The 288,358-nt window shown below is 51.3% G+C and overlaps 1 protein-coding gene across 2 annotated transcripts; it reads left to right on the forward strand.

The window, feature by feature from the left end:
• Window positions 1-11,181: 11,181 nt before the first annotated feature.
• CASP2 (caspase 2) lies at window positions 11,182-193,488 on the forward strand. Of its 2 annotated transcripts, none has more exons than XM_078655848.1 (11): window positions 11,182-11,287; window positions 36,051-36,195; window positions 36,282-36,449; window positions 55,164-55,239; window positions 70,385-70,482; window positions 108,386-108,562; window positions 119,784-119,912; window positions 127,901-127,991; window positions 151,894-152,043; window positions 155,578-155,687; window positions 192,684-193,488. In XM_078655848.1, exons 2-11 carry the CDS (start codon window positions 36,052-36,054, stop codon window positions 192,825-192,827), a joined length of 1,287 nt encoding a protein of 428 aa, XP_078511974.1. In that variant the 5' UTR covers window positions 11,182-11,287; window position 36,051; the 3' UTR covers window positions 192,828-193,488. The 2 variants fall into 2 exon arrangements, with proteins under 2 accessions (XP_078511974.1, XP_078511975.1); XM_078655849.1 differs by having other exon boundaries at window positions 192,702-193,488.
• The last annotated feature ends 94,870 nt before the right edge of the window (window positions 193,489-288,358 follow it).

Here is a 288,358-nt window from a genome sequence, read left to right on the forward strand (position 1 = left end):
CAGAGAACTGTCCAACCCGACATGCGCACTAAACTTCAGCTGACATCCATGAAGATTGGTTCCAGCAGAAGTACTAGATTTTGACATGTTGTAGAGCAGCGCGGCTGCTGTGCAGCACTGCTGAAAATATTAAAAACAAAAAACAATGAAGTGACATGGCCAATGCTGGCTGCATCATGGCATTTTCTTTTTTAATTGCTGGCAGAAGGGAGGGCAGGGTAGGGCGGGGCAGTACTCAAGACAGGGATGGAAGGCGTGTGGGGGGCAACAAAGACGATGAGGGTGTGGGGAAAAAATGCTTTGAACCAGCCAGCGCTGGCCATGTCACAGGGCTTTTTTTTTGTTATTGTGCGGGGTACACGTACATTGGAAAAAAGAAAGACGCTTGGGAGGGACGACATGGAAAACGGAGAGCAGGTGCGAGGGACAATGCAGACAATAATCCAATACCGACAGAGGCACAGGTGGGAAGGGCAATGCGGACAACGGAGGAAGGGGGCAGGGGCAACATGAACAGAGGGGACGGTGGATGGAGGTAAACATTAGAAACAGCCAAGGCTCTGCATGCGAGAGCAAGAGTGGGCAGAATTACTCAAGGAAGACGCTCTCTAGTACATTGCTTAAACAAACAAGTAGTGCCTAGAAGAACAAGCCTTGGAAAAGCAATAGGTCTCGCGTTTGCTTATGTTTGAGCTATTGGCGTTGTAAATGACAATGCCTTGCATAAGTACAGTTTGTGAAACAAATATGTCATTGCCACAGTAAATGTATGCCCATCGGAGGCCGGAAATGTATAATTGGTGAAGGTTGCTTCTGTGCACTATACCTGCGACTTTCCACCCACCAGACCACCTCTCCAACGAAAGCGATTTTTCAAAACAAAGGAAAAGATTTTATTTACATCGAGTCAAACATTCACGCTTGCGATCGGATGGCCAAGCAGACTCTCTGTTTATGAAGCAGTTTTCCTAAGCTGTGTAACAGGTCGGTTTGTGTTAAAACTTAAAAATTATGTTTTCAATACACATTTCTCAACCCTTCCCCCCAACCCGCTCCTAGCTAAAGCTCGGATCACATCACTTTCCCCCTCCCCCAAGTAGTCCGAAACGAAGCAGCCAAACTTAGTTTGTGTTGTGATCCAAAGTAACATTTGGGATAATGGCACTTTCTTCGGACCCCCTCCCAGTTAGTTGCCGCAGAAAGGCCCGTTTAAGACTTCCGTTTAGGAAATGTAGGCGACACCAGCCTGCACTCGAAATACTGACTTGGCGTTAGCTTTAAGAAGATACTGATAAGACCAACAGATGTTCAGATTTCTTGGAGGCAGGATGTAGATTTCACAAGAAACACTGATCATGGGCCCTCCGTCCCACCCACTCAAAATCCCAAAGATCTCCTGGGAAACATACATAATTCACATGTTAAACCCAAACCTTTGTACATGAACGGATGAAATACATCACCAGGTAGAGAGAAACGCAATTTTAAAGAACGCTGTTAAACAAGCACTGATTTATCTGCAGAAACGTTTGGAAGGGAAGCAATAAGGCGGAAAGAATAAGGGGCATATTATCAAGAACGGCGTTAAAAGTATCGCTTCCTTAGCGGCAGGAAACTGCTGCTAAAGCGGCGATAATGGGCTTTATAATATGCCCTTGTGAATTCCCATAGAAGCCTTGTGAATTCCCATAGAAGCCCAGGTTCTGTGAACCTGGGCTTCTTTGGGAATTCACAAGGGCATAGTATCAGGGCCATTATTGCGTCTATAGCTGCAGTTTCCTGCCGCTAAAGTGGTGATAATTTTAACGCCGTTCCTGATAGTATGCCCCTGTGAGAAGTTGGCCTGATAGGTGATGTTTCCAATTCTGGAACCACCTATTATCAGACCAAACAATCCCTTATGGTGTCAGGTTGTAAGTCAACCTTGTTAGACAAGCTATCCTAGGGGTAGCATGGACTAAGCAGCCTAAAGGCTTAACTTAAGAGGTCGTGTTAAGCGAGCTGTTTTACCACATACAATCCTGTAATATCAAATGAAAGGACACCACACAAGTATATATTATAAAAATATATGTATTTATTACTAAAAACAATCCCCAGTATTCTTTATGAATAAAGGGGCACAAGTGTTAAATCAAAAGCACAGTTTAAACATACAAAGTTGCACAATTATGGATGAGGGCGGGTGGCCACTCAAACCATATACTAAACAAGTGGTATAAGAGATACCAATCGAACAGTGGTTAGGCCTAGGGCCTAGGGAATCGCTGGGAGCAGTCGGGACAAGCAATGCTGAAGTCGGGAGAGGCCCACGGGATTCGGGAGCAGTGCGGAAAGCGCACGCATGCACCAATGTTAACCAATGGTGCGTAAAAGTTGCAAAGTTAAAGTTTAAGGACACTTCCGCTGAACCTAGAGGAACAAAACTTAAGACACAGACCCTAGAGATGTGTACCAGTGTGGGAACACCGGCGGAGCAAAGTTACCTCACCCACAGGAAGCGGGTGCACAGGGTCGAAGTTGAGTCGGGTTTTGTCACGCAGGCTCTTGGTGCTTGAAGCTGAAAGGGCTGCAGGCGGGGTGAAAGAGAAGTGTCCGGTGGAGTCCAAGGGTGGACTCGAGTCGAAAAGTACCTGAAAGCAGAGGGGACAGAGTCTGGGTCACTCAGCAGTGACCAGGGTGGAACCAGGACGGAACCAGGCAATGTCGGGCGCAATCAGGTGGTCGTCGAGGAGCTTCTCTCCGCTGTCACGTGGGCTCTGGGGCATCTGCGACGTCCAGGAGCGGGTCACGATCTGTCCCACGAGGGCTCTCACCGTTGGCGCAGTCGGCTTCAAGTTTGGAGCAAACAACACTTGGCAAGAGCAATCCACGCGAAACCGGGAGATTGCTTCTCACTCGAACCAGGAGGGTCAGAGTGGGGGCTCCTTTTCAGGGGAGCTGGTGTAGATCTGGAGCAACCAGATTCACAGGTCGAATGTCAAAGTTCGTCGGTACAGGGGCCACTAGCCGGCTGGCAAGTGACCGGGCCAACGCGTTGAGCCAAATGGAGCAGAAGGGCCCCACGCAGCACTCGTCGAGTGTGGAGGGCTGAACTTCGGTGCAAGAGTGGCTCAGGGTTGGGGCTTCTCAAACCCCGGTGTACAGCTTCGAGGGTCACTCGTGGGCTGCACAGTCAGCGGCTCGTGGTCAATTCAAGATGGCGTGCCCCACGCTTCCGGTCGCCTCCACGGGTCTCAGCTCTGCAGGGACTGTGGATCGGGCTGTTGGAAGGCAGGCAAGCTTGATCTCGTCGATCTCTGTCGCTCGAGTTCCGGCGGGAACTGCGACAAAGCAGACGTCGATGGCTGGATGGTGCCTGTTTGCACAGGGTGGTCACTCCTTGACCACAAGGGAGATTCTTCGGGCTTCTACGTCGAGTAGGATGTCGAAGGGTCCAGAATTTCGTTTCTTATGTTTCTTCAGGATAATCTGAAGTGCATTGGCACTGCTCCCAGTCTTATACTAATTTTGGGGGCTGGATTACCTGCTAGGTCCCCTCCTATGGGTGGGACCCAGGAAGTGGGTGGATACACCCCCTTCCTTTGATCCAGGCCGCCCTGGCACGAGGGCTGGAGTGCCCCAGAACCGGTTTGGCCGGATTATGCAAGGGGCAGCCTTGTGCGCCCCAGGCAGTGTCTGGTTTCTTTCAAACCTCCCTGCTACAATCCACTATCTCCTGTCTGGAGGGTGGTAACACCCCCCTGCGACAGGAAACCCTTTGTCCAGGCCCCATTTGGCTGAGTTTCGGTCAGCTTCAGGGGGTCAGACTCTTGTCTGTGGCAGAGGCATCCATTTTGTGGATCTAAGGTCCTTTTAGAAATTAACCGCATTTAAGCAAAGTAACATGTCTTACCCCTCTAGAGGGGTGGAATGCTATCCCCGTCGCCAGAACTGGCGAGGGGATAGTATTCCAAATCGTATGACACCTTACACGACATGTTTTGATAAAGCCAAACCAAAGTTGCTATATAACCGCGAGGATTATAAGGCACTTAAGAGTATATGGTATGGCATTATCCTGAAACAGCTTAGGGAGTTGTTCCCGACAGCTGCAGACAGGCTCAGCTCATGCTAGAGCTCCATCTCACATTAAACCACGCACTCTGCCTCCAGGATTGATGAGGCCTTCCATAGGAGTGGCTCACAGGTTTATATGTGTCCAGATATAGGTTTAGATATAGGTATACTATACCTAAGTAAGGGGTGATTACACCACCTTACCCCAGCTGAGTGATCAGCCAGTTGTGTCAATTTAAGAACCAGCCAGGGGTGGCAAAAGATATGCTGCAGCCCCTGGTGGGCCTTGGTGGCCCCTATGCCCTGGGCACCTATAGTGCATTATACAGGGGCTGACAAGGAGTCCATTTCCAATTGTGGTATGTACCTAGGGTACATGGAATCCATTTTACAGAGAGAGCAGATGGCCTGGGGCCCTGATTAGCAGGGAACCAGGTCAACTAAGTCAAAAAACCAGCTAAACACAGGCAAAAAATCTGGGGTAACCATAGTCAGGTAGCCACCTTCCTACAGCCCCTAAGTGTTTCTACCACGCCCACTGTCCCGCACCGAGTTAAGGGAAGGATACGATAAGCAGACATGGAAACGCACACCCTTTTAACTGTTCCAACACGTTGAGCTGCATGGTTATACAGACACAAGCCCAATTTCTTGACCAAAATTTTTGGTAAAAAACGGACGAGACAGATCAGATAAATAACTTGATATTTAAAATAAATAAAACAAGCAAATGGACAATTCTAGTGCGGGGTGGGTGTGAAAATCCACGGAGTGCGAAAATTCAAGGACAAGGGATTGCGGGTGCAAAAATCCATTGACAACTGAGTGCCGGCGAGGGATGGGGGTGCGAAAATGCAAGAACAGAGTGCGATCGCATTTGCAGCCGGAAAGATAAAAAAAAATGTGATAACCCAGTAATTAAAGGAGAAAGTATCAGGGTGCAAGTAAAGGATCCCGTCCGGGTGGGGCGGGCCAAAAGTGGACAGGGCGGTGTAATGTCGTGACCAGTGATGACACAGTCACGTCGCGGTGTGCGGGTCATGTGACCCTGAAGTAATAAAAGTATGGGGCATGCTCACATCGGCTAGTTGGCGACGGAGACGACACCCGATAGTTGACCACGATATCTGCCTCCTGTGGTTATTGAGTAATAGGCCCCCAGCCCCTCCAAACTTACTTGTGCCCCACAAGTGTCGGCGCTGCCTACTGCGCCCGACATAACATTTGGCGACGAGGGTGGGCGTGCCCTCATGTCCTGGTGAGGCGGCCACAAGGGTATCCTGGTGCTAGCGGCGCTCGTGCCCCGTCAGCTGGCGCTGTCTTGGCCTGGCGCCTGTCGCTCCTGCCCCGTGTGGAGATCGTCATCGCCCCAGCAGAGGCCCGGCGTGGCCGCGAGGTGAGGCTGCCGCCCACGGGGTCCCGAAGTGCTGCTGGACGCCAGCGCGGTCCCTGCGGCTGTGCGCGGCGTGGTTACCGTGCCCCGTGTGGTGCGTAGACGGCAGGCGCGGCCCCACCAGACGCGCGGCTCGCTCTGCGAGGCCGGAGAACGCCCCGAGAGGCGGCCTGCTGCGTGAGGGGGTAACGTGGTCTCGTGAAGGAGACCGGAAGACGGCCGTGACTCTGGCACTGCCCCAACAGGCCCCAAGACAGTGAGGAGGAGCGCTGCGAGAGGCAGCAACCAGCTATACTCAAGGCCCCATAGTGATAAGCCTGGGCAAGTGCCTAAGGAGCCACCAGTCAGGTGGAGTTTCCCTGCACCAAATAGAACACCCAACAAGGGGAATACCACTGAGGTCACACTACAGGCCCTTGCAATATTGGCACACAGGACCAGAAGTACTTCAGCTGACTTGTGAACCTGCCCTCACGCCTCAGATGGCGTCAAAAAGCCGCAAAGAAGGTAGAAACCCGTCCCAGCCAGAAGCTCAGGGCTGGAAGACCCCACATAGCGGTAGCGCTTAAGAAGGACATAGTTGCCCGTGCGTGACTCAATACCATGTCCAATAAAGCCCTTCATAGTTGAAGGATCGCCATCCTCCCTTGCGCCCAAATGGAAAGACTGGGTGGACCGCTTACAGATTTTCTTTGAAGCCACCAAGGTGCACAAAGATCAAAAGAGAGCAATGCTGCTCCATCTCGGAGGGAAGGACATACACAATATTGCCAAAACAATCGTGGAAGCAACGCCGAAGAACCACCATCCCCTAATAAACGCACTCAATGGTCACCCTTGAGACAGGACTATGAGAGATTCATATTTTGACAGGCGCGACAACTTCCGGAGGAATCCTTGGACACGTACCACGCACCGCTAAAAAATCTGGCCTCAAAGTGCGGGTTCCAGGACGAGACGGAAGAGATAAGGGGCCAGGTGATACAAGGGTGTGCTTCCGCCAAACTTCGGGAACGGATCCTCAAGGAATCTGGCAAACCCCTCGCCGAAATCTTGACTCTAGGGCGCACCAAGGAGCTGTCCAAAGCTCGGGCAGCCCACATGGAGGCGGCCCTCCAAGACCCTGTAAAGACGGAGCCGGTTAACGCCGTCACCACCAAACCCGCGACGAAATGGAACAAGAAAGGACCCCGCAATGCTCCGGCGGCAACGGCCACAACGTGTGGATACTGTGGTGGACCGCCACACCAGCCAGTGGACTGTCCTGCAAAAGGAAAAAGGTGCTCGGGATGTGGACCATTTAACCAAAGAGAAAGTGTGCAAGGCCAAGAAATACCGCAAGCCACGACAGAGGGTCAAAGCGGTGCCTGAGGGTGACAAATCACCAAGTGCTATGGATGATGAGGAGGAGGAAGAGCGGGTGGTACACAAGGTGCACATGATTGGCACTGCCACCCGCAAAGCGCGACGTCTGCCCCAATGCAACATCCAGGTGGGGGACCAAGAAGTCATGGCGGTGGTAGACACCGGGGCCACCATCAACATCAAGGCTGCTGCCCTCCACCGTACTTTGCGACCTGCACCCCCGCTGCAGCCATCAGCAATCATAGTGTTTGCGTATGGTCAGGACACCCCTCTGAAGATTCTGGGGCGCTTCAAAACGCCAGTAACTCATGGAGAACGGATCGTCCATACCAACATATATGTCACCGAAGATGGCCAAGGCATGCTCCTGGGGTGTCGGACTGCCGAAAACCTGGGGGTCGTAACATTTGCCTTTAGCGTGCATCAGGAGTCTATACAACATTAACTGGAAGAATTCTCTGAAGTATTTGAGGGCATTGGAAGGTTCAAGGGAAAGGAAGTCCATCTACATGTAGACCCCACGGTCCAACCCGTCACCTTGCGGCATCGAAGAATCGCCTTCCACTTGAGACCACAGGTCGAGCAGGAACTGAAGAAACTGGAGGCTGCTGGGATCATTAAACAGGTCACCTGTCCCACGCCGTGGGTATCCCCCGTTATAGTCACTCGGAAGCCAAACCAGCCTGACGCAGTACGCATCTGTGTTGACATGCGCCTTCCCAATGACACAATAAAACGCGAGCGCCACATTACCCCAACTATTGACGACCTCATCGAAGAGATGGCAGAGCCTGCTGGTTCTCCAAACTCAACTTACGATCTGGATACCATCAACTGGTCCTTGATGAGGCGTCACGAAATATAACCACATTTTCAACCCATGTGGGGCTACGACGTTACACTCGGCGGAGCTTCGGTGTATCCAGCGCTGCGGAGGTGTTTCAAAATGTCATACAAGAGCTAATTCCGGACATTCTAGGGGTCATCAATGACATCATGGTCCACGCCAAGTCGTTGCCTGAACACAACGCCCGTTTCATGCAAGTACTGCGAAGGCTACGAGATGCTGGTCTTACGTTGCATAGAGAGAAATGCGAATTCTTAAAGACAAAGCTCCAGTTTATCGGCTACACCTTTTCCACGGAGGGAGTTAACCCGGATCCCGAAAAGGTGCAGGATATCAAGAATGCTGTCGCCCCTGCCAGTGTGACGGATGTTTGTAGCTTTCTAGGTATGGTCAACTACTGCGGTAGATTCATCAAAGACCTTACCACCCTCACACTGCGGTTGCGAGAGCTGACCAAGGACTCTGTCCCGTGGAAGTGGGGTCCAACTCAAGAGAAGGCATTCAAGGACATTAAAAACGCCCTCTCGGAAGCCACTACACTGGCTTTCTTCGATCCAGAGAAAATGACCCAAATTGCCGTCCATGCAGGCCCATTGGGCCTAGGAGCTGTACTTTTACAGAAACAACGTCGGCAGGAAGACTGGGCCCCTGTGGCGTTCACAAGCAGATCCCTCACAGCAACTGAACAGCGATATTCCCAAATAGAGAAGGAGGCCATTGCTATCCATTTGGGGTGCCGCCACTTCCACTTATATGTTTATGGGAAACCGTTCGTTGTCACGACAGATCACAAGCTTCTAGTGGCCTTATTTGCAGGAACATCCACGAAGCCTCCGCCAAGAATTGAGAAGTGGATGCTACAACTTCAAGATTACAATTGTCGTGTGGAGTATCAACCCGGATCCCGCAACCCTGCGGATTATCTATCACGACATCCTCGAGCAGCCACTGACAAGGAGATGGAGGATGCTGCTGACACCGAAGAATACGTCAAATATATCACTGCCCGGACTTGTCCAATTCCCCTGTCCATGCAGGATCTATCCGAGGCCACTGCCAGAGATGAGTGCCTCCAAAGGGCCAAGCGAATTCTGCAACATGGCAACTGGCACAAGGCCAAAGAAGAATGAAAGATTCTGACAATTCCTGCTCAAAGGATTATGGAAAGTTTACACCATGTGAAGGACGAACTCACTGAAGACGCTACTGGTTGTCTGTTAAGAGGGCATCATCTGGTCATCCCTACGCCGCTAACAGATCGATGTGTGCAACTTTCCCATGTGGGGCATCAGGGCATGGTAAAGACAAAATCACGACTTCGCACCAAGGTGTGGTTTCCCATCATGGACGAATTGGTGGAGAGTGCGGTTCCGTCGTGTCCGGCATGTCAAGTCACTGGAGATTTGCCTCACCCTGCCCCTGTTATAACAGAGCCTAGACCGCAGTCACCCTGGTCTTGTGTAAGCATGGATTTTGGCAGCCTACCTGAGAGCCGACACACACTGGTAGCAATTGATGACTATTCCAAATATCCAGAGGTGGAAATTGTAACGTCTCCCAACGCTGCTGAGATAATACCTAAAATAGAGAAAGTCATGGCCACCCATGGCTTGATACAGGAGTTACGCATGGACAATGGGCCCCCTTTTCAAGGACAAGAATTAGCTGCCTACCTCACAGCCCTGGGTATACGGCACCGTCAAATCACGCCCCGTTGTCCTCATGCTAATGGTGAGGCAGAACGATTTATGAGGAACCTCAAGAAGGTCATTGGAATTGCCCATGACAAGAGCCAATCCATCGAGCTGGCCATCTTCACGTTCCTTCGCAGTTACCGGCAGACACCTCATACCACCATTGGGGTGGCCCCTGCTTACTTGCTGATGGGTCGGGTAGTCACCGATTCCATACCCCATCATCCCCAATGGCAGCCGGAAGACCCTAATGACACTCGGATTGATGCTCGACGGAAAAAGGCTCACGCACAAGTAAGCCACCGACAGAGTGCACAGGAGAGCCGGATTAAGGAAGGGGACTTAGTCTTGGTGAGAAATCGCTGCCATGCCGGCAAACTCCAGCTCCCCTATGAGAAATCGCCCTGGACAGTAGTGAATATTAAAGGGACCAGAATCATTGCTACTAGAGGACGGGAGACCGTGATCCGCAACGTGTCTCACTTCAAAAAGTTTCATCCGGAACTGATGACATCCTTTGCTGCCCCTTCAGGAACGGAGGATGGTGTCCGTGAGTCCATGGAGCCTGCTCCTGTGGAAGATGCCTCTGGGAATGGTGACCTGGAGGACTCCTGGGTCGGTGGCACTGAGGGTGCGGACAGTGCTGGCTCTTCAGATCTCCTGGATGATCGCCAGTGCGAGGTAGTTCCGGAATCTGCAGTTCCTCCCTCTTCTGGTCGAGGTCTGTCCCAATATCACCTGCGGAGAAATCCTGAACCGTCGTCCAGATTGCGGGACTATATCACGTAAGACTGTTCTATGTATATTGCAGTGTCTGCTGAGTACCCGTGCTTTGGGGGGTGGAGGGTTTCAGTTGGACTATGACAGTTTTATTAGTTGACAATGAAGTTTTGTTTGTTATATTGTTTTGAACATTGTTAGGGAGGAATGTAATGTCGTGACCAGTGACCCTAAAGTAATGAAAGTATGGGGCGTGCTCACGTCGGCTAGTTGGCGACGGAGACAACACCCGATGGTTGACCACGATATCTGCCTCCTGTGGTTATTGAGTAATAGGTCCCCCAGCCTCTCCAAGCTTACTTGTGCCCCACAAGTGTGGGTGCTGCCCACTGCGCCCGACATAACAGGCGGTACCAAGGCGGGACTAAGGAGCCTCCTTTACAATAGCAAGCCTGGGTTTAGCCTGAAGTATGAGGCAGCCAATGGGACGAAGGGGCGGGGCTTCAAGGCCCCTGCGACAGCGTATGATGTCAAAGAGCCCTGGCAGAGCGGGCCGCGCATGCGCGCTGCAGGGCGGGTCTGCCAGACCCAACAATGGACGCCAGTGAAGCAGAGTTTGAAGTACAAAGAAGATGAAGAGTGACACTTGTGAAAGAGAGTGACTCTCAAACGGACCCGAGGCCTGCTTTGTACACGTTACATGTAAACGATGCTCACTCTTCTGAGGCGGCTCCGGGCTCAACCACCAGACACCGACACGAGCCCGGCGGAGTCACTTCCGGGGCGGCTGAGCGCGGCGGCAGGCTCTCTGCGGCTGCAGCGGCTTCTTCCGGGTCACTGAGGGCGGAGCGTTCAGGAAGTTGATTTGTTTCCACCAATCAGAGGCCGTAGGCGGCGCGGCCTGCCTCTTGTCTGGCTCCGCCTCCTGTCACTCACGGAGGGCGGTGTTTTCCGGGTAATTGATTCGTTTTAACCAATCATATGCTGTGGGGCGGTGTCGCCTGCCCCTTCGCCTGTCCGTCAACGCTCTCCACGCATGCCATTGGTTCTGTCCCTCGCTGCGGGGGATGTTTCCTCTATAGTTGATTTGTTTGAACCAATCAGAGGCTGCGGGCTGCGCGGCCTCCTATTGGCTCTGCCGCCTGTCACTCACTGCTGGCGGTTAGAGTGGAAGCCGCGGGTCCTGAGCGCCCGTGTCGGGGGCGGGAGGTAAGGGCAGACCCCCCCCATCCCTGTGCCCCCCCCTCCATCCCCGGGGGTCTCAAGCCAGACCCCCCTGTCCTCCTCAGACCCGGGGAGGGGGGCTCTGAAGCCAGCCCCCCTCCTTCAGACCCCCCCTCCATACCCGGGGCTCTGAAGCCAGCCCCCCCCCTGCTGAGCCTGGTCTGGACTGCGGGGGAGGGGCAATTGTGGACCCCCCCCATGTAACCAGAGCAGAGGACTACCCCTGAGAGACCCCCCCACGCCCCCCTCAGCTGCTGCTTCCCTCTGTGCCCCCCTCCCTGCAGCCTCAAGCGCGGGGGGGTGAGGGGGGCAAGTCTTGCAGACCCCCCACCACCTCATGTAACCAGAGCCCCCCCGCCCTCTCCTTGCACCTGAGATCCCCCCCCACCACCCTATGCTGCTGCTTCCCTCTGTGTCCCCCCTGCAGCCTCAAGCCCTGGGGGGGGGGGGCATGTCTTGCAGACCCCCCATGTAACCAGAGCCCCCCCCCGCCCTCTCCTTGCACCTGAGACCCCCCCCACCACCCTATGCTGCTGCTTCCCTCTGTGTCCCCCCTGCAGCCTCAAGCCCTGGGGGGGGGCATGTCTTGCAGACCCCCCATGTAACCAGAGCCCCCCCCGCCCTCTCCTTGCACCTGAGACCCCCCCCACCACCCTATGCTGCTGCTTCCCTCTGTGTCCCCCCTGCAGCCTCAAGCCCTGGGGGGGGGGGCATGTCTTGCAGACCCCCCCATGTAACCAGAGCCCCCCTTCCTATGCTTATAGAGCTGAGGGTTACACCTGCATAGACCCCCCTCAGCCCCCCCTGCAGCTTCAGGAGTCTGTTTATTGGATTAACTTCTCTGCTGAGAACAACACATTTCATACAAAGCACTTGTTCTAACAATACACAGAAAACAATCAATACAGATTAAAAAAAGTTTTTAATAATTTAAACAAGTTGTGACATACAAATGTTACCACTTTCTCACCTCACCTACCCCCACTTCCTTTGTCTCTCTTTTCTCTCCTCTCCTAATGTATTGCTGATTGTTTGATGTAATGTGTAATTGTTGATCTTTTTCTGTTTTACTGTTAAACCACATTGTTGCACTTCCTTTCGTCTCTCCTGTCCTCTCCTCCGCATCCTCCCTCTTTTTACGTCTCTCCTACTCCCCTCTCTCAATGTATTGAGACTGAACTTTTTTGTCTGATGCCTGATGGAGCTTCCTGGTTTAGCTATAGGTGCGATGGGACGTGGATTCCCTCCTTGGTCTTCACATACTCTGACGGTCCTTAGATAGACTTCTTTTCGTCTCTCCGTATTGTCTCTCCCCCTATCCTCCCTTTCTCACCTCCCCTGACCCCTCCACTACTTTTCTCTCTCCTTTCTCCCTTCTCCTAATTGTATTGCCTATTCTTTTTTTGGGATTTATTGTGTGATTGTTGAACTTTTTCTGTTACATTGTTGATTCTCATGTAAAGCGCTCTGATACCTCCAGGTCTAGCCAGCGCTACATAAAACTCTTTAAATAAACAAATAAAATAAATAGTTAAAAAGCGTCATCAGACTCTGCACAGATGCGCTGTTCTATCTAAATGGTATTGATTTTAAATAGCGCCTTCTAGCCTCAACCAGTATCGGGTTTTAGCATACCGACAATACGTGCACACCACCGTTCAGGGCTCGACAAATCTAAAAAATCTTACTTGACCTGCAGGTCGAGTGAGTAGCCTTTTCTACTCGACCTAACAGCAATTCACTCGACCCACAAACTGATCGCATATGCATTTTCCTGGGTCTTCAACCATATCCCTGTCATATGGGGGCGTAAGGCGTGCTTTCAATACTGCAAAAGTTGAGCTTTTCCTTCCGGATCGCAACAGAGGGGTAACCAGGCCTTTAAGTGGGCCGGGTCCTGCCAGTGCTCAAACCCGCAATTTTAAAAAGCCGGTGCTGAGACTGTTCCCTATCATGATAGGATCTCCGTTTGTGCCCTCACCCGCCAGGGGGAAAAACAGATTTGAATTCAGCAGCATTATCACATTTCATTGCATTTGAGGTAACTTCAAAGAAACGCATTATATATAGTACTTTCACAGTCTCATCATGTCGGAACGGAAGTATTTTCAATATTATATATAGTTATGCCAAAGGTGTTGCTTATTTATCTTATGCAAATAACGATTGACAAAGCCAATAATCCTATATTGTTGTGGGTGTAATGTTACATGTTGTATTATATGTCAGGATGCAATGACAGAAGCAGCAAAATACCAGTGCTCAGCACAGATCTTTAGCTTAGGTGTTTTAAGCCATGACAATAATGATATCGACCATGCCCCTTTGAGAGATCCCCCCAGTTTATTCATCCAACTTAAAACTCTGGCCGTAACACACTAGGCTATAGTACTTTGCATCGCCGCAACAGGTGGTCCCTGATTTAAACTAAAGCCTTTGAATACTGTGACACATGACTCTGGCCTGGGACCTGCATTACATTCTGCAGGGACCCCATACTTTTGTGTTATACCACTAATAGGTTCCCTGGTTTTGTTTAGTCACGTTGGTGACTGTAAGGGGACCACCCAGTAACTTGAAAAAAAACGTTATTGTTCGATTAATTAAAATCATTACAATATGCTAACATTCTAAAAATTATCTAAAAACCAAATAGGTTAAGACACCTGATTATTGCCACAGTCTAATTTGACCTAAAACATTCGTTACAGTGTCATGTTCTAGTAATACTGTTTTAGTGCAAAGAGCGTTTATTTATAAGACAGAGGTTTGTCCATCTCTCCCCTGTTTCCAGACCTGTAGATTTATTTCTGCGGCTCAGCATTTGCGGTTAGTCCTGCACGGATTAGGTCTGTAAATTTCCCCAGCCGTGCTGCTATTTGACTTTCTGTGGAGGAAAAGCACAAGTCCGAGATTTCGCTGCATCGCTTGAGGCCCTGAGCTCTGCAGATTGGGATGACCAAGCGATGCCTCTCACTGGCTAGCTTTGGGCAGCAACACAGCAAATGATACCAGGATTCCTGATGGTAGTCACAAAGTCTGCATGCTATTAATTTGTCCGCACGGGCCCAGCTTTGATTGAACTCCACAATGGGTAATGCCAAGAGCCTCATATAAGTGATCTTTTTTCGAACTTGATTTGATAGTGCTTGCTCAAAATAAGGCTGTGCTTTTCCCACTTTGTAAGAGGCGTCCAGTGTGGAAAGATTTGGATGGTGATGCAGACTTTCCATATCTCTTGTGAATGATATGTGCTTCACCTGTCTGTTCACTGCTTTTTTCCATGCAGCAATTGAAATATTAATATTGACCAGGTTTTGCTCCTCTATTTCTAGTGATTGAATAGCTCCTGTCAATTGTGCTTGCCATGGTGAACCCTTTTCTTCAAAGATTGATTTAATTTGAGCTTTCAAGGCTGATGCTGGAGCTCTCAAATTGCTGATGTAGTATTTTATTGTATCCCCCTGGCAAGAGATGTCTGGGCGAGAAAGTCCCAGCTCCAGCCTTACTCTGGCTCTCCTGGCCTGTCGTGGGATTGCCAGCACTTTCTTGTATATGGAAGATTGAAAGCTCATGTAGAAATTCTCAATGCGCCGGGAAAGGTTAGGTGGCCGTAATTAATTGAGGGCACTGTTTTTGCTTTTAGAACTTTCAGAATGGGTTCCGTGAGTGGGCTATGTAATTTTCGATTGAGATTTCTCAAGCTGCAAATAATCCCAGCACCTTTAATTCTTAGATATTTCAGATGAGCAGTTGATTTTGCCCCTTCCGTGAGCCTGAGACCCAAGTAGTTGTAATTTTTGCAAGATCTAATTTGCAGATCCCCTAGGCGCCATTGAGCTGTCTGTTTTCGATGGTACTTTCCAAAGATGAGGATTTTGGTCTTGTCCTGGTTTACCAGTAGGTTGTTCTTTTGATTGAAGCTGTATAGCGCATCTAAGGCTTTTTGCAAGCCAATCCTGGTATGATCCAAAATTACAAGATCGTCGGCATATTGAAGAATTTGCAGCCAGTATCTTTCTCACCTTAGTGCCAACACTTATCAAGTGCCTTCACTTATCAAGTGCCTTCATCCAGAATTCACTTTTAAGATTTCTCCATCAGCATTTTAAATGAAGTCTGGGACTAGTGCTGCTTGTCTCATGCAGGGCCATAATGCAGGACTCTGCACCCTCTGTAGCACACGGGCACCCCACCCTTTAGAGTTCCAAGGCCCCATTCACTCTAAAATCTACTTATATGAGTAAGATATGGAAGGATATGGTGCTCTCATCACATTTTGCAGTGGCATTCCCTCATTTGCGTTACACCACCAGTCTAGTGGTTTCTGTGTGTGATGGCAGGACTCTTCCACCCTGCTTATTCAACTGTACACGTAAAAGCCCTGGTGAGGTGCGCCACATATGTTTGTGTTGCTTCAACATTTATTTTTCACTCCGACTCAGATCAATCGAGGTATGCCTTCAAAGTCCACTTCATACCCCCACACGTAGCAGATAGAAGTTACTACCCCATAACAGGTAAAAGGGAGCATGACTATCACAACGAGATATTATAGTAAGTATCACGTCTTTTTACCTGTTTATAATATTAATAATGTTTACTGCCCACTGAAATATGCGACAATTAACTACTCTCTTCATATATGCGCATATATCCTAACACAATAAGGAGACTGAAAGATCTTATGCAGGCCTTACAAACACAAACAAAAATAAAACAAATAAATGCTCAAACAATCACTTTTATGCCGTTTTTAAAACAAATGTGTGATAAACTTTGCAGGATTTCCACTACAGGAGACATTAGAATATATTTATCTAGTATGTAATCCACAAATTGGATGTTTTTGTGCCAAAAGTTAGTAACGCTCGGTCAAGACTTAAACAGAACCTAAAGTTTTTCTAGGAAACGTTTAAGATCAGTGTTGTTTAGTAGGCCGACAGTCTGTAGCTTTGCAGAAAACCAACAATTAACCTTTTCCATGCTAATGACAAGGTGAACTCGTCATGAGGCACACTGGAGCTGTGCTCATGACAAGGTCAACTCGTCATGTATAATGGGAAACATAAATCTCCAGCACAGGAGGGGAAAAGCCTTAGCAGCCAAGGTGTTAAATACCATTCTTTTAATTAATAACTTTTTGGCACGAGCTTCAACTGTGCAACAAAGTCTTCCTCCCTTACTGGGGTTAACCCAGGGAGGGTTACACACCAACACTGCAACCATTCTTTGCTAACCAGTTCAGCTGAAATCCAGGGCTGATTGTATCAACACCCTCAGAGGCTAGTTGGGAATGGTGTGATTGTGTGGCAACCACCATGGGGGACTAGGTCTTCTCTGGCGATTAGTAAGGCGGTTACAGGCAAACACATGTCATAAACAACGCCGGTCTTCACCGAGTGAGCCATTTCTCTGCAGATGTGTAGAATATTGGTGACAACTGTTTCCAGGCCATGCCTAATGCAGTGTAGCCACAAATGCAGATTTCAGGATAGTGAGCATTAGGATGTTCAAAACCCAAAATACACAATGGACTCGCCTCCAAATCGCCCTGCACTCCGTCCCGACTCCACCGAAGAGAGAGAGAGAGCGCGCGCGTGGTGGCGTGCTGCGTCACTGCTGCACTTAAGGCAGCACAGCACGCGGGGGCTGGCCAGGGCCGTCATTGGTAGCGCTTTCGCGCGCTACAAGATTGACGGCCCTGGAACCCACAGAAACAATAGGCAGCGCACCACACCACCACCACTAAGTTAGGTGGTGCGTGCATGCTGCCCCCTAGAGCCTTCACCGCGTGCACTTAATACTTGAATGCCGTCGTTGCAGCCATTGTAGTGCTGCCCCCTAGAGCCTTCACCTGCTACTGCATTGCCAGATAAGCACTCGCCAGGCCGGTCAAGTAGGCCTTGAAACTGACTCGCCCTGAAGGAAATTCACTCACATTTGCGAGCGGGCGAGTACATTTTTCAACCCCTGCGTTGCAAAGATCACAATTACTGGTGGCGTTTTCTTTCCTTCCATTTAAAAGTCAGTGAACTAAACGGGAGTACCCAAGCCGCAATAAAATTATAAACTGTCGAATTCCACACCTTAAGGAACAAGCATTTGCAATGCAATAGGTCTCGCATTTATTCGAGTTTAAGCTATTGCCATTGTAAATGACAATGTCTTTTATTTATGTTTTAAAAACTGATGCCAAAATAAAAGGCATAGCAGCGGCGGGAAGCGGGGGGGTGCACGGAGGGCAGTGGCGCGAAGGAGCACCTAGAGCAGGCAATGGATTAGGATGAGTAAAAAAGAAAAGAAAGAAAAAAGACAGGACTACAGGATGGGGCGGACACCAGGGGCTGCAAGCCCTCGGTCACCGTCAGCAGGCAGCAGCGGGGAGACACTGGTACTCGGGAGGGGCGAGCCCTCGGTCAGCATCAGCGGCAGTAGCGGGGAGGCACTGGCACCCAGGAGGAACCGTGGGGAGTGACCCGAGGACAGGCTCCGCTCAAAAGTATCTACTGCAGCACATGAACCTCTGACCAGAGTATCTGCTGCAGCACATGAACCTCTGACCAGAGTATCTGCTGCAGCACATGAGATTCCGCTCAAAAGTATCTGTGGCAGCACGTGAGACTCCGCTCAAAGGTATCTAATGCACCACATGGACCTCCGCCCGAAGGTACCTGCGGCAGCGCGCCAGACTCAGCCCGAAGGTACCTGCGGCAGTACATGGGCCTCTGACCAGAGTATCTGCAGCATCAAGTGATACTCTGCCTAAAAGTGTCTTAATTCAGAACCCCACCATCCAAGAACCTAAAGAATCCTCCTGGTTTAGCTTCCACCAAGATAATTTAGAGCCCCAAAATGAATGAGTCCTCCTAAATAGGTAGAATGCTACAGAAGCCTTTGTTTGTCTTTGATAAAGTGGGTAGAGGCGTCTTACGCCATTGCGGTTTTTGGACATTATGGTTTGAACGTATAGCCCCACTCTGTTGCCTTGCTCCTTCCAGGCCTGTTTAGTCAGTGATAAATTCAAATCCTCCCCCTCATCACAGCCCTTCACCTCGTTCACACAGTAAAAAAGTTTTCTTGGTTACCAGGTCTGCAAACCCCTACTTTAAACACCACAGACCCCTATGATTCTATGTAGGTATCTGTATTTTTCTGGGCTCCCGTGGGTCCATCTTTCTCCCCCTCTTATCTCCTTCTCTCCCTTTCCCTCTGTCTGTTCAATTTCTCTCCATTATATCCCTTTATTCTCTTCCTTTCTTTCCCTCCTCTCTCTGTACCATGTTTCTATCACTTCATTTACTCCCTTTGTCCTACTCCACTTCCTTTCTCTCCTTACTGTTTCTTTTCCTCCTGCAGCTCTCTCCCTCTTCCGTCCCCTTCTTCCCTTCTCTCCATCCTCTCTCTCTCCTTTCCTACTCCCCTCTCACCCTCTTAGTCTCTCCGCTCCCTTTATCTTCTCTCATTCGTCTGTACTCTTTTGTCCTCGTTTTGCCTCACCCTCAAAAATATCTATCTGTGTTTCCTGTCCACCCTTCCTTCCTCCACCCCCACAATTTCTACTGTTTAGCTGGTTGGAAACGTTGAATCTGCTGAAAATGATATCCATGCTGAAGTTCCTTTCATGTGCTGTGCACTTTGTAAAGCCTTTAATCTGTAGGTGAAGCATTCACTCTGAATATCCTCCAATAAGGCTTGGGATGTTGTGAGGGCTTGAATCTGCGGGAGACTGGATCCATGCTAGAGGTCCTCCAACTGTCTGGGGATTTTTAAAACACTTGAATCTCCAAGCAATGGAATCCTTGCTGAAGATGCCCTCCTGGACTTGAGATGCTGTAAGCACTTTAATCTCTGGAGATGGGATCCATTCTGAACATCCTCCTCTGAGGCTTGGGATGTTTTAAATGCTTCAACCTATAGGAGACCAGATGAGATCCATGCTGATGATCCTCCCGTGAGCCAGAGTTGGTGTAAGCTCTTAAATCTCTAGGAGACTGGATAGGATCCATACTGACGATCCTCCCGTGAGCCAGAGTTGGAGTTAGCTCTTAAATCTCTAGGAGACGGGATGGGATCCATGCTGACGATCCTCCCGTGAGCCAGAGTTGGTGTTGGCTCTTTAATCTCTAGGAGACGGGATGGGATCCATGCAGACGATCCTCCCTTGAGCTAGGGTTGGTGTAAGCTTTCAAATCTGTAGGACATAAGATCCCTGCTGACGATCCTCCCCTGAGCCAGAGTTGGTGTAAGCTCTTAAATCTCTAGGAGACGGGATGGGATCCATGCTGACGATCCTTCCGTGAGCCAGAGTTGGTGTTAGCTCTTTAATCTCTAGGAGACGGGATGGGATCCATGCAGACGATCCTCCCTTGAGCTAGGGTTGGTGTAAGCTTTCAAATCTGTAGGACAGAAGATCCATGCTGACGATCCTCCCCTGTGCCAGAGTTGATGTATGTTCTTGAATCTGTAAGGGATGGAATCCATGCTGCAGATCCTCCCAGAGGTCAGGGTTGGTGTTAGCTCTTGAATCTCTAGGACACGGGATGGATCCATGCAGGCGATCCTCTCCTGAGCAAGAGTCGGTGTAAGTTCTTGAATGTCTTGGGGATGGGATCCACGCTGAAGGTCTTCCCGTGAGCCAGACTTGATGTAAGTTCTTAAATCTCTAAACTATGGAATCATTGCTGAAGGTCCTCCTAGAGGCCGGGGTTGATATAACCTCTTGAAGCACTAGGAAACAGGGTAGGATCCATGCTGACGATCCTCCCCTGAGCCAGAGTTGGTGTTAGCTCTTAAATCCTTAGGAAACGGGACAGGATCCATGTTGACGATCCTTCTCGGAGCTAGAGTTGGTGTACGCTCTTTAATCTCTCGGAGACGGGAATTGATCCATGCTGATGATCCTCCCATGAGCCAGAGTTTGTGTTAGCTCTTGAAACTCCAGGAGACGGGATGGGATCCATGCTAATGATCCTCTCCTGAGCCAGAGTTTGTGTACGCTCTTTAATCTCTAGGAGACGGGTTGGGATCCATGCTGACGATCCTCCTCTGAGCTAGAGTTGGTGTACGCTCTTAAATCCATAGGAGACGGTATGGGATCCATGCTGACGATCCTCCTTGGAGCTAGAGTTGGTGTTAGCTCTTGAATCTGTAGGAGACGGGATGGGATCCATGCAGACGATCCTCCCCTGCGCCAGAGTTGGTGTGGGCTCTTGAATCTGTAGGAGACGGGATGGGATCCATGCAGACGATCCTCCCTTGAGCTAGAGTACGCTCGTTAATCTCTCTGAGACCAGATGGAATCCATGCTGACGATCCTACTCGGAGCTAGAGTACGCTCTTTAATCTCTCAGAGACGGGATGGGATCCTATCTGATGATCCTCCTCTGAGCTAGAGTTGGTGTACGCTCTTAAATCCATAGGAGACGGTATGGGATCCATGCTGACGATCCTCCTTGGAGCTAGAGTTGGTGTTAGCTCTTGAATCTGTAGGAGACGGGATGGGATCCATGCAGACGATCCTCCCCTGAGCCAGAGTTGGTGTGAGCTCTTGAATCTGTAGGAGACGGGATGGGATCCATGCAGACGATCCTCCCTTGAGCTAGAGTACGCTCGTTAATCTCTCTGAGACCAGATGGAATCCATGCTGACGATCCTCCTCGGAGCTAGAGTACGCTCTTTAATCTCTCAGAGACGGGATGTGATCCATGCTGACGATCCTCCTGTGAGCCAGAGTTGGTGTTACCTCTTAAATCCCTAAGAGACGGGATGGGATCCTATCTGATGATCCTCCTGTGAGCTAGAGTTGGTGTACTCTCTTTAATCTCTCGGAGACGGGATGGGATCCATGTTGACGATCCTCCTCGGAGCTAGAGTGATGTATGCTCTTTAATCTCTCAGAGACTGGATGGGATCCTATCTGATGATCCTCCTGTGAGCTAGAGTTGGTGTTAGCTCTTAAATCCCTAGGAGATGGGATGGGATCCATGCTGATGATCCTCCTCTGAGCCTGAGTTGGTGTTAGCTCTTGAATCTCCAGGAGACGGGATGTGATCCATGCTGACGATCCTCCCGTGAGCCAGAGTTGGTGTTACCTCTTAAATCCCTAAGAGACGGGATGGGATCCTATCTGATGATCCTCCTGTGAGCTAGAGTTGGTGTTAGCTCTTAAATCCCTAGGAGATGGGATGGGATCTGTAGGAAGGGGGAGTCTCTGGTTGGCGCAGTGCAGCACTGGCGACAAGCAGGGCCTCTCTCTTCCCCGTCAGGGCTGAGGGTTACCTTCAAGACAACCTCTGCTTACCCTCTAGGTAGTGTGGCTTAAGCAGTCTTAGGCTAATCTCTGGGGCATATAGGGTTAAACATTTGCAACATTACACCATCACCACCAACCCACCACACAATGACACCAAACTGTATTTGTAAAAATATATATCTTTTATATAAGTTTCAAGCAGGCTTGTAAATACAGTCTTGGTTACTTTCTTGTAGGCAGGTTCCAGTTATCTTTATCAGCAGTCACAGTTCTTAGATAAAAGCACTCTTTTGGGCCTTTTGCCCAGCTTTATGAAGGTTCAAGTGTCTTAGAGCGCTTCAAGGCGCTTTCCGCTGTCTCAGCTCCAGAAATGAGTCACCCTGCGGGGCTCGACACGGGGAGAGGGGGCCGCGGGCCTCAGAGAGCGTCAGGCGGGTCCTCGGGGGCCAAGAGCAGAGCGAGCCTCTGATTCAAGGGCGGCTCGCGCTGCCAGCAGACAGCCGCTGCGAGGCTCCCGGGGTGCCGGAGATCAGTCAGCGCGGTGCGAGCTCGGGTTGCAGGACGCTCGCACCGTGGAGGGCAAAAGACAGTACCTTGAACTTCTTGTGGTGATCTTCGAAGAGGACGGCTGCAGGGGGAAGCTGTCCCACGTCGCTTTGCTTCCTTGACGGGCGAGGCGAGCTGCGGCTCGAGGCAGCAGGTCACGGGTCACCCGGGGGCGGCGGTGCTCGATGGGGTCTCAGGTCCTTCACTCAGTCTTCTCTTCAGTCCTGACGGCGGCGGCTGGGTGTGGCGCAGTGGCAGTACGGTCCCCAAGTGCGGGACGTACCCAGCCAAAGTGCCGGTCGCGGTGATGCCCTTTCAGCGGGGCAGTCGGACAGGACGCTGATAGCGGGGGAGGACAGAAGGGCGGCAGTCCGTCTTTGCGGGGGAGTCTACGGCGCTTGCCCAGTAGACCTCGATGCTTGGACCGGACGGGTCCTCCGTTACTTTGTTCTCGTGGGGCGAAAGGCAGACGCCGTCGCGGTGCTCGGGCCAGCGGCGGCTGGGCCTCACGGTGCTAGGGCGGCTGGCTGATCCCACGGTCACGGTGTGCAGGGGGGTGGATGCCCTCGTCCTCCTCAATCAGCGCTGCAGCGATAAGCAGCACACACAGCAGATGCCTTGGTCAGGGGTTAGCGCTCACTGTTCCTGGAGCGCTGGTCAGGGGGCAAGTTCAACAGCAAGCCCTTGGAGATCTTTCAGCAGAGTTTGGCACAAAGTTCAAAATAAAAGCAAAAGTCTCTTGTAGTCTTTTCTCTTCCTCTCCTTTGGCAGCAAGGCACCAGACACAGGCCAGAGTCAGCACTCCTCCTTGTAGTCCTTCCAGGTCCTTCTCTTCGGGCAGAGTTTCTCTTGTAGCACAAACAGGATCTAATTTACAAGGAGCAGGGCTCCTTCTTTTATACCCAGTTTCTTTTGTTCTAGCAGGCCAGGGGGGCCTCTGCATAACTGCTCCAGTCTCTGAGCACTTGTTGTGGGTACTTCTGGCTTCTGCATTCAGTGTGAGGGCAGGCACATCAGCCGCTCCCCAGGGGGGCGGAGCCGGCATTGTGAAGGCAGGGGCAGCTTGAGCACCTTGTTGACAGGCTTCGGTCCTTCCTGGGCCAGGTGCAGGCTGAGTCATCAGTCGCTCCCCAGGAGGGCGGAGCCAGCATTGTGGAGGCAGGGGCACAGCCTGATGCATCATTCAGGGGAAACTCCCACCACCCACTAAGGGGTCATCCTGCTAATCACTACCTGTCAACTCCCAGCCCTGTCACTCACACACACCAGACAGTCAGGTCCACATCCAAGCAGAGGCGGGCTGAAATGGTTAGGCCAGCAAATGCTAACTTTCTAAAAGTAGCATTTGCAAACACAGGATATTAAAATAAACTTTACTAAAAGAAGTATTTTATTATTCTGAGTTCAGGCATACTAAACATTAATTTCTACCATGTTCCCTGAGCCTGCTGGGATTATAGAGTGTAATAATTCCAGCAGCCCAACTGGCCTAGAAGGGAACTGGTAGCCTTACAATAGTGAAAAACGAATTTGGCAGTAATTCACTATTAGAACATGCCACACACATCAGGGCATGTTCTACCTTATACTTACAATGCACCCTGCCCTCAGGCCTACCATAGGGGTGACTAATATGAAGTTAAGGGAAGGTTTTAGGGGCTGGCAAGTGTGTGCACTTGCCCAGCCAGTGTGACAGTACCAGACTGCACGTAGGTTCTGCAATGGCAGACCCTGGACACATTTTAAGGCTGCTTCTGTGGGTGGCGCAACCAGCGCTGCAGGCCCACTAGCAGTGTTGGCATTCACAAGCCCTGGCACTCCTGGTGCACTTTACTAGGGACTAACAGTAAATCCAATGAACCAATCATGGACATCAATCACAGGTACACTTTACAGTAGGGAGCACTTGCACTGCGGCACGGGTTGGCCGTGGCGCAGTGCCCTGAGTAGCAGACACCAGCAAAACATTTGAGGCACAACAGCAAAAAGTGGAAGGGAAACTCACGCCAAGGTGCCAGGTCTAACACGTGTCCCCTCCAGCTGAAATGTGGGGGGAACTACCCTTCCCCAGGGAGTTCCTCATCACTAAGGCGGAAAAATCTGGACAGACCATCAGCGTTGGCGTGATCTGTGCCAGGGCGGTGTTCCACCGTGAAGTCCATACCCTGTAGGGAGATGGACCATCTCAACAGTTTTGGGTTCTGACCCCTCATTTGCATCAACCATCTGAGGGGCCTGTGGTCCGTCTGAACCCGGAAGTGAGACCCAAACAAGTAGGGTCTTAGCTTCTTCAGCGCCCAGACCACAGCAAATGCTTCTCGCTCTATTGCACTCCACCTACTTTCCCGTGGAAGTAACCTCCTACTGATGAAGGCTACGGGTTGGTCCCAGCCCTCCTCAGTCATCTGTGAGAGAACAGCCCCTACACCATGCTCTGAAGCGTCTGTTTGCACTATGAATTCCTTGGAGAAATCAGGAGCCAGGAGCACGGGCGCCGTGCACATGGCAGTCTTCAGGGTGTCAAAAGCCTTCTGACAGGTGTCAGTCCAAATCACATTCCTGGGCTGCTTCTTAGAAGTCAGCTCTGTCAAGGGGGTCACAATAGTGCCATAGCCCTTGACAAACCTCCTGTAATACCCAGTGAGCCCCAGGAAGGCTCTCACTGCAGTCTGGATCTTGGGGGGTTCCCAAGCCAGGATGGTTTCAATTTTGGGTTGCAAGGGTGCCACCTTGCCACTCCCCACTTGGTGTCCCAAGTACACCACTGAACCCTGCCCAATCTGGCACTTGCTTGCCTTGATTGTGAGGCCTGCCTTGCGCAGCGCCATCAACACTTCCCAGAGGTGCCGCAGGTGTTCTGGCCAGGTGCCACTGAACACTGCGATGTCATCCAGGTAGGCGGCACTGAACTCATCCAGCCCGACCAACACCTGGTTGACCAACCTCTGAAAGGTGGCAGGGGCATTCTTCATCCCAAATGGCATAACCCGGAACTGGAAATGCCCATCTGGTGTGGAGAATGCGGACCTCTCCTTTGCCCCATCGGTCAAGGCGATCTGCCAGTACCCAGACGTTAAATCAAACGTGCTGAGGAACCGAGCAGCCCCTAGCCGATCAATGAGCTCATCAGCTCTGGGGATAGGGTGCGCGTCAGTCTTGGTGACTGAATTGAGTCCTCTGTAGTCCACACAGAACCGGAGTTCAGGTGTGGCTCCCGGCGCAGCAGCCTTTGGGACCAAGACCACGGGGCTGGACCAAGGACTGCTGGAAGACTCAACCACCCTAAGAGCAAGCATCTTGGAGACCTCCTCCTTGATGCAGGCCCTGACCCTGTCAGTCACTCTGTAAGCCTTATGCTTCACAGGTAAGCTGTCTCCTGTGTCCACATCATGGACGCACCAATCTGTGACACTAGGAACCAGGGAGAACAGATCTGGAAACTGCCCCAGCAATTGGCGGCAGTCTTCCTGTTGCTCAGGGGTCAGGGTGGGTGAGAGGTTAACTCCATCCACTGACCCATCTTTCTCACAGGCCACTAAGAGGTCAGGAAGAGGCTCAGACTCCTCTTCCATTCCATCATCAGTGGCCAACAGCATGCCCACTTCGGACCTTTTCAAGTGGGGCTTGAGGCGGTTGACATGTAAGACCCTTAAAGGATTCCTGGGCGTCTTCATGTCCACCAAGTATGTCACTGAGCTCTTGCGCTCCACAACCTCAAATGGGCCTGTCCACTTATCCTGAAGTGCACAGGGTTCCACTGGGGCCAAGACATACACCTCCTGTCCAGGCTGAAGCTCTACCAGAGTGGCATTCTGGTCGTACCACCGCTTCATCTCCTCCTGGCTAGCTTCCAGATTTGCCTCGGCAAGTTGTCTGAAGCGCCTGGTTTGGTTTCTGAAGGCCAGCATGTAGCTATATACATTCTGGGGAGGTTTCCTGGGAGATTGCTCCCAGCCTTCCTTTACCAAACTCAGTGGTCCTCTCACGGGGTGACCATACAGCAGCTCAAAGGGGCTGAACCCTAGAGACTTCTGTGGCACCTCGCGGTATGCAAAGAGCAGGCATGGCAAGAGGACGTCCCACTTACGCCTCATTGGACCTTCCAGGCCCATGATCATGCCCTTCAGGGTTCGGTTAAATCTTTCAACCAACCCATTTCCTTGGGGATGGTAAGGTGTGGTGAACTTGTAGGTTACACCACACTCTTGCCAAAGGGACTTCATATACTTGGATATGAAGTTGGTCCCCCTGTCGCTCACCACCTCTAGAGGGAATCCCACTCTGGAGAAAATTCCCATCAGTGCACGCCCCACCACGGGGGCCGTCACTGTCCTCAGAGGGATGGCTTCAGGGTACCGGGTGGCATGATCCACCAAGACCAGGATGAACCTGTTGCCCATGGCTGTCTTGGGGTCCAGAGGCCCAACAATGTCAATACCCACTCGTTGGAATGGAGTACTGACCACAGGGAAGGGTTGGAGGGGAGCCTTGATCTTCCCTCCGCTCTTCCCACTTGCCTGGCAAGTTGGACAGGTCCTACAATGAGCATCTGAGCTCTTGTGCATTTGGGGCCAGTAGAAGTGGGTGACAAGCCTGTCATAGGTCTTGTCCATCCCCAAATGTCCTGCTAAAGGCACATCATGAGCCAGTCCCAGTAGGAAGGCTCTGAACTTCTGGGGTACCACCAGCACACGGGCTGACCCAGGTTCAGCAGCCTTAGGCTCTGAATACAGGAGGTCATTCTCCCAGTACACATAATGTGTTTTGGCCTGAACACCATTGGCCTGGTCTGCAGCCTGCTGCCGCATACCCACGAGAGAAGGGCATTCTTTCTGCTCCCTGCAGAATTCCTCCCTGGAGGGGCCTCCTTCTTGCTGCCAATGGGTCAGCTCAGGCAGGTCCCCCAGTTCGGCAATCTGTTCCCCAGTAGGCTCCAGGGCATCCCCCTCAAGGTCTGCTTCCTCCTGGACCGTGGGAACTTCAGGGGCCGGTTTCCCGCGCACCCTGCGCCTTCTCCCTAAGGCCGGTTCCTGGGCCTCTCCCTCAGGCCCCAGGACCTCTTGATCACCCCTACTGGCTGCCATTGACCGGGTGGTCACGCACGCCCAGTCAGGTAGACCCACCATCTTCAGGTGAGTCGTTTTCTCCACCTTTTCCCAAGGGGAGTCCTCCAAGTCATTCCCTAGCAAACAGTCAACAGGCATGGCTTTCCTCACACAGACCTGCAGAGTACCAGAGACCCCCCCCCACTCGAAGGGAACTTGAGCCATCGGACACTGACTCTCTGAATTGTCAGCGTTGACAACCCTACAGTAGGCATGGGGTACAACCTGCTCTTGAGACACCAGGTGATGCCTCACTGCAGTCACACTGGCTCCTGTGTCTCTAAGAGCCTCAGCTTTCTTACCATTGATGGTAACCACCTGCCCATATTTTTTAGTGTTAGAGGGCAGGTAGTTTGTAGGGACCATCTCACTGTCTCCTAGTGAGACTAGGGTCATCTGAACAGGATCTCCACCCCCCGGGACCATCACTTCTTCTCCTAAGTGAACACTGGTCACTTGTCGGGGCGGAGCACCAGTGGGTGCTGGTTTTCCAAACAGGCGACACTTGGGGTCACTGGCTATGTGCCCCGGGTCACCACATTTGTAACAATTGAAGGGCCCCTTTGGAACAGGTCTACCTGTCGGGGCCCCATTCTGCTTTGGGGGTGGGGGAGGCTGAGAACCTTTCTGCTGGTCCCCTTGGGGATTACTTTGGGGGCCTTTTTGGAACCCTTTCTGTTTTCCCTTGTCCCCCCCACTCTTCTGCTGGGGACCCTGCCCACCCTTGGCGGAGTCTCCCACTGGACCCTTGTGGACCCTGGTGCTGAGCCAGCGGTCCGCCTCCTCAGCAAGCTTCCTCGGGTTGGACAACTTGCTATCAATCAGGTGCTGGCGTAACTCAGGAAAACATTGATCAGACAAGTGCTCCCATGCAATTAAATCAAAGAGACCTTGAAAATCATTCACTTTGTTACCCTTCACCCAACCATCCAGTGCTCTGCAAAAAAAAGTCACAAACTCCACATACGTACTCCCAGGCCGCTTATTACACCCCCTAAACTTCTGCCTATACATTTCAGGGGTAAGCCCATACCTGGTCATTAAAGCTTCTTTCATATGGGGATAGGACCTCTGGTCTTCAGTGGGCAAATCTAGCAGGGTGTCCCGCCCTTCGCTAAGGAACCTTCCCCATAACCCCGCTCCCCAATCCTTCTCAGGGACCCGGTGGGAAAACATGGCTACCTCATATGCCCTAAACCACTGTCCTATGTCATCCCCCTTAAAGAACTCTTTAACTACATCTTTGGGGATGTGCACTCTTGACTCTACCTGCACCGGCATTGCGCTGCCACCAGAGGGAGGATGATCCAAGGTTTTCTCTTTTAGACTCATCTCCCTCATCTTCACATCATACTCCAATTGGAGTTTTCGCTCTTCCAGAGCCATCCTTTTGCTTTCAAGCTCCATTTGGCCCTTTAAATTCAATTCTGCCAGCTTTATCTAATGATCCCTGGTTGCCTGTCTGTCTGCCAGCTCCTCTGGCGACAGGCCTCTGCCAAAGCTAATGACGCTGTCTGGTTTTTCCAGACCCACAGGATCCACAGGTGCACCCTGATCCTCAGGTGCCTTCCTAGATTCCATCCAGGCCTTCAGGGCTTTGTAGAACTCAGGTTTGTTTTTGCACCCTGCGTGTGGAACTTTGAGTTTCCTGCAAAAAAAACTCAGTTGCTTCTTTGTGTAGTCATCCAGCTTTGATGCATCCCATTCTAGCTCCTGTGCACCAGAGGCTATGGACTCTCCTCCATCAATGCTGTTTGTGCCAGGCATGCTTGCAACACTTAGGGATCTTCTTCTTTAGCAAACTTAAGAATCAAAAAGTCTGTGGCTAAGATACTGGACTGTAATCACTATGCAATGGTCAGTAGCTAAGGTAAAACACTGCAAATGTAAATTCGCGAATCCTCACCGCTGCGTCCAATGTAGGAAGGGGGAGTCTCTGGTTGGCGCAGTGCAGCACTGGCGACAAGCAGGGCCTCTCTCTTCCCCGTCAGGGCTGAGGGTTACCTTCAAGACAACCTCTGCTTACCCTCTAGGTAGTGTGGCTTAAGCAGTCTTAGGCTAATCTCTGGGGCATATAGGGTTAAACATTTGCAACATTACACCATCACCACCAACCCACCACACAATGACACCAAACTGTATTTGTAAAAATATATATCTTTTATATAAGTTTCAAGCAGGCTTGTAAATACAGTCTTGGTTACTTTCTTGTAGGCAGGTTCCAGTTATCTTTATCAGCAGTCACAGTTCTTAGATAAAAGCACTCTTTTGGGCCTTTTGCCCAGCTTTATGAAGGTTCAAGTGTCTTAGAGCGCTTCAAGGCGCTTTCCGCTGTCTCAGCTCCAGAAATGAGTCACCCTGCGGGGCTCGACTCGGGGAGAGGGGGCCGCGGGCCTCAGAGAGCGTCAGGCGGGGCCTCGGGGGCCAAGAGCAGAGCGAGCCTCTGATTCAAGGGCGGCTCGCGCTGCCAGCAGACAGCCGCTGCGAGGCTCCCGGGGTGCCGGAGATCAGTCAGCGCGGTGCGAGCTCGGGTTGCAGGACGCTCGCACCGTGGAGGGCAAAAGACAGTACCTTGAACTTCTTGTGGTGATCTTCGAAGAGGACGGCTGCAGGGGGAAGCTGTCCCACGTCGCGTTGCTTCCTTGACGGGCGAGGCGAGCTGCGGCTCGAGGCAGCAGGTCACGGGTCACCCGGGGGCGGCGGTGCTCGATGGGGTCTCAGGTCCTTCACTCAGTCTTCTCTTCAGTCCTGACGGCGGCGGCTGGGTGTGGCGCAGTGGCAGTACGGTCCCCAAGTGCGGGACGTACCCAGCCAAAGTGCCGGTCGCGGTGATGCCCTTTCAGCGGGGCAGTCGGACAGGACGCTGATAGCGGGGGAGGACAGAAGGGCGGCAGTCCGTCTTTGCGGGGGAGTCTACGGCGCTTGCCCAGTAGACCTCGATGCTTGGACCGGACGGGTCCTCCGTTACTTTGTTCTCGTGGGGCGAAAGGCAGACGCCGTCGCGGTGCTCGGGCCAGCGGCGGCTGGGCCTCACGGTGCTAGGGCGGCTGGCTGATCCCACGGTTACGGTGTGCAGGGGGGTGGATGCCCTCGTCCTCCTCAATCAGCGCTGCAGCGATAAGCAGCACACACAGCAGATGCCTTGGTCAGGGGTTAGCGCTCACTGTTCCTGGAGCGCTGGTCAGGGGGCAAGTTCAACAGCAAGCCCTTGGAGATCTTTCAGCAGAGTTTGGCACAAAGTTCAAAATAAAAGCAAAAGTCTCTTGTAGTCTTTTCTCTTCCTCTCCTTTGGCAGCAAGGCACCAGACACAGGCCAGAGTCAGCACTCCTCCTTGTAGTCCTTCCAGGTCCTTCTCTTCGGGCAGAGTTTCTCTTGTAGCACAAACAGGATCTAATTTACAAGGAGCAGGGCTCCTTCTTTTATACCCAGTTTCTTTTGTTCTAGCAAGCCAGGGGGGCCTCTGCATAACTGCTCCAGTCTCTGAGCACTTGTTGTGGGTACTTCTGGCTTCTGCATTCAGTGTGAGGGCAGGCACATCAGCCGCTCCCCAGGGGGGCGGAGCCGGCATTGTGAAGGCAGGGGCAGCTTGAGCACCTTGTTGACAGGCTTCGGTCCTTCCTGGGCCAGGTGCAGGCTGAGTCATCAGTCGCTCCCCAGGAGGGCGGAGCCAGCATTGTGGAGGCAGGGGCACAGCCTGATGCATCATTCAGGGGAAACTCCCACCACCCACTAAGGGGTCATCCTGCTAATCACTACCTGTCAACTCCCAGCCCTGTCACTCACACACACCAGACAGTCAGGTCCACATCCAAGCAGAGGCGGGCTGAAATGGTTAGGCCAGCAAATGCTAACTTTCTAAAAGTAGCATTTGCAAACACAGGATATTAAAATAAACTTTACTAAAAGAAGTATTTTATTATTCTGAGTTCAGGCATACTAAACATTAATTTCTACCATGTTCCCTGAGCCTGCTGGGATTATAGAGTGTAATAATTCCAGCAGCCCAACTGGCCTAGAAGGGAACTGGTAGCCTTACAATAGTGAAAAACGAATTTGGCAGTAATTCACTATTAGAACATGCCACACACATCAGGGCATGTTCTACCTTATACTTACAATGCACCCTGCCCTCAGGCCTACCATAGGGGTGACAAATATGAAGTTAAGGGAAGGTTTTAGGGGCTGGCAAGTGTGTGCACTTGCCCAGCCAGTGTGACAGTACCAGACTGCACGTAGGTTCTGCAATGGCAGACCCTGGACACATTTTAAGGCTGCTTCTGTGGGTGGCGCAACCAGCGCTGCAGGCCCACTAGCAGTGTTGGCATTCACAAGCCCTGGCACTCCTGGTGCACTTTACTAGGGACTAACAGTAAATCCAATGAACCAATCATGGACATCAATCACAGGTACACTTTACAGTAGGGAGCACTTGCACTGCGGCACGGGTTGGCCGTGGCGCAGTGCCCTGAGTAGCAGACACCAGCAAAACATTTGAGGCACAACAGCAAAAAGTGGAAGGGAAACTCACGCCAAGGTGCCAGGTCTAACAGGATCCATGCTGACGATCCTCCCGTGAGCCAGAGTTGGTGTGAGCTCTTGAATCTGTAGTAGACAGGATGGGATCCATGCTGACGATCCTCCCGTGTTCCAGAGTTGGTGTTAGCTCTTAAATCCCTAGGAGACGGGATGGGATCCATGCTGACGATCCTCCTCGGAGCTAGAGTACGCTCGTTAATCTCTCGGAGACCAGGTGGAATCCATGTTGACGATCCTCCTCTGAGCTAGAGTTGGTGTACGCTCTTAAATCCATAGGAGACGGTATGGGATCCATGCTGACGATCCTCCTTGGAGCTAGAGTTGGTGTTAGCTCTTGAATCTGTAGGAGACGGGATGGGATCCATGCAGACGATCCTCCCCTGAGCCAGAGTTGGTGTGAGCTCTTGAATCTGTAGGAGACGGGATGGGATCCATGCAGACGATCCTCCCTTGAGCTAGAGTACGCTCGTTAATCTCTCGGAGACCAGATGGGATCCATGCAGACGATCCTCCTCGGAGCTAGAGTACGCTCGTTAATCTCTCGGAGACCAGATGGAATCCATGCTGACGATCCTACTCGGAGCTAGAGTACGCTCTTTAATCTCTCAGAGACGGGATGGGATCCTATCTGATGATCCTCCTCTGAGCTAGAGTTGGTGTACGCTCTTAAATCCATAGGAGACGGTATGGGATCCATGCTGACGATCCTCCTTGGAGCTAGAGTTGGTGTGAGCTCTTGAATCTGTAGGAGACGGGATGGGATCCATGCAGACGATCCTCCCTTGAGCTAGAGTACGCTCGTTAATCTCTCTGAGACCAGATGGAATCCATGCTGACGATCCTCCTCGGAGCTAGAGTACGCTCTTTAATCTCTCAGAGACGGGATGTGATCCATGCTGACGATCCTCCTGTGAGCCAGAGTTGGTGTTACCTCTTAAATCCCTAAGAGACGGGATGGGATCCTATCTGATGATCCTCCTGTGAGCTAGAGTTGGTGTACTCTCTTTAATCTCTCGGAGACGGGATGGGATCCATGTTGACGATCCTCCTCGGAGCTAGAGTGATGTATGCTCTTTAATCTCTCAGAGACTGGATGGGATCCTATCTGATGATCCTCCTGTGAGCTAGAGTTGGTGTTAGCTCTTAAATCCCTAGGAGATGGGATGGGATCCATGCTGATGATCCTCCTCTGAGCCTGAGTTGGTGTTAGCTCTTGAATCTCCAGGAGACGGGATGTGATCCATGCTGACGATCCTCCCGTGAGCCAGAGTTGGTGTTACCTCTTAAATCCCTAAGAGACGGGATGGGATCCTATCTGATGATCCTCCTGTGAGCTAGAGTTGGTGTTGGCTCTTAAATCCCTAGGAGATGGGATGGGATCCATGCTGACGATCCTCCCGTGAGCCAGAGTTGGTGTGAGCTCTCGAATCTGTAGTAGACAGGATGGGATCCATGCTGACGATCCTCCCGTGTTCCAGAGTTGGTGTTAGCTCTTAAATCCCTAGGAGACGGGATGGGATCCATGCTGACGATCCTCCTCGGAGCTAGAGTACGCTCGTTAATCTCTCGGAGACCAGGTGGAATCCATGTTGACGATCCTCCTCTGAGCTAGAGTTGGTGTACGCTCTTAAATCCATAGGAGACGGTATGGGATCCATGCTGACGATCCTCCTTGGAGCTAGAGTTGGTGTTAGCTCTTGAATCTGTAGGAGACGGGATGGGATCCATGCAGACGATTCTCCCCTGAGCCAGAGTTGGTGTGAGCTCTTGAATCTGTAGGAGACGGGATGGGATCCATGCAGACGATCCTCCCTTGAGCTAGAGTACGCTCGTTATTCTCTCTGAGACCAGATGGAATCCATGCTGACGATCCTCCTCGGAGCTAGAGTACGCTCTTTAATCTCTCAGAGACGGGATGGGATCCTATCTGATGATCCTCCTCTGAGCTAGAGTTGGTGTACGCTCTTAAATCCATAGGAGACGGTATGGGATCCATGCTGACGATCCTCCTTGGAGCTAGAGTTGGTGTTAGCTCTTGAATCTGTAGGAGACGGGATGGGATCCATGCAGACGATCCTCCCCTGAGCCAGAGTTGGTGTGAGCTCTTGAATCTGTAGGAGACGGGATGGGATCCATGCAGACGATCCTCCCTTGAGCTAGAGTACGCTCGTTAATCTCTCTGAGACCAGATGGAATCCATGCTGACGATCCTCCCCTGAGCCAGAGTTGGTGTGAGCTCTTGAATCTGTAGGAGACGGGATGGGATCCATGCAGACGATCCTCCCTTGAGCTAGAGTACGCTCGTTAATCTCTCTGAGACCAGATGGAATCCATGCTGACGATCCTCCTCGGAGCTAGAGTACGCTCTTTAATCTCTCAGAGACGGGATGGGATCCTATCTGATGATCCTCCTCTGAGCTAGAGTTGGTGTACGCTCTTAAATCCATAGGAGACGGTATGGGATCCATGCTGACGATCCTCCTTGGAGCTAGAGTTGGTGTTAGCTCTTGAATCTGTAGGAGACGGGATGGGATCCATGCAGACGATCCTCCCCTGAGCCAGAGTTGGTGTGAGCTCTTGAATCTGTAGGAGACGGGATGGGATCCATGCAGACGATCCTCCCTTGAGCTAGAGTACGCTCGTTAATCTCTCTGAGACCAGATGGAATCCATGCTGACGATCCTACTCGGAGCTAGAGTACGCTCTTTAATCTCTCAGAGACGGGATGGGATCCTATCTGATGATCCTCCTCTGAGCTAGAGTTGGTGTACGCTCTTAAATCCATAGGAGACGGTATGGAGCTAGAGTTGGTGTGAGCTCTTGAATCTGTAGGAGACGGGATGGGATCCATGCAGACGATCCTCCCTTGAGCTAGAGTACGCTCGTTAATCTCTCTGAGACCAGATGGAATCCATGCTGACGATCCTCCTCGGAGCTAGAGTACGCTCTTTAATCTCTCAGAGACGGGATGTGATCCATGCTGACGATCCTCCTGTGAGCCAGAGTTGGTGTTACCTCTTAAATCCCTAAGAGACGGGATGGGATCCTATCTGATGATTCTCCTGTGAGCTAGAGTTGGTGTACTCTCTTTAATCTCTCGGAGACGGGATGGGATCCATGTTGACGATCCTCCTCGGAGCTAGAGTGATGTATGCTCTTTAATCTCTCAGAGACTGGATGGGATCCTATCTGATGATCCTCCTGTGAGCTAGAGTTGGTGTTAGCTCTTAAATCCCTAGGAGATGGGATGGGATCCATGCTGACGATCCTCCTCTGAGCCTGAGTTGGTGTTAGCTCTTGAATCTCCAGGAGACGGGATGTGATCCATGCTGACGATCCTCCCGTGAGCCAGAGTTGGTGTTACCTTATAAATCCCTAAGAGACGGGATGGGATCCTATCTGATGATCCTCCTGTGAGCTAGAGTTGGTGTTAGCTCTTAAATCCCTAGGAGATGGGATGGGATCCATGCTGACGATCCTCCCGTGAGCCAGAGTTGGTGTGAGCTCTTGAATCTGTAGTAGACGGGATGGGATCCATGCTGACGATCCTCCTGTGTTCCAGAGTTGGTGTTAGCTCTTAAATCCCTAGGAGACGGGATGGGATCCATGCTGACGATCCTCCTCGGAGCTAGAGTACGCTCGTTAATCTCTCGGAGACCAGGTGGAATCCATGTTGACGATCCTCCCGTGAGCCAGAGTTAATGTCTGCTCCTAAATCCCTAGGAGACGGGATGGGAGCCATGTTGACGATCCTCCTTGGAGCTAGATTTGGTGTTAGCTCTTGAATCTCCAGGAGACGGGATGGGATCCATGCTGACGATCCTCCTCTGAGCCTGAGTTGGTGTTAGCTCTTGAATCTCCAGGAGTCGGGATGTGATCCATGTTGAAGATCCTCCTTTGAGACGGGTTTGTCTAAGCACTTGAATTATATGGGATCGATGCTGACTATCCTCCCATAGGCACGTTGAAAGCACTTGAATCTCTCAGAGATGGGATAGGATTCATGCTAAAGAACCTATTCTCAGCTGTGGATGCTATAAGCAGTTGAATGTGAGCAGAAACATAGCGAAGGTCCTCCTTCGGGCTGGGGCTGGTGTAAGCACTTGAATCTGTTGGGGATGGGACAGGGTCTCTGCTGGGAATCCTCCTCTGAGACTGAGGGAGGTGATATCCATGCTGAAGACTCCCCTGTGCAGCTTGGGACTCTGTGAATCTGTAAGAGCCTCCTCTGGTGCTGGGCAGCTCGTGAGCATTTACCGCTATTTGATCTGGTACCCATGCTGACATCCGGTGTCTTTCCCGCAGGATGCTGGGGGGCATGCAGGACGCCCACCAGCAGGCCTTGAAGAAGAACCGAGTGTCCCTGGCCAAGCAGCTGGAACTGGATGAACTCCTGGAGCTCCTGGTGGAAGAAGACGTCATCACCATGGTCATGAGGGAAGCCATTGAGGTACGCGAGCTGTGGAGTGCACCCCATAGTCATCCCGCAGTAAGATGTGGATGTTTATTACAAATGCCTCTTTTCTCATGCTCCAGGCCAAGAGTGGGAGTTTTAAGCAGAACATTGAGCTTCTGAACCTCCTGCCGAAGCGCGGGCCCCGGGCCTTTGAAGTCTTCTGTGAAGCTCTACACGAGACCAAGCAGGGGCACCTGAAGCAGCTCCTGCAGAATGCCACCTGCAACCAAGAAGAGCACAGCATGAGGGTGAGGAGCCGGGCACCGAGAAAGGCTCTGAGGGACCAGATCAGGAAGGGTGCAGCGTGGAGCAGCGCAGGATCTATAGGAGTGCAGCATGGAGCAGCACAGGATCAGGAAGGGTGCAGCGTGGAGCAGCGCAGGATCTATAGGGGTGCAGCGTGGAGCAGCGCAGGATCTATAGGGGTGCAGCGTGGAGCAGCGCAGGATCTATAGGAGTGCAGCATGGAGCAGCACAGGATCAGGAAGGGTGCAGCGTGGAGCAGCGCAGGATCTATAGGGGTGCAGCATGGAGCAGCGCAGGATCTATAGGAGTGCAGCATGGAGCAGCACAGGATCTATAGGGGTGCAGCGTGGAGCAGCGCAGGATCTATAGGGGTGCAGCATGGAGCAGCACAGGATCAGGAAGGGTGCAGCGTGGAGCAGCGCAGGATCTATAGGGGTGCAGCATGGAGCAGCACAGGATCAGGAAGGGTGCAGCGTGGAGCAGCGCAGGATCTATAGGGGTGCAGCATGGAGCAGCACAGGATCAGGAAGGGTGCAGCGTGGAGCAGCACAGGATCTATAGGGGTGCAGCATGGAGCAGCGCAGGATCTATAGGGGTGAAGCGTGGAGCAGCGCAAGATCAGGAAGGGTGCAGCATGGAGCAGCGCAGGATCTATAGGGGTGCAGCATGGAGCAGCGCAGGATCTATAGGGGTGCAGCATGGAGCAGCACAGGATCAGGAAGGGTGCAGCGTGGAGCAGCACAGGATCAGGAAGGGTGCAGCGTGGAGCAGCGCAGGATCTATAGGGGTGCAGCGTGGAGCAGCGCAGGATCTATAGGGGTGCAGCATGGAGCAGCACAGGATCAGGAAGGGTGCAGCGTGGAGCAGCACAGGATCTATAGGGGTGCAGCATGGAGCAGCGCAGGATCTATAGGGGTGAAGCGTGGAGCAGCGCAAGATCAGGAAGGGTGCAGCATGGAGCAGCGCAGGATCTATAGGGGTGCAGCATGGAGCAGCGCAGGATCTATAGGGGTGCAGCATGGAGCAGCACAGGATCAGGAAGGGTGCAGCGTGGAGCAGCACAGGATCAGGAAGGGTGCAGCGTGGAGCAGCGCAGGATCTATAGGGGTGCAGCGTGGAGCAGCGCAGGATCTATAGGGGTGCAGCATGGAGCAGCACAGGATCAGGAAGGGTGCAGTGTGGAGCAGCACAGGATCTATAGGGGTGCAGCATGGAGCAGCGCAGGATCTATAGGGGTGAAGCGTGGAGCAGCGCAAGATCAGGAAGGGTGCAGCATGGAGCAGCGCAGGATCTATAGGGGTGCAGCATGGAGCAGCGCAGGATCTATAGGGGTGCAGCATGGAGCATCACAGGATCAGGAAGGGTGCAGCGTGGAGCAGCACAGGATCAGGAAGGGTGCAGCGTGGAGCAGCGCAGGATCTATAGGGGTGCAGCGTGGAGCAGCGCAGGATCTATAGGGGTGCAGCATGGAGCAGCACAGGATCAGGAAGGGTGCAGCGTGGAGCAGCGCAGGATCTATAGGGGTGCAGCATGGAGCAGCGCAGGATCTATAGGGGTGCAGCATGGAGCAGCACAGGATCAGGAAGGGTGCAGCGTGGAGCAGCACAGGATCAGGAAGGGTGCAGCGTGGAGCAGCGCAGGATCTATAGGGGTGCAGCGTGGAGCAGCGCAGGATCTATAGGGGTGCAGCATGGAGCAGCACAGGATCAGGAAGGGTGCAGCGTGGAGCAGCACAGGATCTGGAAGGGTGCAGCGTGGAGCAGCGCAGGCTCTATAGGGGTGCAGCGTGGAGCAGCGCAGGCTCTATAGGGGTGCAGCATGGAGCAGCACAGGATCTTCACGGGTGCAGTGTCGGGTCTCAGTATGGGCTGGGAGGGATGGGAGGAGGTTTTCAGAAGGGAGATTGTGTGATCTGGATAACAGTGACCCTCGCATGGTAAAGTGGAGTCCAGGATGGCTCAGAAGGTAAACTGTTCTGTGATGATCAGTAAAGGGTTGGCGGTGAGGGAAGAAAGCTCTTGGAAGGGGGCTGTGACGATTTGGGGGTGGCAGAGGCTTGGGCGCTGAAATGGCTTTCAAGCTCAAAGGAGGTAAAGCCGGCGCCCAAGGAGGGACGTTTGCGATGGGAGTGGGAGCCTCTAGTATAAGTGGTGGGGAAGTTTTCGGGTAGTAAGGGAAGGACACTGCGAAGGGGTGCTGTGGAGATGGGAGTGGAAACCCCATGATGGCAGTGGTGTGGGGATTGTGGGACAGGAAGTGAAGGCCTCTGCGAAAGGAAGCTGTGAAGAAGGGAGTGGAAACCCTTAGTGGCAGTAGTGAGAGAATCGTTGGACAGAAAGTGAAGGCTTCTGGGTGCAGGACTGTGTTTTTTTTAAATGAGACAGTTCTAAATGATGCTCAGAGAATTGTATGATTGTATTGTAATGCATTTATATAGCGCGTACCACCCCTGACGAGGCATCAGTGTGCTTTTTTGGTGAGTGGCACGCTATTCTGGACCCAAAAAAAAGATTAGTGGTGAATTAGTGTAGTGAAATATGAAAGTAATTTGAGTGGTGGATAGGTTAGTCAGGGATTTGTATTCAGAAGGATAGCGGAGGGATAGAAGATGGAAAAAGGTTTGCATTTATATAGCGCTTCTTACCGCTGATGGGTGTTGAAGTGCTTTTTTGGTGAATAGCATACTACTCCGAAACCACAAAGGATTAGTGGTGAATTAGTATGGTAAAATATGAAAGTAACTTGAGTGCTGGATGATATGTTAGTGATGTTAAGCTGTGGGTTGCTCTGAGGGTGTGCTACGCATTGAAAGGGGGGTTCTGGCTGTGCACGACATTCAGTGCAGGAGTTGTGAAATAAATTACTTGATTGCCTTTTTAGTACTGTATAAATATTTTACATATTGCCTCAAAGTTAACGCTGTCTTCTATGTGCCATCACATCCAGGGGGTTGAGCTCAGATTAATTTAGTGACTTTGAGGATCTACTGTGACAAGAAACGTGATTATCATTTGTGGTGGGTGCCTACACCCCTCAACTAATGCCTCAATTTTTACACACATGCATGCAATCAGAAATTTGGTAATCACGTATTAGGAAATATGTGCTAACACCTTTCACTGTCGCTATTTTTTGTATCTCATCGTAGTGGGTTTGTAATTGGAGTTACCATGACCTAAAAAAGGCAGCGATCCCCGCTTCACTGAATGGGCGGCCAGGTGGAGAGGTGTATTTTATTTAGTATCCATACATTTCCCAGTGTCACATGTAAATAATATTATTAATATAAACAATAATTTTTGTGGTGCACAGAGAGAGACAAATACTGGAGTTGATTTATTAAAACACTGAGGCTGTTGAACTTGTACGACAGAAACTGTGTTGTAATCTCTACTCTTTGATGCTGCTTACCTCGATGGCACGTGTCGAGGCAGGTAGATGGGGAAGTTATAGCCTGTGGCTAGTAGCAGCGGAGAGAGGTGGTTGAGGCCTGCTGTTAGTTTATTTGAGTCTGTTTGCAGCACATGACAATACAAATACAACTAAAACTAACAAACATGTACAATAAACAAAGATACCTAAAATAAGCGCAAACAGCCCATTAGATCCACCACAGGCAAAAGTGTAAACGGAATGTAAATATACACGACAGCAACCAGAACGGCTACTTAGAGAACAAGAAAAACATCAAGGTGCAATGGATGAATGAATGAAAGGGATTTATAAAGCTCTGTGAACCCGAAGGAATCAAAGTGCAATGAATGAATGAATGAAAATGGATTTATAAAGCTCTGTGAACCCGAAGGAATCAAAGTGCAATGAATGAATGAATGAAAATGGATTTATAAAGCTCTGTGAACCCGCAGGAATCAAGGCACTATAGTTGCAAGGCAAAAGCAACAATAACCACTCAGCCGGTGTATCGCAAAGCGCAAAATAGATTGAACTGTGGATAATGCAGGGATGATAAGAAAAATCGGTTTAAACCTAACACAATTTAAAAGGAAAAACTTAAACCGATCAGGTTTTAACTGTAATTTGAAAACAGTCTATCAGATTGGTAGAAATTATGAAACTAGTTACTTAACAACATTAGATCTGACGAGGAAGAGTCCTTTTTTACTCTGCCCCTCTAACGTCGGTCATGGTACATCAGTCAACTAAAACTTGTTGGTAGGCTGATTTTCTGAGTGGATAGCGGGCTGTTTTCTCCTTTGTTCGCTTGGGGTTTGTCTCTTGAAAATATTGAACAATAAGACTCAGAATTGTATTCTCTTGTGCTATTCAACAGGTCACAGCCTCCATGTTGGGGTGTGACTGGATACCCTTGGGGGGAGTTGTGCCGCCTTCTCCTAGCAAAGCTGTTAGTTGTCACAGCTCTGCAGGGTAATGATCTGAGGGATGATGATCTGAGGGGTAATGGAGACCAGAACAGCCCTTAGGTGCATAGGGATTGACAAGGAAAAAAACCTTCCTTTCTGTAGTGAGTGAACTTAAAAAAGTACAAAGTGCCCAGTGCAATGTTCACCTCCTCTCGGCTCTTGTCAGGAGACAAGAGCTCTGGATTCTTTGACCGGTTGTGGTTTAAAAAGCTTTGATAAGATGGAATAGATTCCTTCAAGTATGATAGCTGTGCTTGCAAGTAGAGGGGTATTGATGGATATGATTTACAGGCGGGGAAGTAACCAGTGGAGCTAGGAGATGCCCAGGACGATATAGGATGATAACTCAAGGCATGATCAATCATACAGAACAATCATTGACCATCGAAGGGCTGCGACTGATCTATCCGCATCAAAGCTCCAGGCAGCATTGTGAGTGGTGAAGGACACATACCACTCTGTGAGCACATGAGGCTACAGGCCAACACCTGAGCATGGAAATAAACTGACAGGTCTCTGAACATTGAATGATGCAGACAGATCTATGCTTGTCGAAGGCTCCAGACCTATCTATGAACATTGAAGCACACTGACCAATCTATGAGCATCAGAGGCTACATGCCAACCCCTTAGCACCGAAAAATAAAGACAGAACTCTGAACATTGACCAATCCGTGAGCATTGACGGATGAGCATCAATGGCTTCAGGCTGATTGATGAGCACTGACGGATGAGCATCAAAGACTCCAGGCTGATCTATGTCCATCGAAGGATGCTGAGTGATGAGCACTGAATGATGAGCATCAAAGACTCCAGGCTGATCTATGTCCATCGAAGGATGCTTAGTGATGAGCACTGAATGATGAGCATCAAAGGCTCCAGGCTGATCTATGTTCATCGAAAGGATGCTGATCGATGAGCACTGGCGGATGAGCATCAATGGCTCCAGGCTGATCTATGTCCATCGAAGGATGCTGAGTGATGAGCACTGAATGATGAGCATCAAAGGCTTCAGGCTGATCTATGTCCATCGAAGGATGCTGAGTGATGAGCACTGGCGGATGAGCATCAATGGCTCCAGGCTGATCTATGTCCATCGAAGGATGCTGAGTGATGAGCACTGGCGGATGAGCATCAATGGCTCCAGGCTGATCTATGTCCATCGAAGGATGCTGAGTGATGAGCACTGGCGGATGAGCATCAATGGCTCCAGGCTGATCTATGTCCATCGAAGGATGCTGAGTGATGAGCACTGGCGGATGAGCATCAATGGCTCCAGGCTGATCTATGTCCATCGAAGGATGCTGAGTGATGAGCACTGAATGATGAGCATCAATGGCTTCAGGCTGATCTATGTCCATCGAAGGATGCTGAGTGATGAGCACTGAATGATGAGCATCAAAGACTCCAGGCTGATCTATGTCCATCGAAGGATGCTTAGTGATGAGCACTGAATGATGAGCATCAAAGGCTCCAGGCTGATCTATGTTCATCGAAAGGATGCTGATCGATGAGCACTGGCGGATGAGCATCAAAGACTCCAGGCTGATCTATGTCCATCGAAGGATGCTGAGTGATGAGCACTGAATGATGAGCATCAAAGGCTTCAGGCTGATCTATGTCCATCGAAGGATGCTGAGTGATGAGCACTGAATGATGAGCATCAAAGGCTTCAGGCTGATCTATGTCCATCGAAGGATGCTTAGTGATGAGCACTGACTGAAGAGCATCAATGGCCCCAGGCTGATCTATGTCCATCGAAGGATGCTGAGTGATGAGCACTGACTGAAGAGCATCAATGGCTCCAGGCTGATCTATGTCCATCGAAGGATGCTTAGTGATGAGCACTGACTGAAGAGCATCAATGGCTTCAGGCTGATCTATGTCCATCGAAGGATGCTGAGTGATGAGCACTGACTGAAGAGCATCAATGGCCCCAGGCTGATCTATGTCCATCGAAGGATGCTGAGTGATGAGCACTGACTGAAGAGCATCAATGGCCCCAGGCTGATCTATGTCCATCGAAGGATGCTGAGTGATGAGCACTGAATGATGAGCATCAAAGGCCCCAGGCTGATCTATGTTCATCAAAGGATGCTGATCGATGGGCATTGACGGATGAGCATCAATGGCTCCAGGCTGATCTATGTCCATCGAAGAATGCTTAGTGATGAGCACTGACGGATGAGCATCAATGGCTTCAGGCTGATCGATGAGCACTGACGGATGAGCATCAATGGCTTCAGGCTGATCGATGAGCACTGACGGATGAGCATCAATGGCTCCAGGCTGATCTATGTCCATCGAAGAATGCTTAGTGATGAGCACTGACGGATGAGCATCAATGGCTTCAGGCTGATCGATGAGCACTGACGGATGAGCATCAATGGCTTCAGGCTGATCGATGAGCACTGACGGATGAGCATCAATGGCTTCAGGCTGATCGATGAGCACTGACGGATGAGCATCAATGGCTTCAGGCTGATCGATGAGCACTAACGGATGAGCATCAATGGCTCCAGGTTAATCTATGCCCATCGAAGGATGCTGATCGATGGGCATTGACGGATGAGCATCAATGGCTCCAGGCTGATCTATGTCCATCGAAGAATGCTTAGTGATGAGCACTGAATGATGAGCATCAAAGGCTCCAGGCTGATCTATGTTCATCGAAAGGATGCTGATCGATGAGCACTGGCGGATGAGCATCAATGGCTCCAGGCTGATCTATGTCCATCGAAGGATGCTTAGTGATGAGCACTGACGGATGAGCATCAATGGCTTCAGGCTGATCGATGAGCACTGACGGATGAGCATCAATGGCTTCAGGCTGATCGATAGGCACTGACGGATGAGCATCAATGGCTTCAGGCTGATCGATGAGCACCGACTGAGCATCAACTGCTACAGGCTGATCTATGTTCTTTGAAGGATGCTGAGTGATGAGTGCTGACTGATGAGCATGGAGCATGGCCTTTGCATGGAGAGATGTTAGAGTGCTCTGGAGACATAGGGGGCTGTAGCATGGAGAGATGTTAGAGCGCTCATGAGTCATAGGGGCTGTGGGATGGAGAGATGTTGGAGCGCTCTGGAGACATAGGGGGCTGTGGGATGGAGAAATGTTAGAGCGCTCTGAAGACATAGGGGCCTGTGGCATGGAGAGATGTTAGAGCGCTCTGGAGACATAGGGGTCTGGCATGGAGAGATGTTAGAGCGCTCTGGAGACATAGGGGGCTGTAGCATGGGGAGATGTTAGAGCGCTCTGGAGACATAGGTGGCTGTGGCATGGTGAGATGTTGGAGCGCTCTAGAGACATAGGGGGCTGTGGGATGGAGAGATGTTAGAGCTCTGGAGACATAGGTGGCTGTGGCATGGAGAGATGTTAGAGCGCTCTGGAGACATAGGTGGCTGTGGCATGGAGAGATATTAGAGCACTCTGGAGACATAGAGGCCTGTGGGATGGAGAGATGTTAGAGCGCTCTGGAGACATAGGGGCCTGTGGGATGGAGAGATGTTAGAGCGCTCTGGAGACATGGGTGGCTGTGGCATGGAGAGATGTTGGAGCGCTCTGGAGACATAGGGGGTTGTGGGATGGAGAGATGTTGGTGCGCTCTGGAGACATAGGGGGCTGTGGGATGGAGAGATGTTAGAGCGCTCTGGAGACATAGGTGGCTGTGGCATGGAGAGATATTAGAGCGCTCTGGAGACATAGGGGGCTGTGGGATGGAGAGATGTTAGAGCGCTCTGGAGACATAGGTGGCTGTGGCATGGAGAGATGTTAGAGCACTCTGGAGACATAAAGGGCTCTGGGACGGAGAGATGTTAGAGCACTCTGGAGACATAGGGGGCTCTGGGACGGAGAGATGTTAGAGCACTCTGGAGACATAGGGGGCTCTGGGACGGAGAGATGTTAGAGCACTCTGGAGACATAGGGGGCTGTCTCTTGGAGAGATGTTAGAGCACTCTGGAGACAGGGGGCTGTCTCATGGAGAGATGTTAGAGCACTCTGGTGACATAGGGGGCTGTGGGATGGATAGATGTTAGAGCGCTCTGGAGACATAGGGGGCTGTGGGATGGAGAGATGTTAGAGCGCTCTGGAGACATTGGTGGCTGTGGTATGGAGAGGTGTTAGAGCGCTCTGGAGACATAGGGGGCTGTCTCATGGAGCGATGTTAGAGCTCTCTGGAGACATAGGGGACTGTGGCATGGAGAGATGTTAGAGCGCTCTGGAGACATAGGGGTCTGGCATGGAGAGATGTTAGAGCGCTCTGGAGACATAGGGGGCTGTAGCATGGGGAGATGTTAGAGCGCTCTGGAGACATAGGGGGCTGTGGCCTGGAGAGATGTTAGAGCGCTCTGGAGACATAGGGGGCTGTGGCCTGGAGAGATGTTAGAGCGCTCTGGAGACATAGGGGGCTCTGGGACGGAGAGATGTTAGAGCACTCTGGTGACATAGGGGGCTGTCTCATAGAGAGATGTTAGAGCGCTCTGGAGACATAGGGGTCTGGCATGGAGAGATGTTAGAGCGCTCTGGAGACATAGGGGGCTGTAGCATGGGGAGATGTTAGAGCGCTCTGGAGACATAGGGGGCTGTGGCCTGGAGAGATGTTAGAGCGCTCTAGATACATAGGTGGCTGTCTCATGGAGAGATGCTAGAGCACTCTGGTGACATAGGGGACTGTGGCATGGAGAGATGTTAGAGCGCTCTGGAGACATAGGGGTCTGGCATGGAGAGATGTTAGAGCGCTCTAGAGACATAGGTGGCTGTCTCATGGAGAGATGTTAGAGCACTCTGGTGACATAGGGGGCTGTCTCATGGAGAGATGTTAGAGCACTCTGGTGACATAGGGGGCTGTGGCATGGAGAGATGTTAGAGCGCTCTAGAGACATAGGTGGCTGTGGCATGGAGAGATGTTAGAGCTCTCTGGAGACATAGGGGGCTGTGGGATGGAGAGATGTTGGAGCGCTCTGGAGACATAGGGGGCTGTGGGATGGAGAGATGTTAGAGCGCTCTGGAGACATAGGGGGCTGTGGGATGGAGAGATGTTGGAGCGCTCTGGAGACATTGGTGGCTGTGGTATGGGGAGATGTTAGAGCTCTCTGGAGACATAGGGGGCTGTGGGATGGAGAGATGTTGGAGCGCTCTGGAGACAGGGGGCTGTGGGATGGAGAGATGTTAGAGCGCTCTGGAGACATAGGGGGCTGTGGGATGGAGAGATGTTGGAGCGCTCTGGAGACATTGGTGGCTGTGGTATGGAGAGATGTTAGAGCGCTCTGGAGACATAGGGGGCTGTCTCATGGAGAGATGTTAGAGCGCTCTGGAGACATAGGAGGCTGTCTCATGGAGAGATGTTAGAGCGCTCTGGAGACATAGGTGGCTGTGGCATGGAGAGATATTAGAGCTCTCTGGAGACATAGGGGGCTGTGGGATGGAGAGATGTTAGAGCGCTCTGGAGACATAGGTGGCTGTGGCATGGAGAGATATTAGAGCACTCTGGAGACATAGGGGCCTGTGGGATGGAGAGATGTTAGAGCGCTCTGTAGACATAGGGGGCTGTCTCATGGAGAGATGTTAGAGCACTCTGGTGACATAGGGGGCTGTGGCATGGAGAGATGTTAGAGCGCTCTGGAGACATAGGGGGCTGTCTCATGGAGAGATGTTAGAGCGCTCTAGAGACATAGGTGGCTGTCTCATGGAGAGATGTTAGAGCACTCTGGTGACAGGGGGCTGTGGGATGGAGAGATGTTAGAGCACTCTGGTGACATAGGGGGCTGTGGCATGGAGAGATGTTAGAGCGCTCTGGAGACATAGGGGGCTGTCTCATGGAGAGATGTTAGAGCACTCTGGTGACATAGGGGGCTGTGGCATGGAGAGATGTTAGAGCACTCTAGAGACATAGGTGGCTGTGGCATGGAGAGATGTTAGAGAACTCTGGTGACATAGGGGGCTGTGGCATGGGGAGATGTTAGAGCTCTCTGGAGACATAGGGGGCTGTGGGATGGAGAGATGTTGGAGCGCTCTGGAGACATAGGGGGCTGTGGGATGGAGAGATGTTAGAGCGCTCTGGAGACATAGGGGGCTGTGGAATGGAGAGATGTTGGAGCGCTCTGGAGACATTGGTGGCTGTGGTATGGGGAGATGTTAGAGCTCTCTGGAGACATAGGGGGCTGTGGGATGGAGAGATGTTGGAGCGCTCTGGAGACAGGGGGCTGTGGGATGGAGAGATGTTAGAGCGCTCTGGAGACATAGGGGGCTGTGGGATGGAGAGATGTTGGAGCGCTCTGGAGACATTGGTGGCTGTGGTATGGAGAGATGTTAGAGCGCTCTGGAGACATAGGGGGCTGTCTCATGGAGAGATGTTAGAGCGCTCTGGAGACATAGGAGGCTGTCTCATGGAGAGATGTTAGAGCGCTCTGGAGACATAGGTGGCTGTGGCATGGAGAGATATTAGAGCTCTCTGTAGACATAGGGGGCTGTGGGATGGAGAGATGTTAGAGCGCTCTGGAGACATAGGTGGCTGTGGCATGGAGAGATGTTAGAGCGCTCTGGAGACATAGGTGGCTGTGGCATGGAGAGATATTAGAGCACTCTGGAGACATAGGGGCCTGTGGGATGGAGAGATGTTAGAGCGCTCTGTAGACATAGGGGGCTGTCTCATGGAGAGATGTTAGAGCGCTCTGGAGACATAGGGGGCTGTGGGATGGAGAGATGTTGGAGCGCTCTGGAGACAGGGGGCTGTGGCATTTGAGATGTTAGAGCGCTCTGGAGACGGGGCTGCGGCATGGAGAGATGTTAGAGCTCTCTGGAGACATAGGGGCCTGTGGCATGGAGAGATGTTGGAGCGCTCTAGAGCCATAGGGGGCTGTAGGAGGGAGAGATGTTAGAGCGCTCTGGAGACATTGGGGGCTGTGGGATGGAGAGATGTTAGAGCGCTCTGGAGACATAGGTGGCTGTGGCATGGAGAGATGTTAGAGCGCTCTGGAGACATAGGTGGCTGTGGCATGGAGAGATATTAGAGCGCTCTGGAGACATAGGGGGCTGTTGGATGGAGAGATGTTAGAGCGCTCTGGAGACATAGGTGGCTGTGGCATGGAGAGATGTTAGAGCACTCTGGAGACATAAAGGGCTCTGGGACGGAGAGATGTTAGAGCACTCTGGAGACATAGGGGGCTGTCTCATGGAGAGATGTTAGAGCACTCTGGAGACATATGGGGCTCTGGGACGGAGAGATGTTAGAGCACTCTGGAGACATAGGGGGCTCTGGGACGGAGAGATGTTAGAGCACTCTGGAGACATAGGGGGCTGCCTCTTGGAGAGATGTTAGAGCACTCTGGAGACATAGGGGGCTGTCTCGTGGAGAGATGTTAGAGCGCTCTAGAGACATAGGGGGCTGTGGGTTGGAGAGATGTTGGAGCGCTCTGGAGACATAGGGGGCTGTGGGATGGATAGATGTTAGAGCGCTCTAGAGACATAGGGGGCTGTGGGATGGAGAGATGTTAGAGCGCTCTGGAGACATTGGTGGCTGTGGGATGGAGAGATGTTAGAGCGCTCTGGAGACATAGGGGGCTGTCTCATGGAGAGAGGTTAGAGCGCTCTGGAGACATAGGGGGCTGTCTCATGGAGAGATGTTAGAGCTCTCTGGAGACATGGGTGGCTGTGGCATGGAGAGATGTTGGTACGCTCTGGAGACATAGGGGCTGTGGGATGGAGAGATGTTAGAGCGCTCTGGAGACATAGGTGGCTGTCTCATGGAGAGATGTTAGAGCGCTCTGGAGACATAGGTGGCTGTGGCATGGAGAGATATTAGAGCGCTCTGGAGACATAGGGGGCTGTGGGATGGAGAGATGTTAGAGCGCTCTGGAGACATAGGTGGCTGTGGCATGGAGAGATGTTAGAGCACTCTGGAGACATAAAGGGCTCTGGGACGGAGAGATGTTAGAGCACTCTGGAGACATAGGGGGCTGTCTCATGGAGAGATGTTAGAGCACTCTGGAGACATATGGGGCTCTGGGACGGAGAGATGTTAGAGCACTCTGGAGACATAGGGGGCTCTGGGACGGAGAGATGTTAGAGCACTCTGGAGACATAGGGGGCTGTGGGATGGAGAGATGTTAGAGCGCTCTGGAGACATAGGGGGCTGTAGCATGGGGAGATGTTAGAGCGCTCTGGAGACATAGGGGGCTGTGGCCTGGAGAGATGTTAGAGCGCTCTAGATACATAGGTGGCTGTCTCATGGAGAGATGCTAGAGCACTCTGGTGACATAGGGGACTGTGGCATGGAGAGATGTTAGAGCGCTCTGGAGACATAGGGGTCTGGCATGGAGAGATGTTAGAGCGCTCTAGAGACATAGGTGGCTGTCTCATGGAGAGATGTTAGAGCACTCTGGTGACATAGGGGGCTGTCTCATGGAGAGATGTTAGAGCACTCTGGTGACATAGGGGGCTGTGGCATGGAGAGATGTTAGAGTGCTCTAGAGACATAGGTGGCTGTGGCATGGAGAGATGTTAGAGCTCTCTGGAGACATAGGGGGCTGTGGGATGGAGAGATGTTGGAGCGCTCTGGAGACATAGGGGGCTGTGGGATGGAGAGATGTTAGAGCGCTCTGGAGACATAGGGTGCTGTGGGATGGAGAGATGTTGGAGCGCTCTGGAGACATTGGTGGCTGTGGTATGGGGAGATGTTAGAGCTCTCTGGAGACATAGGGGGCTGTGGGATGGAGAGATGTTGGAGCGCTCTGGAGACAGGGGGCTGTGGGATGGAGAGATGTTAGAGCGCTCTGGAGACATAGGGGGCTGTGGGATGGAGAGATGTTGGAGCGCTCTGGAGACATTGGTGGCTGTGGTATGGAGAGATGTTAGAGCGCTCTGGAGACATAGGGGGCTGTCTCATGGAGAGATGTTAGAGCGCTCTGGAGACATAGGAGGCTGTCTCATGGAGAGATGTTAGAGCGCTCTGGAGACATAGGTGGCTGTGGCATGGAGAGATATTAGAGCTCTCTGGAGACATAGGGGGCTGTGGGATGGAGAGATGTTAGAGCGCTCTGGAGACATAGGTGGCTGTGGCATGGAGAGATATTAGAGCACTCTGGAGACATAGGGGCCTGTGGGATGGAGAGATGTTAGAGCGCTCTGTAGACATAGGGGGCTGTCTCATGGAGAGATGTTAGAGCACTCTGGTGACATAGGGGGCTGTGGCATGGAGAGATGTTAGAGCGCTCTGGAGACATAGGGGGCTGTCTCATGGAGAGATGTTAGAGCGCTCTAGAGACATAGGTGGCTGTCTCATGGAGAGATGTTAGAGCACTCTGGTGACATAGGGGGCTGTGGGATGGAGAGATGTTAGAGCACTCTGGTGACATAGGGGGCTGTGGCATGGAGAGATGTTAGAGCGCTCTGGAGACATAGGGGGCTGTCTCATGGAGAGATGTTAGAGCACTCTGGTGACATAGGGGGCTGTGGCATGGAGAGATGTTAGAGCACTCTAGAGACATAGGTGGCTGTGGCATGGAGAGATGTTAGAGAACTCTGGTGACATAGGGGGCTGTGGCATGGGGAGATGTTAGAGCTCTCTGGAGACATAGGGGGCTGTGGGATGGAGAGATGTTGGAGCGCTCTGGAGACATAGGGGGCTGTGGGATGGAGAGATGTTAGAGCGCTCTGGAGACATAGGGGGCTGTGGAATGGAGAGATGTTGGAGCGCTCTGGAGACATTGGTGGCTGTGGTATGGGGAGATGTTAGAGCTCTCTGGAGACATAGGGGGCTGTGGGATGGAGAGATGTTGGAGCGCTCTGGAGACAGGGGGCTGTGGGATGGAGAGATGTTAGAGCGCTCTGGAGACATAGGGGGCTGTGGGATGGAGAGATGTTGGAGCGCTCTGGAGACATTGGTGGCTGTGGTATGGAGAGATGTTAGAGCGCTCTGGAGACATAGGGGGCTGTCTCATGGAGAGATGTTAGAGCGCTCTGGAGACATAGGAGGCTGTCTCATGGAGAGATGTTAGAGCGCTCTGGAGACATAGGTGGCTGTGGCATGGAGAGATATTAGAGCTCTCTGGAGACATAGGGGGCTGTGGGATGGAGAGATGTTAGAGCGCTCTGGAGACATAGGTGGCTGTGGCATGGAGAGATGTTAGAGCGCTCTGGAGACATAGGTGGCTGTGGCATGGAGAGATATTAGAGCACTCTGGAGACATAGGGGCCTGTGGGATGGAGAGATGTTAGAGCGCTCTGTAGACATAGGGGGCTGTCTCATGGAGAGATGTTAGAGCGCTCTGGAGACATAGGGGGCTGTGGGATGGAGAGATGTTGGAGCGCTCTGGAGACAGGGGGCTGTGGCATTTGAGATGTTAGAGCGCTCTGGAGACGGGGCTGCGGCATGGAGAGATGTTAGAGCTCTCTGGAGACATAGGGGCCTGTGGCATGGAGAGATGTTGGAGCGCTCTAGAGACATAGGGGGCTGTAGGAGGGAGAGATGTTAGAGCGCTCTGGAGACATAGGGGGCTGTGGGATGGAGAGATGTTAGAGCGCTCTGGAGACATAGGTGGCTGTGGCATGGAGAGATGTTAGAGCGCTCTGGAGACATAGGTGGCTGTGGCATGGAGAGATATTAGAGCGCTCTGGAGACATAGGGGGCTGTGGGATGGAGAGATGTTAGAGCGCTCTGGAGACATAGGTGGCTGTGGCATGGAGAGATGTTAGAGCACTCTGGAGACATAAAGGGCTCTGGGACGGAGAGATGTTAGAGCACTCTGGAGACATAGGGGGCTGTCTCATGGAGAGATGTTAGAGCACTCTGGAGACATATGGGGCTCTGGGACGGAGAGATGTTAGAGCACTCTGGAGAAATAGGGGGCTCTGGGACGGAGAGATGTTAGAGCACTCTGGAGACATAGGGGGCTGCCTCTTGGAGAGATGTTAGAGCACTCTGGAGACATAGGGGGCTGTCTCGTGGAGAGATGTTAGAGCGCTCTAGAGACATAGGGGGCTGTGGGTTGGAGAGATGTTGGAGCGCTCTGGAGACATAGGGGGCTCTGGGATGGATAGATGTTAGAGCGCTCTAGAGACATAGGGGGCTGTGGGCTGGAGAGATGTTAGAGCGCTCTGGAGACATTGGTGGCTGTGGTATGGAGAGATGTTAGAGCGCTCTGGAGACATAGGGGGCTGTCTCATGGAGAGAGGTTAGAGCGCTCTGGAGACATAGGGGGCTGTCTCATGGAGAGATGTTAGAGCTCTCTGGAGACATGGGTGGCTGTGGCATGGAGAGATGTTGGTACGCTCTGGAGACATAGGGGCTGTGGGATGGAGAGATGTTAGAGCGCTCTGGAGACATAGGTGGCTGTCTCATGGAGAGATGTTAGAGCGCTCTGGAGACATAGGTGGCTGTGGCATGGAGAGATATTAGAGCGCTCTGGAGACATAGGGGGCTGTGGGATGGAGAGATGTTAGAGCGCTCTGGAGACATAGGTGGCTGTGGCATGGAGAGATGTTAGAGCACTCTGGAGACATAAAGGGCTCTGGGACGGAGAGATGTTAGAGCACTCTGGAGACATAGGGGGCTGTCTCATGGAGAGAGGTTAGAGCACTCTGGAGACATATGGGGCTCTGGGACGGAGAGATGTTAGAGCACTCTGGAGACATAGGGGGCTCTGGGACGGAGAGATATTAGAGCACTCTGGAGACATAGGGGGCTGTGGGATGGAGAGATGTTAGAGCGCTCTGGAGACATAGGGGGCTGTGGGATGGAGAGATGTTGGAGCGCTCTAGAGACATAGGGGGCTGTCTCGTGGAGAGATGTTAGAGCACTCTGGTGACATAGGGAGCTGTGGCATGGAGAGATGTTAGAGCGCTCTAGAGACATAGGTGGCTGTGGCATGGAGAGATGTTAGAGCACTCTGATGACATAGGGGTCTGTGGCATGGGGAGATGTTAGAGCTCTCTGGAGACATAGGGGGCTGTGGAATGGAGAGATGTTGGAGCGCTCTGGAGACAGGGGGCTGTGGGATGGAGAGATGTTAGAGCGCTCTGGAGACATAGGGGTCTGGCATGGAGAGATGTTAGAGCGCTCTGGAGACACGGGGCTGTGGCCTGGAGAGATGTTAGAGCGCTCTGGAGACATATGGGGCTCTGGGACGGAGAGATGTTAGAGCACTCTGGAGACATAGGGGGCTCTGGGACGGAGAGATGTTAGAGCACTCTGGAGACATGGGGGCTGTGGCATGGGGAGATGTTGGAGCGCTCTGGAGACATTGGTGGCTGTGGGATGGAGAGATGTTAGAGCGCTCTGGAGACATAGGGGGCTGTGGCATGGGGAGATGTTGGAGCTCTCTGGAGACATAGGGGGCTGTGGGATGGAGAGATGTTAGAGCGCTCTGGTGACATAGGGGGCTGTAGCATGGGGAGATGTTAGAGCGCTCTGGAGACATAGGGGGCTGTCTCATGAAGAGATGTTAGAGCGCTCTGGAGACATAGGTGGCTGTCTCATGGAGAGATGTTAGAGCTCTCTGGAGACATAGGGGCTGTGGCATGGAGAGATGTTAGAGCGGTCTGGAGACAGGGGGCTGTGGCATGGAGAGATGTTAGTGCGCTCTGGAGACGGGGCTGTGGCATGGAGAGATGTTAGAGCGCTCTGGAGACATAAAGGGCTCTGGGACGGAGAGATGTTAGAGCGCTCTGGAGAGGTAGGGGCTGTGGTACTGGTTCCTCTGGAGATGATGGGGCTGTGGTACGGGGTCTCGGGGGTCCATCTTTGTTAACGGGATTTTGAGGGGCTGTGGGGCTCTGAGGGGCTGTGGGGCTCTGAGGGGCTGTGGGGCTCCGTGAGGGGCTGTGGGGCTGTGGGACTCTGAGGGGCTGTAGGACTCTGAGGGGCTGTGGGACTCTGAGGGGATGTGGGACACTGAGGGGCTGTAGGACACTGTGGGGCTGTGGGGCTCTGAGGGGGTTTGGAGTTCTGAGGGGCTGTGGGGCTCCGTGAGGGGCTATGGGGCTCCGTGAGGGGCTGTGGGGCTCCGTGAGGGGCTGTGGGGCTCCGTGAGGGGCTATGGGGCTCCGTGAGGGGCTGTGGGGCTCCGTGAGGGGCTGTGGGGCTCCGTGAGGGGCTGTGGGGCTCCGTGAGGGGCTGTGGGGCTCCGTGAGGGGCTATGGGGCTCCGTGAGGGGCTGTGGGGCTCCGTGAGGGGCTGTGGGGCTCCGTGAGGGGCTGTGGGGCTCTGAGGGGCTGTGGGGCGTCTGAGGGGCTGTGGGGCTCCGTGAGGGGCTATGAGCTCCGTGAGGGGCTGTGGGGCTCCGTGAGGGGCTGTGGGGCTCCGTGAGGGGCTGTGGGGCTCTGAGGGGCTGTGGGGCTCTGAGGGGCTGTGGGGCGTCTGAGGGGCTGTGGGGCTCTGAGGGGCTGTGGGGCTCTGAGGGGCTGTGGGGCGTCTGAGGGGCTGTGGGGCTCCGTGAGGGGCTGTGGGGCTCTGAGGGGCTGTGGGTCTCCGTGAGGGGCTATGGGTCTCCGTGAGGGGCTGTGGGGCTCCGTGAGGGGCTATGGGGCTCCGTGAGGGGCTGTGGGGCTCCGTGAGGGGCTGTGGGGCTCCGTGAGGGGCTATGGGGCTCCGTGAGGGGCTGTGGGGCTCCGTGAGGGGCTGTGGGGCTCCGTGTGGGGCTCTGAGGGGCTGTGGGGCTCTGAGGGGCTGTGGGGCTCCGTGAGGGGCTGTGGGGCTCCGTGAGGGGCTGTGGGGCTCTGAGGGGCTGTGGGGCTCTGAGTGGCTGTGGGGCTCCGTGAGTGGCTGTGGGGCTCCATGAGGGGCTGTGGGGCTCTGAGGGGCTGTGGGGCTCTGAGGGGCTGTGGGACTCTGAGGGGCTGTGGGACTCTGAGGGGCTGTGGGACTCTGAGGGGGTGTGGGGCTCCGTGAGGGGCTGTGGGGCTCCGTGAGGGGCTGTGGGGCTCCGTGAGGGGCTGTGAGGGGCTGTGGGGCTCCGTGAGGGGCTGTGGGGCTCTGAGGGGCTGTGGGGCTCCGTGAGGGGCTGTGGGGCTCCGTGAGGGGCTGTGGGGCTCTGAGGGGCTGTGGGACTCTGAGGGGCTGTGGGGCTCTGAGGGGCTGTGGGGCTCCGTGAGGGGCTGTGGGGCTCCGTGAGGGGCTGTGGGGCTCCGTGAGGGGCTGTGGGGCGTCTGAGGGGCTGTGGGGCTCTGAGGGGCTGTGGGGCTCCGTGAGGGGCTGTGGGGCTCCGTGAGGGGATGTGGGGCTCTGAGGGGCTGTGGGGCTCTGAGGGGCTGTGGGGCTCTGAGGGGCTGTGGGGCTCCGTGAGGGGCTGTGGGGCTCCGTGATTTTTTTTATTCTCCTTTTGTTTCTGCAGCGGAGCAATGACGAGAGCTGCCCCCGTCTCTCCATCCAAGAGACCTACCCATCCGTCAAGAAGATGCGTTGGAGAGGTGAGTGAGACCCTGCGGCGGGGTGAGTGAGACCCTGGGGTGGGGTGAGTGAGACCCTGGGGTCGGGTGAGTGAGAGGCGCAGAGAGGGCTCCTAGTGAGCAGGACCCGTGTGCGTGAGAGGTGCAGAGAGGGCTCCTAGTGAGCAGGACCCGTGTGCGTGAGAGGTGCAGAGAGGGCTCCTAGTGAGCAGGACCCGTGTGCGTGAGAGGCGCAGAACAGAGAGGGCTCCTAGTGAGCAGGAACTGTGCGTGAGAGGCACAGAGAGGGCTCCTAGTGAGCAGAACCCGTGTGCGTGAGAGGCGCAGAGCAGAGAGGGCTTCTAGTGAGCCGGACCCGTGTGCCTGAGAGGCGCAGAGCAGAGAGGGCTCCTAGTGAGCAGGAACCGTGTGCGTGAGAGGTGCAGAGAGGGCTCCTAGTGAGCAGGATCCGTGTGCGTGAGAGGCGCAGAGAGGGCTTCTAGTGAGCAGGAACCGTGTGCGTGAGAGGTGCAGAGAGGGCTCCTAGTGAGCAGGAACCGTGTGCGTGAGAGGCTCAGAGCAGAGAGGGCTCCTAGTGAGCAGGACCCGTGTGCGTGAGAGGCGCAGAGAGGGCTCCTAGTGAGCAGGACCCGTGTGCGTGAGAGGCGCAGAGCAGAGAGGGCTCCTAGTGAGCAGAAGCGTGTGCGTGAGAGGCGCAGAGAGGGCTCCTAGTGAGCAGGAACCGTGTGCGTGAGAGGCACAGAGCAGAGAGGGCTCCTAGTGAGCAGGAACCGTGTGCGTGAGAGGCGCAGAGAGGGCTCCTAGTGAGCAGGATCCGTGTGCGTGAGAGGCGCAGAGAGGGCTCCTAGTGAGCAGGAACCGTGTGCGTGAGAGGCTCAGAGCAGAGAGGGCTCCTAGTGAGCAGAAGCGTGTGCGTAAGAGGCGCAGAGAGGGCTCCTAGTGAGCAGAAGCGTGTGCGTAAGAGGCGCAGAGAGGGCTCCTAGTGAGCAGGAACCGTGTGCGTGAGAGGCACAGAGAGGGCTCCTAGTGAGCAGGACCCGTGTGCGTGAGAGGCACAGAGCAGAGAGGGCTCATAGTGAGCAGGAACCGTGTGCATGAGTCACAGAGAGGGCTCCTAGTGAGCAGGACCCGTGTGCGTGAGAGGCGCAGAGAGGGCTTCTAGTGAGCAGGAACCTCGTGCGTGAGAGGCACAGAGAGGGCTTCTAGTGAGCAGGACCCGTGTGCCTGAGAGGCGCAGAGCAGAGAGGGCTCCTAGTGAGCAAGAACCGTGTGCGTGAGAGGCACAGAGAGGGCTCCTAGTGAGCAGGACCCGTGTGCGTGAGAGGCGCAGAGAGGGCTTCTAGTGAGCAGGAACCTCGTGCGTGAGAGGCACAGAGAGGGCTTCTAGTGAGCAGGACCCGTGTGCCTGAGAGGCGCAGAGCAGAGAGGGCTCCTAGTGAGCAAGAACCGTGTGCGTGAGAGGCACAGAGAGGGCTCCTAGTGAGCAGGACCCGTGTGCGTGAGAGGCGCAGAGAGGGCTCCTAGTGAGCAGGAACCGTGTGCATGAGTCACAGAGAGGGCTCCTAGTGAGCAGGACCCGTGTGCGTGAGAGGCGCAGAGAGGGCTCCTAGTGAGCAGGAACCGTGTGCATGAGGCGCAGAGAGGGCTCCTAGTGAGCAGGAACCGTGTGCGTGAGAGGCACAGAGAGGGCTCCTAGTGAGCAGGACCCGTGTGTGTGAGAGGCGCAGAGAGGGCTCCTAGTGAGCAGGAACTGTGTGCATGAGTCACAGAGAGGGCTCCTAGTGAGCAGGAACCGTGTGCGTGAGAGGCGCAGAGCAGAGAGGGCTCCTAGTGAGCAGGAACCGTGTGCGTGAGAGGCGCAGAGAGGGCTCCTAGTGAGCAGGAACCGTGAGAGGCGCAGAGAGGGCTCCTAGTGAGCAGGACCCGTGTGCGTGAGAGGCGCAGAGCAGAGAGGGCTCCTAGTGAGCAGGAACCATGTGCGTGAGCGGCTCAGAGCAGAGAGGGCTTCTAGTGAGCAGGAACCGTGTGCGTGAGAGGCGCAGAGCAGAGAGGGCTCCTAGTGAGCAGAAGCGTGTGCGTGAGAGGCACAGAGAGGGCTCCTAGTGAGCAGGAACCGTGTGCGTGAGAGGCTCAGAGCAGAGAGGGCTCCTAGTGAGCAGGAACCGTGTGCGTGAGAGGCGCAGAGAGGGCTCCTAGTGAGCAGGATCCGTGTGCGTGAGAGGCGCAGAGAGGGCTCCTAGTGAGCAGGAACCGTGTGCGTGAGAGGCTCAGAGCGGAGAGGGCTCCTAGTGAGCAGGAACCGTGTGCGTGAGAGGCTCAGAGCAGAGAGGGCTCCTAGTGAGCAGAAGCGTGTGCGTAAGAGGCGCAGAGAGGGCTCCTAGTGAGCAGAAGCGTGTGCGTAAGAGGCGCAGAGAGGACTCCTAGTGAGCAGGAACCGTGTGCGTGAGAGGCGCAGAGAGGGCTCCTAGTGAGCAGGAACCTCGTGCGTGAGAGGCACAGAGAGGGCTCCTAGTGAGCAGGAACCGTGTGCGTGAGAGGCTCAGAGCAGAGAGGGCTCCTAGTGAGCAGAAGCGTGTGCGTAAGAGGCGCAGAGAGGGCTCCTAGTGAGCAGAAGCGTGTGCGTAAGAGGCGCAGAGAGGGCTCCTAGTGAGCAGGAACCGTGTGCGTGAGAGGCACAGAGAGGGCTCCTAGTGAGCAGGACCCGTGTGCGTGAGAGGCACAGAGCAGAGAGGGCTCATAGTGAGCAGGAACCGTGTGCATGAGTCACAGAGAGGGCTCCTAGTGAGCAGGACCCGTGTGCGTGAGAGGCGCAGAGAGGGCTTCTAGTGAGCAGGAACCTCGTGCGTGAGAGGCACAGAGAGGGCTTCTAGTGAGCAGGACCCGTGTGCCTGAGAGGCGCAGAGCAGAGAGGGCTCCTAGTGAGCAAGAACCGTGTGCGTGAGAGGCACAGAGAGGGCTCCTAGTGAGCAGGACCCGTGTGCGTGAGAGGCGCAGAGAGGGCTTCTAGTGAGCAGGAACCTCGTGCGTGAGAGGCACAGAGAGGGCTTCTAGTGAGCAGGACCCGTGTGCCTGAGAGGCGCAGAGCAGAGAGGGCTCCTAGTGAGCAAGAACCGTGTGCGTGAGAGGCACAGAGAGGGCTCCTAGTGAGCAGGACCCGTGTGCGTGAGAGGCGCAGAGAGGGCTCCTAGTGAGCAGGAACCGTGTGCATGAGTCACAGAGAGGGCTCCTAGTGAGCAGGACCCGTGTGCGTGAGAGGCGCAGAGAGGGCTCCTAGTGAGCAGGAACCGTGTGCATGAGGCGCAGAGAGGGCTCCTAGTGAGCAGGAACCGTGTGCGTGAGAGGCACAGAGAGGGCTCCTAGTGAGCAGGACCCGTGTGTGTGAGAGGCGCAGAGAGGGCTCCTAGTGAGCAGGAACTGTGTGCATGAGTCACAGAGAGGGCTCCTAGTGAGCAGGAACCGTGTGCGTGAGAGGCGCAGAGCAGAGAGGGCTCCTAGTGAGCAGGAACCGTGTGCGTGAGAGGCGCAGAGAGGGCTCCTAGTGAGCAGGAACCGTGAGAGGCGCAGAGAGGGCTCCTAGTGAGCAGGACCCGTGTGCGTGAGAGGCGCAGAGCAGAGAGGGCTCCTAGTGAGCAGGAACCATGTGCGTGAGCGGCTCAGAGCAGAGAGGGCTTCTAGTGAGCAGGAACCGTGTGCGTGAGAGGCGCAGAGCAGAGAGGGCTCCTAGTGAGCAGAAGCGTGTGCGTGAGAGGCACAGAGAGGGCTCCTAGTGAGCAGGAACCGTGTGCGTGAGAGGCTCAGAGCAGAGAGGGCTCCTAGTGAGCAGGAACCGTGTGCGTGAGAGGCGCAGAGAGGGCTCCTAGTGAGCAGGATCCGTGTGCGTGAGAGGCGCAGAGAGGGCTCCTAGTGAGCAGGAACCGTGTGCGTGAGAGGCTCAGAGCAGAGAGGGCTCCTAGTGAGCAGGAACCGTGTGCGTGAGAGGCTCAGAGCAGAGAGGGCTCCTAGTGAGCAGAAGCGTGTGCGTAAGAGGCGCAGAGAGGGCTCCTAGTGAGCAGAAGCGTGTGCGTAAGAGGCGCAGAGAGGACTCCTAGTGAGCAGGAACCGTGTGCGTGAGAGGCGCAGAGAGGGCTCCTAGTGAGCAGGAACCTCGTGCGTGAGAGGCACAGAGAGGGCTCCTAGTGAGCAGGAACCGTGTGCGTGAGAGGAGCAGAGAGGGCTTCTAGTGAGCAGGAACCGTGTGCATGAGAGGCACAGAGAGGGCTCCTAGTGAGCAGGACCCGTGTGCGTGAGAGGCGCAGAGAGGGCTCCTAGTGAGCAGGAACCGTGTGCATGAGTCAGAGAGGGCTCCTAGTGAGCAGGACCCGTGTGCGTGAGAGGCGCAGAGAGGGCTTCTAGTGAGCAGGAACCTCGTGCGTGAGAGGCACAGAGAGGGCTTCTAGTGAGCAGGACCCGTGTGCCTGAGAGGAGCAGAGAGGGCTCCTAGTGAGCAAGAACTGTGTGCGTGAGAGGCACAGAGAGGGCTCCTAGTGAGCAGGACCCGTGTGCGTGAGAGGCGCAGAGAGGGCTCCTAGTGAGCAGGAACCGTGTGCATGAGTCACAGAGAGGGCTCCTAGTGAGCAGGACCCGTGTGCGTGAGAGGCGCAGAGAGGGCTCCTAGTGAGCAGGAACCGTGTGCGTGAGAGGCACAGAGAGGGCTCCTAGTGAGCAGGAGCCGTGTGCGTGAGAGGCGCAGAGAGGGCTCCTAGTGAGCAGGACCCGTGTGCGTGAGAGGCACAGAGAGGGCTCCTAGTGAGCAGGAACCGTGTGCGTGAGAGGCACAGAGAGGGCTCCTAGTGAGCAGGACCCGTGTGCGTGAGAGGCGCAGAGAGGGCTCCTAGTGAGCAGGAACCGTGTGCATGAGGCGCAGAGAGGGCTCCTAGTGAGCAGGAACCGTGTGCGTGAGAGGCACAGAGAGGGCTCCTAGTGAGCAGGACCCGTGTGCGTGAGAGGCGCAGAGAGGGCTCCTAGTGAGCAGGAACCGTGTGCATGAGTCACAGAGAGGGCTCCTAGTGAGCAGGAACCGTGTGCGTGAGAGGCGCAGAGAGGGCTCCTAGTGAGCAGGAACTGTGTGCGTGAGAGGCACAGAGAGGGCTCCTAGTGAGCAGGACCCGTGTGCGTGAGAGGCACAGAGAGCGCTCCTCGTGAGCAGGAACCATGTGCGTGAGAGGCGCAGAGCAGAGAGGGCTCCTAGTGAGCAGGAAACGTGTGCGTGAGAGGCGCAGAGAGGGCTCTTAGTGAGCAGCAACAGTGTGCGTGAGATGCACAGAGCAGAGAGGGCTCCTAGTGAGCAGGAACTGTGTGCGTGAGAGGCACAGAGAGGGCTCCTAGTGAGCAGGACCCGTGTGCATCAGAGGCGCAGAGAGGGCTCCTAGTGAGCAGGAACCTCGTGCGTAGGAACCTCGTGCGTGAGAGGCACAGAGAGGGCTCCTAGTGAGCAGGAACCGTGTGCGTGAGAGGCGCAGAGAGGGCTCCTAGTGAGCAGGAAGCGTGTGCGTGAGAGGCGCAGAGCAGAGAGGGCTCCTAGTGAGCAGGAACCGTGTGCGTGAGCTGCTCAGAGCAGAGAGGGCTTCTAGTGAGCAGGAACCGTGTGCGTGAGAGGCGCAGAGCAGAGAGGGCTCCTAGTGAGCAGGAACTGTGTGCGTGAGAGGCGCAGAGAGGGCTCCTAGTGAGCAGGAACCGTGTGCGTGAGAGGCGCAGAGAGGGCTCCTAGTGAGCAGGACCCGTGTGCGTGAGAGGCACAGAGAGGGCTCCTAGTGAGCAGGAACCGTGTGCGTGAGAGGCACAGAGAGGGCTCCTAGTGAGCAGGACCCGTGTGCGTGAGAGGCGCTGAGAGGGCTCCTAGTGAGCAGGAACCGTGTGCATGAGGCGCAGAGAGGGCTCCTAGTGAGCAGGAACCGTGTGCGTGAGAGGCACAGAGAGGGCTCCTAGTGAGCAGGACCCGTGTGCGTGAGCGGCGCAGAGAGGGCTCCTAGTGAGCAGGAACCGTGTGCATGAGTCACAGAGAGGGCTCCTAGTGAGCAGGAACCGTGTGCGTGAGAGGCGCAGAGAGGGCTCCTAGTGAGCAGGAACTGTGTGCGTGAGAGGCACAGAGAGGGCTCCTAGTGAGCAGGACCCGTGTGCGTGAGAGGCACAGAGAGCGCTCCTCGTGAGCAGGAACCATGTGCGTGAGAGGCGCAGAGCAGAGAGGGCTCCTAGTGAGCAGGAACCGTGTGCGTGAGAGGCGCAGAGAGGGCTCCTAGTGAGCAGGAACTGTGTGCGTGAGAGGCACAGAGAGGGCTCCTAGTGAGCAGGACCCGTGTGCGTGAGAGGCGCAGAGAGGGCTCCTAGTGAGCAGGAACCGTGTGCATGAGTCACAGAGAGGGCTCCTAGTGAGCAGGAACCGTGTGCGTGAGCGGCGCAGAGAGGGCTCCTAGTGAGCAGGAACTGTGTGCGTGAGAGGCACAGAGAGGGCTCCTAGTGAGCAGGACCCGTGTGCGTGAGAGGCACAGAGAGCGCTCCTCGTGAGCAGGAACCATGTGCGTGAGAGGTGCAGAGCAGAGAGGGCTCCTAGTGAGCAGGAACCGTGTGCGTGAGAGGCGCAGAGAGGGCTCCTAGTGAGCAGGAACTGTGCGTGAGAGGCACAGAGAGGGCTCCTAGTGAGCAGGACCCGTGTGCGTGAGAGGCACAGAGAGCGCTCCTCGTGAGCAGGAACGGTGTGCGTGAGAGGCGCAGAGAGGGCTATTAGTGAGCAGCAACAGTGTGCGTGAGATGCACAGAGCAGAGAGGGCTCCTAGTGAGCAGAAGCGTGTGCGTCAGGCACAGAGAGGGCTCCTAGTGAGCAGGAACCTCGTGCGTGAGAGGCACAGAAAGGGCTCCCAGTGAGCAGGAACCTTGTTCGTGAGAGGCACAGAGAGGGCTCCTAGTGAGCAGGAAGCGTGTGCGTGAGAGTCGCAGAGCAGAGAGGGCTCCTAGTGAGCAGGAATCGTGTGCGTGAGAGGCGCAGAGCAGTGAGGGCTCCTAGTGAGCAGGAATCGTGTGCGTGAGAGGCGCAGAGAGGGCTCCTAGTGAGCAGGAACCGTGTGCGTGAGAGGTGCAGAGCAGAGGGCTCCTAGTGAGCAGGACCCGTGTGCCTGAGAGGCACAGAGAGGGCTCCTAGTGAGCAGGACCTGTGTGCGTGAGCGGCTCAGAGCAGAGAGGGCTCCTAGTGAGCAGGAACCGTGTGCGTGAGAGGCGCAGAGAGGGCTTCTAGTGAGCAGGAACGGTGTGCGTGAGAGGCAAAGAGATGCTCCTAGTGAGCAGGAACCTCGTGCGTAGGAACCTCGTGCGTGAGAGGCACAGAGAGGGCTCCTAGTGAGCAGGAACCGTGTGCGTGAGAGGCGCAGAGAGGGCTCCTAGTGAGCAGGAAGCGTGTGCGTGAGAGGCGCAGAGCAGAGAGGGCTCCTAGTGAGCAGGAACCGTGTCCGTGAGCGGCTCAGAGCAGAGAGGGCTTCTAGTGAGCAGGAACCATGTGCGTGAGAGGCGCAGAGCAGAGAGGGCTCCTAGTGAGCAGGAACTGTGTGTGAGAGGCGCAGAGATGGCTCCTAGTGAGCAGGAACCGTGTGCGTGAGAGGCGCAGAGAGGGCTCCTAGTGAGCAGGAACCGTGTGCGTGAGAGGCGCAGAGAGGGCTTCTAGTGAGCAGGACCCGTGTGCGTGAGAGGCGCAGAGAGGGCTCCTAGTGAGCAGGAACCGTGTGCATGAGGCGCAGAGAGGGCTCCTAGTGAGCAGGATCCGTGTGCGTGAGAGGCGCAGAGAGGGCTCCTAGTGAGCAGGAACCGTGTGCATGAGTCACAGAGAGGGCTCATAGTGAGCAGGAACCGTGTGCGTGAGAGGCGCAGAGAGGGCTCCTAGTGAGCAGGAACTGTGTGCGTGAGACGCACAGAGAGGGCTCCTAGTGAGCAGGACCCGTGTGCGTGAGAGGCACAGAGAGCGCTCCTCGTGAGCAGGAACCATGTGCGTGAGAGGCGCAGAGCAGAGAGGGCTCCTAGTGAGCAGGAACCGTGTGCGTGAGAGGCGCAGAGAGGGCTCCTAGTGAGCAGGAACTGTGTGCGTGAGAGGCACAGAGAGGGCTCCTAGTGAGCAGGACCCGTGTGCGTGAGAGGCGCGGAGAGGGCTCCTAGTGAGCAGGAACCGTGTGCATGAGTCACAGAGAGGGCTCCTAGTGTGCAGGAACCGTGTGCGTGAGAGGCGCAGAGAGGGCTCCTAGTGAGCAGGAACTGTGTGCGTGAGAGGCACAGAGAGGGCTCCTAGTGAGCAGGACCCGTGTGCGTGAGAGGCACAGAGAGCGCTCCTCGTGAGCAGGAACCATGTGCGTGAGAGGTGCAGAGCAGAGAGGGCTCCTAGTGAGCAGGAACCGTGTGCGTGAGAGGCGCAGAGAGGGCTCCTAGTGAGCAGGAACTGTGCGTGAGAGGCACAGAGAGGGCTCCTAGTGAGCAGGACCCGTGTGCGTGAGAGGCACAGAGAGCGCTCCTCGTGAGCAGGAACGGTGTGCGTGAGAGGCGCAGAGAGGGCTCTTAGTGAGCAGCAACAGTGTGCGTGAGATGCACAGAGCAGAGAGGGCTCCTAGTGAGCAGAAGCGTGTGCGTCAGGCACAGAGAGGGCTCCTAGTGAGCAGGAACCTCGTGCGTAAGAGGCACAGAAAGGGCTCCCAGTGAGCAGGAACCTTGTGCGTGAGAGGCACAGAGAGGGCTCCTAGTGAGCAGGAAGCGTGTGCGTGAGAGGCGCAGAGCAGAGAGGGCTCCTAGTGAGCAGGAATCGTGTGCGTGAGAGGCGCAGAGCAGTGAGGGCTCCTAGTGAGCAGGAATCGTGTGCGTGAGAGGCGCAGAGAGGGCTCCTAGTGAGCAGGAACCGTGTGCGTGAGAGGTGCAGAGCAGAGGGCTCCTAGTGAGCAGGACCCGTGTGCCTGAGAGGCACAGAGAGGGCTCCTAGTGAGCAGGACCTGTGTGCGTGAGCGGCTCAGAGCAGAGAGGGCTCCTAGTGAGCAGGAACCGTGTGCGTGAGAGGCGCAGAGAGGGCTTCTAGTGAGCAGGAACGTTGTGCGTGAGAGGCAAAGAGATGCTCATAGTGAGCAGGAACCGTGTGCGTGAGCGGCACAGAGCAGAGAGGGCTCCTAGTGAGCAGGAACCGTGTGCGTGAGATGCGCAGAGAGGGCTCCTATTGAGCAGGAACTGTGTGCGTGAGAGGCGCAGAGACGGCTCCTAGTGAGCAGGAACCATGTGCATGAGTCACAGAGAGGGCTCCTAGTGAGCAAGAACCGTGTGCGTGAGAGGCTCAGAGCAGAGGGCTGCTAGTGAGCAGGAACCATGTGCGTGAGAGGCGCAGAGCAGAGGGCTCCCAGTGAGCAGGAACGGTGTGCGTGAGAGGCGCAGAGAGGGCTCCTAGTGAGGAGGAACGGTGTGCGTGAGAGGCTCAGAGCAGAGAGGGCTCCTAGTGAGACGGACCCGTGTGCATGAGAGGCGTAGAGTAGAGAGGGTGTCTAGTGAGCAGGAACGGTGTGCGTGAGAGGCACAGAGAGGGCTCCTAGTGAGCAGGATCCGTGTGCGTGAGAGGCACAGAGCAGAGAGGGATCCTAGTGAGCAGGAACCGTGTGCGTGAGAGGCTCAGAGCAGAGAGGGATCCTAGTGATCAGGAACCGTGTGCGTGAGAGGCTCAGAGCAGAGAGGGCTCCTAGTGAGCAGGACCTGTGAGCGTGAGAGGCTCAGAGCAGAGAGGGCTCCTAGTGAGCAGGAACCGTGTGCGTGAGCGGCACAGAGAGGGCTCCTAGTGAGCAGGACCCGTGTGCGTGAGAGGCACAGAGCAGAGAGGGTTTTTAGTGAGCATGAACCGTGGGTGTGAGAGGCGCAGAGCAGAGAGGGCACCTAGTGAGCCGGAACCGTGTGCCTGAGAGGCGCAGATCAGAGGGCTCCTAGTGAGCAGGAACCGTGTGCGTGAGAGGCGCAGAGCAGAGAGGGCACCTAGTGAGCCGGAACCGTGTGCCTGAGAGGCGCAGATCAGAGGGCTCCTAGTGAGCAGGAACCGTGTGCGTGAGAGGCGCAGAGAGGGCTCCTAGTGAGCAAGAACCGTGTGCGTGAGAGGCGCAGAGAGGGCTCCTAGTGAGCAGGACCCGTGTGCGTGAGAGGCACAGAGCAGAGAGGGCTCCTAGTTAGCAGGACCCGTGTGCGAGAGAGGCACAGAGCAGAGAGGGCTCCTAGTGAGCAGGACCCGTGTGCGTGAGAGGTGCAGAGAGGGCTCCTAGTGAGCAGGAACCGAGTGCGTGAGAGGCGCAGTGAGGGCTCCTAGTGAGCAGGACCCGTGTGCGTGAGAGGCACAGAGCAGAGCGGGCTCCTAGTGAGCAGGACCCGTGTGCGTGAGAGGTGCAAAGAGGGCACCTAGTGAGCAGGAACCATGTGCGTGAGAGGCAGAGAGGGCTTCTAGTGAGCAGGAACCATGTGCGTGAGAGGCTCAGAGCAGAGAGGGCTCCTAGTGAGCAGGAACCGTGTGCGTGAGCGGCACAGAGAGGGCTCCTAGTGAGCAGGACCCGTGTGCGTGAGAGGCACAGAGCAGAGAGGGTTTCTAGTGAGCATGAACCGTGGGTGTGAGAGGTGCAGAGAGGGCTCCTAGTGAGCAGGAACAGTGTGCGTGAGAGGCGCAGAGAGGGCTCCTAGTGAGCAGGAACCGTGTGCGTGAGAGGCACAGAGAGGGCTCATAGTGAGCAGGACCGTGTGTGTGAGAGGCGCAGAGCAGAGGGCTCCTAGTGAGCAGGAACCGTGTGCGTGAGAGGCACAGAGAGGGCTCCTAGTGAGCAGGAACCGTGTGTGTGAGAGGCGCAGAGAGGGCTCCTAGTGAGCGGGAACCGTGTGCGTGAGAGGCGCAGAGAGGGCTCCTAGTGAGCCGGAACCATGTGCGTGAGAGGCGCAGAGCAGAGGGCTCCTAGTGAGCAGGACCCGTGTGCGTGAGAGGCTCAGAGCAGAGAGGGCTCCTAGTGAGCAGGACCCGTGTGCGTGAGAGGCGCAGAGAGGGCTCCCAGTGAGCAGGACCCGTGTGCGTGAGAGGCACAGAGCAGAGAGGGATCCTAGTGAGCAGGAACCGTGTGCGTGAGAGGCTCAGAGCAGAGAGGGCTCCTAGTGAGCAGGACCTGTGTGCGTGAGAGGTTCAGAGCAGAGAGGGCTCCTAGTGAGCAGGACCCGTGTGCGTGAGAGGCTCAGAGCAGAGAGGGATCCTAGTGAGCAGGAACCGTGTGCGTGAGAGGCACAGAGAGGGCTCCTAGTGAGCAGGACCCGTGTGCGTGAGAGGCGCAGAGCAGAGAGGGCACCTAGTGAGCCGGAACCGTGTGCCTGAGAGGCGCAGATCAGAGGGCTCCTAGTGAGCAGGAACCGTGTGCGTGAGAGGCACAGAGAGGGCTCCTAGTGAGCAGGAACCGTGTGCGTGAGAGGCGCAGAGAGGGCTCCTAGTGAGCAGGAACCGTGTGCGTGAGAGGCGCAGAGAGGGCTCCTAGTGAGCAGGAACCATGTGCGTGAGAGGCGCAGAGCAGAGGGCTCCTAGTGAGCAGGACCCGTGTGCGTGAGAGGCTCAGAGCAGAGAGGGCTCCTAGTGAGCAGGACCCGTGTGCGTGAGAGGCGCAGAGAGGGCTCCCAGTGAGCAGGAACGGTGTGCGTGAGAGGCGCAGAGCAGAGAGGGCTCCTAGTGAGCAGGAACCGTGTGCGTGAGGGGCGCAGAGAGGGCTCCTAGTGAGCAGGAACCGTGTGCGTGAGAGGCGCAGAGAGGGCTCCTATTGAGCAGGAACCGTGTGCGTGAGAGGCTCAGAGCAGAGAGGGCTCCTAGTGAGCAGGACCCGTGTGCGTGAGAGGCTCAGAGCAGAGAGGGCTCCTAGTGAGCCGGACCCGTGTGCCTGAGAGGCGCAGAGCAGAGAGGGATCCTAGTGAGCAGGAACCGTGTGCGTAAGAGGCTCAGAGCAGAGAGGGCTCCTAGTGAGCAGGACCCGTGTGCGTAAGGCTCAGAGCAGAGAGGGCTCCTAGTGAGCAGGACCCGTGTGCGTGAGAGGCTCAGAGCAGAGAGGGATCCTAGTGAGCAGGACCCGTGTGCGTGAGAGGCGCAGAGCAGAGAGGGCTCCCAGTGAGCAGGACCCGTGTGCGTGAGAGGCGCAAAGAGGGTTCCTAGTGAGCAGGACCCGTGTGCGTGAGAGGCGCAGAGAGGGCTCCTAGTGAGCAGGAACCGTGTGCGTGAGAGGCACAGAGCAGAGAGGTCTCCTTTTGAGCAGGACCCGTGTGCGTGAGAGGTGCAGAGAGGGCTCCTAGTGAGCAGGAACCGTGTGCGTGAGAGGCTCAGAGCAGAGAGGGCTCCTAGTGAGCAGGACCCGTGTGCGTGAGAGGCACAGAGCAGAGAGGGCTCCTAGTGAGCAGGAACTGTGAGAGGCGCAGAGCAGAGAGGGCTTCTAGTGAGCAGGAACCGTGTGCGTGAGAGGCGCAGAGAGGGCTCCTAGTGAGCAGGAACCGTGTGCGTGAGAGGCACAGAGAGGGCTCCTAGTGAGCAGGAACCGTGTGCGTGAGAGGCGCAGAGAGGGCTCCTAGTGAGCAGGAACCATGTGCGTGAGAGGCGCAGAGCAGAGAGGGCTCCTAGTGAGCAGGACCCGTGTGCGTGAGAGGCGCAGAGAGGGCTCCCAGTGAGCATTAACGGTGTGCGTGAGAGGCGCAGAGCAGGGAGCGCTCCTAGTGAGCAGGAACCGTGTGCGTGAGAGGCGCAGAGAGGGCTCCTATTGAGCAGGAACCGTGTGCGCGAGAGGCTCAGAGCAGAGAGGGCTCCTAGTGAGCAGGACCCGTGTGCGTGAGAGGCTCAGAGCAGAAAGGGCTCCTATTGAGCAGGACCCGTGTGCGTGAGAGGCGCAGAACAGAGAGGGATCCTAGTGAACAGGAACCGTGTGCGTGAGAGGCTCAGAGCAGAGAGGGCTCCTAGTGAGCAGGACCCGTGTGCGTGAGGCTCAGAGCAGAGAGGGCTCCTAGTGAGCAGGACCCGTGTGCCTGAGAGGCTCAGAGCAGAGAGGGATCCTAGTGAGCAGGACCCGTGTGCGTGAGAGGCGCGGAGAGGGCTCCTAGTGAGCAGGAACCATGTGCGTGAGAGGCGCAGAGAGGGCTCCTAGTGAGCAAGAACCGTGTGCGTGAGAGGCGCAGAGAGGGCTCCTAGTGAGCAGGACCCGTGTGCGTGAGAGGCGCAGAGAGGGCTCCTAGTGAGCAGGACCCGTGTGCGTGAGAGGCGCAAAGAGGGATCCTAGTGAGCAGGACCCGTCTGCGTGAGAGGCGCAGAGAGGGCTCCTAGTGAGCAGGAACCGTGTGCATGAGAGGCACAGAGCAGAGAGGGCTCCTTTTGAGCAGGACCCGTGTGCGTGAGAGGTGCAGAGAGGGCTCCTAGTGAGCAGGAACCGTGTGTGTGAGAGGCTCAGAGCAGAGAGGGCTCCTAGTGCGCAGGACCCGTGTGCGTGAGAAGCACAGAGCAGAGAGGGCTCCTAGTGAGCAGGAACCGTGGGAGGCGCAGAGCAGAGAGGGCTTCTAGTGAGCAGGAACCGTGTGCGTGAGAGGCGCAGAGAGGGCTCCTAGTGAGCAGGAACCGTGTGCGTGAGAGGCGCAGAGAGCGCTCCTCGTAAGCAGGAACGGTGTGCGTGAGAGGCGCAGAGAGGGCTCTTAGTGAGCAGGAACCGTGTGCGTGAGAGGCACAGAGCAGAGAGGGCTCCTAGTGAGCAGGACCCGTGTGCGTGAGAGGTGCAGAGAGGGCTCCTAGTGAGCAGGACCCGTGTGCGTGAGAGGTGCAGAGAGGGCTCCTAGTGAGCAGGACACGTGTGCGTGAGAGGCTCAGAGCAGAGAGGGCTCCTAGTGAGCAGGAACCGTGTGCGTGAGAGGTGCAGAGAGGGCTCCTAGTGAGCAGGAACCGTGTGCGTGAGAGGCACAGAGAGGGCTCCTAGTGAGCAGGAACCGTGTGCGTGAGAGGTGCAGAGAGGGCTCCTAGTGAGCAGGACCCGTGTGCGTGAGAGGTGCAGAGAGGGCTCCTAGTGAGCAGGACCCGTGTGCGTGAGAGGCTCAGAGCAGAGAGGGCTCCTAGTGAGCAGGACCGGTGTGCGTGAGAGGCAGAGAGCAGAGAGGGCTTCTAGTGAGCAGGAACCGTGTGCGTGAGAGGCGCAGAGCAGAGAGGGCTCCTAGTGAGCAGGAACCGTGTGCGTGAGAGGCACAGAGCAGAGAGGGCTTCTAGTGAGCAGGAACCGTGGGCGTGAGAGGCACAGAGCAGAGAGGGCTTCTAGTGGGCAGGACCCGTGTGCGTGAGAGGCGCAGAGAGGGCTTCTAGTGAGCAGGAACCGTGTGCGTGAGAGGCGCAGAGCAGAGAGAGCGCAGTGGCGGGCCCTTCTCCGCTAAGACACGTGGAGTAGGGGTTTAAGGTTTGTTTGAGAAGAGTCTGCCTTTTCTCATGCTCTCACCCTCCTGTTCTCAGTGGCGGGCCCTTCTCCCTAAGACAGGTGTAGGGGGTTTAAGGTTTGTCGTGAGATTTGCTTCATAAAAGCAGCACTGATCATGGGTCAAGGCAGAGAATCATTTCTCCCCAGTGAATGGTGGCCTCGTAGCAGCTTTTATGTATGGAAGGAAGAAGGTAAAGGGCGCTTTAAGTTCATATTCACACAAATAGTTCAGGGTGGGTGAGGCACCCCACAGGCATCGGGATGTGAGCTTCAGGGAAGCAGCGGTCTGCTGGTCCCCGGCCCTGAGCTCTGGAGCCTGCCTGTGCTGCTTCAGGTGCCCTGCCTGTGCTGCTTCAGGTGCCCTGCCTGTGCTGCAGCAGGTGCTCTTGTTTATCCATCTGGTGTCCCACGTAGCAGGTCTCCTATCTTCCAGAAGATGTAGTGTCCAGAGGTGCAATTCTGGCTGCAACTGAACAAGTAGTGTCTGAGACGGTGGTGATTCCTTGAACACGGAGAGAGTAGAGGTGCATACTAGTAGACGCAGGAGGCCACGCCAGGCTGCTACCTCCAGTGATGCTTTGTGTCTTCATGTATGTGTCCACCCGGACTGCTGAGTGCCAAGAGTCCCTCCATCTTTGGATGCAGAAGTGATGTTTTGTTCTGTTCTTTGTTTAACAGAAGCCCTCTCTCCCTTTCTCTAGCACCCCCCTTAGAGACCTCCCTGGATGATGGTGATGGTCCCCCAACTGCCTTCTTGAAGCCCTGCTCCCCCGACTTCTACCGGATACACCGTTACTCTGTGAGTACCTGAACGCGAGTGCCTCAGGGCCGCACCTCATAGGAGCAGGCTGCAGCCAGTCAGCCAGGCATGGGTGACCTGAAGCCCAGTGTGAGTTGAGAAGGATGGGTTCTGAGGTTTGCATGAGATTCATTTTCACGCCCCTAGCCTGTGAGCCATGCTCTAGGTTGGCAGGGTATGCCCAGACGTGGGTCCTGTGCTCACTTTGCCACTGGATTCAAAATAGCCTGTGTTCGAATTGGGGGTCTCTGGTTGGCACAGGTATGCACTTGTGACAAGCAGGGACCCTCTCCTCTAGTCAGGGCAAGGGAACTACCCCTTCAGAATAACCCCTGCTCACCCTCTAGGTTGCGTGGCGCGAGCAGTCAAGGCTAATCCTCAGGGCGCATTAGTTAAGCATTTATAATCACACACAATAAATAACACTGATCCCCCCACAAATGGATACCAGGCTGTATTTATATAAAAATACGTAGACTTTATGTAAAATATAGTATTTTTGTAGACTTATCACAAGACCTTAAATAACATTAAATTAGGATGCACACAATACTTTTCACCAACTTGGAATGGATACTTTCTGGGCTGTTCAATTCTTCAGTTCAGGTGTTTCTTAAGGTCCAGTTCTCTCAGCAAAGCGTCTTTAAATCAGTAAAGAAAACAATGCCCACAATACTTTCTTTACTTGGAATGTTCTTGTAAATAGCGCTTTCTTGGGGGTCAGGTTTGCGCAGGTTTTAAACACGGGGGTGACCCTCTGCTGGGGAAGAGTTTCAGAAAATTCGGGATCAACAATGGGGACCCTCGGGTCCACGGCGGGCACCCGTCGGTGCAATGCGCAGAAACAGTAGCTGGCTTCCTCAAGAAGAGATGCGAGGAAAAAGAAGACGTTCCTCGGCGGGCTGCTTGTGGAGATCCGGATGTAGAGAGGCGCCGCGGTGCAGGGCGTCTAGGCGGGACCTCGAGGGGGCGCAGCGGAGGGTCCGTTCACAGGCGATCCTTTGTGGTGTCAGGGACCCCCGAGGCGGCAGTGCGGCACCGAGCGGCCTGTACGCTTCAAGGGTACAGGGCGGCTCTGTAGTGCGACGTGGCCTCAAGGGGAAACAATGCCAGGTCACAAGGGCGGCGTACGGGCCGTATCTTCCAGGCTCTCAGGGACAGGGCGCCGGCGTACGCTTCAGGCGTACGTTCGCGGCGTACCGGGGCACAGTGCAATTCCTCACGCTTCTAGCGTATGCAGCGTACGTGGCGTACCTCGACACAGTGCAATTCCTCACGCTTCTAGCATATGCGGTGTAAGTGGCGTACCTTCAGTGTTTGGGCAGGGACTCGAGGCGTACTGGGGCAGTACGCGATGCCGGTCGAGTCGCACCAGTAGAGCGGGTGCTTCGGGGGAGAGGTGCGGTGCAGGGCGGCTGGTACGCTCCAAGGGTACGAGTCGCACTTGGTCCTGCGAGGCAGCAGATCTCCGGTGGCGGCTAGGACACAGCAGCTCTGGGCGGCAGAAGGGACTTCGCTGTGCAGTGCGGTCTGACTTTGGGGCAGTGCGTACCTAGGCTCGAGGATTGAGCGGAGACGCGAGTTAGGGTCTCAGGACGGCCCCAGAAGTGCGGGTCCAGCGGCGAGTCAGCGAAGCAGGCTCTGTGGGTTCAGTGAAGGCAGCAGGAGAGCCCAATGGTCCTGGGGCTCAGGTCAGGGGGCCAGCTCACTTCCTGGCCCTTGGAGATCAGCTAGGGAAGCAAAAGTTTGCACAAGTTTTTACAAGTTTTTCTGTAGCAAGTAAGGATAAAAAGCAAAGTCTTTTTAGTAGAGTTGTTTCCTCTCCTTTGGCAGCAAGGTTCCCACTGTTGGTCAGTCCCCCAGGACAGGGACAGTCTTCCTCTTTCAGCTTCCTCAGCTTCCTTGGGTCCTTCTCCTCAGGCAGTGGGGCGTCTTGGTTCACAAGCAGGATCTAGTTTCTTGGGATCAGGGCTCCTATACTTATACTCAGTTTCTTTTGTCTTGGCAGGCCAGGGGGGGCCTCTACATAACTTCTTTCAGTCCTTGAGCACTGTGTTTGGTAAACTTGGTTCTCTCTTTTCAGGGAGCAGGGGTGGCACATCAGACGCTCCACAGGAGGTGAAGCCAGCATTGTGTGGACAGGGGCAGCCAGGAGTACTTTGTTGACAGGCTTCCCCCTTCCGCAGCCAGGTGTCGGGCTGAGTCATCAGTCGCTCCCCAGGAGGTGGAGTCCGCATTGTGGTGGCAGAGCACAGCACTATTCAGAGTACAGGGGCACTCCTACCTCCCACTAAGGTGTAATCCTGGCATTCACCACCTGTCATCCCCCAGCCCTGTCACTCACATATCCCAGACAGTCAGATACACATACTAGCAGAGGCGGGCTGAAATGGTTAGACAAGCAAATGCTAACTTTCTAAAAGTAGCATTTGTAAACACAGGATGTTAAAATACACTTTACTAAAAGAAGTAGTTTATTATTCTTCAGGCATACTAAACTTGACTTTCTACCATGTTCCCTGAGACTGCTGGGATTATAGGGTGTAATAATTCCAGCAGCCCATTCTGGCCTATGAGAACAGGTAGCCTTACAATAGTGAAAAATGAAATTGGCTGTAATTCACTATTAGGACATGCCACACTCATCAGAGCATGTCCTACCTTACACTTACAATGCACCCTGCCCTTGGGCCTACCATAGGGGTGATTAATATGAAGCAAAGGGAAGGTTTAGAGGCTGGCAAGTGTGTGCACTTGCCCAGCCAGCATGACAGTACCAGACTGCACGCAGGTTCTGCAATGGCAGACCCTAGACACGTTTTAAAAGGCTGCTTCTGTGGGTGGCACAACCAGTGCTGCAGGCCCACTAGCAGTATTGGCATTCACAAGCCCTGGCACTCCTGGTGCACTTTACTGGGGACTGACAGTAAATCCAATGAACCAATCATGGACATCAATCACATATACACTTTACATTGGGAGCACTTGCACTGCGGCATGGATTGGCGTGGCGCAGCGCCCTGAGCAGCGGACACCAGCAAAAACATCTGAGGCACATCAGCAAAAAAAGTGGAAGGGAGACTCCCGCCAAGGTGCCAGGTCTAACAGCCTGGCTGATGACGGCTGATTAGCCAGAAACCGGTCCCAGGATGCTTGTTTCCGGTCCAGGGAAGACATGGCTTGGCAGTTCGGGCTGGACTGTTCCCATGAGGCACAGGGTCAGACTGATTTGCATATGGCCATGTCTGAACTGGGGTGGTAGAGTGAACTAAAGAATGGTGATGGATTAAACCCAGATCAGTTGACTGGGGGTGAGTGTTTGAATTGCTCAAGCGCTCCGTCCATCATCCCCTTTGGTATCGCTCTTTCACATCCCTAGCCTGTGAAAGAATGACCATGCGCTTTCACGTCCCTAGCCTGTGAGCCGTGCTCTTTCACGTCCCTAGCCTGTAAGCAGTGCTCTTTCACGTCCCTAGCCTGTGAGCCATGCTCTCTTCCACGTCCCTAACCTGTGAGTCTTGCTCTCTTCCATGCCCCTAGCCTTTGTGCCGTGCTCTTTCACTTTCCTAGCCTGTGAGCCGTGTTCTCTTCCACGTCCCTAGCCTGTGAGCCGTGCCCTTTCACGCCCCTAGCCTGTGAGCCATGCTCTTTCACGTCCCTAGCTTGTGAGCCATGCTCTCTTCCACGTCCCTAACCTGTGAGCCTTGCTCTCCTCCATGCCCCTAGCCTTTGTGCCGTGCTCTTTCACGTCCCTAGCTTGTGAGCCGTACTCTTTCACGTGTCTTGCCTATGAGCCATGCTCTTTCACGTCCCTTGCCTGTGAGCCGTGCTCTTTCACGTCCCTAGCCTGTGAGCCGTGCTCTTTCACGTCCCTAGCCTGTGAGCCGTGCTCTTTCACGTCCCTTGCCTGTGATCTGTGCTCTTTCGCGTCCCTAGCCTGTGAGCCGTGCTCTTTCGCGTCCCTTGCCTGTGAGCCGTGCTCTTTCGCGTCCCTTGCCTGTGATCTGTGCTCTTTCGCGTCCCTTGCCTGTGAGCCGTGCTCTTTCGCGTCCCTTGCCTGTGAGCTTTGCTCTTTCGCGTCCCTTGCCTGTGAGCTGTGCTCTTTCACGTCCCTAGCCTGTGAGCTGTGCTCTTTCACGTCCCTAGCCTGTGAGCCGTGCTCTTTCACGTCCCTAGCCTGTGAGCCGTGCTCGTTCGCGTCCCTTGCCTGTGATCTGTGCTCTTTCGCGTCCCTTGCCTGTGATCTGTGCTCTTTCGCGTCCCTAGCCTGTGAGCCGTGCTCTTTCGCGTCCCTTGCCTGTGAGCCGTGCTCTTTCGCGTCCCTTGCCTGTGATCTGTGCTCTTTCGCGTCCCTTGCCTGTGAGCCGTGCTCTTTCGCGTCCCTTGCCTGTGAGCCGTGCTCTTTCGCGTCCCTTGCCTGTGAGCCGTGCTCTTTCGCGTCCCTTGCCTGTGAGCTGTGCTCTTTCGCGTCCCTTGCCTGTGAGCTGTGCTCTTTCACGTCCCTAGCCTGTGAGCCGTGCTCTTTCACGTCCCTAGCCTGTGAGCCGTGCCCTTTCACGCCCCTAGCCTGTGAGCCATGCTCTTTCACGTCCCTAGCTTGTGAGCCATGCTCTCTTCCACGTCCCTAACCTGTGTGCGGCATGGATTGGCGTGGCGCAGCGCCCTGAGCAGCGGACACCAGCAAAAACATCTGAGGCACATCAGCAAAAAAAGTGGAAGGGAGACTCCCGCCAAGGTGCCAGGTCTAACAGCCTGGCTGATGACGGCTGATTAGCCAGAAACCGGTCCCAGGATGCTTGTTTCCGGTCCAGGGAAGACATGGCTTGGCAGTTCGGGCTGGACTGTTCCCATGAGGCACAGGGTCAGACTGATTTGCATATGGCCATGTCTGAACTGGGGTGGTAGAGTGAACTAAAGAATGGTGATTGATTAAACCCAGATCAGTTGACTGGGGGTGAGTGTTTGAATTGCTCAAGCGCTCCGTCCATCATCCCCTTTGGTATCGCTCTTTCACATCCCTAGCCTGTGAAAGAATGTGTTAGACGGACCGGGAGGGTCGGCCGAGGATAAGGGGAGAGGTCTCCGGGGAGATCCGTCTCCAGTAATCGTACAGACAAATAACTTCCCCCCCACTGACGTACACCACACAAGGATAAGGTTCAACGTTACTTTATAAGCAATTCTTTAAGTACGGTGAGGTGGTACAAGGAGGTCTGGACTCCGGGGTCCCCTCTATTCTAGTCTCTTGGTTGGGTAAGGGGGGTAGCGGGACAGTCTCGTTACCACTCTGGGGGATGTGGTGGTAGATGGATTAGCTCACAATCCTCGAGCTCGGCGTTCTAGATGATCGGGCCGCGGCGGAGCCAGCAGGTCCCGGGATGGCTGAAGGTAGTGACGGTCCGCGGCGGAGCCAGCAGGTCCCGATGAAGATGGGTGCAGAGAGCCGCGGCAGCGCCAGCAGGCAGATCGGTAGTTCGCAAGGCAGGGCTACGGCAGCGCCAGCAGTCCGTCAAGGATGAGTTCTTCACTGCGTCTCTCGACTCCAGGATACAACTGCCTTCCTGCTCTGGAGCTGCGCCAGTTATAGGTCTGGCGCCCTTTGATGTCCGGACCCTCGCACTGGGAGGTCGGGAGGTCCGGGATGAGGGAGTCCAGACACCCAGCAGGGGGGTGGAGCCAGCGCCTGGGGGAGCTGGGGGCGATCGGCACCTGGCGGGGGAGAGCCATCGACACCTCTTTCTCCCATTGACCTGCCAAGTAGTCCGCTCACCTCCTGGGTGGATGGTGGTGCCGGGATGTCGGGGCCTGGCCAGGCCCAGGGTTAGGGTTGATCGGAGGCCACGCGGCCTCGTGGTGCCGTGTCCAAGATGGCGCCCAGGCCGGGCGAGAGGGCCGGTAGGGAATCGGGCCCACGATGTGGAGATGTTCAGGGGCAGGGGCCCCATAGGAGACGGGAAACGGGTTGTTGTTGCGTGTAACGCCTGAGGAGCGGGGCTCGGGCCTGGTCGTGCGGGGAGGGAGCAAGCCTTACACGTGGCCTGTCCAACATGCGTCCCCCCCAGCTGAAGGCGGGGAGAGTCACCCATCCTCTTGGGGACTCTCCTCGTCGAGGCGGAAAAAGCGTGACAGGCCATCTGCGTTGGCGTGGTCTTGCCCGGGTCGATGTTCCACAGTGAAGTCCATCCCCTGCAGGGAGATGGACCAACGTAGTAGTTTCGGGTTTTCCCCCCGCATCTGCATTAGCCATTGCAGGGGTCGATGATCGGTCTGGACCCGGAAGTGGGTGCCGAAGAGATAAGGCCGGAGCTTTTTGAGGGCCCACACCACGGCGAAGGCCTCCCTCTCGATGGTGCTCCAGCGTTGTTCTCGGGCCAGGAGTCGTCTGCTGATGAAAGCCACTGGCTGGTCAAGTCCTTCGGGGTTCAGCTGGGAAAGGACTGCCCCAACGCCATGGTCGGAGGCATCTGTTTGGACGATAAATTCCCGACTGTAGTCGGGGCCTGGAGCACCGGGGCGGAGCACATGGCGGCCTTCAGCTTCTCGAAGGCCGCTTGACAGTCTGGGGTCCAGTTGACCTTCTTGGGTTGGTTTTTGGATGTGAGTTCCGTGAGGGGCCCTACAATGCTGCCATAGTCCCTCACGAACCGCCGGTAGTAGCCTGTGAGTCCCAAGAAGGCGCGGACCTCGGTCTGGGTAATGGGGGGCTGCCACGACTGGATGGCAGCGATCTTGAGTTGCAAAGGGGCCACCAGACCGCTTCCCACCTGGTGCCCGAGATAGGTCACGGACCCCTGGCCAATTTGGCATTTGCTGGCCTTGATCGTGAGGCCAGCTCGTTGGAGGGCCTGTAGCACCTCTCGGAGGTGGTGGAGGTGGTCGGCCCAGTGGTGGCTGTACACAGCGATATCGTCCAGGTAGGCGGCGCTGAATTCTTCGAGTCCTGCCAGGACCTGGTTCACTAGCCGCTGAAATGTTGCTGGGGCATTCTTCATGCCGAATGGCATGACCTTGAAGTGATAGTGGCCATCAGGGGTGGAGAATGCAGATCGTTCTTGGGCCCGGGGTGTGAGACCGATCTGCCAGTAGCCCGCTGTCAGGTCGAAGATGCTGAGGTAGCGGGCAGCTCCCATGCGGTCGATTAGTTCATCTGCTCGGGGGATGGGGTGTGCGTCTGTTCTGGTGACCGCATTCAAGCCCCGGTAGTCGACGCAGAACCGAAGTTCCGGCGTGGCGCCGGGGGCGGCCGCTTTGGGGACCAGTACCACTGGGCTGGCCCAGGGGCTGTCTGAGGGCTCGATGACCCCGAGCGTGAGCATCTTGGCCACCTCCTCTTGGATGCAGGCCCGTACCCGATCTGGTACGCGGTAGGCCCGATGGCGGACAGGGGGACTGTCTCCAGTGTCCACGTCGTGTAAGCACCAGGGGGTGACCCCTGGGGTGAGGGAGAACAGGGTGGCGAACTGCAGCAGGAGGTCTCGGCAGCCTTGGCGCTGTTCCAGGGTGAGGGCCTCCGAGAGTCGGACCCCGTCCACGGAGCCGTCCTTCTCCCGAGACCGTAGGAGGTCAGGGAGGGGTTCGGAGTCCTCCTCGGTTCCATTGTCGGTTGCCATCAAGAGGCTGAGCTCTGAGCGTACAAAGTGGGGTTTAAGTCTATTAGCGTGGAGGACCCGGAGAGGGTTTCGTGAAGATTCCATATCGATGAGATAGGTGACAGGGCTCTTGCGCTCGATTACTTTGAAGGGCCCCGTCCATTTGTCTTGCAGGGCGCATGGTTCGGTGGGAGACATTACCCACACTTGTTGGCCGGGTTCAAATTCGATGGAGGATGCATTCTGATCGTACCACCTTTTCATGTCCTCCTGACTGGCCTCCAGGTTTGCTTTTGCCATCTCTCTGAACCGTCTGGTCTGGTTGCGGAGGGTTAGGAGGTACTTGAAAACATCTGGAGGGTTCTTTAGAGGGGGCATTTCCCAGCCCTCTTTGACTAGGCTGAGCGGCCCCCGCACCGGGTGCCCATACAAGAGTTCGAACGGGCTGAAGCCGAGGGACTTTTGGGGGACTTCTCGGTAGGCAAAGAGAAGGCACGGTAGTAGCACATCCCACTGGCGACGGAGGGGCTCTTCCAACCCCCCAATCATCCCTTTGAGCGTGCGGTTGAACCGCTCAACCAGTCCGTTTCCTTGAGGGTGATAGGGGGTCGTGAATCGGTAGGTGACCCCACACTGTTGCCAGAGGGACTTCATGTATTTTGAAATAAAGTTTGTGCCCCGGTCGCTGACGACTTCTCGGGGGAAGCCCACCCGGGAGAAGATCCCCATCAAGGCCCGGCCGACTACCGGGGCTGTCACAGTTCGCAGGGGAACAGCCTCGGGGTAGCGGGTGGCGTGGTCCACCAGTACTAGGATGAACCGATGTCCTTGTGCTGTACGGGGGTCCAGGGGTCCCACAATGTCTATCCCCACCCTCTCGAACGGAGTGGTGACCACTGGAAAAGGTTGCAGAGGTGCTTTAAGCTTGCGGCCGCTCTTCCCGCTGGCCTGGCACGTGGGGCAAGATCGGCAGTGTTGGAGTACGTCGTTCCTCATCTTGGGCCAGAAAAAGTGGGTCACCAGGCGATTGTAGGTTTTATCCTGACCCAGGTGGCCAGCCAGGGGGACATCGTGGGCCAGGTTTAGCAAGAAGTCTCTAAAGCGGAGGGGCACCACTAGTACTCGACTGGCCCCTAACTCTGCGATTCTCTGTTCGCTGTACAACAGGTCATTGTCCCAATAGACCCAATGGGTTCCGGAGGTATCCCCTGCACTCTGGGCGAGGGCTTGTTGGCGGAGTCCCTCGAGGGAGGGACAGGTCTTCTGCTCGTGGCGAAACTGTTCTTGGGTGGGCCCCCCCTCCTGACGCCACTGATCCAGGCCGGGAAGGTCCTGAGGCTGAACGAGCCCCTCGGGAGTTTGTTCTGGGGTGACGGCACGGTCGGTGTCTGGAGCGACCGGGGGAGGAGGTGCCGGCCATTCAGGTTCTTCGGGTCGGGGGATGGCACGGGCAGCCATGGACCGGGTGGTTACGCACGCCCAATCCGGGATGCCCAACATCCCTAGGTGCTCTCTCCTCTCTACGGCGGCCCACGGGGAACTCTCAAGATCATTTCCCAGGAGACAGTCTACGGGGGCATCATCTCGGACCGTCACTTCCAACATGCCGGAGACTCCTCCCCACTCGAAGGGGACGCAAGCCATCCGACATAGACTCTCCGAATTGTCGGCTGAACGGACAGGGCAGAGGACGTTCGGCAGAATCTGTTCTGGGGTCACCAGGTGACATCGGACGGCCGTTACACTGGCCCCGGTGTCACGTAGGGCTTCGGCCCGGCGTCCATTAATGTTCACCCATTGACTGTACTTCCGGGTGTTGGCGGGTAGGGGGACCCGCGGGACCATGTCTCTTCCCCCTAGGCACGCTAGAACCATGGCGGCTGGTTCCCATTCCTGGCGTTCTTGCTCACATTCCTCATGTTCTTCGTAGATTTGTTCTTCCCCCAGGGCGGCGGCAGCCATCTGGCGGGGTCTCGGAGTCTGGCTCTGTGGACAATTCGGGTCGTTGGCGTAGTGGCCGACTCGCTGGCATCGGTGACACGTGACATTGGCTCTGTATCCCGGCCGCGCCGGGGTGTTGCCCCGGTTGGCCGGGGGTGGGGTGCTGGTAGCGGGAGCGGCCGGGGCGTTGTCTCTCCCTCGTCCCTGGCCCCCTCCTCCTCCTCGGGGACGGTGCTGACCGTGGTTGTTCCGGTTCTGTTCATGGGGCCCAGTTCGGCCCACTCGGGTAATTTCCCACCGGTCAGCCTCGGCGGCAAGCTGTCGTGGATCAGTTAATTTACTGTCGAGGAGGTGCTGCCTGAGCTCGACGAAGCAGTTGTTCGATAGATGCTCCCATACCATGAGATTGAAGAGTTGCTCGTAAGTCGTTACGTTGCTTCCCTTGATCCACCCCTCGAAGGCCCGGCTGAAATAGTTCACGTATTCCACCCAAGTTGTGCCCGGGATCCGAGTGCAGTTTCGGAACCTCTGGCGGTACATTTCGGGTGTGAGCCCATAGCGGGCGAGGAGGGTAGCTTTCATGTGGTCATAGGAGGTCATCAGATGGTCTGGGAGCTGTAGCAGGGCATCGCGGCCCTCATTGACGAACCTCCCCCATAGACCGGCTCCCCAGTCGCTTCGATCGATCCGGTGGGAGGTCATAGCGATCTCGTAGGCCTTGAACCATTGCTGTATGTCGTCCTCTCGGAAATATTCTCGAACGACATCCTTGGGGATGTGTACCTTCCTTTCTGTCACCCCCGGGGGGCGCGGTTGCTCGGGCACTCCTAATTCTTTGTTCTGCTTGCGTAAGTCTATCTCAGCTAGTTTGCGTTCGTGTTCGTACGCCAGTCTCTTCTCTTCAAGCTCTCTTTGTCTCTGTTTCTCTTCCCGTTCTTCTCGGAGCCGCAGATGTTCCAGATTTAGTTTTTGTTCGGCTAATTTGAGTTCGCCATCCATTTTGAGCCGGGCCATCTCTAGCTCATGTAGTCGGTTTCTTTCTCGTTCTTGGATCTCCTCTTGCGAGAGACCCGTTCTTCGCTCCTCGGGAGCCGTGGTGTCTTTCTCTGCCGTTGCGAGATTTTGGTCCGGGGGTCTGACGGCCCCGGTTTCTGCCCATGACTCAATGGCGTGCTTGAAATCGTCTTTAGTATTCAGACCGGTGGTAGTGATACCTAGTTCAATGCAGAATTGATCCAACTCACGATGGCTGTATTCTTCCAATTTCTCCATCTGGAATTTTTCGGTGGATCCGCTTTCTTTGGTTGACATTGTGGTTTTGTCGTGGGGTGAGCTACTCTCTGTACGATTACGCGTTGATTCGGATCCCGTCGCTGGCCACCAATGTTAGACGGACCGGGAGGGTCGGCCGAGGATAAGGGGAGAGGTCTCCGGGGAGATCCGTCTCCAGTAATCGTACAGACAAATAACTTCCCCCCCCACTGACGTACACCACACAAGGATAAGGTTCAACGTTACTTTATAAGCAATTCTTTAAGTACGGTGAGGTGGTACAAGGAGGTCTGGACTCCGGGGTCCCCTCTATTCTAGTCTCTTGGTTGGGTAAGGGGGGTAGCGGGACAGTCTCGTTACCACTCTGGGGGATGTGGTGGTAGATGGATTAGCTCACAATCCTCGAGCTCGGCGTTCTAGATGATCGGGCCGCGGCGGAGCCAGCAGGTCCCGGGATGGCTGAAGGTAGTGACGGTCCGCGGCGGAGCCAGCAGGTCCCGATGAAGATGGGTGCAGAGAGCCGCGGCAGCGCCAGCAGGCAGATCGGTAGTTCGCAAGGCAGGGCTACGGCAGCGCCAGCAGTCCGTCAAGGATGAGTTCTTCACTGCGTCTCTCGACTCCAGGATACAACTGCCTTCCTGCTCTGGAGCTGCGCCAGTTATAGGTCCGGCGCCCTTTGATGTCCGGACCCTCGCACTGGGAGGTCGGGAGGTCTGGGATGAGGGAGTCCAGACACCCAGCAGGGGGGTGGAGCCAGCGCCTGGGGGAGCTGGGGGCGATCGGCACCTGGCGGGGGAGAGCCATCGACACCTCTTTCTCCCATTGACCTGCCAAGTAGTCCGCTCACCTCCTGGGTGGATGGTGGTGCCGGGATGTCGGGGCCTGGCCAGGCCCAGGGTTAGGGTTGATCGGAGGCCACGCGGCCTCGTGGTGCCGTGTCCAAGATGGCGCCCAGGCCGGGCGAGAGGGCCGGTAGGGAATCGGGCCCACGATGTGGAGATGTTCAGGGGCAGGGGCCCCATAGGAGACGGGAAACGGGTTGTTGTTGCGTGTAACGCCTGAGGAGCGGGGCTCGGGCCTGGTCGTGCGGGGAGGGAGCAAGCCTTACACGTGGCCTGTCCAACAGAATGACCATGCGCTTTCACGTCCCTAGCCTGTGAGCCGTGCTCTTTCACGTCCCTAGCCTGTGAGCCGTGTTCTCTTCCACGTCCCTAGCCTGTGAGCCGTGCCCTTTCACGCCCCTAGCCTGTGAGCCATGCTCTTTCACGTCCCTAGCTTGTGAGCCATGCTCTCTTCCACGTCCCTAACCTGTGAGCCTTGCTCTCTTCCATGCCCCTAGCCTTTGTGCCGTGCTCTTTCACGTCCCTAGCTTGTGAGCCGTACTCTTTCACGTGTCTTGCCTATGAGCCATGCTCTTTCACGTCCCTTGCCTGTGAGCCGTGCTCTTTCACGTCCCTAGCCTGTGAGCCGTGCTCTTTCACGTCCCTAGCCTGTGAGCCGTGCTCTTTCACGTCCCTAGCCTGTGAGCCGTGCTCTTTCGCGTCCCTTGCCTGTGATCTGTGCTCTTTCGCGTCCCTAGCCTGTGAGCCGTGCTCTTTCGCGTCCCTTGCCTGTGAGCCGTGCTCTTTCGCGTCCCTTGCCTGTGATCTGTGCTCTTTCGCGTCCCTTGCCTGTGAGCCGTGCTCTTTCGCGTCCCTTGCCTGTGAGCTGTGCTCTTTCGCGTCCCTTGCCTGTGAGCTGTGCTCTTTCACGTCCCTAGCCTGTGAGCCGTGCTCTTTCACGTCCCTAGCCTGTGAGCCGTGCTCTTTCACGTCCCTAGCCTGTGAGCCGTGCTCGTTCGCGTCCCTTGCCTGTGATCTGTGCTCTTTCGCGTCCCTTGCCTGTGAGCTGTGCTCTTTCACGTCCCAAGCCTGAGCCGTGCCCTTTCACGCCCCTAGCCTGTGAGCCATGCTCTTTCACGTCCCTAGCTTGTGAGCCATGCTCTCTTCCACGTCCCTAACCTGTGAGCCTTGCTCTCTTCCATGCCCCTAGCCTTTGTGCCGTGCTCTTTCACGTCCCTATCTTGTGAGCCGTACTCTTTCACGTCCCTTGCCTGTGAGCCGTGCTCTTTCACGTCCCTAGCCTGTGAGCCGTGCTCTTTCACGTCCCTAGCCTGTGAGCCGTGCTCTTTCACGTCCCTAGCCTGTGAGCCGTGCTCTTTCGCGTCCTTTGCCTGTGATCTGTGCTCTTTCGCGTCCCTTGCCTGTGAGCCGTGCTCTTTCGCGTCCCTTGCCTGTGATCTGTGCTCTTTCGCGTCCCTTGCCTGTGAGCCGTGCTCTTTCGCGTCCCTTGCCTGTGAGCCGTGCTCTTTCGCGTCCCTTGCCTGTGATCTGTGCTCTTTCGCGTCCCTTGCCTGTGATCTGTGCTCTTTCGCGTCCCCAGCCTGTGAGCTGTGCTCTTTCACGGCCCTTGCCTGTGAGCCGTGCTCTTTCGCGTCCCTAGCCTGTGAGCCGTGCTCTTTCGCGTCCTTTGCCTGTGATCTGTGCTCTTTCGCGTCCCTTGCCTGTGAGCCGTGCTCTTTCGCGTCCCTTGCCTGTGATCTGTGCTCTTTTGCGTCCCTTGCCTGTGAGCCGTGCTCTTTCGCGTCCTTTGCCTGTGATCTGTGCTCTTTCGCGTCCCTTGCCTGTGATCTGTGCTCTTTCGCGTCCCTTGCCTGTGATCTGTGCTCTTTCGCGTCCCTAGCCTGTGAGCTGTGCTCTTTCACGGCCCTTGCCTGTGAGCCGTGCTCTTTCACGTCCCTAGCCTGTGAGCCGTGCTCTTTCACGTCCCTTGCCTGTGAGCCCTGCTCTTTCACGGCCCTAGCCTGTGAGCCGTGCTCTTTCATGTCCCCACCCTGTCCCTTCCACCCAGCGCTTTAAGAATGATAAAGGTAGGGCAGAGTCTGTTTTGAGCACTTCTCACCTTCTATGACTGCAGTTGACGGCGTCTCTGCCCAGGCCTCCAGCTCTGAAGAAGCGATCATTGTCGACCTTTAGCCATTCTTGCAGCGTCCCACGTTGTTTTATTTGTATAGTGCATGCATTCATCCCCAGAGGGAATTCACAGCGCATAGAACTACCATTACATTTCCGCTGAATACTGGCTGGAGTCAGGGCTACACATCAGGGGAGAGCCAAGTTTTCAGTTTATTTCTAAATACTGAAGGAAGTGCCCCACGTATGGCCGCCCGTGTCACCTCGGACCACCTCTGAGAAACAGTGGAGAATATAAACCAATAATCCTTTATTATATACGCTCAGAGCGAGGCTCCGTCTTCACAGTCCCGAGAGAGTACTACAGAGGGAACTAAGGAACAGGAAGCATAAGGATACATTATATGCATTGCATGGTCAACTAATAACGTGCCCACAGTGTAATGTTCCCAACAGATGTGGGTGAACAGCGTAAAGACAAAAAACGGGTTCTACTCTCGTATCTTGCACCGCTCAGAACACTTTCAAGGCCGTTCCACCCTGAGCTGCGATCGAACTGTCAGACTGGTGGGAGAGGTTCTTTATCGAGGGAATGCTATGCACTGGCATGAACAGTTACAGAAGCTAAATGTAGCAAGGGGCATTTCTAGGAATCAAATGGGATTAGTTTCGAACAGTACATAAAATGGCATCAGAAAATGAAAATGGCATAGCGAATGCTAACTTATTCATGGCATTAAAGAGCATCAGTGAGCATAATCTAACAATACAAGGTAGTCCTCTGATCTTCGCCTATCCAGGGGGAGCAAATTCCAGTGGGTGGCTGCGAAAAAAGCAAAGGAGCGTCCACCTGCGCGGCTTTCTTGAGCTTAACCACTTAAGCTAAGGTCAAAAACGATGATCTTAGCTGTCTTGTAGGTTCAGAGAATTCAACCCTATTTCTCAGGAGCAGTGGGACGGAATTCTATGCTCATGACAAAGTAGCTTAAATTGAGACTTCCTACGTACTGGCCATCAGTGTCGTGATTTTAAGCAGAATCGTGTCTACCTTTATTGACAGTTTAGCGGCTGTATTATGGATCATTTAGAGGCGTGTAGTCCGCCATACCCATGTTTAGTGCATTTCCGGAGTCTAGGTGACTGATTATCTGAGCCTGGACACCTGTGCGGCGCCAATCCATCGGGATCCATCTAAACAACTTTCCAAGAAGTTTTAACAGTCCAAAGCAACTGCTGCAGGTTGCCAACACCTGAGTTTTCACGGTGAGAGATTGATCTGTAATGATACCATGATTATTTGCTGCCTTTCCCTTGGCATCCACTTGTCAAACACTATCGGAATTATGGACGTGAGCCTTGTGAATTCGTTATACCACACTTGAATAAATTGCTGACTGCAGGATACATACCCGTGTCCCCACCCGTGGCTTTCATTGAGCTTAATGCCACTGGACAAGTTACAGATTGTAAATATACTCGGTTGAGTTCTCATTCACCTTGCGGTTCAGACTTGCCAGGTTGGAATTATCACCGTCATCTTGAATATATTGCTCAGTTTACCAGGAATACAGTTTCCATTCCCTGTTAATACGCTGAAGAGTTTACCATACTCCACTTTCCGAGAATCCTCCTAGACGAAACACGTGTTGGCTGGTTGTTTTTGCTGGTTGCTTTTCTACGTGATTTGAATTAAAGAAACAAGAAATAACTCTTCTGCGAACTTTATTGAAATTAATTTTCTAACGGACTTACGCTATTGTGACTTTATATGTATACACTAATGTATGTGTGGCCAGGATTTGGCTGTACCATGTGAGACAGTATCGAACGCTGCTGACCGGTTCAATAACATTAGAGCTACTGCATTTATCTGATCTACCTTTAGCCTAATATTGTCCAAGGCCGCACCGAGTGCACTCCTGGAGCTGTTATTTACTCCAAAACCCGACTGGGAGGGTCAAGCAAATTGTTATCCTCCAAGAAGGAAGACACCTGATGGTTGACCAGTTTCTCAGGTACATTAGCCCTGAATGACAGCAGCCAGACGGGACGATGATTCGATCGTTTGGATGCCTTAAGGCACGTTTTTTGGCTAAAGGGAGAATTAGTGCATACTTCCATATATTAGGGTAGGTTGATGTTTGTAATGAAGCATTAAATCTGGGTCAGAAGGGCACTCAACATTGGTGATAGCCATGAATAAATAAAGTGTGGGCATGGGTCCAGTGGGGAACCAGACTTTCTTTCGGTCATGGTTTTCACCACCTGTTCTATAGAGACACAAGTGAAGCCTCCCAAAGGTGTGTGGGCTTTAGGATTTGGCCCACTAGTTCATATGGAGCTTCTAACTGAAGATCTTGGAGCCAAAGAGGATTATATTTTCTCTATTTTGACAATAAAGTAGCCAGCGAGGGATTCACAAGGCTGTGTGTGATAGTTTGAGACAGGCTGCTGGGTGTTGATAAATCCTTGACTATTTTAAATAGCTCCTTTGACTACCCACTGTTCTTTAATCTTTTAATAAAGTATTTATTTGCTTTCTTAATCTGTTTGTAATAATCATTTAGTTGGACTTTATCAAGCTTGCGATCTGACGTTAACCCTTCAGTCTCAGTGCATTGAAGGTTGTCGAACCTTTGGCGTTGGTGCAGTGGCCTGAGTTACCCTTTAGCGTCACTACGATGGAGGTTGTCGGCCATTGGTGTTGTTGCAGTGGTCCGCGTTACTACAGTGGAGGTTGTCGGCCATTGGTGTTGGTGCAGTGGCCCGAGTTACCCTTTAGCTTTACTACAGTGGAGGTTGTCGGCCATTGGTGTAGATGCAGTGGTCCGTGTTACCCTTTAGTGTCACTACGGTGGAGGTTGCCGGCCCTTTGGTGTTGATGCAGTGGTCTGCGTTACCCTTTAGCGTCACTACAGTGGAGGTTGTCGGCCCTTGATGTTGATGCAGTGACCTGCGTTAACCCTTCTATGCGAGTGCAGTGAAGGTCGTCGACCGTTTGTAGAATGATGGCATCCTTACACCATCACAAGGGGTACCTACGCACTCGCCTTGATGTTCCTTAGAGGGTTATTGTAATATCGATGTGTAACATAAGCGTGACAGAGGTTCAGACATTTAATTCTTGTCCAGCCAAGGTGTGAAACATTAAAAAGTGTGCTTCACCCCAATAGCCAATGAGCAATTTAGCAGTCCCTGGAAAAGGCAGAACTTATGTTGCAAGGAACGTTGATAAATTGTCTTTTAGATTAGTTTAGATGCAGGCATTGTCTTTCTGGAACAGAGCTATATTTCGAGAGACGCAAAAAATGAACTATTCTGAGATGCGGAAAATGTCCTTCCCAGAAGTGGGTTGTTTTAGGCTGGCACAATAGAGATGTCTTAGGTACTGTGTCCTTTTCAGTGTTAGACCCGGGTCTGGGGTCTTAGTTGACTAATGTGGCCCTGTAGAGGGCTGTGTTCAACCTCATGGTCACAGGTTCAAATCCCGGCAGGTCCACTCAGTCTTTCATCCTTCTGAAGTCGTTAAAATGGGTAACAATAAAGCATAACATCTGTTATATAGCACCAAGATACCCTTGGGTGAACGCACGCTTTACTAATACACGTTATGGTATGTTGTTATGTTAGATGCATTTAGAAAAGCACAAGGAAGAAGTTGTGAGCATACAGAACATCCCACCCGTATCGCCACCGGAGCTGCTTGCACAGCGTTGCAGGACAGATGGCAGAATGTCCCCTCAGTACTACACGAAGGGCCCGATTCACAGAACTAACTTAAGACAAAATCCTAAACTTACTGCCATTTTGGTCTTCACAGAAGGCACTAAGAGTAAGTGCCTTCTGTGAACACCAAAATGAGTAAATGGTAGTAAGTTTAGGATTTTGTCTTAAGTTAGTCCTGTGAATCGGGCCCTACGTGTCTGTGGGCCGGGGCTGTCTGTGTGTCGCATTACATGCCGGGGTCTGTCTGTCCCTCCCTCCAGTCTCTCTAGTTCAGGGTTGTCTGTCTGCCACATTACATGCTGGGGTCTGTCTGTCCCTCCAGTCTCTCTAGTTCAGGGCTGTCTGTGTGTCGCATTACATGCCGGGGTCTGTCTGTCCCTCTGTCTCTCGAGTTCAGGGTTGTCTGTCTGCCACATTACATGCCGGGGTCTGTCTGTCCCTCCAGTCTCTCTAGTTCAGGGCTGTCTGTGTGCAGCATTACATGCCGGGGTCTGTCTGTCCCTCCAGTCTCTCTAGTTCAGGGTTGTCTGTCTGCCACATTACATGCCGGGGTCTGTCTGTCCCTCCATTCTCTCTAGTTCAGGGCTGTCTGTGTGTCATATTACCTGCCGGGGTCTGTCTGTCCCTCATCTCTCTAGTTCAGGGCTGCTTGTGCAGACTACACACATAGGCCTTCCGGGCCGGAGCTGCCACACCCAGGCTCTCTGAGCCAAGGGTGCACCGGTGCTCTCAACCGCAAGCTAAAGTCTTTCCTGTGTTTGTTTAGTGGGATGGTGCTGGAGCCCTGCCTCCGGGGCTGGGTGGCGCCCAGCTTTGTTCTCCAGGTGCTGAGCCGAAGCAGTATGAACAGGTAGAGTGAGTCGACTGGAGCCTTTTCCTGCCCAGTGGCAGTGTGACGCGTCTCGCCTTTGTCCCTCACCTGCTCTCTTCTAAGAGACGGCAATTGTCATCTGGGTCAGTCAATCTGCTGTAAGAGGAGGATGAATCTAAATGGCGTGCCCGGAATCACACATGGCTTTCTTCAGGGATGGGCAGTTTCTACAGTGTGTTGATGCTCTGCTTATGACCTCACATATTGCATCACGGATTACATCTGAAATCTATGTCAGAGCAAGTTTTTTGTGAATGTTTAAGGTTAATTTTTAACGTAAGTTAAAATCTTCCTTACGTATTGTTCCACTTTAACCTTTGTTAAAGTATCACAGGAATCAGTCCATACTGCCAGCGTGTTTCGTGAAAACTCACTTCTTCATGGGCAACGGACTTCTCAATGCACAGGCACTGCAGTTTTCGGCATCAATTTAAGATTCTAAACTGCGCTGGCAGTATGGACGGATTCCTGTGATACTTGGCTTTCTCCTTGTTGGCGCCCTCCAATAAAAGATTGTGGCAATGAACTTACCTGGCGAGTGATCTTTCCACAGCAGGCGCCTTTGTTTCTGATATATGTTTATATATAGATATTTTCACTACAAAAACAAAGGTTAAAGCCTGCAAGATCCATGGGGGCATTGCAGTTCAGAGGTACTCAAAGAGGGGCACCCCGTCACGAAGACCTAACGGGAGGGGAGGAAACCAGCCAGGAACATCACACCAGGCTTTCCAACAAACCCACCAGGCAGACACCCAGACACAGCAGGGGCAGCAAAAGCAGTCCTGGCAGTACCAGCCTAGAGGCCAGTCCTTTCGCGGGAGAGGACGTGGACAGAATAAGAGAGGGGGACAATAACACCCCTCTAAGTGACTTAATAAAGCTCCATGTGCCCACCCAAGCAAAAACTCCCAGGGTGGAGCACAAACACAACAGACAGGAGTCACGCGAATTAAACACCTGCGAGCACGTAAGACCAGTGGGAGGAAGACTAAAGCACTTCTTCCAGGAGTGGAAGAGAATACCTTCAGACAAATGGGTACTCAACATCATACAGTTCGGGTACTGCATCGAGCTGGAAGGAAAACCAACGAACAGAAAGCCGAAAAGAAGGGCGCTAGCAAGGAAAGAACTAGAGCTCCTTCGGGAGGAAGCAAAGGAGCTCCTGCAAAAGCAGGCCATAGAACCAGTACCTTACAGGGAAAGGAACAAGGGCGTATACTCAACATACTTCCTGGTACCAAAGGTAGACGAAACTATGAGACCCATCCTGGACCTAAGATTCTTAAACAAATTCATAAGAACGCAAAAGTTCATAATGACCTCCCTGCAAGACGTACTTCCTCAATTGCAAGGCGGGACTCCATGGTCACTATAGACCTCAAGGATGCCTACCTACACATACCAATGAACAGAAGTAACAAACATCTGCTCAGATTCATCATCAGAGAAGACCACTACCAGTTCACAACCCTGGCGTTCGGCCTCAAATCGGCACCAAGGGTCTTCACAAAGTGCCTCGCATCAGTCACAGCATACCTACGAAGGGAAGGAATACACGTATACCCTTACCTGGACGACTGGCTAATAAAAGCAAGCTCATACAGAACGTGCAAGCAGCACACACAGAGAGTGACGAGCACACTGATAAACCTGGGATTCTCCAGCCACTGTGGGAAATCCTCAATGCACCCAGAAGAAATAAAAATCGTCCTGGGAGCACAGATCGACACCTTACAAAGCAAGGTGTTCCCCAGCGAGAAGAGAACGATAACACAGGTGAAGGAGACGCAGCTCTACCAGAAGGGGCAAGCTCGGACAGTGAGGACAGCGAGCAAAATCATGGGCATGATGGCAACATGCATACACCTAGTGCCAAATGTACGGCTACACATGAGACCTTTACAGGAATGGCTACAGGAGCAATGGTCACAAGCTACAGGTAGTTGGGAGGATCTAGTGGTTGTAACGCTCTCAGTGCAGAAAGAGATGGCATGGTGGAACATGGGGAACATAACAAGGGGGAAGCCTCTGACGCCACCAACGCCAACAGTGACCATCACCACAGACGCATCCCTGAAGGGATGGGGCGCTCACATGGAGGACCTCAAGGTGAGAGGTCTGTGGACACCAGCAGATGCGGTCAGACACATCAATTACCTGGAGTTGAAGACAGTCTTCCTCGATATAAAAGCCTTCCAGACAAAACTGTACAACCAGAGAGTGTTGATCCAGAGAGACAACACAACAGCGATGTTCTACATAGACAAGCAGGGGGGGGACACAATCACCCCCTCTTTCAAAGCTAGCGCAGGAGATAGGGAGATGGGCCATACCACTCAACATAGACCTGTTAGCCATACATCTACCAGGGAAGGACAACGTAGAGGCAGATTGGCTCAGCAGACAGACATCGGCATCCCACGAGTGGGAGCTCAAGGCACAGGAAACGAGGAGACTGTTCGACAGGTGGGGGACACCGTCGGTGGACCTATTTGCAACACGCCAAAATTCAAAATGCCGAAACTTCGCATCCAGGCTTCCCGGGGAGGGGTCCCTGGGGAATGCAATATGGATAGACTGGTCCAGGACAGTTGCTTACGCTTTTCCCCCGATACCACTGATACACTAGGTACTCAGCAAGTGCAGAACGAGCAACATGACCCTGATACTGGTCGCACCACAGTGGGCCAGGCAGACATGGTATTCACAGATCATGGAGATGACACAGAGTGCACCCCACAGATTCCGGAGAAGGAAAGACCTACTCTCCATGCAAAACGGAGAGGTGCTGCACCCAGAGCCAGAGAGCCTGAGCCTAGTAGCATGGCTCCTGAGGACATAGAGTTTGCGCATCTGAAACTGCCAGGAAGCACCCTGAGGGTACTTCAGGAGGCTCGAAGGCCCAGCACACGGAAGTGCAACGTATCAAAATGGAAGAGATTTATACTGTGGAGCAGGAGGTAAAGGCTACACAACAAGATGCAGAAGGACTTGACAGTGCTAAAGTACCTCACGCACCTGCTAGACAAGAACCTAAGCTCATCCTCATTAAGAGTTCACTTGGCAGCGATAGTCGCTTACACAAGAGGAGAAACGTGCAAGAGTTTCTTCACATCACAGGTTGTTAAGAGATTCCTGGAGGGAGCAAAGAGGATCGCACCACCAAAGAGGGTGCCGCCACTTGCATGGAACCTTAACCTAGTCCTAACGGAACTCATGAAAGAGTCTTTCGAGCCACTTCACAAGGCCTCCCTAGAAATGCTCACCATGAAAACAGCTTTCCTGGTAGCAATCACCTCACTACGCAGAGTGAGCGAGCTACAGGCACTAACGCTACAAGAACCCTACATCCAGATACATAACGATAGGGTAGTGATGAGAACGGACCCACACTTCATGCCAAAGGTGGTGTCAAGGTTCCAGATGAACCAGACCATACAAATACCTAGTATCTTCCAAAAACCAGCCACTAGCGCTGAACGGGCTCTGCACACCCTTGACGCCAGAAGGGCAGTCATGCACTACATTGAGAGAACGAAGGAACACAGGAAAACAAAGCAGTTCTTTGTGTCATTCGCTAACAGTTTCATGGGGAAACCAGTAACTAAAGGAACAATTGCGCGATGGATCGCCCAAACGATACAGTTCTGCCACAAGCAGGCAGGACAGGAACTAGCAGAGGGGACACGTGCCCACTCTACCAGGAAGAAGGGTGCAACGATAGCCTTCCTGGCTAATACACCCATTCAGGACATATGCCTGGCGGCAACATGGGCTTCGGTGCACACTTTCACGAAGCTCTACTGCGTGGATATACAGATGAACAAGGAAGCACAAGTCGGACAAAAGGTGCTTCAACACATATTCAAGAACCAACGCTCATCTTCCACCCAGCCGCCACAAACATGAGAAACCGTTACAAAGTAACAGCATAGTGAATCCAGAAAGATTCACGCTGCAATACGAATAGTTTCTTACCTGTCGGCGTAGTTTTGCAGCTTGAAGATCTTTCTGGATTCACAAGCGAACCCACCCACCTCCGCCAGAAAGAGGAGGCTGGAGAGAAAAGGTGGTTGAAACAGAGACAATACTTGGAAAAGAAGCCTTAGAGGTTAAAGCGGTGAAAAACTTAGTTGAACATTGCCATAACTTCGGTAACAGAACGAACACGAGAAAAAAGAATCCGAAGATGGCACCCAAGAGTGGGTGCTTCCGCAGGAAGCGTGCCGACGTCACCGGAAATACACCAAAAGGTGGGACGTCGACGCCCACCTGGGCACGAAAAAAAAGAAAAAGAAAAGACTACGATTCAGGACCCAACCACAAGACCGCGGAATAATGCACAGCATAGTTAATCCAGAAAGATCTTCAAGCTGCAAAACTACACCGACAGGTAAGAAACTAGTCGTTCCTTGGATTCTACCCGCCAACAACCTCACCTCAAGGAATACATCGCCCAAAAAACAAAGACGGCTGGTGCCAACTGTCTCTTCTAAAGCAAGTCAGATCTTTTTTTTCCAGAATGCAACTTCAGAACTGCTGTTCAAAACCTCGTCCTTCCATATCTGGCTGGATTTTATGCCGTACTCTGGAGCCTTGTGAATGCCACGCTGGCACTTCGGGCATCCTGCTTGCTTTTTGGACATCTCTTTCAGGGCCTGAAGAAGTATGATCAGATATCTGCCATCTTTATGGAACTCCACTGGCTCCCCTTGCCAGCCCGCACCGACTTCAAAACCAGCATTATTTGCAAAGCCATCGCGTCCAGCACCCCCGCCTATCTTGCAAACATGCTCACCATCTCGGTGGCTCTTTGCACCCCTCCCTGGACCCCTTTAGGAAGGCTGGTTCTTTGACTGAACGGAACTGCGTGCCCCCGCCTCCCCCCAGCGCCTTGAGACCCTCATGAGTAGACCTGTAATCGGGCAGAGGACTCTGAACCTTCGTAGCGGATGGAGAATTGAAATGTTCGCTACCCACACGGCGATAGAATCCACAAAACTAAAGTTGCAGTAAATTAATTAAATACGTGGTTGTTTCGGACAATACATTATTATTTTAAGGATACTGTTGTTTGGCATTTAAAGTAAGAGCACGTTTTTGAAGAATCGTATTGGAAGTCTTTGAGACCTCCTGTGATATACAGACACACTGAGTTTTCGTTATAGCTTCTAATATTTTTTGGCCTGACAGCCCTGATGAAGTCGTAAGGATAACCCCCCTTTACGAAGAAACGCGTTGGCTTGTGACTAACAAGGATAAATAAAAAGAACATACCGAAGAACGGGAACGGGGGGCGGGATTGCCATTGCCTGTAAACAGTATATTAACATCGCATGGCTGAACTCTATTTTAGAGGAGGATTTGGAAATCGGTATTTTTAAAGTGATATTTTCAGCTTCCGAGAGCTGGTCAGGAGCTTTAGTATATCGGCCGCCGGGCCCTAAAAATGATTTTTCGGATCGATTAGTCGACCTCATATCCACCCACGTCCTGGTGGCAAATAAGTTCCTGGTATTAGGGGATTTTAACTTTCACGGGGCGTTGGGCTACATGCCTGAGGTGAACAAACTTCTCATGGACATGGAACAGCTTGGGCTTCCCCAAAGAATACAGGGCCCCACTCATAATGGAGGCCATACACTGGACTTAATTTTCACTAACATCAATGCTCTCGAGTATGACCCTCCGTTGCCTCTGGTATGGACCGACCATTCTGTGATCAAATTCAGATCCGAGCGGCCTTTGCAAGGACTGAATTGCCATCCGATCACCAGTCATTCAACTGTCCAGAGACCATGGAACAAACTTACCCCTCAAACCTTTGAGGCAGCTTTCCAGTTAACCCCCCAGGTAGGTGAACAGGGGGTAGAAACAATGTTGGTAGGTTTCAATGAAGGGATAAGGAAGGTTTTGGACGATATTATCCCTAGCAAATCAAAATGCAGCTATAACCGAAGTCGACCGTCAGCTAAGTGGTTTACTCCCGAATTAAGTCAGGAAAAGTCTTCCTGTAAAAACTGGAAAGACAGTGGAGACGACATAAAACCATCCAGTCCAGACAACTCTTGAGATCAGCCTTAATTACTTATCATCTAAATTTAAAGGCTGCAAGACGCCTATTTATTGCAAACCAAATTAAGAACTCTAATAATTCTGCCAAAGTATTATTTGACATTGTAAAAGGCTTCGTCGAGCCGGAGGTTTGTAAGCAACCCGCTATTGAATCCAAAGACCTTTGTTACGTATTGGCCGGATTCTTCCAGGAGAAAATTGAGGAAATCTATGGGAATTTTCCTCAAGCAAACCTGGCAGCTCAACTCTGTACTTCGAATCCATCCACAGTTAGGGCAAGGACAGATTGCTCCATTGAAAGCTTTAGACCTATTTCCCTAGTAGAGACCCAGGGTGCCTTAGAGTCCGCCAAATCGGGCTCACCGGCAGATCTCTGCCCTCCTAAGATTATGGCGCTCCTCTCCCACATCTTGGCCCCTATGGTGCAAAAGATTTTCAATTGCTCTATTATGGAAGGGGCAATCCCTTTATCTTGGAAAGAAGCATTTGTTCGCCCCATTTAAAAAAAACCTACGGCATACCCCTCGGAACTGGGCAATTACCGCCCAATATCCCTGCTCCCTCTCTTAGGAAAAATACTTGAAGGTTTGATCAACAAGCAGCTAAACTGCTACTTGGAGGCAAATGGTATTCTGGACCCCTCGCAGTCCGGGTTTCGACGGGGATATAGCACGGAAACGGCCCTTTTAGCAGTGACAGACTCTCTGAGAACAACGGTGGATGCGGGTGGATCAGCCATTTTGATTCTGCTCGACCTCTCCTAGGCCTTCGATACCATCTCTCATATAAGGCTTGCGGAGAGGCTAGGCTCTTTCGGTATTGGTGGTCTGGTGCTCAAATGGCTCCAACACTTTCTGACTGACCGCTCACAAACGGTTATCTTGGGCCCCCACCATGCAGGAAAAACACCATTAGATAAAGGCGTTCCCCAGGGCTCCTGCCTGAGCCCTACCTTGTTTAATATCTATATGGCTCCTTTGGCTAAGGCAGTGGAGGCTCTGGGGTTCGAGGTTATCTCGTATGCAGATGACACCCAGCTGCTATTTAACATCGGCCAGAACCTGGAAGCAGATAGACTCCGTTTTGTCTCAGGAATTGCTGAAATATCTAACTGGATGACTGACAACCGTCTACAGTTAAACACGAGCAAAACGGAAGTCATGCTCCTGGGGAAAGCCGCAGCAGTTTGGTTGGAGGACTGGTGGCCATCTCAACTAGGCCCGCCACCACTGCCCAAGCAATGTGTTAACAACTTGGGCATTGAATTAAACCACACACTGTCCATGCAAGATCATGTTGCCTCAGTCTCGGGATCCTGCTACTACAGGCTTAGGCTACTGTGAAAAATTCTACCTTTTGTTCCTATGGAACATCGCAAAACCTTGACGCAAGCCTTGGTCCTTAGTCGCATGGACTACGGGAACGCCCTACTGGCGGAGGTCGGAATTACCTCCCTGAATAAATTGCAGGTAGTTCAGAACACGGCGGCCAGGCTGGTCCTGAACAAGCCAGGAGGCTCTTCGTCACTCCCCTTACTGAGAAAATTACACTGGCTGCCGATAAAACAGAGAGCCTTTTTTAAAATATGTTGCCTGACGTTTTGTGCACTCCAGGGACAGGGCCCCCTGTATCTTCAAAGGAAACTAAAAAAGTATACCCCCAGTCGTCCTCTGAGATCAAGCATGCTGCAGCTGCTTCAGGTACCTCGCATCAGGCACCAGAGATCTGGGGGCATGGCCTTCTCCTATCTTGCCCCCAGGTACTGGAATAGCCTTCCAATTTATTTACCCTCTTACCTTGTCTTTCGGAAACAGTTAAAGGCATTTTTGTTTTAGGCTTCTCCCCCCTCCTTGTGCCTCCACCCATTTGGAGTACTCTGAGTAAAGCGCCGAGATGCCCCCCGGTTATTCGAGCGCTATATAAAAGAGTCTAACAATAACCTTGAATTCTTTTGGGTCTTTTTGTGATAAATACATATTGGGTGTTTTGATAGTGTGCCTTGAAAAAATAGTGAATTGTGTTTCAGTCCTAAAAACGGATTATTGGGGAAAGCAGGGTGTGTCTCCCTTTTTCAAAGAGCACCGTAAGGATAGATGGACTAGACAATATTGAAGTGTAATCCGTGTATGCGCCACAGAACCTACACACCTGTCATAGTAAAAAGACCTCATGGGTGAGCAGTGTGCTTAAAACCTTCTGATTGATTGACTGGCACACCCGCAGGCAGGACATCATCAAACTGCAGACGAAGAGCCTGATTTAGTGTTTGGCGGACGGTTACTCCGGCATAAATGTGACCGGTAAACCGTCCTCATGCACTTGTAATGAGCTGGACAGACTGTCCATCATGTTTATGACACAGTACCTGCCATCCACACTCTAAATCAGGCCCCAAGAAGTGTAGGAAAAGAAAAAACAGGAACGAAAGGCCTGTTCTTTCTCTGCATCCTGGATCTCGAACAACATCCCGTATCCATCAGGACCTCCTGAACGCTGCCTCAGTTTAGGAAAGAGTTGAAGCCTCGCCTCTTCGAAGGACACTACGTCACAGCGCCTTAACTGTCCTCATTCCAGCTCCTCTTATTATTTCACTTAATGCTGGTCTTCCACCATGCGCAGCGCTCCGCTGCCTTTTGGCTGCTTGTGCTATAGGAATGCCTCATACGTACATGGACGCGTTCACTCAAAAAAGAAAGGTTAGAATAACGTTTTGGTTAGCTTGGTTTCATACACATTTATACAAGTAAACTTTAGAAATTAATTGAAAGAAACCACAATTAACGTGGTGTTTTGGTTGCTAGTGGGACCCGAAAAACCACTGAGAGCCACAGGTAACGGTTATTTCTGCATACATAACTTGCACAACCATAGGGCGCACACCAGATGCAAAGCTCTTGACCTCACCCTTGATGTGAGAGATGAAAATAGAAATGTTGTACATCACCCGACAGATAACATTACATATGATATTACACTAATAAAGAGACTAATAAAGAGCTGTGCGTGTCGCAGTATTGATTGGTTTCAGTCTGTATTGTTAAGTTTGGTTTTAAATAGTGTTACTTTGGAGATACATATCTTGAGGTCATAAGGATTGCATTGCGTGTGCAAGTTGTGGTTTGCATGAGCCTGCAGGTCCGGTTAGGGCCACCGTCCCCATTATGCCCTTGTTCTTTTAAGTGTGTCTTAACACAGTGCTGAGTGCACCGTGATTGGTAACGTGGACTGTAACAGAAATTTCCTGTGATGGCAAGACAGTCCGAGTGCCATGGATTTGCGGATCCGCAATGGACAGCAGGCGCAACAGCCACCTCGTCTAATGGTCCGGTGATTCCTCGGTTTGCTGGCTTTGCATTCTCCTGGTCGCGGGGGCACAGGAGGTCTCTGCCGTGGTGCCTCCTCAGGCAGTGGCTACAGCACGGGGGACACTTGGAGAACTCCATTGTGGTCTCCCCCAGCACTGCGGCAGAAGGGGTTTGGGGGACCGAGGTGAACCTGATGGACGGATGGCCTTCACTTCTCTGCCGGCTGTAGCTACAGTAGCAACAAATGCCTCCAACCTGGGCTGGGGTCCTCTTCTGGAAATCGGGGGCTGCTGGTCTCCAGAGGAGCAGGTGCTTCACACCAGACTGATAAAATTCCTTGCGTTTCGGCTGGCGCTCAAGGCCTTCTTCCCATCCGTTGTTGGTCGATCCATCCAGGTCTTGACAGACAACATAACAGCAATGTGCTATGTCAACAAGCAAGGAGGAGAAAGTTCTCACCTCTGCAGTCTGGAACATTGAGACTGTGATCTTGGACACACTGCCAAGAGCTGTGGCTCCTCGTCAATCACCTAGCGGGGACTCTGAATGTCAGAACCAACAGCCTGAGCTGGCGTCTTCTGTCGGAGGTCGTCCAAGACATCTTCACCCAGTGGGACACTCCTCGGGTGGACTTGTTCACTTCCTCCGAAAATGGTCAAAGCCCCCAGTTCAGTGCCCTCCAGTGTCCATTGAGGGGAGCCTTGTGGGACGCCTTTCAGTTGCGGCGGACGATTGAGCTGCAGGTCCCGTTTCTCCCCTTGATTCCCCAGGGTCTGAGGAACATTCACCAAGAACGAACCCAAGTCATTACCATAGCCCCATATTGGCCGATAAGGGTGTTGTGTGCAGACCTCCTGCACTTCTCTGCTCCGCCTGCCACTCAGGCCGGATCTTCTCTCCCAGTCTGTGGGAATGGTTCTGCACCCCAGGCTCCGAGACCTCCATCTACATGCTCAGAGAATGAGAGGGCACGATCCAGCTCCTTTCAGATGCCACCAGAGGTGGTGGATGCCATCTTATTAGCACATCGCCCCTTTATTGTATGGTGTGCGGACAATAGTGTGCAGTGTGAATCCCTTGCAGGCCAAGTTATCCCCTGTGCTGCAGTTGGCACTTTCCTTGGCTTGGAGGGGATGTGCCATTGGTTCTGTGAAGGGTTATTTAGACGCCTCGTCCGCCGGTCCTGCAATTCCTGATTAAGTTCCCTGTTGTCATACGTTCCTCAAGGGCCTGACCAACCTTGTTCCCCTACTCCTTTGTGGTTCTTTAATTGGACTTAAATGTGGTTCTTACATTTTTACAGGGACTCCTTTTGAGCCCCTTCACAGTTGTACCCTTTCATCTGGTAACTCTCAAGACTGCGTTCGTGGTTACAAAAACGTCTTCTAGGAGGGTCAGCGAGTTACAAGCCCTTAACTGTCGCTCTCTCCTGGAGCCAGGCTGCTTTCCTTCCTGAAGTTGTCACTTCTTTCCACCTTGCCCCGGCCATCACTCTTCCGATGTTTACTCTCCTCCTCATCCCACAAGGGAGTAAGAGCAGTTGCGTTGGTTAGTTCTGTAGTAGGGGATCTCTGTGTATAGTCATAATCTAGTGAATAGTCCCGCCCATGTGCGTGGACCCCGGAGCAATCAAAAATAATCTCTTAAGTTGTCAAAAAATTGCAGAACTGCAAAGACACTTAAGAGAAAATTTAAAGACAAATAATGCAGCCTATATCCACAGGCTACACTGTCCAGTACTTCAACTAGAAATTCCACCAAAAATCCACAAACAGCAAAGCCTGTCCAGATTTCCCTTGCTTTTACTGCAAAAAAACCCTCAGAAATGATAGAGAGGAAGGCCTGGACAGACAAGCCCCATAGGCTGCCATTATGTGGCTTAAACAGGATACTGTGCCTTTAAGGAAACCTTCTAGAACCTTCTCCCAGTATCCCAGAATGCATAGCAGGTCCCACTGACTTCAGTTCTTTTTTCCGGCTCCTGCTTACAGGACCCTGGCATTGAGCTCTCCCTTGTTTCAAGGGTTTATTGCATGTTTTGGCACTTTTTGTATTCTAAAATTGTTGCAGTTTACTCTCTTGGTTTTCTCTTCTCTTCTGTGTGCCGCTTCAGGTGTTTTAGGGCTCTAAAATGCCTGGACTCTTTGTGAAGTGTCCAGCATGTGAGAGGAAGAAGGCCAGAGGTGAACCACATGATGTCTGCATCGTCTGCCTCCCTGAAGATCATGTCCCTGAGGAGTGTGTCATCTGCCAGCAGTTTACAACTCGCACTCTGAAGGAAAGGGCGAAGATCATGGTTGTCTGGCATTGAGGAGAGGCGCCTGCAGGCTGCAGGTGGGTCTGGGCAGTCAGGGAAGGTTCCCTCTGCCTCTGCTGAGGCCTCTGGGGGGCTCCCCAGAGGCAGGAAGCCCAGCAAGCGATCCCGGTCTCCGTCGACGTCGATAGCGTCGACGACGACGTCGAGAGGGATGACGGCGGTGTGCTCCCCTTCTCCCCGGGGCTCCGGGTCGAGACATCGGGACGACGCGACGTCGAAGCCACCGCGGATGAAGCCGCCGTCGTCGACGTCGAGGGCTTCGCGCCGACGTCATGGACGGAGCAGGCATCGGCGCTCGCCGTCGAGGCGACACCGCCGGTCGACGTCGAGGGGATCCTCGACGTCGAGAGCATCCAGACGACGGCGGCGACACTCGTCGTCGAGGAAGGACCGTTCGACGTCGCGGAGGCGTGCGACGTCGCGGAGGAAGAGGTCGACGTCGAGGGGTCGGCGTTCGGCGTCGAGGGATCGGCGTTCGACGCCGAGGAAGAAGAGGTCGACGTCGCGGAGGCGGCGTTCGACGCCGGAGTCAAGGAAACGTCCTTCGACGCCGGAAAAGCGACGCTCGACGTCGAGCAGGCGGAGGTCGACGTCTGGGAGTCGGTCAGGATCTCCGAAGCGTCGCAAGAGGGATTCTAGTCCCAGGAGTCACACGGCTTCCAGTGGGGGACGCAAGAGGAAGCGGTCTCCGGCTGAAGGGGCGGGCTCTCAGCCCTCTTCGCCTAAGGGATCACAGGGCACGGTGTACTCTGCGGTGTACACTCCTTCTCGGCCTCGGTCGACGCATACACCTGTTCCTAAGGCGGTCACTCCTCCTCCTCCTCCTCTGCCTCAAGAGGATCCTCCGACACTGCCTCCACTTCCAGCGGACGACCCGCCGCCACCGGTCCCTCCGCGTGGGCCGACACCGCAGCCGGAAGTTCCTCCGCCGAGGTCCACTTCGCTGCCGTTTTTGCCTGTGCCTCCTAAGGGTACCCCTAAACCTGCACCCAAGGAGGCTCCGAGGAAGACTCCACCACGGAAACCGGTGGGGAGGCCAAGGACTGGCAGGTCTCGCTCTCGCTCTCGCTCTGGGAGGCGGGACAGGTCGCGACACAGATCGTCCACGCGGTCGAGACGCCGCCATAGGAGGCGCGAGTCTCGCTCCCGCACGGGATCCTCTGGCTCCAGGGAGCGTTCTCCTACCCTGTCGGGATCGCCGGATACGAGGGTGTCCCCAATTGATGACCTGGTGGCGTTCCAGGATGTCCTCTTGAGGGGCGCTGCGAAGCTGGGCATACCCCTGACAGTGCCCACGCCGAAGACGTCCGTGATCTTTGAGACGTTGCACCAAAAACATTCGTCTCGCCCTCTCCTTCCTCTGGTACCGGGCCTGGAGGAACCAGCTATGGACCTTTTCCTCACCCCAGCGGTGACAAAGGCGGCGCCATCTAGGTTGCTGAGGAAGTACCGGGCCCCGGATTCGGATCCGGCTTTTCTGAGAGCGGAACCCCCTCCGACTCCGTCATTGTGACGGCGGCACGCAAACAACATGCCTCCGCTCCGTCATCCACGGTCCCCCCGGATAAGGACTCCAGGTGGATGGATTCGGCAGGGAGGAAGGTCTGTGGAACAGCCGCCACCTCCATGAAGGCTGCGAGTGCCACGGCGCTGTTGGGTCGGTACGCCCGCGCCCTCTGGGACTCCCTTGAGCATTTTGCGGAGCACTTGCCTCGTGAACAGCGTGAGGATTTTCAGGAAGTGCTGAGTGAAGGGATGCTGGTGGCCAACCAGATCATCAGTGCGGCAGCGGACTCTTCCCTGTTGGCTGCTCATGGGTTTTGCCATGGGGTCAACCAGAGGCGTCACGCCTGGCTCCGTCTTACGTCCCTGAAACCGGACGCGCAGCAGAGGGTGGCCAACCTGCCGTTCTCCGGCAAGTCTCTTTTTGGGCAGCATGCGGACGACGAGATGGCCCGCATGAAAGCGGAGGCCGAGACGCTCACGGCGGTGGGCCTCGAGAAGCCTAAGGAGACGAAGAAGCCGTACCGCCCTTTCCAACGGCGGTCCGGTGGACAGGGCCGTGGACGTGGCCAGGCTTCGGGACATTCGCAACAGCAACAGCAGTTCCGTAAGCCGTTCCAGAAGCGCCAGAGGGGCAGGGGAGGCCAGCAGTCGGCTCCGGCGCCCAAGGGCCAGGCTGGGTCTAGGCCCTAGGAACTTACTTCCCCCGGATCCGTTACCCACTCCGGTAGGGTAGGGGGAAGCATCCAATTTTTTCCGGCAGAGTGGAGAAAAATTACTCAGGACAAGTGGGTGCTGAATATTGTTTGCAATGGATACAGTCTTCGGTTCACCAGCCCGCCTCCATCGATTCCTCCGGTCAGCTCGCGGTTTCAGCTGCTAGAGCTCCAGGTGGAGGCCGATACCCTGTTAAGGAAAAGGGCGATAGAAGACGTGCCTCTGTCCCAGAGAGGAAGAGGCCTGTACACCCGGTTCTTCCTGGTTCGCAAGAAGGACAAGAACGAGTTCAGGCCCATTCTGGACTTGCGACAGGCAAACAAGTGGATTCGCAGGGATAAGTTTCGCATGCTGTCGTTGCATCAGATTTATCCTCAGTTGCAACAGGGGGACTGGCTCTGTGCCATAGACCTACAGGATGCATACTTCCATGTGCCCATTGCACACAAACACAGGAAGTTCCTGCGGTTCCAAGTCGGCACCAATCACTATCAATACACAGTACTCCCATTCGGACTGAAGTCTGCGCCGAGAACGTTCTCGAAGTGCATGGCGGTGGTGGCAGCGCACCTGCGGAAGAACAAGGTGTTTGTCTACCCGTACCTGGACGATTGGTTGATCAAGGCATCCTCCTTCTCGGAAGCGCGAGCACACTTCCAGAAGACGTGCGTTCTCTTGGACAAGCTGGGGTTGCACATCAACATGGCCAAGTCGGTCCCGACTCCGGTCCAATGCATACAGTACTTGGGAGCCTCCATCGATACGCTGTCAGCAAGCGTGTCTCCTTCGGAAGAGCGACGATTATCTCTCCTTCGGAAGGCTCAGGCTCTTATGTCGACTCCATCTACAACAGTGAGGACGGTGTCTTCTCTACTGGGTTCGATGGCCTCTTGTATCTTCCTGACGCCGCACGCACGACTGCACATGAGACCGCTGCAGGAGTGCTTGGAGGACCAGTGGGATCAGAGGAAAGGATCCTGGGACGACAGGATACGACTGTCTCTGCATGCTCTTCAGTCTCTGAAGTGGTGGTGTTCGGCGGAGAATCTCCTCAGAGGGGTTCCTTTTCACAAGGACATTCCCACGCAGACTGTCGTGACGGATGCTTCTCTCCTGGGATGGGGAGCGCACTCTGGGACTCTGCAGATTCAGGGAACGTGGTCTCCGGTGGAGGCCACTTATCACATCAACTTCCTGGAACTCAGAGCTGTTCACTTGGCACTGAAGGCCTTTCTTCCGTCCTTCCAGTCCAGCTCCCTGCTTGTGCAAACGGACAACACTACCACGATGTACTACCTCAACAAGCGGGGGGGCTCGAGATCTCGCACTCTGTCACAGGAGGCGCAGGCGATCTGGCACTGGCTCCTGGCCAGAGGACTGACGATAACGGCTGCCCATCTGCCAGGTGTGCAGAATGTTCAGGCGGACGAACTCAGCAGACTCATTCAGGAAAACCACGAATGGGTCATAAACGACGAAGTACTGGGAGAAGTCTTCGCAAGGTGGGGAACTCCAGACGTAGATCTGTTCGCCACCGCCGAAAACAGCAAATGCCGAGACTTCGCCTCCAGGTACTACCAGCCGGGGTCGCTGGGGAATGCGCTATGGATCAGCTGGTCGAACAGCTTTCTGTACGCTTTTCCACCCATTCCCCTGATTCCGGCGGTACTCATCAAGCTGGCCCGGTCCAGGGCTCGGATGATTCTCATTGCCCCGGAGTGGCCCAGACAGTGGTGGTTCACGGACCTGCTTCACCGTTCTCTCCTTCCTCACATTCGGTTGCCGTGCAGGCCGGACCTTCTCACAAAGTTCGGGGGGCGGATGTTACACCCCAGCCTCTCGTCTTTGAGTTTGGCGGCATGGCTCCTGAGATAGTGCAGTATGGACATCTGAATCTGCCCGAAGATTGCATGGACATACTGAAGGAGTCTAAGAGACCTTCCACTAGGACTTCATATGCTTACAAGTGGAAGAGGTTTTGTATCTGGTGCCAGTCTAGGAACCATGACCCTACAACCTGCAAGGAAGATGTCATCCTTCCTTACCTTTTACATTTGGCGCCGTCTGGCCTTAATGTTCATTCCATTAGGGTTCATCTTGCGGCATTGACTGCCTACAGGAAATGCCCTTCACAGACTTCTTTTTTCCAGATCCCTGTGATCAAAGACTTTCTGGAAGGATTGAAGAAGGTGTTCCCTCCTGTCAGGCTTCCCTCGCCTTCATGGGAATTGAATGTGGTGCTGTCCAGATTGATGAAGGAGCCTTTTGAACCCATTCACAAGGCTTCGTTGCAGCACCTGTCCTGGAAGGCGGCGTTTTTCGTGGCCATTACATCGGCCCGCAGGGTGAGTGAAATTCAGGCGTTGTGTTGTACTGAACCTTATACTGTGTTTCATGCTGCTAAGGTTGTGATGCGTACTCACCCTAAATTTCTTCCCAAGGTTATTTCTGATTTTCATGTCAACCAGACCATAACTTTACCTACGTTTTTTCAGAATCCTTCCTCTCCGGCGGAACGATCTTTGCATTCCCTGGATGTTAGGAGGGTGTTGAAATTTTATCTGGATAAGACCAAAGATATTCGTAGGTCAGACCAATTGTTTGTCAATTATGGATCAGTCAGGACGGGTCTTGCTACCTCTAAGCAGTCCATTTCTAGGTGGATTGTGTCCTGCATTCAATTGTGTTACCAAAAAGCTAATAAGACCTTAGGAGGTAAGCCTAAGGCTCATTCCACCAGGGGCAAAGCTGCCACGACAGCCTTGCTCCGTAATGTGCCGATTGCAGAAATCTGCAAGGCCGCCACTTGGAAGTCGGTTCATACCTTTGCTAAGCATTACTGCCTGGACTCTGATGCCAGGGCAGACGCTCAGGTTGGGCAGGCTTCGCTGCGGAATTTGTTCGCACAGTAGTGGCGTTATGTTCTTTCTCCACCGCCGCTTTGGTGTGGGGATGGGCTTGCCATTCTATTCACTAGATTATGACTATACACAGAGATCCCCTACTACAGAAGGAGTAGTTTCTGTTCTGTAACTCCAGTTCTGTAGTAGGGGTATCTCTGTTATAGTCATAAGCGCCCGCCCTCCTCCCCGGTGGAGAATTGTTCATGTAAGTAATGCTACAGGTCTGGCGTGTTTTACGCCTTCAAAAAGAACTGAAGTCAGTGGGACCTGCTATGCATTCTGGGATACTGGGAGAAGGTTCTAGAAGTTTTCCTTAAAGGCACAGTATCCTGTTTAAGCCACATAATGGCAGCCTATGGGGCTTGTCTGTCCAGGCCTTCCTCTCTATCATTTCTGAGGGGTTTTTGCAGTAAAAGCAAGGGAAACCTGGACAGGCTTTGCTGTTTGTGGATTTTTGGTGGAATTTCTAGTTGAAGTACTGGACAGTGTAGCCTGTGGATATAGGCTGCAATATTTGTCTTTAAATTTTCTCTTAAGTGTCTTTGCAGTTCTGCAATTTTTTGACAACTTAAGAGATTATTTTTGATTGCTCCGGGGTCCACGCACATGGGCGGGACTATTCACTAGATTATGACTATAACAGAGATACCCCTACTACAGAACTGGAGTTACAGAACAGAAACTACTCCATCCTAGGCATGTGGTGCCAAAAAGGGAAAGGCAGTTACAAAAGGGCTCCATCAAGATGAATCCTTCCCTGCATTAAAACTTGCTACACCTTGGCCAAGAAGGAGCCCCCTGAGGCGATCTGTGCTCATTCGACGAAATCTACCACTTCTGCTCTGGCGTGGGGCGGTTCAATTGGAGATATTCGTAAGGCAGTAACTTGGGCCTCGTACACACATTTGAGAAATATTATTGTCTGGACTCAAAGTGAGAAGAGATGGTCAGTTCGCTAGATCGGTTCAACGCGATTTCCTAGTCTAATCATCCATCCACCGTCGTCCTCGGTTGGATATTGCTGTGGAATCTGTTCTACCGGTGAGGAGTCTGCAGCTAGAAGTCTCCATCAGAAGAAAAAGTTACTTACCTGTGGTAATGATCTTTCTGGTGAAACTCTCACACACATTCTTTTGCTAGTGTGAAAAGTTTTCACCATTGATTCTGCCCCCTCACCTTGGAGAAAATGAAGGGTAACGGACGTCCGGGTGGGCTCGGTATTGCCTCCGAGGTATCATCTGACATCACTTCCGGCACCAAGTCCAGCGCCCTAAACGTGTGACCTCGAAGCCTTGAAGTTTCCGGATCCAGCCTGACGCCTGGGATAGTTATGCAGGTAGATTGTGTCCATCAGAAAGATTGTAACTGCAGGTAAGTAACTTTTTTATGCCCCAGTTACTTCTGTACCTTGAGTCCAGCTTTAGAAAAAGATAAACATTCACCCATCTATGAAATGCATGGTCTATTGAGCTGTTGAAACGTGGTTCCCTTCTATCTGTTCTTGAGCAGAGGCCTTGCACGTAGGATTCTTGGCGCTGAATTCGAGCCAGTGGGGCCCACCAGCGCTTGTTTTTGGTGACCAGCACCTACTTCTCCTCATCGGACATTTCGCAAGAGAGAGCAAACCATAAAAAGGCGAGGGGGGAGGGGCGAGGGGAGTCGGTGTAACCATCTCAAAGGGAGAAAGCAGGAACCCACAAATGTTAGGTAACAGGGTGGGGAGTCTCTAATAATGGATTAAAGATCTACTCAGCCTTGGGGTGCGTCATGGTGACATTTAACAACACCGGCCCGGGCTTCTCAGCAGAGCGTTGGGCACAGACACTCGTCCTTTTAGAAATTAGGCCTCGAGTAGTCGAAGATGGTCACTAAAAGAAGACTTGGAGCAAATTGTCACAGAATGTTTTCAACCCTCCTGCTACTGTTATGGCTTCAGACTCCAGGGCTGAACTCTCCATTATGTCCAGATGTTTGCGGACACTAGATATGGTGAAGGTTTCTACCGCCCATTCCCCATTCCTTCTCCACCCCCTTTGTTCACTCGCACGTTTGTTTGGTGACCTTGAGACTTTGTTGGAGTTCAGTTGTTTGACCAGTTATCCATACTGTGAAGGGTTCTCAGCCGCTGCCCGCGGGTGTCTAGGAGTCCCACATTGGAGAAGGTAAAGTTTATTCTGTGCAGCAATGGTTTTAGCATTCAAAGTGCAGAAGACTCTGTGATGGGGAAGGGATCGTATGGGTCGTGCGCATGGTTCTTTGGCATTGAAAGTTCTGTGCAAGCCTTTCGTGGACACTCCCACAACCATCTCTTGGAGAAGGAACATTTACTTTCATTTTACTATAGTTCTCTTCTCAGAGGGGGTTCAGGGTGCGCCCACCATACTGCTCTACGGTGTGCTGCTCTACGGTGTGCTGCTCTACGGTGTGCTGCTCTAATGCTGCAGGAGCTCCCATGCTGAAGAAATGAACCTTACGTTCTGGTGCTGCATGGCTGTCACAATGGAGTCATGGTGGTTCCTGCTGGGAATTGAAGGAAGTTGTAAGCCAGTGAGTCTGCAGAAGGGTCCAGGCTGGAGAAGGGAGGGTTACTGCTGGCTAAAACTGGGTTATCAGCAGGTTGAAGAACTGATCATAGATTTGTGGCTTCAGCTTGTTCGAGCAGATGGATACTAATGCTTCTTTCGTTCTCTCACTCTCTTTCCTCCTCTTTTCTTTCTTGGCCTCTCCCAGGCTTATCAGATGAAATCCAGACCCCGGGGCCAGGCCATCGTAATCAGCAATGTGCAGTTTGGTGGCAGCGGTGACCTGGAGTTCCGCTCAGGCGGCAATGTGGACCAAGCAGCACTGGAGAAGCTCTTCTCCTCCATGGGCTTCACAGTAAAGCTACTGGAGAACCAGACAGCAGAGGTGAGCTGCGGAGAGGGCGCGACCCCCTCATGAAAGGCTCCCTAGAAGAGTTTGATGGTCGCCTTCTCTAATCCTACCACCCAGACCCCCGTATCCACCTCATCTCTTAATCCTACCACCCAGACCCCCGTATCCTCCTCATCTCTTACTCCTACCACCCAGACCCCCGTATCCACCTCATCTCTTAATCCTACCACCCAGACCCCCGTATCCTCCTCATCTCTTACTCCTACCACCCAGACCCCCGTATTCACCTCATCTCTTAATCCTACCACCCAGACCCCCCGTATCCACCTCATCTCTTAATCCTACCACCCAGACCCCCGTATCCTCCTCATCTCTTACTCCTACCACCCAGACCCCCCGTATCCACCTCATCTCTTAATCCTACCACCCAGACCCCCGTATCCTCCTCATCTCTTACTCCTACCACCCAGACCCCCGTATCCACCTCATCTCTTAATCCTACCACCCAGACCCCCCGTATCCACCTCATCTCTTAATCCTACCACCCAGACCCCCGTATCCTCCTCATCTCTTACTCCTACCACCCAGACCCCCGTATCCACCTCATCTCTTAATCCTACCACCCAGACCCCCCGTATCCACCTCATCTCTTAATCCTACCACCCAGACCCCCCGTATCCACCTCATCTCTTAATCCTACCACCCAGACCCCCGTATCCACCTCATCTCTTAATCCTACCACCCAGACCCCCCGTATCCACCTCATCTCTTAATCCTACCACCCAGACCCCCGTATCCTCCTCACCTCTTACCCCTACCACCCAGACCCCCGTATCCTCCTCACCTCTTACCCCTACCACCCAGACCCCCGTATCCTCCTCACCTCTTACCCCTACCACCCAGACCCCCGTATCCACCTCATCTCTTACCCCTACCACCCAGACCCCCCGTATCCTCCTCACCTCTTACCCCTACCACCCAGACCCCCGTATCCACCTCATCTCTTACCCCTACCACCCAGACCCCCCGTATCCTCCTCACCTCTTACCCCTACCACCCAGACCCCCCGTATCCTCCTCACCTCTTACCCCTACCACCCAGACCCCCCGTATCCTCCTCATCTCTTACTCCTACCACTCAGACCCCCCGTATCCTCCTCACCTCTTACTCCTACCACCCAGACCCCCGTATCCTCCTCACCTCTTACCCCTACCACCCAGACCCCCGTATCCTCCTCATCTCTTACTCCTACCACTCAGACCCCCCGTATCCTCCTCACCTCTTACCCCTACCACCCAGACCCCCGTATCCTCCTCACCTCTTACCCCTACCACCCAGACCCCCGTATCCTCCTCACCTCTTACCCCTACCACCCAGACCCCCGTATCTCCTCACCTCTTACCCCTACCACCCAGACCCCCGTATCCACCTCACCTCTTAATCCTACCACCCAGACCCCCCGTATCCTCCTCACCTCTTACCCCTACCACCCAGACCCCCCGTATCCTCCTCACCTCTTACTCCTACCACCCAGACCCCCGTATCCTCCTCATCTCTTACCCCTACCACCCAGACCCCCGTATCCTCCTCACCTCTTACCCCTACCACCCAGACCCCCGTATCCTCCTCACCTCTTACCCCTACCACCCAGACCCCCGTATCTCCTCATCTCTTACTCCTACCACTCAGACCCCCCGTATCCTCCTCACCTCTTACCCCTACCACCCAGACCCCCCGTATCCTCCTCACCTCTTACTCCTACCACCCAGACCCCCCGTATCCTCCTCACCTCTTACTCCTACCACCCACACCCCGTATCTCCTCACCTCTTACCCCTACCACCCAGACCCCCGTATCTCCTCACCTCTTACCCCTACCACCCAGACCCCCGTATCCACCTCACCTCTTAATCCTACCACCCAGACCCCCCGTATCCTCCTCACCTCTTACCCCTACCACCCAGACCCCCCGTATCCTCCTCACCTCTTACTCCTACCACCCAGACCCCCGTATCCTCCTCATCTCTTACCCCTACCACCCAGACCCCCGTATCCTCCTCACCTCTTACCCCTACCACCCAGACCCCCGTATCCTCCTCACCTCTTACCCCTACCACCCAGACCCCCGTATCTCCTCATCTCTTACTCCTACCACTCAGACCCCCCGTATCCTCCTCACCTCTTACCCCTACCACCCAGACCCCCCGTATCCTCCTCACCTCTTACTCCTACCACCCAGACCCCCCGTATCCTCCTCACCTCTTACTCCTACCACCCACACCCCGTATCTCCTCATCTCTTACTCCTACCACCCAGACCCCCCGTATCTCTTCACCTCTTACCCCTACCACTCAGACCCCCCCATATCCTCCTCACCTCTTTACAAGTGGCGTACAAGCTCGACTGAATGTTGGGAGGGTACGTTAGGCAGGTGAATGGTCAGAGTTAAGTCTCCGGTAAAATGACGTCATTGTACAGAGATAGAAATGTTATTCACCCTGAATGGCAGTTCTCCAAGGAGAGACTGTCTCCTCAATTCTTAAATTGTGGAATATTTCATAACCACCAGACTAGACCCTAAAACACCAGCATTTTTTGATACGTCTTAAGTAATCCACTAATGTAAATATTTTATATCCTTTCACTTTTTAAAACCCTTTTTGTAACTTAGAAACCTCAGAAAAAGTTTTTTAAACTGTGGTCCGCACAGGGCACCTGCATTGAAGCACATGCGCTGCTCGTCTTGGCGAGATCTATTGTCGACGGTTTTGTGTCTGGCTTCTTTGGAGGTGGGGTTTGTGTCCGTCCTGGCTCCCTTAGGCCTCGCCCGCCCACCCGGACTGGACTCGTCGTCTGTTGCCCGTCGTGCACTCTGCGTCTCTTTCCTAAAGTCACTTTTAATGAGCCTTGTGTGTGCCCCGCCCTGTCTTTGTGCATGCCGCGCTGCAACTTTCCTCCCTCCTTTTGTGCTCTGTGCCCCTTCTGCCAATGGGCAGTGTCCGTTCAGTGTGTGCGTGTCCAAGCGAGGGGCACAGGAGGCTCAGCCGCGCTGCTCCTCCTGTAGCTCCTCTTATGTTGTGCATCCCTTCTGCCATGAGCGCGCCCGCCCTTCCTGCTCAGTTTATGGGTTGTGGCCGTAGCGGATCCAGTATCAGGCCCCTCCCTCTGTTGGCTCCTTTATTGCAGCCCCCGTTCCCTGCGTGGGCTCGGTCAGGTAGGCGTTACTGAGCTGTTTCCACTTGTGTTGCCTGCCGGCACAGCAGGTTTTCTACTCCTTTTACGTTAAGGTTTCAACAGGCCCCCACACACCTTTCATCAGTCTAACTGCCCTTACATTTGAAAGGCGTTTCTTAAATTTAACACTTTGAAATTACATTTTCTCTGTTTGCTTTAGTGTTTCTCTCAGGTAGACAATGAAACGGCGCATATTTCACTCTAAAGGGACCGCACTTACTGGGGCCCCGGTGACTGGGGGGTAAATTGATGTTTATTTAGGACTTCAGTTCTCCTGCTAACTGCACAGCGTGCACACCCCACAGCACCCCACAGCCCTACCCTCCCCACATAAAAATATTTATTGGTTATGCCATTGCGACGCCACTTAAAGCAGATACCAGGGCACCCTATCATGACGGAACAACAAGGAGCTACCAGATTATAAATAAAGCCTCAATCATGGCCTTGTCCCAAGGGGATTGGGAGCTCAAAATCGCAAAAAAATGTAATTTTGCTTGGTACTTTGAAAGCCCTTGCATGAGACTTGCATGGGGGTATTTATAATGCGGGAAAAAGCAAGGTAATTGCTGGCTGGGCCCACCCCAGGCTCCTTCTTCTAAGCAACAGTAGAGAACTGAACTCTTAGAATTTGATGGTCTGCTAGATATGGTGAGAACCGAGGCAATGAAAGCTTTTCAAAGCGCAAGACAAAATAAAATGTTGTCTGATAGAGCACTCTCTACACACTTGCTTTATGTTACATGTATTTAATTTATTCACTGTAAGAAGCATTTCTCACCTTAACAACAACTCTCCAAAAGGCAGTTGTCAAACCGTTTGTAGTAATTTTACACCTGTTGGGGCCTTAAGACTACTGCGTCATCTCGATTTACGGGAAGGGCTGACCCCGATATCTGAAGTTTCACTAGTGTTTTGGGAAACACTCCCACACGCTGCAGAGTGGTGTAAAAAGGGTCGTGGCCTTGGACCGCCTCTCAGCAACGCAGTTCTGTGGCGCTTAATGGAGGTACATGGTGGGCTAGTTGGGCCCCAGGGACCCTCAGGATTCAAGGGGATTTAATCCCCCAACTTAAAACGCGCCACTGGGCGTGTTTGCAGAGTGGTGAAGGGAGGGGGCAGGACTGATGTGACATGTGTGTACTTATCCGCCAAAACCTAAGCACTTATAAATCCATCCAGGCCCTGTTCTTGCAGTACTCTAATCATCCACTCAGTACCCATGTACTCATGCAATGACCCAGGCACTAACACATACACTGCTACAATTCCTTGAGGAGTGGCCATGCAGTCCAGGCATCGCCCTGTCAGTACTACCCATGCACTCCTCCAATCACCCAGCCAGTCCTGTGTCCTTATCCATTCACTGCGCCAAAACCCAAGCACTTATAAATTCACCATGCACTCTCCTCGCAGTACTCTAATCAAACAGTCACTACTCATGTACTTGTGGGGGTGAGCCTTTTCAGGGCTGAGCCCTTCTTTGTACTTAAGTCCTTATACTAACAAAATAGAGATTGGCACGGAAGCTGTAAAATCAAGGAAATAGATTTATGAACCTCTCATGAGGGAGACTGCGTCAATACGGTACCCTCAGCCACTGTATGAGGCCGTCCAAGGAGTACAGAAACCACGGTGCCTATATACTGTGATAGTTGCAGTGTAAGCATGGAGGCTCAAAAAGAGGCCGTACAAATATACCTAAGAATAGCATTTCACATATAAGGGTAGATGGGAATCACTTAGTCAACCGCGTGGGAGGAGTTACATAGTTGCTGACATCAGTTAAAATAGCCTGACAGTCAAGTGTGTAACCGGAGCATTCTAGCAGCTACCGGCCTTTCTGAGCATGCGCAGTGCTCCGGCTCAGTGCTGAAAGAGCTAACTATAGATGATGACTCAGGCGTAATAGAGAAGCAGGCAACAGCGAAGATGGGGAAGCACATGGCGAGCACACGGCTCACTAAAATGGCTTCAACTGATGCTAACAGCGATTTCTGCTAGTTTCCACACATGGCCGTTTTAGCATTAGCTGAAGACATTCCGCTATGAATTAATAGAAGCATTGAAGTTATCCTGCACATCTATCCTCATAAATCCATTAATATCCTGATCCATTGCTAGGTGGGCATTTTACATTGTGAACATTTCGTTTAACTGGTGAGATACAAGTAGAAATACACGGGGAACAGAGCACTGGGTCACATTAAATACAAGGGCGGCGGGAAAAAAGGATCGCAACTATTATATTTAGGGCTGATAATAGCTTTCAGCCCCAAACGGAAAACTGTGTTCAAAATCAACCAGTCCAAGTCCATGTCCCTGAGTTCTAGTGGATTTCAGTGGCTATTTTATTCATCTACGAAATAGCCAATAGCATATGCCTGATGCTATGTCTAAATAAAAATTTGTTATTGATAGACCTTGCGGTGTTCTTCTTTGTGAGGGCTAAGGTATCAATGATATGTTATTACAAAAACAATTTTCGCTTCAGGGGACCAGGAGGACCAAACGGGGCCATGGGAATTAGGAAGAAAAGCCGCAAAGGGCTGCTCCTCCCCAAAAATGGGACGACCAAAGGGGTACATTGCTAAAAAGTACTTGAAGAATAGAAGCCGCTGTACAGCCAGCCAGAGGGGAGTCTTCTCCCTGTGTCCGTCTGAGCCTCACAGGCAGGCTCTTGTTGTTTACTTCTCCCACGGTGGAGCTGCACAACTTGCAACTCAGGAAAAACAATTACGGCCCAGGTTGAAGAAGAAAACCTACTTCTTTCAGGATAGGGCACTTACCTTCCAGGCCAAACACCCTCAACGATCCTGTCCAGTGTCTCGGGCAGTGCATTAGGATTCTTCACTTTAATCTAACAGGCACCAGAGACACAGCACCTGTACCCTGAACTCAAGTCCTTCCCTAACTCCTGTATTTCTCCGCTGGTGCACCGCTCTTTTATCCGTGCCACAGATTGTACCCAGTATGCCCAGGCACCTTTTGATCAACAAACAGAGGTGCAGACTTGCATTCATTGGGGATTAGGACTCAGAGGCCTGATGCTGGAGTATCTGATGCAACCCTTGTTTCAAAGGGAGTCACCTCAAGCAAAGCCTCCTTGCCGTCCTTGTCGATCTGTGACTCGCTCAGCTGGGCATCAAAAACTGGATCAACACAAAGAATTCTCCATCCTGATTTATGACCCCGTCTTTCATCTAAGACAGCGGCAGGGGTACACACTTCACGTTGCTCTAATGGGCCCAGTGCTTCCGGCCTTCTACCTTCACTGTGGTCCTAGTTGCCAGCAACGCCTGTGCTGGTTCCCTTTACTTTGGCTCTTAGTGGGATAGGCGCTGACTCTCCAGGCTGGATCTGATGTCCGGGCCCCTCTGGCAATGGTTGTAAGGCAGCAGATATCTATTGGTAGTCAGAACAAAAGATCTTTAGACAAGGCACAGAAATAACATATCAACAGAGAGGATACTCTATTTCAGAAAACTTGTTTAGTCTCGGGGCACCCCATACATTAGCACCCAAGAACCACTTCATCTATAAAAAAAAACACGCTAGACCTATTAGCTAGTATAAAAGGAACTTTTTGGTGAACTGATGAGTAAAACGTTACACAGCTTGATTTGTTTCTCCCAATCCCAAGCAGCCAAGGAAGTCTGTTTATTCACATAATTCTGAGGGAAAAAGAAAAACAATACGGACATACTCTGAATCCTTACATTTGTGTATTCCTATATTATTCATCTGAAGAACCTCAACGCGCGGCGGGAAAATCTAAAAACTGCTAATTTAACAGGGATTCTTACTACATAAATAACTATCAAAACCTCAACATCGTGGGTAGATGAATTTCTCCAGCAGAACCTGTTGTGGCAAACAAACTCCTATAAAGCAATGTTTTCCTTCAAAATGGTTGCTGAGGATCACACAGGCGTCTTTCCTAACATTGTGAACCCATGTGCATTCTACTTTTCACGATCTGGACTATGTAACATCATTTTTAGAGAAAAAAAACCTATTCACCAGCTCTAATAAGGGCTGTCAGCTCAATTACGCACACTAACTAATAAGAGACTAGTAATTCGCTTGCAAAACTGTATATTTTGTAACCCAAAGGAGTTAGGTCCATCAGGGTATGGGGTAGGCTGGACCCTTTTTAAACACAAAACCACAAAATGTGCCTACACCACCCTTACTTCTATTCAATATTACTTGTAGAGGCCAAACAAACACTTATATAGTTTGACCAGGTATTTTTTATTTTATACCATTAATTTTTTCTTTTTCTTTCGAAAACTCTTTTTTTCTTTTAAATGACAAAAAAGGAGTAACTGTACATTTATATATTTACACTACTGTACATTTCAACTTATACACATTACTAAAACAATACATATATACACTAAAATTAATTTACAACATCATACATCCCAAAGACAAAATTCTCAAACAAAGACAACACATATTAAGTTCATATACATTTGATTTCAATAATGAAAGACAAAATCCTAAGGACGAGGAGTATAACCAGTAAATGAAACTTGATCAATGTTCTTTAAACTAACTAGTGTTGTTTTAAGCTATAATTTCCAATTTACTGCTCAGGTCTGTCGACGCGTTTCGAAGCCAGGAAACCAGTTCCTGGATTCTCATCAGGGCCTTTTTCTTTTGTCTATATGATAAGAAAAAACAATACATTTTTAATTGCGAAGTGTGATGCTTATTGCCATTATAATTACACCTTGATGTTTATGTTTAGCTCTGACTATTTCGACCTACCTAGTTTTTGTGCAGTGCTCTCCTTACTCTCAAGGGCTTCTGTTATTAAATTCAACTCGGCGTGCAATGGCTCCTTACTGTGCGCTCCACACACTTCTACCAAAGAAAATGACAATTATTAGTCATTTCCGTGGTAACACCTAATTTACAAACATAGATGGGGCACTAATGTCTAGACATACCTTTCTTTTGATCTTTGTGTCTCCCAAAGCTGTAAAAATCTTATTTCAATGTAAACAGCAATCCAAGTTCGGTTCGCCCGACTTGCCCTTTGGAATCAGCGTTCCTTGTTTGTAATTAACTCACGTATACTCAAAAGCGAGCGCAGGCCCTACAGGGTCAATACAAGTATTTAAGATGTTGTTTTCAAATGTATGTGTCTACACAATCAAAAACAGCTTCTTCTTTATTTTTGAAAACACGTTTTATTACCCTACACATGAGTGTTCTTCACGAACCCCAGCGTGGGCGTTTTTCTAATTTCGTACGTGATCGCGTGTTCTAAATCGAGCGCAAGCCCTGAAAGAAGTAACCAGTATTTAGATGTTTCCACGCCTAAGAGTTTACACTGCGCCAGATTAAAAAACCTTCTTGAAGCATGGTCTGTTACCTGTTGCAACAGTGTGTCCTCCGCAAAGATCTCGAAGGAAATCAAGATGGCGGCCCGCTGTTTTTGACTCGTTTTATTTCCCGGTGTCTAAACAAGAATTATGGGACATGTAGTCACACATCCTATATTGTGCGCATAGCACGCAAACAATTTAACTATTTTAATGCGTCTCTGTTTTAAAATTGAGTACAGTTTAATGAGTTGGCATTCTATGAAAACAAAGGTCGGGTCCACCGAATTCTTTGTTTTCAAAAAATAATTTTTAGTTGTATGGAATAGATTTCAAAAGAAGGGAGGTGGTAAAAATCCTTATGTTTGGATAATAGCAAGAGTAATTTTACACTTATACAGGTATCTAGGTACCGACTGCCAAGTCATCCCATTGGAAAACAGTTCATTCTTCTGATAATTCGCATAATGCATGTTAATGCATTGCTTGCTGTAATTTGAAACAAAGGCTTCTGATTTCAAAAAGTTTACAACCTTCCAACTTCAGACAGATTATTCAACCCCGACTGAGTGCTATTAAATTTCAAAATTAGGTAAGCCTCTTTTTGCAATAGCATTCTGTCTCCATTAAAAAGGACGGTGCATCTGGTTCATTCCCACAATTGCGTGGCCTGCCCCTCACTAAAGACCCAGCCACCGCCAAAACCAGCCTCCAGGAAGGAATGAAAGACGTCGCAGAATGGATGTAACTCAGTCGCCTGAAATTAAACTCAGACAAGACGGAGGTCCTCATCCTCGGACAATCCCCTTCCGCCTGGGACGACTCCTGGTGGCCCACAGCTCTTGGCTCAGCACCAAAACCCACGGACCACGCCCACAACCTGGGATTCATCCTGGACTCCTCCCTCACAATGACCAAGGAAGTCAACGCCGTCTCGTCATCTTACTTCAACACCCTGCGCATGCTCCATAAGATCTTTCGGTGGATCCCCACCGAAACCCGAAAAACTGTCACCCAGGCCCTCGTCACCAGCCGACTGGACTACGGAAACACCCTATATGCAGGAACCACAGCCAAACTTCAGAAACGACTCCAGCTAATACAGAACGCCTCCGCACGACTCATCCTCGACATCACAAGCCACAGCCACATATCCGCCCACCTGTGAATCCTGCACTGGCTCCCCGTAAACAAGAGGATCACGTTCAGGCTCCTCACCTACGCACACAAAGCACTCCATGACAATGGCCCCGAATACCTCAACAACCGCCTCTCGTTCTACACCCCCACCCGCCAGCTACGCTCTGCCAGCCTCGCCCTCGCAACCGTCCCACGGATCCGCAGAACCACCACCGGAGGAAGATCATTCTCCTACCTGGCAGCCAAAACATGGAACTCCCTCCCCGCACACCTATGACTGACCGAGGACCATCTTACCTTCAGGAAGCACCTCAAGACCTGGCTTTTCGAGCAGTAGTGACACCCCTCCTCCCTCCAGCGCGTTGAGACCCTCACGGGTGAGTAGCGCGCTCTATGAAAGGGACTGATTGATTGATTCCAATTCTAAAAACGTTCTCCGTGTACGGTAAAGGTCAGACCTTTGGTTGGACATAACCGCCACCAGCTTCTGGAATTGTGAAAATCTCAACTGGGCTTACAATTTTTCTCTCGCCCTGAAGAAGCCCTGTAAGGGGTGAAATGCGTTGGCTGTGCGCACTTTGTACAAAGAACATAAGAATGAAAAAGATTTGCAATGCACTGCCAAAAGAACTTGAATAAGAATTATTTTTGCCTATGTAACTCAACTTTTTGTTTTTTTGTATTGCCTCTCATCACTCTGCTCCAATCCTGAAAGACTTCATTGTATTTATATCATTACCCATCCTTGAACCCTTAAAATTCCTTAGGACTCCTATCACCATATTTCCCTGAACCCTAACTCTCCTCACTACTCCTATCAGTATCCGTGTCTAAGCCCTAAAAACTATGTGCTACTCCTATACGCTAACTGTTGTTTAACCCTAAAAATGACTTACTGAACCTTTACACTGTCTATAGTTGAACGCTAAAAGCTCCTTACAACCTCTACAATTAATTTAACATATTTAAAATACTATTATATATTATAGAAACAAAACTGTAACACTATATATGTTTGTATAATACATATACGCAGAGAAGTTAAGATCTGCAAAGTAAGAGACTGAAAACTAAACTGTGATGTAACTCTTGCGATGCAATGTCTCCTGATGTTGAGCCTGCGAGGTAGACAACATATCAGTCTGGGTGCTCGGAGCCCCTGGAATTCTACTCCTGTGTTTGGCCCTTGGTTGAAAGTGTTGTGCTTATTTTGTAAAACACTCAGTATTCCTCTCCTCAATTTGTTAATAAGCTGTGACCGAAGTACCTTTGTTGTATAAAACACACTTAATGTGCTCTCTCTTGAATGGTCTCCAAAAAATCTCGTTAATATACAACCTTGTTGCTGCCTGGCTTGGTTGTTGCAATACAGATATATATATATATAATGCGTGTCATTAGTAAGGCCTCATCATTAGTATGTTGTTAATGAGCTCTCCGGCCGATTGTCATTCATGAGGCCTCATCAAGCGGACCCCACTGTGACACCGTTGCCTCAAGACTGTGCTCCCGTGCTCACTTTCTCTTCCTTCCTGTCTCCAGGAGATGAAATGCCAGCTCAGGTTGTTCTCCCGCCATCCTGACCATCAGCAGGCCGATGCCTGCATCGTGGCGTTGCTCTCACATGGTGTAGAGGGGGCCGTCTACGGCACAGACGGCAGCTTGTTTCAGGTAAGTGGTCCTGGGACGAAAATAAATGTTGGGGTGTCAAAGGGTGTGGTCAAGTCCATAGAAGATATCACTAATCTTGGGGCTTCGGGAGCACAGTGAAATCACTAGACGGAGCCATGAGTGCTCAAGGTGTGGCGTCAGAGGCCTTTTCTCCAAAGTTGGACAACACTCTGCTTTGTTTTGTCATGAATGTCCTCGGGATGAAGGTGGAGACTCCACAGTGTTGAACTCCTTTACCTTTTTGTGACACCTTCCAGTAAAGTTCCATGGTCTGTGACAGGAAACACCCTTTTTACCTCACTTCTCTCTCCCAACATACATCTGCCATAGCCCACCTTCGCACCACCTTCTGCGGGTCTGCCAATGGGAATGTCAGTGGCTTGAATGTTCCATGTGGCATGGGTGCCCATGATGCTTTTCATGTTTCTGTTGGTCTGGATGGCCCAGTGCCCCTTGGCCTCACCCCTGCCCCTTGGCCTCACCCCTGCCCCTTGGCCTCACCCCTGCCCCATGGCCTCACCCCTGCCCCATGGCCTCACCCCTGCCCCCTGGCCTCACCCTGCCCCCTGGCCGCACCCCTGCCCCCTGGCCTCACCCCTGCCCCTTGGCCTCACCACTGACCTTGTGGCACCTCTGTCCTCGGTGTCACTTCTAGCCTTTGTGTTCCTGGTGACCTGGATGATTGCGTTGGCGCAGACGTTGATAGTGGCACAGATGTTCCTGGTGGCCTAATTGCTATTGGTGGTCCTGATGTTCTGAAGGCCTAAATGTTGCAGATTTGTTCCTGAAGGCCTAAATTGTGTACACGCTTGGATGTTCTTTGTTGCATTGCCGATTCTGGTGACCAGATGACTGATGGCAATGGGCAAGGTGGGCCAGATGGCTTGGGATTTCTTTGTGGTTTAATTGTTCCTATTGGCTTACAGGATCCTACTGGCCTCCATAATCTAGTTGGCCTGATGTTCCAGGTGCCTACACGTTCCTTTTAGTGTGGGTGGTGGCCCCGTGTGTTTGTGATGGCCCTAGATGGACTTGGTGTGGTAGATGTTTCTCTTGACCTGGGTGTTGACCTGGGTGTTCCTCATAGCCAAATTGATCTTGGTGGCTCAGGGTTTTCCTATTTATTCGCTTATATGTTCCTCTTGCCTAGGTGGTAAACTGGATGTTCTTGCTTGCTTAGATGTTGCTGGTGTCGTGGGTGTTGCAGGTGTCGTGGGTGTTGCAGGTATCGTGGGTGTTGCAGGTGTCGTGGGTGTTGCAGGTGTTGCAGGTGTCGCGGGTGTTGCAGGTGTCGTGGGTGTTGCAGGTGTCGTGGGTGTTGCTGGTGTCGTGGGTGTTGCTGGTGTCGTGGGTGTTGCTGGTGTCGTGGGTGTTGCTGGTGTCGTGGGTGTTGCTGGTGTCGTGGGTGTTGCTGGTGTCGTGGGTGTTGCTGGTGTCGTGGGTGTTGCAGGTGTCGTGGGTGTTGCAGGTGTCGTTGTTGTTGCAGGTGTCGTTGTTGTTGCAGGTGTCGTTGTTGCAGGTGTCGTTGGTGTTGCTGGTGTCGTTGTTGCAGGTGTCGTGGGTGTTGCAGGTGTCGTGGGTGTTGCAGGTGTCGTGGGTGTTGCAGGTGTCGTGGGTGTTGCAGGTGTCGTGGGTGTTGCAGGTGTCGGTGATGTTGCTGGTGTCGGTGATGTTGCTGGTGTCGGTGATGTTGCTGGTGTCAGTGATGTTGCTGGTGTCGTGGGTGTTGCTGGTGTCGTGAGTGTTGCTGGTGTCGTGAGTGTTGCTGGTGTCGTGGGTGTTGCTGGTGTCGTGGGTATTGCTGGTGTCGGTGGTGTTGCTGGGGTCGGTGATGTTGCTGGTGTTGTGGGTGTTGCTGGTATCGGTGATGTTGCTGGTGTCGGTGATGTTGCTGGTGTCGGTGATGTTGCTGGTGTCGGTGATGTTGCTGGTGTCGGTGATGTTGCTGGTGTCGATGATGTTGCTGGTGTCGGGGATGGTGTCGTGGGTGTTGCTGGTGTCGTGGGTGTTGCTGGTGTCGTGGGTGTTGCTGGTGTCGTGGGTGTTGCAGGTGTCGTGGGTGTTGCAGGTGTCGTGGGTGTTGCAGGTGTCGTGGGTGTTGCAGGTGTCGTGGGTGTTGCAGGTGTCGTGGGTGTTGCAGGTGTCATGGGTGTTGCAGGTGTCGTGGGTGTTGCAGGTGTCGTTGGTGCTGGTGTCGTTGTTGCTGGTGTCGTGGGTGTTGCAGGTGTCGTGGGTGTTGCAGGTGTCGTGGGTGTTGCAGGTGTCGTGGGTGTTGCAGGTGTCGTGGGTGTTGCAGGTGTCGGTGATGTTGCTGGTGTCGGTGATGTTGCTGGTGTCGTGGGTGTTGCTGGTGTCGTGAGTGTTGCTGGTGTCGTGAGTGTTGCTGGTGTCGTGAGTGTTGCTGGTGTCGTGGGTGTTGCAGGTGTCGTGGGTATTGCTGGTGTCGGTGGTGTTGCTGGGGTCGGTGATGTTGCTGGTGTTGTGGGTGTTGCTGGTATCGGTGATGTTGCTGGTGTCGGTGATGTTGCTGGTGTCGGTGATGTTGCTGGTGTCGGTGATGTTGCTGGTGTCGGTGATGTTGCTGGTGTCGATGATGTTGCTGGTGTCGGGGATGTTGTCGTGGGTGTTGGTGTCGTGGGTATTGCTGGGGTCGTGGGTGTTGCTGGTGTCGTTGGTGTTGCTGGTGTCGATGTTGCTGGTGTCGGGGATGTTGCTGGTGTCGGGGATGTTGTCGTGGGTGTTGGTGTCGTGGGTATTGCTGGGGTCGTGGGTGTTGCTGGTGTTGCTGGTGTCGTGGGTGTTGCTGGTGTCGTGGGTGTTGCTGGTGTCGTGGGTGTTGCTGGTGTCATGGGTGTTGCTGGTGTCGTGGGTGTTGCTGGTGTCGTGGGTGTTGCTGGTGTCGTGGGTGTTGCTGGTGTCGTGAGTGTTGCTGGTGTCGTGAGTGTTGCTGGTGTCGTGAGTGTTGCTGGTGTCGTGGGTGTTGCTGGTGTCGTGGGTATTGCTGGTGTCGGTGGTGTTGCTGGGGTCGGTGATGTTGCTGGTGTTGTGGGTGTTGCTGGTATCGGTGATGTTGCTGGTGTCGGTGATGTTGCTGGTGTCGGTGATGTTGCTGGTGTCGGTGATGTTGCTGGTGTCGGTGATGTTGCTGGTGTCAGTGATGTTGCTGGTGTCGATGATGTTGCTGGTGTCGGGGATGTTGTCGTGGGTGTTGGTGTCGTGGGTGTTGCTGGTGTCGTGGGTGTTGCAGGTGTCGTGGGTGTTGCAGGTGTCGTGGGTGTTGCAGGTGTCGTGGGTGTTGCAGGTGTCGTGGGTGTTGCAGGTGTCGTTGTTGCTGCAGGTGTCGTTGTTGCAGGTGTCGTTGCAGGTGTCGTTGGTGTTGCTGGTGTCGTTGTTGCAGGTGTCGTGGGTGTTGCAGGTGTCGTGGGTGTTGCAGGTGTCGTGGGTGTTGCAGGTGTCGTGGGTGTTGCAGGTGTCGTGGGTGTTGCAGGTGTCGGTGATGTTGCTGGTGTCGGTGATGTTGCTGGTGTCGTGGGTGTTGCTGGTGTCGTGAGTGTTGCTGGTGTCGTGAGTGTTGCTGGTGTCGTGAGTGTTGCTGGTGTCGTGAGTGTTGCTGGTGTCGTGAGTGTTGCTGGTGTCGTGGGTGTTGCTGGTGTCGTGGGTATTGCTGGTGTCGGTGGTGTTGCCGGGGTCGGTGATGTTGCTGGTGTTGTGGGTGTTGCTGGTATCGGTGATGTTGCTGGTGTCGGTGATGTTGCTGGTGTCGGTGATGTTGCTGGTGTCGGTGATGTTGCTGGTGTCGGTGATGTTGCTGGTGTCGATGATGTTGCTGGTGTCGGGGATGTTGTCGTGGGTGTTGGTGTCGTGGGTATTGCTGGGGTCGTGGGTGTTGCTGGTGTCGTTGGTGTTGCTGGTGTCGATGTTGCTGGTGTCGGGGATGTTGTCGTGGGTGTTGGTGTCGTGGGTATTGCTGGGGTCGTGGGTGTTGCTGGTGTCGTTGGTGTTGCTGGTGTCGTGGGTGTTGCTGGTGTCGTGGGTGTTGCTGGTGTCGTGGGTGTTGCTGGTGTCGTGGGTGTTGCTGGTGTCGTGGGTGTTGCTGGTGTCGTGGGTGTTGCTGGTGTCGTGGGTGTTGCTGGTGTCGTGGGTGTTGCTGGTGTCGTGGGTGTTGGTGGTGTCGTGGGTGTTGCTGGTGTCGTGGGTGTTGGTGGTGTTGGTGATGTTGCTGGTTTCGTGGGTGTTGCTGGTGTCGGTGATGTTTCTGGTGTCGGTGATGTTGCCGGTGTGGTGGGTGTTGGTGGTGTTGGTGATGTTGCTGGTTTCGTGGGTGTTGCCGGTGTCGGTGGTGTTGCTGGTGTCAGTGGTGTTGCTGGTGTCGGTGATGTTGCTGGTGTCGGTGATGTTGCTGGTGTCGGTGATGTTGCTGGTGTCGGTGATGTTGCTGGTGTCGGTGATGTTGCTGGTGTCGGTGATGTTGCTGGTGTCGGTGACGTTGCTGGTGGCTGTGATGTTGCTGGTGTGATGGGTGTTGCTGGTATCGGTGATGGTGTCCTCGGTGTGTGGTGGGTGTTGCTGGTGTGGTGGGTGTTGCTTGTGTCGTGGGTGCCGCCGTCGTCGTGGGTGTTGCTGTTGTCGTGGGTGTTGGTGGTGCCGGTGTCTTGAGTGTTGCTGGTGGCCTAGGTAGTGACCTGGATGTTTGTAAAGGCCTTGATGCTTTTGTCACCTCAGTATTTCTGGTGGCCTAGGTTTTGCTAGCTGTTGCTCTCATTGGTCTAGGTGTGCCAGGAGGCATGGATGTTCTTAATGACCACCATACGTGCGTAACAGATTTGAGACTTGGAAGTGAATTAAGAGTCTTGTCTACCACAGTGTGAGAAGTTGGCCTGATGTGCAGTGCTCACTATTCTAGTGATCACTATATATCAGTCCAAACAACCCTTATTGATGATTGGTTGTAAGTCAACCTTATAGACCAGCTATCCTAGTAGCATGGATACGAGCAGTCTAAGGCTAAGACTCTAGAGGGCGTGTTAAGCCAGCTGTTTTACCATCACATTACCCTTTGAACACCCAGTGAAAGGACACCACACAAGTTGTTATGAAAATAAACAGTGTATTTATTTATAACAAGACTACCCTGGCTCTTTATGAGACAGGGAGCTAAGCACACAACAAAACTCTTACGAAAATACTTTTAAGTTAGCACGTTACACAAATGCCCGAGGGGCACGAAAAACCATATACGCTAAAAGTGGAATGCGAATTACTAGCAGGTAAGTAACAGTTCTAATAGGCTTTGGAATCGCTAGGACTGGACTAGGGAATCGTTAGATTACTACTAGGAGGCCCAGGGGACTCGGGTGCAGAGTGTGCACTCTCACGCGGGATGCGGGACAAAGTCTATGGAAGCTAGAATTCACAAAGTTAGTGTTCACGGGCGAACCCGACCTGGTAGGGAGAAAACGACAGTGGATCCTGACCCTTGGATAGTGAGGCTATGCTGGGACACCGGAGTGCCGAAGTTACCTAGCCCAGGGGCTGCAGCTGCATAGGTCTGAAAAGACGTCGGGGATCTCGTTGCCGGACCAGGAGCCTGGAAGGAAGAAGTTGCTGGCAGGCGACCAGTGAAGGAAAGTTCGATGGATCCAAGCCTGGATCAAGGAAGAAGAAAACCTGAAAGCAGAGGGGACCAAGTTCTTGAATCACTAGCCAGTGATTAAGTGGGCACCAGGATGGCACCGGGCGAAGTCACCGCAGTCAGGTGAGTGGGCGCTGCTGGGCTCTGCAGTCTCTCGGACCAGGAGGCGTTGTCGGCGACCAGGATGGAGGTGCGAGCTGTCCCACGAAGGATGAAGTCGTTGGCGTCGAAGTTACCCAGGATTGGGCAACAAGCCTTGGCTAATTCAAGCCCACGCGGTGGACTCAAAATGGCGTCTTGAGTGGACCAGGAGGGTCCGGGGTGCTCCTCTTCTGGAAGGGAGCAAGGGCCAGTCTGGAGCAACCAGACCAGCAGCAGAAATGTCGTCGGGCGTCGTCAGGAAGGCCACAAGCCAACGGGCTAGTAGCCAAACAACGCGGTGAGCAGCGGAAAGCAGAAGGGCCCCACGCAGATCGTGGAGATGCTGGGGGGCTGCACTTCGGAGCTGGAGCTGCTCAGAGTCGGGGCTTCTCGGACCCCAAAGCACTCACCAGTAGATTACTCGGCGGGCTTGCTGGAAAGAAGTCGTGCAGTCTTGCAGATGGCCGGTCCCTTGAGGTCTCGTCGCACCCACGGTTCTCAGCTGGGCTGTAGAGGTGGGTAGAGGTCAGAGGTGCCAGGGAAGCCGGTTCTCGTCGAGCTGGGCAGTCGGATTCCGGAGGAAGGACTTACAGCAGACCGCAGTGTTCTTGGATGGTGCCTGCGGATGCAGGGTGACTACTCCTTAGTCACAAGGGAGAAATCTTAGGAAGAAGTCTTGAGTTCCTTTCGCAGAAAGTAGTTTCAGGATTCAAAGATGATCTGATTTGGAAGGGGGCCAGTCTCTACCTTTATCCTGTAAAAAGGGGCTGGCACGCGACTAAGTCCTGCCCTATGGGTGGGACTAGGAGGGGGGTGGTTACACCCACTTCCTTGGCGGGCTTTTCCCCAGCACAGGGTCTGGAGTGACCCTGGAACTGGTTCCAGCCAGCCTATGCACAGTGAGCACCGGGGTGCCACGTGCAGTCACCTTCCTCTAAAGCCCTGCCTACCTACAATACACAAAACCCTGTCTGGGACGGTGCTGGCACCGCCCCTGGCAGGAAACCCTTTGTCCTTATCTCCTGCTCTGGGAGGACTCCCAGCAGCAGGAGGGCAGACTTGTGTCTCGGTGGCAGCATCCATTTTGTGGATGCTAAGGCTCTGTCTGACTTTTAACCGGGTTATAGGTTACAGGCATGTCGTGTCCCTCTAGAAGGGTGGAATGCTAACCCCGTCGCCAGAATTGGCGAGGGGTTAGTATTCCAATTCGTATGACACCTTACTCGACATGTTTTGATAAAGCGATACCAGAGTTGGCACATAACCGCGAGGATTATAATGCACTTAAGAGTATATGGTATGCGATATCATGGAAACGGCTAAGGGATGGATCCCGAAAGCCGCAGACAGGCTCAGCTCATGCTAGAGCACCATCTCACACGATTCCAAGCACTCTGCCTTCAGGATTGTTAAGGCCTGCTATAGGAGTGACTGATAGGAGATCTGTGTGTCCATTTTAGGGTTAGATATAGGTATACTATATCTAAAGCAAAGGGTGAGTACACCACCTTGCCCCAGCTGTCGTGCAGCCAGTTGTGTCAGTTTTAGTTAGTCAATCCAGGGGTGGCACAATACATGCTTCAGCCCCTGGGAGACTTCTGGGTGCACCTCAGCCCTGGGTACAGGGACTTGGAGAGGGCCCAGTGCCAATTCAGTACCTGAGTACAATTTGGATAGAGAGAACAGCTAGGCTGTGGGTCTGATTAGCAGGCCCACAGCCAGGGAAAGTCGTAAACCAGTGCAGCAAAAAGCAAAAATCTGGGTGATCATAGGATTGCAGACCCTACTCTCCTACACACAGCTTTACCATCACCTACACAAATGATCTTATTTCTAAAAGATCTTGCCTCCCAGAGCTGAACTTACTTGTCGAGTGCATGCCTGCCTGTAATTGTGTGCGTCCCTGCATGAAACCACTGAGGCCAAAAGGGAAAAACCTCTTAGTTGGACCCAGAGCGGAACCAGTTCTGCAGCCCGCTACCTTCAACGGAGTTTGTCCAGATTCTGCCTGCTCATGTTCTACTGTGCAGGACCACGATAGGCATAACCTCACATTCTCTATCCCTGCTGGCAGACTGCTGCTGTTTCATGCAGCCTAGTGTGTGTTCACCCTCGCACTTCTACCATTCACCCTCACACTGCTACCATGTCGTCAGTTAGTTCCCGTTAGATTGCTGAACATAAACTGGTTCTAACCCTTCTTTTACGCCCACAGTTACATGAAGTGTTCCAGCTCTTTGACAATGCCAACTGCCCCAACCTGCAGAACAAGCCCAAAATGTTCTTCATCCAGGCATGCCGCGGAGGTGAGTTTAGGGTGGGCATAGAGGGTCACTCTTGGGGGATGGGAAGGGTTTCTCTCTCTTGTTCTTTTCTTTACTCTTTTCTAGCTAATGTCTGACTCTGCTGTCTCTTGCCCGTAGTGGATCTCCCCCTGCTGCTGAATTTTTTACATGACTGTCATAAGCATTTCTGTAAGTCTCATATTGCTTTAGCTAAGCATGGGCCGACTGTGGGTGCCGGATTTGCATCTATAATAACTAATGTTTCTAGGTTGAAGCGTTGCAGGAATGCTCCTCATGGTTTAGTGTGGGGTTCTTGGTCTAGTCGTGATTGATACGTGGATTTGAATGCAGCGTTCAAACGGGCATCGTTTGGTGTATTGTACTGCTGGTGATTGTCATGAAATCTGCTTTAACATGGATATTGCTAAATGTGTTGTGCTTTTGTGTGGTCCTTGCTCGAGCCTCTGCTTTCACTTGGTTATGTGTGGGTTCATAAAAGTCTTTATTGGTCGTTGCTCGGGCCAAAGCTTTCACTCTGTTATGGGTGGGTGCATTGAAGTGTTTATCGGCCCTTGCTCTGTCTTCTGCTTTCACTCTGTTATGGGTGGGTGCATTGAAGTGTTTATCGGTCCTTGCTCGGGCCTCTGCTTTCACTTGGTTATGGGTGGGTGCAATGAAGTGTTCGTCGGTCCTTGCTCGGGGGGTCTGCTTTCACTTGGTTATGGGTGGGTGCAATGAAGTGTTTATCGGTCCTTGTATAGGCCTCAGCTTTCACTTGGTTATGGGTGGGTGCATTGAAGTGTTTATCGGCCCTTGCTCGGGCCTCCACTTTCACTCTGTTATGGGTGGGTGCATTGAAGTGTTTATCGTTCCTTGCTCGGGCCTCTGCTTTCACTTGGTTATGGGTGGGTGCATTGAAGTGTTTACCTGCCCTTGCTCTGTCTTCTGCTTTCACTTGGTTATGGGTGGGTGCATTGAAGTGTTTATCGGTCCTTGCTTGGGCCTCCACTTTCACTCTGTTATGGGTGGGTGCATTGAAGTGTTCGTCGGTCCTTGCTCGGGCCTCCACTTTCACTTGGTTATGGGTGGGTGCATTGTAGTGTTTATCAGCCCTTGCTCGAGTCTCTGCTTTCACTCTGTTATGGGTGGGTGCATTGAACTGTTTACCGTTCCTTGCTCGGGCCTCTGCTTTCACTTGGTTACGGGTGGGTGCATTGAAGTGTTCGTCGGTCCTTGCTCGGGGGTCTGCTTTCACTTGGTTATGGGTGGGTGCATTGAAGTGTTCGTCGGTCCTTGCTCGGGGGTCTGCTTTCACTTGGTTATGGGTGGGTGCATTGAAGTGTTTATCGTTCCTTGCTCTGTCTTCTGCTTTCACTTGGTTATGGGTGGGTGCATTGAAGTGTTCGTCGGTCCTTGCTCGGGGGTCTGCTTTCACTTGGTTATGGGTGGGTGCATTGAAGTGTTTATCGTTCCTTGCTCTGTCTTCTGCTTTCACTTGGTTATGGGTGGGTGCATTGAAGTGTTCGTCGGTACTTGCTCGGGGGTCTGCTTTCACTTGGTTATGGGTGGGTGCATTGAAGTGTTTATCGTTCCTTGCTCTGTCTTCTGCTTTCACTTGGTTATGGGTGGGTGCATTGAAGTGTTCGTCGGTCCTTGCTCGGGCCTCCACTTTCACTTGGTTATGGGTGGGTGCATTGTAGTGTTTACCGTTCCTTGCTCGGGCCTCTGTTTTCACTTGGTTACGGGTGGGTGCAATGAAGTGTTCGTCGGTCCTTGCTCGGGGGTCTGCTTTCACTTGGTTATGGGTGGGTGCATTGAAGTGTTTATCGTTCCTTGCTCTGTCTTCTGCTTTCACTTGGTTATGGGTGGGTGCATTGAAGTGTTCGTCGGTCCTTGCTCGGGGGTCTGCTTTCACTTGGTTATGGGTGGGTGCAATGAAGTGTTTATCGGTCCTTGTATAGGCCTCAGCTTTCACTTGGTTATGGGTGGGTGCATTGAAGTGTTTACCGGCCCTTGCTCTGTCTTCTGCTTTCACTTGGTAATGGGTGGGTGCATTGAAGTGTTTATCGTTCCTTGCTCGGGCCTCCACTTTCACTCTGTTATGGGTGGGTGCATTGAAGTGTTCGTCGGTCCTTGCTCGGGCCTCCACTTTCACTCTGTTATGGGTGGGTGCATTGAAGTGTTTACCGGCCCTTGCTCTGTCTTCTGCTTTCACTTGGTTATGGGTGGGTGCATTGAAGTGTTTATCGTTCCCTGCTCGGGCCTCTGCTTTCACTCTGTTATGGGTGGGTGCATTGAAGTGTTCGTCGGTCCTTGCTCGGGCCTCCACTTTCACACTGTTATGGGTGAGTGCATTGAAGTGTTTACCGGCCCTTGCTCTGTCTTCTGCTTTCACTCTGTTATGGGTGGGTGCATTGAAGTGTTTATCGGCCCTTGCTCTGTCTTCTGCTTTCACTTGGTTATGGGTGGGTGCAATGAAGTGTTCGGCGGTCCTTGCTCGTTGGGTCTGCTTTCACTTGGTTATGGGTGAGTGCATTGAAGTATTTATCGGCCCTTGCTCGGGGGGTCTGCTTTCACACTGTTATGGGTGGGTGCATTGAAGTGTTTATCGGCCCTTGCTCGGGCCTCCGCTTTCACTTGGTTATGGGTGGGTGCAATGAAGTGTTCGTCGGTCCGTGTATCAGCCTCTACTTTGAATTGGGGCCCGGGGGTGTTTTTTTGAATTCTTCACATGGATTCTGTTGCCTCCTAAGCATGGCTTGTTTGCTCCCTGCGTGGTGTACCATCTGCAGAGCATGACTGGGAGTGGCTTTTGGTATTGAGTGGTTCTTGCATGGGTCTTTGTTTTCACCTAGGCTTGGCATGATGTGTTGTATTTGTGTGTGTGGTGCCTCCTTGGGCCTCTGTTCATCTAATCTGTTTGTGCGTGCTCGGGTGCTACTTAACCTTTACATGGGGTTGCTTTTGTTTTTAGTCTTTGCTTTGTGTCATTTTGATGCATGCTCTCAGGATTGTTGGTTTTCTTGTATGAACGGATTAAATGATCAGACACCCCCTTCAGAAGACGTGCGACCTCGGCCAGTACACTGGAATAGGTGTTTTTCTATTAAAGTATGCTTTGCTCTATTGTTTAATTATTTGTATCGAGCTCATAGATGGCCCTATAGAGCCTGAAGGTGAGTAGAAGAAGGAACGTCTCTGATTCAAGATGCTGGATAAATAATCACCTTTTTAGTTCTCTTGTAAACTTAAAGTTGTAGGTAGTCATTTGCTACCCAAGCGGTAACCTTTTCAAGGTTGTGGTGCTAAGTAGAAGGCCGACCCAGGGATGCCGTTTACTGTAGGTTTATACGGAGGTGCATCTGATGTGTGTTGGAATTGGGGGTCTCTGGTTGGCGCAAGTATGCACTTGTGACAAGCAGGGACCCTCTCCTCTAGTCAGGGCGAAGGATGACCCCTTAGAATTACCCTTGCTCACCCTCTAGGTGCGTGGCGTGAGCAGCCAAGGCTAATCTTCAGGCGTTATTCAGTTAAGCATTTGTAATCACACACACAGTAAAATGTACCAATCCCCCACAAATGGACACCAGGCTGTAAATATATATAAAAATACGCTTCTTTATGTAAAAAATATATATATATGTAACTCAACAGACTTATCACAAGACCAAATAACGTTTTTGTTGCACCACAGGTTGTAAATAGGTACTTTTCTTAGTTGCAGTTGAAAAATGGAAAGTTCTTTGGTAATCTGCTTTTACTGCGGATTTCTTAACTTTAATGTTCCAACAATAGTTCTGATACGCTTTATCTCTCTTGGTGTCTTAAAATCCCCAGTTCTCTCAGTGTTCTCTCCTTTTCAAAGAAAGTCTCTCTCTGCTCTGGGGCTTTGGGACCCTCCCCGGCCTTCGGAGCGCCTTGCAGCGCCTCTCCTGCCTTCAAGGGTGAAACTGACACAGCCCCTACCAACTCTCACGCATCGGGCGTGAGCACGCCTGTGCCGGCCCCGGCTCTTCCTCTCAGCTCGAGGACAGAGTTAAAGGCGGGCCGGCCCAGCAAGCAGTGCAGCAGGCAGGAGGCAGCTCGGGGGGCCCTGACGGGGAGTACTGACAGAGCACACAGCTCTACTCACCCGTGGGGGCTCCGGGCACACGGAGGCTTCTCTGCTCAGCTCCCAGGCAGGGAGCGAGGACGGGGAAAGAAGGAGTTGCAGGCCCCGGGCCCGGTGGTGATTTAATGCACACCACTTCTTCTTTGGCAAGAGTCAGCACAGGCTTGTGCGACTCCAATGGGGGCACTCTTGGATCTTGACGGCAGCGGGCGTATGCAGGCAGGCAGGCGCGGCCCGCGACCCTTGGCACGACGGTGCGGGGGTCTCCTCAGCGGGGGCGGCGCGGCCTGGCAAAACCTCGGGGATTGCGAAGCGGGGTCACAGGGCACGGCCTGTGCAGCTGTCGACCCGGCGTGGATCACAATCCACAAAGGAAATTCCGGCGGGAGGGGTGAGAGCGCTTCAAGGCACTCCAGTAGCAGGCAAAGGGGCAGAGGAGCAGGAAGCCAAGCCTGGGGGCAGAGAGCGACTCCGGTCGGAGCGAGGCTCTCACAGGGCAGAGGCTGGCAAGCTCCCGAGTGCCACAGCCCTAGGAGGGGGCGATGAGGGGCGCAGTCTGGCTCCAGCGGGATGCACACACGGCTCGAAAGTCAAGACGAGCAAAAGCACCAAGGACCCACTAGCCTGGGGTCCAGGTCAGGGGGCAAGCTCAATCAAGCCCTTGGAGAATGTTTAAAGCACAAAGAAGCAAAGTCTTTTAGCAAAGTCTTCTCCTCTCCTTCCTCAGCAAGGCAAGCAGCAGGCCAGTCCTTCCAGCATCTTCTTCTCCTTCTATTCGGGCAGAGGTCCTTCGTGGTAAAACAGGATTCTAATTTACAAGGAGCAGGGCTCCTACTTTTATACACACTTTCTTTTGTTCTCCCAGGCCAGGGGGGCCTTTGCATAACTGCTCTCAGCTCCTGAGCACTTGTGGTGGGTACTTCTGCTTCTGCATTCAGTGTGAGGGCAGGCACATCAGCCGCTCCCCAGGGGGGCGGAGCCAGCATTGTGAGGACAGGGGCAGCCTGAGCACTTTGTTGACAAGCTTCGGTCCTTCCTGGGCCAGGTGCAGGCTGAGTCATCAGTCGCCCCCCAGGGGGGCGGAGCCAGCATTGTGGAGGCAGAGCACAGCCTGATGCATCGTTCAAGGAAACTCCCACCTCCCACTAAGGTGTCATCCTGCCATTCACCACCTGTCACCTCCCAGCCCTGTCACTCATACAACTCAGACAGTCAGATACACACAAAAGCAGAGGCGGGCTGAAATGGTTAGACAAGCAAATGCTAGCTTTCTAAAAGTAGCATTTGCAAACACAGGATATTAAAATAAACTTTACTAAAAGAAGTATTTTATTATTCTGAGTTCAGGCATACTAAACATTAATTTCTACCATGTTCCCTGAGCCTGCTGGGATTATAGAGTGTAATAATTCCAGCAGCCCATCTGGCCTAAAGGGAACAGGTAGCCTTACAATAGTGTAGGAGAGTAGGGTCTGCAATCCTATGATCACCCAGATTTTTGCTTTTTGCTGCACTGGTTTACGACTTTCCCTGGCCGTGGGCCTGCTAATCAGACCCACAGCCTAGCTGTTCTCTCTATCCAAATTGTACTCAGGTACTGAATTGGCACTGGGCCCTCTCCAAGTCCCTGTACCCAGGGCTGAGGTACCCAGAAGTCTCCCAGGGGCTGAAGCATGTATTATGCCACCCCTGGGCTGACTAACTAAACTGACACAACTGGCTGCACGACAGCTGGGGCAAGGTGGTGTACTCACCCTTTGCTGTAGATATAGTGTGGTAAATAAATAAATAATACCTCTCTTTTTGCATGTATAAATGAATAACAGATAGCTCAATAAATAAGAGTCAAGATTCGAGGTAGTAGGAGTTTTGCAGGTTTAATACAGCATAAGGACAGGAACAGGACAACCTGCACAGGAATAGGATGGCAGGGCCCTGGCAGCGCTGCCAGGATCAGGATCAGGACAAGGGAACGGATAACTTTTTCATAACAGTACATGAGCATATATACATAGCGCAAACACATAGCATTACATTGCAATAGGCGTAGCAGTGGGTGGAGCAATAGGCGTGACGTGTAGCAGTCGCGAAAGATAAGGGTGAAAGTAGGTGTAACAGGGCGTATACATAGACATGTGATGCAAACGTAACAGAATATGTCATGAATGGGGCGGAAACCATGGAGGGGGCTACCTAAGGAGCCGGGACCTCTAACCTGATGGTGTGCGCAAACTGGCAATGACGTGTTACTAGGAGAAGCTGGGGGCTATGAACTCTGTGCTAGGAGCAGAGACTGAAGTCTGGAGAGTCAGGGCGACATGTACCTAAGCAGTATCTAGTATCTGATGTTTAGAGAACATGTTGATATAAACTAGAAGTCAGGAGGGGAAAGGCTAACAGACTCTAAGACTGGAGCATGCATTATTCTACATGTAGTGTGTGATGAAGAATATTAAATGACCATTAATACAGTATTTCTCTAACATGGAGACGTAGAGGCTAGACAATGACGGTAACTATTGATGCGATTCAGTAGCTTAGGAATGCAGAGAAGGAGGGCTGTACTGATAACTCGAATCATAACATACTCTTGGCAGACTCAGAGGCAGAGCCAGGCTGAACCGGGCACTGCGAGGCAGGAAGTAAGTGAAGGGTCGAGGATACAGGTGGGGGCTGTATCACTCCTCCGCGAGGCTTCAGGAGACAGGAGCTGAATCTGGTGTCCAGGCCCTTTTGAGGCCTAGAAACAGGGACTTTACAATGGAATAACGTGCACACTGAGAAACGTGGCAACGTAACTTTACATAGGCCTGATATTCGTATTATTCACGAGAACTGGAAACTGGCATACTAGAGGCGGACACAACTGTAATTGCGTCTTTAATCAAACATGGGGAATAACATATGCATATTAATCATGCACATATAACATATGATGGATGACATGTAGGGACACAGAACATGGCAAAATTTACTTTTCCACATTCCCTCCTTGTCACTACGTTTCATCAGGAAACATCAATATTCATGATACCATCTATCATTTCATACAGTATCATTTGCTCGTCTCGAATTGTCTTGGAACGGGATTTAGAACGGGGCTTGGGACTAGGAATACAAGAGGTAGCACAAATGCCGCAAATCGCAGGGCCACATTGTATACAGAGGCAGCAGCTGAATATGATCGCTACTGCAATACCTAGAAAGGACAAGACTTTCCATCCCCAGGCGGAAATTATATTCCAGAACCAACCGGACCATGTCCAGGTGCCTGGATCTTGGTGTAACAGATGAGCAATTTTATGGAGTCTGGTTATAGCTGAATAGACAGACGGCGCGTTATTTGGAATGAAAATGCAGCAACTAGATCCGATGACTCTACAGGCCCCGCCCCTATCGGCCAATATGACGTCAAGGACGAGACGATTCTGGAGCACGACAATTCTCATAAAGGATTGTTCCTCGGTTAAATTACTTAGAGCAGAAGTAGTCTCAATTACTACGGCTTCGAGTGTTCTGGTTAATCTACGTATCAGTTTACTATTCACAACTGTACCTAAATAAGGGAAGACACCTTTATTGATATCTATATATTGTTCTAGAGCAGTTTCAGTATAATCGACAATCGGGAGGTTTCTCTTGTGTCTAGTATGTACTAGGTGGGAATTCCTATGGTAGTCGGGTGGGGCTAGGAAAACTGGTGGCAGTAGGAAGGCAATGTAACAGGTTCCCTCCCAATCGAGGGGCAGACGAACATATGCGGTTTGACCACAAATAAAATAAGAATGACGTGAAGCTTTGAAAATAGATTTCCTACTGTCACTATACTTGACAATAGTAGTACAATCACTATGACCTACGTGTACGGAACCATTATTTCGGACACATAATTCGCCTTTGACTGGTAGTACTGAAATTGCAGGTAAATCTGGAGTGGAATCAGACTGAACATTCAGGACCATGAAATTCGAAGAATAATTACCTAAATTGTACACTTCATTTTCTAGATCTAACCCGGTTCTGTGGGGGAGACCTTGCTTGTCTGGAAAACACGTACTGTTAAGAAAAGACATATCTGTTGAGGATAACGTTAACGTGGACCATGCTCCACACGAACCATTATGTGAAAAAGGATAAGGAAAGAGTGGCAGAACTCCCTTCGGTGTCTGGAAAGGGGGGAGTCGACCACACACCCAACAATTAGTGGCATTGCTGGTCTGGTGTGAATAATGTAGCATGCGGATAAAAGAATTATTTCGCATAGCGAGGCGGTAAGAGAGTTCATGAGGAGGCAGATCACTAAACGTGTGCTCTACTGTAGCATTAGAAGACGTATTTACATGAGAAACTGGGAAACACAGGTAAAATGCATAACTGGTGCAGGAAATCATAATGCTGAGAAATAATATGAAACATAGAAAAATGATACATCGGATTGAGTTTTGACTAACTCTCTCACTATGGGGGTCTATTTTATACATGTCAGAAACAGTCTAACCGTTTCACCTAGGGGAGGACTTAGACAATCAAACTGACTGACTTATTTTACTAGACCTTAACTTTTTCTTATACTCCTGCTGCGGAGTTTTCTCTAACAGGGGAGAGTTTGTAGCAATGTCTTTTGCGGGACAGTCCTTGAGAACAATATTTTGGCAATCCTTCAAATCCTGGGAAATGTTCTTTGAGACGGGTTTCAGTCCATAAAACTTCTTTATATGTGAAAGGTGCACCCAGCCTTTGCGACCCTCCAACTTCACGGCTGTACGGGTGGCGAGGAGGACCTGTCGGGGCTCCTTCCAGCGTGGCTCCAGCGGACTTGAGCGGTCAAAATTCCGGACAAGGACCATGGATCCTGGAACGATTTCATGCGGTGCCACCTCGGTGTTGTCTGGAAATGCGGCGGCAACCTGTGAACGACAAGAGTTGAGGGCAGACATCAAGGAAGCTAGGTAATCTGTCAGCATATTACTTGAAACATCGGTAATACTTCGGGGTCTAGGAGTACCCCACATGTTAGGGGGGCGGCCGAAAACGACCTCATACGGGGACAGACCTGATCTGGAATGTGCGACCATGCGCATATAGAACAAGGCAACTGGCAGAGCTACTAGCCAGTCCACACCTTTCTCTTTACAAATTTTTGCGATGCGAATTTTCAGGGTCTGGTTATGTCTCTCTACGAGACCTGCTGCTTCAGGATGGCGTACACAATGGAACTTCCACTGGTATCCTAACAAAAGGGAAACATGCTTCATCAACTCAGATGAGAATGGCTGGCCGTTGTCAGAATATACGACTCTAGGGAGTCCATAGCGGGGGAAGAACTCACGAACCAACTGCTTGGCAGTGGTCGCGGCTGTGTAATCTGGAACTGGATATGCTTCTGTCCACCTGGACAAGGCGCATACAACTACAAGGACATACTTGAAACCTCGACATCGCTCCATCTGAATATAATCCATCTGGAGGACTTCAAAAGGGTGGTCAGGAGGCTGGAATCCACCTTGTTCCACCGGGACACTTTTACCTGGATTAAACTGACAACATATCATACAGGTGCGGACTTTCTGCTTGGCGGCAGCTCGTAAATGCTTGTTGAACCAAATGTTCTGGATACTGTCTAACATAGCTTTTTCTCCTAAATGTGCTGGACTATGTGCGGTATTGATAATGACTTGAACCATAGAGTCGGGGAGAAACCATGTGGCTTTACCCTTCGTCACCCATCCTTGATCTGTCTGGACCCCTCCTTGTTCGGACCATTTCTTGATTTCTTCAGGAGTAGCATGTAACTGGATATCTATGACATCTTGTGTAGGGTCCTTAACTGTCATGCATGTAGTCGGATCTGGAGTGTGTGTCTGTGTCGGATTAACTGGAATGTCTGGAGTCTGTGCTGTAAGCTTGGCTGTGCGATCTGCTAGATCGTTACCCTGGGAAATAATGTCAGTAACTTTCGTATGTGCTTTGCATTTCATGATTGCAATGGATGTCGGTAAATGTATTGCATCTAACAGAGCTTGAATAAGGAGACCATGCTGAATCTTGGTTCCATGAGAAGTCATGAAACCTCTCTCCTGCCAGAGCACTCCAAAGTCATGTACGACTCCAAATGCGTAGCGCGAATCTGTGTAAACATTAACTTTCAAGTTCTTGGCGTGTAGGCAGGCTTGTGTCAGAGCAACTAGCTCCGCTGCTTGAGCAGACAGGGTGTCAATACGGTGTGTTTCAATAACTTCAGTGTCAGTAGTCACTGCATACGCGGCGACTAGTTCTCCTGTACTTGTTCTCATACATGAACCATCCACATAAAGTGTCAGGTCGGGATCTGGTAACGGAATATCTGTCAGATCTTGTCTGGGCTTTGTCGTAATGTTAACTACTTCCACACAGTCATGTGTGGCAGAATTCGAGGTAACTGATGGTAACAATGTAGCAGTATTTAAAACGTTGCAGCGTCTGATTTCTATGTGTGGCTGGAACAGTGTCAATTCATAACCTGTTAAACGTGCAATTGTCAAGTGCTGAGTCTGTGTTCGGTTTAAAAGAACTTCCACGGAGTGTGGAACTTGTACTGTCAGGGAGTGTCCTAAGACTATGGAATCACTTTGTCTGATAGCTAGTGCTGTGGCTGCAACTGACTTGAGGCACGCAGGCAGAGCCTGGGCTACAGGATCTAATGTGCTCGAAAAATAAGCACATGGCTTGTATTGTCCTGCTTGATCTTGTGTGAGAACAGATAATGCTGTACCTTCGCGTTCTGTGACGAAAAGTGTAAAAGGCTTACTGTAGTTTGGTGTAGCTAGAACTGGAGCCTGACATAGGGCTTTCTTTAACTCATTGAAACTGAGTGTATGTTCAGATGTCCAAGGGAGGACAGTCGATACGGCTGCCTCCTGTGTCGTTAACTGTATCAGTGGCTTGGCTAGGAATGCATACTGAGGAATCCATTGTCGGCAATAAGAAGTGAGGCCGATAAAAGCACGTACCTCCTTCTGGGTCTTGGGCTGAGGAAGACTCGCTATTAACTGGATACGGTCTGGTGTCAACTGCCTACCCCTCTTGGACAGTAAGTGACCTAAGTAGACCACTTGCTGGACACAGAATTGAAGCTTAGAAGGGGACACCTTGTGCCCCATCTCGGCTAGGAAATACAAGACTGTAAAGGATGCTTGCTCGCAAGCACGTTCAGAACGGGCTGTGATCAGTAGATCATCGACATACTGGAGCAGGGCAGTGTCAGTTGGCATGTGAATGTTGTCTAGTTGTCTCTTGAGTGCTTGACTGTAAATACTAGGACTTTCTGTGAAACCTTGAGGAGCTCGTGTGAACATATAGCTTCTTCCATTTAAACAGAATCCGAAAAGAAACTGGCTGTCTGGATGAATGGGAACACTGAAAAACGCGTTCTTGAGGTCTATGACAGTGAAAAATGAGGCTTCGGAATCAATGGCTGTCAACAGGGAAGAGATATCTGGGACAACTGGATACTGGGGAATAATACATTTATTAAGTTCTCGTAGGTCAATCACTAATCGATATACTGGGGGTGCATTTGGATCAGTACGTTTCATGACTGGAATGATCGGAGAATTGCATACATTGGAGTCAGTTTCTACAACTACTCCTTGAGCGATGAGCTCGTCAATAATTTTGGATAAGGCTGCTACAGCCTCAGGTGGCAATCTATACTGTCTGATTCGTGGTAACACTACACCTGGCTTGAGAGTCACACGATGGGGTGTGATTTGCATGTAACCTACATCAGTTGGACCTTGCGCCCATAAATGCTGCGGAACATTAGACAATCTGGGATCAAAATCTCGTAATACATAGTGACCCTTGAAGTCACGTAGGAACAGACGTATTCCCTCTGGGGAACAGCATATAACTGCACCTAATTCTTTCAGTGTTTTAATGCCTAATAGGTTTTCTGGACATGACTTAGTAAGTAACATCAGTAGTACGGGACAATGGACCTACTTCTAGAGTAACTGGCTTTGATATTTCATTTACGATAGGTTTTCCTGAAAATCCAAGGGAAACATTTCTTGAGCCTGAGAGCGGAGCCCCTGGAACTTCGGCATGGCTAATTGTGGTCCTACTTGCCCCTGTATCAATCAAAAACTTTCTATCTTTCCCTAGTACTTGACTGTGAACATAGGGACCTTCTTGATCTACAGGTATCTCGATGAGAGGCAAGCCTACCTCCCTCTCTAGGCTGTTTCATGAATACGGTGGATACTCAGACTGTGCATACTGGTACATCTGCTGTGTAACATGCTGTGTTGCAGCGATGGGCTGCGGTGCTGTAACTGTCTGTGGTGCATTCTGTGGCTGAGGAGTCTGTGAAACTTGTTCTTGTCTAGGCGGACGTGGTCTTTCTTTAGTCTTACCGGTAGCTATGTTATGTTTCAGAACTGCACACTCGTTTATAAAATGACCTGGCTGTTTACAATAATTGCAGTTCCCTTTAACGGGAGCTGCAGGATGACTGGCTTGATTCGGACCCCTCTTCTGACTGTCTTGAGGAACAGATTGTGCAACTAGTACTTTCATTTTCGTGTCTTTCATACGCTTTCTCTCGTGTTCTTGCTCTTCCCTGATTCTATTCTGGTGGTATTGGAGCATCTGTAACATCTGGGACGGGGTATTAGCTTGCCAGGTACTTTCGACTTTCAAAACTCGATTCTTAATTTGTGGACTTGAATTCTCGACTAATTTAGTAACAAAAAGGTGAGGGTATGACTCACTACTTGTCTTGAGACCACTGTTGATGCTAAAACATTTCTCAAATCTAGAATAAAAATCACTAATATCTTCGTCTTGTTTCTGTTTACAGGCTGAGATTGCATCCCAGTCTTCTTTTCTAGTTGTCAATAACCTAGGCAAAACTTGTATTAATAATTCTGGTAATTCTTTACATTTCGCTCCAAGACCGGTACCTGGTACTCGTGCCTTATCTTCAGCTTCTAGAACTGCCCAATCGATCTTTTTCTCTCCCACCTCCCATTCTTTTTCCTTGAGCTTTTCATACACCCCTGCGGGCAGCAGAACCTTTAACATTTTAATTATATCTGGATAGGTGTATTCTCCCATACGGAGCATGTCTTTTAATTCTCGGTGGAACCCTGCTGGATCTTTATCATGACAGGGAATTAATTTCTTCATCTCTAGGAGTTCCATCTTTGTAATCGGAGTGTAAACAAACACTCGTTCTAGTTCGCCACCCGTTCCTCTAACTGGGTGGACTTCTCGTAACGGATTCTGTCTCTCCATGTAAAATGGTTTACTTTCTGGGGGTGAGACATGAACAAAATGCGGGTTCAAAAACGTTCTATATTTGTGACGCTGTTCTAGAACGACACTAATTAAATCGGTACCTAAACCTTTCCATCTATACTGGAGTAACTCGTTCAGGATATCATGTAACGGGCCTGGATCAGAGTGCTGACCCTCATACAATGTAATGAGGTGCTGAATCATATACATACCCGCCAGTCGTTGCTCGGCTGGGGGCATTTTCAGAAACATTTGTGCCACTATTTCGTCTGGAAAAGTGGTAGAATCAGTAATCCATCGGACTGCTGATCGGACTAGTTCTTGTTCATGCATGGTACTCAACTCACTGTAACCGATTCGTGATTTCAGAATGTGATCGGTAGCTTGAAACACTTGTTCTAGAGAACCTTGTTCTGGTGCTGGATGATGGAAAGTAGACTTGTGTTCTAGGCGTAAATGGCGATCTGGAAATCTAGATTTTCCTACATACGCTATTCTGTCGGGATTCTCGTCCTCTACCTCTTCAGTATCAGAGTTACTTTCTTTCTCGCTTACTTGTGCTGCTTTACGTTGATCGTGTAACCTTATTATTTCTTTACGAATTTTCTTGTACATACTTTCCATAGCACTGATGGTTCTGTGCTTACCCTCGGCTATATTATCACTCCACTTTGTCAGGGTTCTCATTTCGGCTTGATCTTTGGACGGGTAATCTTGTTCTCTTATTAGACAATTGATCAGAAACTTTAATATCATGAGCTGGGTCTCAGCTTTCCTTTGGGACATGGCCTCGCCAATGCTTTCTGGATCATCCCCTGTACGGATGAAACGATATATTCTGTCTAGGTCTTCTTTCATATTCGGTAGGGTGACTAGATACTCGGCCACCCTTCTTACACGTAATGAATATAAAACCATATTATCCTCTCCTGGGACTGGATCATAGCCGCATTCATCAAGGGCTTTTCTTATTTCTGCTACAGACTGATGTCTGGGCGTACGCTGTGACGCTTGCATATGTAATTCGGCTGTCGTTAAACGCTTATGTGGCGGCGGGGTCTGAGGAGGACCTCCCCCTGCGGCCCCTAAACTAGAGTCGTCTACTGATGCTCTTCGTCCTGGCAGAGTGGGAAATGGAAATGTAGGCTGGACTTGTATGGCGGGCTGGACCGGGGGTACCGTAACAGGTACTCCGGTGTCTGGAGGAGCGGGAAGTGCCTGATTTACAGGGACTGGCGGAGCGCGAACAGGATTTGCATATTCTGGGACTGTGTCGTCCAAATAGGACGAAATGAAAATATCAGCTGCGGTCTGTTTGTGACGTAGCTTGGTCGGAACTAATGGTGGCGGAAAGTTACTGGATGCCTCCGGGGTCGCTTTTGGCAAGCCCTCGGCAAGGAGAGGATACATACCCTTAATAAGGGCATTCCTCTGTCTCTCTGATTGTTCAGTTCTAATTCGTTCACCTATCTCGATTAATTCTTTTTCTTGCGCTCGTTCTGAGGATTCTCTACTTAATTCTGACTTTCTGATTTCTTTTTCGGTTCTTTTATGAGCTTCTTTGCGCCATAACTCGATGGCATCTTTCTGTGACTGTCTGGCTTTCTTTTTCCATAATGCTTCTTCTACTCTCATGATGCACTCGGCATCCCATGTACCCGATACGGGCCATCTATACTTTTCTTCTAACTGTTTGGTATAATCTACCCATAAATCTAGATATAATATGGCACTTATGCCATGCTTCTGATACATAAAATGACCTGGACTGTCCCTAGGCGGAACTGGAACTGCTTCTTCTAACAAACCCTTTCTAGTTTTTAACTGACGTAATCTCGAAAAGAGAGACATTGTAAACTTGAATCGGAACACAATACAATAGACGAGGAACAATAACAATTGGGAGAACAATTCAGGCATACCACGACATTGGAAATACATTGAACAACATCATAACATAACAGTTCGGACAGAATATTACCTGGAATACTGAGAACAGAAACACAAGAATTTCTCGAGAACGGAACAGACTAGAGTTACTGGATGCACTGCTGAAACAGTACGGAACATACCGGTCCCATAAAGGGACGCATCAAGACCCGTATCCACCTAGGTGAACACTTCGTTTGTGGGTCTGTGTACCACCAACCCACGGACCAGAGTCAATTTAGATTGACCCTGTCTAGATACTACCCCAGCGACGGTACTCACCGGGCAGCAAGAACGGAAGGCCTCGGATCGGACTGGACTGCTACGACGACGGACGACGAACTTCGGACTTCAGTTACGGGTGGACCTCCGGATACCTCGGACCTTGGACTCTCGGCTTGGGCTCTGGTCGGGACTCGCCGCGTTCCTCCACCGTCTCGTCTGGATGCTGGACCGCCTCCTCCGTCTCCTCCGTGGGCCTGAGGGATACTTGAAGCAAGTCAAGTCAAGTCAAGTCATAAAATTTATATAGCGCACTACATACCCAGAGGGTTTCAAGGCGCTTGGGGAGGGGAGGGGGGTTATTTGTCAAATATCCACGTTTTAAGTTGTTTTCTGAACGCTAGGTGATTCTGGGTGAGGCGAAGGTAAGCGGGGAGTGAGTTCCATGTTTTGGCAGCCAGGTATGAGAAGGATCTGCCTCCCATGGTGGTTTTGTTGATGCGAGGGACAGTGGCGAATGCTTGGCTGGAAGATCGAAGTTGGCGGGAGGGGGTGTAGAAGGACAGTCGAGAGTTGAGGCAATCTGGTCCGATGTCGTAGAGTGATTTGTGTGCGTGGGTAAGCAGTCGGAAAGTGATCCTCTTATTGACGGGTAGCCAGTGGAGGTCTTTAAGGTGACCAGAGATGTGTTCGTTGCGTGGGATGTCTAATATGAGCCTGGCTGAGGCGTTTTGGATTCGTTGTAGTTTCTTCTGTAGTTTGGCGGTGGTACCTGCGTAGAGGGTGTTTCCGTAGTCCAGTCGGCTCGTGACCAGAGCATGGGTGACTGTTTTCCTTGTTTCGGTGGGGATCCAGCGAAATGTTTTTCTGAGCATGCGAAGGATGTTGAAGCAGGATGAGGATACGGCGCTGACTTGTCTGTTCATTGAAAGTGAAGAGTCCAGGATGACGCCAAGGTTCCGTGCGTGGTCTGTCGGGATGGGTGCTTTTCCGAGGGCTTCCGGCCACCAGGAGTCGTCCCAAGCAGAGGGGGATTTACCTAAGATGAGGACTTCTGTTTTGTCTGAGTTCAGTTTCAGACGGCTTTGTTTCATCCATTCGGCGACTTCTTTCATTCCTTCGTGTAGGTTAGTTTTGGCGGTGCTGGGGTCCTTGGTGAGAGAAAGGATCAGTTGAGTGTCATCCGCGTAAGAGATGATGTTGAGGTTGTGTTGGCGGGCGATGGTCGCGAGGGGGCTCATGTATACGTTGAAGAGGGTGGGGCTGAGTGAGGATCCTTGTGGTACGCCGCAGATGATTTCAGAGGCCTCGGACTTGAATGGTGGGAGGCGGACTCTCTGGGTTCTTCCGGAGAGGAACGAGGTGATCCATTCCAGTGCCTTTCCTTGGATTCCGATGTTTTTGAGGCGCTGTAAAAGGGTGCTGTGGCAGACTGTGTCGAAGGCTGCAGAGAGGTCGAGGAGGATGAGGGCGACTGTGTCTCCATTGTCCAGTAGAGTTCGAATGTCGTCTGTTGCTGCGATGAGGGCGGTCTCAGTGCTGTGTTTGGCTCGGAATCCAGATTGTGAGGAGTCGAGGGATTTGTTGGCTTCGAGGAAGGTGGCGAGCTGGTTGTTGACAGCTTTCTCGATGACTTTGGCCGGGAATGGAAGAAGTGAGATGGGGCGGTAGTTTTTGAGTTCGGTGGGGTCTGCTGTTGGTTTTTTCAGAAGAGCGGTGAGTTCAGCGTGTTTCCAGTCTTCTGGGAAGGTAGCGGAGTTGAAGGAGCAGTTGATGACGTCTCGGAGGTGCGGAGCTATGACGGAGTCTGCTTTGTTGAAGATGTGGTGAGGGCATGGGTCTGTGGGGGATCCAGAGTGGATGGAATTCATCAGGCGGATGGTGTCCTCAGTGGTGATTGGGTTCCAGGCGTTGAGGGTGTTAACGGGGGGAAGATAGTCAGCTGATGGTAGGGTGGGTTGGCTTCCGGGTTGGTTGTCAAAGCTGTTGTGGATGTCAGCAATCTTGTTGTGGAAAAAAGAGGCTAGGGAGTCGCAGAGAGTTTGAGAGGGGGTGATGTCGTTGGAGTTGGCCGAGGGGTTGGAAAATTCCTTGACGATGTTGAAAAGTTCCTTGCTGTTGTGGGCGTTGTTGTCGAGTCGATCCTTGAATGCTGTTTTTTTGGCTTTTCGGATCAGTTGGTGGTGAGTACGGATGGCGTTTTTGAAGGCGTCCTTGTTGCTGGTGGATGAGTCTTTTTTCCAGGCCTTTTCAAGGGAGCGGCATAGTTTCTTGGATTTCTTGAGGTCCTCGTTGAACCATGAGGCCTTCTTGATTTTGTGTAGGCGTTTTTTCAGTGGTGCTAAGGTGTCTGCGGTGTTGGATAGCCAAAGGGTGAGGTTGGAGGCGGCTTCGTTGGCGTCAGAAGAGAGGGCTGGGGAGGTTTGAAGGAGCGATGAGGAGATCTGTTCCGTGGTGATTTTGTTCCAGTTTCTTTGTAGAGTTGGTTGGAGGTGGATGATGGGTTTCGGCTTGTTGTAGGTGAAGTGGACGCAGCTGTGGTCAGTCCAGAGGAGCTCCGTAGTGTGGTTGAAAGAGACATGGTTGCTAGAGGTGAAGATGGGGTCGAGTGTGTGACCTGCGATGTGGGTGGGGGAAGTGACCAGTTGTTTAAGTCCGAGGTTGGCGAGGTTGTCTAAGAGGGTGGCGGTGTTGCGGTCGTTGATCTTCTCAAGGTGGAAGTTGAGGTCTCCCAGGAGGATGTAGTCTTTGGAGGGGAGCGCGTGTGGGGTGATGAAGTCCGTGATGTCTTCACTGAATTTTGCGCGGGGTCCTGGTGGTCTGTAGAGGAGGGTGCCTCTGAGAGTGGTCTTAGGGTCGATGTGGATCTGGAAGTGAAGGTGTTCGGAGTTGGCGAGGTTGGCGTCAGAGCTGGTTGAGATGCGGATTGATTTCTTGTGGACGATAGCGATTCCTCCTCCTGTTTGGTCGGTGCGGTCTTTGCGTGTAATCTTATAGTCGTCGGGGATAGCGATGGCGATGTCAGGAGCGGAGGAGGCGTTCATCCATGTTTCCGTTAGGAAGGCGACGTCTGGAGAGATGGTGTCTAGTAGGTTCCAAAGGTCAATGGCGTGCCTGTCGACCGAGCGGGTGTTGAGAAGGATGCATTCTAGGTGGTTGGGGTCGGGAATCTGTGGTGTGGTCGGAGCGGAGATGTTGACGGTGCCGCTGAATTTGCAGGAGTAGCAAGAGAAAGGTCCATGGGTGTGGCCAGGGGCGGCTTGGACGCAGTTGGGGGCGCGGCCGGGGTTAAGGGCTAGGAGGGTGGCCGCATCGTAGGTAATGCGGGGGTGGGCAGAGCGAGGGGCAGGGGGTCTGGCGCTGGGCGCGGTCCAGGCGCGGACGGGCGTAGACGGGCTTACCTTTGGCGCACCTTCGGCGTGTACGAAGCGCGTGGACGCTGCGCGTGGAGGCATTGGCCATAAATGGAGGGTGGAGGGGGCGGAGCGTGGGAGGGTCAGCAGCTGGGAGGCGGTAGCGGGAGGAGGGGCAGGGAAAACAACAACAGCAGACAAGATGGAGGTCAGAGGGGAGGCGAGGCAGGGGCAGTAGGTCGCCAGCGAATAAAATTACTCTAATAATGCACGTTGCTGCCAGGTGAAATGCAGTGCAGGGCGGGCGGCGCTATAGTCACAAGCGCTGATAGCAATGAGATTACACAAAACACTGCGCAAATGTGATAAAAGCAGGCGAGCCGATTTTAAACACGGCGCTATTTACTCTAATGCAGGCGATACCACTGAGATAAATAAATAATGCAGGCGATACCGTGCAAGTAGCAGTGCGATCCCCAGCAAGATAGCAGCACAGGGAGAGGAGCAAGGAAGGAGCAACCGGTCAGGAGCGAGTCCGGGCGGTCACAGGGGCTGTGAGGACGAGGTAGGCTCTGTGAACGTGGGTGGGAGGGTCAGCAGCTGGGAGGCGGTAGCGGGGAGGAGGGGCAGGGAAAACAACAACAGCAGACAAGATGGAGGTCAGAGGGGAGGCGAGGCAGGGGCAGTAGGTCGCCAGCGAATAAAATTACTCTAATAATGCACGTTGCTGCCAGGTGAAATGCAGTGCAGGGCGGGCGGCGCTATAGTCACAAGCGCTGATAGCAATGAGATTACACAAAACACTGCGCAAATGTGATAAAAGCAGGCGAGCCGATTTTAAACACGGCGCTATTTACTCTAATGCAGGCGATACCACTGAGATAAATAAATAATGCAGGCGATACCGTGCAAGTAGCAGTGCGATCCCCAGCAAGATAGCAGCACAGGGAGAGGAGCAAGGAAGGAGCAACCGGTCAGGAGCGAGTCCGGGCGGTCACAGAAATATCTGCCGGTGCGCAGAAGAGTTCCGTCACGACTGCAGAGGGTCAGGGGGTCGGCGTGGCTTCACCGACGCGTGGGGAAAGGGCAAGTCCCTGTTCGGGCGCCATTATGTGGTAAATAAATAAATAATACCTCTCTTTTTGCATGTATAAATGAATAACAGATAGCTCAATAAATAAGAGTCAAGATTCGAGGTAGTAGGAGTTTTGCAGGTTTAATACAGCATAAGGACAGGAACAGGACAACCTGCACAGGAATAGTATGGCAGGCCCCTGGCAGCGCTGCCAGGATCAGGATCAGGACAAGGGAACGGATAACTTTTTCATAACAGTACATGAGCATATATACATAGCGCAAACACATAGCATTACATTGCAATAGGCGTAGCAGTGGGTGGAGCAATAGGCGTGACGTGTAGCAGTCGCGAAAGATAAGGGTGAAAGTAGGTGTAACAGGGCGTATACATAGACATGTGATGCAAACGTAACAGAATATGTCATGAATGGGGCGGAAACCATGGAGGGGGGCTACCTAAGGAGCCGGGACCTCTAACCTGATGGTGTGCGCAAACTGGCAATGACGTGTTACTAGGAGAAGCTGGGGGCTATGAACTCTGTGCTAGGAGCAGAGACTGAAGTCTGGAGAGTCAGGGCGACATGTACCTAAGCAGTATCTAGTATCTGATGTTTAGAGACCATGTTGATATAAACTAGAAGTCAGGAGGGGAAAGGCTAACAGACTCTAAGACTGGAGCATGCATTATTCTACATGTAGTGCGTGATGAAGAATATTAAATGACCATTAATACAGTATTTCTCTAACATGGAGACGTAGAGGCTAGACAATGACGGTAACTATTGATGCGATTCAGTAGCTTAGGAATGCAGAGAAGGAGGGCTGTACTGATAACTCGAATCATAACATACTCTTGGCAGACTCAGAGGCAGAGCCAGGCTGAACCGGGCACTGCGAGGCAGGAAGTAAGTGAAGGGTCGAGGATACAGGTGGGGGCTGTATCACTCCTCCGCGAGGCTTCAGGAGACAGGAGCTGAATCTGGTGTCCAGGCCCTTTTGAGGCCTAGAAACGGGGACTTTACAATGGAATAACGTGCACACTGAGAAACGTGGCAACGTAACTTTACATAGGCCTGATATTCGTATTATTCACGAGAACTGGAAACTGGCATACTAGAGGCGGACACAACTGTAATTGCGTCTTTAATCAAACATGGGGAATAACATATGCATATTAATCATGCACATATAACATATGATGGATGACATGTAGGGACACAGAACATGGCAAAATTTACTTTTCCACAATAGTATACCTATATCTAGCCCTAAAATGGACACACAGATCTCCTATCAGTCACTCCTATGGCAGGCCTTAACAATCCTGAAGGCAGAGTGCTTGGAATCGTGTGAGATGGTGCTCTGGCATGAGCTGAGCCTGTCTGCGGCTTTCGGGATCCATCCCTTAGCCGTTTCCATGATATCGCATACCATATACTCTTAAGTGCATTATAATCCTCGCGGTTATATGCCAACTCTGGTATCGCTTTATCAAAACATGTCGAGTAAGGTGTCATACGAATTGGAATACTAACCCCTCGCCAATTCTGGCGACGGGGTTAGCATTCCACCCTTCTAGAGGGACACGACATGTATGTAACCCCTAACCCCGGTTAAAGTCAAACAGAGCCTCAGCTCCACAAAATGGATGCTGCCACCGAGACACAAGTCTGCCCTCCTGCTGCTGGGAGTCCTCCCAGAGCAGGAGATAAGGACAAAGGGTTTCCTGCCAGGGGCGGTGCCAGCACCGTCCCAGACAGGGTTTTGTGTATTGTAGGTAGGCAGGGCTTTAGAGGAAGGTGACTGCACGTGGCACCCCGGTGCTCACTGTGCATAGGCTGGCTGGAACCAGTTCCAGGGTCACTCCAGACCCTGTGCTGGGGAAAAGCCCGCCAAGGAAGTGGGTGTAACCACCCCCCTCCTAGTCCCACCCCTAGGGCAGGACTTAGTCGCGTGCCAGCCCCTTTTTACAGGATAAAGGTAGGAACTGGCCCCCTTCCAAATCAGATCATCTTTGAATCCTGAAACTACTTTCCACGAAAGGAACTCAAGACTTCTTCCTAAGATTTCTCCCTTGTGACTAAGGAGTAGTCACCCTGCATCCGCAGGCACCATCTTAAGAACACTGCGGTCTGCTGCACGTCTCTCCTCCGGATCAAGACTGCCCAGCTCGACGAGAACCGGCTTCCCTGGCACCTCTGACCTCTACCTACATCATCAGTCACGCTGAGATTCGTGGGTGTGACGAGACCTCGAGGGACCGGCCATCTTCAAGACTGCACGACTTCTGCACAGCAAGCCCGCCGAGCAATTTCCTGGTGAGTGCTTTGGGGTCCGAGAAGCCCCGACCCTGAGCAGCTCCAGCACCGAAGTGCAGCCCCCCAGCATCGCCACGATCTGCGTGGGGCCCTTCTGCTTTTTGCTGCTCACCGCGTTGTTTGGCTACTAGCCCGCTGGCTTGTGGCCTTCTGAACGACGCCCGACGACATCACTGCTGCTAGTCTGGTTGCTCCAGACTGGCCCTTGCTCCCTTCCAGAAGAGGAGCACTCCGGACCCTCCTGGTCCACTCAAGACGCCATTTTGAGTCCACCGCGTGGGCTTGAATTAGCCATGGCTTGTTGCCCAATCCTGGGTAACTTCGACGCCGACAGCTTCATCCATCGTGGGACAGCTCGCCTCTCCATCCTGGTCGCCGACAACGCCTCCTGGTCCGTGAGATCTGCAGAGCCAGCGTCGCCCACTCACCTAGTCGAGGTGACTTCGCCCGGTGCCATCCTGGTGCCCACTGACTACTGGCTAGTGATTCAAGAACTTGGTCCCCTCTGCTTTCAGGTTTTCTTCTTCCTTGATCCAGGCTTGGATCCATCGAACTTTCCTTCACTGGTCGCCTGCCAGCAACTTCTTCCTTCCAGGCTCCTGGTCCGGCAACGAGATCCCCGACGTCTTTTGAGACCTATGCAGCTGCAGCCCCTGGGCTAGGTAACTTCGGCACTTCGGTGTCCCAGCATAGCCTCACTATCCTAGGGTCAGGATCCACTGTCGTTTTCTTCCTACCAGGTCGGGTTCGCCCGTGAACACTAACTTTGCCTTTACTAGCTCCCATAGACTTTGTCCCGCATCCCGCGTGAGAGTGCACACTCTGCACCCGAGTCCCCTAGGTCTCCTAGTAGTAATCTAACGATTCCCTAGTCAAGTCCTAGCGAGTCCAAAGCCTATTAGTACTGTACTTACCTGCTAGTAATTTCGCATTCCACTTTTAAAGTATATGGTTTTTCGTGCCCCTCGGGCATTTGTGTATAACGTGCTAACTTAAGTATTTTCGTAAGAGTTTTGTTGTGTGCTTAGCACCCTGTCCTCATAAAGAGTACAGGGTTGTTGTGATTCTAATAAATACACTGTTTATTTTCATAACACTTGTGTGGTGTCCTTTCACTGGGTGTTCAAGGGGTAATGTGATGGTAAAACAGCTGGCTTAACACGCCCTCTAGAGTCTTAGCCTTAGACTGCTCGTATCCATGCTACTAGGATAGCTGGTCTATAAGGTTGACTTACAACCAATCATCAATAAGGGTTGTTTGGACTGATACAAAGTGCTCACTAGAATAGTGAGCACTGCACATCAGGCCAACTTCTCACAACAGTCCTCTGATTCTGCCTCACTGCTCGACCAAGCTACCACTTTAGAGAGTAAGGTTCTATCTAACTTTAACCTCTGCCAAACCTCTGGAGACCGCTGGACTCTGTGCACACTGTACCTCACTTTGGTGCAGTGTATACAGAGCCAGTTTCCTACAACAGCAAACTGCAGGCTGTGCTCCCTTCTCTCACCTGTGAATCTGCACCGATTAAGCTATAAACTCCGCATGGTATTGTAATGCCAGTATTTCTTCCCCTGCATGTCCCAGCATCTCTGTGGTGTAATGTCCGCTCCTACTTGTCTTCATCCAGAGGAGACTGACCCTGGCGTGGACCAGCAGGACGGCAGAGGGCGCTCGGACTCACCTGGCTGTGAGGAGACGGATGCTGGCAAGGAAGAGAGCCTGCGTGTGCGGCTGCCTACTCGCTCCGACATGATCTGTGGCTATGCCTGCTTGAAAGGTGAGCCAGCAATGTTTGTGCATGCCATGTTCAGCTTCGCTGTATACATCCCCCGCCTCTTCCTGCTCGGAATTCCCTGTCCATCCTCCCTTTCTGAATGACCATTTCCCCTTCACTCAGTGCATTCTCAGTCCCTCCGTTGTCTGTGAATTATCTGTCCACCCTCCTGTTTGCATGTCTACCTCTTTATTTCATTTCTGCTAGAATCTTCTAACTGCAGACTCCTGAAGTGCCAGGCTAGAGTCTGACATTCTTCAGCACTTCCTGCGTGTGGCGACAGGTGGCATCGTGCAGTTCTGCATCCGAGCTGTCCCACTCCGGATATGACGTCAGGGCTCCTATATATGTGCCACCTACTGGCACTGACATCAGTTGTTTCCTTTCTGAGGCAGATCCGGAGCTAGCAGTGCCGCCTTCTGACAGACTTTTCCCCTCACAAAAGTCTTCTACAGAGAGCAGCCACGGCCCTAAACTACAGATCTGAAAGAGACACGTTCGTGATAGAGTCCTTACCTTAGAATATCCCCAGGCGTCAGACTGGATCCGGAGAGCAGCAGGCAGGGAGGAAGCAGGCGAGGTGAATGACCTGCATTATAACTAAGAGCAGGAAGGGAGGACGCAGGCTAGGCGAGGCGGGTGACCTGCTGCACTTTAGCTAGCAGCAGGCAGGGAGGATGCAGGCCAGGTGGGTGGCCTGCTGCACTTTAGCTAGCAGCAGGCAGGGAGGATGCAGGCGAGGCGGGTGACCTGCTGCACTTTAGATAGCAGCAGGCAGGGAGGATGCAGGCGAGTCGGGTGACCTGCTGCACTTTAGATAGCAGCAGGCAGGGAGGATGCAGGCGAGGCGGGTGACCTGCTGCACTTTAGCTAGCAGCAGGGAGGATGCAGGCGAGGCGGGTGACCTGCTGCACTTTAGATAGCAGCAGGCAGGGAGGATGCAGGCGAGGCGGGTGACCTGCTGCACTTTAGATAGCAGCAGGCACGGAGGATGCAGGCGAGTCGGGTGACCTGCTGCACTTTAGATAGCAGCAGGCAGGGAGGATGCAGGCGAGGCAGGTGACCTGCTGCACTTTAGCTAGCAGCAGGGAGGATGCAGGCGAGGCGGGTGACCTGCTGCACTTTAGATAGCAGCAGGCAGGGAGGATGCAGGCGAGGCGGGTGACCTGCTGCACTTTAGATAGCAGCAGGCAGGGAGGACGCAGGCGAGGCGGGTGACCTGCTGCACTTTAGCTAGCAGCAGGCAGGGAGGACGCAGGCGAGGCGGGTGACCTGCTGCACTTTAGATAGCAGCAGGCAGGGAGGACGCAGGCGAGGCGGGTGACCTGCTGCACTTTAGATAGCAGCAGGCAGGGAGGATGCAGGCGAGGCGGGTGACCTGCATTATAGCTAGCAGCAGGCAGGGAGGATGCAGGCGAGGCGGGTGACCTGCTGCACTTTAGGTAGCAGCAGGCAGGGAGGATGCAGGCGAGGCGGGTGACCTGCTGCACTTTAGGTAGCAGCAGGCAGGGAGGATGCAGGCGAGGCGGGTGACCTGCTGCACTTTAGCTAGCAGCAGGCAGGGAGGATGCAGGCGAGGCGGGTGACCTGCTGCACTTTAGGTAGCAGCAGGCAGGGAGGATGCAGGCGAGGCGGGTGACCTGCTGCACTTTAGCTAGCAGCAGGCAGGGAGGATGCAGGCGAGGCGGGTGACCTGCTGCACTTTAGCTAGCAGCAGGCAGGGAGGATGCAGGCGAGGCGGGTGACCTGCTGCACTTTAGCTAGCAGCAGGCAGGGAGGATGCAGGCGAGGCGGGTGACCTGCTGCACTTTAGGTAGCAGCAGACAGGGAGGATGCAGGCGAGGCGGGTGACCTGCTGCACTTTAGCTAGCTGCAGGCAGGGAGGATGCAGGCGGGTGACCTGCTGCACTTTAGCTAGCAGCAGGCAGGGAGGATGCAGGCGAGGCGGGTGACCTGCTGCACTTTAGCTAGCAGCAGGCAGGGAGGACGCAGGCGAGGCGGGTGACCTGCTGCACTTTAGGTAGCAGCAGGCAGGGAGGATGCAGGCGAGGCGGGTGACCTGCTGCACTTTAGCTAGCTGCAGGCAGGGAGGATGCAGGCGGGTGACCTGCTGCACTTTAGCTAGCAGCAGGCAGGGAGGATGCAGGCGGGTGACCTGCTGCACTTTAGCTAGCATCAGGCAGGGAGGACGCAGGCGAGGCGGGTGACCTGCTGCACTTTAGGTAGCAGCAGGCAGGGAGGATGCAGGCGAGGCGGGTGACCTGCTGCACTTTAGCTAGCTGCAGGCAGGGAGGATGCAGGCGGGTGACCTGCTGCACTTTAGCTAGCTGCAGGCAGGGAGGATGCAGGCGGGTGACCTGCTGCACTTTAGCTAGCAGCAGGCAGGGAGGACGCAGGCGAGGCGGGTGACCTGCTGCACTTTAGCTAGCTGCAGGCAGGGAGGATGCAGGCGGGTGACCTGCTGCACTTTAGCTAGCTGCAGGCAGGGAGGATGTAGGCGGGTGACCTGCTGCACTTTAGCTAGCAGCAGGCAGGGAGGACGCAGGCGAGGCGGGTGACCTGCTGCACTTTAGCTAGCTGCAGGCAGGGAGGATGCAGGCGGGTGACCTGCTGCACTTTAGCTAGCTGCAGGCAGGGAGGATGCAGGCGGGTGACCTGCTGCACTTTAGCTAGCTGCAGGCATGGAGGATGTAGGCGGGTGACCTGCTGCACTTTAGCTAGCAGCAGGCAGGGAGGATGCAGGCGAGGCGGGTGACCTGCTGCACTTTAGCTAGCTGCAGGCAGGGAGGATGCAGGCGGGTGACCTGCTGCACTTTAGCTAGCTGCAGGCAGGGAGGATGCAGGCGGGTGACCTGCTGCACTTTAGCTAGCTGCAGGCAGGGAGGATGCAGGCGGGTGACCTGCTGCACTTTAGCTAGCTGCAGGCAGGGAGGATGCAGGCGGGTGACCTGCTGCACTTTAGCTAGCTGCAGGCAGGGAGGATGCAGGCGGGTGACCTGCTGCACTTTAGCTAGCTGCAGGCAGGGAGGATGTAGGCGGGTGACCTGCTGCACTTTAGCTAGCTGCAGGCAGGGAGGATGTAGGCGGGTGACCTGCTGCACTTTAGCTAGCTGCAGGCAGGGAGGATGTAGGCGGGTGACCTGCTGCACTTTAGCTAGCAGCAGGCAGGGAGGATGCAGGCGAGGCGGGTGACCTGCTGCACTTTAGCTAGCTGCAGGCAGGGAGGATGCAGGCGAGGCGGGTGACCTGCTGCACTTTAGCTAGCAGCAGGCAGGGAGGACGAGCCGGGTGACCTGCTTCACTATAACAGGCAAGAGGCAGCGACCCTTCAGGCGAGGCGGGAGGCAATCTGAGCCCTCCCCTGTACTTTAATTGACGCTGTTCTAGCTTGCAAACCCACTGTGACCTGGGCAGTGACTTCTTTCTTGCCACTTCTTACCACAACTGTCACTTCGTCGAGCATGCTTTTCCTTTAGTCCCTGCACAACATATTGTCTGTGATAGGCTAATAATGATCCTTTGTTGTTCCTTGTCCAGGCACGGCAGCGCTGCGCAACACCAAGCGAGGCTCTTGGTACATCGAGGCCTTGACGTCTGTCTTTGCCGAGAACGCCCGATGCATGCACGTGGCTGATATGCTGGTGAAGGTAAGTGAAAGGCTCACTCCCAGAGAGGTGGGAGACTGGCTCGAAGCATCCAGTTTACCTTCCTCAACCACGCGCTTTTTCAGTACCTTCACAGCAGGTGTCCCTTGCCTCAACTGCCTTACAACCTGTTCTGTTATGTTACTGGGGTATTTGTAGAGTGCGCAGCTCCTCGACTGAGTGTCCCGGCGCTGGGTAAGTGTAACAGGCTGGGTTAGATAGGACAATGCGAGGCTAGTGAAGGAACAGCCAGGTCTTGAAGGCCTTCCTGAAGGGGAGGAGATCATGCATCTGTCTTAAGGCAAGCGGCATGCCGTTCCACAGTTTGGCAGCTTGTACCTGAAACGAAAGGGACGAGGAGCGCAGAGCGCGTCGTGGATTATAGGGCCGGACTCTCTTCCTAAGATAGGGGGCTCTGGTGTAATGAAGGGCCTTAAAGGCCAGAACGAGGCTCTAAAATGGATCCACTTGCGGATCGGAAGCCAGTGAAGAGATTTCAAGTGGGGAGACATCCGCGTCCTAGGGCCAAGTAAAAGTATCGCCCTGGCTGCAGCATTTTTGGTCCACCTGGAGGCGGGTGAGTAAGTATTCTGGTAGTCCAAGGTATAGTATATTTACCTAATCCAGCCTAGATTCAAGGCCTGGACCACTGTTTTCCTGTGCTGTGTGGGACCTGGAAAAGGGGCAGGAACTGTTTTTACATTTTCAGAAAGCAGAAGCGTTGTCCGGCTACCGCTTGAATCTGGGGTGTCATATTTAGGGAGTCATGCAATTTCACCCCCAAGTTTTTAGCAGACCTGACCGAGGTGGAGGGCGGGTGCCTGTCCTGTGGCCACCAGTTATGCCATATATTGTTGGGGGGGGGACTGGCCAGAGAAAATGATTTCCGATTTGTCGGAATTACATTTCAGTTGACTTAACGGAAGCCAGATGAACACCTCCGATAAACATGAGAGGATCACTTCTCCATTGAAATCTGTGTCCTCATTGTCGTTTACTCCTGGAGTCTCAGCGGGAGTTGGTCTTGAGGGACTGTATCAAAGACCGCCGGAAGATCCAATAATATCAGCACAGCTTTGCCGTCCTAGTCAAGGACGTCCTTTATGGACTCCGAGATTTCTAGGAGCGCCGTTTCGTGCTGAAATTTGGCCTGAAACTGGATTGGCTCTGATGCAGTATGTTAATTTCCACAAGCGACGTGGTAACCAAATTAAAAAAAATTGGGGGGGGGAAAGGTAGGAGAGATATGGGCCTATAGTTGGAGGCTAACTCAGGGTTGGCTTTTCCAGGAGGGGGAGTATTCGAACCTTCTTCCACCTGGCAGGGACCAGCCCAAGCTGCAGTGAGACATCAGAATCTGATTGATTACTGGGTTGATGGTTGCAGCCATTGATGCCAGGGTAGAAGCTGGTCACTGTTTAGTTCTGCCTCTTTTTTTATTTTGTGCAGAATATCACCCTAAGGTAATTAATCCTTGGGTGATGTATATACTTTTTTTGAGTAATACAAGTTACATCACTTTTTTTTAAGATTTCTGAAAACAGTCTGAGGTTTTTTCGCTGCCATACAAAAAACATACATTTTTACATTTACTATAAACACCTTTTACAATACACAATTGAAATACAATTATCAGTTAGACAATACATTTACCACAAAACATTTTTACAAAACTTCAAATTTGTACCCTACCAACTACTTCTACTCCCAGACCTACATTATCCTGATTCTGTCTAGTCTAGGACTGGTCACGCAAAGGCAGAAAGCTTGATATGCATTTTTTACATATATTGCATTTAAAAGGATTTTCTAGGGCCTTTTGCGGAAAGAGCATTCGTATTTTACGACGAATGTGCCAAAGCCGACGCGTTTCCAAGCCCGTATCTCATTTATCGGGTTTTTCTTCAGGGCTTTTAGTTGGGTACCTTCCTGTGTTGTATGTGCAAATATGGTATTTCGTTCTTTTGACTCTTGACTGGCGTTTTGCTTTGTGATTGATTTCGGTTTCAATCCTGTTGCTACATGTCCTCTGTTTAGGGAATTCTACGATTTTGCATGAAGTGGCTCTCAGGGTTTTGGCATTTGCAGTGTGTGATCAGCGCGCCAAACTATCATTTTGGGGAAGGCATCGCCTTTTCTTTTTTCTGTTTTACCGCATCCACTGCAATATCCGTATGTAGCTGCTTGTATCAGCCAGTTTTCTTCCCCAAATGGGAAAATCCTTTTAAATGCAATATATGTAAAAAATGCATATCAAGCTTTCTGCCTTTGCGTGACCAGTCCTAGACTAGACAGAATCAGGATAACGTAGGTCTGGGAGTAGAAGTAGTTGGTAGGGTACAAATTTGAAGTTTTGTAAAAATGTTTTGTGGTAAATGTATTGTCTAACTGATAATTGTATTTCAATTGTGTATTGTAAAAAGTGTTTATAGTAAATGTAAAAATGTATGTTTTTTGTATGGCAGCGAAAAAACCTCAGACTGTTTTCAGAAATCTTAAAAAAAAGTGATGTAACTTGTATTACTCAAAAAAAGTATATACATCACCCAAGGATTAATTACCTTAGGGTGATATTCTGCACAAAATAAAAAAAGAGGCAGAACTAAACAGTGACCGGGTTCCTTATTTCCTAATGTTTAAGACGTTGTCCTACCCGGCCACAGTGAAGGACACAACCCCACTTCTTTTATAAGGGTAGAAGCTGGACATGGATCAGGGAGTTCCCCCGACTTCAAAGTTTTCATAACTTCAGCAGATGTTGCCAAGGGGAGGGAGGGGAACTCCGAGAAGGAAAATGCCCTTGTCCGAGGGAGGGGAGACGAAAAGTCAGTGTTCGAGGCATGTGGGCTGCTAAATTCATATCTTATGCATAGATCGCCGCCTAGTGTTGGGTCCGGATGATTGCACATTGTTGTCCTGGAAGAGTCTTCGAAGTATCACGAGATAGGTGGCTCCTCCCCTGGACTACAGTGCGCATGGGCATCGACTCCATCCCCAGATTGTTTTTTTCCGCCATTGGGTTCGGATGTGGTTTTCGACGTCTCCGTGTCGGAACCGATAAACTTTCATCTTAAGGCCAAAAGGCCTTCGTTACCTGCGTCGGTATTGTTTGCGTACGGTCTCGAGCGTCGTCCGACTCTCTAAGCCGGATATCTCCGGAGTCAAGTAACTCCTCGGACATCGAGGCCTTCTCGTCGCAGCAAGACCCGACGAACTTAACATGAAGCGGAGCCCGTTCAAGTTCTGCCCCGTCTGTGGATCCAAATATCCACACATCGATGTGCATCCGGTCTGTAATAAATGCCTTTCGCCGGACCACAACGAAGAAAACTGCATGGCCTGCTCCAAGTTCAGGTCCAAGAAGACGCTCAAGCTTCGGCGCGCGGTGCGCCTTGAGGCCCAGCGAGCGACCCCGGCACCCGACAACATATTCGACGACCCCGAGGAGGAGGGCGATAGCCATCATCTCCAGATTTCGCCACCGTCGACGGAGGTCCAGGCCGATCCAGAGGAATACATCGGAGGACAGGCCCCAGACCTTGAATACGTCGAGGAGGTAGGGGACGACGAAGAAGTTTATGGGGCCGTGGAAGATAGCTCAGAGGAGGAGCTATGCCCCGAGGTCTACGTTATTGCGGCTCAGGTCACGGGATCGCCACTCGGCCTTACCCACGACCATGCACCGCTATCCCCGGCCCCGCCTTCTGGCCCGGCCACGGACACTCAAGCGGAGCCGCCATTGCCCGTATCGAAACCGAAACCTTCGGATCCTACGGGACACAAGATGGCCGACGTTCAGTCGAAAACGAAACCGAAACCTACGGACTCGACGAAACCTAAGATGGCCGACGTCCTACAAAAAATATCAAAGCCTGCTCCTTCATCGACTCCGTCGCCCTCCGGCCCACAAAGTCGAAGAAGGCTGTTGAGTCGACAGTGCCGCAGAAGGTGCACAAAGAACCCTCCTCCAAGAAGGCCGTCCATCAGCCGTCGACAACGGTTGCTCCGGCGCGGACACCTAAACCTCTTGAGACGCCTTCGGGCGCTGCTACGGCGCCGTCCGGTAAACGCACGGCCGACCCAAAGTCGACTAAAGGCCACGACCCGAAGGCCGCTGGCTCAACGCATCGGCACAAGGATGCGGGATCTGCAGCATCGGCGCCAAAGCCTTCAACGGAGCCCCGAAGCATTGCGGCCGAAGATTCGTCGACGCCAATACCGTCGACACCACGCAACCCCGACGCCACCGAAGATCGGCCGTCGGTTACGAAACCCTCTACCTCCTTTACAAAGCAGGTTGCTGACTCCCTTAAACGTATAAAGGAAAATACTTTGTCGTCCACGACTTCCACGCCATCGGCTCCGAAATCGGTGGACACACCTCAGAAGTCCTCAAGCAAGCTTCTTTACACTCTGCCACCGAAGGTGGCCCCAAAGGCCTTCGCAACCACGTCGTGCCAAAACCGTCGGATCCGCCCACACCAAAGGGCCTCTCGGATCCATATCTTGCCTCTGAGGAGCAATCTGCGCATTGCATCGATGCCCACACAGGGAAATTGACCCTTTATAAAAGGAAAATCACTTCCCAACCACTGGAATCATATGTTATTCCACTGAAGAAGAAGAGGCCGGCACAAGACATTCCTTTACTTGTTGAGCCTATTCTGCCACCACCGAGAAGGAGTCCATCGCCTTCCCCCAACCAATCAGGAGGGGATGATGATGACCAACAGGACCAATACAATTTCCCAGTTGACAATGACCCTGATGTTCAGCAGGACTCATATGGCGACACTGGGGACCAAAGTGGACATCAGGTGGTACAAGATCCACAAGGCTTTGGGGCACGTACATCTCCAACAGAGGATTCTGCTGCATTTAATGCTTTACTCGAACGGGCAGCAGCAAATCATAATGTGGACATGCATGCTGACCCGGTAGAGGAAGACTTTTTATTTGACACTTTCTCCGTCTCAGAGAGAACAGTTAAAATACTTCCTATGCTTAAAGGTGTCCTTAAACATGCCCCAGAGATCTTTAAGGAACCTACCAGGGCAAGGGTGGGGAACCCACGTATCGAGAAAAAATACAGGCCAGCACCAGGAGATCCTGCATATATTCGAGGACAGTTGCCCCTAGACTCGTTGGTGGTCGCAAATGCCCGCAAGAGGGCAAACTCCCAAACAACGGGTGAAGCTCCTCCCCCAGACAAGGAGTCGAAAGTGCTTGAGGCATCGGGCAAGAGGGTGGCAGCGCAGGCTGCCAATGTATGGCGTATCGCAAACACGCAGGCACTATTGGCACGATACGATAGGGCGCATTACGACACCCTAGAACAGCTCCTTGAACACCTACCTGATGAGTTTAAAGAAGCAGCCGAAACACTCATACAAGAGGGAAAGCTTATCTCCAACGCTGCAATAAAGTGTGCACTTGATGTGGCAGATACAGCGGCTAGGGGGATTAACACTAGCGTCATGTTGAGGCGACAAGCTTGGCTTCGCATATCTGGATTTAAGCCTGACATCCAAACTACAATCCTCAACCTGCCCGTCAATCCTGACACCCTGTTTGGTCCAGATGTAGACACCACCCTTGAAAAAATTAAAAAGGACAACGAGACTGCTAAGTCCATGGGGGCGCTTCAGTCTCAACAATTCAGGGGAAACACTTTTCGTCGCTCAGGAGCACGTGGTGTTACCAGAGGACAATTGGGTCAACAAACACAATACGCGAGGGGTGGTGCACAATCCTCGTACCCCAAACAAGGTAGAGGGGGTTACAGAGGTAACAGTGCCAAGGGCAGAGGCAGAGGAAACAACAACTCCCGCTCCTCTGCCGCCAACAAACAGTGACTCTCTGTCACTGCCCCTGACCATACAACACCGGTCGGGGGGAGACTCCAGCAGTTCCTGCCAGTCTGGACGTCCATCACCACGGACAGGTGGGTGAGAAAACTTATCCAGTATGGTTACTGTTTGGAGTTGACATCCACTCCTCCCAACATTCCCCCAAGACACCGTCCTATGTCGGCAGAGCACTTGCACTTATTGCAGCAGGAAGTACTGGTGATGCTGCAAAAAGGCGCAATCGAGCTCGTGCCAGTGGAAGAGGAAGGCACGGGGGTCTATTCCCTGTACTTCCTCATCCCAAAGAAGGACGGATCCCTCAGACCTATTCTGGATCTACGCCCCCTCAACATGTACATACTGTCAGAACACTTTCACATGCTGACACTGCAACAAATCCTTCCCCTGCTCAATCAAGGGGACTTCCTAGCAACCTTGGACCTCAAGGATGCTTATTTCCACATACCACTCCACCCATCCCACAGAAAATACCTCAGGTTCACCATTCAAACAGGCACTATCAGTTCAAAGTCCTACCCTTCGGGGTGACTACTGCCCCCAGAGTGTTTACAAAGTGTCTGGCGACAGTGGCGGCGCACCTCAGGAGACAGAACATACATGTCTACCCGTACCTAGACGACTGGCTTGTTCAAGCAAAGTCGGAACAACAGTGCGCCGCGGACATGTCCCACACTATTCAACTCCTTCACAGCCTGGGGTTCTCGCTAAACTACCAGAAGTCGCACCTTCAACCAGCCCATGTGCGGCAGTATCTGGGCGCGACAATAAACACCCTGACTGCTATGGCTCAGCCAAACCCAGTCAGAATCGACAGCATTCAGTCGCTGTGCCAAAAATTCAGACCGCAACACTCCCTCCCAGCGAGAGTGTTCATGCAGTTGATCGGCATGATGGCCTCCTGCATCTTCATAGTCCCTCACGCACGGTTGCACATGCGTCCTCTCCAAGAATGCTTAGCAAATCAGTGGACACAGGCTCAGGGACAGCTAACAGACCTAGTGTTGGTGACCGGTCGGGCATACAACTCTCTGCATTGGTGGAATCCACACAACCTTTGCAAGGGCCGACCGTTCCAAGAGCCAGTGCCACAGATAATCCTAACAACGGACGCATCTCTCCAAGGGTGGGGAGCCCATGTGCTCCACTACACTGTGCAGGGACTGTGGTCCACCCAGCAGCAGACGTTGCACATCAACTACCTGGAATTGATGGCAATCTTCATGGCGCTGAAGTCCTTCAAAGTACATTTGTGCAACAAAGTCGTGTTGATCCGGACGGACAACATGACAGCCATGTACTACATCCAAAAGCAGGGAGGTACGCACTCTCCACAGCTGTCTCGTCTGGCTCAGAGCATGTGGAAGTGGGTCATTCAGAGGAACATCTTCCTCATGGCGGAACACCTCCCAGGCAAGGACAATCAGATGGCGGATCTGCTCAGCAGGTACAGCCACCAGATGCACGAGTGGGAGATACATCCATCAGTACTCCACCCGTACTTCCAGCAGTGGGGTCATCCACAGATAGACCTGTTTGCCACAAGGGAAAACGCAAAATGCCAAAGCTTTGCCGCCAGGTTCCCTCACCCAGAATCGCAAGGGAATGCGATATGGATGAACTGGTCAGGCAAATTTGCATACGCTTTTCCCCCAGCGCCTCTCATTCCGCTGGTGGCAAGAAAGCTAAAGCAACACTCGATGACTCTCATCCTGGTTGCTCCAACATGGGCACGCCAACCATGGTACACCACGTTTCTAGAACTTTCCGTGGTACCGCATCAAAGGCTGCATCTCACATCCCGGCTCTTGACGCAGAACCATGGCGACATTCAGCACCCAGATCCGCGACAGCTCAATCTGGCGATCTGGCTCCTGAAGTCTTAGAATTTGGCTACCTCAACCTGCCTCCGGAATGCATGGACATCATCCGGGAGGCACATAAGCCCACTACCCGAGCTTGCTATGCAGCTAAATGGAAGCGGTTTGTCATGTACTGTGCAGACAACAAGATCAACCCGCTAGATGCATCCATTCCTAACATCATCTGCTATTTGTTACATCTTTACAAATGCAATCTAGCGTACGCTTCCATTCGGATACATTTATCCGCCATAGCGGCTTATCTCCAGAATAGGCAACACCTCTCTGTTTTCAGTGTGCCTGCCATTAAAGCCTTCCTAGAAGGACTGAAGCGAGGCATTCCTCCAAGAACACCACCAGCTCCAGTGTGGAACCTCAACGTGGTCCTCACTGGGCTGAATGGCCCCCCTTTTGACCCACTGCACTCCTGCGAGATTCAGTTTCTCACATGGAAAGTGGCTTTTCTCATTGCTATCACGTCGCTCAGACGTGTTAGTGAGCTGCAAGCGCTCACTATCCAAGAGCCATTTATTCAGATTCATCCAAATACATTCTAACAGGGTAGTGCTCCGCACTAACCCCAAATTCCTTCCTAAAGTGGTGTCACAGTTTCATCTCAACCAAACTATTGACCTGCCTGCATTCTTCCAAAACCCACAAACGGTAGCAGAAAGAATGCTTCATACATTAGACGTTAGGAGGGCGTTGATGTACTACATTGACAGAACACAACCCTTTAGAAAGACACAACAACTTTTTGTTGCCTTCTCAGCACAGCACAAAGGCAACCCCATTTCCAAAGCAGGAATAGCCAGATGGATTGTTAAGTGCATTCAAATCTGTTACCAAAAGGCTAAGCGCACTTTAACAATACCCCCAAGGGCGCACTCCACAGGCAAATTGGGGGCCTCCATGGCTTTCCTGGGGAACATTCCTTTGGAAGACATTTGTAGAGCAGCCACGTGGTCTACACCGCACACATTTACCAAACACTACTGTGTCGATGTGCATTCCAAGCAGCAAGCAGCTGTAGGACAGGCTGTTCTCAAGACACTTTTTCAAGCTTCTCCAGCTGGCACGGGCAACCGCCCTTAATGGAGGGACTGCTATATATTCTATGCAAAAGATATGAATTTAGCAGCCCACATGCCTCGAACTGAATATGCTACTTACCAGTATGCATCTGTTCTTGGCATGTAGGGCTGCTAACATTCATATCGCCCGCCCTCCTCCCCGGTGCCCGTAGCGGCTGCAGACACTCTCTCTATATTCATCATTAGCATGGACATCATTTACACTATCGCACTCCATCTTTGCCACAATGGCTAAAAACAATCTTGGGATGGAGTCGATGCCCATGCGCACTGTAGTCCAGGGGAGGAGCCACCTATCTCGTGATACTTCGAAGACTCTTCCAGGACAACAATGTGCAATCATCCGGACCCAACACTAGGCGGCGATCTATGCATAAGATATGAATGTTAGCAGCCCTACATGCCAAGAACAGATGCATACTGGTAAGTAGCATATTCAATCTGGCCCTTGAGCAAAAGGGTGGATGGAGAAAGTGTCCTGATTCTTTTTGATTTTATCAAAAAAGTATAAGGCCATATGTTCTACCCATATCGTCGAAGGGGTAAACATCCTAGTCGCCGCTCTGGAAGAGGAGAATTCTTTCACTATTTTAAAAATCTCCTTGCTTTTGTTTTCAGCAACATCGATTTTCAAGGAAAAAAAATTGTTTTTTCTCCTCAAGAATAAGTTTATGGTAGGAGTTAATAGCTTGTTTGTAGACTAGTTTCTTGTTAATATCGAAGTTTTTACGCCATGCTCTCTCTAGGCGCTTAAAAGCACTCTTGCTTTTCTTGAAAGCAGGCGTAAACCAAGGGGCAGAAGCTCGCGAGGACTGGGCTGAGCGGGAGCAAGGGGGTGCGATCTCCGCTAGTCAGAGCTGGAGCCAGTTGTCCAGGCAGGCAGCATCGTCCTCAAGGTTTCCGCTCAGACTGATGGGATGATTTTCAAGAGCCGCCTTCAGAGCCACTGATGTAATGAGATGGAAGGGTCTGAAACTGCCCGTGCGGGACTTGCCCTAGGAGTTAGGGTGAAAGGACTCTTGAGAAACCGTGAACTCCAGGAGGAAATGGTCCGACCACACAAGTGGGAGGGTTTAGGGATAGTTTCAATGTCTAGTGTGGAGAAAAACTGGTCCAGAGTGCGGCCCTTCTCGTGAGTCGGAGACTGAAAGAAAGGAGTCAACTTAAACATATCCAGAGATTCCATTAATCTAATGGCGTCCGGATCGTCGGGCTTATCCAGATGGACTTTGAAGTCGCCTAACACTATGCAATGTTTATATTTCATCGTCAAAGGGGCGACTGCATTACTGATGGAGTCATAAAACAAGCCGGAAGGGCCAGGGGGGTCTATATACTACAATACCCGCCAGTGATTGATGGGGGGGACACCACCAGATGGAAAGCGAAAGTTTCAGCTCGGACAACATCGTCGATAGGGAGAAGGGTGCATGAATAGTGGTTCTTAAAAATAATAGCTATATCCCCACCTGTACCTCTAAGGCGGTCTTTCCTGACTGTAGGAGAGTAGGGTCTGCTTCCTATGGTCACCCCCACTTTTTGCTGTGATTCTCTGGTTTTTCGACTTTAATGTGGCTGAGGGCCTGCTAATCAGACCCACAGCCCAGCCGTTCTCTCTCTAAATTGATACCATGTACTTTAGGTACATACCAGATTGGTTACTGGGTCACCTTTGGGAGCCCCTGTATAGTGTACCATAGGGACCCAGGGCATAGGTGCACCTAAGGCCTACCAGGGGCTGCAGCATGTATTATGCCACCCCTGGCTGGCCATCCAAACTGACACCACAGGCTGATCACTCAGCTTGGGTAAGCTGGTGTAATCACCCCTTGCTTAGATATAGTATACCTATATCTACCTATATATATAGACACATATGCACCTATAGGTCACTCCTATGGTAGGCCTCGACAATACTGAAGGCAGAGTGCTGGTTTTATGAGAGGGTGCCCTAGCATGAGCTGAGCCCCTCTGCAGCTTTCGGAACCATCTCCTTATAGCTGTTCTATGATATAGCCATACCATATACTCTTAAGTGCATTATAATCTTCGCGGTTAATGCTAACTTTGGTTTGGCTTTATCAAAACATGTCGTGTAAGGTGTCAAACACTTTGGAATACTACGCCCCCCCCCCCCCCCCCACCAGTCCTGGCGGCGGGGGTAGCATTCCACCCTTCTAGAGGATATTAAAGGAGCAGAAAGTATCTGTTTCTGTCTTCAGGTCCATGACTCCTTTACTTTTACGGGAGCGTTAGTATATCGTCCACCGGGTCAGCAAACTCAGTTTTTGGAAAGTATTGGGGAAGTGGTGAGCAACCTGACACTAAAGTTCTCAAACTTTACTCTATTAGGAGACTTGAATCTTCACCTGGACGATACTACCGACCCCAGTAGAATCTGTTTTAAAGATATCATGAATGTCTTCGGGTTAACCCTGCGAACTTTAGACCCTACCCACAAATTGGGCCATATTGTGGACTGTATTAGCTCTAACCTTGACTCGATTAAAGTAGAGCCCCCCTGACACAAATCTGGTCAGATCATAAATTCATTGCATTTAGTTTTCTAGCAGACAGTAGTGTGGCATTAAAGAAGGATGCTCAAAGTAGGGGGATAAACACACCATGTTGGAGTAAAATTATAGAACACCCTGACTTTCTGAGATGGGCGAAGGCGAGTAAACCTATCCTGACAGGGAATAGTACAATAGACTATCAGCGGTTTGGGGAATGGATCAGTGAAATAGGGAATCGGATGAAACCCTCTGGCTCAGATCCTACACCCCGCCCTAAGAGGAAATCGGCACCTTGGTTCTCGACGACCCTAAAAGAAACATTAGGTGAAATCAGAATACTCGAACGTAGATGGCGGCGTCATTATGATAGTAAAGAACATGAGGTGTACAAAACGGCTAGGAGGCATTATCATGCTCTTATTAAACGGGCAAAGGCCGACTTTTACACAGCCGCTATCGAATCCACAAAAAACAAGCAGAAGGAAATCTTTAGAATAGTTAATATTTTCAGGAACCCCAAATTTCTGACACAGAATATTCCACCTTCCCAGACTCTGTGCGATTCTATAGCTAATTATTTTGAGCAAAAAATACAGAATCTTACTAAAGACTTTCCTCCTTTCGAACCAGCTGACCCAGATGAAATTTCCATGGCCGATACAAATACGGCTTGTTTAAGGGCTTTTAGCCCGATTAGCTTGGAGGATACTCGCCAAGCGATATCCTTAATTAAGTCAGGATCCCCTTTTGATCCATGTCCCCCGGCGCTGTTAAAAGCCATGATAGAGGAGGCAAATCCCTTTATATATTCCATTATTAATTCGTCAATTTTTTCTGCTGAGATTCCATCACAATGGAAACTCGCAGCAGTGAAACCGCTCCAGAAGAAGCAAATCCAAGATCCCACCACTCTGTCCAATTTACGTCCTATCTCACTCCTTCCGGTACTCAGCAAACTGGCGGAATCATTTGTTAACAAGCAGCTTACTGCATTCTTAGAAGGGAATAATATACTTCATACTAATCAAGCGGGCTTTAAAGCCCAGCACTTCACTGAGTCTGCCCTTTTATTTACAACTGAAACTATACGAGCCGCCATGGATCAGGGCAAGAAGGTTGTCCTGATCCTTTTATATTTATCTGCAGCCTTTGATACGGTGTCCCATGCTATCCTTTTGGATCGCCTGATTACAGCTGGCATAGCAGGAAACGTATTAGAGTGGCTCAGGAACTTTCTGACGCATAGGCGTCAAGTGACTACCTTGGGGCAGTTCTGCTCAGGAGAAAAGGTACTGAAGACAGGGGTACCACAGGGCTCAAGTTTGAGCCCAACGCTTTTCAATTTATATATGGTCCCCCTGATCAAGTTAATCCTTGTCCTCGACAAAGACATGGCGAATACAGAACAAAATCTTAAAAACTGTCTATCTGCAACGTTCATGTGGATGAGAAATAACCACCTGAAGTGCAATTCCGGTAAAACGGAAATTCTGCCATTTGGACTCAACAATCTATTCTCCCCTCAGCAATGGTGGCCAGAGGATGCGGAAGCTCCTCTGAGCACAATCAGTGCAGCACGAAATTTAGGGATCAAGTTCGATGACACCCTATCATTCAAACAGCAAGCAGTGGCAGTAGCAGGCACCTGCTTCAACATCATAAAGGGCCTGAGGAAATTTTTTGCTCTGCTACCCCTGGCGGCCAGGCATACGGTGGCGGTGGCATTAAGTACTTGTAGACTGGACTATTGTAATAGCCTATATGCAGGGACGAACAAAGCGGCCCTTCACAGGCTCTAGATGGTCCAGCACGCTGCCGCCCGCCTGGTACTTAGATGGCCCAGGAAGGCCTCGGCTGCACTGGGTGCCCTTCATTGGCTCCCCATCCACAAACGCATCTTGTTTAAGGTCCTAATTATTACTTTTAGGGCCTTGCATTCACAGGGCCCGATATACCTTCGCAACATTTTTGCACGATATCATCCTTCCCGAAATCTTAGGTCCTCTACAGCCAACCTGCTCATTGTTCCCAAGTTTAGGCTCTCTACTAAGGGAGCTAAATCCCTGGCAGTGATTGGCGCTAGGGCGTGGAACAAACTCCCCCATCATCTGCGTCAGTTTTCATCTGAACAAGCTTTCAGAAAATCTCTTAAGACCTGGATATATATAGTCTCTCGGATCCAGCATGCAGAATATTAGTGTGAAGCTCATCACCACCATGGACAGGACAGCTGTAGACCATCTTTCAGCTGGTCAAGAGTCAAAGCGCCAAGATGCTCCTTGGAGTGAATTGCGCTATATAAATGTCACATCACATAGAGGGAAAAGACATGTTGGTTACTGCTTTACCCGGTTAAAGTTAAACAGAGCTTCAGTGTAGGAGAGTGGGGTCTGCAATCCCATGGCCACCCCAGATTTTTGCTTTTTGCTTCACTGGTTTACGACTTTCCCTGGCTGTGGGCCTGCTAATCAGACCCACAGCCTAGCTGTTCTCTCTCTAAATTGACAACCATGTACCTTAGGTGCATTTACCAATTGGTACTGGGCCACCTTATCAGTCCCTGTACAGTATACCTTAGGTATCCAGGGCATAGGTGTACCCAGGGCCTACCAGGGGCTGCAGCATGTATTATGCCACCCCTGGCTGGCCACCCAAACAGACACAACTGGCTGCACGACAGCTGGGGCAAGGTGGTGTAAACACCCTTTGCTTTAGATATAGTTCCCTATATCTAAACCTAAAATGGACACATATTCTCCTATCAGTCACTCCTATGGCAGGCCTTATCAATCCTGAAGGCAGAGTGCTTGGAATCATGTGAGATGGTGCTCTGGCATGAGCTGAGTCCATTTGCAGCTTGCGGAACCAAGTCCTAATAGCTGTTCCATGATAACGCTATACCATATACTCTTAAGTGCATTATAATCCTCGCGGTTAAATGCTAACTTTGGCATAGCATTATCAAAACATGTCGAGTAAGGTGTCATACGAATTGGAATACTAACCCCTCGCCAATTCTGGCGACGGGGTTAGCATTCCACCCTTCTAGAGGGACACGACATGTATGTAACTGTGAACCCCGGTTAAAGTTAACTCAAGCCTCAGCTCCACAAAATGGATGCTGCCACCGAGACACAAGTCTGCCCTCCTGCTGCTGGGAGTCCTTCCAGCGAGGGAGACCTGGACAAAGGGTTTCCTGTCAGGTGGCGGTGCCAGCACCGTCCCAGACAGGATTTTGTGTATCCCAGGTAGGCAGGGCTGAAAGGAAGGTGACTGCAAGTGGCACCCCGGTGCTCACTGTGCATATGCCGGCTCAAACCAGTTCCAGGGGCACCCCAGCCCCTGAGCTGGGGAGAGACCGGACAAAGGAGAGGGGTGTAACCACCCCCCTCCTGGTCCCACCCATGGGCAGGACCTAGTCGCACGCCAGCCCCTTTTCTTAGCATAAAGGTAGGAGCGGGCACCCTTCCCGAATTAGATCATCTTGAAACTTGAACGACTTTCTACGAAAGGAACTCTTGACATTCTCTGAAGACTCTCCCTTGTGGCTAAGGAGTAGCCACCCTGCACCAGCAGGCACCATCTAAGCGCTTGCAGTTTGCTGCACGTCCATCCTCTGGATCAAGACTGCCCAGCTCGACGAGACCCGGATTCCCTGCCATCTCTGACCTCTACCTGCATCATCAGCCCAGCTGAGATTCGTGGGTGTGACGAGACCCGAGGGACCGGCTATCTTCAAGACCTGCACGACGCTTAACCAGCACGACCTCCTAGGGACCCTCGAGTGAGTGCACTGGGGTTTGAGAAGCCCCCAACCTAAGCAGCTCTAGCACCGAAGTCCAGCTCCCCAGCATCCACGAGATCTGCGTGGGGCCCTTCTGCTTCTTTGCTGCATGCCACGTTGTCCGGTCACTTGCCCGTCGGCTAGTGACCCTCCTGACGACGTACCACGACGTTTTCACCGCTGGTCTAGGTCCCCTAGACTGGCCCTTGCTCCTTGTCCAACAAGAAGCGCCCTGGACCCTCCTGGTCCACTCCAGACGCCATTTTGACTCCACCGCCAAGGTTTGTTGCTCCAATCTTGGATCCAGCATCGCCGACAGCAGACACCATCGTGGGACAGCTCGCACCTCCAGCCTGGACGCCGACAACGCCTCCTGGCCCGTGTAGCTGCAGAGTCCAGCGTCGCCCACTCACCTGATCGCGGTGACTTCATCCGGTGCCCTCCTGGTGCCCACACAATCACTGGCTAGTGATTGAGAACTGAGTCCCCTCTGCTTTCAGGTCGTCTCCATCACTGATCCAGCCTTGGATCACACCGAACATCTTCACTGGTCGCCTGCCAGCAACATCTTCTTTCAGGCTCCATAGACTACAACGAGGATTCCCGACGTCTTTTGAACCCTATGCAGCCGCAGCCCCTGGGCTAGGTAACACGAGCATTTCGGTGCTCCAGCACAGGTTCACCATCCTAGTGTCCAGATCCTTTTTCGTTTTTAGTCTACCTAGTCGGATTCCTCCGGAAACAGTAACTTTAAGAACTGCTAGCATCCATAGACTTTGTCCCGCATCCCGCTTAAGAGTTCCCACTCTGCACCCGGGTTCCCTAGGCCTCCTGCTCCTAACCTGAGGGTTCAGTAAGGTAGTCCTAGCGGTCCTGAAGCCTCTGGATCGTGTTACTTACCTGCTAGTATTTCGCATTCCACTTTTGAAGTATATGGTTTTTCGTGCCCCTCGGGCATTTGTGTAAATTGTGTAACTTGCAGTATTTTCGTAAGAGTTTTGTTGTGTGCTTAGCTCCCTGACTCATAAAGAGTTCAGGGTAGTCTTGTTATACATAAATATCCTTTATTTTCATAACACTTGTGTGGTGTCCTTTCACTGGGTGTTCAAGGGGTAATGTGATGGTAAAACAGCTGGCTTAACACGCCCTCTAGAGTTTAGCCTAAAGGCTGCTTTTGTCCACGCTACTAGGATAGCTGGTCTATAAGGTTGACTTACAACCACTCATCAATAAGGGTTGTTTGGAATGATACAGAGTGATCACTAGAATAGTGAGCACTATACATCAGGCCAACTTCTCACACTCAGCATCACAAAATGGATGGTGCTGCCACAGACACGAGTCTGACCTCCTGCAGCTGGACAAAACTCCGGCAGGGGAGGCCTAGGCTATAGGTTTCCTGTCCAGGGAGGTGCCAGCACCTCCCCAGACAGGGTTTAGTGGATTGGGGCAGGAAGGGCTGAATGGAAAGATGCTTTTCCAGACACTGCCTGGGGCACACAAGGTGCTCCATGCATAGCCCGGTTCAAACCAGTTGCTGGGGCACCCCAACCTTGCTCCGGCACGAAACTGGACAAAGGGAAAGGGTATAACCCCCCCCTTCTCAGGGTCCACCCATAGGAGGGACCTAGGCAGGTAATCCAGCCCCTTAACTTAGTATAAGTATAGGAGCTGTGTCACCAGGACTTTAGATTATCCTGGAAAGAAACTTTGATACTGAACTCTTGGACCTTCAACATTCTATTCTGACTAGAAGACTGAAGTGGGATCAATGACTGGTGCCGTCTTATATTACTTGTTTACCTGTCTGTATATTGATATGTATTATGTATGTTATTATTATCCTACCATGTCAGTGACTATTATACTGCTTCCATTATCTCTGTTCATTCCTACTGCCCTTACCCTGTCTTTGTGAAGCGCTCTGATATCTGTAAGGATCTTGTTCGCGCTATATAAAACTTTGAATAAATAAATAAGGAGTGACCACCCTGTGCAAACAGGCACCACCAGTAACTTGCCGGTTTGCTGGAACCCGACGACTCAGCGACACAGGAACTGGACTCTCACACTTCTCTGACTCCGACCCACATCCACAGCAAAGCTGAGACCCGTGGCGGACACGAGAGACGTGGGACCAGACACCCTGGACATCCTGCATTTTGCTAACAGCTCGACTATCGAGGTACCCTCGCAGTTGTGCATTGGGGTACGAGAAGCCCCAGACCCGAGCGCCATTTGCACCGAAGCTTAGCCCTCCACACTCCACGAGTGCCGCGTGGGGCCCGCTCTTGCAGTTCAGCTCGACGCGTCTTCCGGTTCATTGCCCGTTGGCTAGTGAGCCCCCTGAAGACTTTTCTTTTGAACTAAACTGCTTTCCTGGTTGCTCGCGACTGTGTTTAGACACTGCACGCGGGCCTCCTACTTCCTAACCTTTGGTTGTTTAGTGTAGCCCCAGCGATTCTACAGACCCTAGGCCTACTGTCTAACTCTCACGTGGTTCTTATACCACTTCTTTAGTATATGGTTTGTGAGGCCCCTAGGGCATAACTGTATTTGTGCAACTTATCGTATGCTAATTGAGTAACTTGTGATGTACTTTTACCTCTGATAAAGAGTGCAGAGGGGTTGTGTTTAGAATAGATACATATATATTTGATATATTCCTTTTGTGGTGTCCTTTCATTTGGTATTCAAGGGATTACAATTGGTAAAACAGCTGTCTTCACATGCTCTCTGAAGTATTAGCCTGATGACTGCTGGTCCATGCTACCACTAGGATAGCTTTCTACAAGGTTGACTTTACACCCACCATCAATAAGGGTCGATTAGACTGGTGCAGGGTGCCCACTAGAATAGTGGACATCATATGCCAGGCTAACTTCTCACACTGACCAACTGAAACTTCTCACACTGACCAACTGATAGCCCTTCGGGATGGCCGTGGTAATAATCGGGTTTGAGACATCATTAAGCCATGTCTAGGTTAACAACAAAAAATCCGGGCTAAAATCTTCTAATAAATCATGTATCCTGAGCGCATGTGTCCGGATAAACCGGGTGTTGAGGAACAGGCCACGCAATCTGCCGTGCTCATGGGATCGCCTTGCTTTACGTGTGCCGAAGGTACCTGGGGTTATCAAATTACATGAGGGGCCCTTCTCAGTGGTAGTGGGCACCCAGCAACATCGAGGGCATACCGCTGTGGGGGAATCCGGGTGGGGAGCTGCAGCTCACACCCTCGCTCAGTTCCCGGAGCCTATTGCTACTATAACATATGAAGGGCTTAAAAGCAGCAATGTTACAGGCAGCATGGCCGTCGCCGTCCGCTGGCGGGCGCAGACGGGCTTGCCTTTTGCGCGCCTTCGGGCGCCCGCTGCGCGGTCGGAGCATCACGCAGTAACTAGTGTGTGAGGCTAAAACAACTAGAGTGCTGAATGGTCTGACGGCCCGCTCTGACAGACGGGTTACCGCAGTTCCGGTCGTAAGGCAGGAGTAAAGGGAGGCGAGATTAAAATATAACAATTTAAAGGCTAAAACAGTTAAAAATCAGGTTCAGTGCAATTCAATTAAATAAAACGCGAGACAGTGCAGAGTGCAAAAATACATTAGCAGCGGTTCCGCATCGCGATATACAGCACACATCCTAGCAACCTGGTTTGCGGACGACTCCGTGAGCCTATCACAATAGTCAGAGCGTCTGGTCTCTTTGCATCTGTAAAGGATCACCAAATGTCTGTGTGTGACAGACCAGGTAGAACGTCCACATGGCTAGAGCGTTGAGGCAAATTTGATGTATCCTCAGGCGATGCCTGACCTAAACTGCGTGTTCTGTACACTGAAGGCCTCATCGGTGCTTAGCAAGCTGGAGGGTCATTGAGGCTTAGCAGGTAGAGGTGGGTGAATCGCTTTTTTAAATCTGTAGTAAGAATATATGAAACCTCTTATAATGGCACCTGATTCCAATGTTTTTTTGTTCCCCTCCTTGCCAATTTTAAAAAAAAGTCAGTGCAGTGAGAAGTGCACTGAAAAAAGAATAGTTGTGCTGTGTCCTACACTGTCAGGGGCTAAGTAATTGTCAGAAAGTGGCTCTATATATACTGGACCAGAATAAGGTACAGTGTGTATAGAGTCCGCCAACCCCAGAGGTATAACAGAGGTTAAAGTCAGGGCTGAACTTACTCTCTACAGTGGTAGCTTGGTCGAGCAGTAAGGCAGTACCAGAGGACAGTGTAAAGCAATTGTTGTACACACTCAGTTAGCAAAGTTTTCACACACTCAAGGACTGAACTCCAGGCCAATGGTTTTTATATCCAAAGGTGTAGGTGTTTTATTTTTAGAACCAACAGGTATCAAAATATACTGTTCTCAATATGAGAGTTCTCAAATGAGTACTTTGCAGAAAGGCAATTAACTTTGTGAACATAATAGGTACAGGGGTTGCAGTAGGCAACACAATTCTACACACATTTTAGCATTGAGCTCAATGGGTTTTTCTATATAAACACAGGTGATTACTTTGTAGATTACTTTGGTAATTCCAGGACTGGCTCCTAGGTTCAGTCCTAGGGTCTAAGCTGAAAACAGTTTAGCAAAAACGTTTTAGGTATTGTAGTCATTTTTCAGGAATAAAAAGCTATTTTAAAAGTTCACAAATCTGGCAATGTTATCCAATGGGAGAAAATTCAGGTTGCAGGTAAAGTACGATCTCGTTACTTTTGTAACCCAGCACGGGTCTCCTGGTGCCAGCACTGGGGTCTCAACTTAAAACAGGTAGGTAATTACGTTTCAGTATTTTGTTTGATTTTTAATGAATATTTCTAGTTTTCAAAAGTAGACACAGAAGAAATTTCATAGAAAAGCAGACAATGGATTCCTATGGAGAAAATGCAGGTTACTAGTAAACCCGCTAGGGATTACTTTTGCGGTTCAGTACTGGGCTACAAGGTACATTACTGGCTCCTCTCCTGATAACAGGTGAGTGTTTCGGAATTCGGATGATTTTATATGAATATTTTACGTTTTCAAGCGTGGACACTTAGAAGATTTTTCGAGTCAGACCAGTCAATGTTATTCAATGGCAGTTAAGTGAGTTACCAGTTTCCTGGTGAGTACTCGGCTGGAGAAGTTGTGGTTCTGTTTTTTGAAAAAACACTTGGCCAAAGTACATTACAACATTTTATAGGCACTAATCACAATGTTTCAGTTGTATTTAACCTGTACCAAATTGTATATAAATAGCACAATTGAATAGGCACCACACTGTTTTGCTACAAAAGAAAGTAATCATGTACCTTGCATTGTTGAAGATCGAATGTTAAAAAAATGTTAAATTATATATATTTTTTTAAGATTTACATGACGGAGTCCTGAAGAAGGCGCAAGCCGAAACGCGTGTAACGCAATCCGCCAATATAAAGTGTCTAATTTTGCCATTTTTGGAGGACACAAAATGTACATATATCTGAACAAATGTAATTTTATAGATGCAAAAGTTGTAAGTAACCTATGTATCTTATAATCTGCATTCAACCAAAATCAATCAAGGTCAAGCACTTAAAAAAATGTCAATGAACTGAACAGATATCTGACTGGAATTTTTTGGTGTTTTATGGTGTTTTATAAAAGAATTGAGATACACAATATGTATATAAGAAAATAAGAGTATCTGATTCCAATCGTTTAAAAGAAAAAGAAAAAATATATTTTGTGATACAAGGTTGTCCTGTTGTGGATATAATGAGGTACAGGTTAAGTACAAGTGAAACATTGTGATTAGTGCCTATAAAATGTTGTAATGTACTTTGGCCAAGTGTTTTTTCAAAAAATTATATTCCCTGTCCTGGCTAGTTAATCAAGATTCAGGGGCCCCTTTCTTTACAAATTTGAAGTTGTGGTTCTGGGAATAGACTCAGGGGTCCCCCAGGGTCAGGTAGGTACAGTTGGTTCAGTCCCAGGGGCGGCCGGGTGCAGAGGTAGGTTGGCCCAATGTTATCCAATGGGGGACAAGGGGCCTTTGGTTGGTGGCTGCTGCCTCGCAGGCCACGCGGCTGTGGGAGCTGGGCTCCTGGTCACTTGCTCAGGGCAAAGGGGGAAGCAGGATAGGACAAAGGTGGCCCAGCCAGCGGCACTCGGGCAGCTGGGTGCAGGGTGCTTTTGACCCGTCGGGCGCTCAATGTTATTCAATAAAGATCTTTAAAAGGGAACAAAGGCTGCCGGCTCGGGGACGGAGGATCTTCTGGAGCTACCAACACTTCGAGGGGTAAGTTCGGATCTTGGAGGATAGGTAGGCACCCAGGAGTTGGGCACAGGGAGCCGTGGGGCGCCGGGTGCAGGGATGACTTTTGAGGTCCGGAATTCTTACACCCTGCTGGTCGCGGTCGGAGGGTCCTTTGTCCTGAGGCTGCAGGCGTCGTCAGGGTTGTCGAGGAGGGTCTTTGGGCACTGGACTTCGGATCCCACTCACCGGGGGGATGTCCTCAGGGTCTTTGTCCACTCGGGCACGGCTCGGCGGGTGCAGAGTGGGTTGGTCCGGAGCTTCCTGGCTGGCACCAGGGGGGGTTGTTGCAGCAGAGCCTCTGCTGATGGGAGTCCCAGTCTTTAAGAGGGACAAGGCAGGCAGGTCCTCTGGGTGTCCCAAGGTTGCTGTCCGTGGGAGTCGCCGGGATTAGGCAGGAGCAGGTTCCAGGATCGACAGGCCAGTAGGGCTGGGGCCAAGTCAGTTGTTGTTGTCCTCTTGTTAGCAGCTGCATGGCGGGTCTTCTTCTTCTTGATCTTCTTTCTTCTTTTCTTATCGGGATCTCCTGAAGGAAGGTTCAGGTAGCCCCTAAATACTGAATTTAGGGGCGTTAGAGGTAGGGCAAGGGCAGGGACCAATGGGTCTCTGTCCTGGGGTGCGTACACCCCCTAGCCTGCTCCTCTCCAGTGGGAGGGGGGCAGGAGCCTAGCTGTGATTGGGCAGGGCTCCCCATCTACAAGATGGCCGGAGCCCAGGGTCGTGCTTCACCTCGTCTCCTCCACCTGAGGGGTGGGATTGGCAAAGGCTGGCACACCCCCCTTCCTGATGTAGTTTTTCCCACCAGTCTTCCCGCCAGAGTGGGGGCAGAACTGGTGGGGGGCTGGTTGCTGGGTACAGCAAATGGTCTGGAGAAGCTCTCAGAGGCGGCATGCCTTTGAAGCTTCCCCCTGCCCATCCTGGGGGAGGAGACCTAGCACCTCGCCCAGGATGTGCCTTGTTGCAGTCCCAGGAGAGCGGGGGCTCTCCAACCAGGGGTCCAGCAACATGTCTGCTGTGTGGCAGCCTAGGCAGCCTTTCAGACAAGATGTGGATTGTAGGTTAGGTTTCAGGGGGCATCTCTAAGATGTCCTCTGTAGTGCATTTTGCATTAAATCCCACACGGGCATCAGTGTGGGTTTAATGATCTGAGAAGTTTCATATCAAACTTGTCAGTCTTCAGTGTAGCCAAGATGGTGCTGTGGAGTTTGTAATGACAACCTTCCAGCACCATATACTCTTAATGGCATCACTGCACTTACAGTGCCCAGGCATGGCCCTGGGTACTGTAAGGGTACAGGGCTCATGCACCTGGGCCCTCACCTCTGGCATCGGGCACCAAACTAGAGGGGTGACTGAAGTATGCCAGGGCAGTGGGTTCTGTGGGCATGGCACACAGGGATGTGTGCCATGTCGACTCTTTGTTTAGTTCTGTACTTAGACACGCAGCCTGCAAAGGCAGTGTGTGGGTGCCAGGGTACAGAGCCCCTGAGGGGGAGACTATAAGTGCTGCAGTCCTCAGGGGTCTTCTCTGGTCACCATGCCCTGGGTACCTACGGTACCATTTACTAGGGGCTGACAGGTGGCCAGAGATGCCAATTGGGTTTTAGTTTCAACACAGTTTTAGGGAAGGAACACAGGCCCTGGGCACCTGGTTGGCAGTAACCCAGGGCACACTCAGTCAAAGAACATCAGCAGTTCAGAAAAAAGTGGGGGCATACCAAGCAAAAATGATGGCACTTTCTCACAGTAATGTGATCATCTTAATGGTAATTCCTTTAAGCCAAATGATATAACCCCGCCCTGACAGGCGGGCCTTGGTGTTGGACCTACCTTAAGTACTAAGAGGACTGTGCTGACGGGGGCGACACAGCTTCCCTTCTGGGGAGGCTGCTTTCAGGATTCCGGGCAATGTATTTACCTTGATGCACTTATATTCTGATGGACACTTCTGACTGCAGATTTCCTCACTTTGTGAAAACGCGACACATTAGACTGGATCCGGAGATTTTGTTTTCTGAGCAATTCCTCGTGCCCTGGAAGCGATGGTCGTGCGACCCCCCCACCTCTACTTGTCACCGTCAGTTCCTTTCTGATACAGAGCTCTCTCTCTCAATGTCTGTCATACGACAGACGTCATTTTTTAACTTTTCAAACTTTTTCCAGTGTGCAAGGGACATATCTCAACCTAAAGCTCTTGGTTTGGCTCAGTGTCGAGGGTGCCGATACGTTCTCACTCCTGAGGTAGCTTCTAAGGGAGGTTATCATCACACTCAAAGTCCTCTGGTAAGTCAAAGAAAAAGAAGTCCAGACACGCACCCCCTCTTCCCGGCAGGCGAAGTGTTGTGGACATCGGGTTCCCTCGACGCTGTGGTCTTGGTCTCTGACCTCAGATCCAAACCTTGGTTCTAATCCAAGCAGAGGTTCTAGGTCCATCGGTGATCCTGCAGCAGATCCAGGCCTTCAGAGAGGGCCTTCTTCGACTCCACTGAATCCCTTTGGAGTGTTTCCGGACCCCAGGGATCCGGGAGGGCCTTAAGTCTGGTTCTTGACCCGTTCTAGGGTCTACCTGCTAAAAAAACCCTACAGCGTTGAGACCGCCGCTGGCAACGACACTGGAGGTGTCCTTTCAGATTCGGAAGCGAATCCACCTGAATCTTGTTCTTTGAACACTCACCTGCCCCGACCTCAAGTCCAAGCAGATTTGCTTCCTTTACTGTATAACTACCTAGAAGAGCCACAGAACGACAATGGCAATTCTCAATTAAATGAAAATAAGAACTTGTTCCTGGACAGTCAAGTGGCCAGTGTCCTAGACACTTGGCCAGATGGGGCCTCCACTCCCCTCCTGTTCTTTGCCACCTTTGCGTTGGTGATCAGATGAGCAGCGGATGGATTGGACTTACAACTTATATCAGCTGAAGTTAAAACTAATGTCCCCTGGAAACAGGGCAGGCCTCTTAATAACCTCTCCAGCCGTTCAAGGATGCTTTGACAAACACTCACCTGGGCTAAGCTATGATGCCCCAACCCCAGCACCGAGCCTACCTTTGGCGCTGTCTACATCTGTCTCTGCACTGACCAGAGACTGGCACCAAAACAGAAGGTAAGGAAAGTCACAGGAAAATCCCTGGAAAAACTGCTTCGCTATTTGGCTAAAGGTGCTACTTGTATTCCATTCGTCCAACACACATTATTCAAAAAGATACGTCCAGTTAAAATTTCCACACTAAAATGTAACAATTACAATCTTTTATTTTAAAAAAATAGGATGAACAAATATCCTATGCAAGTCAGTTTAAAATTTCAGCAAAAAAGATTTTCCTGAAAGCATGTCTAATAAAACAATATTTTTTTTTTAAAACATTGCACATTTTACTTCATCACATTTGAACACAATTGTCCTCAGAATCTCATACACTATAGGCACAGTCAAAATAAAACATTAGCAAAATCCTGATCATTAAACAGAAAACACATTACATTAATCTACAAAAGAACCCCTAAGAATGGTAGCTTTAGATGTTTATGCTACAACATTGCCTGATCCAATTGCCTTCTAACTTTTGAACTGGGAGTCACAGTATCAAGAATTCATGAGTATCTGATTTTCCCTAGGCTCCACTTGGATTCTGTATTAAGTCAAATACGTCGACGCGTTTCGGTGTTGACCCCCTGGATGCGGGAACACCTTCTTCAGGACAAAACGGTTGTTTAATGGGGTTCACCGTCTTCCAAAATTAGGAATCCGTCTCTAGATAGGAGTGTCAGGAATGTTATTTTGGCACCATAGTACGATACTTCTTTCTGTGCCTACTTATTGTCTGGTTAGAAGAGGACCTTTAAGTTGTTTGGACAGGTTGGGCAGTATTGATCTTATGGCTTTTCCTTATTAATCACTTATTCGATTCCATTATAGATCTCTGGTCCTGGAATCTTTTCAAGTTAAAATATCTGTTTCAACGAGGGATCTCTTGTATCGTAGGTATTTGCTTCTGCCTCGTTTTCTCGATTTCGAGAAAACGAGGCAGAAGCAAATACCTACGATACAAGAGAACATATCCAGTTAAAAAAAAAGTGGGACCTACCAGAGTGAAGCGAGTTCAAGTTCACTTCTATCCCTTGTTGAAACAGATATTTTAACTTGAAAAGACACCTCCTGGTCCACGTGGCTGCAGAGTCAAGCGTCCACTCTTCACCTGATCGCGACGACGACATCTGGTTCCTTCCTGGTTCCACTCCAGTCACTGGCTAGTGACTGTGAACATTGTCCCCTCTGCTTTCAGGTCTCCTTCTTCACAATCCACCCTTGGATTGCCCCGGACATCTTCCTCCTGCTCGCCTGCAGCATCTTTTCTTTCAGGCTCCATTGACTTCAACGCGAGAACCCGACGCACTTTGAACCCTATGCACCCGCGTCCGTGGGTGAGGTAACAAGAGCATTTCGGTGCTCAAGGGTAGTTTAACTGTCCTAGTGTCCAGTTCCACAGTCGTTTTAGTCCTACCTAGTCAGGATTGTACTCACCTTTAACTTGAACTGTACTGTCCATAGACGGTGTTACGCATCTCGCGTGTGAGTTCACACTCTGCACACGCGTCCCGTGGGCCTCCTATTACTTACCTAGAGTTAGTGTAGCGTGGTCCCAACGATCCTACAGCCTCTGGACAGCTCCATTCCTTCTATTGACTTTCACATTCCACTTACTTAGTATATGGTTTGCCGTGCCCCTAGGGCACCATTGTGATTTCGTGCAACTTAACGTATTTTTCAGAAGAGATTGTCATGTGCTTGCCCTCTGACCTCATAAAGAGTTCAGAGGTGTATGTTATTAATAAATATACTGTTTATTTTCATAACAACCTGTGTGGTGTCCTTTCATCTGGTATTCAAGGGGTTATATTGTGGTAAAACAGCTGGCTTCACATGCCAAAAGAGTTTAGCCTATGACTGCTTTGTCCATGCTACCATTAGGATAGCTGGTCTATAAGGTTGACTTACAACCAATCACCATAAGGGTTGTTTGGACTGATACAAGGTGATCACTAGAACTAGTGAGCATCATATATCAGGCCAACTTCTCACACATAACACCCAGGGTAGATACAAAATATAAAGCTTCCACTACTGACCCTATTTATATTCGCAGCCCACCCCCGCCTGTAGGAAAGTACTCCTTTTGGCATGGTTACCCCCACTTTTTGCCTGACTCTGAATGCAACTTTGACTGAATGTGCCCTGGGCTCCTGCTAATCGGGTTCCCAGTACCTGTGTTCTTTCTCAAAACTGTACGTATGTTTCCACAATTGGCACACCTCTGCCCCAATATAAGCGCTTGTAAAAGGTACCAGTGGTACCAAGGGCATTGTGACGAGAGGGTCTCCAAGGGCTGCAGCATGTATTATGCCACCCTAATGGACCCCTCAGCAAACACCTGCACACTGCCAATGTAGCCTGCGTGTGTTGGTGCAGTTTAAAGTGAAGAGTCGACCTGGCACACATCCCTGTGCCAGGCCTGCCAGCACTGAAAGAGGCATAGGTAAGTCACCCCCGCAGCAGGCCTTACAGCCCAGGGACAGGGTGCACTATACCTCACCTGAGGGCATACCTGCATGAGCAGATTTGCCCCCATAGTGTCTAAGTCTATTCTTGGACATTATAAGTGCACAGTGAACCCGTACTGAGTCCATGGACTGGGACCTGGTCAGTACGGGTGCCACAGCTCCTTGATCGCTTCACCAAATCCCAATATGTTTGGTACCAAACATCTCAGATTATTGAGCCCACACTTATACCAGTGTTGAATGTATTAATAAAGGCTCTCACTGTTCCCCACCAGCTTGCCACCTCTGCACATGTTGCTTATCTCCTGAGGTGAGAGCCTTGTGCTCTCGTGGGTCACAAACAAAGCCTGCTCTGGTAGAGCTGCTTCACACCTACCCCCAAGAAGAACAGAATCAGGGCGGTGAGCCTAAAAGGCTTCCCGCCCTTTGTTATGCTGGTCAGGGTCTCTCCAAGTAGTAGAGATGCCGCCGCCCTGATCAAGCCGTACTTTTGACAGCAAGGCTGGCGGGAAATTAGTAAGCAGGAGAGGTGTGTCCCCTCTCAGCCGGACCACCCCTAAGGTGTTCTGAGCTGAGGAGACCCCCTCCTTTGAAAATCGTCTATATTGCTTGTGAGGATTTCAGCCAGTAGGATTAGGGGTAGGCCATACAAAGGGTGTAGTCACCCTAAAGGTAAGTAGCCCATTGGCTAGTATTTCCCAGCACCTGTAACACCTCTAAACTGAGTATTATGGGGCATCCCTGAAACTTGATCCTTAGATTCTTGGTGACCTAAAGAAGAAGGACTGAAGAGACATATCAGCAGTGAAGACTCCAGATGGCAACTGACTTGTCCCCAGCGCTACCGGCCTGTCTGCATCTCTCAAAGAAACCTACTCCAAAAAGCGACACGTCCTGCAGTCCCAGCGACCTCCAAAACCCTGGGAGGACAGCCTGTCATCCCCAAAGACCAAGAACTCCAGGGGACAGCTGCCCTGTCCATAACCCTGTCCATAAAGAAACTAACGAGCTCCAGTGCACCGCTGAACTGCACAACCAGCACTCTGGACGTACCTCTGCACCCGACGCCTCTGGCCTGAGTCAAAGTGGCCCACCTGTCCCTAGAAGGTTCCCCAGCGGTCCTGAGCTGAGAAACTAACGAGCTCCAGTGCCCTGCTGAACCGCACATCCAGCCCTCCGGACGTACCCCTGCACCCGACGCCTCCGGCCTGAGTCAAAGTGGCCACCAGTCCCAAGAAGGTTCCCCAGCGGTCCTGAGGTCGAGTGACCTCTCCTGGACTCCACGACACCTCCTGCGCCCTCAACACAAAGTGTCCCTGTAGGAAGCTGGCTCTGTATATACTATACCAAAGCGAGGTATAGTGTGCACAGAGTCCAGTGGACCCCCAAAGGTAGGCAGAGGTAAAGTTAGATAGCAGCTCACTCTCTATGTCTGGTAGAGTGGTCGAGCAGTAAGGCAGTATCAGAGGACAGTGTTAAGCATTCGTTGCACACACTCAGTCAGCAAATGATGTCACACACTCAAGAACTTAACTCAGACGAATTTCTAGAATCAATCCTGGCACAGGTAAGTGAAATAAATGCTTTGCAAAATATTATGCAGTTTTCACAAGTGAATACAAGTTCAAATGCAGTTGTTTGAAATACAGGTAAGTCAAGGTATTCGAATTACTTTACAGCTTACTTTTTTAGTTACTTTTGGATTACTTTCTAGGTTACTTTTTCTACTTAGTGTGATGTGGCTAGATATCGCACTAGGGCATTTCCTAGAGAAAAGGTACGTAAAATCAGTTTTGCACAATTGTTATTGTACAGGTTTCCATACAAAACAACTCCACACTAGCAACATTTTTCATCGAAAAACAGTCAATAGGTTCCTATGAAGAGAAATGAAGTGTTCGAGGCATGTGGGCTGTTGAATTCATATCTTGTGCATAGATCGCCGCCTAGTGTTGGGTCCGGATGATTGCACATTGTTGTCCTGGAAGAGTCTTCGAAGTATCACGAGATAGGTGGCTCCTCCCCTGGACTACAGTGCGCATGGGCATCCTCTCCATCCTCAGATTGTTTTTTTCCGCCATTGGGTTCGGATGTACTTTTCTTTACTCCAGTTCGGAAACTTTTCTAAAGGCCAAAAGGCCTTCGGGGTCGTCGGTATTGTTATTTCGATCGGTGCCGAGTTCTTGTTCCAGTTCTTTTCGAACAGGACGTCGAAGAGAGCCGCGTGGCCTTTTCGACACGAGAGGCCCGATCGTCGATGGAATGGAGCCCGTTCAATCGATGCCCCCTTTGTAACTCTAAGTTCCCTGCACATCGATGTACACCCGGTGTGCAACAAGTGCTTATCACCAGAGCACAATGAGGACAACTGTCTAGCTTGTGCTCGATTCAGGTCAAAGAAGACGCTTAGGCTCCGACGTGCAGCGAGGCAAACGATGACGAAGCCAGCGCCCGACCCGGTGAATATCTTCGATGAGGAAGACGATGAGGTCGTCGAGGGTGTCGAGCAGTCGGATCCCGGTTCGGAGCCTGACTCCAACTATTATGAAGACGACGAAGTCTACGAAAAGAATGAAAACGTCGTCGAGGTAAGGGACGACGTATCCCCCATCGGAGCCGTCGATGACGACTCAAGCGATGAACCAGGCCCAACAGTGGGTACGGGGCCCGGAACGGACACTGAAAGACTTCCAAGGGCTCAGGTCGAGGCATCGCCAGAAGGCCTTAGCCAAGATCATGACGAACATTCTATAGCCCCGCGTCTCGGCCCGGCTAAGAATATATCACACGCGCCATCGGTCGAACTACTGAAAGTGAAAACGAAAGCCATAGAGTCAAAAACGAAACCGAAACTGCTGAAGACAGTCTTCGGATCGAAGAATTCGAGCACATCGGATTCGACGAAGAAAAAGAGTGTCGACGACCCTGCGAGGTCAAAAATAAAGGGCGTCGAGCCGAAGATCGGTGCGCTAAAGTCCATCACTAAAGTCAAGCACGTTGAACCGACGAGGTCGACGTCGACGGACAGCGACACAAACAAGGGACTCGAGTCTCGGAAGGTTCTCGATCCGAAGCAGCGAGCCGACAGGCCACAGCTCGTCAAAGCCCTCGAGCCGAAACCCAAAGGCGCCTCGAAGGAGCATGTTGAATCGAGGCAAAAGAGCGTGCCTCCAACGCAACAAGCACCGAAGTCGACGCAGGGCCAAAAGCATATTGACGAAAGGGCGCAGTCGGTCGGACCTCTATCGACGCTGGCCCGAAGAAGGTCAGTCTGTCTAAAGACACTATAACACCGATAAAATTCGGTCTGCCCCCGACTGCACGCCCTAAGGCGCTCGATCCGAAAACCTGGGTCGAAACACCCAAGAAGGTGTCAATGGGAAAAAGGAGTCTTCCCCTGGAAGAGGACGTTGTGTACCAAGAGCCCTCCTATGATGAGCAGTCGAAGCTACATATCGACTCCGAAACTGGCAGACTTACTATTTATCAAAGGAAGATCAGGTCGGACAATCATCTGGAATCATATAAAATTCCACTCAAAAAGAAAAGGGATTCTTCTACATCGCCTGTCCTTTTTGAGACTGTAAGGTACCATGGCCAGAACATTTCTGCATACTCACCCACACGCACTAATGAGGATATGGGGTATGACTATAATGAACAATATAGTTACCCTGCCGATACTGATCAGGATGACCAGACTCAAGCCTAGACAGACACTATTGACCCGGGTGAGTCACAGACTATTCCTGATACTCCCTCTTATCCTGTCAAACCTTCGCCAACAGAAGATACGGCTGCGTTTAACGCGTTAATAGAAAGGGCAGCACAGAATCATGATGTGGAAATGCATGCTGACCCAATTGAAGAGGACTTCTTGTTTGACACTTTCTCCACTTCAGAGAAATCGGTTAAAACATTGCCAATGTTGAAACGTGTTCTTAAACACGCAGGATACATTTTCAAAGAAAACACAAGAGCAAGGGTTGTTAACCCCAGAATTGAAAGAAAATACAGACCGGCGCCTGTGGACCCTACATACATTAAGGGACAGCTGCCATTGGACTCTTTGGTGGTATCAAATGCTCGTAAGCGTGCCAACTCACAAACTACTGGTGATGCTCCTCCTCCAGACAAGGAGACTAAAATATTAGAAGCTTCTGGGAAAAGGGTAGCTGCTCAAGCAGCTAATATATGGAGAATTTAGCTCGGGATACCAGACTCTTCGTACCCAATCCGGAGCCACAAGAATGACTTGGGCCCGGTCGCGCTTTATCTTCTTCAGCACTCTGGGCAGAAGTGGTATAGTTGGAAAGGCGTATAGAAGACCGCAACTCCACTTGAGACGAAAAGCATCGCCTTGCGAGTGCTGCCTTAGAAATTCCAATGCGCAGAACTGCTGACATTGCCATTCTCTTTGGTGGCGAATAGATCTAACCAAGGCTCTTCCCACTGCTGAAAGAGACCTTGTACCACCTCTGAGTCACGACGCCATTTGTGGTCCATCATGCACCTTCGGCTGAGTTCATCCACCCTGGTGTTCAGTGAACCTGCCTGGTTTGAACCACCATGGATATGTCCTGATGTTCCAGCCATGTCCAAAGGCGAAGAGCCTCTAGACATAGGGTCCACGACCCCACACCGCCCTGTTTGTTGCAGTACTACATGGTGGGGGTGTTGTCCGTGAACACCTGCACTACTCTTCCACAGGGAAGCAGTGCCTTTAGTGCAAGACTAATCGCCTGAAGCTCCAGAAGGTTGATGTGGAGTCCGGACTCCACCGGAGACCAGAGGCCTCTGATCTCCGCCTCTCCCATGTGGCTGCCCACCCCAGCAGTGATGCATCTGTCACCACTGTGAACTCTGGTTAGGGAAGGGAGAGGGATCTGCCATGGACTCAATCCTGGTTTGTTAGCCGCCACCTGCAATTGGCGTGCAGTGCCCTCCGAGATCTGGATGCAATCGGAAAGATTCCCCTGATGCTGTGCCCACTAGAACTTCAGGTCCCACTGCAGAGCCCGCATATGCCACCTGGCATAGTCCACCAGCAGGAGGCCATGAGGCCCAGTAGCCTCAGGGTCATTCTGACCGGAACCCGGGATAGAGGCTGAAAGATCAGAATCATAGCCCGAATATCCCGCAATCGCTGCTCGGGAGGATACGCCCGAAACTGTGCTGTGTCCAGAACCATTTCGATGAAGAGGAGCTTCTGACAGGGAATCGGGTGTGACTTCGGATCATTGATGGTGAACCCCAGTGAATGCATGCAAAAGGTCAGCCGTAGTCTGGGGGTGGGAGACAACAGCCTGGGGTGAGCCCGCCTTTAACGGCCAGTCTTCGAAATAGGGAAAGACTGGAACCCCTGATCTGCGCAGATGAGCTGCGACCACCCCCATCACTTTCGTGAACACCCGAGGGGCGCTGGTAAGGCCACAGGAGAGCACGGTAAACTGAAAGTGCTCGTAGCCTACCGTAAACTGCAGGTAATGCCGGTGGGCCGGCAGGACCGGAATGTGAAAATAAGCGTCCTGCAAGTCCAATGCTCCCATCCTGGGTCGAGAGCAGACAGGACCTGAGCCAGTGTCAAAAGCTTTAACTTTTCCGGAGGAAGCCGTTGATGTTCCTGAGATCCAAGATAGGATGCAGGCCCTTGTCCTTCTTGGACACTAGAAATAAGTGGGACTAACAACCACGACCTACATCTGGGGCAGGAACTTGATCGATGGCTACCTTGGCCAAGAGAGCCGTAACTTCCTGTTGGAGAAGGGCCAGGTGATCCTCCGACATGCAGTGGAATCGAGGTGGCATGGATGGAGGGGTAGTCTCGACGGGGAGGGAGTAGCCCCTTTGGACTATTTGCAAAGCCCACCTGTCTGACATGATGTTGAGCCAGTGGAGAGGTTATGGCGAATCCTGCCGCCCACTGGCAATGGATGGGCCTGAAAGGTCGGACGAGGAGGGCTTGGAGGCTGCAGCAGAGGGGGCGCTGGTGGACTGGTCCGCCCGCTCGCCCCCCACCCACGGCTGTGGGATCCACGTCCCCGGCCACGCAGAGGTTGGACAGCTTGCGCAGGCCTGTGGCTTTGGGCGGAACGTGGTGGGGCACCCCTTCAGTAGCCACGAAAGGGGCGATAAGCAGGCTGGGCTGAAGGTAGAATCGAGGCCGAAGTATCTGGTCGTAGCCCTAGAATCCTTAAAGCGCTCGAGCGCGTTGTCTGCCTTATCGCCAAGAAGGCGAGGGTCATCAAAGGGCATGTCCAAAAGTGTTGCTTGGACATCACCCGACAATTATTATTATTATTATTATTAAAAACATTTGTAACGCGCTCTATCACCATTGGTTTCTTGGCGCTTGACAATCCAGTGGACCTTAACCAGTGCTACTGACGTGGAAATCGTCCTGCCTAGTGAGTCGGCGGTGTGCAGTCCACACCCGAGGGTGAACTTCGCTGCGACTCTCCCTTCGGCAACAGCACGGGAGAGCCCGGGCCTCCTCCGGGCACTGTGGCAGCACCTGCGCAACTGTGCCCCACACTGAGTGGGAGTATCAGCCCAAGAGACATGAGGTGTTCACCGACCGCAGTCCTAAGCTGGAGGAAGAAAACATCTTCTTCTCAAGGTGATCCAGCTTCTTGGATTCCCTATCAGGTGGTGCATTAGTGAATGCGCCCTTGGAAGTCGAGGCTTGAACCACCAAGCTCTCAATGGTGGGGTGTTATGAGAAGAAAAGGGGACATCAGGCAATCATCCTATCCACAGGAGCCCCTGTGTTGGGCTTGGACCAGGTGCCCAAAAGGATGGCCTTGAGGGCCTCATTAAACGGCAGCAGGGGTCCGAAGAGACCGCTGCCGACTGAAGCACCTCGGTCAGGAGTTTAGACCTGACTGCCACTGTAGGAAGCTCGAAGTTGTAACACCACTGCGTAAGATGCATTCACCTCCGTTGCCACGGTAGGGGGAGAAAGCATGCCAAGATCTGGGGACGTATCCTGACCACTGGCCTCGCCCAATTCCTCTCTCCAGTCCGGTTCTTCCAACTGGTCTGCTAGAGGATCCACAGACCCCTCCCAGTCTTCCTCACCCTCCTCTGGGAGCCACTCAGGCGATAGGGAACACCAGAGGAGAACACTGGCACAAAAGTACCGGTCGGCGCCTGTCCCGACGTCGTTCCGGCTCTGCGTCTACATCGAGGAGGAGGCCGGGGTCAGTGTTGGCTGGGGACACAACTGATGTCTGAAGCGGTGGAGGTGTCGTCACTAGATTCGGAGCCGGAGGAGGTGTCCCGAGGTCGACCGGCCTATCCGGATCTCGGCCTGGATCCTTGGGGGCCCTGTGGCGCTGGAGCCGAAGCCGTCAGCATTGAAGGCCTAGAGCCCCCATCAGAGTCCACGGGGCCCGAGGGCGCTCCGGTGGAGTTGGACTGCCTGAAGATGGAATGCAAGGCTTTGTAAAAGTTGCGAAGCTGGGCAGGGGTCGGAAAGGGAGGGAAAGCCGAAGTCGACCAAACATGCTATGCGGGCGGAGCCGGACGACTACCTTCCGCTTTCCGCGCCGCATCAGCCGACGGATGGGTAGAACTTTTGTGCTTCGACTTACCCGAAGACTTGGATGAAGAATGGTGGTGACAACTCTGCGACCGGTCCTGCGACCTTCCTCTCGACCGGGACCTTGAACGGTGCGGATCTGACTGCTGGGCGTCAAGAAGCTTTCGGAACTGCTCCCTCAAAGACTTCGGGTTCATGGCCAGGCAGGCGGAGTACGACTTCGGGTCGTGGTCGCGCCCCAAGCACCAAAGGCTCACAAGGTGCGGGTCCGTGACCGACATCAGTTTGTGACAGGAGTCACAAGCCTTGAGGCCGGTTCGAGGACGGGACTTCCCTGCATGCACCGGGAGTCGAAGGGCTCGAAAAAAGACGCTGACAAAAGTCTCAAAAAGTGACTTGAGGTACTGCTCTCTCCGGATCTGTGCTGGCTGTCACGAAAAAAGAAAGAACTGACGTCAGCAAGGGCGGTGTCTTAGTAGATACCACAACGTCATCCCGGCGACCACGACACCAACGACGAACGCGGAGTCGACCGACGCCACCTATCGATACGCAGGGGTATGGCTGACGAAAAATTCTCCGTATCCAGTCTGATGCCTGGGGGTAATTCTGAGATGAGGAATCCATAACTAATTGTCTCTTTCAGATTGCCTAATTTCTATGGTGTCGTGTAAAATAAGAACCTAACTATAACTTCCCTGTGACCTTTGTGTTTTTTCAGTGAATTTCTAATGTGTTTTAAATTCTTCTTCCTAACTGTAATGTCCCTATAACCTTTTTTAATTAATATAATATGTATGTTATGTATACACATACACACACTTTGTATAGTTTATATCATTGTTTGAAAGCTTCATATAAAAGGAAAGATTTTTAGATAGTGTTTGACTATAGTTTTTTTTTGTATGGTGTTGGAATGGGAATGGAATTTGTGTACTTGCACCCTTTCGATGATCGGAGTGTGCTGCCAGAGGGGTTGTGTACTGACACCCTCCCGGGATCAGGGTAGTGAACTTGTAATCTCTGGTGGTGAGGGCCAAATGCAAGAGGAGTCTAGTACCCTATTGGTCAAGGAAAGATTCTAGATGGGTTGACAGCATACACCCCTCTGGAGTTCTGGGCAAGAGAGAGAGGTTTACATCCTGTGAGATAAGGGCCGAATGCCAAAGGAGTCGGGTACCTTTGATCCCTGTTGGTCAAGGAAGGGTACGAGAGGGGTCGACAGCATTTTTTCCTCTGGTGTACAGGGCGCGATACTAGAGGCGTTTACACCCAGTGGGATAAGGGTTGGATGCCACCGTATTCAGGTACCTTCAAACCCCTGATGGTCTGGTATTCAGGGCGCAATACTAGATGGTTTTTACACCCTGTAAGAGAAGGGCTGGATGGCAGAGGATTCTGGTCCACACCTCCATGGTGGCCAGAACATAATGTTACATTCAAATGTCCGTATCTCCTGCTATCCCAAAGGAAACTCGTGATGGCCAAATAGCCACGATTCTGAGCCCAAAGTCTATGGTTCTGTCTGGCCAAGTGGTTGTGTAGAAGTCCTAGTCTGAGGCGAGCATGGTGTTCCACAAGCCACAAATGGTGGGTGGAAAAGTCACTTGCCTGTACCAGATACTGAGGTGCCATTGACTGGCCGATTGCTTTAGTGCGCTGATACTGGAGTGAACCGAATTGTGATGATAAAGGTATGTTCGAGGCATGTTTGGCTTTAGATACATACGCTTTCTAGTGTTGGGTCCAGATGTGTGCAAGTTGTGTTTTCTTCAAAGAAGTCTTTCGAGTAACGAGGAAAAGTTACTCCTCCTATTGGTGATAGTGCACGTGGGCATCAACTCTATTGTTAGATTGTTTGACCGCAGGCGGATGAGAATGTAGTATAAGTATCAGTAAAGAGATGTCCATGCATGTGAAAGTATGGACAAGAACCACAACGAATTTAGGGCTCCGGGGAGGAGGGTTGGAGCATGTGAATCTACAGCACTACATGCCACGAAAAGCCACTGGCACATATCTGGACTCAACATTAGATGGCAGGAGTATGCAAAGGATATGAATCTACAGCACTGCACGCATCGAGCAGATGCTTACTAGCTAAGTAACATAATCCTTCCACCTTTTACAAACTTCAGTCTTGAGTATGGCTCAATGCGAGTTCACTTTTAAACACTTACCTCAGAAGCAGTGTTGGCCAGCACTCCTTGCTGAAATGTCGGTAGCAGCCTCAAATTGTGATTAGCCTTCTTTCATACACTGCTCTCTAGACGGAGTCGTCAGTGGAGATGCTAGTATGGTCAGTTCACCCTTAAAGATCTGTTTACATAAGACTCATTCCTTTGTGTTAAAGCTCCCGTTCTTCATTCATTGCTTATTGTTTTATGTTACCCTCTTTGGAGCTCTTGGTCAGTGTAGGAATTTGAGGACACAGATCAATCTTGCCCAAGACTTGACTCTTTCCTTCTTCTTCCTCTTTCCCTACCCCACTCCACAGGTGAATGGCATGATCAAGGAGAGGGAAGGCTATGCTCCTGGCACGGAGTTCCACCGCTGCAAGGAGATGTCGGAGTACAGCAGCACCCTATGCAAGGACCTCTACCTCTTCCCTGGCCTGCCGACATCCACAGAAGAGGCCTGACTGTCAGATGGGGCGCACTCTGCTAACCATGCCACCTGAGTGCCCCAACAGAAGAGGCCTGACTGTCAGATCGGGCACACTCTGCTGACAGTGCCACTTCGGACTTCGGCGAATGGTCTTCTTTGAGGGCCAGTAGACATCAGGGCCCAGTTGCACGCTGAGTTTGCCCTGTATCAGAGCAGGGTGAGGTATTGAGAGTGGGTGGCAGCAAGCCATGCTCTCACACTGTGCCACTGTGAGCAAGGCTTCTGACCAGATTCAAAGCTCACATCACTGCCCATCCGTGGGGTCCGTTCTCTTACTCAAGCCCTCTGACGCGCCTGTAAGGTATTGTGGGGTAGTGAGGGCTCTCTGTAAATATCTCCGTTATTAACAATACCTGTGGGGCCCGCTGTGTTCCATCCCTTTTCTCTCTTTCATTCCACCATGACACCTTGTGTTAAAAACCAAAGATTTCATAAGAACTAAGCAGAGATTGATATTTTTATATTTGAAGTATTTTCTTCATCCAAACACTTTTTGCTATTCCTGTTATTTTTATGGCCAGTGTTCTTTGGGGGAGGGCTTTTTATCTTCCTTTTATCCAGTGTTTATGCATTTTTGTACAGAAATCCAAAATTCCTGCCGTTGTGTTTTTTAATAAATTCTTCATTGAGTTTCATTTTGAGTGAGTTGCTGCTTATCCGCCAAGGTGTGCTGCTCGTGTCTGCGCCTAGCTGCTTCTGTGCTGTGTATGCTGTATCTCTGTTGTGCATGCTGTGCCCCTGTTGTGCATGCTGTGTCCCTGTTGTGCATGCAGTGTTTCTGTTATGTATGTTGTGTCCCTGTTGTGTATGATATGTCCCTGTTGTGCATGCTGTGTCCCTGTTGTGCATGCAGTGTTTCTGTTGTGTATGATGTGTTCCTGTTGTGTATGATGTGTCCCTGTTGTGTATGATGTGTACTTGTGGACTGTTGGTGAGAGAGATTGGTGTTGCTGTGTCTAGGTTTAGGGACTTGAAACTAACTCCCTGTCACAGGGACATGTGGGGTTGACTTTTTCATAGAGGGTTCAGATCCTTGTAAACGTCTCAAAGAGTTTTGATGATAATGACCCATTTCAAGTGGAGTTAAACATATGCATTGTTGGAAATGGGATCCCCGGCTGGCCAGGGATTTCGCCAAAGTCAGTCAGAGACCACCACTCCCAAGTCAGGGCAAGGGAGTTACACGCCAAGATAACCCCTGCTCACCCTCTAGGTAACGTGGCGCGAGCAGCAAGGCTAAACTTGGAGGCGATGTGAGTTAAGTATTTGCACACTCACCCCAGCAACAACACCCAAAGGCCCACCACAAAGGAAACTCCACACAAGGTTATATAAAAATAGCCTTTGTATTACACCAAAACACATTAGATAAAACACACACTTTACAATGTGCCAGGGGCACGGGCAGAATTTACAGGGGATATGTACAAGACAGGGCCACCTGGACCACTGTCAGGAATCGGCACTTTTAGAAGTAACACTTAGTAAAAATAGCACTTAGAATGTAAAATTACTTTAGCACAAAATATAAAAATAGAGCACACAACCAGTAAGTACTGGTAACCAGGATCTCACTAGCACCACCTGCACTAGGAGAAAAACAACCACCTAAGTATCACAATACCTGTAGGGGTGTAAGCACATAACACATGATGCAATGCATAACATTCATTCAGAGGTGTAAGGAAGGAAAACACATGATGCATCAACAATACATTCAGAGGTGTAAGAACACGGCACATGACGCATAAAAACACATTCAGAGGTGCAGAAAGAGAACAATTGCGCCAAACTCACTTAAGTCACCACCTGTGACTGTCCCTAGGCCAACTGGCCTCTCTAGGGCTAGGACGCCCTGTGTCCAAAGTGTCATGGGGCCTAAACGTGGCAGCTGCCCACGAAGTGCTGGGCAGCTGAAAGAACAATATGGGGCCATGTGGGAGCCTCTCAGGGCTCTAAACAAGTGACTGGCACCAACGTTGGAGTCCCCCCTCTGGGGACTCGAAATCAATAAATGCCCCCTTGAGCCTCTCTGGGCTCCTGAACAACGGTGGCGCTTTTGAGCCTCTCTGGGCTCGTGAAGCAGAAATGACCCTGAGCCTCCACGACATCAGAGTCCCTCTCGGGGGACTCGAGATGCCATTATGCCTCCAAGAGCCTCTCGGGGCTCTAGGTAAAGAAATGCCCCACTGGTTGGAGCGAGCACACAGGGGTGGGGGCGGGCACCGGCAATGTGCCCCGACGCCCCCCTCTTCCACAAGCCACCCCGGGCCCCACTCACCCGCTCTGCGAGGCTGCCGGTCGTCTCCTTTTCACCGGCGGCCACACGGGGCTCCAAGGCTCTCCTCTCGTCCTACGGGGGCGGGACTTCCGGGGCCTGCTCCTGACACGCTCCTAGGCTTCCCCAGACCGGGGGAAGCGGAAGGGAGACTTGCCGATCCCGCCCTCGTCCGGGCGTCTTCTGTGGCTTTGCCTGGCTTCCTGCCTCGGGTGTCCGCCAATGACAGCGCGGCCCCGAGCAGGGAGGCGGGCACTTCCGGGTCGCACTAGGCAGCGGCCCGGCAACGTTTCTAAACACCCCGGGCTGCGGCGGTGAATCTCGAGGGCCAAGGCCGGGTGGGCACCGGCGTAGATTACACAATAAAGCGAGGTGGGCACTCGCTCGGGGCAAGAATAATGGCAACAGGTGCGGTGTGGGCAGCCGCGAACCAGCGGCAACACGCAGGGTGGCACCTGCTTTCCCCACGCAAAATGCGGGGTGGGGAAGCGCCAAAAGATCGGCAAATGAACGGGCAAATGCCGGGTGGGCACCGGCTTTCACAAATGCAGCGCTCCCAAGCGCTCTAACAGCTGATCAAGCGCTCCCAAGCGCTATAGGTAAAAATCCAGCGCTTCCAGGCGCTTATAAGGAAATGAAGCGCTCCCCAGCGCTAGGGGAGACAACCAAGGGTCCAGCAAAAGTTCTTCTAAGTAGGGGGTAGGGGGCAAGGCTGGGCCAGAGCCAGCACACTGTTCCTCCAGGCAGGGAGGCACTCCAAGTGGCGGTCCTCTGGCCCAGCAGCAGCCCCCTCAGGATCCTGGAAGAGAACAGAACCGTTTGTGTGGGGACACAGCCCCATCTTTATACACCATAGTCCTTTGTCTGAGGGCAGGGTGGGGGCAGAACCAGTCACAGCTGGTTCTTGAGTACTCTGTTTACCTCAACCACCCTCTCTATTCACTGGCAGGGCTTGGGTCATTAGACGCACCATAGGGGGGGCGGAGCCAGCATTGTCAGGGGAAAACCCAGCCTCATTCAGGACACAGGTACACTCCTCCCCAGCCATCAGCATGCTAATCTCCCACTCACCACCGGGCAGACCCATCCAGACTTCCTGGAGCCTGGCATGCCATCCAGCTCCAGCCAATCACGCTCCAGCACCCTCACTGCACACACACAGCCATGTCTAGAAGTGGCCCTTCCCCACTAGACACATACAAGCCGCACATACCGTTGCGCAGCATTCACTCCCACGAGTTCACACATACCAAACTCGAGCCTGCACTCCCCACGCATCAGGAACTACCAGGGACACACACTTTCCCTATGCATTCCTATGGGAGGGCAGGCCTATCTCACCACATGCACTCAAGGAGCGCACGCACTTTACACTGCGCCACAGTGTCAAAGGGCGCAAAGACCAGAAATCACTATACTTCAAGGCAAAAAGTTCAGGGGTGAACCTGCCACAAGGCCCAAGTCCAACACAACCCCCCTCCAGCCAAAACGCAGGGTAGGCCAATCACCACTGTGATGGACTTCCCTGCTTGGGGCGATAGAACAAGGACGCGGGCCCGCATTTGCAGGGACACCCTCCGGTTCTACGCCACGGTGAACCCATGGGATTCCTTCTAGAACCACTACCCGGACCAACTGGGCTACCCCACTGGTACTCCAGAGTTGTCCGCGGCCAGGCCCTGGGCCACCCAGGTGCCACTGGTCCTTGCCAATTCGCAGAGCGGGGGGTAGTAACCCCTGGCACATAGCGGCCATTTTCCACTCTTCCTGTCTGCAAGACAGGACTAGACTGCCACTGGTTCTCCAGCCTAGGGTCCACACCCTCAGGCGGACCAGGAGTCTCAGGGAAGGCTCTCCTCCCCCTACCTCTTCTTCTAGGGTTCCTCCTCCCTCTGCGAGGGGTACCCTTACAACGCCACTCCAACCCAGGGTTTAACCCCTCAGGTTGCACCGGGGTCAGAGGTGGGCTCTCCCACCCTCTGCACCCCCTTCCAGATTCCTGCTCCCTACCAACTGGGGCGGTACCTCTGGAAGAAGAACCGGTCAGGACACTGGTTACAGTCGTCCTCCCCTTCAGGTCAGGCTGATCCTGAACCTGGCCTCCCAACCTCTGGTCTAAAACCTTTGGCGGAATATTTGCCTGGCACTCCAGGACTTCTGGGGACTTACACTCCATCCCCCTGAGGCTAACAAATGACACATATGTTGTGTGACTGTCTGCCTGGCGCAGATCTCCCGTCCCCTGTCCACCTGACAGTGCGTGACGATCCCCCAGACCAGAAGTGGCGCCACCCGGGTCCCCCCAAGAAGATCTAGCCCAACTGGCTAGTCCCTGGTCCACTGGTGCATCCACTGGGAAACTCATCCCCCAATCACTCGTCACGCTGGACTCCTGTACCGTCCCTACCAGAGCGGTACTGCCAGCCTCTAGAACCACAGGAGCTCTGTTTACAGACGCTCCAGATCCTCTACTCACTGGGAGATCTTCCTCAAATGGACTAACAGGACAGCCTAGGTCCCCAACCTGGTGTTCCCTACAGAAACCATCCAAGTCCTGAGGCAGGGCTTCGGGCGTCTGGGGAACCTCGGTCTCCCCCTCACTCCTGCTCCACTGAGCCAGGCAGTGAGCCCCTACACCCTCCTCGCTATCCTTGGTTCTAGCTGGGCTACACTGAGCTTCTTCCACCACGCTGGGCTGGAAGATACCTGAACCACTACTTTTGGAGTCACTCCCTAATGACTCTAGAGAACCTCTAGCACTATCCAATCTGTCTGCTTCCTTTGCCAGCTCCCAAGGATCAAAGGTCTCCAACCTCAACAGGTGTTGCCGCAACTCCGGCCAACAACAACTGAGCACTTGCTCCTTGAGAATAAGATCAAACAGCTTGTCAAAATCAGGTCCTGTGGGAACCTCTAACCACTCAATCAGTGCACACTGACAGTCCCCTGCAAACTCCTGTCAAAGTGCGCAAAGACCAGAAATCACTATACTTCAAGGCAAAAAGTTCAGGGGTGAACCTGCCACAAGGCCCAAGTCCAACATGCATTTAAGGAAATTTGTGGTTCAATGTTAGTCAGGGACATTTAAGTGCAATTAGCTTTGTTCAATGGAGATTTCTTGCTGTTGTCAGTCATATGAAACTTGTTAGCTACAACAATTGAATGATTGAACCCCGCCTCCTAACATCACCCTCGCACGAACGGGCAAAGGCAGGGTGGGCACCGGCTTTCACAAATGCAGCGCTCCCAAGCGCTCTAACAGCTGATCAAGCGCTCCCAAGCGCTATAGGTAAAAATCCAGCGCTTCCAGACGCTTATAAGGAAATTAAGCGCTCCCCAGCGCTAGGGGAGACAACCAAGGGTCCAGCAAAAGTTCTTCTAAGCAGGGGGTAGGGGGCAAGGCTGGGCCCAGAGCCAGCACACTGGTCCTCCAGGCAGGGAGGCACTCCAAGTGGCGGTCCTCTGGCCCAGCAGCAGCAGCAGCCCCCTCAGGATCCTGGAAGAGAACAGAACTGTTTGTGTGGGGACACAGCCCCATCTTTATACACCTTAGTCCTTTGTCTGAGGGCAGGGTGGGGGCAGAACCAGTCGCAGCTGGTTCTTGAGTACTCTGTTTACCTCAACCACCCTCTCTATTCACTGGCAGGGCTTGGGTCATTAGACGCACCACAGGGGGGCGGAGCCAGCATTGTCAGGGGAAAACCCAGCCTCATTCAGGACACAGGTACACTCCTCCCCAGCCATCAGCATGCTAATCTCCCACTCACCACCGGGCAGACCCATCCAGACTTCCTGGAGCCTGGCATGCCATCCAGCTCCAGCCAATCACGCTCCAGCACCCTCACTGCACACACACAGCCATGTCTAGAAGTGGCCCTTCCCCACTAGACACATACAAGCCGCACATACCGTTGCGCAGCATTCACTCCCACGAGTTCACACATACCAAACTCGAGCCTGCACTCCCCACGCATCAGGAACTACCAGGGACACACACATTCCCCATGCATTCCTATGGGAGGGCAGGCCTATCTCACCACATGCACTCAAGGAGCGCACGCACTTTACATTGCGCCACAGTGTCAAAGTGCGCAAAGACCAGAAATCACTATACTTCAAGGCAAAAAGTTCAGGGGTGAACCTGCCACAAGGCCCAAGTCCAACATGCATTTAAGGAAATTTGTGGTTCAATGTTAGTCAGGGACATTTAAGTGCAATTAGCTTTGTTCAATGGAGATTTCTTGCTGTTGTCAGTCATATGAAACTTGTTAGCTACAACAATTGAATGATTGAACCCCGCCTCCTAACATCACCCTCGCTGACGGATTCCAGAGAGAGACTTGGCTCTTCGACTACACCCAGCAACTGAAGACCTCATGGGTGATAAGCCACGCTTTACAAGTACCGGCTCATTGATTGAACTTTATTTCAGGGAGATTTGTAATTACCCCTGTTATTACTTTGAGATAATTCCATGGGCATTTGAAATCCACAGTATTCCCATAATGGTTTTAATAGGGGGCTGTTAGACCTGGCACCATTGGCGTGGGTCTCCCTTCCATTTTTGTTGCTGTGCCTCATGTGTTTTGCTGGTGTTAGCTGCTCAGAGCACTGTGCCACTGCCAATCAGTGCCACAGTGCAAGTGCTCCCTGTATAAAGTGTATATGTTGATTGGATTCCATGATTGACTTATTTGGTTTACTGTCAGACCCCAGTAAAGTGCACCAGGAGTGCCAGGGCTTGTAGATCCAAATGCTGCTGGTGGGCTTGCAGCACTGGTTGTGCCACCCATAGAAGCAGCCTTGTAAAATGTGTCTAAGGTCTGCCATTGCAGAACCTGCGTGCAGTCTGGTACTGTCATGCTGACTGCGCAAGTGCACCCACTTGCCAGTCCCTAAACCTTCCCTTAACTTCATATTAGTCACCCCTATGATAGGCCCTAGGGCAGAGTGCATTGTAAGCATAAGGAAGGACAAGCCATGATGTGTGTGGCATGTCCTAATGGTGAATTACAGCCATTTTCGTTTTTCACTATTGTAAGGCTACCTGTTCTCATAGGCCAGAATGGGCTGTTAGAATTGTTACACCCTATGATCCTAACAGACTCAGGGAACATGGTAGAAATTCGAGTTTAGTATTCCTGAACTCAGAATGATAAAATACATCTTTAGCAAAGTTTATTTTAATGTTCTGTGTTTGCAAATACCACTTTTAGAAAGTTGGTATTTGCTTGCCTAACCTTTTCAGCCCGCCTCTGCCAGGATGTGTATCTGCTGTCTGGTTTCTGTGTGTGACAGGGCTGGGGAATTCCAGGAGACAGGCTGGGCAGCCAAGTGGTGAATAGGAAGATTACACCAGGATGGGTGGAAGGAGTGCCCCTTGACTCTGAATAGGGCTTTGCTCTGCCACCACAATGCTGGCTCCACCTCCTTTAGTGCGTCTGATGTCTCTGCCCTGCACCCTGTAAGCAAAAGGCAGCCTCATGTCAACAAAGTGCTGAAGAACTGGACTGAACTAGGCAAAGGCTCCCTGGCCTCAAAGAACAAAAGATTTGTAGTATAAATATAGGAGCCCTGCTCTTAAGAAATTAGATCCTGCTTGAACCAAGAAGAACCTCTGCCCGATAAGAAGGAACTGGGAAAGCTGCAAGGAGGAGTACTGTCCTTGACCTGGGGGACTGGCCTGCAGTGGTTGCCGTGCTGTGAAAGGAGAGGAAAGGACTGGAGAGACTTTATTCTGCTTGTACTTCAACTATCTCCAAGGGCCTGTGAGTGAGGTTGAAGAACTGTAATCTTCATTCTCAGGGGTCTCACTAATACAAAAGAAGAATCTGACACAGAAGCTGGAATATAAAGAGAACATTTTTATTAAACTCAAATGAGTGAAACTACGTCACACAGAAGCCCTAGCAACTGAATGAGGCAGACTAAAGAGTACAAAACACAGAGGCCTTTTATATGCTTAGGGTTACAAACTCAGCATAAAAGAAAGGGGCAGTCCTAGCTTTTGCAAGCATGCAAAATACCTAATATGGACATACAAGATCTGCAAAATATTAGCCAATAGGAGAACATTAAAAAAAAGCATCATATAACCAGAACGTCCCCCTTACGTTGTGTTTCTGCCCAACCCACAAGTAAATAAACTACCGCACCTATAGGTCAATCAGTAATGGCAGAACATGTCTGTATGCAGTTAGGACAGCTGGTGTCTGAGATTGATTTCAAAGCAAGGACAGAGGGGGGTTTTCAACACGTTGCAGTCCAAAGGGCAGAGACACTTCATGAATAGAGCAGCCTGTGTAAAGGCAACACAAAAATGACGACCAATGTAAGATGGAGTCAAAATTAAAGAACCCCAAGGTTGCCCCCTGAACGGAGTCCCAGGATTATTGGACTCCTCTTGCCTTCCCTAACAAAACTGCTGGACTTTGCACAATCTTCCCTGCCGCTGGAGCCGCGATCGCAGTGCACCTCGTCTGCCCGTCTGCTGTGAAGCCTGTGCCTTGCCGCCCCGCACCTTGTGACTCCGCTCCCTCCGAGCTGTGTTCGCACCGTCCCGCCAGGGCCGTCCGCACTCTGCTTCCTCCTCCCCCTTTGAGCCGCACTGCTCGCCTCACCGCCCCCACCGCTGGAAGTCAGGATAGGAGCGCACCGCCAGGCGAATTACGACCCGTACGCTTGAAGCGTACCGGCCGCCTCGCACCGCGCTCCTGGGATCCCACAGACCGCGCCGCACTTCAGAGCCCGGCCCGTACGCCACGTACCGGCCGTCTCGTGCCACGCTGTCCGCATCTGACAAGCAGCCCCCACTACAGAAGGTACGACCCGCACCGACGCCTAAACGCAGTGAACGCCTAGCGCAGTGAACGCTTCAAAAGACCCGGACCGTCCGCATGGCCCCCCCCCCCGGAGTCCCGCGCCGATGCCTCGCCTAAGACGCCTGCAACGAGCCGGACCCACTTCGGAGAGCCGCCGAAATCGTCCCTGCCTTCATTTTCGCCAGCACTTCGTCCGCGTCGGACACATTTCCAAAGGTACTGTACGATTTGCACCGTGACTGTGCGCAACAGAGAGTCCGCAACGTTTAGCTAACTCTTTTTGATACGATCTCCCCCAAAAAGAACCGCAGTCATCGCGAAGCGCATGGGACATAAAGATACGCATTTTTGGTAACAAAGAACGCTCTTTCCTAAGATAATATTGTGGCCTCATTTTAAAACGTTATTTGGATCTTGTGCTTAACCGTTTATATAAAGAAATACTTATTTTTATACAAACCACGACCCAGAAACCGACCGGGGCCCGACAGGTACCCCTGTTCAAAGAGGGCCCCCAGAGTGTTACAAGTGTGGTGACCTGGGTCATTTTGCCAATGATCCAAAGTGTCACCTGTTTGGTAAACCAGCACCCACTGGTGCTTCACCCCGGCAGATGGCTAGTGTAGCCTTTGGGGAGGAAGTAGCATCCCAAGGTGGGTGAGTTACACTAGAAATGTCCCTTGTCTCTTTAGGATACTGTAAGGTGGTCCCTGAAAACCAACTCCCCAATAACACTAAGAAATATGGGCAGTGGGTGACCATCAAAGGCAAGAAAGTGGGGGCTCTTAGAGATACTGGAGCCAGTGTGACAGCTGTCAAGCATCACCTTGTGTCTCAAGAGCAGGTTTTCTCACATGCATTCTGCCGAGTTGTGAATGCCGACAACACTGAGAGTCAGTGTCCAATGGCTCATGTTCCCTTTGAGTGGGGGGGTCTCTGGTACTCTTCAAGTATCTGTGAGAACTGCCATGCTGCCTGTAGACTGTTTGTTGGGGAACGACTTGGAAAGTTCACCTTGGGAGAAGGTGGAGAAGAGTACTCGCCTGCGGATGGTGGGTCTGCCTGACTGGGTGTGCGTCACCACCCGCCCAGTGACAGCCAGTAGGGGTGCTCAAGAGATCCTGGAGCCTGAGGGAGAGGGCCAGGAACCAGCCTTAGAGAGAAGGCCCAGGAGGCACGGGAAACCGGCCCCTGTTGTTCCCACGGTCCAGGAGGAAGCAGACCTTGAGGGGGATGCCCTGGACCCTACAGGGGAACAGATAGCTGAACTGGGGGACCTGCCTGAGCTGACCCATTGGGCAACCAAGGAAGGTTTGGGTCCAGTCTCTGACTAGCTTAGACCACTGCAATATTCTAAACAAAAAAGGGGCTAGTCAGGTATGATTTGTTTTCTTATTTTTTTACGAACACACCTAGCCTGAGAGTACTACGTGGTCGATATTTTGTTTTTGATTTATTTTCTTTTTAATTTCAAAAAGACATTTTACATTTCTTTTTTGTATATCATGAAAACAGACAGTCATCAAACAATAAAGAATGCATTCAAAAGACAGTGTGCACAGTATATACAAGTGATCAATATATACATCATCAATACAAACAATTGCAGAGAAACCAGAAATTAAATGATATTAAACAAATTAAATAAATACGATGCCTAAGTGAATTTTTCGAAGAGATAGGCACCAGTCCTTCAGATTTTATAACAGAAGACCAGCGGACAACACATTTCATGGAAACTGCCTGCTAGTCTTACTGAGCCAGTGATTAGATATTGATATAGTTGCACAACTAGGGACCGGGGGTGTGGTTTTATTTAAGTCTCTAGTGGCACTCTTCCTCTTTATCCCTGGCTCGGGGTCAACACGTTTCGAACCACAAGGTGATTGGGGGTTCTCCTCAGGACACGGACTGGATGTAGCCGTAGCTGTGAATATAATAAGATCTGGTTTGAGTGTTGGTTATAAGCACAATCTCTTGGACTCAGAAGCTCGAGAACAAATGGTTTCTTCTACCTGAATGTAGTGTTCATGGTCGAGATGTGTGTGGGGGGGCGGCAGCCTCACGTAGTACTCCTAATCTGCAAGGAGAATGATAAAGGATTGCCTGTCACTACAGAAAAATACTGCTAGCATAGGGAGCAATGGATGGCTTATTTAAGAGCATACCTTAGTCATTATGTGGCATCCATGATATTGATCTGGACTGAAGGGGTCGGTTCGTATGCCACGTGGAGTATCTGCAAGGAAGATAGTTACAGCCGCGTGTGAATCTGTGGGGCCGAAACACTCAGTGAGTTTGACATTACACTTTTCGTCGACAGGGGGACATACCTGTCTTAATGATGAGCGGTCGCAATGGAGGGCAGTCTGGCCGTGTGGTCCAGCGGTAATTTCAAAGGCGCTGTTAAAAAATTGGGGAAACGAGTTTCAGTAAAGCGCAGAAAACGTGCGAATAACCGCCCCAGCTCATACGAATGGAGCGGCATGCGGCATGGGCGCACCGTGAGGGTAGCGTGCTTGGGGGCTTGTACTTACTCGTGATACGAGCGTTCTCCTCCCAGCGTTACCTCCGGCATCTGTCATACAAGTGACCCGGGCCGTTGTAGGTAGTTTAAAAGCGGTGGGCGGCCATATTGGCTGGGCGTTACTAGCTGCCAGGAATGCTGGTATTGGTAGTTCTAGCTGGGAAGGGGAAACAGCCCTGTACGCACTCGGCAGAAAAGCAGTCACAGACAAACTTGGTATGCGATAGATTCAAGAAAGGGTTCATTATTGCAGATTGCTTACTTCAGACAGCTCATTGAGCCCCGAGTTAGATGTATCGAATTTCAATATTAGGTAAGCCTCTTTTTGAGACAGTCGAGTCTCAGGATCACCATGTCCACCTTTGATGACTGACAGCACTGTCCATTTCAGATCATTTGCCGAATGCCTATGTTGTAGGAAATGAGACACTAACGGTGCTGTGAGGACTTTATTATTGATCCGGGAGCGATGTATGATCCTTTGCCGAACCTCTTGTGTTGTCTTCCCGATATACACTTTGTCACACGGACACTGGATGGCATATACTGCATTTTTGGTTTTGCAGTTGGTGTGATCTTCATGGCGCCAGAATCTTTTTCCATCAGAGAATAGAGAACCTTCCATGGTGAGATTACAGACGGAACATGTCCCACATTTTCTGTGTCCTTTTACAGGGGTCGTACCAAAGATGGTGCTCTCGGTGTCCTTTTTTGGTTGGGGACGGGTTGATGTTATCAACTGCCCTATGCTGCGATTCTTCTTAAGGGCGAATAGCGGTGAACCCACCTCGGGCATGATTTCCTCCACCAGATGCCAATTTTTTCGGATAATCTTTTGCAGGGGTTGGGTGTGAGGTCCAAACGTAGACACACAGACCATTCGCTGTGTGGGAGATCTCTGCCTCTTTTGCAATAAATATTCCCTTGGGGTCCATCTGGCCCTTTTCATGGAATGCTTGAGCAGCTTGCGAGGATATCCTCTCTCCTGCAGTTTCCTCGTCAGAGCTTCACCATGGGTAATAAAGTCTTGCGTTCTCGAGCAATTTCGTCTGACCCTCAGGAATTGCCCATAGTGAGGTAACGGGTTTTTAGGAACCCGTTGGTGCCAGGGGATAACACCCGAAGACCTCGGAGTTCTCCCTTGTTCCGGACCACAGAAACACGGAGTCTTCTAGTCGCAGTCAAAGATCAAGTTTTATTGGCAGCTACCAAGTAACACGTGTCCCAGAAGTACACCACACGGATAGTAGGTTCTCGGGAGACTGTTCGTTTTTACAGAACCAGCCTTCTCCTTATATACAAACATAATAGCTTCGAGCAAGAATTCTTGAGTTTATGATATGGCTATACACATATTTCTACAATAATACAAAGAGCGAAGTCATGTAAGCAAGCCCACATTTTAGATGTCCAGTTCGTTGATAGATTACCCAGTTAGGCCCGGAACTCCCATCAGATATCGATGAAACCTCAATAAAGAAGGGCACCTCCTAGTCATAAAACTGGCCATAAACAAGGAACGTGGACAGGTGCATGTTTGCAGAAAGCATGGTCTGTATGTAGTGAATGGTTTGTGGAATGTTATGCATTGATGCTATCGTATTCGGCCACTGGGCGAGGAGCTGCCCAAACAGGTCTGGCTGAAGGCAGTGGAGTCAGTTGGGACAGGTCAGGGGGAAGTCAGGGAAGGTGGACGTGTCCTTTTGGATCAAGCTCGACCTTTAATTGACTTATCATGAGGGCAAGGCACAAGATGGATGCCGCTTACAAAATGGAGCTTAAAGGGTCGGAACGGAAACTATGATTTAGGGGTGTTGGCAACCTCCGATCATGACGCAAATGCATAGGGATGATGTCCTAGTCATTATCGGTTCGTCGATACTAAATTCGTCATGGTATGTTGATGTTTTGTGACACGGGTATTGGACCTCGATATCGGGATAACAACAGGGTCCAGATTTTCAGAACCACAGACCCTCCTTTTGCCCTTATGTAAGGCAATAACTCACGTTAATCTGAGTCAAAATCGGTATGGAGAAATTCGTGGAAATGCTGCTGTAGCATCATTCTGTTACTCCGTTCGTCCCTTGACACAGGCTTCCGTACACACGAAGTAGCACAGAGGCCACATAGTGCAGGAGCGCACTGTACACATAGGCAGAACATAAACAGAAGTGCTAAGATCATCCCAATGAAGATCAGTGTTTTCCATCCCCAGCCGGTGATCAGTTCCCAGAACCACCCCAGAAAGGACCAATCCCCTTACTCAACGTGAAGGGAACCAGATATTTCATGTAGTTTAGAGATGGCCTGGTATACTGTTGGCGCATTATCAGGGATGAATATACAACAACTGGATTGGATGACTACACACACCACCACGATCGGCGAGTATGATATCTAGGGCAATTCGGTTCTGAAGGGTCATAAGTCGATCCGACTGAAGCTCGGTTGTCAAATTGCCAAGGGCTTCGGCCGTTGTAATCACGGTGGATTCAACTATCCTCGATAACTGACGAATATTCCTGCTGTTCACCATAGGACCCCAAAATGGCAGAAAACCATTTTTCAAAGTCAGTGAATTCCTGACCCGCGGTGTCGTCTTTACTCACGACACCCCTAGCTGTCCTTGTCCGATGGTAATCTGCTCTGGCCGTGTAGGTGGGAGGCAGCAGAAATGAGATGAAACATGTACCTGAGAAGTCAGGGGGCAACCACGTGTAGGCTTGGTCGTGGCAGACGAAATACGTGCCTTTGGCTGCTAAGAGTATAGGGGAAGTTCGGGAAGCGAACACATATGTTTCTGTGCAAATGCTCTTTCCTAACTGTGCCGTGGGATCCCTACCAATACCCTGTAAACATAAATGACCTCGGTGGGGCACTACCCAAACTGGGCGGGATTTCTTTGCTGCCTGGCTCTTCATCAGATAAACCCCATGTTTGGTCACGTTCCAACGGGTGTAGGGACTGAGTTCATCTTTGGGGATTGTCAGATATGTGTCGATATCCCTACTCATATTTCTTATCCCTGCAATTAGTGCCTTGTTACTGGAATCGCTCTCAGTGGAACGGGTCGGGTATGGTTCTAGGGCGAATAGGAACATGGTCTGGAAAGCCCACAGAGAACCATAATAACTGAATGGCAGAATGAAGTATGGGATCCCCTTATCGGTTGTGTGTGGCATGAGTCCGCATATCCAACAGTTCAAGGTGTTCATTATGGACTGGTGTTGGTGTAGAAGTTGAATGAAAGAGTTATTTACAAATTCGAGTCTTCGGGCAGACTCGTGTTCAGGTAGAGGGTGAAAGTAGTGTGGAGAAATAGTAGGAGGAGGTGGTGGCTGGGTGTCATTCAAAAAGGTAACTTTAAATACGAATAGAGTATAACCAGTCAAAAACACAACTATGCTACATGACATTAAAACACATATTATCAGGAATCTTCTTTTGGACAGTATCGTGCATAACTGTTTTTCAAAGTTCGTGAGTCTGATAGGTCTCTCTACCCTAGGAAACTCCATCCTCTAGTTGCTGCCCGCGGTGGTAGATTGATTCTGCCAGGGAGCGCGCTCTGTTCAGTCCGGGGTAACTCCCGTGGACCAACCAGAACCTTGGACCTAAAACTTCCCCAGTTGCACTCCCCAGACTTCAACCGTGACCCTAGCAGCAGAACCGGATGGCGGTTCGAAAATCAAAAATGAGCAAGTTCCCTGGGACGAGAGCGCTGAAAAATCAAAAATAGTTCTTAGGGGAAAAGAAATTTACATTAGTTTGTATTTTTATTAGTCTCTTTGTCTAGACCGTAGGTTGTACCGTCGTTTCCCAGGTACGGTGTGGTCTTCAAACAATGTCTCGGGTTCGGTAGTGTCCAATTGCATAGACGGTGACACAAGTCCTTGTAAAATATGATCACTCTCCTTTTCGGTACTAGTTTCTTTCAAACGTGCATCGCTGAAAGGGATGAAGCGAGGTACGGATTCTGTCTCGGAGTCGGCAAGTCCTTTATTGACCCACCGGTCGTATGGAAGGGGTAGAGGGACCCGTTTACAATGGGTCCCATGTACCCAGTTATTTTTGCCTTCCTCCCGAACGGCAGATCTCGTGGAAAGAAGTACCAGGTGCGGTCCGGTCCACCTCGGTTGTTCGTTGTTGGTGCGCTGGAAGTTCCGCACCAGGACCCACGTGCCGGGTTCGATGAGGTGGCCTGGATCGTCAGAGGCTGGCGGAGAGGAACTGTGAACCTGTTGGTGTAAAACACGTAATTTAGTTGTCAATTCGCACAGGTAGTCAAGCAGTACGGGGTGTTCTATTTCACTGAGTTTCTTTGGTCTTGGCACGCCCCAGACGTTGGCTGGGCGGCCAAACACTATCTCGTGGGGGCTAAGTCCTAATCTGGAATGGACAGTCATTCTGGTCGACAGGAGTGCTAGAGGCAGGGCGTCAGGCCATTTAAGACCTGTACTGGCTTGGATCTTGGCTAATTTCAGCTTTAATGTGCCATTGTAGCACTCTACTAATCCAGCTGATTGGGGGTGATTTGCAGCGTGGAATTTTTGGTGTATGCCTAGACACTCACACACTCTCTTCATCACGCATCCTACGAATTCACTTCCATTATCACTCCAGACAATTCTAGGCATACCGAATCTCGGGAAGAACTCTTTGACAAGGGCTTTGGCAGTTGATAAGGCGGTATTGTCCTTAAGGAGGTACGCTTCCACCCACCTGGAGAAGGCGCAAACAACGACGAGCACATACTTCAGATTGTTGCACCTCTCCATGTGGATGAAATCGAGCTGCAGAACCTCGAACGGGTACGTTGGAGGCGCAAAATGACCAGCTGGAGTTGGGGTTCCCCTACCGGGATTGTACTTTAAACATACCATACAGTTTCTGACCACATTCTCTGCATATTTTGGGATATTACTATTCTGCCATACTGGGGCCAATAGTTTACATATTCCTCTCAAACTGATGTGTGCAATTCCATGAGCCATCGTTACTACTGCAAGTACGTATGCATTAGGTAATAGCCATCGCTGGTGTTCTGATAATTCGACCCAACAACCATTCGAATCTAATCTACCTGTGCTTTCTCTCCATTCATTCACCTCGTTCTCAGTGGCCTCGGCTTGTATCGATTTCACGCTGTCAATGGTGTCCTCACACATTCCCACATCAGCAATCCATCTAGCGGGACCCACAACATACATTCGACTCATTGTGTTCCTTGCAGTTTCTTTCGCAACCTCGTCTGCAAATGCATTCCCGCGGCCAACATCATCCTGAATCTTTTTGTGTGCACTGCATTTTATGATGGCAACTTGTAGTGCCAAGGTCAGTGACTCAAGGAGCTCATTAACTAGCTGACCATGTTGTATCTTTGCACCATGTGACGTAAAGAACCCACGTTCACGCCACAATCTCCCAAAACTGTGAGCCACACCAAAGGCGTATTGGCTGTCAGTGTACACATTCACTCGCTTTCCTTTCGCCAACACACATGCTCTGGTAAGTGCAATAAGTTCTGCGGCTTGTGCAGAATTGTGGGAAATACGCGCGGTCTCTATAATGGTGTGTAATGTCGTTACGGCATATGCTGTAGTCGTATCACCATTCGGCAACTTGAAGCATGAACCATCAACCCATAAAGTATCATTGCATTCGGGAAGGGGAGTGTCCTGTAAGTCTACTCTCCCTTTTGTCTCTTCTTCTGTCCTAAAGCAGCAGTCATGGTTATCAATCTTGTCTGTGTCTGTTTCTGTCGGGATGGGAAGTAGCGTAGCGGGGTTGAGTGTATCACACCTCTTTATGTGGATGTGACTTGCTAGCAGTGTAAGTTCGTAACTGGATAGTCGAGCGCTAGTGAGGTGTTGTGTCTTTGTCCTATTTAGCAAAATGTCTACTGCATGCGGAACCATAACGATCAGAGTATTATTCATGACTAATCCAGCAGACTGTCGAATGCAGACAGCTGCTGCGGCGGTTGCTCTCAGACAACTTGGAAGGGCTTTAGCCACAGGATCTAGAGTTGCCGAAAAATACGCGCATGGGCGCTGTTTGTCCCCAAAGTATTGCGTTAAGACTGATAATGCACAACCTTCCTTTTCGTGGACATATAATGTAAAAGGCTTACTGTAGTTGGGGTTTCCCAACACAGGAGCTGAACATAATGCATCACGCAACTCGTGGAAACTCGTCTGACAATCTTCAGACCAGGGCATAGGATTGGGCGTGTCCTTACAGAGTAGTGTCAGCAAGGGTTTAGCTAGTAATGAGAAATTCGGTATCCATTGTCTACAGTACGATGTAATGCCCAAGAAGGCTCGAACCTCTCTCTGTGTCCTTGGGGCACTTAGTTCTGCGATTGCCTGTATTCTTTCTGGTGTCAGTCTCCTTCCCTCCTTCGATAAGATGTGACCTAAGTAGGTTACGTCTTGTCGACAAAATTGTAGTTTGGAAAGAGAGACTTTGTGCTTCATGTCACATAAGTGATGCAATAATGACAACGTGGCTTGCTTGCAAATTTCTTCAGTGTCTGCAGCGATCAGCAGATCGTCTACGTACTGAATCAAAGTTGACCCATCTGGCAGCACAATTGTGTCTAGTTGTGTTTTCAGAGCCTGACTGAATATTGATGGGCTTTCGCAGTAGCCTTGAGGAGCGCACTTGAAGCGGAAGCTTCGTCCTCCTAAATTGAAGCCGAAAAGGTCTCTACTCTCCTCAGCAATCGGGATGCTGAAGAAAGCGTTCTTCAGGTCAATCACCGAGAACCAAGCTGCTGAAGCTGGAACCATTGTCAATAAAGCATTAATGTCGGGGACAACTGGAAACTGTGGGATAACTACCTTATTTACTTCTCTGAGGTCAATCACAAACCTATACACAGGGGGCTGTGAAGGATCAGTACGTTTTAAGACTGGCAAAACTGGACTGTTACAAACGTTACCTGTTGTTTCTTCGATAACATCTTTATCGATCAGATCATAAACGATTGTTAACAACGCCTTTTCGCATTCGCTAGATATTTTGTATTGGGAAATACGTGGCAACCTAACGTTGGCTTTCAAAGTTATGACATACGGTGCTATCTCCAAACGACCGACATCATTAGAGCCATTAGCCCAAAGTATATATGGAAGTGATAACAATTCAGTTGGAATATTTTCCTTTGACAAATACATTGGAGAAATGACTTTCTTACCTAAAGTAAGTTGTACTCCCAGGGGGGAACAGTATAGAGTCGCATATAACCTTTTTAGCAAATCCAAACCTAACAAATTTTCACCGCAACCTGTCGTAAGAATGAGGGGTGCTTCCAACTCGCATGGGCCAACAGAAAGTAATATAGGACTAGAGATCGGATTTCTAACAGGGGCGCCCGAGAAACCTACTGAGACATTCATTTCGCCAGACAAGGGTGCGCCAGGAAGTTTCGAGTGCATAATAGAACTTTTTGTAGCACCAGTATCCAGCAGAAATGGCTCTGACACTCCTGATGTAATTACCTCGACATAAGGTCCATTCTGATCTACTGGAACTGAAACAACTCCCTCTCTTTGTCCATGGCTGTCCTAGCAATCGTTACCCTCATTTTCGTGTTCGGTGTAATAGTCGTCAGCATAGTACTGAGCTGACTTAGACGATGCATTATTCTGTTGGTCAAAGCTATTCATGGAAATCTGAGACGGAAAAGAAGCTGTGTTCTGGGAGAAATTTCCACGGCCCCTACCTCTAGGGGCATGTTGAACACCTCTTCCCCTTACACCTGAAACACCGTTCAAGCGTCGCGCAAGAGCCGGACAATTACTTTTGAAGTGACCCTCTTCCTTGCAATACGCACATTGATTCGGGCCATACGGAACACGCTGATGGGGAAACTCGTTTCCTTGCGCGTTTCTCGAATACTGCTGTTGTTGCTGATAATTGGGCTGACTAGCCATACGAGGCGGATAGGCCTGCTGGAGAAGAACTTTAGTTTTTAAATCTTTCGTCTTTTTGTCTGCCTTATCTAGCTCGTCTTTGCGCCTATTTTCATAGTACTGGGCTGTTGCTAAAATCTGCGCTGACGTGGAGACAGCCCAAGCACTTTCTGAATCTTTTAGTCTAGTACACAGTTCAGGAAGCAAATTATGTACAAATTTGTCTACGAACAATCTTTGGCCACCCTCGGTAGCCATATCCTGACCACTATGGTCGGTGAAAGTTTCATCAAATCTCGTGAAAAAGTCAGACACATTCTCATCTTTCTTTTGCTTGCACGCAGAGAGTTTGTCCCAGTTTACGCGTACTTCAGGCATTATTGTCTTCATGTACGCTATAATTCTACCGGGAAGTTCAGCTATTAACGGCTCAGGTTTAAAACCACCGACTTGTCTAGCATCTGTAGTTGTAATGTTCGCCCACAAGTCACCTAATTCTTGGTCATGATCCGTATGACGGATTTTACTCCATAAAGGATGGGGAACAACATTCCCAAACAACATGTCTATATCCGCTAAATTCATTATACATGAGCTTGCAGTTTGCGACAACTCCTTATAATACCCAGTCGGGTTTTTACGGGGATCGGGTAGTGTCTGCTTGAGTGCTAAAACTTCGGATCTTTTCCAGGGGACATGTACCCATACACGCTGGAAATGAGGCGGAATTGGCGGTACTGCATTTGCATCGCCTTCCCTCCAAACCGGAGGAACCTCTCTCATGGGGTACTGTCTCGCTCTTTTCCTACTAGATGTACCACATTCAGATGATGACCCAGAATTACCACCCGTACTTCGATATGATAATAATATCTCAACTGCTTTTTCGACATCGGGACCTATGATCATACCCTCCCAAAATTTAAATCGTACACTACACAACTCTTGCTGGTTGCTCTTCTGACCATTATCTTCCAAATCCTCACACAGAAAAACACACATCTGCTCAAAGACGTATCTTTGCGTTGGTTCATCCCATTGACGGAAGACGTTCATGACAGACTCTACATCATATCTCGCTGTATCCATAGCCCAATTCCGTGCTAACTTATTCAATGACTCCCTTTCCTGATAATCAGGCATTTGGCTTCGTAATTGTCTTCGTTCCGTATTAGGGGTCGTTTTAGGCGACCGAAAAAGTGGTGAAGGAAAGTTAGTAACAATGCTGGCCATTTTATGCCAGACGGAAGGCGAAAGTGGAGGAATAACTGGTGGTAGAACAGAGTCACGCAGAGCAGAAACAGAAACATTCGTAGAACGAGTATCAGAGAAAATAGAAGGTGCGCTAGGCGAAGTTGTAGAAGGAACAGTAGGAGAAGTAGATGTGATCGATGAGCCTTGAGGAGGCTGCACCAGAGAAACAGGAGCCAGCTGAAGAACAGCTGGTGGGTGCTGTAAAGGAGCCGGTATAACAGCTACCAGAGGAGCAACAAAAGGTTGCGGAGGTGCTGTGGCATTTTGTGCATAGGGTGATGGCGAATTTAGCAAATGCGCCATTAATGGATCTTTTTCGCGCTCCTTTACTGTCTCTTGCTGAAGAGATGGTAAAACAGGATAGCATTTATCTATTGCCATTTTACGTTGCCTGTGCAACTGCTCACTCATTTGATCTTCTTCGTTGTCTTTAAATTTTATCGCGGCTTGCATTACCGAAATACCTCTTTCTCTCTTATTTTTCTTTTCTAATTTAATTTCCTTTTGTTTGGCCTCTTTACGCCATAAACGGAAAGAGTCAAACATCGCCGGCCGGGCTTTCTTCTTGAACAATTTGACCTCTAAATTATCTAAAATTTCTGAGTCAAAACTACCATATTGGGGCCATTTTAAAACACCATCCTTGCGGGTGTATTTTATCCATGCTTCATTATATGTGATAGGACCTACGCCGTGCTTTACATAGAGCTCATATGTTGGAGTTCCAATTGGAGGAACCGGACAAGAATCCTCTAATCGGGAGTCCTTACTACAACCAAGACAAAACAAGTTTCCAAGTCTGCTAAAACCAGGCATCTTCGCTCACTAGTCTAGCTTCAAACTTCAAAGGATGATCTATTACGATACTTCTCGTGAATACACGAGTCCTTCGGCTTTGGGGCTTGCAAGTACCAAATCAAAGCGTATCTCAAGGATACCAAAAACTAAGGACAAACTAAGGACTGGGAGACGCTCCACTTATACTTAACTGAAGTATTTGAAGATCTGTGACGTCGCTAGAAGACTCGTCTATCGTTTCGCTCTACCAAGGATCACTGGGTCCAAAACAAGGCGATAGTCAGGGCAGCAGTCCTTCGTAGCCGTCGGGACGCAGGGAACCTCGCAGCAAAGACCTTCGGAACCACGTCGACATACAGAGGTCGCTGGAGTGGCTGGCCGTCCTCCGGAATTTTCACACGAAGCTCCTCACGAACATCTGGCTTGGACCGTCGCCGCTTGATATCGCCCCGAGTTGGGCGCCAACTGAGGTAACGGGTTTTTAGGAACCCGTTGGGCTACCCCTTTGCTCCTGAAATAGCGATCCTATACATGGGCCAATATGAAGAGAAATATGTACATAACAACAACCCATATCAAGACCACATCCTCCAGTGGCTAAGATATATTGATGACGTGTGGTGCATCTGGAGTGGTACACCACAGCTTCTCGAGGAATTCCATTGCTGGCTCAACGACCGAAGTCCAGACATCAAGTTCAGTCTTTGCTATGATGCTAAAGCCTTACCATTCTTGGAGGTCGAAGTCAAGACATCACCAGACGGATTGGCATGCACCCTTTTCCAGAAAAAGACGGATAAAAACAATGCTCTCCATTTCACGAGCTACCACCCTAGGAGCCTCAAAAACAATTTGCCCTATGGGCAATTCCTGAGGGTCAGACGAAATTGCTCGAGAACGCAAGACTTTATTACCCATGGTGAAGCTCTGACGAGGAAACTGCAAGAGAGAGGATATCCTCGCAAGCTGCTCAAGCATTCCATGAAAAGGGCCAGATGGACCCCAAGGGAATATTTATTGCAAAAGAGGCAGAGATCTCCCACACAGCGAATGGTCTGTGTGTCTACGTTTGGACCTCACACCCAACCCCTGCAAAAGATTATCCGAAAAAATTGGCATCTGGTGGAGGAAATCATGCCCGAGGTGGGTTCACCGCTATTCGCCCTTAAGAAGAATCGCAGCATAGGGCAGTTGATAACATCAACCCGTCCCCAACCAAAAAAGGACACCCTGAGCACCATCTTTGGTACGACCCCTGTAAAAGGACACAGAAAATGTGGGACATGTTCCTCCGGTAATCTCACCATGGAAGGTTCTCTATTCTCTGATGGAAAAAGATTCTGGCGCCATGAAGATCACACCAACTGCAAAACCAAAAATACAGTATATGCCATCCAGTGTCCGTGTGACAAAGTGTATATCGGGAAGACAACACAAGAGGTTCGGCAAAGGATCATACAACATCGCTCCCGGATCAATAATAAAGTCCTCACAGCACCGTTAGTGTCTCATTTCCTACAACATAGGCATTCGGCAAATGATCTGAAATGGACAGTGCTGTCAGTCATCAAAGGTGGACATGGTGATCCTGAGACTCGACTGTCTCAAAAAGAGGCTTACCTAATATTGAAATTCGATACATCTAACTCGGGGCTCAATGAGCTGTCTGAAGTAAGCAATCTGCAATAATGAACCCTTTCTTGAATCTATCGCATACCAAGTTTGTCTGTGACTGCTTTTCTGCTGAGTGCGTACAGGGCTGTTTCCCCTTCCCAGCTTGAACTACCAATACCAGCATTCCTGGCAGCTAGTAACGCCCAGCCAATATGGCCGCCCACCGCTTTTAAACTACCTACACCGGCCCGGGTCACTTGTATGACAGATGCCGGAGGTAACGCTGGGAGGAGAACGCTCGTATCACGAGTAAGTACAAGCCCCCAAGCACGCTACCCTCGCGGTGCGCCCATGCCGCATGCCGCTCCATTCGTATGAGCTGGGGCGGTTATTCGCACGTTTTCTGAGCTTTACTGAAACTCGTTTCCCCAATTTTTTAACAGCGCCTTTGAAATTACCGCTGGACCACACGGCCAGACTGCCCTCCATTGCGACCGCTCATCATTAAGACAGGTATGTCCCCCTGTCAACGAAAAGTGTAATGTCAAACTCACTGAGTGTCTCGGCCCCACAGATTCACACGCGGCTGTAACTATCTTCCTTGCAGATACTCCACGTGGCATACGAACCGACCCCTTCAGTCCAGCTCAATATCATGGATGCCACATAATGACTAAGGTATGCTCTTAAATAAGCCATCCATTGCTCCCTATGCTAGCAGTATTTTTCTGTAGTGACAGGCAATCCTTTATCATTCTCCTTGCAGATTAGGAGTACTACGTGAGGCTGCCGCCCCCCCACACACATCTCGACCATGAACACTACATTCAGGTAGAAGAAACCATTTGTTCTCGAGCTTCTGAGTCCAATAGATTGTGCTTATAGCCAACACTCAAACCAGATCTTATTATATTCACAGCTACGGCTACATCCAGTCCGTGTCCTGAGGAGAACCCCCAATCACCTTGTGGTTCGAAACGTGTTGACCCCGAGCCAGGGATAAAGAGGAAGAGTGCCACTAGAGACTTAAATAAAACCACACCCCCGGTCCCTAGTTGTGCAACTATATCAATATCTAATCACTGGCTCAGTAAGACTAGCAGGCAGTTTCCATGAAATGTGTTGTCCGCTGGTCTTCTGTTATAAAATCTGAAGGACTGGTGCCTATCTCTTCGAAAAATTCACTTAGGCATCGTATTTATTTAATTTGTTTAATATCATTTAATTTCTGGTTTCTCTGCAATTGTTTGTATTGATGATGTATATATTGATCACTTGTATATACTGTGCACACTGTCTTTTGAATGCATTCTTTATTGTTTGATGACTGTCTGTTTTCATGATATACAAAAAAGAAATGTAAAATGTCTTTTTGAGCTGACCCATTGGCAGCAGGAGGGAGGCCCCTCCAGTGAAGAATTCTGCAGGGCACAGAAAGAATGTCCATCTCTCGTGGGTCTGCGGCAGCAGGCTGCAGACCAGGCAAACGGTGATCAGTCTGGAACATATTTCATTTTTGGGAGAATGACCTCCTGTATTCAGAGCCTAAGGCTGCTGAACCTGGGTTAGCCCGTGTGCTGGTGGTACCCCAGAGCTTCAGATCCTTCCTACTGGGACTGGCTCACGATGTGCCATTGGCAGGGCATTTGGGGCAGGACAAGACCTATGAAAGGCTTGTCACCCACTTGTATTGGCCTCAAATGCACAGTGTTAGACGGGGACCTGGAGGGTCGGCCGAGCACAGTGATCGCACAGACAGGTAACTTCCCCCCCCACAGATGGACACCACACAAAGTTCAGGGTAACACCTTTTATAGGCACTTCTGGGAGTAGAGTGGTACGATACAAGGCAATCAGGACACGATGATCCTCTCAATTCTAGTCTCTAGTAGGGGAAGGGGGTAGCGGGACAGTCTGGGTACCCACGGGTACGGGGGTGTAACGGTGATGGCTCACAATCCTCGAGCTCGGTGTTCGGAGGGGTCAGACCGTGGCAGCGCCGGCAGGTCCCGAAGAGGTCGTAGGTGGCAACGGGCCGCGGCAGCGCCAGCAGGTCCCAACGAGGATGAAGGTTACAACGGGCCGCGGCAGCGCCAGCAGGTCCCACGAGAATGCAGGTTGCAACGGGCCGCGGCAGCGCCAGCAGGTCCCACGAGGATGAAGGTTACAACGGGCCGCGGCAGCGCCAGCAGGTCCCACGAGAATGAAGGTTACAACGGGCCGCGGCAGCGCCAGCAGGTCCCAACGAGGATGAAGGTTGCAGAGGGCCGCGGCAGCGCCAGCAGGCAGGACAATAGTTCATAAGGCAGGGCTGTGGCAGCGCCAGCAGTCCGTCAAGGATGAGTTCGTCGCGGTGTCTCTCGACTCCAGGATACAACTGCTTTCCTGTCCTGGGGCTGCCTCAGTTATAGGTCTGGCGCCCTTTGATGTCCGGACCCTCGCTCTTGGAGGTCGGGAGGTCTGGGATGAGGGAGTCCAGACACCCAGCAGGGGGGTGGAGCCAGCGCCCGAGGAGGCTGGGGGTGCTCGGCACCTGGCAGGGGAGAGCCATCGACACTTCGTACTCCCATTGACCTGCCAAGTGGGCCGTTCACCTCCTGGGTGGAGGGTGGTGCCGGGATGTCGGGGCCTGGCCAGGCCCAGGGTTGGGGTCGGGCTGAGGCCGCACGGCCGCGTGGTGCCGTGTCCAAGATGGCGGCTGGGCCGGGCAATGGTGCTGACGGTGGCCCGGGCCCTGTCCTGCGGGGAGGGAGCGAGCCCTTCATGTGGCCTGTCCAACATGCGTCCCCCCCAGCTGAAGGCGGGGAGAGTCACCCATCTTCTTGGGGACTTTCCTCGTCGAGGCGGAAAAAGCGGGACAGGCCATCCGCGTTGGCGTGGTCTTGGCCGGGTCGATGTTCCACAGTGAAGTCCATCCCCTGCAGGGAGATGGACCAACGTAGTAGTTTCGGGTTTTCCCCCCGCATCTGCATGAGCCATTGCAGGGGTCGATGATCGGTCTGGACCCGGAAGTGGGTGCCGAAGAGATAAGGCCGGAGCTTTTTGAGGGCCCACACCACGGCGAAGGCCTCCCTCTCGATGGTGCTCCAGCGTCGTTCTCGGGCCAGGAGCCGTCTGCTGATGAAAGCCACTGGCTGGTCAAGTCCTTCGGGGTTCAGCTGGGAAAGGACTGCCCCAACGCCATGGTCGGAGGCATCTGTTTGGACGATAAATTCCCGGCTGTAGTCGGGGGCCTGGAGCACCGGGGCGGAGCACATGGCGGCCTTCAGCTTCTCGAAGGCCGCTTGACAGTCTGGGGTCCAGTTGACCTTCTTTGGTTGGTTTTTGGAGGTGAGTTCCGTGAGGGGCCCTACGATGCTGCCATAGTCCCTCACGAACCGTCGGTAGTAGCCTGTGAGTCCCAAGAAGGCGCGGACCTCGGTCTGGGTGATGGGGGACTGCCACGACTGGATGGCAGCGATCTTGAGTTGCAGAGGGGCCACCAGACCGCTTCCCACCTGGTGCCCGAGATAGGTCACGGACCCCTGGCCAATTTGGCATTTGCTGGCCTTGATCCTGAGGCCAGCTCGTTGGAGGGCCTGTAGCACCTCTCGGAGGTGGTGGAGGTGGTCGGACCAGTGGTGGCTGTACACAGCGATATCGTCCAGGTAGGCGGCGCTGAATCCTTCGAGTCCTGCCAGGACCTGGTTTACTAGCCGCTGAAATGTTGCTGGCGCATTCTTCATGCCGAATGGCATGACCTTGAAGTGATAGTGGCCATCAGGGGTAGAGAATGCCGATCGTTCTTGGGCCCGGGGTGTGAGACCGATCTGCCAGTAGCCCGCTGTCAGGTCGAAGATGCTGAGGTAGCGGGCAGCTCCCATGCGGTCGATTAGTTCATCTGCTCGGGGGATGGGGTGTGCGTCTGTTCTGGTGACCGCATTCAAGCCCCGGTAGTCGACGCAGAACCGGAGCTCCGGCGTGGCGCCGGGGGCGGCCGCTTTGGGGACCAGTACCACTGGGCTGGCCCAGGGGCTGGCTGAGGGCTCGATGATCCCGAGTGTGAGCATCTTGGCCACCTCCTCTTGGATGCAGGCCCGTACCCGATCTGGTACGCGGTAGGCCCGATGGCGGATAGGGGGACTGTCTCCAGTGTCCACGTCGTGTAAGCACCAGGGGGTGACCCCTGGGGTGAGGGAGAACAGGGTGGAGAACTGGAGCAGGAGGACTCAGCAGTCTTGGCGCTGTTCCAGGGTGAGGGCCTCCGAGAGTCGGACCCCGTCCACGGAGCCGTCCTTCTCCCGTGACCGTAGGAGGTCAGGAAGGGGTTCGGAGTCCTCCTCGGTTCCATTGTCAGTTGCCATCAGGAGACTGAGTTCGGAGCGTACAAAGTGGGGTTTCAGTCTATTAGCGTGGAGGACCCGGAGAGGGTTTCGGGAAGATTCCATATCGATGAGATAGGTGACAGGGCTCTTGCGCTCGATTACTTTGAAGGGCCCCGTCCATTTGTCTTGCAGGGCGCATGGTTCGGTGGGAGACATTACCCACACTTGTTGGCCGGGTTCAAATTCGATGGAGGATGCATTTTGATCGTACCACCTTTTCATGTCCTCCTGACTGGCCTCCAGGTTTGCTTTTGCCATCTCTCTGAACCTTCTGGTCTGGTTGCGGAGGGTTAGGAGGTACTTGAAAACATCTGGAGGGTTCTTTAGAGGGGGCATTTCCCAGCCTTCTTTGACTAGGCTGAGCGGGCCTCGCACCGGGTGTCCATACAAGAGTTCGAAAGGGCTGAAGCCGAGGGACTTCTGGGGGACTTCTCGGTAGGCAAAGAGAAGGCACGGTAGTAGCACATCCCACTGGCGACGGAGGGGCTCTTCCAACCCCCCAATCATCCCTTTGAGCGTGCGGTTGAACCGCTCAACCAGTCCGTTCCCTTGAGGGTGATAGAGGGTCGTGAATCGGTAGGTGACCCCACACTGTTGCCAGAGGGACTTCATGTATTTTGAGATAAAGTTCGTACCCCTGTCGCTGACGACTTCCCGGGGGAAGCCCACTCGAGAGAAGATCCCCATCAAGGCTCGACCCACTACTGGGGCTGTTATCGTACGAAGGGGGACCGCTTCAGGATAGCGGGTAGCGTGATCCACCAGGACCAGGATGAAGCGATGTCCCTGTGCCGTTCGGGGGTCCAGGGGCCCCACAATGTCTATTCCCACCCTTTCGAACGGGGTGGTCACCACGGGGAATGGTTGTAGGGGTGCCTTGAGTTTGCGGCCGCTCTTCCCACTGGCCTGGCAGGTCGGGCAGGACCGGCAATGGTTGGATACGTCATTTCTCATTTTGGGCCAAAAAAAGTGAGTCACCAGGCGGTGGTAGGTCTTGTCTTGGCCCAGGTGCCCGGCCAGGGGGACATCATGGGCTAGGTTCAACAGGAAGTCTCTGAAGTGGAGGGGCACCACCAGCACTCGCCCGGCCCCCAGTTCTGCGATTTTCTGTTCGCTGTACAAGAGATCATTGTCCCAATAAACCCAGTGGGCCCCGGTGGTGTCTCCTTGGCTCTGGGCGAGCGCTTGCTGTCGCAATCCCTCGAGGGAGGGGCAGGTCTTTTGCTCCTGCCGGAATTGTTCCTGGGTGGGCCCCCCTTCTTGACGCCACTGAGCCAGGTCGGGAAGCTCGGGGGGCTGTGTGGACCCCTCTGGGGTGGGGTCCGGGTGGTCGGTCTGGAGGAAGTCTTCTTCTGGAGTGATCGAGGGCGGAGGTGCTGCCCATTCTGGTTCTTCTGGTCTAGGGATGGTGTGGGTGGCCATGGACCGGGTGGTTACGCATGCCCAGTCCGGGAGACCCAACATCCCCAGATGTTCTCTTCTTTCCACAGCGGCCCACGGGGAGCTCTCGAGATCGTTCCCCAGGAGGCAGTCTACGGGGGCATCGTCACGGACAGTTACTTTCAGCATGCCGGACACTCCTCCCCATTCGAAGGGGACGCAGGCCATCCGACACAGGCTCTCCGAGTTATCTGCCGATCGGACGGGGCAAAGTACGTTTGGTAGGATTTGTTCTGGGGTCACCAGGTGACAGCGGACGGCCGTCACACTGGCCCCGGTGTCACGCAGGGCCTCGGCCTTGCGCCCATTGATGCTCACCCATTGGCTGTACTTCCGAGTGTTGGCGGGCAGGGGAGTCCGCGGGACCATGTCTCTTCCTCCTAGGCATGCCAGGGTCATGGCGGCGGGTTCCCACTCGAACTGCTCCGACTCATAGGTCTCCGTGTCTTCGGAGACTTGTTCTTCTCCCAGGGCGGCGGCCGTCATCTGGCGGGGCCCGGGGGCCTGGTTCTTCGGGCAGGTCGGGTCACTGGCATAGTGGCCGACTCGCTGGCATCGATGACACGTCACGTTAGCTCGGAACCCCGGGCGCATCGGGGGGTTTCCCCGGCCTGCTGGGGCCGGGGTGGCGTTAGTGGGTGCGGCCGGGGCGGCGTCTCTGCCCCGGCCCGGGCCTCCTCCTCCTCCTCGGGGACGATGGTGACCTTGGTTGGTTCTGTTCTGCTCACTCGGCCCACTCCGGGCCACTCGGGTGCTCTCCCACCGGTCAGCCTCGGTGGCGAGCTGCCGGGGTTCAGTCAATTTACTGTCGAGGAGGTGCTGCCTGAGCTCGACAAAGCAGTTGTTGGAGAGGTGCTCCCACACAATGAGATTGAAGAGTTGTTCGTAAGTGGTTACGTTGTTACCCTTGATCCACCCCTCGAAGGCTCGGCTGAAATAGTTCACGTATTCCAACCACGTCGTACCTGGGATCCTGGTGCAGTTGCGGAACCTCTGGCGGTACATTTCGGGTGTAAGTCCATATCGACTGAGGAGGGCGGCCTTCATGTGGTCATAGGACGTCATTTGATGGTCCGGAAGCTGCAGCAGGGCATCACGACCCTCGTTGACGAATCTCCCCCATAGACCGGCTCCCCAGTCACTTCGAGCGACCCGGTGGGCGGTCATGGCAATCTCATAGGCCTTGAACCACTGCTGTATGTCGTCGTTCCGGTGATATTCTTGGACCACATCCTTGGGGATGTGGACCTTCTGCTCGGTAGGACCCGGGGAGTGCGGTTGCTCGGGCACCCCTAGGTTTTTGTTCAGTTTGCGCATTTCTATCTCCGCTAGTTTGCACTCGTGCTCGTATGCCAGTCTTTTTTCTTCGAGGTCTCTCTGTCTCTGTTTTTCCTCTCGCTCTTCTCTGAGCCGTAAGTGTTCTAAGTTTATTTTTTGTTCCGCCAGTTTCAATTCTCCGTCTAATCTGAGTCGTGCCAAGTCTAACTCGTGTAATCTATTTTTTTCCCGCTCTTGGATCTCTTCATGGGAGGGGCCTGTTCTCCGTTCCTCCGTCCGGGTGGTGTTGACTTCCGGGGCTGCGGGGTCCCGGGGGGTTGCGGTATTTGTCTCTGTCCAGGCCTCTAGGGCGTTTTTGAAGTCTTCTTTTGTGCTTAGCCCGGTGGTAGCAATGCCTAAGTCCATGCAAAATTGTTTGAGCTCTCGGTGGTTGTATTCTTCCAGCTTTTCCATCTGGAACTTCTCCGCCGATCCGCTCTCTTTGGTCGTCATTGTGGTTTTAGTCGTAGGGTGAGTTACTGTCTGTACGGTACGCGTTGGTTCGGATCGCGCCGCTAGCCACCAATGTTAGACGGGGACCTGGAGGGTCGGCCGAGCACAGTGATCGCACAGACAGGTAACTTCCCCCCCACAGATGGACACCACACAAAGTTCAGGGTAACACCTTTTATAGGCACTTCTGGGAGTAGAGTGGTACGATACAAGGCAATCAGGACACGATGATCCTCTGAATTCTAGTCTCTAGTAGGGGAAGGGGGTAGCGGCACAGTCTGGGTACCCACGGGTACGGGGGTGTAACGGTGATGGCTCACAATCCTCGAGCTCGGTGTTCGGAGGGGTCAGACCGCGGCAGCGCCGGCAGGTCCCGAAGAGGTCGTAGGTGGCAACGGGCCGCGGCAGCGCCAGCAGGTCCCAACGAGGATGAAGGTTACAACGGGCCGCGGCAGCGCCAGCAGGTCCCACGAGAATGCAGGTTGCAACGGGCCGCGGCAGCGCCAGCAGGTCCCACGAGGATGAAGGTTACAACGGGCCGCGGCAGCGCCAGCAGGTCCCACGAGAATGAAGGTTACAACGGGCCGCGGCAGCGCCAGCAGGTCCCAACGAGGATGAAGGTTGCAGAGGGCCGCGACAGCGCCAGCAGGCAGGACAATAGTTCATAAGGCAGGGCTGTGGCAGCGCCAGCAGTCCGTCAAGGATGAGTTCGTCGCGGTGTCTCTCGACTCCAGGATACAACTGCCTTCCTGTCCTGGGGCTGCCTCAGTTATAGGTCTGGCGCCCTTTGATGTCCGGACCCTCGCTCTTGGAGGTCGGGAGGTCTGGGATGAGGGAGTCCAGACACCCAGCAGGGGGGTGGAGCCAGCGCCCGAGGAGGCGGGGGGTGCTCGGCACCTGGCGGGGGAGAGCCATCGACACTTCGTACTCCCATTGACCTGCCAAGTGGGCCGTTCACCTCCTGGGTGGAGGGTGGTGCCGGGATGTCGGGGCCTGGCCAGGCCCAGGGTTGGGGTCGGGCTGAGGCCGCACGGCCGCGTGGTGCCGTGTCCAAGATGGCGGCTGGGCCGGGCAATGGTGCTGACGGTGGCCCGGGCCCTGTCCTGCGGGGAGGGAGCGAGCCCTTCATGTGGCCTGTCCAACACACAGGAACTCAGATGCTCACTGTAGGACCTGCCAGACTTGCCAGGCAAGTGGAAAGAAATGGAGGAAGCAGAAGGCTCCTCTCCAGCCATTCCCTGTAGTCAGTACCCCATTCCAGCGAGTGGGGATTGACATTGTGGGGTCACTGGACCCCAGGACAGCCATGGGCAACAGGTTCATCCTGGTCCTGGTGGACCATGCCACCCGGTACTCGGAAGACATCCCTCTGAGGACAGTGACGGCCCCCGTGGTGGGACATGTGCTGATGGGAATTTTCTCCAGAGTGGGATTCCCTCTAGAGGTGGTGTCTGACCGGGGTACCAATTTCATATACAAGTATATGAAATCCCTTTGGTAGAGTGTGGTGTAACCTACAAGTTCGCCACACCTTACCACCCCCCAAGAAAATGGGTTGGTTGAGAGATTCAACCGTACCCTGAAGGGCATGAATATGGGTCTGGAAGAACCCCTGAGGCGTAAGTGGGACGTCCTCTTGCCATGCCTGCTCTTTGCATACCGTGAGGTGCCACAGAAGTCCCTAGGGTTCAGCCCCTTTGAGCTGCTGTATGGTCACCCCGTGAGAGGACCACTGAGTTTGGTAAAGGAAGGCTGGGAGCAATCTCCCAGGAAACCTCCCCAGAATGTATATAGCGACATGCTGGCCTTCAGGAACCAGACTAGGCGTTTCAGAGCACTTGCTGAGGCAAATCTGGAAGCCAGGAGGGGGAGATGAAGCGGTGGTATGACCAGAATGCCACTTTGATAGAGCTTCAGCCTGGACAGAAGGTGTGGGCAGAAGGTGTGGGTCTTGGCCCCCGTGGAGCCTTGTGCGCTCCAGGATAAGTGGACAGGCCCCTTTGAGGTTGTGGAGCGCAAGAGTCCTGTTACCTATTTGGTGGACTTGCAGTCTCCCAGGAACCCCTTGAGGGTCCTGCGTGTCAACCGCCTTAAGCCCCACTTGGAGAGGTCCGAAGTGGGCATGCTCTTGGCAACAGATGATGGAATGGAGGAGGAGACTGAGCCTCTTCCTCACCTCCTGGTAACCAGGGAGCAAGATGGATCAGTGGATGGAGCTAACCTCTCTCCCAACCTGACCCCTGAGCAACAGAATGACTGCCGCCAGTTGCTGGAGCAGTTCTCTGACCTGTTCTCCCTGGTTCCTAGTATCACTGATTGGTGCGTCCATGAAGTGGATACAGGAGACATTTTACCTATGAAGCACAAGGCTTACAGGGTGACTGACAGGTTCAGGGCTTGCATCAAAGAGGAGGTCTCAAAGATGCTTGCTCTTGGGGTGATTATCCAGCAGTCCTTGGACCAGCCCAGTGGTCTTGGTCCCCAAGGCTGCAGCGCCGGGTGCCACACCCGAACTCCGGTTCTGTGTGGACTACAGAGGACTCAATTCAGTCACCAAGACTGACGCGCACCCCATCCCCAGAGCTGATGAGCTCATTGATCGGTTAGGGACTGCACGGTACCTCAGCACGTTTGACTTAACGTCTGGGTACTGGCAGATCGCCTTGACTGATGGGGCCAAAGAGAGTTCAGCATTCTCCACACCAGATGGCCATGGATGTATGTCATTACAACGCATGCTTTCACAACGCATGCCTTTACCACGCAAGTTTTACAACGCAAGTTGCTACAACGACTTGCGTTGGGGGGTGCTGGATAGTGAGTAGTTTAATTTACTATTCCAACTCCAGTCCCCGTGGATAGTAGGGAAGGTGTTGGATAGTAAATTAAACTATTCCCTAGCCTAGAGCGCCCCCCAGCGCAAGTCGTTGTAATGACTTGCGTTGTAATAGTTGCGTGCTAATGGTATGTCGTTGTAATAGTTGCGTTGTAATGGTTGTTCACCGATGGCCGTTTCCAGTTCCGGGTTATGACATTTGGGATGAAGAATGCCCCTGTCACCTTCCAGAGGTTGGGCAACCAGGTGTTGGTTGTACTGGATGATTTCAGTGCCGCCTACCTGGATGACATTGCAGTGTTCAGTATCACATGAGAAGAACATCTGCGCCACCTCTGGGAAGTGTTGATGGCACTGCGCAAGGCAGGCCTCACGAACAAGGCGAGTAAGTGCCAGATCGGGCAGGGTTCTGTGGTGTACTTGGGACACCAAGTTGGGAGCGGCCAGGTGGTGCCCCTTTAGCCCAAGATTAAAACAATCCTGGCTTGGGAACCCCCAAAAACCCAGACAGAGGTGAGGACCTTCCTAGGACTCACCGGGTACTACAAGAGGTTTGTCAAGGTGTATGGCAGCATTGTTGCACCCTTGACAGATCTGACTTCCAAGAAGCAGCCAAAGAAAGTGATTTGGACTGACACCTGTCAGAAAGCTTTTGACACCCTGAAAATTGCCATGTGCACGGCGCCCGTCTCCTGGCACCCAACTTCTTCAAAGAGTTCATTGTGCAGACAGACGCTTCAGAGCATGGTGTAGGGGCTGTTGTCTCACAGATGACTGAGATGGGCCTAGACCAACCTGTATCCTTCATCAGTAGGAGGTTACTTTCACGGGAACAGAGGTGGAGTGCAATTGAGCGTGAGGCTTTTGCTGTGGTCTCGGCACTGAAGATGCTAAGACCCTACCTGTTTGGGACTCACTTCCGAGTTCAGACAGACCACAGGCCCCTCAGATGGTTGATGCAAATGAGGAGTGAGAATCCAAAGCTGTTGAGGTGGTCCGTTTCCCTACAGGGTATGGACTTCATGGTGGAACATCGCCCTGGTTCAGACCACGCCAACACTGACGGTCTGTCCAGATTTTTCCGCCCTAGTGATGAGAACTCCCTGGGTAGGGTAGTTCTCCCCACATTTCAGCTGGAGGGGATACGTGTTAGACCTGGCACCATTGGCGTGGGTCTCCCTTCCATATTTGTTGCTGTTGCCTCATGTGTTTTGCTGGTGTTAGCTGCTCAGAGCACTGTGCCACTGCCAATCAGTGCCACAGTGCAAGTGCTCCCTGTATAAAGTGTACATGTTGATTGGATTCCATGATTGGCTTATTTGGTTTACTGTCAGACCCTAGTAAAGTGCACCAGGAGAGCCAGGGCTTGTAGATCCAAATGCTGCTGGTGGGCTTGCAGCAATGGTTGTGCCACCCACAGAAGCCTGGTAAAATGTGTCTAAGGTCTGCCATTGCAGAACCTGTGTGCAGTCTGGCACTGTCATGCTGACTGGGCAAGTGCACCCACTTGCCAGTCCCTAGCCTTCCCGTAACTTCATATTAGTCACCCATATGGCAGGCCCTAGGGCATGGTGCATTGTAAGCATAAGGTAGGACAAGCCATGATGTGTGTGGCATGTCCTAATAGTGAATTACTGCCATTTTCGTTTTTCACTATTGTAAGGCTACCTGTTCTCATAGGCCAGAATGGGCTGTTAGAATTGTTACACCCTATGATCCTAACAGACTCAGGGAACATGGTAGAAATTCGAGTTTAGTATTCCTGAATTCAGAATAATAAAATACATCTTTTAGTAAAGTTTATTTTAATGTTTGGTGTTTGCAAATACCACTTTTAGAAAGTTGGTATTTGCTTGCCTATCCTTTTCAGCCCGCCTCTGCTAGTATGTGTATTTGCTGTCTGGTTTCTGTGTGTGACAGGGCTGGGGAATTCCAGGAGACAGGCTGGGCAGCCAGGTGGTGAATAGAAATATTACACCAGGATGGGTGGGAGGAGTGCCCCTTGACTCTGAATAGGGCTGTGCTCTGCCACCACAATGCTGGCTCCATCTCCTGTGGAGCGTCTAATGTCTCTGCCCTGCACCCTGGAAGCAGAAGGCAGCCTCATGTCAACAAAGTGCTCAAGAATTGGACTGAACTAGGCAAAGGCCCCCTGGCCTCAAAGAACAAAAGATTTGTAGTATAAATATAGGAGCCCTGGTCCTAAGAAATTAGATCCTGCTTGAACCAAGAAGAACCTCTGCCCGACAAGAAGGAACTGGGAAAGCTGCAAGGAGGAGTACTGTCCCTGACCTGGGGGATTGGCCTGCAGTGGTTGCCTTGCTGTGAAAGGAGAGGAAAAGACTGGAGAGACTTTATTCTGCTTGTACTTCAACTATCTCCAAGGGCTTGTGGGTGAGCTTGCCCCCTGAACGGAGTCCCAGGACTATTGGACTCCTCCTGCTTTCACTACCGAGCTGCTGGACTTTGCACGAACTTCCCTGCTGCTGGAGCCGCGATCGCAGTGCACCTCGTCTTCCCGTCTGCTGTGAAGCCTGTGCCTGGCTGCCCCGCACCGTGTGACTCTGCTCTGTCCGAGCTGTGTTTGCACAGTCCCGCCAGGGCCGCCCGCTCTCTGCTTCCTCCTCCCCCTTTGAGCCGCACTGCTCGCTGCCCCCACCGCTAGAAGTCTGGATCGGAGCGCACCGCCAGGCGAAGTACGACCCAGACGCTCGAAGCGTACCGGCCGCTTTGCACCGTGCTCCTGGGATCCCACAGACCGCGCCGTACTACAGAGCCCAGACCGTACGCCTGTGGAGGTGGAGATCAGGAGAGTGGTCTATCTATGGTGCACGGCCGGTTCCACATAAATCTGCTTGGGTTGCGGCCTTTCATCTGGCTCCGAAGGACTTGCTGCCTTCCTACAAAGAGAGGCTGGTACAGGGTCTCAAGGACAACAGCCCCTCCTGTTCCTAAAGACCAGTCTCTTTATTGCACTCTTGTCTCCTCGTGGCGTGAACCTGCAACCCTCCTGCACCTCTTTTCCCTCACAAGCTGGTGCTTAGGGCTCGGGCAGCATTCTCACCAAACGCCGCGTCTCCCTCCCGCATCGGGACATCCATGGCTCTCCCAGCATCTTTGAATCACTTATCTATAGTTTTATATAGCGCTGGCTAAACCCGAAGGTATCAGAGCGCTTTACATAGATGATACAGGGTCCAGTTCCATGCAGTGCACAGTGGATGATACATGGTCCAGTTCCATGCAGTGCACAGTGGATGATACAGGGTCCAGTTCCATGCAGTGCACAGTGGATGATACAGGGTCCAGTTCCATGCAGTGCACAGTGGATGATACAGGGTCCAGTTCCATGCAGTGCACAGTGGATGATACAGGGTCCAGTTCCATGCAGTGCACAGTGGATGATATAGGGTCCAGTTCCATGCAGTGCGCAGTGGATGATAAAGGGTCCAGTTCCATGCAGTGCACAGTGGATGATACAGGGTCCAGTTCCATGCAGTGCACAGTGGATGATACAGGGTCCAGTTCCATGCAGTGCACAGTGGATGATACAGGGTCCAGTTCCATGCAGTGCACAGTGGACGATACAGGGTCCAAATCCATGCAGTGCACAGTGGATGATACAGGGTCCAGTTCCATGCAGTGCACAGTGGATGATACAGGGTCCAGTTCCATGCAGTGCACAGTGGACGATACAGGGTCCAAATCCATGCAGTGCACAGTGGATGATACAGGGTCCAGTTCCATGCAGTGCACAGTGGATGATACAGGGTCCAGTTCCATGCAGTGCACAGTGGATGATACAGGGTCCAGTTCCATGCAGTGCACAGTGAATGATATAGGGTCCAGTTCCATGCAGTGCACAGTGGATGATAGGGGGTCCAGTTCCATGCAGTGGACAGTGGATGATACAGGGTCCAGTTCCATGCAGTGCACAGTGGATGATACAGGGTCCAGTTCCATGCAGTGCACAGTGGATGATATAGGGTCCAGTTCCATGCAGTGCACAGTGGATGATACAGGGTCCAGTTCCATGCAGTGCACAGTGGATGATAGGGGGTCCAGTTCCATGCAGTGCGCAGTGGATAAAACAGGGTCCAGTTCCATGCAGTGCACAGTGGATGATACAGGGTCCAGTTACATGCAGTGTACAGTGATTGATACAGGGTCCAGTTCCATGCTGTGCAGAGTGGATGATACAGGGTCCAGTTCCATGCAGTGCACAGTGATTGATACAGGGTCCAGTTCCATGCAGTGCGCAGTGGATGATACAGGGTCCAGTTCCATGCAGTGCACAGTGGATGAGACAGGGTCCAGTTCCATGCAGTGCGCAGTGGATGATACAGGGTCCAGTTCCATGCAGTGGGCAGTGAATGATACAGGGTCCAGTTCCATGCAGTGCACAGTGGATGATAGGGGGTCCAGTTCCATGCAGTGCGCAGTGGATGATAGGGGGTCCAGTTCCATGCAGTGCACAGTGGATGATACAGGGTCCAGTTCCATGCAGTGCACAGTGGATGATACAGGGTCCAGTTCCATGCAGTGCACAGTGATTGATACAGGGTCCAGTTCCATGCAGTGCACAGTGGATGATACAGGGTCCAGTTCCATGCAGTGCGCAGTGGATGATACAGGGTCCAGTTCCATGCAGTGCACAGTGATTGATACAGGGTCCAGTTCCATGCAGTGCGCAGTGGATGATACAGGGTCCAGTTCCATGCAGTGCACAGTGGATGATACAGGGTCCAGTTCCATGCAGTGCGCAGTGGATGAAACAGGGTCCAGTTCCATGCAGTGCACAGTGGATGATACAGGGTCCAGTTCCATGCAGTGCACAGTGGATGATACAGGGTCCAGTTCCATGCAGTGCACAGTGGATGATACAGGGTCCAGTTCCATGCAGTGCACAGTGATTGATACAGGGTCCAGTTCCATGCAGTGGACAGTGGATGATACAGGGTCCAGTTCCATGCAGTGCACAGTGGATGATACAGGGTCCAGTTCCATGCAGTGGACAGTGGATGATACAGGGTCCAGTTCCATGCAGTGCACAGTGATTGATACAGGGTCCAGTTCCATGCAGTGCGCAGTAGATGATACAGGGTCCATTTCCATGCAGTGCACAGTGGATGATACAGGGTCCAGTTCCATGCAGTGCACAGTGGATGATACAGGGTCCAGTTCCATGCAGTGCACAGTGATTGATACGGGGTCCAGTTCCATGCAGTGCACAGTGGATGATACAGGGTCCAGTTCCATGCAGTGCACAGTGGATGATACGGGGTCCAGTTCCATGCAGTGCACAGTGGATGATACAGGGTCCAGTTCCATGCAGTGCACAGTGGATGATACAGGGTCCAGTTCCATGCAGTGCACAGTGGATGATAGGGGGTCCAGTTCCATGCAGTGCACAGTGGATGATATAGGGTCCAGTTCCATGCAGTGCGCAGTGGATGATACAGGGTCCAGTTCCATGCAGTGGACAGTGGATGATACAGGGTCCAGTTCCATGCAGTGCACAGTGGATGATACAGGGTCCAGTTCCATGCAGTGCACAGTGGATGATACAGGGTCCAGTTCCATGCAGTGCACAGTGGATGATACAGGGTCCAGTTCCATGCAGTGCACAGTGGATGATATAGGGTCCAGTTCCATGCAGTGCGCAGTGGATGATACAGGGTCCAGTTCCATGCAGTGGACAGTGGATGATACAGGGTCCAGTTCCATGCAGTGCACAGTGATTGATACAGGGTCCAGTTCCATGCAGTGCGCAGTGGATGATACAGGGTCCAGTTCCATGCAGTGTGCAGTGGATGATACAGGGTCCAGTTCCATGCAGTGGACAGTGGATGATACAGGGTCCAGTTCCATGCAGTGCACAGTGGATGATAGGGGGTCCAGTTCCATGCAGTGCGCAGTGGATGATACAGGGTCCAGTTCCATGTAGTGCACAGTGGATGATACAGGGTCCAGTTCCATGCAGTGCACAGTGGATGATATAAGGTCCAGTTCCATGCAGTGCACAGTGGATGATACAGGGTCCAGTTCCATGCAGTGCGCAGTGGATGATACAGGGTCCAGTTCTATGCAGTGGACAGTGGATGATACAGGGTCCAGTTCCATGCAGTGCACAGTGGATGATACAGGGTCCAGTTCCATGCAGTGCACAGTGATTGATACAGGGTCCAGTTCCATGCTGTGCGCAGTGGATGGTACAGGGTCCAGTTCCATGCAGTGGTCAGTGGATGATACAGGGTCCAGTTCCATGCAGTGCGCAGTGATTGATACAGGGTCCAGTTCCATGCAGTGCGCAGTGGAGGATACAGGGTCCAGTTCCATGCAGTGCACAGTGGATGATACAGGGTCCAGTTCCATGCAGTGCACAGTGGATGATACAGGGTCCAGTTCCATGCAGTGCACAGTGGATGATACAGGGTCCAGTTCCATGCAGTGCACAGTGGATGATACAGGGTCCAGTTCCATGCAGTGCACAGTGATTGATACAGGGTCCAGTTCCATGCAGTGCACAGTGGATGATACAGGGTCCAGTTCCATGCAGTGGGCAGTGGATGATACAGGGTCCAGTTCCATGCAGTGCACAGTGATTGATACAGGGTCCAGTTCCATGCAGTGCACAGTGGATGATACAGGGTCCAGTTCCATGCAGTGCGCAGTGGATGATACAGGGTCCAGTTCCATGCAGTGCACAGTGATTGATACAGGGTCCAGTTCCATGCAGTGCGCAGTGGATGATACAGGGTCCAGTTCCATGCAGTGCACAGTGATTGATACAGGGTCCAGTTCCATGCAGTGCACAGTGGATGATACAGGGTCCAGTTCCATGCAGTGCGCAGTGGATGATACAGGGTCCAGTTCCATGCAGTGCACAGTGATTGATACAGGGTCCAGTTCCATGCAGTGCGCAGTGGATGATACAGGGTCCAGTTCCATGCAGTGCACAGTGGATGATACAGGGTCCAGTTCCATGCAGTGCGCAGTGGATGAAACAGGGTCCAGTTCCATGCAGTGCACAGTGGATGATACAGGGTCCAGTTCCATGCAGTGCACAGTGGATGATACAGGGTCCAGTTCCATGCAGTGCACAGTGGATGATACAGGGTCCAGTTCCATGCAGTGCACAGTGGATGATACAGGGTCCAGTTCCATGCAGTGCATAGTGGATGATACAGGGTCCAGTTCCATGCAGTGCACAGTGGATGATACAGGGTCCAGTTCCATGCAGTGCACAGTGATTGATACAGGGTCCAGTTCCATGCAGTGCACAGTGGATGATACAGGGTCCAGTTCCATGCAGTGGGCAGTGGATGATACAGGGTCCAGTTCCATGCAGTGCACAGTGATTGATACAGGGTCCAGTTCCATGCAGTGCGCAGTGGATGATACAGGGATCAGTTCCATGCAGTGCACAGTGGATGATACAGGGTCCAGTTCCATGCAGTGCACAGTGGATGATACAGGGTCCAGTTCCATGCAGTGCACAGTGATTGATACAGGGTCCAGTTCCATGCAGTGCACAGTGGATGATACAGGGTCCAGTTCCATGCAGTGCGCAGTGGATGATACAGGGTCCAGTTCCATGCAGTGCACAGTGATTGATACAGGGTCCAGTTCCATGCAGTGCGCAGTGGATGATACAGGGTCCAGTTCCATGCAGTGGACAGTGGATGATACAGGGTCCAGTTCCATGCAGTGCGCAGTGGATGAAACAGGGTCCAGTTCCATGCAGTGCACAGTGGATGATACAGGGTCCAGTTCCATGCAGTGCACAGTGGATGATACAGGGTCCAGTTCCATGCAGTGCACAGTGGATGATACAGGGTCCAGTTCCATGCAGTGCACAGTGATTGATACAGGGTCCAGTTCCATGCAGTGGACAGTGGATGATACAGGGTCCAGTTCCATGCAGTGCACAGTGATTGATACAGGGTCCAGTTCCATGCAGTGGACAGTGGATGATACAGGGTCCAGTTCCATGCAGTGCACAGTGATTGATACAGGGTCCAGTTCCATGCAGTGCGCAGTAGATGATACAGGGTCCAGTTCCATGCAGTGCACAGTGGATGATACAGGGTCCAGTTCCATGCAGTGCACAGTGGATGATACAGGGTCCAGTTCCATGCAGTGCACAGTGATTGATACGGGGTCCAGTTCCATGCAGTGCACAGTGGATGATACAGGGTCCAGTTCCATGCAGTGCACAGTGGATGATACGGGGTCCAGTTCCATGCAGTGCACAGTGGATGATACAGGGTCCAGTTCCATGCAGTGCACAGTGGATGATACAGGGTCCAGTTCCATGCAGTGCACAGTGGATGATAGGGGGTCCAGTTCCATGCAGTGCACAGTGGATGATATAGGGTCCAGTTCCATGCAGTGCGCAGTGGATGATACAGGGTCCAGTTCCATGCAGTGGACAGTGGATGATACAGGGTCCAGTTCCATGCAGTGCACAGTGGATGATACAGGGTCCAGTTCCATGCAGTGCACAGTGGATGATACAGGGTCCAGTTCCATGCAGTGCACAGTGGATGTTATAGGGTCCAGTTCCATGCAGTGCGCAGTGGATGATACAGGGTCCAGTTCCATGCAGTGGACAGTGGATGATACAGGGTCCAGTTCCATGCAGTGCACAGTGATTGATACAGGGTCCAGTTCCATGCAGTGCGCAGTGGATGATACAGGGTCCAGTTCCATGCAGTGTGCAGTGGATGATACAGGGTCCAGTTCCATGCAGTGGACAGTGGATGATACAGGGTCCAGTTCCATGCAGTGCACAGTGATTGATACAGGGTCCAGTTCCATGCAGTGCGCAGTGGATGATACAGGGTCCAGTTCCATGCAGTGCACAGTGGACGATACAGGGTCCAGTTCCATGCAGTGCACAGTGGATGATATAGGGTCCAGTTCCATGCAGTGCACAGTGGATGATACAGGGTCCAGTTCCATGCAGTGCACAGTGATTGATACAGGGTCCAGTTCCATGCAGTGCACAGTGGATGATACAGGGTCCAGTTCCATGCAGTGGACAGTGGATGATACAGGGTCCAGTTCCATGCAGTGCACTGTGATTGATACAGGGTCCAGTTCCATGCAGTGCGCAGTGGATGATACAGGGTCCAGTTCCATGCAGTGCACAGTGCGTGATACAGGGTCCAGTTCCATGCAGTGCACAGTGGATGATACAGGGTCCAGTTCCATGCAGTGCGCAGTGGATGATACAGGGTCCAGTTCCATGCAGTGCACAGTGATTGATACAGGGTCCAGTTCCATGCAGTGCGCAGTGGATGATACAGGGTCCAGTTCCATGCAGTGCACAGTGGATGATACAGGGTCCAGTTCCATGCAGTGCACAGTGGATGATACAGGGTCCAGTTCCATGCAGTGCACAGTGGATGATACAGGGTTCAGTTCCATGCAGTGCACAGTGGATGATCATGCTTTTTAAATTTATTTCAAAATTAGAGAAAGTCCTAGACACAGATGAGGGAATGGGGATTCTCCTGGGAGGGGATTTTAATGCTAAATTACCAACAGACACTGGAGGTACAGGCCCACGACAGGTAGATCCAGCTGTACGGAGGGGGTTGGAACTAGACTCCTTTCTTAGGGAACATATTCTTGGCAATGTAATGGATTTAGGCTTACCCTCCACTAACCAGTTGGCATCGACATTTAGAAGAAGGGATAGCGCCTCTACCATTGATTTTATCTTTGTTACTCCCCGACTTGCAGATTGCCTATTGGCCAAAGAGGTCCTCGTAACAGACTATGGGGACCATAACCCACTGACAGTGGTACTATGATTAGCACCACGACCAGTGTATGTTACTGCACAAGGGGTGAGGGACATAACTCCATCAACAGATAAATTAAGATTAAAATGGAGGGGCGTGGATAGCTGGGCAATAACTAAGACTTTATTAGAAAAGCATTTGTCTTTAATGCCTCATGTCTATCGATTAGAGCCCCTTGTCCCAGTTTAACCAAAGATTTTAACAAAACTCTGTTCGGTGATTAGATCCTTACTATCAGTGCCACTTCGCCAGGGCCCAAAACACCCAAGATGGTTTGATCACAATTGTTCTGAGGGTAATAGGTGAGGTTTTGTGAATTCTGAACCCGTGGGTTCCATTTTGTGTATGGCAGCCATTTTGTGGTTGCCCTCACATAGGCCTATGATTATGGCTGAACTAGTCTTTTAAGGAACACCTTAGCTCGAGCTCGTGCTGACTCCTGTTTGACCTGATGGGTTGCCTATAGACATCATAAAGTGGAAGCCGGATCTCTGGGCCCCAGTTCTATTGAATGTTTTTAATAGTCTCCCAGAAGTTCCCATGCCTGATACGTGGGTGACAAGTGTAATTGTCCCAATATATGAAAAGGGTGAAAGATCGGAACTGGTTAATTACAGACCGATCTCCCTGCTGGATAACACCCTAAAGATTCTGGGTCGTGTTATTTATAATAGGATCTCAGACTGGACAGAGGAAAGTGGCATTTTATCCCCGTGTCAATTGGGTTTTAGAAGCAGGGTTGGTACAGTAGAACAATGTTTGAATCTTAACTTGGTCATTAACAAATATAACACCGCCCGCTCTTCCCCCATTTATTTAGCATTTATGGACCTATCATCCGCCTTTGATTTGGTCAATAGGTCCAAACTTTGGTCTATTTTAATAAATTATTGTTTGGACAAATCATTAGTCCACTTTTTAGCATTTTTGCATACTGACCTCAAGGCACAGGTACGGACGGATAGGACTGGGTGGGAGTTATCAGGTCCTATTAAGATAGGAAGGGGAGTCAGACAGGGGTGCGTCTTAGCACCCCTGCTCTTTATTATTTACTTCAATGGACTGAACGATAATCTGAAGCATTCAACTCCAAATGTCCCGATAATCAATGGGAAATCGTTGCCCGTACTCCTTTACGCCGATAATGCGGTCCTAATGGGCCGCACCCCGAACTCATTGCGTACTATGGTCAAAAGTTTTGCAGAATATATGGATGGGCTGGACCTACGTGTAAATTTTAAAAAGTCATTCATTATGACAAGCGGACCGGGGAAACGTCAGCTCAATTCGATACTCGTAGGGAGTGATAGACTTACTTTCACCCATACTTTCCCATACTTGGGGATGATCTTTGCTGCGAATGGCTCGTAGACTGGACATGTGGCCCACGCCACGAGCAAATTCTCAAAGGCCATTAACTCAATTTTAAGTCTCCCGCAACCAAAGAAAATAGGTACCATTGAGGCAATTTTAAGGATTTTTAAATTCCAATGTGTCCCCGTTGCTACTTATGGGGCAGAGATATGGGGCTTGGTGGAGACTAGGTGCATCCCATGGTGGACCCATGCATAGCGCTGTGCACTCACACCTCTGGACCTGCGCATAGTTCCGTGCAAGGACACATCTGGACCGGTGCATAGCGCCGTGCACTGGCACCTCTGGACCCATGCACGGCGCTATGCATGGGTCCAGAGGATGTGAGTGCACAGTGCTATGCTCGGGTCCAGATGTGCCAGTGCACGGCGCTATGCATGGGTCCAGAGGATGTGAGTGCACGGTGCTATGCACAGGTCCAGAGGTGTGAGTGCACGGCGCTATGCACGTGCACTGGCATGGAGTGTTCCATTAAAGAGTGAAGGGTGTTGCGTGCTGTCAATAGTTTCTCCCTCAAAGTCTGTAAGTGTGTGATAATGTTGCCAGTTGTATGAGACGGCTTGTGTGTGGGGAATGTCAGGGTGCTGCCGGCGGTGAGACGACTCTGTGAGGAGTTGGGGCGATGTTGGTAAAGAGTGTCATTCTTTACCAACTGCAAGTCTCTGAGTAATGTCAGCATTTAGTGCCGTTTGGAAAGTGAGATTTTTCGTGCGTGAGGGATGAGACTGCTGTTTATAGTGTGTAAGTGCTACGGTGCAAGAGAAGCTTTCTTCTTGAACATTGGTCCACGCCACACACAAACAACGCTGAATGTCGCATTCTTTGGACATCCCCAGATTTGGGAGCGGGAAGCGGGAAAGATGGGTTTTTCGAAGATAAATCCGGGTGAATGGAATTTCCTCCATATGCTTGAACTGAAGTGAGTGCAATTAAGCTAAAAAAAAAAGTAAAATACATCCCTTCTACATGCTTTAAAATCGAGAGTCTCGCTTTAATTGGGTAAGTTGACACGCAAGAATCACACAGAAATCAAACTGCTAAGTATGATAGAAATCCTGTAATAAACAATTATTCATACATTACTTACAAGGATCATCCACGAATTCAGCTTAATGTCTGTTGTCCCGCGCTCATCTTGAAACGGATATCACGTTTCTGTAATTTTACCACTTTCGGGTTACATAACAACCAATCCCACGGCTGAGCATATTGTGGCAACTACCTGGGAGTGGGCGGTACCATAATGTGTAAAATGATGTAGAATTGGAGCATTTGATCTAACGTTCGCATATGTAAAGCACATCATAAATCCTGAGCTGTGGAGTTTATTTACTTACCTTTTCCCGAGCCGATTTTGATCAAGTTGACGGGCAACAGCTAATGGCGGCCTTCCTTTCTGGAACGGACTGTGGTTGACATGATGGTCCTCTACCAGGCTGGGCTGACCAGAATAGGCTGCCGACACCAAGATTATGGATGAAAAGGGTGGCGGCGCGGAGCGGAGCTGATCTCTAGTGGTCTACATGCATGATCGTTGGATCAGTTCGTGATTAAAGTAAAGCGCGGGTGCCGCGATTGTTGCAAAACTTTAGAAATAGAATAAACATCTATATGTTAACTTTTGCAACAATCGCAGCACCCATGCTTTACCTTAACCATGTTAAAAGTAAAGCACGGGTGCCTGCTACAAAAGCATAAGAATAACTAAAGAATGACGAGGGAGTCGGAGAAGGGAGGGTGTAGGGGAGAGGATAAAAAAAAAAAACAAGCGATGCACGCTCTGTGCTGGTGGAGGGGAGGGCCATTAGCCTGAGAGAACTCGCGTTGAGATCAAAGGAAGGGTGGGAGGGACATTGGCGAGCGAGGGGTGAGGGGTGTGCAGCCTGGTGAGCTGAAGTGGCAGCAGAGGCGGAGAGCGGCGCACGAGCACGAAGTGTCTGGTAGCAAATGGCAGCTGTTCACAATGCGCGTGGTTGTGCTCACATGCACTGTACCCGATCCGCAGTTTGGGTACACTTTTGTAAGCCTTACTATAATCTGGCCAAACAAGCATTACTAAATCAATGCTGTAGGCGAGACCTAAAAAGCCCAACCACCCACATAGAACAGTCGCAGTGAGCACAGGTCAGCATCGCATCAGTGAAAAACAAACCTACAGTGCCCACTACTGGCCTCACAAGGTATTTTAAAACAAAGTTGTTGTAATTAATCTCCCAAATGGTATGTTCCATCCACCCCTTCCCCTTTGACCCAGTTGGTATGCCCTACCCTGAAGCTTGCCATGGAATGTTGAGACACTCTCCCGTGAGGAGAGTGGATGGTTAATAAACAGACCTGCTTCCACCTTATCCTGGTCTCTGGAGATTTGTACTTTCAACAAAAGTCTATTATAATGAAAACATAAAAATATAATAGGGAAATGTACAAATCAATATCATAAAAGTAGAGGGCCTGATTTATGAGGCTTTACAAAAGTTTTGCGCTTCATTTGCGTCACTTTTTGTGACGCATCGACGGCATAAAACATGCCTCCTGTTGCGCCCTATTTACAAAGTGATGCATCTAAGCAGATGCGTCACTTTGTTAAACCCCTGTGATACATTATACCTGCGCCAGGTATAATGTATGCGGGGGGCGTTCCCACGTAAGTAAGCCTCGTAGAGGTGAGGCAGGGAAATCTATGAGATTCCACTGCGCCACTTCTAGGACACAAATGCCTCACGGCAGGCGTAAGACTGACGCAGGCTCTTTCACACGGGACTTGCCCATGTGTAATGACCCGTTGATGGAGTTGCGTCACTTTTGTGACACACTCCAGCAATGCGTCATTTTTGCGCCTACAGATGCATCAGAAATGCTGACGTATCTGTAACTCCTTGCGACATGATGCGTCATACTGTAAATACGACGCATCCATGATGTCACAAGGAGGGCGCAATGAAAAGTGACGCATTGCTGTTTTCACGCAGCGATGCGTCACTTCTCATGAATGAGGCCCTATATCTTTAACTTTTTACAAAATTGAAAACAGTAAGCCAAAACATAAAAATATATATAATTATAATTATTGGTTTAGGAGGTCGTGGTTTAGGCACAAGTAGTTGTTTAGGATTCATTGTTAAGCCCACTCATTGTTACAATTTCGGGGCATATTACCAACATGTAGTGATAATTATCGCTAAATTCGCTTAGCACGTTGTTCGCTATCGCCGGCTATCGCTGGATTTTATCGCCATGACAGCGCTGTATAAGCAACGCTTTGCGCATTGGCGATTTAAAATCCAGTGATAACGGCAAAATGCTTGAATATCGCTGGAAATCCAGCAATATAAACTCACCAATGGCGAAATCCTTGTTGACACGCGCTGGTGGACTCAGCCTGACAATCCACCTTCCATTGGCAGGATGGCTAAATCAGGTTTTCTTCAGGGGTTATAATCTGGCGCAAAACGCAGTTAGCCCGGCTTTTGTGATCGCTTGACCCGGCTCGATAATAGGGCGATGTTGTATTTTTGACGGAATCCATGTGGATTAGGTTGGGAACGCCTACTTTGCATGTCATTAGCGATGTATATCGCTGACATGCAAAGTAGGTTTAAAAACGCACCTGACTCAAGGAAACTCGCGCTAAAGTGTGATCGCGAGTCCTTGTAAATTGGGAGTTGTAAAAATCGCCGTTTTTCCAGCGCATAGCGCCAGAAAAGCAGCAATTTTGCTCTTGATAATATGCCCCATCGTTCTTAAGGCCGTTTCCCGTCTGGTCCCAATACTACTGCCGTTCTCAAGCCGGCCTCCTCTGTGTAGATTTAAGGCAAAGGCGTCATAAATGCCGCAGACTTTATGTTGAATAAAGGAGGCGAGAGAGTTACAGAAGGTTTGGCTTGTTTTGAACCTTTGCACACAGCTCCTTTGAGCATTAAAGATCATTTCTTTATATTTTGTGATCATTTTCCTGTAGGTTTCTTTCTTTCCCTGTCGTGATATAACTCTTCCTCCGCCTGTCGACAACAGAGCCGTGTTCCAAGCCTGAGCTCCCGGGAGCACCAAGGCTCAGATGGCTTGATGTCTCAAGCCCTACCGCTAAGGTGCTCACTAGGGGAAACAACCTTTACAACGCAACTTTTACAACTCACTACCATTACAACAAAACTTTTACAACGCAACATCCATTACATCGCATGCCATTACAAGGCAACCATTGCAACGCATGACACTACAACGCATACCTCTACAACGCATGTCATTACAACTCAGTCATTACAACGCATACCATTACAACGCATACCATCACAAAGCATAGTACCCTTACACTATCCAACACTTACCCTACTGCTGCACCCCCCTGGAGTTAGAATAGTAATTTTTACCCCTACACTATCCAATACTTACCATACATGCAATGTAATGGGATGCGTTGTAACGGTATGCGTTGTAAAGGTAGTATGCATTGTAATGGAATGCGTTGTAAAGGTAGTTTTAAAAAATTTGTTGTAATGGCATGCGTTGTAATGGAATGCGTTGTAATGGATGTTGCGTTGTAAAAAATGCGTGTTAAAGGTATGCGTTGTGAAAGTATGCGTTGTAACGTCATACATCCCTCACTAGGGACCAATCAAGGCCTGGTGATCCACAATCGCAGCCTCTAACTCTCAGGATCTTGCCGTGTGTTAGGGGGGTCTTGAGTTCAGAGGCGTCAATAGTGTCCTAAAGGCGATGCTGGTATTGACCCGTTGAAGGGTTCACCGCACAGCGTCCTTCCAGAGGAGTCCGCTCAAAGAAGATAGCTGAATGATGGTTTGAGCAGGGGCCCTGCCGTGTGAGCGGGCCTTTAACGACCCGCTCCAGGCCCAGGCTAAGTCCAAAGGGTCACTTGTGTCTTTGTCAAGGTGCTGCCCAGGTGAGGGTTAAAGTCACCAAGGGGCGAATCAGCAACAGAAGGTGATAAATATCGCAAAGCGCGCTTAACTCTTTAATATTTATCGCCATCTGTATCTGGAAATTATCGCCCGGTTAGTGCGCTATCATCAACGCGTATCGCTGAGTTGATCAAAAATCCTGCAAAAGCAGTGATACGCGGAAATATCGCTGGAAATCCAGCGATATTCCCGCAGCGAAGCTTGATATTAGGGAGATTTGGATTCAGCCATAGAATCCACCTCCCATGATACGCATAGCTAAGTCTGATTTTTTGCAGACGTTAGCTTACGGCGGTGTTCGCGGTTAGCGCTACCTTTCGGGACGCAACGCGGGTATTGATAATAGGGAGAACTTGTCTTTGCGACTGTTTCCCTTTACTGTTACTGAGGAACACCTACTTTGCATGTCATTACCGATAAAACTGTGTGCTTACTCACTCCGAATCCCGACTCCCTTCGCGACTAACTTCCTAACACCCCCCTGCTCACTTCCCGGAGGCCTCAGCCAATCGGCCTTCACGGGGTGGAGCCTGGAGGCTGTTAGTTGAAAAGCAATCCCTGAGCAGCAGGCAGACAATTTTGATTGTCGGTGCGCGCTGTTTGTTCTACTTGGGCTACTTAACTTGGCGAAATCGCGCTTTTTAAATAAGACAAATTGACTTAATAATTTGTATGTATTTTTAAAACTGTGGGGCATATTACCAAGCAATAGCGATAATTATCGCTATTGCTTGGTTAGAGACAAAAATTTACCGCTGAGCTGCGGCGATTTTTATCGCAGATAAACCAAGGTTTATCGCAAATGCGATAAAAAACGGCCGCAATGCATGAATATCGCTGCAAAGTCAGCGATATTCATGCAATACCGAGCTAATGCTCTTAGCCATGTTATCCACCTCCCATTGGATTACATTGTTAAGAACTGCTCAGGGCAGGTGTTAGCCTTTGGAGATATTCGCGCTTAGCGCAAATATCTCCAAAAGTTGGTAATAGGAGATAGCGATGTTAGCGACTGTTTCCAGTCGCTAACATCTTGGCACGCCCACTTTGCATGTCATTAGTGATAAATATCACTGACATGCAAAGTGGGGCCCAAGATGGTCGCTATCTCCTACTAGCTGTCGCTAACTGGTGTTAGCGACAGCTAGGTAATAGGCAGATAATTTTATATCCGCTTTCTTGGCTTTTAAACCCAAAAAAGCGGAGATAAACCCCCTTGATAATATGCCCCTGTGTGCTTACTCACTCCGAAACGCGACTCCCTTCCTAACACCCCCCTGCTCACTTCCCGGAGGCCTCAGCCAATCGGCCTTCACGGGGTGGAGCCTGGATGCGGGTTGTTTCGGCCAAATGCAGCACCTCTCATGGGAGCGCAGCGGACGGGCGCAGCGGGCGCCCCGGCGGCACGCCAAAGGCAAGCCCGTCCGGGCCAGTCCGGGCCAGTCCGGGCCCAGGGGCCAGGAACTCTGGCCATCTCATCACTTACCCAGCGAAGGCACTCAGAGAGTTACAGTCATCGAACATCTTGTTATCGCCAGGCATGCATGAGCGTATTACACACCTGGCCATTTCTCGGAATGCGCAGAGCCCATGTGTCAGGAGTGACTATGGAGCTACCCGTTCTCCTCCGAAAACATCATTACAGGCACAGAGCAATGACACACCGCTTCGGGTGCTCTATCTCAACACACGTTCTTTGGTAAAACACCAGCTACTGAAAAAACAACTGTTATAGAAGGGTCAAGGGGACAATCTTTACCGACCTCTCAAGTACACACCCCCAACTGAATCATATGTAACAACAACAAAAGAACTAGGAGGTCTGTTGGGTGAAGGAGAAGTGACCACGAGAAAATGACACACACCACTGTCACGACTAACGGTGAGGGTCCATCAGTAATGAAAGAGTCCTATCAGCCCACCCATATGGCGGAACGTCGTCATCTAGGACCTTATCAGCAGGTACTCATATGGCCAAGCTCACATGTACTCGCTTGGTACCAATAGATCCTGTGCTGAAAGAAGATGAGTCCTCACTGAGAGTGGTACTGATAGGGTGCAGTGCTCAAGAAAAAAGTGCGTGATTAAAATGGCGGTCAAGGTAGAATTTTTTTTTTTTTATTGATATCTCCCTGGACGTCAGGTTAAAAAAGATGTGATGACAGTGTGAAAATATCACTGTACATTAAGCATCTAAGAATTAGGCCAACATGTTTCTGCCTCTCAACTAATATTTTACAGGCATTCTTCAGGGCCAGGCTGTAAAAAAAAGCTACTGCAACATCTATTATATTCAATGTGTGAAAAAAAGAAGAAAATCAGAACAAACTGTACGACATGGTTTGAGGTAAGTTAAATCACGTGGCTAGACCAGCCACCCTACCGTATCCTGGTGATAAACCATGCAGAGACCAATCCTTTCCTGTGAATATTAAAAAGGAAAGACTAATCTTATAACAATTGTAGATAATTCCGTATCAAAGGATGTGAAAATCAAGTTCTCGTGGTATTACATCACTTCTTAGGACCGCTATATTTTAGCCAGCCAAATGGTAACTTAAGCAAAATCATAATCAGATAATCTGTGTTTTGAAATATTGAAAAAAGGGAAAAACTCACCCAGTGTTGTGTGGGAAGCAAGCCTCACCTCACCCGGCAACGGCTCGGATAGAGAGGCCCCGCTCTGTGGGACATACGGAGAAGGACAGGTTCATGTATTGATAGCTGTCAGACTCTACATATGTAATATTATATTCAAAAACAATCATAAAACTTGGTTTTTCACTAGAGGCCCCCTGTCCAAACAAAGTGAAGGCGTAAACTCATAGGGTCCCCCTCGACTATGACATATGTTATAGGGTATCTAAAATAAATGTGCTGGTTGACAGCAACACAAAGTAAAGATTGTAGAAATATACATAGAAAAAGGGGGGGTTAATATAGGCCACCTCGCTCCTAGCCCGGTTGAGAAAACAGCCAAAGGGGGGGCAGGGGCAGGCTGTGCTCTACACCCTCTTTCTCTAACTAATAGTTAAGCAGTGTAGAGATAGTCTACACACCGCTTGTTCAAACCCTATGCGAGATGCAAATAACCATAGAGGAAAAAAGTCCACATAGGAAAACACAAGGATGGACCAAGCATAAGGAAAAAGGACCAAGATAGTGGTGTCCTTACCTGTCCGTCGGTACCTCCGGAAGTGACCTGAACCGAAGGGGAGGCGCCGACGGACAAGAAATGCAGCGTTTAAATACCGACGTTGATTGGTACTCATCTCGCTAATGGAACACACCTGCGGTACAATGGGGGCGCGGCCGCAGTGCGTACTGTATACAGAAAAGAAGCGCATGACGCGAGAAAAGAGTATCAGGCTCGCGTCTGCGCATTGAAACGAGGAGCCAGTGCCCTCGTACCCGAGTCACTGTCAAAACAAGGCTTCGCGCATGCGTGTAGCGGAGAACCCGGTTATATAAGTTAGTGTATGATCATTGCGCATGCGTAGTCGGTAGAAGCAGTTCTTTGCACCACGGATCTCTACTGGCAAAAACCTAAGCGCTTGCGCAAATAAACCCAGAAGCGGCTATATAGATAAGGGATATCTGAGCCATGTGTTGATCCATTATCTATGTACACTGGTGTGCCCATTATGAGTCAGGTGCAGTCTGAATAGACAAACACAGACAATCAATGTTTGTATTGAAACTACGTTATCTGCCTGAAGTGTTGCCTTATCTATGAAAGTAGCTCTGCTGGTGTGTGAGCTTGTTGTATCTGATATATAACCAGATTTAATCTAACTTAAATTGAGGCAGCAAAGAAAATCTTCTCATAGAAATCTTTGGGAAATTTCAGTACAAAGTTTATTTTAAGAATACACCTACTAGCAGTTAGACTCAGAAATAGTTTCTAGAGAGTATCTTGTGTATAATGTCCCTACAATAGTCTAGTCCTGAATAGATGTTGTTCAGAAGGTAGACGAAGGTGGTCTCTATAGCAGTGGATCGGGGATGTGGAAAGAAACATGTCACATGGTGTAGTACATCTCCTAGGGAACAACTACCATTATGAATGTCGGATAACAGCTATGCCAACGGTGTGGCTAGATAAGTGTGATTCATAGTGAGACCCAGGGTATATTGTCGTTCAAACCCAGGACGTCCGTCTTGAGTTTGTAAATCCAGCGCTGCTCTCTAAAAAATAGAAAATGTGACACATCTGTCACGTGTGGTGGAATGAATGGTCGCTCAAGGACAACCCATTTCATTTCGTCAGCCTTATGTTTGTGCTCCAGGAAATGATTCGTTAAGCGGGTAGATTGTTTATTGCACCGGATGGTGCTTTTGTGCTCACTTATACGGAGCTTAATCTTCCTGGTAGTGTGTCCAATATAGATCAGTTTACAGGGGCATGTTATCATGTAAATCAATTTATCTGAGTTACAGTTGGTATGGTTATTCAAGCGCCACGGCCTTGTTGTCCCTATATCTACTGTCAAAGTTTTGCATGTTTGTGGGCAGACCGCGCATCCTCCGCACGGATAGTGACCTCGTACTGGTTCGGTGTTCCAAAGGGTATTCGTACCTTCTCTCGGATAGTGCCTAGGCCTGGTATGTACCAGGTTGTCCCGAATGCTGGAGCCTCGTTTGAAGGCAAAGAGGGGACGTGGGATAGCACCTGTTGCTGTATTCAGTATCTTCCAATGTCTGAGGATGATTTTCTTCACTTCATTGGAACGGGTATTAAAAGTGTGTACCATGGTCATGCGGTCAGTGGATGTCTGTATGATCTTAGGTTCTAAGAGCGCCAGCTAGCCTTATTTATCCTACTTACTACGGATAAACCAGATGTCCTGCTACTAACTGAGACATGGCTTACGCCTGACTCCCATCCGGACGTCCTGGCGGCCCTCCCTCCGGATTATTACATCCTTAATGCGAACCGACCATCTAGTCGCCCCGGAGGAGGGGTAGCGGCCATTATACACAAACATTTTAAATTTATTGCCACTGCTTCGCTGACGTTGCCTAGGGTAGACAATATAGTCATCAATTTGGAAACCGATGCCGGTGTCCTCGCTCTCGTATTGATCTATCGCCCCCCCAGTCGATGCCTTCGTTTCCCATCTCTCTGAGTGAACAGGTAGCTGACCTGTTGACTCGCCATACTAGAATCGCTATATTTGGTGATTTCAACTATTGGTTCGATAACGAGCAAGCCGGACCACATGCCACGGAACTATTTGAAACTTTGACTAGTCTTAATTTGACACAACATATCACTGTACCCACCATCACTAAGGGTCATATTCTCGACCATATTTGGACTCATAATCTAGTTTTATCCCGCCCGCTCATTTCCCCTTGCCTCTGGTCGGACCACCACCTGATAGATGTTACTATCACAATTGAAGGTAGGGCCAAGGCCCCTGTTTTAGCTGGTGGATTGTCCCGTAAATGGAACTCCTATGACTCCCAAGGGTTCCTTGATTTTGTGGCCAACACTTGCCCCATTAATGACCCTGAATCAGGCATTGACTCTATGGAGGGTGGGATTGCTAGCTGGCTGCAAGCAGCTAGTGACAGGTTTGCCCCCTCACTAAATTTGCACATACCAGACACGGCAACTCCCACCGATGGTTCTCTGAGGAACTTAATGCATTAAAGCTGAAGCTACGCCAATTAGAACGTAACTGGGACGTGGTTACTCCAATTCGGACCGATTGTTGTTTGTGATGGCGCGTAAAGAATATAAAAATGCAATCGTTAGAGCAAAGGCCTCACATGTCTCTGAAAGAATCCTCTCAGCCTGTAATAAATCTAAAGAAGTTTTCAAAATTATGAAGGACTTCTCATCGGATCACAGAGTTCTCCCCACCCAGGCCCCGACCCAAGAAACTTGTAATGCGCTTAATATCTTTTTTATTCAGAAAATTGTGGACATTAAGAACACCATTTCTTCTCCCATCTCTGTTAGCCTGTTAAAGTCTCTCCCTCTTAATTCTTGCTCCCTTACACAATTCTCAGTTATAACCCCCAGTATCCTTTCTGAGCTCACAAACCGTATCAAATTGGGGTCCCCCAAGGATTGCTGCCCCCCTTCAGTTCTTAGGGCGGTCTTTTCCTCCCTACCTAACAGTATTCTCCCCCTCCTGAACGCTTCTCTTAGTACTGGTACGGTCCCCAGTGCGTTCAAGGAGGCCATATTAGTTCCCCTCTTGAAAAAACCGGGAGCTGACCCCGCTAACCCGGCTAACTACCGGCCTATCTCCTTCCTGCCCTACATGTCCAAACGTCTTGAGGCTCATGTAACTACATGCTTGTTGACATTCATAGAGAACTCCGGCTTTCTGGAACCCAATCAAGCTGGCTTTAGGCCAGCACATTCCACTGAGGCTGTTATCCTGAAAGTCCTGGATGTCCTACGGGGGAACGCATTTTTTTTTTTTGTGAAGTATCAAGGGCCCCCTGATAAGGATGAAGATCCTGGGTCAGGGAAAACATACAATGTGAAGGTAAACACCCAGGCTATCTTTACAACAAAACACTCGCTATGCACTTGCACAAAACGTTACCAATGGAGAGATTATAAACTATAACACAAACAATCAAATTGATATCAAAACCAGTTTGTTTTAATTAAAAGAGGATTAATTTTTACAGTGGAATTTTGTAAACATGATAAATTGATATTAAAAAGTGATATACTTTATAAAAAACACATAAATTAAAAACATTGAAAGGACAATGATATGTGTCCTATCTACTGTTGCTGTGGCTGTAGTATGTCAGTCAACGCGTTTCGACACGTCGTGGTGTCTTCATCAGGACAATTGTAATTTCAGCCAATTTATCTAAAAGGAACAGTACAATTTTAGTTCTAATTTTTACCTAAAACAGTGTTGTTGCTTATAGTCTCATCATATCTATTTATGGTAACAAGGATAGATCCAGATGCAATTATTAATTTCATTCTTGGTAACATGGAGAATTTCAGTGCAATTGTTATTTTCATTTGGGTTATTATACCCATATCACATCTCTTTATGCATGGCTTAGTGTCAACACGGTATATTATTTCATGGAGGTACCTAAAGATGAACAGGCATAGACAACATTATTTTTATCATATTCTATTTCGTACATAGCATATAGTTCTATCGTTATTGTTATATATCGAATTTCATGTCTCTGTTCTATTATAAATCATCAGTTTCTTATCCTTCTGTCTAAAGAGAGATCATAGGTATAGAAAGATGAAGAATGAAAGGAAAGAATAAAAAATTGCAGAGATGCACAAGTTCAGTCATGTTTTCAGTGTGACTAGAAATTCTCGCAGGGCACACATATCTTGAGTAATGATCTATATTATTCTCTATTGCTGTATATGCGCTCCTATGTTCCCTAACGTTACATTAAATTTTTATATTTATATACCTATTTATATCATGTGGAGGCATTCTATTTTCTATTGTTTTACCTGGTTAGACTTTTATAAAAAAGGTCTTTTAATTCTTCATCTTGGGACAGGGTAAGTGAGGCGCCTTTCAGTGAAAGTGTAGGGACCTAACACTAGTGAGTATGCAAAAAGTGAAAAATTGAAAAAGATTAAAAAAATTCCCTGGCTTGGTAGAAAAAAACAATTTTATTAGCTTCTCCAGCTGGGAACATTAAGAAGGGGTTGTGTGGTAGAGCATTAGCCACTACCTTGTCGACATGATCCTCGGAGGTGCACGGGGGTAGGAACAATGCTTTCTTTTTGCAGCAGAGACTAAACTGCGCAGATTACCCTTCGTCTGCAAAACCTCATGGGGCATAGATAACTGCTGAGATAAAGACCATAATAGGTCGTTTTTTCCTGCCTCACTTGGGCCAACTCATGCCCTGAGGCCTAAACAGCCAACTTATTTTTGTTGGCTGTTTATAGGACAGTAGGCATCACTTGTTAGAAACTGAGTAAATACCAGTAGGGACTTCTCTTTTGGTCCTGATGAGTAAGCAGTAGGGGACTGCTTACGAAACATGTCGACAAGGTAGTGGCTAATGCTCTACCACACAACCCCTTCTTAATGTTCCCAGCTGGAGAAGCTAATAAAATTGTTTTTTTCTACCAAGCCAGGGAATTTTTTAAATCTTTTTCAATTTTTCACTTTTTGCACACTCACTAGTGTTAGGTCCCTACACTTTCACTGATTCCTATACAACCACACATAGCCTCTGTCACATCTTAGTGCTCCCGCGTATTTTGTCTGGTCGTAGCACGCCCCGTCCCGTTATAGGGGCGGGAAGACCCCTATGATGAAGCATGACTCTACTTGGTTTTTTTAGAGTGTGAGGGGTATTTTAAAAAGCACATTGTGCTCCCATCTTTCCATGTATAAGAGAGAGCCTAGCACCCTGTTGTAAATGATAAAAATATATATAAAAACATCACTCATTCACTTTTCTTTGATAGAATCTCTGTGGTTATAAAAGTAATTTCTGCCCTCCCTGCTCACTCTCAACTCTCGACTGGGCCTTTTGTGCAGAACTTTCTCAATGGACCTCAGCGGCTCGGCCTGGCAGCTCGGCTCCTCCGGGGCTGCCGGTCTGGGCGCGACTATTAGGAAGGTCTCAGGGGGCCGCAGGGCACACGTACCCCACGCCTCTGAGATTATGTTACTCCGGGTGCACGTTCACCGTAGCACCGTGCGGGTCTCCTCTGGCACGAAGCCACACACACAACGCTGATGGGACTTCACATCGACTCCGAGTGCGCGTTCACCGTAGCACCGTGCGGGTCTCCTCTGGCACGAAGCCACACACACAACGCTGATGGGACTTCACATCGACTCCGAGTGCGCGTTCACCGCAGCACCGTGCGGGTCTCCTCTGGCACGAAGCCACACACACAACGCTGATGGGACTTCACATCGACTGCGAGTGCGCGTTCACCGCAGCACCGTGCGGGTCTCCTCTGGCACGAAGCCACACACACAACGCTGATGGGACTTCACATCGACTCCGAGTGCGCGTTCACCGCAGCACCGTGCGGGTCTCCTCTGGCACGAAGCCACACACACAACGCTGATGGGACTTCACATCGACTCCGAGTGCGCGTTCACCGTAGCATCGTGCGGGTCTCCTCTGGCACGAAGCCACACACACAACACTGATGGGACTTCACATCGACTCCGAGTGCACGTTCACCGTAGCACCGTGCGGGTCTCCTCTGGAGCCACACACACAACACTGATGGGACTTCACATCGACTCCGAGTGCGGGTTCACCAGGCTCTCCTTCCGGCGGTCTCAGATGGCACCAAGGCACGCTCACCGCGCTGCAGAGACTCACTTTCTTCTGGTGCCCCACTGACAGCCTTTTCGGAGGGGGGGGGGGGTGTTCAGTAACCTCTGCAAGAAGTGTTGGTGAGTGCTAGATATTGTCCAGAAATCAGGTTTTGCAACTTTCCTTCCGGTTTGCTCCATGGGTTGGGATCATGAAATCCTTGGTCACTTCATTCACGAGTCCCTGCTCCTGGTAGCGCAGCAGTGGCCCCCGGCGATGGGCGTCAACGCAACGAGGGACTCTATTCCATTTGTTTTATATTCAACAAGACCCAAGCAAGGTGTTTTGCCTATTTTCATGCCCCCACGAGCAGAGACGGTTTAAGGCATGGGGAAAGTGGGCTCTGGCCACTTAATAGACACGACTCTGTCCCAGGGCCCCAGCCTTTGAGGGGCCCCTGATAGAGGGGGGTACATAAGGGAGTGCTGGCAGAGACCTCTTGGGGCTGCGGGGCACAAGAGCCGGCTGTAGTGAACCAGAGGGGGGGTACACAAGGGAGTGCTGGCAGACACCTCCTGGGGCTGCAGGGCACAAGAGCCGGCTGTAGTGAACCAGAGGGGGGTACACAAGGGAGTGCTGGCAGACACCCCCTGGGGCTGCAGGGCACAAGAGCCGGCTGTAGTGAACCAGAGGGGGGGTACACAAGGGAGTGCTGGCAGACACCTCCTGGGGCTGCAGGGCACAAGAGCCGGCTGTAGTGAACCAGAGAGGGGGGTGCACAAGGGAGTGCTGGCAGACACCCCCTGGGGCTGCAGGGCACAAGAGCCGGCTGTAGTGAACCAGAGAGGGGGGTGCACAAGGGAGTGCTGGCATACACCCCCTGGGGCTGCGGGGCACAAGAGCCGGCTGTAGTGAACCAGAGAGGGGGGTGCACAAGGGAGTGCTGGCAGACACCTCCTGGTGCTGAGGGCACAAGAGCCGGCTGTAGTGAACCAGAGAGGGGGGTGCACAAGGGAGTGCTGGCAGACACCTCCTGGTGCTGAGGGCACAAGAGCCGGCTGTAGTGAACCAGAGAGGGGGGTGCACAAGGGAGTGCTGGCAAACACCCCCTGGGGCTGCAGGGCACAAGAGCCGGCTGTAGTGAACCAGAGGGGGGGTGCACAAGGGAGTGCTGGCACACACCCCCTGGGGCTGCAGGGCACAAGAGCCGGCTGTAGTGAACCAGAGGGGGGGGTGCACAAGGGAGTGCTGGCAGACACCCCCTGGGGCTGAGGGCACAAGAGCCGGCTGTAGTGAACCAGAGAGAGGGGTGCACAAGGGAGGGCTGGCAGACACCCCCTGGTGCTGAGGGCACAAGAGCCGCTGTAGTGAACCAGAGAGGGGGGTGCACAAGGGAGTGCTGGCAGACACCTCCAGGGCTGCAGGGCACAAGAGCCGGCTGTAGTGAACCAGAGAGGGGGGTGCACAAGGGAGTGCTGGCAGACACCCCCTGGGGCTGCAGGGCACAAGAGCCGGCTGTAGTGAACCAGAGAGGGGGGTACACAAGGGAGAGCTGAGAGACACCTCCTGGTGCTGAGGGCACAAGAGCCGCTGTAGTGAACCAGAGGGGGGTGCACAAGGGAGTGCTGGCAGACACCTCCTGGGGCTGCAGGGCACAAGAGCCGACTGTAGTGAACCAGAGAGGGGGGTGCACAAGGGAGGGCTGGCAGACACCCCCTGGTGCTGAGGGCACAAGAGCCGGCTGTAGTGAACCAGAGAGGGGGGTGCACAAGGGAGTGCTGGCAGACACCCCCGGGGCTGCAGGGCACAAGAGCCGGCTGTAGTGAACCAGAGGGGGGTACACAAGGGAGTGCTGGCAGACACCCCCTGGGGCTGCGGGGCACGAGAGCCGCTGTAGTGAACCAGAGGGGGGTACACAAGGGAGTGCTGGCAGACACCTCCTGGGGCTGCAGGGCACAAGAGCTGGTTGTAGTGAACCAGAGGGGGGTACACAAGGGAGTGCTGAGAGACACCTCTTGGGGCTGCGGGGCACAAGAGCCGGCTGTAGTGAACCAGAGAGGGGGGTACACAAGGGAGAGCTGAGAGACACCTCCTGGTGCTGAGGGCACAAGAGCCGCTGTAGTGAACCAGAGGGGGGTGCACAAGGGAGTGCTGGCAGACACCCCCTGGGGCTGCAGGGCACAAGAGCCGGCTGTAGTGAACCAGAGAGGGGGGTGCACAAGGGAGTGCTGGCAGACACCTCCTGGGGCTGCAGGGCACAAGAGCCGCTGTAGTGAACCAGAGAGGGGGGTGCACAAGGGAGTGCTGGCAGACACCTCCTGGGGCTGCAGGGCACAAGAGCCGCTGTAGTGAACCAGAGGGGGGTGCACAAGGGAGTGCTGGCAGACACCCCCTGGGGCTGCGGGGCACAAGAGCCGGCTGTAGTGAACCAGAGAGGGGGGTACACAAGGGAGTGCTGGCAGACACCCCCTGGGGCTGCAGGGCACAAGAGCTGGCTGTAGTGAACCAGAGAGGGGGGTGCACAAGGGAGTGCTGGCAGACACCTCCTGGTGCTGAGGGCACAAGAGCCGGCTGTAGTGAACCAGAGAGGCGGGTGCACAAGGGAGTGCTGGCAGACACCCCCTGGTGCTGAGGGCACAAGAGCCGCTGTAGTGAACCAGAGAGGGGGGTACACAAGGGAGTGCTGGCAGACACCCCCTGCGGCTGCAGGGCACAAGAGCCGGCTGTAGTGAACCAGAGAGGGGGGTGCACAAGGGAGTGCTGGCAGACACCTCCTGGGGCTGCAGGGCACAAGAGCCGCTGTAGTGAACCAGAGGGGGGGTGCACAAGGGAGTGCTGGCAGACACCTCCTGGGGCTGCAGGGCACAAGAGCTGGTTGTAGTGAACCAGAGGGGGGTACACAAGGGAGTGCTGAGAGACACCTCTTGGGGCTGCGGGGCACAAGAGCCGGCTGTAGTGAACCAGAGAGGGGGGTACACAAGGGAGAGCTGAGAGACACCTCCTGGTGCTGCGGGGCACAAGAGCCGCTGTAGTGAACCAGAGGGGGGTGCACAAGGGAGTGCTGGCAGACACCCCCTGGGGCTGCAGGGCACAAGAGCCGGCTGTAGTGAACCAGAGGGGGGGTGCACAAGGGAGTGCTGGCAGACACCCCCTGGGGCTGCAGGGCACAAGAGCCGGCTGTAGTGAACCAGAGAGGGGTGCACAAGGGAGTGCTGGCAGACTCCCCCTGGGGCTGCAGGGCACAAGAGCCGGCTGTAGTGAACCAGAGGGGGGGTGCACAAGGGAGTGCTGGCAGACACCCCTGGGGCTGCGGGGCACAAGAGCCGCTGTAGTGAACCAGAGAGGGGGGTACACAAGGGAGTGCTCGCAGACACCTCCTGGGGCTGCAGGGCACAAGAGCCGCTGTAGTGAACCAGAGGGGGGTACACAAGGGAGTGCTGAGAGACACCTCCTGGTGCTGAGGGCACAAGAGCCGGCTGTAGTGAACCAGAGGGGGGGTACACAAGGGAGTGCTGGCAGACACCCCTGGGGCTGCGGGGCACAAGAGCCGGCTATAGTGAACCAGAGGGGGGTACACAAGGGAGTGCTGAGAGACACCCCCTGGGGCTGCAGGGCACAAGAGCCGGCTGTAGTGAACCAGAGAGGGGGGTGCACAAGGGAGTGCTGGCAGACACCCCCTGGGGCTGCGGGGCACGAGAGCCGGCTGTAGTGAACCAGAGGGGGGGTGCACAAGGGAGTGCTGGCAGACACCCCCTGGGGCTGCGGGGCACGAGAGCCGGCTGTAGTGAACCAGAGGGGGGTACACAAGGGAGTGCTGAGGGACACCCCTGGGGCTGAGGGCACAAGAGCCAGCTGTAGTGAATCAGAGAGGGGGGTACACAAGGGAGTGCTGAGGGACACCCCTGGGGCTGAGGGCACAAGAGCCAGCTGTAGTGAATCAGAGAGGGGGGTACACAAGGGAGTGCTGAGAGACACCTCCTGGTGCTGAGGGCACAAGAGCCGGCTGTAGTGAACCAGAGGGGGGGTACACAAGGGAGTGCTGGCAGACACCCCTGGGGCTGCGGGGCACAAGAGCCGGCTATAGTGAACCAGAGGGGGGTACACAAGGGAGTGCTGAGAGACACCCCCTGGGGCTGCAGGGCACAAGAGCCGGCTGTAGTGAACCAGAGAGGGGGGTGCACAAGGGAGTGCTGGCAGACACCCCCTGGGGCTGCGGGGCACGAGAGCCGGCTGTAGTGAACCAGAGGGGGGGTGCACAAGGGAGTGCTGGCAGACACCCCCTGGGGCTGCGGGGCACGAGAGCCGGCTGTAGTGAACCAGAGGGGGGTACACAAGGGAGTGCTGAGGGACACCCCTGGGGCTGCGGGGCACAAGAGCCGGCTGTAGTGAACCAGAGAGGGGGGTGCACAAGGGAGTGCTGGCAGACACCCCCTGGGGCTGCGGGGCACGAGAGCCGGCTGTAGTGAACCAGAGGGGGGTACACAAGGGAGTGCTGAGGGACACACCTGGGGCTGAGGGCACAAGAGCCAGCTGTAGTGAATCAGAGAGGGGGGTACACAAGGGAGTGCTGGCAGACTCCTCTTGTTGGGGGCATCGGCGGAATCTCCCCCCCCTCCAGTTTACCCCCCCCCCCCTGCAGCTCGGCCCCCTCGTGTCCTCTCCCCACAGTGACCCCCGGTCCCGGCTCAGCCCTTCCATGATTCTTCTGGCCTCAGGCTGGCCTGACGGGGGCCCCAGACCTTCAGGATGCCCCCCTCTCCCCCCCCCCCACGGCTGCCCTGAGTGCCCGGGTCCTGGGTGCTGCAGTGTGAACATTAAGGGGCATATTTACAAGCCCCTTGCGCCACTTTTGTGTCACTTTTCCCACGTTAAAAATGACGCAGAAGTGGCGCAAGGGGCTTGTAAATCTGCCCCTAAATCCGCCTGGTGACCCCACGGCTGATCCGAGGCAGCCAAGCTTCTCCTTCCATGTGTCTGCCGGGGGTCAAGGGTCAAGGGTCTTCTTTGGGGTACCAGCAGCAGGTCTGAGGAGGTCAGGGGGAGAGGGGCCCTCATCGGCCCCAGTCTGGATTCAAACATGAGTCGCACCGGTTCGTGAGTAGTGTTTCCCCCTCGGGTCACACATGAGGGCAGAGGATGAGCCGGGAGCCGCCAACGCCGAAGATCTGCTTTCCTCGGGCCACACGTGGAGTCAGTGGCGGAGCCGGGAGTGGTGTAGATTGTCCTTGCCTCAGGTCACACGTGCTATGCTGTGCTGTGCTGAGCTGTGATTGTGTCTTGCCTCAGGTCACACGTGGAGTCAGCGGTGGAGCCGGGAGTGGTGTAGATTGTCCTTGCCTCAGGTCACACGTGCTGTGCTATGCTGTGCTGAGCTGTGATTGTGTCTTGCCTCAGGTCACACGTGCTATGCTGTGCTGTGCTGAGCTGTGATTGTGTCTTGCCTCAGGTCACACGTGCTGTGCTGTGCTGTGCTGTGCTGAGCTGTGATTGTGTCTTGCCTCAGGTCACACCTGGAGTCAGTGGCGGAGCCGGGAGTGGTGTAGATTGTCCTTGCCTCAGGTCACACGTGCTGTGCTGTGCTGTGCTGAGCTGTGATTGTGTCTTGCCTCAGGTCACACGTGCTATGCTGTGCTGTGCTGAGCTGTGATTGTGTCTTGCCTCAGCTCACACCTGGAGTCAGCGGCGGAGCCGGGAGTGGTGTAGATTGTCCTTGCCTCAGGTCACACGTGCTATGCTATGCTGTGCTGAGCTGTGATTGTGTCTTGCCTTAGGTCACACGTGGAGTCAGTGGCGGAGCCGGGAGTGGTGTAGATTGTCCTTGCCTCAGGTCACACGTGCTATGCTGTGCTGTGCTGAGCTGTGATTGTGTCTTGCCTTAGGTCACACGTGGAGTCAGTGGCGGAGCCGGGAGTGGTGTAGATTGTCCTTGCCTCAGGTCACACGTGCTATGCTGTGCTGTGCTGAGCTGTGATTGTGTCTTGCCTCAGGTCACACGTGCTATGCTGTGCTGTGCTGAGCTGTGATTGTGTCTTGCCTCAGGTCACACGTGCTATGCTGTGCTGTGCTGAGCTGTGATTGTGTCTTGCCTCAGCTCACACCTGGAGTCAGTGGCGGAGCCGGGAGTGGTGTAGATTGTCCTTGCCTCAGGTCACACGTGCTGTGCTGTGCTGTGCTGAGCTGTGATTGTGTCTTGCCTCAGGTCACACGTGCTATGCTGTGCTGTGCTGAGCTGTGATTGTGTCTTGCCTCAGCTCACACCTGGAGTCAGCGGCGGAGCCGGGAGTGGTGTAGATTGTCCTTGCCTCAGGTCACACGTGCTATGCTATGCTGTGCTGAGCTGTGATTGTGTCTTGCCTTAGGTCACACGTGGAGTCAGTGGCGGAGCCGGGAGTGGTGTAGATTGTCCTTGCCTCAGGTCACACGTGCTATGCTGTGCTGTGCTGAGCTGTGATTGTGTCTTGCCTTAGGTCACACGTGGAGTCAGTGGCGGAGCCGGGAGTGGTGTAGATTGTCCTTGCCTCAGGTCACACGTGCTATGCTGTGCTGTGCTGAGCTGTGATTGTGTCTTGCCTCAGGTCACACGTGCTATGCTGTGCTGTGCTGAGCTGTGATTGTGTCTTGCCTCAGGTCACACGTGCTATGCTGTGCTGTGCTGAGCTGTGATTGTGTCTTGCCTCAGCTCACACCTGGAGTCAGTGGCGGAGCCGGGAGTGGTGTAGATTGTCCTTGCCTCAGGTCACACGTGCTATGCTATGCTGTGCTGAGCTGTGATTGTGTCTTTCCTCAGGTCACACCTGGAGTCAGCGGTGGAGCCGGGAGTGGTGTAGATTGTCCTTGCCTCAGGTCACACGTGCTATGCTGTGCTGTGCTGAGCTGTGATTGTGTCTTGCCTCAGCTCACACGTGGAGTCAGTGGCGGAGCCGGGAGTGGTGTAGATTGTCCTTGCCTCAGGTCACACGTGCTATGCTGTGCTGTGCTGAGCTGTGATTGTGTCTTGCCTCAGCTCACACCTGGAGTCAGTGGCGGCGCCGGGAGTGGTGTAGATTGTCCTTGCCTCAGGTCACACGTGCTGTGCTGTGCTGAGCTGTGATTGTGTCTTGCCTCAGGTCACACCTGGAGTCAGCGGTGGAGCCGGGAGTTGTGTAGTCTGTGCCTCGCCTCAGCTCACACGCTGCGCCCTCGGCAGCGCCGGGACTCTGCCCCCCCCCCCCCCCCGGCGGCGGCATCGGGTTCCTGCCCTTGCCCGGTATGCGCCGCTCGGGCCTCTCCTGTGTCAAGTGTCCGGAAGCGCCTGGGCCCGGGGGGGCCCGGCCGGGGGGGGCCCGGGTCCGGTTTCCTCCCTCACTGCGCTGGGACTGAGCGCTGCTGGACGGGAGTGACCGCTCCGCTGCTCCTGGGGTCCCTGACATTCACTGCCCCCCCCCCAAGAACCCCCCAGACCCCTCCATGGGGTAAGGACCCCCCACCCCCCTCTGAACCCCGCTTCTGAAGCCCCCTGCGATGACCGGCGAGATCCCGCAGAGGAAGGCGCTGCGCTTCCAGCAGTCCCTGGTGAGTGAGAGAGAGAGTGCTGTGCGGAGTGCTGTGCAATCCGTGCTATGCATAACATTACATTAGTGCTGTGTAGTCTAAAGGGTGGCGGTTGTGCAGTGCTCTGGTGCAGTGCTCTGGTGCAGTGCTGTGGTGCAGTGCTCTGGTGCAGTGCTCTGGTGCAGTACTCTGGTGCCGTACTGTGGTGCAGTGCTGTTGTGCAGTGCTCTGGTGCAGTGCCTTCAGTGCCTTGTTTCCGAGACTGTCATTTAGTGCTGCGCTTTCATAGCTGCCGTTCTGGGTTTCTTCAGCTGCAGTGCTGATGGTGTTGGTGCAGTGCTACCAGTGCTCTGCTTCTGGGCCTCTACACCTGAGGCTTTGCTTCACAGAGGGTGGCAGTGGTGCAGTGCTTCCAGTGCGTGCTTCCCTGTGGGTGGCAGTGGTGCAGTGCTTCCAGTGCTTCCAGTGCTGTGCTTCCCAGAGGGTGGCAGTGGTGCAGTGCTTCCAGTGCCAGTGCTTCCCTGTGGGTGGCAGTGGTGCAGTGCTTCCAGTGCTTCCATTGCTGTGCTTCCCAGAGGGTGTCAGTGGTGCAGTGTTTCCAGTGCTGTGGTTTCCAGAGGGTGGCAGTGGTGCAGTGCTTCCAGTGCTGTGCTTCCCTGTGGGTGGCAGTGGTGCAGTGCTTCCAGTGCGTGCTTCCCTTTGGGTGGCAGTGGTGCAGTGCTTCCAGTGCTGTGCTTCCCTGTGGGTGGCAGTGGTGCAGTGCTTCCAGTGCGTGCTTCCCTGTGGGTGGCAGTGGTGCAGTGCTTCCAGTGCTTCCAGTGCTGTGCTTCCCAGAGGGTGGCAGTGGTGCAGTGCTTCCAGTGCTGTGCTACCCAGAGGGTGGCAGTGGTGCAGTGCTTCCAGTGCTGGGCTTCCCAGAGGGTGGCAGTGGTGCAGTGCTTCCAGTGTGTGCTTCCCTGTGGGTGGCAGAGGTGCACTGCTTCCAGTGCGTGCTTCCCAGAGGGTGTCAGTGGTGCAGTGCTTCCAGTGCTGTGCTTCCCAGAGGGTGTCAGTGGGGCAGTGCTTCCATTGCTGTGCTTTCCAGAGGGTGGCAGTGGTGCAGTGCTTCCAGTGCTGTGCTTCCCTGTGGGTGGCAGTGGTGCAGTGCTTCCAGTGCTGTGCTTCCCTGTGGGTGGCAGTGGTGCAGTGCTTCCAGTGCGTGCTTTCCTGTGGGTGGCAGTGGTGCAGTGCTTCCAGTGTTCCAGTGCTGTGCTTCCCAGAGGGTGGCAGTGGTGCAGTGCTTCCAGTGCTGTGCTACCTAGAGGGTGGCAGTGGTGCAGTGCTTCCAGTGCTGTGCTTCCCAGAGGGTGGCAGTGGTGCAGTGCTTCCAGTGCTGTGCTTCCCAGAGTGTGGCAGTGGTGCAGTGCTTCCAGTGCTCTTCTTCCCTGAGGGTGGCAGTGGTGCAGTGCTTCCAGTGCTTCCAGTGCTGTGCTTCCCAGAGGGTGGCAGTGGTGCAGTGCTTCCAGTGCTGTGCTTCCCAGAGGGTGTCAGTGGTGCAGTGCTCCCAGTGCTGTGCTTCCCAGAGGGTGGCAGTGGTGCAGTGCTTCCAGTGCTGCGCTTGCCAGAGGGTGGCAGTGGTGCAGTGCTTCCAGTGCTCTTCTTCCCTGAGGGTGGCAGTTGTGCAGTGTTTCCAGTGCTTCCAGTGCTGTGCTTCCCAGAGGGTGGAAGTGGTGCAGTGCTTCCAGTGCTGTGCTTCCCAGACGGTGGAAGTGGTGCAGTGCTTCCAGTGCTGTGCTTCCCAGAGGGTGGTAGTAAGGCAGTGCTTCCAGTGCTGTGCTTCCAAGAGGGTGGCAGTGGTGCAGTGCTTCCAGTGCTGTGCTTCCCAGAGGGTGGCAGTGGTGCAGTGCTTCCAGTGCTGTGCTTCCCAGAGGGTGGCAGTGGTGCAGTGCTTCCAAGAGGGTGGCAGTGGTGCAGTGCTTCCAGTGCTGTGCTTCCAAGAGGGTGGCAGGGGTGCAGTGCTTCCAGTGCTGTGCTTCCCAGAGGGTGGCAGTGGTGCAGTGCTTCCAGTGCTGTGCTTCCAAGAGGGTGGCAGTGGTGCAGTGCTTCCAGTGCTGTGCTTCCAAGAGGGTGGCAATGGTGCAGTGCTTCCAGTGCTGTGCTTCCAAGAGGGAGGCAGTGGTGCAGTGCTTCCAGTGCTCTTCTTCCCAGAGGGTGGCAGTGGTGCAGTGCTTCCAGTGCTGTGCTTCCCAGAGGGTGGCAGTGGTGCAGTGCTTCCAGTGCTGTGCTTCCCAGAGGGTGGCAGTGGTGCAGTGCTTCCAGTGCTGTGCTTCCAAGAGGGTGGCAGTGGTGCAGTGCTTCCAGTGCTGTGCTTCCCAGAGGGTGGCAGTGGTGCAGTGCTTCCAGTGCTGTGCTTCCAAGAGGGTGGCAGTGGTGCAGTGCTTCCAGTGCTGTGCTTCCAAGAGGGTGGCAGTGGTGCAGTGCTTCCAGTGCTGTGCTTCCCAGAGGGAGGCAGTGGTGCAGTGCTTCCAGTGCTCTTCTTCCCAGAGGGTGGCAGTGGTGCAGTGCTTCCAGTGCTGTGCTTCCCAGAGGGTGGCAGTGGTGCAGTGCTTCCAGTGCTGTGCTTCCCAGAGTGTGGCAGTGGTGCAGTGCTTCCAGTGCTCTTCTTCCCTGAGGGTGGCAGTGGTGCAGTGCTTCCAGTGCTGTGCTTCCCAGAGGGTGGCAGTGGTGCAGTGCTTCCAGTGCTGTGCTTCCCAGAGTGTGGCAGTGGTGCAGTGCTTCCAGTGCTCTTCTTCCCTGAGGGTGGCAGTGGTGCAGTGCTTCCAGTGCTGTGCTTCCCAGAGGGTGGCAGTGGTGCAGTGCTTCCAGTGCTGTGCTTCCCAGAGTGTGGCAGTGGTGCAGTGCTTCCAGTGCTCTTCTTCCCTGAGAGTGGCAGTGGTGCAGTGCTTCCAGTGCTTCCATTGCTGTGCTTCCCAGAGGGTGTCAGTGGTGCAGTGTTTCCAGTGCTGTGGTTTCCAGAGGGTGGCAGTGGTGCAGTGCTTCCAGTGCTGTGCTTCCCTGTGGGTGGCAGTGGTGCAGTGCTTCCAGTGCGTGCTTCCCTTTGGGTGGCAGTGGTGCAGTGCTTCCAGTGCTGTGCTTCCCTGTGGGTGGCAGTGGTGCAGTGCTTCCAGTGCGTGCTTCCCTGTGGGTGGCAGTGGTGCAGTGCTTCCAGTGCTTCCAGTGCTGTGCTTCCCAGAGGGTGGCAGTGGTGCAGTGCTTCCAGTGCTGTGCTACCCAGAGGGTGGCAGTGGTGCAGTGCTTCCAGTGCTGGGCTTCCCAGAGGGTGGCAGTGGTGCAGTGCTTCCAGTGTGTGCTTCCCTGTGGGTGGCAGAGGTGCACTGCTTCCAGTGCGTGCTTCCCAGAGGGTGTCAGTGGTGCAGTGCTTCCAGTGCTGTGCTTCCCAGAGGGTGTCAGTGGGGCAGTGCTTCCATTGCTGTGCTTTCCAGAGGGTGGCAGTGGTGCAGTGCTTCCAGTGCTGTGCTTCCCTGTGGGTGGCAGTGGTGCAGTGCTTCCAGTGCTGTGCTTCCCTGTGGGTGGCAGTGGTGCAGTGCTTCCAGTGCGTGCTTTCCTGTGGGTGGCAGTGGTGCAGTGCTTCCAGTGTTCCAGTGCTGTGCTTCCCAGAGGGTGGCAGTGGTGCAGTGCTTCCAGTGCTGTGCTACCTAGAGGGTGGCAGTGGTGCAGTGCTTCCAGTGCTGTGCTTCCCAGAGGGTGGCAGTGGTGCAGTGCTTCCAGTGCTGTGCTTCCCAGAGTGTGGCAGTGGTGCAGTGCTTCCAGTGCTCTTCTTCCCTGAGGGTGGCAGTGGTGCAGTGCTTCCAGTGCTTCCAGTGCTGTGCTTCCCAGAGGGTGGCAGTGGTGCAGTGCTTCCAGTGCTGTGCTTCCCAGAGGGTGTCAGTGGTGCAGTGCTCCCAGTGCTGTGCTTCCCAGAGGGTGGCAGTGGTGCAGTGCTTCCAGTGCTGCGCTTGCCAGAGGGTGGCAGTGGTGCAGTGCTTCCAGTGCTCTTCTTCCCTGAGGGTGGCAGTTGTGCAGTGTTTCCAGTGCTTCCAGTGCTGTGCTTCCCAGAGGGTGGAAGTGGTGCAGTGCTTCCAGTGCTGTGCTTCCCAGACGGTGGAAGTGGTGCAGTGCTTCCAGTGCTGTGCTTCCCAGAGGGTGGTAGTAAGGCAGTGCTTCCAGTGCTGTGCTTCCAAGAGGGTGGCAGTGGTGCAGTGCTTCCAGTGCTGTGCTTCCCAGAGGGTGGCAGTGGTGCAGTGCTTCCAGTGCTGTGCTTCCCAGAGGGTGGCAGTGGTGCAGTGCTTCCAAGAGGGTGGCAGTGGTGCAGTGCGTCCAGTGCTGTGCTTCCAAGAGGGTGGCAGGGGTGCAGTGCTTCCAGTGCTGTGCTTCCCAGAGGGTGGCAGTGGTGCAGTGCTTCCAGTGCTGTGCTTCCAAGAGGGTGGCAGTGGTGCAGTGCTTCCAGTGCTGTGCTTCCAAGAGGGTGGCAATGGTGCAGTGCTTCCAGTGCTGTGCTTCCAAGAGGGAGGCAGTGGTGCAGTGCTTCCAGTGCTCTTCTTCCCAGAGGGTGGCAGTGGTGCAGTGCTTCCAGTGCTGTGCTTCCCAGAGGGTGGCAGTGGTGCAGTGCTTCCAGTGCTGTGCTTCCCAGAGGGTGGCAGTGGTGCAGTGCTTCCAGTGCTGTGCTTCCAAGAGGGTGGCAGTGGTGCAGTGCTTCCAGTGCTGTGCTTCCCAGAGGGTGGCAGTGGTGCAGTGCTTCCAGTGCTGTGCTTCCAAGAGGGTGGCAGTGGTGCAGTGCTTCCAGTGCTGTGCTTCCAAGAGGGTGGCAGTGGTGCAGTGCTTCCAGTGCTGTGCTTCCCAGAGGGAGGCAGTGGTGCAGTGCTTCCAGTGCTCTTCTTCCCAGAGGGTGGCAGTGGTGCAGTGCTTCCAGTGCTGTGCTTCCCAGAGGGTGGCAGTGGTGCAGTGCTTCCAGTGCTGTGCTTCCCAGAGTGTGGCAGTGGTGCAGTGCTTCCAGTGCTCTTCTTCCCTGAGGGTGGCAGTGGTGCAGTGCTTCCAGTGCTGTGCTTCCCAGAGGGTGGCAGTGGTGCAGTGCTTCCAGTGCTGTGCTTCCCAGAGTGTGGCAGTGGTGCAGTGCTTCCAGTGCTCTTCTTCCCTGAGGGTGGCAGTAGTGCAGTGCTCCCAATGCTGTGCATCGGGGTCTCTACACCTGAGGCTGTGCTCTGCACTTTACATACACCAGCCTGCTATGCAGGATGACAGCCAGTGTGTAATTTATTGTGTTTGCTAAGTGAACCATTCATGCACTTGTGGGGAGTTGCTTGCTGCTGCCTTTTATCTGAATTGTATTTTGACTTCTCTTTTCATGTGTTAAAAGCAATGGATTGCTGTGTTTTTTTGTGCGCTTTTAAAGCCGCATTTGTGTCTGAAATAAAGTGAACTGATTGATTGATTAATGAGTTGCAAGTTTATCTTCATTCATGTGAATCCTTGACATAAGGGGTGACTGGATTGCTGGAAAGAGGGATTTATTTGAGTGCTGAGGAATTAGGCAGGGAGGTGAGAAAAACGATGAAAAGGTACTTGAAAGAGCAAAGTCCATAAAAGTGTACAAAAAGTTGAGGAGCAGATTTACAAACCCCTTGCGTCATCTTTACGACACCGCTGTGTCACTTCTGTGATGCAGTGGCGTCATAACCATGCACCACTATGCAACAGATTTACAATGTGACGCATCTAGTGAGATGCGTCACGTTGTAAAGCCCTGCGCTGCATTATACCTGCGTCAGGTATAATGTATGCATAGACTGTCCAGTTTTAGGTTTAAACCTATAATAACTGATAAAACCCCACCGGAAGGGAAATAGCCCTCACCAGTGTAAACAGATAAACAACCACAAACTAAATGCCAGTCAAAGAAAGGAGAGTGAAAGAGTCATTGTTATTTCTTCCTGAAGGGGCCAGTACAATGTGGCTTTGTTATATAAGGTAGCCGTAAGAAAGACTGGGCTAACATTATTCTGCCTGAGTTTTGTTGTTTAGGGATGTCACTAGAGTAGTGTTTCTTCTTCCTTTTTTCAGTTTTGTGGTCTTTGGTCCAGAGATACAGGAGTTAGAAGCATGTTTTAGGTGTCGTTTATTTATTTTATAAACTGTAGAGAATCAGGAAATATTAAAATCATATTTGATTTTTTTGCTACGTTTGAGTCTTTAACTGATAGGAAAAATATAGGTTTCATTAGAATCTTTCCAATATGTGTCATCACATTTACCCACAGAGAAAGGGTAAAAACCCTTGATACATCAGCCACTTTTATAGTGAGTCGGTATTGATATTGGTGAATTGCCAAACCGCCCAGGCTTTAAACATTCAATGCAAGATATAGTGACAGGTATATGTGAAAAGAGCGCAGTCACAAAGCATCTGGACTGGTGAAAACATGACACCAGACTTTAGGAAAACATGGAACGCAGTGTCACATGGAATGCTGCTACAAAACGTTTTACCAAGTTCAACAAAGATTGGAGTGATTTTGTTTGCATTTGCAGAGATTCAGTTACGTATAGGAAAAAGTTGTGCGATGACCTGTCAAAATCGATACCCGAGTTTAAGTGGTTCCCTGTAAGAGATCCTTGCCACTTGTTGGATGGTTGGCTGAAAGCATCTTTACAATCTAAATTAATGAAGAATGCTATTGACTTTTTAGTCCATTCTGATGCACTGTTTTGTTATGCACGGAAACTAAAACACAAATAATTCTCATTTTGTGCTTTGTGTGGCATCAACGAAAAAGTCATCCCAACTGTGTCCCTTGGCTGGCGGTTCTAAGGCCTAGGGGCCGTGAATGCTATATTATCCTTGTGGCAACCGTTTACAGAACTTTTGCTGAGTGATGATATGTGAAGAAATGTGAGGATCTGTGGTCACATGTTGATAGTGATTTGAAAAAAAGTACACTCTACTGCATTCTTAGATTTTTACAGGAAAGAATGACTGCTGTAGTGGACATAATAAACAATTAGAGTTTGAAAACACCCTGGTCTACCAAGTGTTCAGCATAATTGGTGCAGATGTGAAACATCTCCTTGAGAGTAGCCTGGGTGACACTTTTAGTGACTTTGGCACTGCAACACGTTCCATGTTAGAGTGCTTGCCACTTGGTAAGCAAAGAAATGTTGAAGAGCAATTCAGGAACTTTTATTTTACAATGTATGAGAAATGGCCCTTCACCAACCATGGCATTGGAACTCAATGAAGCCTCACTGTGGTACTCTGCACAAGTTATATATCCCTTGGGTAAAGGGAAGTTTTCTCCGGAGTTTCAAAAGTGCTGCCTCATTTTTGACAGCTTCACTAACTCTGGGGGCACATGCGCCCGTTCAACAATATGTTGCAGAACGTGTCGCAGCGAATCACAATCTTCAGGTGTACCAGTGTTGGCATGGAAAGCTATGTCAGTGGCCAGAGTTAGCAAATTGTGTGCTGGCTATTTTGGCATTGCCCGTCTTAAGTGCCAATGTTAAGAGGGCCTTTTCACAGATAAAAGTTTACATAGGAAGGAAAGAGCGAGCGTGCATGACCAAAGACTCACTGAAGAAGTATTGTATGGTGAACAACGATGAGCTTGATTTGCAAAAATGTATTTGGACCTCATATACACTGTACGTACACTGTCTATATACCATGCACTATCAGTGCAGAGAGCAAGCAACTATAAAAGCAAAAAATTCCATAATCACAGGAAAAACACTGTTTCTGTTGTTTTTAATAGCGTGAAAATGTGTAACCACTGATAACCACTGTTCTTTAAAGGTATTGAAATCACTTGAAAACACTGAAAAAACACCACCAGAATTTAACAAAAATAGAAATTGAAAATAGGAAAGCCTATGTATGCAGGGTGGGCGTTCCGTCGCAAGGAAGCCCCACACAAGTGACGCAGTGAAATCTTTCACTGAATCACTTTTACGTGCATGCTGCATCAAAACCCTGTGCCTGCTTGTAGCAGGCATAAGGAGTGATGCAGTGCAGCTCGTATAGAGCACCCCAAAGCAGTGCTGGAGTTGAATCACGCTTGCGACATGACTCCAGCACTGCATCACCTATACTCTGACAGATGCGTCACGCATCTGTCTCTCTGTGCGCCACGGTGCGCCACATTGTCAATGCGACACATCCATGGTGGTGCAAGAGGTTTCTAATGTCTCTCAGAATAACTGGTGCATCCCTGCTAGATGTGCCAGTTATTGTAAATCTGCCCCCTGCGTTGTTAGCAGGAAAGAATGTAGGAACAGTTGCCAATGGGAATGAATAAGAGAAGGAAAGAAATGAACTCAAATTTCAAACTAAAAATTGGAAAATCACCGTTCTTGTCAATATGGACAGGGCAAAAAAGAATAAACATTCACACCATTGACTTTTGCAATTATTGAAAAAACCCTTCAGATTCTACAACAAACAAAAACTGGAAACAAGGACACCTATTTATAAATATCAGCATTGAGGAAGGGTTTCAAGACTTGCCCCCAGTGCAAAGCCTGTCGGTTTGGCTCCAATAGGACACACTTTAAAAGTCCTTTCTGTGAAAGTCCTATTGCCATTTCAAAATGGCTGACATGTAAAACAGAATATGTTGTTTATGTGTTGGAGTGTCCTTGTGGGCTCCAGTATGTGGGCAGCACCAAGCTGCCCGCTCACAAGAGGATACTCCAACACATACGAGCAATTTCTGGACATGACCAGAATTATCCGGTTGCCAGGCATTTTCAGGATAAACACCTCGGTGTCCCTGATTCATTAACATTCTTCCTTATTGATTGTGTTGAGGCTTCAAGGAGAGGAGGTGACCGTGAGGCCAAGCTCCGTCTCCTTGAGACCCGTTACATATTGGAATTGAATTCTAAAAATCCAAATGGCCTAAATGACAGGGAAGACTTGTACACTTGCCTTTAAAAACTTTAAAAACTTTAAATATCTCAACTTTTCATGGTTATGACTGTAAATTGCCTGTCCGGATATTTTAATGATTATGGATTTATCTCCCGTATAAACTGAAAACCTGTTTCCTGATGTATATATGATGAATTCTCTTTTTTATCTTTAGCATATAATTGCTTTTGATTTTAACCTTGGAATCATTAACTGATAAGCATTATGCACTTTCAAATTTTGCACTTTAAATTTTGCACTACAATTGCCTATGACCATTTAAGTGACTTGCCCACTGTGGCTTTATTTTGAGAAAACAAAAGATAAATAGAATACATTTGTATTGTGTTATCCATTTGCTGCTATTTGTATTTTTCTATTATTTACACTACTTGTAAATACTAGACATTTTTTACAACAACGTGGGTTTAATACACTTCTGAATGTACATAGATGAATTTATTTATCATGGACACTTTTCTGATAGTGTATGTTTGTTTATTGATCAAGTTTTGTAACTACTACATATTTATACAGTCTTGCGGTTATTTTTTCAGTAAGATGTTATTGGTTGTAAATATGTATATTACCTAATCTTGAATCTTGATGTCCCACTTGGGCTCGATGCAGCTTCCCACTATATTTACCTATGTGTACAGCAATTAGGCTTTGAAGTATTTTCTTCATTTCTATAACACATTCTAATGCACTGTCACTTTAAAAAGTCGAGTTCGATGCTCGCTGCTTTGTCATGTGATCAAGCCTCCTTGGGAGGTGAAACGCGTCATGGCGGCAGCGCTGGCTTTGAAAGAATAAACCACTGTTCACCAGCACTTCATGGGTCGGCTCTTTGTTGCTATTATTGGACTTTCTTGGTTCGGTGTGACAAGCTACGCCATATAGTGTACCTACGCTTTTCAGGTACGAGCAAGACCCCTTCTCAGTAGGGCAACGCGGCAGGAAGCAGTTTCCGGGTTTCACCTGGGATCAATTACTTTCTCCGGCGAGGAGAACGCCGCAACGCCCCTGCCTACCGTTGATGTGTTCCGGCGGGATTGCAGCCGGAGTTTTTGTTTTCCATTGCCACGGAAACTGGATCCGAGCTTGAACCCAGGAGAGCACCGTGGAAACGGCAGAGAGGAGTGTGCGAGACGACTGGTAGGACATTTATCTCTCATTACCAGTTGTCGTTTGTGAACTTGTATATAGCAGCCACAACGATAGCGCTCTAAATCATGGCCGCCGACAGACAGCGAAATCGTGCTCAGGCAGCTGATTCCATGTTTTTGGATTCCCCGGCTGGGGGATCCGCTTGTATTACATCTACTGCACAGGATACAGGAATAAACACCACACGGGACCTATTTAAAAAACTGGAACGTGCAATGAGAGCAGAGCAGTCCAAGTGGTGGGAGCATCGGTCTCTCACCCGATACTTGGAAGTAGGTCGCGTGCCTAGAGGGCTTAGAAGCACCATTGCCCCCAGTTATGAAAACCCGGACCCAGCGATGTTAGCTGAGTGGGCGGAGGCGAACCTCAACTGCTCTAGTGTCTATCTGCGCATATTAGTCAAATATGCAGAAAGTGACCGCATCAAGCTGGAAACCGTCATTGATGCCTTGGAGGTGGAAATTTCTAAAATAGAAGTCTCTGACGCGATCACCAAACTGAGAGCCGACATGATGACTCGCTTGGCAAAGGATGAAGAGGCAATAAAAAAACGGAAAGCTTTTAAATTCGAAAGAGACCGGATTGACTATCTGAATGGACAAGTGTTCACTTTCGCAAAGAGGTATGATGCAGTTAAGGCCAAAACAAGATCAAATATTATATCAGGCCAACAAAAGGAAGACATCATGTTACCTGCCACCTCTTTTTCCAGTTTGAGTTCAGCCATGGAAAGTGACCCGGAACCAGATTCAAACCGGGACATGGCCTTGGGGTTTACCAAGCTGACCCTGGCGCAGGAGGTCGATTGTTTGTGCCAGGATCGCCGCGAAACCCTCAGATCACACAAACCGCGTGCGCAGCCTCAACAACAAAAAAACAGCGGGCAAACAACAAACGCTGGCAGCGTCACAAATGCAGGGCCCGGCAATTCAAACGACAACAATCCGGGCAAAACGGGACGCTGGCGCAACCAACGGAAGGCGCGAAAGCAGAAACAAAATCAGTAGTCAACCTTTCAAATGCCATACTCACCTCTGCTGAAATTGCTGTATTGAATTTGGGACTCTCATATTGCCCTCCATGCAATATGAATTATGCTGATACCCGCATGGATATCTATAGGTTCACACGTAAGCTCAAACTCAAGAAATTCTTTGAGCTACATCCAAAAAAGATCAATGAACCAATAACTCCATCCAGTCCCACTTTTTCCAGCAGTCAGAGTCAAGCCAATTTTAATGTAATTTGGGATCTACAGAATCAGGGAAACTTGAGTGATGTTCCTCTTGAACTAAACGAACAACGAGTTACCCCCTTTAAACCGAAATCCACCTTTCAACCAATTATGGTTCATGATAACCTAGACACGTTCCAGGAAAGTGTGGTCCGCGACATCAAACACTTGTATTGTGCAACCAACAGGAAAAAGTTTCACATCTCAAAACAAAATCATTGCTACAATCAATTAGTGGTGAAACTTAGGAAAAATAATGATGTAATTGTGAAGCAGGCCGACAAGGGCGGCAACGTTGTCCTGTGGCCCAGGGCCTTGTATTTACAAGAGGCGGATGCACAACTTAACGACATTTCCTGCTACCGTAGAAGTAACATTCAGATTATCAAAAACACATGGACCGAACAACGTCAAAAACTTCAAGTGTGGAGAAGTGCGGGGTTGCTTACACATGAGGAATTCCAATACCTAAAGAAGGACTATCCGGTTATTCCCTCGTGGTATTTGCTCCCTAAGATTCATAAAGACCCTTTAATACCACCAGGCCGTCCGATCATTTCGGCCATTGACAGCTCTCTGGAGAACGTGTCTAAGTACATCGACTTTTTTTTGCAAGGTCATGTAAGAAATCTTCCATCTTATGTCAAGGACTCTTTTGATTTTCTTGCGAAAATTGAACAGTTCATTTGGGAGGACAACATGATGCTTGTAACTTTGGATGTTTCATCCCTCTACACCTCAATTAAACATGAGGATGGACTCAGGGCCTTAGACTACTACCTGAACAAGGACTTACCTCTCCCGACAGCACATAACAGAATGTTGGTCGACATGACCAAAATGTGCTTAGAACAAAACTTCTTTATTTTCAATGGCGTAGTCTACCACCAAGTCAGAGGTGTGGCGATGGGGGCCTGTTTCTCTCCCAGCTATGCGTGTCTCCACGTTGGGCTGTGGGAGGAACAGGTCCTAGTCGGTCAACACCATGATTATTTTCTTCACAATATTGTTTTGTACTTACGCTACATTGATGATGTGTTCTTGATTTGGAGGGGAGGCGAGGCAGAGGCCAGGAGTTTTGTGAATTTGATTAATTTAAACACCGTTAATCTGATTTTCACAGCAAACTTTAGCTCCGAGTCCATTTGTTTCTTGGATGTGGAGGTATTTGTGGAGGGCAATAGCCTTAATACCAGACTGTACAGGAAGCCGAGTGCTGGGAATACCATCTTACACTCTAATAGTCAACACCCAGCACATCTAATTCGGAGCATTCCCTTTGGGGAAATGCTCCGGATTAGAAGAATCTGCAGTACCGATGCCGAATGCGCGGCTGCGCAAGAGGCTTGCAGATTACGCTTCCTGGCTAGGGGCTATTCTATTGAAATCCTCACTAAGGCTATTTCACGTTCTAATTCGGTGAGCAGGCAGGAAGCTCTCATAACCAAAAAGAAAGATGTGCAACTGGATAGCGAGGCAACCAAGGACGTTCAGAAAAGTTCTCCTAGAGCCATCTTAACATACAATAGGCAACATGGGGCCCTTCGAAAAATACTCACCAAGAATTGGAATTTGGTCCGCAGTGACCCTGTGATTGGTCACATGGTGGACACCAAACCGATTCTCACTTTTAGAAGATCTCCCTCTATGTCGAAGGCCTTAGTTAACAACACCCTAGAACCTAAGATTTCTACAACTTGGGTCGGCTCTTTGTTGCTATTATTGGACTTTCTTGGTTCGGTGTGACAAGCTACGCTATATATAAATATATGTACGTTGTGAGCGTCATGACGAGAGTGTGTTGTTTTGTGCTCGGTGATTCCATCTCACAGACGCCTCGGTGTCGATAATGGTCAAGAGTCCAATGGATGGAGCTGAGCTTGGCCAATGCCATGAAGCCTCGCCTGTACTCGCCCGCACAGAAGCATGGCAAGAAGCATGGCAAGAAGCATGGCAAGAAGCATGGCAAGAAGCATGGCAAGAAGCAGGGCAAGAAGCATGGCTGGTTCGCGCGTTGGATGGGCTCTGTGTAGTGACTACAACCTGGTGTGGATTTAGTTTCTTCCCCATTGATGTTGACTCTGCTCCGCAGCACCAGTAGTGTAGTATAACTGGGCAGCTGAGCCCAGGGCAGCAATGCTCTGCTGGTACACTGTAAATACATTTAGAGAGAAATGACCTCACGTCCTACCAGGGACACTGTTTATTTACAGCACTGCCTGAGGATAGGGACAAACGGAAGTCTCAAAGTGGCAACTCCGGGACTTAGCCTGTGGATAGCAGATACACAGCACAGTGCGGGAGAGCCTGGAAGGGGCCCTCCTGGTGTTTGTGTGTGTGTGTATATCTATATCTGGTGGTCGCCAGTGGGTAGTTATAGTTAGGACCTAGTTTCCATAGGAAAAGTGTTTTTTCTTTTCCCAATAACTTTGGCGCCGGTTGACGAATCTTAGCGAAATTTTAAAAACTAGTGGGACACTCCAGTCCGCTCCTATGTTGTACATTTCGGGGTGATTCGGCAAGCGGGGGCTGAGGAAAAAGGGGGGTCCCAAAACGTGTTTTCTCCATGTGAATTCCCTAGGAAACTTTAGACACGGCTAAGGCCCAAACTGCTGAACGGAATTGCACCAAATTTGGCAAAAAGTTAGCCCTTGCCTCAGAAAGAACTCTTTTTCTTAAATGGTGTAAATCCGTTCAGTAGTTTCTGAGAAAATAAAGAAATAAAAATATCGATATTTAGAGGCGCAGTGGATCCACACACCCTGCCGATCATGAGCTGCATTCTAATTGGCTGTCAACACTCCAAACCAGGAAGTGTTGGCACTGGCAGCCATCTTGTGCCTTGGTAACCGAGACACAAGAAAACAGAAAAACTAAGGCATAAAACAAGAAAAGGGGGCAGGGTAGAAACACCCAGACCCCCTAGACCTGCTGAGTGGGTCCCACAAGGACTCCCCAGGGCCAAATAAATCATAAAAAAAAAAAATCGGCAAAATCCACGGACGATCCGCAGATCTGATCGAGAAAATAACAAAAATGAAGTGTGATCTCCTGCGCTTCTAAATATTTAGCCACGGGTGTGCCAGGTCCTGGGGGAGTGAATACTAAAAGTGTGGGGGTGTCCCAAACCCCCACACTGCCTCTGGGACCGCCACCTCCCCGGGGTAAGATAATTGAGTGGCTGGGGGGCATGCAGCCCCCCCACAGACCCGGGACTGCCATCCCGGGGCTTTTATTCTTTTTTTTAAAAAACCTGTGTGGTTGGCTTGAGCCCCCCACACACCCTGGGGACCGCCACCTCCGCGGGGGGCACTTATTATTCGGGGCTGTGTAGCTGTATGGAGGGGGGCTGCGTGGCCCCTCTCCTGGATCCTGTGATGGCCCTGAGGTCTGCCACCCCCCAGGGCCGGCGCCTGCAGTGTCTGGGGGTGCCCGCCCCCGGGACACTGCAGTTTGCTATGACAGGGCAGGAGCCCTGCGGCTCCCGCACTGTCATAGCAAACTTGGTTTGGATTTTGGAAGAGAGAGCAGTAAACCTGCTCTCTCTTCCAAAATCCAAACCATATTGCTTTTCCACACGGGGAGTTGCATGTCAGCAGCTCCCCATGTGGAAAAGCAATGCCGGCTCCCGGAGGATGCGGGGAGCCGGTAGGGACCGTGGGGGTATTGGGGCTCCCCCCACAGTCCCCAACGGAGAGGGCCAGCCCTGAGGATGGGGTCCCCGGGGCTAGAAGTGGCCCGGGAGGGGAGCCACATGGCTCCCCTCCTAAAAAAAACCAACTATTTTAAAAAGAAATAAATAAAGGCCGACCCCGGGGGAAGGGTTCCCGGAGCCAACAGAGGCCTTAGGAGGGGGGCCACGCAGCCCCCCTCCATAAAAAAAATGTATGTGGCCATGCCCCGGGGGATGGAGTCCCCGGGGCTGAAACTGGCCATGGGATGGGGGTCCATTGAATTTTTAAAATAAAAAAAAATATGGGCCCAAAAAAAGTAAATAGAAGGGGGGCCACACAGCCCTCCTTCTAAAATACATAAATAGATAAAATGACGGGACCGTGTCAGGGGCCCCGCCCCCTCACAGCAGCACTCTGCAAATGCGCCCTGTGGCGCGTTTTTCAATGGGGAATTATTTCAATGGGGAATTAATTCAATACTGGGGGTCCCTGGGGTCCAACTAGCCCACCAGGTACCTCCAGTAAGCGCCACAGGCTTGCGTTGCAGAGCGGAGGTGCAGGCCATGCCACTTTTTACACCTCTCTGCAACGGCGCTTACTGGAGGTACCTGGTGGGCTAGTTGGACCCCAGGGACCTCAGGATTCAAGGGGACTTAATCTCCCAACTTAAAATGCGCCATGGGCGCGTTTACACAGTGGTGAAGGGAGGGGACGGGGCCTGAGGTGACGTGTGTGCAAACACGCCCTGTGGCGCGTTTTAAGTCGGGGAATTAACTCCTCTTCAATCCTGAGGGTCCCTGGGGGCCAACAATCCCACCAGGTACCTCCAGTATGCGCCACTGAGCTAAAATGATAGGAAATGAAGGGGCAGGCCCTGGGGGATGGGGTCACCAGGGCCAAAAAATTAGAAAAATAAAGACCGGCATTGCACCGGAGGCCACGCCTCCTTCTTACTGCACTCTGCAAAGGCGCCCCCTGGCGCGTTTGCAGATGGGGAACAAATTTCCCTTGAATACTAGGGGTCCATTGGGGCCACCTAACCCACCAGGAACCTCCAGTATGCGCCAGGGGGCTGCGTTGCAGAGAGGTGTTCTGAAGCCACGCCCCTTTTTACACCTCCCTGCAACACAGCTCTGTGGCGCTTCTTGTAGGTAGCTGGTGAGCTAGTTGGGCCCCATGGACCCCCAGTATTCAATGGGAGTTAATCTCCCAACTTAAAACACGTCATGGGGCGCGTTTGCACAGTGGTGAAGGGAGGGGGTTTAAGTTGGGGAATTAATTCCTTGTCCCCTGTGCACTGATCAAAAATACTCTACATTCACCCAGCAACAGGATACTACCCCCCTCAGTAACGATACACTCAGAACCCTCCGAGCCCCGACCCTCATCCCTGTCTCAGATCTCCCTAACACCTGTAATCCTTACGCCCCTGCTCTTTATCTCCCGACGCTTTGAACCCACAGGCTCCTATCCCTGTGATCCTTGGGAATAACAGAATTCCAACTTCCCCAACTTCACCAAGACTTCCCCAGCAATTGACCACAATCCACCCCTGCCCTCCCCTACAACCAACCCTATACCTTTGAATTGCATGCTGGTTAACTGTCGTTCGGCAGTCCGACATGCGATTGAAATTTCGGAAACCATCCTTCGCGAATCCATTGACATTGCCCTTCTTACTGAAACTTGGCTTAAAGATCACTCCTCCTCCATTCTTGATATACTCTTCCCCCCTGGCTGCTCCATACTCAGAAAAGATAGACCTGTCAAAACGGGCGGCGGTCTAGCAATAATCTATAAAAATGAACTCCAACTCTCCCATGTGCGCATCCACGATCTTTCTACTTTTGAATACCTCGGAGCAGAACTTAAAGTGCAGGGCTCCCCTCCAATTAGATTACACAACATCTATCACCCTCCCGGTGACCCTCTTCCTTTCGTTGAAGAGTTGTCGGACCTTCTCATCCAGTTCTCACTTTCCAACTCTAAAAACCTCTTCCTCTGAGATTTTAACCTCCAATGGAACAAAAACGACGATCCTATGGTTAACCTCCTCACTGATCTATTCGACATCAATGACCTAAAACAGCCATGCCACTCTCCCACTGACTCCAAAGGAGCCACTCTTGACGCTATCATTACTAACAATGAGTTGGCCTCCCTTTCCTCCATAGTTCCCATCGACTGGTCCGACCCCACCTCATCCTTTTCATGATCACCAATACGATTCCACCCCCTCCACCCACAACAAGCAAACAGATGAAACTGACCAGGAATCTTCACCTTATCCCCCCAGGCGAACTTGAGGCCAAAGTCAAAGCTCAACTTCAACTCTCTCCTCCCTCCCAAAATGCCAATTACCTCACCGAACACTTTAACAAATCCATCGTTGAGGTCCTTGACCAAATTGCCCCAGCCAAACTAAAACGAAGGAAAAACTCCTCCAATTCCTGGTTCAATCCAGAGCTCAACAATGAGCGGCGTTCACTTAGATCGACTGAACGCTTATGGAGGCAAAACCCTTCCCTCTTTAACCTCTCTCTCCTGAGATCCGCTAGATCCAGCTGTAAAAAACACATCCTCAATGCTAAGACATCATTTTTCCGCTCCCAACTTGACCGGGCCAAAAACAGACCTAGGGAACTCTTCAGCATTGTGAAAAACCAAACTTCCTCTGCAGCCCCCAAGGTGATTGCTACCACTGAGAGATGCGAGGAAATTGCCAACTATTTTTCAGAAAAAACTTCCGAAATTGATCAATCCTTCGCCCTAACCCCCCTCCTTCTTAACCCACTACCCTCATCGGACATTTCCTCAACTTCTCCTTCACCCTCTACGCTCCCTCAAGACTCCTTATCACTCCCTCTTATCTTCCCTATTGTTGAACCCAGACCCATCGTACTTGAACTAAAAAATAATGCTTCTTGGCAGGACTTCCATCCAATCACTGAACTTGATGTCCTTAACGTCATTTCCAGATTGAAACCATCATCTCACACTAACGATCCTCTCCCTTCCAACCTTGTACAAGATCTAAAACATATCATTGCCCCCATAGGACCTCAATCATCACCTCCTCCTTTACCTCTGGCTGTGTCCCTGCGTCCCTCCAACTGGGAGAAATCACTCCCATCATCAAAAATCCCGCTGGTGACCCTAATGACCTAAATAACCTTCGTCCTATCTCTAACCTCCCTCTTCTCTCAAAGGCCCTTGAAAAATGCGCCCTGCTCCAACTAGTTACACATTGATTCTTTCAATCTTCTAGACCCGCTGCAATCAGGCTTCAGAAAGGGCTGTAGTACAGAAACAGCAATGCTAAACATACCTGATGACATCCATCATGCCCTCGACAAAGGTGAATCCTCCCTACTCATTTCCCTTGATCTCTCCGCTGCTTTCGACACCCAGCAAATTAAAATCCACGACTGCCTTTCTAAACCTCTGCCCGCCTCCCTAGGGGTCCCACAGGGCTCTATCCTGTCCCCCTCTCTATTTAATCTCTTCATGGAACCCCTCACCCTCATCCTAAACAAGCGGGAATCAATTACCACCTATACGCTGATGACACACAACTTTACTATACGATTCAATCCCGCTCTGATGTCCTTCACCTCAATGATGCCTTGAGTAAGATTCCACCACAACCACCTCAAACTCAACCCAAAAAAGACTGAAATCATTCTTTTCTCCCCTAAGAACAACTTTCCCCCTATTCTATCCTGGATCTCTGACCTTCCAGCACTCAACAGCTCTCTCACTCTTTCTAACTAAGTTAAATCCCTCGGTTTTAATATTGATCAGTACCTCACTCTTATCCCCCACATAAAAAACTCGGCCAAAAGCGCTCTCTTCACACTCCATCACTTAAAGAAAATAAAACCCTTCATTCCAGCTGACGACTTTAAATTAGTTGTTTAATCGCTGGTCCTGTCAAAAATCGACTATGGTAAACGCCATCCTCGCTGGAACTCCTAAAGTACACTTCGCCCCAATCAAATCGGTTCTGAACCTTGCCGCTAGGCTCATTAGCGACCTGAAACGGTTTGATCATATCTCCCCTGCCCTTAAAGCCCTCAAGTGGCTGCCCGTTGAAGGAAGAGCTTCCGACAAGACAGCGTGCATTACGCACAAAGCCCTGCATCAATGCACCCCGCAGTACCTCACGGATAAACTTCACTTAGCCGGCTGCTCTAGACCACTGAGAAGCTCCGACACCCTCGCTCTTGTCCCTCCTCTATTAAACAAGAATACCACACAATCTCGATCCTTTTCTGGGAACGCACCTTACTTTTGGAACTCCCTCCCCAAAGATCTTCGTTGCAACCCCTATTACGCCAGCTTCAAAAAATACCTTGCGCTCTCTTCCCTCCCCTACCTCCTATTGCTCTCCTCCCCATCCCTCATCCTCCTTCGCCCATGAACTCCTCTCTCCAGTCTTCCCTCTATGACCTGCTTCGTCACACCTGGTATTACCAACCCCCCCCAGCCTCCCCCATTCCCTTTCACTTCCCCCGTCTTCTCCAACCTTTCCCTCCCACACTAGGCTAATCTCTCAAGACTTGCTGTAACCCTTTGCAACACATGTAATGTGACGGTATAAAACTAGAGTTGTTTTTTACCTTCTTGTTGGGTTTTGAATACCACCTCACTATAAACCTTTCCCTCTCTCTCTAGCCTAATCGCTCGTGATTTGCTGTAGCCCTTTGGCAACTTGTTTTGTTTAATTGTGTCATATTTAAATTGCTTTCTATCATCTGTATTAATTTCTGAACACTACCTGATTGGAAAATTCGCTATATTACAATGTATACTCATGTAAAGCGCTCTGATACCCCGGGTCAAGCTAGCGCTATATAAAACATGTTAAATAAATAAATAAATAATAAATAAATGTATTAATTGTTATATTTATTTCTTTGATACTGATTTACTACATTTTTTTAATCTATTTATTTTTAGATATCTTATTTTTTAGATTACATTACACATTTTTAATATATATTTATATATATTTATATATATATTTTTAAATGTAATATACACATATTTTTTATAATATTTTTATAATATTTTCTTTTTTCCCCAATTATTTTCAGGAGTTGTGCGTTATGCGACCCGACTTCAAGCGACTAGGCAACATATACGTATCATGCCACGCCACACGCGCGCATTTCCGCATTACGTCATCTACATGTTCAGCGCGGTGGGCACGAGACTTCTGCACATTTTTTTTTATATACAAAAAGATATATATATGTATTTAATTTAAATATTAAGGCAAAAAAACAATATTCTTTTAGTTCTAATAAACTTATATTACTTTTAAAAGCAATTTCGTGAAGTCGTGCTAGGTGCGTGCTGCTTGTACGCACCCAACGCGGATCCCACGTGACCAAAAAAAAGAGATTTGATTAGTTTACAACACCTACTGTTCTAACAATTGAAAGAACCCCACCCATTTCAATTACTCTTCTTAGACCTTCCTTAGGAGAAAACCTGTCCTGAAAAGAACGGCACTTTTTGTTCATTGGAAACCTGAATTTCTTTTTTGGAGACAAAAATGGCTACACCACTGCAAGAATCATATGATTCTGATGATTTTGTTGCTGAACAATTTCTACCAGAACCTCCCCCTCCCGAAAGATACACATCCATCGTATAGAAATGTTTTACTTTTCCGGAGGGACAAAAAATGTAATGCCACCAAAGTAACATGCAAGATTTGCCAGGCAGTGCTGTCAAGAAATACTCCTGTGGCACTGCTAGTATGCGCAAGCACCTCCAATCCATGCATCCTGTCAACTATGCACACGAAGCATGTAGAAGACTGCGCCAAAATGCACCTCCACCACCAGCAATACCAAGTACCTCTGCGGCATCACCACCAGACATACGTCCTCAATTAGTGAAAGTTAGAATGCACTGCGTGAAATGCAATAGTTTAATTTGGTATGGGGAGAAATCAGTAGACCTAGTTTGCAGAGCAATTGATAACCATTGGTGCTAGTTTTTTTTATTCCCTCAAAGTTCATGGTTTTGTTCGTCCTGTTGACTTTTTTTTTCTTTTTAAAAAAAACTAAAAAAAAGAAAAAAACGTTAAAAAAAATAGATAAAAGTAAAAAAAACAAAAAAAAAGTTATTTTCAGAATTAACTACTCTGGTTAAAGAAAGAGCTACATTTGTATGCTAGTGTGTGAAAGTTTACATAAATGTACACGTACTGCATAATTGACTAAAGAATGCATTTGTGGTATATGGTGAATGTATAACTGCAGAACTATAAGGAAGTGCTGTAGCCTGACACTGTACGCTCTTTAGCTACAGCGTGCTGAGCTACTTCCGAAGCACAGGCATGCAACATATGTACATAGATATGTTGGAAGTCTGTGCTTCCCTCTGCACTGCTGCTTAAACTGCAGGCATGTGGTGATACAGGCACCCTTGCACCATGGTGCAAGAATATCTGTGTCGTGTGGAGTTTGTTTTTGTGCAGGAAGGAACACCTTCCTGCACAAAAACAATCAGTGAAGGCATTTTTCTCCTTCAATGTATGCTGTGCATTGTAGCTTATATTGCAAGAGAAAACATGAGGAAAAATGAGAACAATTCTGGGGCAGATTTACAAGCTCTCTGCGCCACCAGTACGTCACTTTTTTTCGTGACGTACTGGTGGCACAGGTGGCTCAACCATATTTACAAGGAAAGCAAAAGTTACCCTGCGTGACTTTTACTTTCCTTGTAAATACGGCCCCTTCACACGCAGCTCTTTGCATATAAATTACATCATTCATCACATGGTCAGTGACATCACTGATGACATCACCAATGACATCTCAAATGACATCACTGATGACATCACTGATAACATCATCCAGTGAATGTGGTTTGGTTCGATATTTAAATATGTATTATATATATACCAATCTGTATAGAAGATTGAAGGATATATAACTGTCTGGAACATTTAGTAGCAGTCTGACAGTCTGTTTAAGTGAGTAATTAAAAGTGTCTCACTTAATACATGGATTAGTAACTAAACTATGTGAATGTGTGCATCACTGTCTCTGTTGTTGCATAATATGCTGTATCAGTTGGTCACTAACTACATGAGTGTGTATATTAGTAATTGATTAGTTGGGTGAGTATTTGTAAGGGACACTGAGTTTGTGTGTGGTTGGATGGGGTGTGTGTAACTCTATGCATAGATGTGTGAATGGTTGATTGACTAGGTGTATAGGTTTAAGAGTGCATGTGGAAACAGTTGTTTGGGGGACTGAGTGTATTTATTTGTGTGTTGGTGAGAGAATATATGTTTTAGTTGTACATCTTTTCATGAGTGAGTAGCATGACTGCATAACCGACTCGGATGACTGCTGATGTGTCATTGTCTATATATGTGTATAAGTGCATTTGATAGTGTTCTATTAATTAGTGACTGCATGTATAAATGATTCTGTTGTTGAATGGGTAGTCGTGTGTGTAGACTTAGGAATCAGTGAATGGGTATGTAGTAACTGGTATTGGTGTGTCAATGGTTTCAAATATGGTACTCTGTATTTTACAGGGAGTGATGAAAGGTTATACTAGTGTAAGACTAGGTTTATAAGATTGTCACATGGATAATGTCATCAGTGATGTCATTTGAGATATCATCAGTGATGTCATCAGTGATGTCACTGACCACGTTATGAATGATGTAATATAGGACATCATCAGCAGTGGATTGCGGGTGTGCGAGTTACAGTTAGCAGACCTAACTATAACCGAGGAATTTCAATGGTTTTTTTATGAGTGAAATGTCCAGCTTACTATAACACCCCTAAAACGTATGTTTTTTTCAGTGAATTTCAAAGTTTTTTTAATGATAATTCCTAACTATAACCTGCTTGAAACCAATGGTTTTTTCAGTAAATTTCGAAGGTTTTCTAAAATGATAATTCCTAACTATAACCTGCCTGAAACCTTTGTTTTTTTCAGTGAATTTCAAAGTTTTTTTAAATTTCAATATCTAACTACAATATCCCTATAACCTATAGTGTTTGTTAAGTACATTTTAAAAACATGTGTATACTTTTTATGGTAAAAACAAACTTAACAGTAGTGTTTTATAACTTATAATTATTTCTCCAGGTTTTATGGTATTTATTTTTGGGACATTTCCATCTGTATTTATCCATTTGTTTTAAAATAATTGTATGTGTATTTGCCCATATATATTTGGGATTTTGTAAAAAAATGAATCTGAAATTAGTATATTTCCACATTTATTTTTCTGATAAATATGCACTCATGGCTGAAAGACTGACCGTTTTCACTCATGTAAACACACTTAGATGATAAACTATACACAACCTTCATATTAAAATGTGCAACTTTTATTACACGAGGATATATATTGCTCTTTAAGGCTCTTTACTAAAAGTCTATTATTGTTTTTACCCTTTTACTTTTAGAACGACAGACCTATTGGCCTACTACTCATCATTGACAGCATTTACAATCGCTCCAAAAATAACCCAATTTCCGTATTTGTCCACACTTTAAAATAAATACAGAGAAGAAAATAATACTTTTCTGTCTGTATTTATCTGTAAAAACCAGTAAAAACATAAATCAAGGAGCCCTACTTATAATTTAGGAATGATTTCAACTTAATTAGCAGTAATTAACACATAATTGTGGTAAAAGTATGACGCAGCACCTATAATACCTGACTTTGAAGAACAGCGTTCACAGTTCGATTCCAAAGTCCAACAGCATCTTAGCCCACCACTATCTCACTATATGTAACACCTTGCTTAATCTTCCCAACGCCCCAAGCGCCGGCACACCTTTACAGGGGTACCTTTACGCTTTACAAATGCTGACATTTTTTTAATTAAAAAGCATAGTGATAACAAATATTAATACGTTTTTATTCTTCTATTGTAAACGATATTTTTTTATGTCTTCTATTTTGATGTTTTTAATCATGAGAATGCAAAGGACACAGTTTACCAGGTAACACTTTTTAAACTCTCCACCGTTTATAGATAATAATGACCTTATACGTGTTACTATGGAAATCGAATCCTTTACAGCTTCACAGTTTGTAACTTTTCCCAACACGTGCACAAGTAAAACAGATAAAACGTGAGCACGTGTAAACTGTAAAACGTTACATCTACGTAGGCGGAGCCGAATCTTCCTTCCATAGACTACTAAACAACCAAAAACTATATAAACCATACCTATTGTACGATTAGTTTCGTTTTCGCAAGTTAATTCTACGTCGTCAATCTGTGATGCAGGTTCCCTTTTCTAGCATCGGATTCTTGTTTTGCGTCAACAAACATACTCTGGAGTTGTAAGTTGTTTCATTATGACATAGTAGATAGTTATAATTTGTGGCTATTTGTCAATATTTAAACATTCATATCTAGAAAAAAGAGTTATTGCATGTTTTTCCCTTTTTCTCTGTAACACCACCAGCTTGTTTTCAGAAGCAGATAAATTACAACAAACATTGCTCCTTTTCTGGCTCCTTTCAGCTTATATATTGTGACTTTCTATATTATAATATTGACACTGTATTTCGCTTCAGAGGTGTTGGTGACCCGTAGGCGAAAACCCTAAACATTTACAATCAACGTCACCACCTTCCAGTTGGCAGTGTGTTTTCCCCTAGGGATCATATACTGTTAATATGTATTATAATAATATTAACATTTATGCTGATCTCAGTGGAGTTCATGACCCGTCGGCACAAAGAGTAAAGATATATAAGCAACATCACCAGCTTCTGGTTTTTAGTCTGTTCCCCCCTTTTGATCATATACTGTGAATATATATGATAATTTTCACAGTCATAATGATCTCAGAGGAGTTTATGATCCCTCGCCATGAAGATCAAACTTTACGACCTCCCGGAGAAAAGAAGCTCGAAAAATAATTACCGCTTGAAAGTATTTCGTTGTGGATTTTCTGTTAAATAGATAACTTTATTTTCCTTTTCTTTTTACTGTAACAATGGTATCAATCGTTATATTGTAATAGATTGTCCTATTGTTACAGAAGAGGAATAGGAGATTTTTTGGCGCCATCTGTAATACAGCTTACGCAACATTAGAACGTACCTGATCAGATATTTTTTTCAGGGAGCATATTTTACAAAATTGCAGAATCAAAAATATAGCTATCATACATACTTTGTTACTTTAAATATTTGATAAATCCTACATTTCTGAATGTTATTTTTTAATTTCTATTCTTCTTATTTGTGGTTCCTATTCACCTTCTCCATATAGAATATATTAGTACCATCCTATATATTCTTAAGTGAGATGTGATTTGTTAGCGGAACAGTGTGTGACCTCTAAGCACTACGACAGAACGTTCCTAATTTTCTACAAAATACAAATTTGAAAAATAATAATGCATACATTTCTATGTAATATTAAGTCACTTGTATTTAACTGTTTTTTGCTTGTTCTCCTGACCTCAGATAATGTAGTGTGGAGTGTTTGTTGTAGCAATTCTATTCTACTTTATCTAAAAGTAACTGATGCCCTCTTACATTATCAAGAATATGGAGCAACACTTTTACAAACTGTAGCAGAAAAAAGAAGGGTATGGCCACACTTAACTGATATTTTATTAAATTCCATTTTTATTTGTCACCCCTTTCATTTATACAGTGTCAGTTTCTGAAGAAAGTTTATTTGTAATTGCTAAATAAAAACTGACTGCCAAAACTTCTACTTTTAATGCTTCACAGCCAATCAACATTAAGCTTCGTAAGGGCCTGCTTGGAACACGTTACCCAATGAAATGTCCCTAATACTCAATGAAGAGGGAAGGAATCGCTGACAACACTTCTACTTTTAACAGTTTACAGCCAATCAACATTAAGCTTGGGAAAGTCCTCCTTGGAGCACATCAGCCAATCAGATGTCCCTCCTACTCCACAGAGCGGAAGTGAATGGCTGGCAACACTTCTACTTTCAATAGTTCGCAACCAACCAACAAAAAGCTCACAAAAGTCCTCCTTATAACATGTAAGCCAATTAGATGTCCTTGCTACTCCCTGGAGGAGAAGTGAATTGCAGAAAACACTTCTATTTTCTATAGTTCGCACCCAATGAACATTAAGCTTGTTGTTAGAACATATTAGCCAATTAAACGTTAAATTAGTTCCACGCACACATACGGAACACGCCCTCCTACATATTAATACATTTCCTGTAACAAAGTGAATCTATCCGTAACAAAAATGAACACTGCCTAATAAATAAACATTGTTCCACATTATATTAAAGAAAAGGCACAATAAGCGCATTGTTGTTTTCCCGATATAATTTCCACCGCCTACTGCACCCCCCTCCCAACATGAGTGAAGCCCCGGGGCTGTGAGGGCCCCAGCGAACCCCCGCTATTATTTTTATTATATTTTCCACTGACTTCTTCTACGACTAACGGTTCCTATGGAAACATTTTCAAACTCCAGCACAGTAACTGTTTCGATTACCAACATTGTGTGGTGAACTTCTAACCTCTATGCTCACTTAACTGTTCCATGAACTGTTACTATGGTAACAGGCAGTAAGTAGTTTGGGGGTAGGGTTGAAAAGTACTGGCTGTACAGAAGCCGTTATATTTACCCAGGCTCCTTTAAATAACCGAAAGGAAAGCAAAGTAAGACAGAACACTGTGTAGCAGATTTACAAGCCCCTTGCACCACTTTTGCGCCATTTTTCCCCATCTTAAAAGTGATGCAATAGTAACTTAATGAACTTGTAAATCTGCCCCTATACACATTACGAGCAAAAGAAGTACACAACTCTTTCAATTCTTTATCGATCACAAATAGACAGTGTTGCTTCACGATTCACAATGCACTTCAATAAATACTTCGTGCCTATTTAAATGGGAGTTGAGATTGTCGACATTACAAAACTTAGGGGCATATTTACAAACACGGCGTTTAAATTGTCGTCGCTTTAACAGCAGCATACTACAACAAAAATGGCTAAAATGGACTTCAAAATCCTTTGTTATCTTTCCGGAATATTTTTTCAACATTGCTGTTTGCTATGCAAGAGTGAGAGCCACTCCCTGAGGCTACAAAATAAATGGTGCCTACCCCCAGGAGACCGCTGTTTGCTATGAGAGGGGGGAGTCTCACGGCTCCCGCCCTCCCATAGCAAACTTGGTTTAGATTTTGAAAGAGAGAGCAGTGAAATCTGTTTTCTCTTTCAAAATCCAAACTAGATTAGTTTTCCACATACATGTTAGCATCTCCCCATGTGGAAAAGCAATGCCAGCTCCCGGAGGATGCGGGGAGCCGGCGGCACCGCGGGGGCATTTTGGCTCCCTCCATGCTCCCGAACATTTTTTATGAGACCCGGGGGATGGGGTCTTGATGATGTCTTAAGTCTGTCTTAAGTCTGTCTTAAGTTTGTCTTGTTTGTCCTAAGTCAAACTTAAGACAAAATCCTAACTTTACTACTACTAAATGCCTTCTGTGAATACCAAAAGTAGTAAGTTTAGGATTTTGTCTTAAGTTAGTTCTCTGAATCGGCCCCATAGTATATATTTACACCTCAATAGTAATTCTATCCAAATTCCCTTACTGTGCATATACTAGCGGTTAAAAAAGATGTTATTGTTTGAATTTTCTATAAAAATTAGTTTTTTATCTAAAAAATTATTTTCAACAATCATAAAAATTCCCAGTGAACATAAATGTAAAACAAAACGTTACAAAACCTACATCATGATAAATTCATAAGACATACAGCCTGGATAATCCTATCCTACTGCATCAAATTTCATCAGATTTTATCAGAATAATTGAATTATCACACTACTTCATGCTCGACTTAATAACCTTAATACGTAGCTAGTTAAAAAATAAATAAATACGTCAGTAAGGATCACAGATAACATACAGGCTCATAAATAATTGTGCAAGTCTTCGGTGTTATTCAACCCATTCGGACTTTTACTATCCAGCTCCACTATCATGCGTGTCTCTAATTTTCTTAGGAGTTTCTCAGCGGGGCCACTGCTTCGATTACAAAGTATATGAGGCGTCCCTGCTCCCGGCAGTGGTACATGTCGCCTGCTCCTGTATGTGTCATCGGTCCTTAGACCCTGCTCCCGGCAGTGGTACATGTCACCTGCTCCTGTATGTGTCATCGGTCCTTAGTCCCTGCTCCCGGCAGTGGTACATGTCACCTGCCTGCTCCTGTATGTGTCACCGGTCCTTAGTCCCTGCTCCCGCCAGTGGTACATGTCACCTGCTCCTGTATGTGTCACCGGTCCTTAGTCCCTGCTCCCGGCAGTGGTACATGTCACCTGCCTGCTCCTGTATGTGTCACAGGTCATTAGTCCCTGCTCCCGGCAGTGGTACATGTCGTCTGCCTGCTCCTGTATGTGTCATCGGTCCTTACTCCCTGCTCCCGGCAGTGGTACATGTCACCTGCCTGCTCCTGTATGTGTCACCGGTCCTTAGTCCCTGCTCCCGCCAGTGGTACATGTCACCTGCTCCTGTATGTGTCACCGGTCATTAGTCCCTGCTCCCGGCAGTGGTACATGTCACCTGCTCCTGTATGTGTCACAGGTCCTTACTCCCTGCTCCCGGCAGTGGTACATGTCACCTGCCTGCTCCTGTATGTGTCACCGGTCCTTACTCCCTGCTCCCGGCAGTGGTACATGTCACCTGCCTGCTCCTGTATGTGTCACCGGTCCTTAGTCCCTGCTCCCGGCAGTGGTACATGTCACCTGCCTGCTCCTGTATGTATCACCTGTCCTTACTCCCTGCTCCCGGTGAAGGACTGGACTTTTAACAGTACCAGCGGTGCCAGGGAACAACACCTATAACCTTCATGGGATACCTGTTTCGGCGCACAAATTACAGAGACACTGGAAACTTCCTTCGGCGTCAAAGATCAGCGTTTATTACTGCAGGGAGGCAAAAGTCACAAGAAGTACAACAGTG

The sequence above is a fragment of the Lissotriton helveticus genome, chromosome 7 (assembly GCF_964261635.1).
Source record: "Lissotriton helveticus chromosome 7, aLisHel1.1, whole genome shotgun sequence".
NCBI classification, from domain to species: domain Eukaryota; kingdom Metazoa; phylum Chordata; class Amphibia; order Caudata; family Salamandridae; genus Lissotriton; species Lissotriton helveticus.

Excerpts from the sequence above, each read along its gene's own strand:
- CASP2 (XM_078655848.1), top strand. The coding sequence starts at position 36,052 with ATGCTGGGGGGCATGCAGGACGCCCACCAGCAGGCCTTGAAGAAGAAC. Across the intron at positions 36,450-55,163 it reads AAGAAGAGCACAGCATGAGG|CGGAGCAATGACGAGAGCTG; the intron begins GTGAGGAGCCGG and ends TTGTTTCTGCAG. Across the intron at positions 108,563-119,783 it reads TGGAGAACCAGACAGCAGAG|GAGATGAAATGCCAGCTCAG; the intron begins GTGAGCTGCGGA and ends TCCTGTCTCCAG.